We start from the raw sequence: 288,358 nt of genomic DNA, 5'->3' as shown, positions 1-288,358 counted from the left end.
ATCAGTGCACAATAGTGTATGTGCTGTGTATGTATGTTCAATGCCTCACTAGTGTGAGTTACATTATAAAAACAGTAGAGACCTCACTCATACCTCTGCCTTATGTGAAGCAAGCACTGATAATAAACATCATGCACCAGAGCTATTTCTCTGCAGTTGTTCACACATCATCCAACAACTCATACCACTGCATTTTTCATTGCTTGAGACCGAAATTTAAACATTAAAAAGAAGTAATAATAATAATATTTGTGCTGTTAAAAAATTATGAACAAAAGATAATCAAATGTTTAAAATTAAAAAAAAATAACATCTACATAACAAATGACCATCAAATGCCTCGTCACTATAAAACAGACAAATCAAACTTCACAGGTAACCAGTTGAAAGTTTTAGATCAAACTAAAGGCCACCAGGTAACTAGCAGGGGCGATCGGTATTTTAAAAACTACATACTTTGCTCCCTTAAAGTGGTTATTGGATAATCAAATTATCGCTAAGTTGGCAGCTAAATCATCATCAATCTACATGGCAGATAGCTAAACTTATTTCTTTGTTACATTGAATACATTCAAAACCGAAATATATATGTTCTGTTAAACTAAAGAACTTTTTAAATAACATGTCGGGTGGCTGTGACAATGGAAAGATAAAATACTAGGCATAAAACTACTGATGTAGTAGTTAAAAAATACTTAGTCTGTAGAAAAATAAAAGTAAATAAATATAAATAATCTTACAGCAGCTCAACAACATGCCATCACCAGTAGTTTGGCAGTAGAACCAGTCCAAAATATAACCTCGGCCTTTATTCCCAATCATTCCAACTGCTGCCAAACATGTTTGCCCATCGCCATCAACAACATCATCATCAACAACAATATCATCCTCATCATCATCAACAACATCATCATCAACAACAACATCATCAACAACATCATCAACAACAACCACATCGTCATCATCAACAACAACAACAACCTCATCATCATCATCAACAACAACAACAACATCGTCATCATCCACAACAACATCATCATCAACGACAACAACCTCATCATCATCATTAACAACAACGTCGTCATCAATGCCATCATCATCCTGTTAAAGTTGCTAAAAAAAAATTTTAAATAATAAAGGTGAACGTTAACGTTAATTTTAATTTGTGTGTGTGCGTGTGCGTGCGTGCGTGTGTGAGCATTATCAACGTCATATCAAATAACTTGAATTAATATTATATTAACGAAAAACAATACAACACAAACAAACAAATTGAATAAAATTAAATAATACTAGAATGGCAAAACATTTAACATCATAAATAACAAGCAATATTAAAACAAGCACAACAACAACGAAAACAACAACGAAAACAACACCAGACTGGCAGTATTACAAGCAGAACATCCCAAATGGTTGTGATTGATAGAACAACAAAATCATGAAGGAATAAATGGAAAAAACAATTCATGATATGATGATATTGATAAATTATTTGGCTTCCTACCACCTATTTTTAGATCATAATTTGTGGTGAGAGATGTGATTTTCACAGAATGATGATGTAGTCTGTGTAGCAATCTCTCATTCTGCTATATAAATGTAGTAAGCTTAAAAATTGAATTGTTCAATAATACCATATTCATTTACACTATATTAAGTTTACACCCTTGATATTACATATTCAATTACACACATACATACACACATACATAAATACACATACATACATACAAACATACAAGCCTACGTACAAACACACGCGCGCACACACATACACACAGATATATATATATATATACAAGCCTGCATCACACACACGCACAAACACACACATACACACATACATAGGTAAATGCATCATCAGCAATCCTCAAAGAGAATATTCTTCAAGATCACTACCAGAGTAACTTTATGGTCACGTGGTAGCAATTACGCAGTTGTATGTGTGGCGTAGAACATGAAACAGGTCCTATTTTTTTATTGCATCTTTTTGAACGAAATTTATAACCAAAGAATAAGTATACTATAAACAAGCCCAAACAAATAAACTTATTTCCTTACTAATATTTTTTGGTAAAATTAGTCTTTGTTCATTGCAGAAATTGAAATGTAACAAACACAACTTCAATCCACTATAAAATATTGAAACTGGTTGATCTACCAGATTTTAAGTGAGTTATGAAATACAATAAACCAAAATGAGTTTAAAAATGGTTGAATGTTAAAAAATTTTAAAGTGAAACCAATAAAAAAACCTCAATATACAAAGAACAAGATAAAATGACTTGTTAACCAATTGATTGATACAACAATGGTTAAGTTTTAACATTAATTTCATTTCCAATTAATTAATTTATACATATTTAATTAGTTATGTATTCAAAAGACTCAGTTATAAAGAATAACTTGGAAAAACTTTCGAATGAATTATTTACTTAACATTAAAACAGAGTGTATTATTAAATAGTCATTAAATGTATCAACTTAACATGTTGAACATGGTGCATTGCAGTGATTATTAATTAATTAATTGCATTAATTACATTAATTACATCACGAAACTCAAAATATAAACCCATATATTTCAAATTAAAATAAAGATCTTAAAACTAAAAAAAAACAAATTAATATCTTATATTCCATTTATTGTATAATATGAAATAAGTTATTTTTACCTTATCAATGAATTAACTAACAAAAAATAATAATTAAAACAAATTATGAATTAATGAAGCTTTAGCTAACTGGTCACAAGAATATTACACACACAATTCATGATGCTAAATTTGCCAGTTTAAATGGAGAAAATATACTTCACTCCAACTTTCTTAATAAACTTTAAAGTTTAAACTTTATTAAAAATTTAATTAAAAATAAAATCAGAATTTAAAGTTTTATGATTAATTGATAATAAAATAATTTATTTCATAACGTTTCCTCAACTTTTATAAAAGGTGACATGCTGTTGTACATAAGCAACTCAGTAAAAAATGCAGTTGTGGAGACCTAAGACTTAAGACAATAAGGAAATAAATGAATTAACATTTCCTAATCTTAAAAATATGTTGTAGCCAATATCAGCTAACAACATGGAAAAAGATATTTTTAATTCTGGTTTTTATCTTAGATAGGAATGAAGTAAAGAAAACATTAACCAGACCAAATGATACAAACAAACAAACATTGATACATAAATTAAATGTCACACATTTACATTTCTTTGAAAATAAGCAAATAAAACTTTGTTTAGACTTTTAGAATACTAAAATTTGCTAACATAACTCATAAGTCATTTACATAATTTATTTTTACAATTAGTCAATTAAAATAGAAGTAAATTCAGTTAATTTATTTTATTTTATTATGGATCAAGAAGATATATAATATAATAGACTAACAAACAATGATAGATTAAATGTGACCTGAATGATAAGATAAGAAAACCAACTTTTTAAATTTTTAAATTAAATGATAACTAAAATAAAAGTGTATAAAATACTAACCCTACCAAATCCTATGCTACAGAACCTAATTTTGTCAACCTCATTTTAATATTAGAAACTACAGATAGACTAACATAAATTAAATTAAAATATTTGTGACAAAATAAAATATTTTTTTATTCAACTATCTATAAAATTAATAAAACAATTATTCTCAGTTTTCCTTTTAGTTAGTATTTAATTTTAATCAAATGACTATGATTTTCATTTTGTCTATTTTATTGTTTTATTTCAATTTTATTTTTATTCATTTTCCCTTTGGGATTTTGGGAAAAATACTTTTAATATTTATTTTCATTAATTATTTAGTTTTTAAATTTCTGATTTTAGTCTCTTTACTTATTTACTACCTTTTTGGCTTTTTTAAGTTTAGTTTTTAGAAGAAATTATTAGTTATACTTTATTTTTACATTTTGAAAGTTTACAACAGATAAACTCATAAACATTCAAGGCAGCATGTCTTAAAAAAACAAAAATCTGAATGACAGAAGAACGAACCTTCTCATGAAAGCAGGCAATCAAATCTCAAATGGTTGGCTTCTCCTCTGCTCTGCCGCAAAATTCCTCATCACTTTTACATTTTATTTATTTTTATTTATTGCGGTGCGACTAATAAAAGCAAATAAAATAAAAAAATTTTATAAAATAAAATTTTAAAGTTGACAACATTTAAAAAGTTAAAATCAAAAACTCAATAACCATGTACGAAATAAAACAAACAGACAAAACACTTAATTATCAAATTTAATCTAAATATACGTGATATGCACCATGGATATATATATATATATATATATATATATATATATATATATATATATATATATATATATATATATACATACATATATATATATATCCATGATAAGTACGCGCATACAAACAAGCATGCTTATCAGTCAAATAAATTAATATTTTTAACGCTTGTATTTTAACTACATGTTGCTAGTCCCTTAAATTTGATGTCAACCGAAGACCTCAAACAACATGAAACATAAAGCACGGTCTTATATACTGTAGTTTAGTATACAGGACCCGAATGTGTTTCCGTCACCTACTAGTTTAAATTTTGAAACTCCCAACACCTCCAACGCGGAATAAATTATAAAGAGCTCGCTTCCAGTTCCAATAAATTCTATAAGTAAATGATATCGTGGCTCAATACTTTAGCAAATTAACGTCTTTATGAGCGCCCATACATATCATTAAATCATATGTAGACCACTGACAAGTGGATGATTCATGTCAAATTACACTAAATAAGTAACAGCGCTGCGTCTTCCTTGTATGTTTTTGCAGCACGACCCCATATATGAACCGTGGGGAATGGAATTTGTTCATAATTTAAACAACCGTAGTGAAAAAATAGAAAAATTGAACATTTGAACAAAACCTGAATAATGTAAGCAATGGTATCCAATTATAAACCAAAATAAATATGTGTATGTTTATTAGTGTAATGTAATGTATTCTATAAACTTATTTAGAATAAATATACCATACTGGCCCTCCAAGATAAGACAAGATAATGAAGATGATGCTTACCTATAGAATGGAGCCATAGTTTTTTATTTCTGACATTTTTTCAACTCTCTCTTTTTTATTGTCCAAATTTCGCTGCAAACAGCATACTACTTCCAACTTTATGTTTATTGATATGTTACCACTTAATCAAATTTCCTCACGCATTAGTTATCCTGTTGTCACACAGAATATTCTACTGAACCACGCCCTCTCTCAACTCATGCTATGTCATGTTACGTTGTGTTACGTTATGCTGCTATGTTACGTTATTCCATGCTATGTCATGTTACGTTGCGCTATGGTGTCATGTTATGTCATGTCATTTTATGTCTTTTGAGCAATTGATGATGCTTGTTTAAAAAAATTGAAATTTTCAAGTTAAATTTTTTGTCACAACTTATTTGAAAATTCGTTGAACATCTCGAAAATGATGTCAAACAAATGTAATCAAAAATAAACTGGTGAATGTTTAAACATGCTTATTCATTGCTCTACTAAAATAGCATAAAAGTAGTCGCACTAAAAACGAATGAGTATAGAAAGTTTAGTTTATCAGTCATCAAAATAATTCCATAATTCAATAGCGCCATCATAGAATAAGGACAACTGCTTTGTACTCGTTCTTCATCGTAAATAACCCCACCCAGAACCCAATCTTTCAAATAAAATTGTTAAACAGTTTTTGTTAATTATTTTGCATTTTGAATTCTAGTTAAAATATAACCTGGTTCATAATTAGAATATCTAAAAACCCCATTTCCAAAGAGAATTATATTCTCATCATTTAATCCGAAACCTTCTTGGAGCAGCTTATATATATACAAGCCAAAAAAACAGCCATTCCTGTTTCCATATTTGTAATTCAATTCCAACGGTAACGAGGTCTTAAAATGGTTAATGAACGTTTGAAGGAAAAAATAAAATTTTTTTACTAGTGAAATATTTAATAACCTTCTTACAATATTGAACCATTTTATTTAGCATCTGTGACAAGTTTGACCTCGAAGGATTCATGTCAAGAAATTCGAAAACACGGTTAAAAATTCCCAAAGCGTAAAACGCCTGTTGTATCAGTAATGTTTCTAGCTTAAAATGGCAATGTTAAAAACTTTCTACTATTTACTTCAGTGGCGTAACCAGAAATGTTGAACGAGGGGGCATGGTTTTCTGAAAAGGCTGACAGCCGCTTTTAAAGATTATACAGTTTCATGCCAAAATGTAGGTTAAAATTTTGTAGAATTTAACCTTAATATCAACAAACATATTCACTCTGGAAAACTGCAACCTAATTGACACCTACCCCCTTTCTTGGCTACGCCTCTGGGTTCTGCATTAAGTACTTGTTTATTAGGTACAGATGGTTGGTACACTTTGTCTAGTCTGCAAGGTTTATCAAAACATTCGTCGTATGAGGTTTTATGGAATAATGAACTGATCAACTGTAAGCAGAATTCAACGTCTGCACTTCCTACCAACTTTGTACCTTTCCAGTCAAACACAAGTCCTACATATTATTTTTGATGCTTTCAAATAGAAGTACAAAAAGTATGCTTGAACGCTAATTCACATGAGAAAAAAATTAATTTAAAATGACGTACCTGCATTAGAACAGGGATAATCTAGTGCAAGTTTGCTTTTACGATTAGGCCCTACAACGATATCTAACAGTTGATCTTCTAGTGCGTATGGACTGAAATTGATGTAACTGTGGGCGTACAAAGGAGATCTAATTTGATTCAATGTCACTGGAAATAAATCTTCCAGTACGTCATTTTCTGGGACAAATGCTATTTGAAATGATTCCTTTTCCATTTTCAATATTCCAAATGTTTTTAAATGCAGTAAATTTGCTATGTAGTATAAAACAAAATTTAGTAATTATAAGATAAAATTTAAAGTAACCAACAATCTGCTTTTGTGGCCTTATGATGATAATTAACGGCTATCCAGGCAAATGCTGCTTCCTCTTCATCTGACACCAATCGCAAACTTCTTAAAACAAACGAACAGTTTTGTTTAAAGTTTTGAACAGTATTGATAGCTACTTCATAGCGATTACCAAGCAAATAATATACACCTATAAAAAGCAGTCGAAAATGCTAACTATTTCGATGTTATGAAAATGCAGAGAAGTTTACTTGACGTTATAAAAAAATACATCCGAGTGAACTCCCAAACCACCTCAGGTATATTTTGTTTAGATCTTTCAAACAAAGTATCAAAAACCAATTTTGACCTATTGCGACTAATGAAAACATCAAAGGGGTCATCAGGTGTTTCCCACTTCGTCACGATTCTGTAGTCCGGACCTTGGAAGGCAGATCTTTTACTACGAATTACACGTACGTTTAATCTTGATGGTTCAACGAGGACAACCACTGTGTACCAGTCATCAGTCAATGTTTTAAACTGAGTCCTCGATTCATAGTTGTCAGCGCCACTTAATGATAAAATTATCAAAGTGAACCATATATTCCATAAGCTATGCATTATAAGATAGATATCGCATTTTGCATGTACATGTAAACAAATAAACAGCCAGCCTGTGGCATTACGTCAGACTAAAAATAGAAATTTTCAATAAAATTTTGCTAACAATCAGTTGTTCGATACACAGTGGAAAGTAAAGAGTAATTATTCAAATTTCGGCGCAAGCGATTGCACAAATCAAAAATATTTAAAAATTCTAGTCACCATATATTTTTTAATTATATATTAACTGGAATCGAGCTAAATTGTAAGTTATATTCAATAGTTTAAAGTTTCTACCGGATATTATTGAAACATCGATAGATTTGTAATACCTTTCAACCAATATTTAGAACAAAATTTAATTGATACACCTTGGAAACTCCTTAGACGTACTAACATATTACAAGTTTTCCGTAAAAATCGTAAAGCACATGGTATTACAAACTCCAACCGAAAATAGGTAGTAACAAAAACACGATCTCTAGTATCCTTAAAACCACTGACGCACCAGCAAACCTTTTCAACAATCCACCTATATAATTTATTAATTTAGTTGCGTAAAAGCAAAAAAGGAAAACAAAACAACCGATTTTAATGCAAAATTTTTTAATATGGCATAACATTAAACAAATTGTAATATTGAAAAAAATTAACAATAAGATGAGTAATGACAAATAAATGGTATATATATGGTTATAATGAACGTATGAATAAACAGGCGGCATCAGTTCTTATCAGTTCCACCTAATTTCAGACCAGCAGAAAACGAAGAAACCATAGAGGCGTCAGAAATAGCCAACTTTCTTGTCAACCACCACATCAACAGTGGCTGCGATATTGATACAAGGAGCATCATGTACAACTTTCTTTTGTTGCCTCTTTCAAAAGAACCAGGATCAGAATGACCTTGTATGGCAACTTTCAGCGATCTGACCTTATTTTTCAAGCATAATTATATGAAATATTAAACAGTCTTTGATTATGTATAGTTTATAATGATTCATTTTGATAGAAATTAACATTGAACGAGAAAAAAAATTAATCACACATAAGCAGCTGCATGTCACATTGAAGTGAATGTTGGACGAGTAGAGTATTCAAGAAAACTAAAACCTTAAAGTACAGAAATGCTAACTCAAGAGTGAAGAATGGTGCTCCTTAAAAGTGTAGAGCTTTAAAAAATGAAAGACCTATTTTATTTAAAAGTATTAGGCCTGAAAACAGGAACGATTTTCAATAGAACATAATAAAGTTTTTGAAGCAAGGCTTATAATTCAGCTTATTCGATTATGGCTTCAGGTAAGAACTTTATTCTAAAAAACATCAGTGAGTTATATAAACAAACATTGAACAGGAGCAATTGATTTTTGAGTCAGCCACAAAGGAAGCCTGCATGTTTATTGCGGAGATGATGCAAATCAAAACATATCTAGCCAATCCTTGCCTTTCAGTTCAGTTTATTCTACTTTCCATTAAATACATCCATCTGCCTACTTCAACCACTTAACGTGTGGAAAATATATCTTTTGTGATATTCATTTAAAATCAGCAAAGAGTTTTGCAATATCTAGCACACTGCGCCGTTCATCATTCAGAGATTTTGGTAAATAGTTCCGTTTAAATTCTCTTTAGTAATTTATATGAAAAAAAACCCATTGATGTGAAATTTAAAATAGTTGACATACAAGAAAGTAAGCAAGAGAAAGACTCATCCAGACTAGACCACAGTAGTATCCAGTTGACTGAAACATGACACTTAGCATCAAGATCATAATCATCCTGTTGGTGTTGAAAAACAATCATTCATCAATTTAAAAACTATTATGCAAGATATTTTAATAAATAACGATAAATGCAAAAAAATTGAATTACAGAATAAACTTAGCTAAAAACAAAATATATAATATTTTTACAACTATTAAAATACAACGGAAAGGACATCAAATGACATACCCTACGTATTTGTAGCCACAAAAGGCCAGCCAATCTAAGTACGATGGTCCATAATCACCAGTTTGTATGTTGAGTATGCTTCTTGTTATCAACAAGATGGTCAACTCTAACACTGTCCATATCAGAGCAGTGCTTGAAATAACCCCCAACTGCTCTGGAGAAAACCTAACAAGTAGATGATGATTGGTGGGATTTATTCAAAGTTTTAAAACCTCTTATCAGATCCCAAATCAACTGATGCAAAGTAAAGTAGGGCATTATCTAATTGATATTATAACAAGTCAGCCTTATAACAACAAAATTAATGCCAAAATAATTAATAAAATATAATAAAATTAATAAATATAATATAATAAAATTATTAAACATATCAAACAAATAAAACAAATAACTTTCACGTTACATATCATTACAAATATGAAAATTATATAAGAGACCATAACATTCAACATTTTCTCATTACATCTTCTTATTATGCTGAACAAATAAATGAAAAATGGAAAAATTAAGGTGAAAAAACCTGTTCTGCATTCCCAGCAACAAACCAGCTAGCAGGGTGTATGTCACAAATGCCATCACTGCACAAAAAAGTTTAATAAGGTATAATTTGTAAGAACCACTAATGATTATCTAAGACTACAAATTTGTCAGCACAAAAATGTAAAATTGAGAAATGAGTAAAAAGATTTAAAACATAAAAAGATACATCATTACAAACATGACATAAATAATCTTCTTATCTGTTATAAGTGCAACAAAAAGTGTGAACACCCTTGAAAAGTCTTACACAAATCTCTTCAACATATGAAAACATGTGCAAGAGTTGTGAACACAAACAAAAAGCGGTCATTTGTGGAACAGAAGATAATTTGTAATTCGTTGATTTGTAATTCATTGAAAGAAATATAAGCATTAAAGACTATTCAGAAGAAATTTTTTATATGATATACATTAAGACTATCATAACACAAATTTCTAAAGAATGGGTATAACTAACTTTCTAATAAAATAACAATTGATAAGATATATCATTTGTTTCAAAGGCTCAAACAAACAAAAAGCATACCAGGAATATAAAGATCTCTTGCATTAACATCAGACCTGGGGGCTTGGGGTTCATCTTTGCTGTAATTAACAGACCAGTCCTGCAGGCAAGAAGACAAATGAAGTGGGTACAGTACACATTTACAAGGGTAGATTTGATGTAAAAATTATCAATGTAGCGAAAATATACATATTTTATAAACGACTAATCTTCTTAAAAGATTATTTCATCATACTTTTGTCACCAACAAACTGAAACATTACTCATTTTTTAATCAGTTTCTCAAAATATATTATAAAATTTTAGTGACAGCTCATCCTTTATTTTCTCCTTTATATTTTGTAAGCTATTCCTTTCCTTAGCACTGCTGCAGAAATGAACTTAAGAAACTTAACTGGACTGAATGACCTGTGAAAATAGCTTAACAGAAAATCGCACTTGTGCAGCAGTAAACAAGAAGCAGTAAACAAAAATCACACCAAATAAAATGCCATTATGGTTTATGCACATATTAGCTGTGGGATATTTGGATATTGTTTACACTGCTTAAAACCATCTTAACTCATTAATCATAACAAATTAAAAGTTAAACCATCATACTTCATACATACATACATATATAAATACATCACACAGCATGTGTATAAGGAAAGTAATAAATACACAAAATAAACAAACTTTGTGTGCAAAAGGAAAGATGAGTAAACCAATTTTCTTGACTACATAACTCGTATCAACCGAGAAATAAAACTTCAAGTTGCTTTTTGAGACATATTTTTCTATCTACAAAATTTAAATAATTTTTATAAAATTAAAAAATGCAATAAAGGAAAATACAAATAAATCATACAAAAGATAGAGAATATATCAAGATACACAATAAAGAAAATTTGTAAGGTGAATAAACATTTAAATTACAACATAAAAACCACCTACGTGGGCAAACATTATCTAACAATCAAAATGTTATCTACATTAATAAACAAACATTATTTAATAACAAAAACCACTAGGGCTGCACTGGATCATACTTAGCTCCGGTGCAAGCCTAAAAAACACACATTTTTATTAAGGAGGTCTGTTCCCTGTCCAGCTAGTGTCTGGCCATACTGCATTGCCATGTTGGCCATGGGATCATTGAAGAGTTGTTGGCCAGGATATGAAGGAGGAGGTGCTGGTTGTCCATACGATGCAGACGCATTCGAAGCTGCATAGTCTGCATCTAAAAAATTAAATTTTTAAAATTTAAGTATCCAACTATGATTTAAATTTTAAAATTATATTAAAATTTAAAGGTTTTTAGCAATGGTTATTATTCTTTGATTAAAATTAAATCTAGATTACATCTGATTTAGAAAATATTCTTTAAACATTAGTCAATTAGTGACATTAAATTAAAACCATATAAATAGACACAAATCCAATAAAATAATATTCATACTATAAAAATTTGTTGGTTGTGAACCATAATAGTTGTAGTCATAATTATTAGAAGGGTATCCATAGGTTGGTGGATTCATTGACGTGTCTTCAAACAGCTGAGTGTTTGTTGGCGGTCTGCCATGACCACGATTTTTTGGACCTTTGCTTCCTTAAATTTAAATGGCAAAAACTTCTTTTATTTTATAACAATTTTTTGTTGTCGAAACTGATTTATAGTAATAATCATAATAAAAATAAGATATTTTAAAATAACAAAAATAACTAGACAATTCCTAACCTTAATTAATCACCGGTAACAAGTGTAAATATATAAAAAGTGTAAGTCTGATTTTATATATTATATTTTATATTATGATATTCACATATTATATGAGAATGATTACTTCACTTTCACCACATTTAATCAAATCCATCATTCATTTTATTCTATTTTCTATGGCATACATTTTGCTATGCCACAGAATAGAATCTATGGGGCTCGTGGCAATAGCAACTTTACAGTGTAAAGTTTACAAACTTGAATACTTACTAGCTAGTATTATTATTATAAAAAAAATGTATAAAAATGCATCTTTTCTTAATTCTTAAATAAAATAATAAAAATTTCAGTGACTGATAAGAGATAAACAATTAATTTCATTTACCTGTTTCATGATAACGATCACGAAAAAAAAGAAAAAAAAACGTTTTATTTGAGAAATTAAATTTAAGATAATTGCAAGTTCCATTGTGGATTGGATTGGCATTTTGGATGAGATCATAAATGTAATAAGACATACTTGGATCCATTGACAGTTGAAAAGAAAAAACTGGTGGTGGCAACTTTCTAAAATACTAATTTAAAAATTAATGTCACTTTTACAAAAAGTTATTGAAACATTAATTAGAACGGAATCCAGTTTTCTTCACATCTGCCACGACACTAAGAGTGAATAGAGTGATGTAGATGTGTGGAACATAGAAGTTTGATAAAGCTTATTTTTGACTTTTTTCAAAAGCCTGTCGTGTCCATATACTTAGAATCGTCTACGTTTGTCCCGCAGTTATGAAACTAATGAAAACGGTAATTTTTTTGTCTTAATACAACTGGTTATTTGCATAGTGCTTATGGTTTTTCCATGATTTCTAAACCCTGATTTAATTTATTCTAAATTCATGTTATTTCAATCCTATTTTAAAAACAATAATCACCTGGCCTTGCATTTTTTACTACTATGATTTCACTATCTTTGAAGGGTACCGAGGGGGAATGAATGACAAACTCGGTGTTATCTGAATCTTAGCTTGTGTATTCTAAGATAGCCCTATATTCAAATAAAACAAACGGCTAAACTCACAAAGATAAAAAATATAATAAGTATAAATCAAAAAACCCATTACATTTTTGTTGAAAACAGCTTTTGAATCCGATCTGCGTGTAACAATTAAGTGATGACGAAAACATGACACTCCTATTAACTTGGGTGATTCGCCAACCATATCATACATAATTATCAAGATCAAAACGCATAGTTTTAATCAAATACACAATTAAATAAAAATGTATGTATATGAATAACTTGTGATTATATATATATATAGAATAAATGCAACGTTTAGTTAAACCTCAACGTTTATTCTGGTTATGTGAGTTAAATATTTCAATTACTTGTCTATGTATAATGAGACAAAACGGAGCTTAGAGGCACCCTCTATTTACTCATTGTATATTTTTTCAGCGGAGATTTAATTACTTGTTTTCTTTCTAATCGACTTCGAATATGGGTGAGTTAAATGCGATCGTCTTAATTTTAAACATGTTTTATTTATCTTTTTAATTTTTATGCAAATGTTCAAAAAGTTTCTACATTCAAATTTTTTGATTGATAGATAACACTACTTCCACTAGTTTTTATTATATAATTATTTTTAGTTTCAGTTTTTTTACCTGCTCTAAAAGTCTAAACTTTAATCTAATTCTAGTCCTGGCCTGGTGGAGTTCATCTTTCTTGGATTTTTTTTAAATTATTATATAGTAGATCTAATAATAATAAATGAAATGAAATTCATAAAAAAATAAACCAAAATAAGCTTGCAAATTACTGAAAATTTTTTTATAAAATAAAAATAAACTAATAAAAATAATTTCATTCAATCAATGAATCACAGGATGAAATATGATATAATATTAAATTAATCATGTATAGTATATCATATACATTAGTAGAAATTTGCAAATGCAGGTAAGGTTATGCTTATGACCTTATGTCATGACATGTTTTGTAAAGTAAATAAAATCAATTTTGTTTTAAATTTAAAAGCAACCATTATCTGATTATCATTATATTAAAAAATTAATTGAAATGCTAAAAATGTAAAAAGTAATAATAAAAGAATATGTTTCTGTTTCTGGCTTCATCAAAATTTTAAGCTAAAAATGTTAAATTGGTTTTATTTTTAAAATAACTCATGGTTTTCTTTAAAAAAATTTAATAACTTAGCATGATAAATAAAAATTAGGAATATTATTTGATGAGTTTGATGGAAGTAAATGCAGGGATAGGATGTTCATAACATTAAGATTAGATTAATTAAAAATAAGAATTTAAAAAAAGAATATAAAAATTCTCTAAAACTTTTTAAAACATTCTATGAGCTTTATTTTATAATTGATTAAAACTTCAATTCAAAACATATTTATTAAATTTTATTATCTGAATAAGTTGGATGGGGCCAGTTGAATGTTAATTGTGAGGAAGGAGGACTTTGAAATTGCAATAATCAGATGTCATATTTATTAACCATTACATTGACTCATTATTATAACTATGTGCAAATCTTTGGATAAAAACAAGAGCTGTAGAAGCTGCTATTTTATTATAATTAATATGTAATTATTGAAATTTATTCCATTCAGGCAATAACCATTAAGGGTAATTTTCATTGGAATTACCTCCATGTTGTATAAGAATTATTTTAATTATTTTCTCTAATGTTTTTACCTTTAAACAGGAAAATATACTTGTGAAGCATGCAAAAAGAAATGTAAAAAAGAAGCAATACGACTTCAAGAGAAATATTTTCATTTAGAATGTTTCAACTGCTCAGGTCTTTACTTTGCTATTGTCAAATATCTATAAATTAACTTTTGTTCTTGTCTAACTTAAATTCTGATTTCTGTAACTGAAATATTATAACCTATTCCAGAATGTCACAAGCAGTTGAGCATGAATGGATTCTACACCAGGAACAATCTGCATTACTGTCCTGAGGATTACCAAAGATTATTTTCTGTGAAGTGTGATGCATGTGGAGAGCTGGCTGAAGGGGAAGTCATGACCGTCCTTGGAAAGTCATTTCATCACCACTGCTTTAAATGCTTTAAATGCAGGTAGGGACCATTCACAAAGTATTTTTTTGCCTTGGAAAGATGATAAGCTTTAAGGTTTGGATTTGAAAAAGTTAAGTGTCTTGATCATTGACAGGCACCAGTTACGTAATTGAGAAATATGAGATGCAGAATATTTTCACCTATGTTGTGAATGTTAGGATCAATTTTCGTTTTGTGTCCAGGTTTCTCGAGGTAGGACTTTGTTTTCTTTGCCATCAACTTTTTGCGTCAAATTAGACGATCAGTTGTATCCATTTCATTTAAATTTAGAGCTTTCATGTCTTGCTTGATTGTTTGCGACCAGGACTTCTTTGGACGGCCTTTGGGACGTGTGCCAGGTACTTCAACATCTGCAAGAGAAGTTATGGCACTGTTTCCACTTCGTTTGACATGACCAAACCACCGCAGACGATGTTGCCAGCATTCGTCCTTTATATCATCTAAACCAGCACGACGCAGGATTTCGGTAGATTTGATGTGGTCCTTCAGACTAATTCGTTGCATCCATCGGAGCATTTTCATGTTGGTTCGTTGAAGTTGTTGTTCCAGTTTGGTTGTCATTGGCCATGTTTCTGCACCATATAACAACACCGGACGTATCACAGATTTATAAAGTCTTGATCGTAGTGGTAGTGGGATATCACGCCGCATCAATATAGAGGCAAGGAGATGACATTTATTTCAGGCTGCACGTATGCGTGCTCGAACGGCAGCTTCAGCTGTTCCAGTACAATCCAGAACATCCCCTAGATATTGAAACGATGTGACTTTCTCTATTTTAATGGCTTTATGTGACTTTCTCTATTTGGATGGCTTTATGTGACTTTCTCTATTTGGATGGCTTTATGTGTGTGTGTATTGGGAATTTGTAGATGGTAGTGTTGTAAATAGAACATAGGTCACTTTGAATTGCGCTAGTTAGGTTATAAGATAATGTAATATATTTTTTTAGGGTTTATGTAATAAACTTTTTTCTCGTCCCAAGTTTAAAAATGATTCCATACAAGTTTTAACTTTAATTTTTTATTAGTTATTTCTCAGATGTTTGTGTGATTCTTTGAACCTCAATATTTGTATTGGCTGTTATTGATTAAAATAATTAATTTATTGCTAAAGTCTATTTGAATTGTTGTTAATATTTTTATGAAATGAGATAACAGTTCAATTATACATATACTTGTAATTTTTTTTTTAATAACTTTGTAGCAGTTGTTGAATCTTGTTAAAATCTCATTGTAGCAAGCTGTTTGAACCAGGAGAGAAAGTAACATTTTCCAAGAACATTTCACTATGTTCGTCTTGTTGTAAGTTGGAGGAAATGAACAGTGTGTCTGGAACGCCATCTACATTGGGACCAATGAAACAGGATAGCTCATTGAAGCAGGACAGCTCGATGGAGAGCAAGCAGTCGTCGCATCCACTCTCTTCCATGTCCAAGCCCACCTCTCCAATCATTCAAAATGGATCTATACCCAACCAACAGCCTGCTGCTCTCTTGAATGGAGGTATGCATTTTGAATGTGTCCTCTTTTGTTTACATTTCTATTCAGTTGTTTCCTTTAAAGCTTGATTAAGGTAACACATACTTTATAATTTCCAATTCACAGTACTGGTAATATCCACATTCTAATGTCTTAATAATAATACAAGGTATCCATTTTCAACTTTTCATTAGGATTGGTCAATGGAGTGGAGAAATCAGTAAGTTGTATGTATTCGATCAATTGCAAATCAAATTCTCTGGTAATGTTGAAATGTACTTACGACGTTCCATGTTCTTACCATTAATTTATGTATTTTAGTCGCTAATTATTTGAATTTAAACTTCAAAGAAAGCATCATCGCGCAGCCTGCCTCGCATATTTGGCATGCCTGACAATCGATTCTACAATATTTCTTACCTGGAGAGGACCCAGTACAATAATTTTAGGAGGGGCCCTGTCCAGAGTGCCACTGAACATTCAACTACCCATTACCACAGGCCTGGTGGGTCTTGTTAAGTTGTACCAAACAATTATTCTAAATGTTTCAAGTGAATGCAATATTTATTTTCATTCCCTTCACGTGGAAACGTTCTCTCAATGTTGTTTTTACATGACACCTTTAATAATTGTTCTGCTTTGATAGATTTGTTTTGTGCAATTGCACTAATGCCTTTTGCTTTGTTTTTTTGTACCTACAAATGAATATTTTTGTTAGCAGATAACTTCAGCTACACCAATTTCAGAAAGGATTTTCTCCCTGACAAAATGAGTTTGTATTTAGTTATTTAGTTTATTAATAATATTTGTTTAATTTGCCTTTATGTATGAAAGTTTTGTCTCATTGAATGAGTTTTTTTTCACATAGTTTCTGAAAAGGTATTGTTAAAAATTATGTCAAACAAGTCTGGAGTAATTTACCAATATAAGTTGAGGGGAACTTATATTATTGTTTCCTTATATGGCGAGTATGAACCCTAACCCTAATGTTAAATGTTTTCATCAAATGTTTTCCAGCTACCATTTAAATTTAATCATTATGAAGATAATTATCAAATGAGCAGGTTATATGGAGAAGATGACTTTTGCAAAGAGGTCAGAGACATCTGAAGCCCTCATGCCCATTGAGAGAGATGATTGGCCTGGACCGCCTGAGCCAGCTGCTGCTTACCCGGAACTCTGTACGTCTGTTCTCTTCTTTCATATGTTCATTTATTCTTTTGTTTTAAAAGTTGAATGACACTGTAAATAACTAGACCGGCAATTTAACGCATAGCATACTAATGAGAAATTGATTTCATATTTTTGTAAACATTGTGTATCTTCAAGCCATTCACATTACAGTTCAATTACCTTCATATAATGATTTTACTTTGAATGTTTTATATCATAATTAAGCTTGTTTTTATTTAATGAAATATTATTTGCCAGTACATTTTTTTTAAAACACTTTCAATTCTAGTAAGGGAGAAGTTTTTTCTCAAGCCAACATCTGGAGCAGAGTTTGTGAATGTGGAAGGTGAGGAGGCCAAGAGAATTGGAGAACTTCAAAAGATGTCAAGAGAATCTGGAACTGCCGCCGTGTTTTTGAAGGAACTTCAGAACTTGAAGAAGGAGGGATCTCCCAACTTGGACCCCCGCAATGCATCACGTACTCCTTCTGCTGCTGTTGAACCACTGCACAAACCAAGATATGAGACACCTTACTATGCATGTTAGAAGCTGCAGATCTACTTGCAATATAGCATTTCTTGCATTCTAAATTTTTAGCTCTACTTGTTTGTCAACAAATTTGAATATATATACTTATTTTTCCCAACCGCGACTGGAAATTTGTTACCTTTTCCAGCTCCATCTCGCTACTTGGACATGTTGCCACACAGATCCAAGTCTACTGATAACAGCATGAGAAACAAGCCAAAAGTTGAGGACGTTGTCAGACCATATACTTCATGTTAGTTCATTAACGGTGTGCTGTTGGTTTTAGCTATGTATAATATTGCTGGGTTGCATTACAAGGTTTATAATTAATTATAACATCACTAACGTTATTGCTTATGTAGGTTTTTCTCTATTGTAATATTCAATTCTATTCTGGCCGTTACATTAAGAATGTAATTATTGCTATTATTGTTAGTTGTTAAGGTTTGTAATAAATGTAACAGTTGTAGTAGTGATTATAATGGTTGTTAAGTTATTGGTTTATGTTGTCATTGTTGTTGTTGATATTTTTATTATATAACCACTATTATTTTTGTTATTTTTATTTTTTAATGTCTTGTTTCCCTTATTATTATTATTATTCTTTATTGATTGGACTAATTATGCTAAAGACTTACAATGACTAAACTATTAAGAATGTAGCTGAGCAGAACATTGACATATTCATGTTAAGATAACATACAATCATGTTCAAATGTTTATTTATTTGCATGATTCTCACATCAAGTGTCATAGCAATAACAGATGTTTTGAAATATTTTCATGCTGAGATTATACATTTGATCTTTTTTATGTTTATATTTTTGTCTACTTCTGCATGAAGCCAGTCTGAAGTTGAAAATACTTTAGCTGCATTTAGTAGTGACAATAATTTAACTTTAAATTCATCATGTCATTATCTGTTTATAATTATCTAGCATTCTTGGAATATATCACTAATTACAAATTAATTATTAACCTGCAAGTTTTAAAGATCTGATAGCAAATAAATATGAACAAATTTAATGAAGAAAACAAATACCTGTAACAACTTAATGAAATGAGACATAAAAATGGGTATAAAATTGTTGAACAGTGGCCATCAGAACGGGTAGCAGTCTGAATACGAGTCTGCCCTATCGAGTTGGATCATCAATGGAAGCCAGGCGTCGTTACACTCCTCTTGTTTGTTACATTTTTTGTATCTGTTTTCATACAAAAAATATTTCTAAATTCATGTTTTCAAATGATCTTTTTGTTTTATTGATGCTTGCCTTGCTTTCATTTAAAAACTTTTCAATGAACAATTGTTGTTATTGGCACTTTTTACAATTTTTTCCCATAGCTATAAATAGAGAGTCATTATAATAATAAAAACATGAAAGAAGTTTAAATTATCATGTTTAAATGCAGCCACAAAAACTACTTGAAGTTTGTTACACTTCAAATTGTTATGTAAAAAAAAGCTACATATCGGCTTAACAATGCAGCTTTATCGTAGTTCATAAACAAGTGTATGATTCACACACTTTGTTCGTTTAGGAAGTGTTTGCACGCACACACACACACATGTACACGTACAAACACACACACACATGTACACACAGGATTCATCCATCTATGGAGATGATGACGACGACAGATACAGTAGCAGGCCTCAGAGTGCAGTCGATGGATTGGAGCCTGGAAGATTTTGTTAGGCCCCCTACAACATTACACTGCTTTGATTCAATTTAATTCATTATTCATCAGTGCTTGTTGATGAATAATAATTAATTATATTATAATCATCACTTAACGTCATGATTATTTAAATTACTTAATTGCTTCACAATTAGTTATTTTGTGTAACTTTTTAGAGAAGATGATTGTGACTTCATTACTATTTCTTATTAAACAGCGTCACTAAGAGTTGGAGAGATAGATCCAGACACTGGATTGAGAGTTAGTCCTTTAGATGTTTTTTTTTTCATTCTAATCAATGCTTATCTACTTTTTTTGAAATAAATGTTTAAATAATAAAAGAACTTAATGTATGTATTATAATTGACTGAATTTTATTGTAGTTAAAATTCATCTGAGAGATTGATACATAAGATTTTAAGATAGATATATAAGATAGGATGGATAAGAATCTATCTCAATGTGTTGATTGGTTACGTTTACAAGTAAATGTAATGGATGATTTACTGAACGTCTGAACGATGTTACCAGCAAAGCAAACACATGAGGGCAGCCACCTTGCCTATTGGATTGACTGGATTTTCAAACTTCACTAAGCTGACTGCCGTTGGACTGAAATCTGCCGAACCTGTCAAGGTTGGTTGGTTGGTTGGTTGGTGGGTGGCTGATTGGTTGGTTGGTTGATGGCTGATTGGTTAGTTGGTTGGTTGGTGGTTTATTGGTTGGTTGGTCGGTGGCTGATTGGTTGGTTGGTTGGTGGCTGATTGGTTGGTTGGTTTATGGCTGATTGGTTGGTGGCTGATTGGTTGGTTGATTGATTGGTTGGTTGGTTGGTTGACTGGCTGCTTGGTGGTGCATCAGTTGAACTGCATTTTAACATTCCTTCACGAATTCGCACTAATAACAATTTAATAAAACTTTCATAATAATGTTATTATCCGAATATATTGTCAAACGTTTAGTTATTCATGCATCTACGTGTACAAATCAAGGTGTACCCGTATGAGCAGTTGCTTCAGATAAATTCCAAGCCTCTTCCTGGAGTCAACAGAAACGCACTTGAGGTTGCATTTTTTTGAATTGTTCATTTTTTCTTAATCTTTGTTCTATATTTATTTATTTCTTCCTTTTTCTTGGTTCAGTTGTCTGTTCTGCTCAGATTATTGTGAATTGTTAAGTTGATCTAGTGCATGTCTTGATAACTTTTTGAGTGTAGAAGGTGTTAAAGTTTTGGATGTTATGAATCAGCTCTGTTGAGATGAAAAATATCTATGGAAATTTTAATGGCTCAATTTTAGTTTAAAGTTTGTAAAAATTGGATGTAGAATAAAGAAATATATGTTTGTTTTTGTTGGTTGAAAGTTTTTCAATCAAGCAACATGCCTTTTGAAGTTAAAAATGAGCTCATTGTTTATTTTTCAGTCGTAAAACTCATAAAGTCACAAGAAAGAGTAATTTAAAATTTGTATGTTTTAATAGAATGTGTTCAAATTACGCCGATTATAAATATATGCTATATCATTATGATTGTTAACATTGCGCTGATAATGATGCTGACGACGATGATGATAATGATGTTTCAGAACCACCTGTCGAAAGAAGAGTTCCACACATTGTTTCAGATGGATGCCCATGAATTCTTCCAACTGCCTCCCTGGCAGAGGAATGAGTTGAAGATCAAAGTTGGCCTCATGTAGTTATCTGTATTAGTTAATTTATTAAAGTAGTAGTAGTAAGTGGCAGTAAGCAGTAGTAAGTTAATGGTAGTAAGCAGTAGTAAGTTGGTAATAGCGTCAGTGGTTTGTAGGATTTTGAAGGGAAGTTTCCCTCTCGGGCTTAACTTGCTGACTGGTTGATTGTTTGGTTGATATGTTTGCTCGGTTGATGGCTCGGTCAGGTGATTGCTAAACTAACGATTTAGTCAAATTAAAATAATTTGTAAATTTTGAAATAGCTTGCAATTATATATATTTTTTAATGTATTTCAAATTTAACAAACATTTCTTGAAACCAATGTTTAACATTTATTTTATTTCCCAATTCGTTCACATAAGTTTGATATTTGAAAAGTGTACTTTAAATTCAAGAGTATCACGCAACTTGTGATGAAATCGTTAAACCAGCCACACTAAATTAAAAATCATTGATGAATAATTAAATTGTAAAGAATTAAAATTGTAGAACAGCATTCTTGGGATTTAGAAATTAGATAACTGTTTTGCATTCATCATTCATCTTAAAATTGCTTTAACTATGCTTCTTATTTTTACAATTGATTTATATTGAACATTTCATACGATTTTATCACTTTCAATTAATAATTTTAACTTTAATTAAAATCATAAAATATTTTCCAATCATTAATACGACAATATTTCAATAATATTTTTAATGAAGTTTGCACATTCTTCAAAAGATTAAATCACGCTCCCCATCATCACAATGCATTCATTATTCACTCATCTAGTTATACGGCACAGTCCTCATTATCATCATCTTCATAATTATTGTTAGGTTTTAAGACATGTGCAATGAAATTGTTACATTCATGATTTTGAGCACTAATTTGTTACAATGAAAAAAGAATCATTCTTTAAATCTGATAATTATCAAACAAATTTATATTCATCATGAGTATTCATTATTATTTCGTCGTTGAGTATCTTAATTTGTAATGGAAAATTTAATGCTAATTTCAATATTTTGTTTTCATCGTAGTCTATCTATCCATAGCCCTTTACATAATAGCTATGCGGTTGAGAATTTATGATAATTTATGATAAGCCATCCATTCCTACACAAAGTAGATAAATGCATCAGAGCATTGTTTTAAAATCATTATTTATGTTTGCCAAATTATTTTATAGCATCCTTAGTAGATGCTTATACTGTTATACATTATTATTGTTACTGGCTAGTTTTTTTAACTAATTACTATTGTTACTGGCTAATTATTAATTATTGTTACTTGATAATTACTATTGTTACTGGTTTTTTTTGTTATCAACACTAATACTAGTCTATTCAATATCAACACCTAATTTTTTTTTCGTTTAACATCATGAATTGTATCATAAGATGATTTAATAAATTCAACTAAGTACATATATCATTTTTTGCTTTTGTAAGTTAGTTTACGTATACCCATACACACACACCGCACATACAAACACACGCACGAATACACACACTCACACATATATATATATATATATATATATATATATATATATATATATATATATATATATTATATAATTCTTACGGAAACATCCAACTAAAAACAGGTATCTATTGAATAATTTGAATTGAGTTAATTAGTGAGAATTGTTATTTGTTTTTGAAGATGAAATTTTTTTAATGTTTTAATTTTAATTATTATTATTTATTAAATCAATTAATGCTAGCGACTATAAATTTTAAAATTTGTATTTTATTGAGCTTAACGCTTTTACAATTATGAAACATTTTTTCACTGTCATCTTCATTTATGTCTAATTATTATTATTACAATTTTTGTGGTTAAGTCGGAGATCCATCCTTGGTGGCAAGTTTATAGAAAATTTTAAAAATTTACAACCACAACTAAATTTTTTTACTATATAATTTAGACCTGTCGTACAATAACGCAATTAATTTTGGATTAGGGTTAGTGTCGGCGACTTAACCAATTTTACTTTGATGTGCGTTAACAGCACTACCACCATACCATCAGCATCGTTATCGTGTTTATCAACATTCGAATTTTGTATACCTTTTTCAGTTATGGTCTGCCGCATCGTTCTCTTTTTGCTTCTGTTTAGTAATTCGACATTTTATACTTATCATTTCTAAATATGATAGTTCTGCTTAGTTTATCAATCATGTTTTAGTGGCTTGTGTAACTTTTTGTTTGTTCATTCATTAGCTCTACAGCTCTACGCGTGTTGTGTAATGTATGTATGCTAGTGTTGCTTAGTGGTAGATGTTCAAAGTTATTAATTATCATTAGATTCACATTTAATTTTGTAATATATATTTATTCAATAAATTACTTTAAACATCATAACAGTTAAACAACGAAACATTTATTGTAGCATTCAATTATTTTCTACTAAAATTTTCTCAAAGGTTAATAAAGTCGAGAATTTATTTATGAACTTAACCTTGGTTAAAGTTTCTATTCAACATTTCGTGGATGTTCAACTCTTATTTGGAAGTTTGTTAAATGTTTCCTATCCTATTACACAACATTTGAGACTGTTTCCTGTATTTGTGTCCTGTGGTGCGACGTCTTTGCATGCTAGTTCATGTGAAACCTTTTCATCACGACACATGGTTGGATGGCGGTTAGATGGATGTTTATTATTTTATTTATAATGTTCCTGTCTGATGCTCTGCTGTTTGATATTTAATTAACTGTAACGGTTTATATCATTTACGATTTATATCAGTTTTTCTATCAAATTCGTATTTGAAATTAGTTTTGATTTTCGTTCTTTTTATTTAAAATATCAAATCGTTCATTTCATTCTGTTTTGTTTAAAATAAAGACATCACAATAGCTTTTATAACGATCGTAGCTAAGCTTTAATCTTTTGGAATCCACATTATACATACATATATATATATATATATAACAATTAATATAAAATATCTATATATATATATATATAACAATTTTTCGTATGTTTACTTGTAATTTTATAAATTAAATACAGCTACGCGTATTATTACATGGACGCATGCATTTGTAGAAATATGCTTCTTGTCACGTCATTCATACTTGCATATTGATATTTGCGTAGCAGGCAGGTTCAAAGTTTATTCTACAAAGTATTTTTATGCTTCTATTTAAATATATTACGCTTTGAATGTCTGATTCAACTATTCAACACCACCCTGATAAACGTAGGATATGAAAGTGGAAATTTTCAAAACTTCGTGCTGTGGACACGAACGTGGATTTATAAATTTTGGTAAATGAACGTTATTTATGACCTGAGAAGACTTGAAACGGAATAAAAACCATTCATCACTTCCAGTGTCGACATTTTTGAAGTGCCGGAGTCGGATATATTTCGTATACATATTTTTGTAAAATTATTTCAAATATAGCAACATTAAAATGAATTAAAATCACAAAGTCATGGTTAAGAATCTTTTTCAAAACTTTCATTCATTTCTATTCTCGCTCAAATCTTTAATTTTAAATGTTAATTTGGGAGTTTTGTTATGTGCGTATTATCATTTCATTGGTTGTTAAAATCAAATTTTAGACCACTCACAAAGCTTTCGTAATTCCACGTTCAGCGATCCTAATGGTCTTGACTTTCAAGATATTTTATTTAATAAACAAGTACAAACTGATTTCTATGACATGAAACACGATAGAAATTCTAAAAACAAAATCTAAATGCATTAAAATAAGCACAAAAACTCTGTTTCCTCCTTTAAACGATAAATCGTGAGGTCATGCTAGAAAAATAAACTCCTGAAACAGTGAATTAAACGGAATGGATGGTTATTTAAGTGTCATCCAGCATGCACACGTACGAACTTGTGGTCTGATTTTCAGATAACATGAGGCAAACAAACAGCTTTGTATAACAGGCTGATTTAAATGTTGCTACCTACGTGCAAATGCTAGATATTGACGCTTAACTAAATTAATATGCATTTCATTAAAGTTGAGAGCTTGAGACACTTTGCACTTCAGTTCACTCGAAAATTAGATCAACTTACATTTTAAATGTGAACGGATAACTACCAATTCAGATTTTAGGATTTAAAAGTTTCAACTGTAGATTGTAATTATTCATTTTTATAAACTGAACCGAAATAAAACAAGAGATTAAGAGTTAATAAAGCAAAAAAATAATGATAAGCATTAGGATGAGTAAGGCAAGTATTACAGATATAAGAACTGTACTGTACACTATACATCGATCTATGTCAGTTACTATGTTATTGGTTGTTATATTACGGTTAAATCTAAAAATTTGTAAGATTAATCTTAATGATCGATTGAGCAATGAGTAAAAAAAATGAAGATGGTGCACGGCCAAACTCTAAAAAAGCATAAAAATAACAATGAAAACGTACAATCTAGAAAACCAAAAAGATAAAAATAGACATTTAAGCATACCATATTTATAATTACAATCATCATCATCGATCGAATCATATGACTATAAAAATTGGTAAATTAGCATACCGCATTATAAATGATTGTGTGAGCGTGTACAATGTACTGTACTGTACACGTCTCGGGTTAGTACATCTTCACGAAACTCCTTGATTCATAGAAAATAATATTGATAACAATCGTCATCAACATTACCAATATGTGCTCCTATTGCACTACGTTGTGCGTGTGTACAAATTCGTTCGAAGAACGAAAAATATGATCGTGAAGGCATTGCGTGGAAAGGGGAAAAAAAATTTTTCAACGTGTCGTACATCATGTCAGATATAAGAAAATATCCGTCTGGAAGTTGGTTATACAGCTAAATGTTGGCACATAATGAAGGTAACAAGAATTTTTAACAGTAAGGAGAGGCAAGTTTTTGCAGTTCACATTAGGAAATAGACATGAAGGGTGAGTTGCCACGTCAAATCGTTTACAATTAATCAGTTATTTTGTTTCCAGCACATAAAAGTTAATGCAATGGTGCTTTCTAAAGAATAAAAATGGCGAAAAGGATATTATTTTATTTATGATCACGAGTTTGTTTGCGAAATCAAAATTAGAGCAATGACAGGATGAATGATTTGATAGGGCTCTAGAATACAGACTATCCGGACTGTACACGAATCTTAGAAAATTATTTTAAAATAATGATGGTAATAATGAAAAAAAAATTAAAACCAGGATCAAGAATGAGAAAAATAAATTAATTAAAATATTTACATCATTTAAATTAATTTAAAATTAATTGAAACATAAAATACGATAATGAATAACAATGAAATTAACTGATCTCAATCAAATAGAAAAAGCATTTTATAATTAAAACAACCAATATGTAAACATGAACAAATTGAAGGTAGCAATTTTAAACTGAAAATTATAAAACAAAAAAACATTTTTTAAAATTAATTAGAAATAGTTTAACCTAATTAAAAAACTACAATGCAAATTTCTATAAAATGGAATACCAAGCAAACAAAGAAACAAACACACACACACACAAACAAACAATGCGTATAACACCTGCAACGTAACGAGTGACTTCCGCCAATTGGACGAACGTGCAATTAGAAACACAAAAGAACTCATCTAACAGCACACAATGAATTAGTAAAGAGAAGCAAAACTGCAATAGTATCTATCCGATAGCTATGAGAGGTCCAGGCATCAGGTAGCAGGAGGCTTGAACTTATTGATGAAAACACGGATGTGGCCCGAGTAATCTGCAGAGACCAAAACTTCACAATAGCCACCTCTCGAATTGTCTTTATCATCCTGATCAACAAATTCAAACTGTGGCTTGATGATGGCTTCTGGGTTCGGGGCGAATATGGCGTTGGTGACCACTGCATTGTGTGCTGTTGCGATGGTAAAAGTTCATGACCTAAGTTATAAATATTATCTAAGCAATGTTTGTATAAAAAGAATATACGCAATAATCTAAACAGAGCATCAAGCAAATAAATATATTTATTACAAATGAACATCGAACTACCTTTGATGCTTTCCCAATAATCATTGCGATCTCTTCTGGCCGAAGAAAATTTATAGAATTCGTGTTGAGTCTTCCATATGTACACAAAGTGATCCTCAGATCCACACACGACGTATTTGCCATCGTGACTGCGAAAAATGTAGTAAGCAACTTTAAAACATCATCCAATGTTAGTATTGAGTTCAGGTTTATTTCACGAAAAAATATGTTCCTTTGGTAAATACAGTAATTACTTCAAGCACTCAATTTATTATTATTAATGCCAAGAGTTAATGATATGAAAAATCATTAAGCACCACGACACAAAAAACAAAAAATAGAAAATTTAATAATCTTTTTGAAATCACATTCCCACCTAAAGCTGGCTTTAATTTGACTGGTGCTGTTTATGACACCTTTGTATTTGCAGGTCAAGGTCAAATCCCTAAGGTCGTACAGGCGTATTCTTGAATCATTTGACGTCACTAGTATCTGGAATTTGTATGAAATGAAATGATTGCAGAAATGACAATAAATTTAAAAAATTTGAAGTAAAAACTGATAGATGAAAAACACATTTCAAATGCAATTTAGCAGACGATATGATATAGAAAAGTGAGGAACAACTGACCTTGTCCTCGCCAGGGAAAGGTTCAACACCGGTGATCTTCCTGCCTCGAGCATTCTTTCCTCTGGTCGATCGAACGTGGATTTGAGTGAAGTACTTCAGCTGCTGTTCACGTGGAAGAAACATTGAAAAGAACATTCAAAATTATTTGTAGCTCTACCATAAAGTTAGTATGGTGCTGGTGGAGACGACGACCTTTCCAGCATTACGTAGTCTAAACTAAATCACACACAATATTCGCGCAGATCAAAAAACTAAATTTACAAATTTTTACCATTTTATTACAGATAGCAACCGTTATTGAATAGTTATTAATTAAATTATAGCATGCAAATTTAAAGGATAAGAATTGAAATGAACTGACTTCCGAGTTGTAGAATATGCATCTGCCATCATATGTACCTACAACTGCAAATCTTCCATTCAAACAAAAATTTGCTGCTGTTATGAGTTTCGTTGGACCTGAATAAATCAAATAGTATATTAAAAAAATCTAATTTAACTTTTTCATTTGCTTATTGATTATAACTATAATCCATTTATTTTCATTAGAAACAACAAAAAATATTCCAATCTCGCACCCAAGTGCAAATTATTTTATTTGAAAACTTGTAACCTGACAGACAAAATTAAATGAAAATACTGTAAATGTAATCAAACATATGGAGGAAATAATATAACAAAAATGAACATTCAACATGAGAAATCCACCTGCAACTTCATTCCAAAGGGCAACTTTCTTGTCAGGAATGTTCCAGAGCCTCAACTTTCCATCTAGGGAACCACTGAGAAAGTATCTGTCATCCTGAATGAGTTTTAAAATGGTTCAACATGACACAAACTGACCAAAAGATATATTTGTTGATTCAATCATACCCACTAAACTATTCAATCTACTCAATACAAGCATAAAATTAGCACAAAATTTTTTATATAAGAATAAAACAACAAAAATTAGGATAAAGTTTATTAGTTTTTAATCAAATGGAAAAATAATATATCATTTCTACAGGCATAATAGTGACAAAACCCCAACGGAATACATATTGTAATGAAAACATATTGCAGAAGTTGGAAATCAGTAATGAAAAGTACATAGTCATAATAACAGACGTGCAAACGAACGAACCTTTGGATGGAATGATATTGCAGTAACAAAATCAATATGTTGGAAGCAACAGAGGCACTCCCTCCTTGAAACATGCCACAATCTCACCGTCTTGTCCATTGAGGAAGATAACAGAAAGTAATTCTGCGAGTTGTTGTGGTCAGTTGATTCATGAAAATAAGTGCATTTGTGTAGAGTAATAAAATATTTCATAAATGAAATAATGAGCCTACTAAAAGAAATTATCGTTGAAACTTATGCTTTTCATAAAATTAAACAAGGTATCTACCATAGATCAGGTGACAGACTACACGTCATAATCTAATAAGCTTTCAATCAGCAAACTTGAAAAGCATAAGATAGAGGGAGAGGGAAGAGAAGAAAGAAAATAAGACACAAACTTTGGACCAGGAGACATCAAGGACATCAGCTGAGTGACCTTTGTAAGAACAGAAGGGTTTCTTGTAGAATGGCACAAACGTGTTGTCAGCTTCGTTATCATCAACTGCCTAATTAAACAAATTAATCTTGTTGTTCAATGATCAAAACAGTTTATTGCTGTCGCACAACAACTTTAGAAATAATTCATAAACTTCAAGAGTACCCATCCATTAACTACAAACCACTTCATATAATGTAGAAGCACAGTTCATTTACGAACAAAACATACCTTTATACTTTTCAGATGTTTTATTCAGACAAAAATAAAATATTTTAGTAAAAAATTATAATTGTTTAATATGTCATAGTAATAAACTAACTATTAAAAGCAATGAATTAGCATGCATTGAAGAATGAGCATGCAACAATTATTAATGATATTTACAAAAGAGCTATGAACTTAGCATGCTGCCCTATCAAGTGCTACTCGTAAACGAAATATCAATCAGTGAACTGTGGTGCAGCCAGCAACAAAAGTTATTAGGTTCACCGAGTGTTTATCATCCACCAGGACGAAATCAAAGTACGACAAAGAGAAAGTTGTTTTATGTTTTTGGATAGAAATTGTCGGAAACTTTTAAAAGTTCAATATAATATTTTCAAATATAAAATATATTCAGTCATATATATTTTATAGGATACATGTTACAGTCAGACACTTGCTATCAGTTAATTTCATGAAAACTTACAGAGCATTCCTCGTCCTTTATAGTAAAAAATTTTTCAAAAATGCATTTAAAATAATTGAGAATTAATTTAAATTGTTAACCATTTAACAAAATTTTGCTAAAATGTTTAAGCAACCAATTAAAATTTCATTGAAACAACTGCTCAAAAATAATTTACCAGCTACGTTTTTCATCAACCAATTATTATAAACAAAACATCAATAAATATAATAATCCACATTATAAGACAACGTACAATAAACTGTAATACATAATCGACAAACCAATCATAAATCTCAATACATGACAAGCAGCCAATAATAAACCTCAATATATGAAAAAGTGACTAATCAGAAGCCTCAATACATGAGCATAGATTAACCAATCAACCAATGAGAAATGACCAACCTCGTCAAGTGCAGCATCCAACAAGATGGGACTACTTGGCGTTCTTGTTAGTTGACCAGCTATGTGTGCGTGTGTGTGTGCGTGTGTGTGTGCGTGTGTGTGTGTGTATGTGCGTGTGTGTGGCACGCCATCAGGGGAATGTAGGAAAGGTAGAATATTATTGGATGAATGAATGAATGATCGTATGAATGAATGAATGAATGAATGAATGAGTGAGTGAGTGAGTGAATGGATGAATAAATGCAAATACATACAAGCATGCATTACGCAGATACATAAAAATTAATGTATTAAAAATTAAATTTTAACAAATTATAATAAATTGATTTATTAAAAAATAACTATCTCCAATATTCATCCACAAATTTGCAATACTACATAAAATTCAACATGTGAAAAAGTAAATGTTTGTTATATTAGTTGAGTATGTCATCGCTGATGGATAAAACAGAATTCAAAGCAGGGCTCATATTTTTATACCAATGTATCAATATTATACATCCTGCGTTCTGCTAAGTAGAATAAATAACAAGGCCGTTGAGAAATAAAAAAAACCTAAAATCAAATTCATAAAAAATAAGTTCTGGGTTCACGGGTTAATAACAATTTTACAAGCGGTGAATATTTTTTTTAGTCTTTATTATTGCAGCTCTAACAAACGCAGGACCACTACTTACAATGTTACAGATATATTATCTATATATCTTTTAATAAGAATAATAATATGTGGCATACTTATCAGATATTATCATTTACATTTCCCGTATGCAAAATATTAAGAGCAGACATGTATATTACTGAATATTACATGTATATTACATCAATTCATTGATGTGTGTTAATCAATCATCCATATATGAAAAATCAATTATGGATACAATGTCTTCAGGTTCTCACATAGAAGTACTTACATACACGTATATATAAGTACTTACATAAAAGTACTTATATGCACCTAGTTACATATAAGTACTTACATATATTCACAAACATGTGCAAGGTTAACTATGTCACAAACACGAACCACCCGTGCATGCATGCATCAATGTCACAAACACGAACCATCATTGTACTTCATCCTCATCTCATTGAAAACGTTGTAGGCATCCTTCACCACCCACACCCTCAGCACTCCGTCGCGTCCGCCTGTCGCCAACAATCGGCCACAGTGCGAAAACTTCATGGTCCACACAGCTCCCTGCATGCAGTGGTCAGTGGCGGTCGTCAGTACGATGATTAATGAGTAATTATTAATTATTTGAATGAAAATCAATAAAAATAAAAACGTATAAATGTATTAAGATTGTGGCCATCAAAGAAATCAACGAAGGAATATCTCTTTATAACTTAGCATTAATGACTTGATAGATTATTTATTGCGAGTGGATAGCATAAGGACAGCTAAAAACCATCCAAATGAATAAACAAGTTGAAAAATTAAAAGTAGCTTTAAGCTCCTAGTTCATCATTTGTTTCATGTCACTGTGAAATGATGTCTTATTCCATTCAAAATTCTGCTAATGTATAAATCAAGCGTTTACAAATGCTTCTGCTAATATACAACACATACACAAAAATTGTACTAAAAAATACACAAACCGATTTGCCATCCCCAAGCTCTTGAATGGGAACAAGAAGATCAAAGTCATAAGGTCCTTTGTGTGAGTGAGATGTTTTCACCTGGTATAGTTGCATTGTAATGAATGATTATATAACAGACAGATGAGCAAATAGATGAGGAAAGATTGAAAATTTTCAAACAAAATTCCATTTTTAACATCAACATAATCAAAATAATATGTTGTATACGCACGACATGATCGGTTACTGTTTATTAACAAACATTCATAAGCTACCTTGATTGTTCTTCTGTTTTCGGCGACATCATCCTCATCTGTCGAACCATCCTCATTGTGTGATGAAGCTGGTGTCGTGGCAAACATCCAAACATGCAGTCATCATCAATTTGAAGATTTCAAAAGTAATTATTTATATTTAATGAACTTCATGTATGTAATAATGGGAGAAAGAATGTGGGCGAATGAATGATTGAGAATGTTCAGATCAAGTAAAATAACAAAAGAAACATGATTGAAACACCTTTTTCTTTAACAGATTTGATCTTATGAACTGTTTTACCAAAGAACTGCTTGATTTTTAGCCTAAAATATTTAAAACATTTAAAACACTATTAAGCATTCATAAATATAAAAGAATATCTGGAAAAAATGAGCAAATAAAATAATCAACGAGGGAAGGAAAACGAAAAATGGAAGCAAGGAACCTTCTCTTGCCCATGCCAGCATTGTTCTTGGACTTTTTTGTGTCTGAGAGGTTATCTTTGTAGGACTCCGAATCACTTATTTCAGTTTTGTGAAGATTGGAATCGCTACTGTTGGTGGGTGGCGAAAGTTTTAGAAGAAACTCATCATAAATCAAATTTTTTACTTTTATTAATGCCAAATTTAATTCTTAATTTATGGCTCCGAAAAATTTGTTCAACTAATTTGTGTGAAACTCATTGAAGAAATTTGAATCAAAAGTTTGTAGCTTAAACAGGTCTCTTGATGAGAACTCTAAAACTTAATTACTATAATTAGATTTCTCAATAAAACACTAAACCCCTTAACAAGTATTCCTAGAAACTGAAATTATTAAAATGAATAATAATTTTCTGCCAACCCGATGAACAATTATAACGACATTTTGAAATAAATAACCTAAACCCTAACTCTAACCTTGAGTACTCCTTGGTCCTCCTCATGATATGCAACGATAGTGGATTGATGCACTTGGGTATCTTCTCTTCAGCCGAACTCAGAGGCACAGTCTCTCCAGTATCCAAGTTAAGAACAAACACTTCCTCCAGAATCTCCTACAGTAATTAATAAATTATAATTTATCAAAAAAATCAAATTTTTAAATAAGTTTTCAAACAGTTTCATCACATATGAACGAGTCAATGAAAAACCTTATCAGTCATATATCGACTTCCGGATTTTGTTCTCGGTCGTTTCATGCTGAGCGGAATGCTGTAACCTTCGTCTCCGACCTCACCTTGCCCTGGTATCCCCAACGTCAAGGTCATTCGAGAACCCGAGCAATTTTCATTATCTCCAGTATGTAAGATGTTGTTTAATGATGACGCTGATGTGATGGTTGTTGCAGAGTTTGGTTGTTGTGGTTGTTGTTGTTGTGGTGGTGCTAGGTGAAGAACATTTTCGACATCAACATCATCCAGTTTGGCTTCTTGTTCCTCTGCGTCAGCCGCTTCAAATTGTCGGTTGTGTTCAAGCTGGTGGATGGCGTAGAGAGGTTTGTTGGAGAGGGGAGAACTTCTGTTTGAACTGGAGGAAGATGCATCAGAGTTGTGCTGACTGGCACTCATCAGATCTTCAAAACTTCTGCTGATACCATGGTTGTGCTGGCAATATGACGTGGATGATGTGTTGTGCAAAGTTAACTATTAACAATCAAACTACAGTACAAATTTAAACTGAATGAAACAACTTCGCCATTAAGTGAATAAGAATTGAACATCAATGTGTATTCAACTGTATTGAAATGATTATGACATCTAACGCATAGTGAGTGATAAACAGATTATTTCAACGGTATGATCAAAAGAGTGATTTTGCTAATGTTGACGATGATGATGACTACGATTTCTTATAAAACAGATATGACAGCAGCAATTGACTAACATACATCAACAATATCAATCAAAATTAAACAGGTGTTTTTATAACACACACATACACACACACACATACACACAAATATAAATAAACGTATAAAATATAATCGTATGTGTGTATGTGTGTTTGCATTATATGTTTAGTTTATATGTCAAATAACAAAAAAGTTAGCCACATGACAGATTGCAGAGAATCAATATTAATCAATATTATTATTATTATGGAGTTTAGTTGCTAACTTAAGTTTTTATAAAGAGACCAAATGTTTTTTTAATATAAAAAAATGATCGAATATTTGAAAAAACAAAATTAAAAAACACTCCATCTCACTAAAAAATTAGAAAAGGATTCAAAAGGCTGTTGATAAATTAAATAATTGTATTCAAGGAATGTTTGACTCGTGTAAACAAACACTGAATACCAAATGAAAGAATAAATATAATTAATTGTATACAAGTTGAGCATACATAATACTCTTACAACATGTACAGGTACACGCGTCATATTACTCCTCTTACACACTTGTACACACACACACGCGCGCACACACACACGCGCACACTACACACATACACACACACACACACACACACACACGTCACTTATATATTTATTCAATATAAACAGTACCTAATAACTTTTACCTGTATTTTCATTTGGTACGCTCATCAAACAAAGTCTCAGCAAATTAAATCAATTTCAAAGTCTAACCAAACAAAACAGAGCCAGCAAATGATCCTAAACTCAGGCTTATTTAATTAATGTAATTCAATGCTAACTAAGATGTTGTGTCTGCAATTCGAACTAGTATTCGACGTTTGAGTGAAAACAGGAGAATTAAAAAGAAACTGAAAATTAGGGAAATAAAAAAAATGTTATAATACTTATTATAAATATATAACAGAAACATGTTTGAAACTTGATTGTCAACTCCTCAAAATGTACGCCCAAATAAAAGATATAATGGTATATAAAGTCAAATCAGAAGCCAAAAATGAGCGCAATGCCTCAACGTATAAATTACATCAGTACATCAGATTGAAGAGATATGAACATAGAGATTGAATAGGAAAGTTGATAATATATAAGAAGCCCATTGTTTAAACGAAAACAAGAGAACATCGTCATACAAACCCCTTCATCACAGACCGACACGAGACAGCCTCCCTTGGTGGCACTGTTGATGTCAAGAATGGGTGACGTGCAATCAGGCATCTTCGGAGTTAGAGGTCCAATGCCTTCAGTTAGGTTTGTCACTAGGCAGCGAGCTTTTGAGAGATCATCCTGCAAAGAAGAACAAATGAAGCATGAAATTATTATTATCTGCAAAGTATAATGAACAGAATAATTTGTTAACCTGCGTGGCAGAAAGTGTAGCGTCAGAGGGTTTCATCTTTTTCTTCCTGGAGGACATGGAAGGAACGGATAACTGCTGACGAGGTAGGGAACTTGATTTCGTGCTCTGTACAATATCTGGCTCGTGTATCACTACACTGCAACAACTCTTGATCGCTAAGGAGCTTTCTGAAAATTTTTCAATTAATACGTTTTATGTTCCATGAATTATCCTCCGAGAACTACTAAGGAATGTAATAATAATAATAATAATATTAATAATAATAATTATATGAGTATAGAATAACTGATAAAAAAGCAAAACAGGATAATAAAAAGCACAGGCAAAAAATACCTGAGTCATAACATCCTAGGGGAGAAGTTTCAGCAAGCTGGCTGCTCATGACCAAATCTTCCAGCCCTGATGGCTTTGATATACGCTGTGAAATAAATATGTACTGCAGCTGTGATGAAAATGAATGAGACGTGAAAATTATTGATAGTTGAATTCTATTTGATTTTGGAATTTTCAAGTAATATAAAGTAAAATTATATTGATGTAACTGAAAAATTTGTCACCATTTTATTTTCCATGTCCAGTTGAGGTAATCTGCGAAATAACAAACATATGTAATCATAATGGGAATGAAAATTAATCTAAAAATATAACATCAAATATAACAAATAAATTTTGGATGCTACATTAAAATTATTTAATAATTGGACTATATATCTATATTCTGATATATACAACACCTTTACATTATCATTCTGCTGTAGATAATCTCAGAATAAAACATATCCTACCATAAAATTAAAATGATAAGAATATTATGCTTCATGGGTTAGATTAGCTTAGATTATATAAAGACAAAAGCCAAAATATATAACAAACACAATCTGTAATTAGAGCCATTTTCAAGATGACGTCCATAATTAATAATGTTTTTCAACCATGTTACAAGTATATTATTTCTTACCAAACCATTAAGATTGTTATGCAAATTTTGGAAACAGTAAATAGCGAAACAAAAAGGTAAATTTTTGGCTTTCTGTAGTTTGGGTCAGGTTTCAATGATAGAATGGTTGAATTAAAAATAGAACCAAATAAAATGTTCACATTATTATTGTATTTAATGCATTTTCAAGGTAATGTAGATTTCTGGATTTACTATCGTAAGGAAATAGCTAGTGCACATATAGGGCTTCGAAGTTTATCTTTCTAATTTTTCAAAAAAAAACCTTGGACAAAAAATCTTTAATAAATAAAAAAATCTCAGAGACACAGAGATAAAATAAGTAAAAAAAGTTAAAAACAAAATGAACTAAGTGCAAAAAAGATTACTCTTAGAAGTTACGCTAAAGTCCAAACAACCAACCTATCCTTTCCTTCTTCGTGCTTCAGTTCAATTCTTGTAACACTAGAGTTGGGTGTAAGGTCGCAGGCATCATAGAACTCGTCATCTTCATCACAGTCAGAAGTGCAACTCATTTGCTTGTTTTTATAATGCACTTGACTTGACACTTGTTACTTAAAGAAAGAAAAAATACCATAACTAAAAAAAACAATAAAAATTTGTAAAAAATTACAGAAGTTAAATACATTTTTTACCAATTTCAAATATTTATTCACTAATAGTATTCATATTATTATTCATATTCTTTAATTATTTATTCATTTATATAAAAATTAATATATGTTGTAACACTTGGAAATACAATGCTGCTGAACATGAATATGTGTTACTATTACTATTACACTTACCAGTCAGATTAAAATAAAATTTCAGTTTAATTTTTAATAAAAATTTTTTATTAGTAGCGGTTTTTTAATTTCAGTTTGTTAAACTTTCTAAGTTATAATAATTAAATTTAATTTATTTTTCATGTGATAACTAATTATATTTATGTTTAATAATATTATTATTTTATTATTAAAAATACTAGGATTTTTTTTATTAATTTTAGAAATAGATTTTTTATATTTTTAGTTATTTTATTTTGCTACAGAGAGAGAAGATAATATTTTTTGTCAGTTAAATTTTAAAATCAAAAAAACTTTGAAATCCCAAACCTGTCTCTAACAGTCTTACCCTCTAACTAACTAACACTAATGACTAAACTTTACTAATCTCTCACCTAACTGACAACCTAGTTAGTAGTTATCTTATCCCTATTTTTCTTATGTTATGTGAGTTGTGTCCAATATGTCCAAAAATGCAAATAAAATAGCATTTAATTTTAATTGGCAAATACCTATTCTTTAATTTTTATTTTGTTTAGCTTTTTTTATAGTTTTTACTTTAATATTCAATTTTTAATAGCTTAAAATTTAAATTAAAGTTAAACTTTTTTAATGTATTAGGGTTTAGCATTTCAGGATTTCATACCATAAATTAAAAAAATTATAAAATCATATTAAATATTATTGTATAACTATTATAATTATATAAAATTATAAATTGTATTTTACTTGGAATTGAAATTCTCGATAATAATAAATAAGCCGATATTATCCTCATATAATATACAATACAGCAGACGACTTACGTCTTATTAATAAGGAAGTCATGTACTTAATAAAATGTGTATGCGAGTTTTACATTCAATGTACGTACATATATTATAAATAAATATTATACCAAAACCTACGAAACCTACATACAATATAAATAAAAAATATGGTGCATCTAACAGTCAGTGTAAAACGAATGATGAATTCTTGAAAATTTGTACATGTTTGCTGTGTACATATATATTTCATTTATATGGTTGTGTACCGATTTAAATTTAATATACCCATAAATATAAATATATCATATTATTTATTGTCAATTATTTGCATAAAATCCCACATGGAATTTCATACATCGATAGATTATTTTCTCGACTATGGGGTCGAAAGTTAATCATTCTTCTACTGCCATTGAATTAGCATGTAGGTATTATCTACGTTTTAAGTCTATCTTTCGTGCTGGTGAGACTTGAGGGGCCGTTGTAAGTAGGCAGAATAATAGAAAACGATGTTCAATGTTAACATATTTTCATTTATGCATATGAAATCAAAAATCAAATCACTCTATCATTTAAGCAAATATACTATCATTTAATTAAGTAAAGCTTTCAACTCTGCTGCTCGTGCCCCTATCTTTTTCCATATATATGTCCAGTGGCTGATCTAGAGGAGCCGGGGGCCAATGTCTTCTAGTTGTGAGCAGTATTTCTATTAAAAATCAGTAAAACTCATAGATAATTAAACCGGCATTCATAATAAATAATCTGTTAACAAATCTCAGACAATCATTCTACTTTTTTGGCAAATTTTTTCTATTAAAAACTGTTTTTTAACAAAATATCGAAATATACTTTTATAAACATACAACTATAACTTCAAATAAGTAAAAACGTTTTCTATTAGACAATAGAAATTTGGCCATTTTCTTTAGATATCTCTATCTCTATCTCTTTCTTTTCTTCTCATCCTTTTTCTCTTCTCAACCGTCTCCGATACTTGCAGTGCTGATCTTATGATCTATCTGTTTGTAAAATTCATTGAGGGGCGTTGTTAACATCGCGGGAATGGCGCTTTGGAAATAAATTGATTGATAAGTTGATTGATTGGTTTTGTAATTGCCATTTAAGGTCTATTACACTCTTTTTAGGTTCAGAGTAATCAACAACACACAGGCGTTTATGAAAACATGCTAAACGACGCATAACCAACGAAGCATGTGATAGACGGGGATCTTTTGTCATATTAGAACACGGCGAAACACTGTGAAACAACACCAAAGCACCTTAACCACCAGACCATAACGCGCCATTCTTCCCATTATAAAACTTACTGGAAGCATGATCGCCATAGATGTTACGTTCATTTTCATTGTTGCAGATAATCGCAAGGTGTAATGACATCCGCAACAACTAAAATAAAATTGAATGATGTAAACGCCTCGAAAGGGAACATTCAGAATAAAATTTCAAGATAATATAAAATCATATATATAGAATAAAAAAGAAAAGAAATATAGTTAGAAAGTTAAACATAAGATAATCAGAGGATATCCATGGATATATATATCTATGGGTAAAACTATAAGAAGCATTTATCTGTCTTTGCAGTTAGATGGCAGGTTGCTATTGACATCCCAACCAAAACTTGCAGCACCTAGTCTGGAACGCTTTGTTTTTAAACTTTTGTTTTTACTCATCTTATATAAAAAATTACAACTAAAATAACGCTAAAATTATTTGGACGAGAATTTTTAATGCGTTAAAAGGTTGGCCAATGGGTAAGACATCAATCACTTGTTTTATTTTTTCAAAAACATAGAATTCGTTTTTTTGTTACATAATTAACAACATTAAATTAAATTATAATAGGTTATAATCAAACAAAAAAATTAGCTATAGCATAAAAATTTCAATTGAAAAATTTTCCAGATAAGAGAATCACACTTGATTTGATTAGCAACCGCCACCTAATGTTTGATGGTGACAGCCCTCAGGCAGCTGACATGTTATTGTTATTTATAAGTTATTTATAGCTAGCTGTTCCTATTTCATTTCATTATCAAGTTTTTCATTCACAATGTTAATCATATCAATTATTTCATTCTTTACATGTCAATAATGGTTTGAGTTTATCATAAAAATAAGCCATTTTTCAATGTAATAAAAATAGAACACCTTTCAAAATCTCAAAACTAGGGAGAAGAGTTTAAATGAATTGACACATATGAGACTAGACAGAGAAGATTTGACAAGCCTCGATGGACTTGAACTGGCTAGCCCTCTTACCACTCATTTATATTTACAACATGTAAAAAATAAATTCATCATTTGGTAGTGAAAAGTACGCAAGATAATCATAACGATTTAATTAATCCCAGAATTTGATCAGTAGCATGGATCATCTGTTGGATAGTGGATTAATCCATTTAACTTTTTTAACTATGGCACACAACAAAATCAAGAAAATACCTAATTTAAATGTTTTAGGAACTTTGTTCTTTTTAGATGTATCTCATAACTGCATCGAAACAATAGACCCAAGTAGGTGACTGTGACGGTTATGAGTGGCTTAACTAACTAAAAACACATTTCAACTTATAAAATATACAGGCTTTCTACCGAAATCTCTTCAAATCTTCAACATGGCAAAAAACCCCTGCTGTAATGAAGAGACAATAAGGTACCACATTATTTTCAACTACAATTCATATCATCCATTTAACATTGCAGCTCTATTTTAATTCACATTAGATATAAAAAATATAAAAGAAGCATATAAATCAAATATTTCAGAAAGATAAAAACAGTTCTGCCTATTTTGGAAGAACTAAACGATGAGAGAATAGTTGATAATGACTCTGTAAAAAAACTGGACATGACAGGTTCATCTTCTTCACGTGTTGATTTACCTTAATTAAATGCCATTAAACACTACCCAGAAATATCAGATGAAAAAGTTGAGAACGAATCAAGAGACATAAGATTGTTCGCATGTGATATCTTGATTAGATCACAAGGCAGAGTTGAGAAATCAAAAGTTGAACATTATCAGAAAATGCTTGAATTGAATAAATACAAATTTCTCAAAAAAACTAATGAATAACCTGTGAAAAATTTATAAACAATGTTCTAACCATCAATTCATTTCAGTGGATCAATAATAATGATCATTTCAGGACACCAACAATAAAGTTTTTCAAGTTAAATTTAGACCTTTATTATAACTGTTCATTGTATTATTTGAAGAATTTGTTGATAAGAAATAAATTTTATCAATCATTGATAAAAATTTTACATGAAAAAAAAATACAAATGTAACTGTCACAAATAAATGATGATGAAAAAGTGGTGATTACTGATAATACAACTCCAAATTCATGCCATCGTGGATCTCATCTGCAAACAAAAAAAATAAAACACCTCATGATTAAATAATATAAAAAATTAAATATGCAAAAACTTACAATCAGCAAGTGTCACATGATCCTTGAATATTGTATACCTGAAAGGATATGGGAAAAAATGTTTCAATCTAAAAAGATTTACAATTATTCAGTAACTCTTGAACAAGAAAAAAGTATGCAGACCATTTTTTGAGCACAATTTTGTCATGCCTTGTTCCTGTTTGAGCTGCAATCAACTTCTTCAAATCTCCAATGGTATCGTCAGGACTAAAATTTAAACCAAAGTTATCATTTAAATTTGTATTAAAACTTCAAACCTAGCATTAAAACTGAGATCCAACCATTACATCAAGATCACAAAACATTTCCTCATAAAATAATAATATTGTCATGCACAATGAAGGAAAATGTCTGTCACACACATGTATTTTGTATGTGTGTTATTATAGGATGTTATATTATGTATTATATTGTTATACAGGTTGTTATTTGTGACAAGTTTGAACATGTTAACCGCTTTTCACAAACATTGATACTAGTTAGTAATAGATATTTAAGCTGTATATAGCTGAAATCTCAAATTGAGATATCAATAAAAAACAGCAAAAATAATTTCCTTCTGCTCACATGTGTACTCAACTTTTCTTTTTGCCCTAGTTAACATGTGCTTATGGATTTTAAGTAAAATTTAACAAATTTAGAACTTTTCACAAAACTTAGGCTAAGGTGATAACATGTTTTTTACAACAAATGATATTCACACAATATCTTCAAAGGCTAAATATGATATTCACACAATATCTTCAAAGGCTAAATATGATTTCTTTTCATTCACTCAATTAATAACCTGCATTTCTTTACATTTTACAATAACCCTTATCAAATATTATCATAATCATATCATTATTAAAGAAATAATGTATTTTAAAGCAATTAATCATATCAACTAATTAAATTCTATTTGATCTGATCAGATATTTTTTTAAATATATATATTACAACATACAACATGTATAAGGCTATGAACAAGTTGTTACCAGTATATCTAGTAAATAAAATCTTTAAAAAACCAGCTTCTTTAACAGGTGTAAAATTGAGATCAGACTATGGCAACTTACTGGCAGTGACAACTACTCAACTACAAACTGCAACTAGAAATATTGCCGTGCCAGGACCAATTGCCTGGAACAATCTTCCACAATCGCTAGGAATGCCTGGACTAAAGCTTGATGATTTTAATTTTTAAGAGGAACTTAAAAACATATTTATTTTGACATAGAAATACTTTATCGATTTGTACTTTATTGACCTTCACTGATTTCATTTACAATAAAGAGCGCTTTCGAGAAATTTTAATTTTATAATGCACTTAATAAATTGTTGATAATAATAATAAATAATGCGGATACACGATTGGATACAGTAATCCTAAAATAATGTATTAAAAATATAAAAATAAATTCATACTCTACACATTTAGTTACGTTATTCATATTTACGTGTCTACTACATAATGATAATCATGTGGGTTTAGTTAGGACCTAAAACCCTCTAAAAAGTCTAAATGTTAGGTTTTTTTAGGTTGTTTATGTAGGAATTCAATGCACTAATTAACAAATTATCTAATGTAGGATTTAAAATAACATAAAAAAAACAATTAACTAACTTGCACTTAATTCGAACCTTTTTTCCCAAACGGTCGTTGCACGTAATTTCAATCATTTTTCATTTAACGAACCAGGCGAGACTGTAAAAAAAAGAAAATTCGCAATTTGTTCGTTCGCTCGCTCGTACAAATGCGGTGTGAATGTTAAGTGCCGCAAATTAACTAACCGAATGATTCAACACAATCCGAATAAATACAATCTAACGAAAACCGATAAAGACTTGGTTATTTTATTTTATGGAAATTGTATAAATAATTCCCTAGGCTTAGATTTGATATATGTGATTCATATAAATTGAATTAAAATGAAAATCAAATTTATAAAGCTTTGAGTAAAAATATAACGTAAAATCGATAGTTGTTATTAAATGTGAATTATTTAAAATATTTTCAGTAATTCAAAAAAATGTAAACATCCATAGTGCCCTTTTTTCACAGAAACACAAAAATTTGTGCTGTTGGTAAAACAATCACTGTATTACTTTTCCTTGATATGTAAATTGAATTGATTCAAAATTGTACTGTATTCTGATAATATGTACAAACAAAATGTAAATTTATAGATAGAGTCCATTGAGTTAATCATAGGAATTGAAATAAAAATTTTTTACTAATTTTTTCTAATTATATGGATCGACACATATCGGTAATGAATGTTTTTAGCGGTTCCAAATACCTTGACATCTATCTAAACTTGACATCACTAAAATTTAAAATGAAAATCAACAAACATCAAACGAAGTGAACATCTCCATTTAGTTAGTTTAAACCTGAGTTTATTTTGGTGTTTTGCGGTTTTGAAATGATGGTGGTTTTTATTTAATTTAACTAGTTTAAAAAATTTTCAATATTTTTAATCTTAAATATACTTTTTTCTACAAATGTGTAGATGATTTTTTGTAAATAACTTGAGAATAACTAATAACACAAATAGCTGTAATTAATAAATTAATTTAAAATTTATTAATATTAATATTAATTCTGAACAAAAAACTAAAACTAATGCTAATTTTAAATAAATTCTTTAAAGAATAATAAATTAAATAAAAAATAAAGTAAATAACCAAAATAATGTTCAATAATTAATTTTATTTTTAATATTAATTTGATTTCTTGTCAAAACAAATTATTTCAACAATCAATCATCAATGTAGTAATCGTAATGTTCTAATTTTTCATATTAAAAATAAAATTAATTAATTAATCATAAAATTTAAATCATTATTGTCTTTGTAATTGTGGCATTTAATTATTGTATAATAATAATATATTATAATTATTATATATAAATTTTAAAAAGTTAAAACAAAATTTCAAACTAAAAGTTAGAGAGTTAAAAAAATTAAAAAAACAATTTCAAGTTTACAATTTAGTAATTTTTTTAATAAAATCTTTTAGATTTAAATAAAGTTTATTCAATAAAATAAACATATTTTGATTTTTTATCCAGAAAATTAAATAGAAAATAATCTTTAAAAGTAAAAAAATGTATAAATTATATAAACAACATAAATAAAACTAATTTATAATTTTTATTAATATATCCAAATTATATTGAAGTTTACATTTTTTTGGTAAAAATTTTGATACCATCCACACCTTGTTTGATGTGATAAATATAAAAAAGCTATTCACCAATTCCATCTACTTAACCGTCGTAGACAAGCAATTTAAAAGCAAGCTCTACTGGTTTAATTAACTTAATTTAATAGCAAAATTCTGGGCAAATCAGATATGGCCAAGAGCACCAAACGAGCCTGGAAGTTGCGTTAGTGTCATATTTTTTTAGAATTTCATTTGTTTGATTTCTATTTGTAAAAGATATAAACTCTTGATTGGAGTTATAAAAACTATTGCTTGATAGTCCAACACTTTTTAAAAATAGTCTATGTCACACCATATGACACCACATAGCTATTAATTTGTTTTTGTTCGGTGATGAAAGGCATGTAACATCAAATGACATCACATCATCATTATTTATTTCATTGTTGATAATATAATATGCATGCTTTCTTCATCACACTTTAACCACCAATAATATTGATAAATTGATAATTCAGTGCTGATCATCATCTGCATACCCCCTCTATCACCCACCACACCACCCACATAACACTTTGTAATACTATTTAACGATGATAATTGACTTGATAGAGGAGTTCCCATCAAATGCTGGTGCGGTGAATTGTTTGTCGATTGGGCACAAATCTGGAAAGGTGCTGGCCACAGGAGGGGAGGATAAGAAGGTCAACTTGTTTGCTATCGGGAAAACAAACTGTATACTGGTCTGTTGAATTTATTTTTTCCATATAAGATTTTTATTTTGGTATATATTTTTTTAAAATATATATTGTCCTGGTTATGACATTAAACTGACTCTCACTGCCTTGTGAGTGATGTTGGATCATCAAAGGCTAGGCCCACCGCTTATAACTGTGGTTGCATAAGGAAGGGCGTCCTGCGTAAAAATTAGCCAAATAAATTACTTATGATGACAGAAGTGACAATGGTTTCATCATAGGTAGCCAAACGGCAACCCCTGATCTCGGGGAAAATGTCGTCTAAACGTGTGTTGTTGTTGTTGTATATATTTTTTTAAAAATTTATTTCATTAATTTTTTTTCTGTTTTGAGTTTATTTCATTGATAATAGTTTGTGTATATTATTATATAGTATCATTATATAACTTGGTTGATTTTTTTTTGGTCAGATTAATAATGTTTATTATTTTGAAAGATATAACCATGGATATAACCATCTCATGCATATATATTACATTTATTTATAAATATTTAACTAGTTTTTGTGTGGTTTTGATTAAATGCTTTGGTTATGATGATGATAGTAGTGATTATCTTATTTTGTTCAATTTGTTAACCAATGATTAAATAAATATTTGTTTTATTATCAATCAGTCAATATATTATTCTTTTGTTATAATTATTAATCAATTACATGTAGAACAACTATTGTAGTTAGAGCAATAATAATTAGTGATTAATAATGACAGGTGACAGACATTTGAATCATTATATTTTAAATTCTCACAATAAATAAACTGTACAACATAATTGTTTAAAATGTTTGAAAAGTAAATGATGTTCTATGCTAACTTTTCCACATTCAATTCACCATGATTATTCTTGGCTTGAAGTTATGCATCAACCCAATTTTTTACAAACAAACAAATAAATTATTTGGTACTAAACTTTTTTTAATCAGTAAATTTTTCAATTCTTCTTTTTTTTTAGTTTTTTTAATCTCTATATTTGTTGAGTTGATTATATTATCGACACACACACACACACACGCATACGTACACACACAAACACACGCACACATAAATTTCACTCACATATAACATATACCTGGGTGTGTGTCCGTGTGTGTTTGTGTGTGTGTGCGTGCATGTATTAATTTAAGTTTACATCATACACCCCAGATAGATGGGTTAATTCAATAACACTTGTTTACCTGTTGCGCTAGTAGGCGATGATGATGATGATATTAAAAAGTTGTTTTTGATGATGATGATAAGATAGCAGTAGTAATGTAATAGCGGTAGTAATAATGGTATAACAGTAGTAGCAGTAGTTGTAGTAGTAGTAGTATTAGTATTATTATTATTATTATTAGTAGTAGTAGTAGTAGTTGTTGTTGTAATAGCACTAGCTATAACAGTTGTAGTAGTAGTAGTAGTAATAGTAGTAGTAGTAGTAAGGAAGGTGATTTGCTGCTAAAAATGTTCATCATGTTTTTTTTTGTAAAGGTTTTATTAAAAGATAGTAAAGGTTTAGACGCATCTGCTAAAGTGTTTTGTTTGTAATACAGTGTAGAGAGGAAGTATAGGAAGGTGCTTATGAAGATAGATTATAATAAATAAAAATGTATCATCTTCGTTCTTTGTTTAGTGCCCTTGATTCTGATGTGAATAATGTGATGTGAGGTAATGGGATGTGTTGTGATTTGAAGTGATGTAATGTAATGTTATGTAATGTGTTGTGATGAGATGAGATGTGATGCGATGTGGTGAGATGTTACTTATAAACTTTACCTTGAATGTGTTTTGATATCTAGAGACTCTGATGATGTTCCACTAATAAAATAGCTTGATGATGATGACGATGATGAGGAAGATTGAATGATGAAATTTTATAAAAAAAATATGTTAGCACCAATGATGATGATAATGTTATTTAATTCGTGTATTACTGGATGATAGTAAAGATGTTGGCTAGATTGTTGTTGCTGGTGATGATGTGAGTTAGCCACTGGTGATGATGATGATGATGTCAAGGCCATGCTAATTTTTTTTCTGTTGTAGTTGCTTTTTATTGCTTCATTGAGTACTTCATTAACTTCACCAACATGAACTTGCAAATGCATTGTCAGTTTCATCATTGCATATGTGTTTATCATCATGTTGTTCATGGTGCTCTCTCTTCATGATGATGTTCATTCTTTTGTTCATCCTGTTGTTCATCCTGTCGTTAAACATGTTCACCATTATGTTCAAGTAATTTAAGAATACTACTACCTTGTTGATGTGTTGCACGGGATGGGTTGTATCATCCAGGCATATTTATAATTTACGTGATGGTAATGATTGTTATGTGAAGCTTATTTTAGATCTGTTATATTTACTGCTATAATATTGAGTTGTTATATTTTTCCATGAGTAACATTTTACCGTAGTTTATTCAGAAGTTTATAATTTTGTGTCACATGCTTGTGTGTGTAACTGCATAGTAGTCAGTCAGGATAAGTATAACAATGAATGAATGCGTTTAATTGATAAGGGTTTGATCCTATCTTGATCTCAATTGTTTGTCTACAGCTCACTAACTCAATAAAAGAATGACGTTTTCGCTTAACTGTTCTTAACTTTATGAATCAACATTAGCTAGCTCTCTTTGTGTTCACATGTTACTAATGATTTGATAATAATAATACTAACAACAACAACAATACGAATAATAACAATAATAATAATCATTATAATAATTCAGTGAGGTTCTTGCTTTTACTCGATTTTTTCATTTTTGTTTATTTTTTAATTTGACCTCAGCTGTTTCGGGGTCTATTTTTTATGAAGGAGTTATATTTTTTCCCATGTTTTTTTTAAAGAAGTAACCTAAACAATAATTAATCACTTCTGGCATATTTTTCTCCAGATGCTAAATCTTTCTTCATTCTAACTTGCACAAAACCACTCATAGTTATATTTTTCATAAAAATTAATTTGAGTAAAAATAATTCAGAATAATTCAGTGTTTTCATTTAAAGAATTAAAAAATTATTTATTTGCCAATCCATCCATCCATCCATTTATTCATTCATCCATCTATCCATCCATCCATCCCATCTATACATTCATCCATCCATCCATCCATTTATTTATTTATTCATTCATTAATTAACTTTTAAATAGATAAGACTTAACCAACCAACAGTTATTATTAATATTTCCTCAGAGTTTGAGAGGCCACTCTACGTCAGTTGAATCCCTCCGATTCAATGGAACAGAAAACTTGGTGGCAGCTGGTTCACAGGGGGGTGTTCTCAAAATCTGGGACCTCGAGGCATCTAAGGGTACAGGATTGTTTTTATTGTTTTTCATTTTTGTGTTTTTTTTGTCTTTAAATATTATTTATTATTATTATTTATCAAATATTAATTTATTCACTTTTATTTGATTATGAGGTTTAATTTTCTGGTGATTTTGACCAGCATTTTATATTTTTCATCATCTGTATGATGACGAAATTCATTCAACGCATTGAAAGTTTTTTCTTATCATGTTGGGTCGTGTTATCACGTTATATAGCATGTATATGGTTAATAGTAATTGATATATATATATATATATATATATATATATATATATATATATATATCATGTATCATATATCCTTTCTTTTTTTCTTTTGGATAATTTGTATTAATTTGTTGGGAGTTTTGGTTTTTAGTTGATCAAACGAATTAAGCATTTGAGTTCAGTTTTTATAACTTGTACCTGCTTATTCACACCTGGATAAAATTAACAGATACATAAACAACTTCATGTTCTTCTACTTAGTTTAGTTTATAAATTAATTATTATTTGTTGTTTTGAAGTTAATTTATACTGCATGTGTTTTATTAGTATGGATATTTAGTTCGGTATTACATTACCTGGCCACCACTAGCCTCATTACTGATATCATTCTCACTGTGCAACTGCTATTTGCAATACATCTAGATATTTAATTAATGTGAATATGTTGACACACTTTTGTTTACTATAAGCCTTCACTGGGTTTTTCTCTAATTAATTAATTCATTCATTCATTCGTTCATTCATTAACCTTCATTTTTTCATTTGTTTTTTAATTAATTCATCGAATTTTGTTTGCATACCTGGATGCATTTCAGTGCTGAGAACACTTTCTGGTCACAAGTGCAATGTGAGATCTCTCGACTTCCATCCATTTGGAGAGATTATTGCAAGTGGCTCTATGGATACTAACATCAAGGTCCGTTGATTGGTTGATTGGTTGGTTGGTTGATTGGTTGGTAGTTGGTTGGTTGGTTGTTTGGTTGGTTGTTTAGTTGGTTGGTTGATTGGTTGGTTGGTTGGTTGGTTGGTTGGTTGGTTGGTTGGTTGGTTGGTTGGTTGGTTGGTTGGTTGGTTGGTTGGTTGGTTGGTTGGTTGGTTGGTTGGTTGGTTGGTTGGTTGGTTGGTTGGTTGGTTGGTTGGTTGGTTGGTTGGTTGGTTGGTTGGTTGGTTGGTTGGTTGGTTGGTTGGTTGGTTGGTTGGTTGGTTGGTTGGTTGGTTGGTTGGTTGGTTGGTTGGTTGGTTGGTTGGTTGGTTGGTTGGTTGGTTGGTTGGTTGGTTGGTTGGTTGGTTGGTTGGTTGGTTGGTTGGTTGGTTGGTTGACTGATTAAGCAAACAAACAAATGTAAACATACTTATCAAAATTAATTACCATAGTTTAGTTAAAAGATTAGATTGATTTCTAAGCAGCATTTATTTCACATGTGAAAGTCTATTCTCTCAGTTAATGGTTGAACCATGTGAGCTGCCCAAAATTTTCCATTGTGTTAATGTCAATTTCTTTTGTTATGCTTGCATTATTATATTCAGGATTTAATTGCTTTGTACCTTTATTGGTCTATCAATGATTTAATGACTTGACAGACTGTTTAAGCACTTTATTATGTCATTCTATCTCACAGGGTTATCAGCTGTATTATTAGTTAAGCAGTTCAGTATTGTTAGTACTTCATTGATGTTGATTGTGATGGTTTTATAATTTTTTTTAGATATTTTAGAAATGTTAATCCCATTACAATGAGAGTGATAGATGCCACAAGCTATTATTATTTTTATAACAATTACAGCAATATTATTCTTCTCAAAACAATTTGTACATGTACAACAATTAAATCAGCTCATAAATTATGATGGCTACAAATATATCCTAGGCAAAAAATTTTAAATTGTCATTTTAATCACCTTTTTACCTCATAAGATATCTGAATTTTTGTATTTTCCTAATATTTATATCTATTTAGTTTAGTTTAGTTTATATCTATTTAGTTTCAATGTGGTCTTGTTGTTAACTTTGTTAAAATTATTTTCATTGAACAAGGAAATAATATTTTTTTTAAATTATTTTTTTACTAATTTCAAGTGAACAAACAACCAAGTTAATTTTTTGACTTATTCTACTAACTTTTTTTCCACCAGTTATGGGATTTCAGGCGCAAGGGATGCATATTTACATACAAGGTGGTGCTAATTTGTCATTTTTTAGAAAAAAATGTGCTTTGTATTTCACAGATTATATTCATGCACATGTACTGTGCAAATTTGTCATTATCTTTGATCATATTCATCCCCTATCTTCTATCATTCATATATTTAAGATACTCCAAAGTTTTCATTTTGAATGATTATTTCACGATTTAGTGTACAGTTTTTGTTTGTTTATCTATTTAGAGTAGTTAAGTGTTATGAAAACATGGCAGTACCATTCACTGATATATGTAAATTTGATTCTCATATGAAAGTTGATCCTAATGTGGGTTTAATATTTTTTAAATGGGACCAGATAAGTTATGAAAACAGCTAATGACCATCTGTAATATAATTTCGAGTGCTTTTTTAAAATTTTGCTGCAATTTAAATATTGTTCAGCTGGTTACATTGTATCAGGGAAGAGTTTGTGGTTTGATATTTTTTTAAAATATTCATATTACATAATGTTTTCGTTGGTGGTTGTTGTTTAATGGAGGTGGGAGGAATGATTTAAAAATTAAGATTTTCAGGGTGAAGTTGTTAGATTGGATTTTATTGAGGAAAAAGTTGTTGGCATGTCAATGACTTAAGCAGGATCACAGTTGCGCTCAATAAAATTTCTCTTTCTGCTTGAATTTACTGTTGAAGCAATTTTTTGCTGACAGGGTCACTCAGGCACCATCAACAACCTCAGGTTCAGTCCAGATGGCAAATGGATTGCATCTGCCAGTGATGACAACACAGCCAGGGTCAGTGAACATTTTTTTTGTTCAATTCTTTTTCCATTTTTTTTTATGATTTTGCTTTTTGTGTGTTCGTCATGATAAATTGTTTACCATTTTGCATTTCCAACTTTTGTAACTATTTAGTGAATTGTTTGGCATAAAATAAAATTTGTAAATTTTATTTTAATCAGTGAGTCATGCAATGTTAGTAACTAATATGATATGATTACTTCTGCAGCTGTTTCCTATTCATATTTTCAAAATCACACAATCTCCTCAACCATATAAACCACTTATAGTTTGAAAAATGGTTTGAGGTATTTTGACTTGAAACTTCTTATTTGAGTTTTATTTGCGGATTTGATTTGAATAGGAAATTGACCTAATTTTCTATCTACCCATTCTATTTGTTTTGCAGTTATGGGATATGTCAACAGGTCGACAGATTGCGGAATTCCCACACAACTTTTCCTCAGTGAACACTGTTGAATTCCATCCAATCGACTTCCTCCTTGTTACTGGAGGCAGCGACAAGTCTGTTCTCTTTGCTAAGCTTTTTCTTCTTGAATTTGTTAACTTTAAATTTTATTGGGTTAAGATTAATATCTGTTCTAGGTTTAAGCCAACATGTTTGCTTATACTCACGGTGGACTGTCATGTGTAAATAATTAATTATGTCTTGTATGTGTAAGATGTTTGTAGATGTCTGTTTGTAGATTGTATGTATATGTTTATGGATATATGTATGTATTTTGTATGTGCATGTGTATGTTTATGGATGTTTTTGTATTTTGTTTGCGTATGTGTATGTTTATGGATGTATGTTTGTAGATTGTATGTATATGTTTATAGATGTGTTTGTAGATTGTATTTGTATGTTTATAAGTGTGTGTTTGTAGATTGCATTTGTATGTTTATAGATGTGTTTATGTGGATTGTGTGTGTCTGTCTATAGATATGTGTTTGTAGATTGCATATGTAGGTGTGTGTTTGTAGATTGCATTTGTATGTTTATGAAAGTGTGTTTGTAGATTGTATGTGTATGTTTATAGGTTTGTGTTTGTAGATTGCATTTGTACGTTTATAGGTGTGTGTTTGTAGATTGCATTTGTATGTTTATAGGTGTGTGTTTGTAGATTGTTTGGTTATAGGTGTGTGTTGAAGGTTCACTTATTTTGGACAATTTCTGTTGAGGCTTGAATTCACACATCACATTCATAATATAAATAGAGAGGCGGTATTTTTATTGCTATGTTTTGTTGCTAACGTTTTTATCAGTATTTAAATACCAAGGAGGAATCATAATTTTAATGATTGCAATGAATATTTTTAATTATTTTTTTTCTATCTGGCCACACCATCACATCACTCCAGTGGATTTTTATCTGGAAGTTGTTTTGACTGATGTTAGTTAGAACAACATGTTTTGGTCCCCGTGCTAACCTGATATTTCAAGACATTTTTCCTTGTTTCATTTTTTCATCTCTACCATACAACTTTCTTATCATATGGCTTCTTATCATTTTGGCTTTTATCATCATTGTTGACATTATTCATTTCAAGCTACTGCCATTTGATCGCATCAACGTTTTATTAAATCTTCACTTCGTGACATAATTTTTTGGGACATCATCTCATAACATCATCATTATTTTATTATATTATCATTTGAATCGACTGTCATTTTGTTACATAGTCATGTCGTCACATCAGCATTCCACCCCATCATCATTACATCACATGACATCATCATTACATCACATCAATCCAACCACCGAACAGGACAGTAAAGTTTTGGGATCTGGAGACGTTGAAGATGGTCGACACAACAGATGGAGACTGCGGTCCTATTAGGTTCGATTTAATGGTCCATGTACGCTTGCTTGCTCGTTTGTTTGCTGTTGCTTTGTACCCTGATGCATTGTCAACGTATTCAATTTGTTTGTTGTTTTTTTTTTGTTATTTAAATTTATCCGATGTCTATCATGGATAGTGTTTAAAGTTTGCATTCATTGAAGTTTTTATAACTATTTTTACAAAAGTTAATTTACTTTTTTGTTGAAACATTTTTTATTCAGTTTGTAATTTGAGGCAGAAGAATTTTTTCATTTCTCATTTATTCTCACGTGTAGTAAATAGCTTGACGGCATGTGGTGCATTGCAGTATCAATTGAAGCTATGCTGTGTGCAAATTTCTAAGCATGCGTGTATGTTGTGTTATTATGTTGTATGTGTGTTGTATGTATGTTGTTTTGCAATTGCTACCGGGTTCATTGATGCACAAATTATTTCTTTTAATCAGCCGTGCACACAACAACGCACGCTACATACATCAACGAACTCATCATCATCATCATGGCATCTGATGTGTGTACGTACACGTGTATGTACATGTGTATGCAATGTACTCTTGCTTAAATGTAAACGTTGCTTATCCTCATACACTACTGTACACACACACACACCCACATATGTTTCAACTACATGCATGCGTTAATAAATTTGTAATTTCGTAATATTATTGAAAAGGCTATTACTACATTTTGAGATCATTATTGGACGAACATGTAGATAATTTTTTGCAGGTATGTTTCTCTTCATCTATTTTGACATTGGATAGATACCCAACTAGCATAACAACTATAGCGTTGTCAAATGTTTACTGGCTACCTTCTTGCAGTTGTACGGTACACGCTCAAAACATTATTATGTATATGATGATGATGTTGTATATTGTGATGTAAGTAAATTGTGTCATCATTTTCTGTTTCCTGGCTAGTCGTAGACTGATTAATTGAGCTAGTATTTGTGCGTGAACAACTTGCCTGGATGACATATCATGATCCGGCCATTACATCATCATCCTTGTACTTGCTCCTTTTACGTGGATGTTAAACACAAATTTGTTTTCATATTTTGTAGAGGAAATTCAACTGGCTGTTATAACTGCAATAATTCTTCAATTCTGTTGTTTTTCATGTTCTCTACTCATCCCTTTCCAACTATATACCTACTGGTTGTTGGTGTTTTCTCACTATCTAAGTTATAAAGTTGTTATATAAATGAAATTGTAATTGCATTGGTAATACACTACACATGTCCATATACACGAGTTTGTTTGTTTGTGTGTGTGTGTTGTGTGTATTTATCTGCTGCCAGTGTGTTTTCAGATTTTATTAAGTCTTCCTGAAATCCCTGAGTTGTTGATTAATCTAATAAAATTTTAGTGAAGTGCCTTAAATTATTAAGGATTAGTTTTTATAGCACCCATTCATTTTTGTTTCTATTTAATTATATTCATGTTTTTGTTGTTTAAAATAAGACTTCTTGAGTCTATTTAACTTTCAACATAACTTTAAGGGTTAAATGTTGCCTTTGTTTCTAATAAACTATCATTATTATTATGAGTATATTTGTTATCATCGTAGCAGGACGACATATGTTTCATTGGCTGGCATGTACATACATATAATTTACAGATGCATATTTAATTCTATGTTGTTCATTGATTAGTTTTCATACATACATACACACGCACGCACACACACACTTACATACAAACATACATATGAATGTATATAAAAAAAATACAAACAAATACAAACCAACAAATAACTACAGGACAGTATTTGTACACCCTGATGGAACGTGTGTGTATGCATCGTGTCAAGATTATTTGAAGGTGTACGGTTGGGAGCCTACGGTATGTTTCGACACTGTGAACGTAGCCTGGGGAAGGCCTGGTGATATTGTCGTCTATCAGAATGAACTGGTCAGTTGGCCGTCTGTCTCGTAACTTCTTTCTCATTTAAAACTGCCAAATTATTTAGTTGCACATTGGTTTGATGTATTTTACATGGAAGTTTTTTCCATTTTTGAATTATAGATACGTTGAAAACTTTTTACACCATTTCATGTGACTACCATAAGTTTAGTGATTAAGTTAATTATAATGTTTAAATAATAAACGCTAAGAAATTATGAGACAAATTTTATTTTGTTAGTTTTATCCTTAAGCAAATCATCTGAGATTTCTATTTATTCAGGATTAAAAATAATTTTCAATCATCTCTTTTACTGGAGTAATATGAAAATAAAAATGTTTAGTTAATTTTTCGAATTAATTTTTGTATGGCTGGTTGCTGTAAAATGATATGCCTTCAAGAGGGTTGTTATATTTATGTTGCTATGGGTTGCGTCGTGCTAGGATATGTATGTAGTAGTGTTACCTTATGATGTCTTATGTTGTTAGGTCTGGTCGTGTGATGATGAGGATGTTGTTTTTTATGATGTGGCGAACATTTTTTTATTAAGTAATCTAACGATACACTCCACCACAGTACACCACATGGTAGTACATTATAGACATTACATTACAAATATTACATTACAAACATTACATTATAAACGTTAAATTACAAACATTACATCTTTATTATATCACTGTTAACTAGGTAGGAGCATCATTCCATCAATCAAACGTTTCAATCTTTATTGCTGATCTTCAAGTTAGTTTTATATTTTCAATCAGAATAAATTTTTTCTTTTAATTTATTTTCTGTGTCAGGCACCGAAAAAAAGATTTACAACTTATTTTTGATGTATTTTCATCTAATTTAAAGCCAGTAGAAAATTATTTTACGTGTTTATGGGCTGAATTTTTGAAATTTAGAGCTAGATTTTGATTTTACGTGTGCTTCCATAACAAAATAATGAAATTTTTTATAAAAATAATTATTTTAAAATGATAAATATATTATACTTTGAAGAAAATTCAACCATTCTGCTTCGATCAAGATCATCTAGGGTCCAACACCAGTCCTTTCAATAAAAAGTTTGTTTGAATTCTCTTGCATGCACTCTACGTTTGTTTGTTTGTTTGTTTGTTTGTTTGTTTGTTTGTTTGTTCTTTCGTTTGTTTGTTTGTTCTTTCGTTTGTTTGTTTGTTTGTTTGTTTGTTTGTTTGTTTGTTTGTTTGTTTGTTTGTTTGTTTGTTTGTTTGTTTGTTTGTTTGTTTGTTTGTTTGTTTGTTTGTTTGTTTGTTTGTTTGTTTGTTCTTTCGTTTGTTTGTTTGTTCTTTCGTTTGTTTGTTTGTTCTTTCGTTTGTTTGTTGTTTGCTTGCTTTTAAAAGTGAAGTCTGGTTCTGGCAAATTATTTTATCATATTTATGGAACTTTGTTGTATTTCACACATGGTGTTTATAACGTCATTTTATTTAATTTTATGGTCTCCATCTGAATGCCTTAATAGGATTTTATGACATTTTTTGTTGTTAATTTTTCTTGAATGACTGTTGAAGCTAATAATTTTTATATCTCATTTCGTTTCATAAATAATTAAATTGAGTTATATTTTTTGTTAAGTTAACTTTCATCAATTTGGTTTTTTAGTTTATTTATTTTGTATTGATTATCATTAGTAGTAGTTGTAGTAGTGGCAGCTTGAAATTCATTGGATAGTGATGAATAATTTTATAATAAATCAAGTGCATCTCGGAGGCGAAGTTTCATAACGAAATCTTCAAATAACGACCCTGCTAACAAAAAGTATTTTTTTGCTTCAATTTCATATTCAATGGGCTTATTTTATTATGTTCTTCTAGTTCAGGGGTGGGCAAATTTTTTGCTGTGAGGGCCGCATTGAGAACTATTTCACCTTTGAAGAGCCGTATATGTACTTAAATAGCAAATTTTTTCAACCCGGAAGAGAAATTTTAAATATTTTTGGCTTCTTTTTTGGTCATAATGTCTGGCTGGTGACCTTTTTTAGTGAACAAGGCCTCGCGGGCCGCGTAAAATAGCTTTATGGGCCGTATTATGCCCACCCCTGTTCTAATTTTATCTTGTAAATATGTTTCCCATTGAAAAACTTTGTTATTTAATTCATTTTTTCAAAGGTCGAGGTTAGTTGATTTCGTAGGGTTGCAATTTTGTAGTGTCTAATGTTGCTGGGTAGTTTTGGTTAATCGTTGCATTTTTCTTTCTACATTCCTTCCTTTTCAACACATTTAAATCTCTTCAAATCTGAGAAAATTTTTTGCAAATTTTTCCATTAGGGGGAAGTTAAATTTAATGCTCTTCTAGTACACTCGCTCACTTACTCACTCACTCGCTCACTCACTCACTGAAGCCTACATTAATTTTTATGTGCAACATCAATTGATGTCTGGTACACATTATTTTCAAACATTTTTTAAGACTCTTATAACTAATTTTTTACTATTTCTTCATGTCTGTTCTTTCAACTTCTCCATTTCATCGCCAATCTAGTTTTGTAGTTCACACATAACAAAACATATTGTCTTGATGTCAGTTTTTAACAACTCTGCTTCGTTTTGCATATATTAATTTGATTCTTTGTAGTGTTATTGACGTCATACGAATTATAATAGATTATAGAAAAATGTTAAATTATTCTAGCCGTGAAATGTTTTAACAAACTTTCAAGCGGTTCAACAAACGATTTTTCCATCGAGACACCAGCGCGCAATACTAACGACAACGATAACAACGACGATGACGCAACCGATGAAAATGATAATGAAGAAGAAGAGGATGGTGCAGATGCGAGATACGTGCCTGCTTCCTCCTTGAACGTTTCTTCACTTGATTATAACCAAGTCTTTAACCCTAAAAGAGAATTACGTTCGTTCATTATTCCCTTCTACAAACTTTTTTATTCATTTCTATTAAATTTATTCCCACAATAATTTTCTAACAGTCGTCACGCTGATGTGATGTTTAATTGTATATATTTCTGTTTTCTTAGCTTATCACTCATTCCTTTCCCCATTAGTATGTAATTCCATTGTTTTATATTTCAGCTCGAGACATACCTCAACCCAGTTCAGGTATTTTGTGTGTTCATGGAATTTTTTTTGCATTTGCTTATTCACAATTCTACGATGAACGCTATTTACTTTATTAGTTCTTAAAATTAATTCATTTGACAGCAGCATCGTGCACGCATGACAACCAAACAACTCCCAGCTTTCGAGTTTCCGCCAATTCCCAGTCAGCAGCCTCGCCTGTCAACAAAATTTCATTCACACAGAGAAATATTGAATCAGATCAATTAAAACAGACGAATGCATTCGTTCAGCAGCAACATAACTTCTTAAAACAAAATCATCAGTTTATTCAGAAGCAATCGACACAAACCTCCTCAAACGACAACACCAACACAGCCACCAACACGTCATCAACATCTACAGCTACAAAACCTTTAAGAAGACCAATAAATTCCAAGCCTAGAGATTCGCCTAGGACGACACGAGCTGGTACAAACTTTCGAACAGCTGCAACAACTTCTGTAGCACCAAGCACTGCACCAGTTAACACAGCAACAACAAATCTTTCAACAACAATATCTACAACAGCGAAACAAGACGACAGTGCCGACAATCCTGCTACCAGATACTTTCGGTTGGCTCCTAATTCAGATGACAAAAAGAACAAATCAAAACGTGTCGACGATGACTTCAAAATATCCGATTTTTCCACTAAAATTTCTCCAGACGATTTTCCTTTGAAACCTCCTCCAAGTTTTCTTCCAAATCTTGTCAACAACCTTGATGATCCTGGCAAGTCTAACATCATTGAGGACTTTCTGCCCGTTAATAAAATTTTCTTGCACTCTTTTAATTTCCGCATACATATATTTAAAATGTCAACTTCCAAGTTTTTTTACAAATACCATTTTTTTTTTCATTCAAAACTTTCTAAATGTTGTTTAACTTCGTTTTATGGTTAATTTAATGATACTGTTATGACTGCTTATTTTGTTTCAACGCGTACAGAGACAGTTTTCCGAGAGCATAAGTGATGAGAAGGCCATGAACATCGTGGGCGGTGGCCACCAGGCAGTCCTCTCTGTCCTTTCCAGCAGGAATCGAAGTCTGCAGGTCTTCAAAACTCTAAGGAGTGGAGGAAATATCAAAGTTCGTCGCTTGTTTGTTTTATTTTTTTCATTTTTAAAAATTTCTGGGCTCTGAGTGATGATTTCGATGTATTTTATACCAAACTTTTGATAAATTGATTGGAACTTTTAAAAAAATTTGTTATTCATTTTTATTCGAGAGTGACAATACAACTAACAAAAGCCTTTTTTCTTTACACATAAATGAATTAGATATCTGAATTTATTTCTAATTATAATTAATTATTTTTATTTATTTCATTTAGTAAGTAAAATATTTACATACTCATAGATGGCGTTGGATTCGGTGACATCCATGAACGATCAGGCAGTCCTTCAAGACGTTATCAGCCTTCTACTACAGAACCCGTACGTTCTATCGTTTTATTTCCGTGCTTTTTTATAATTTTCGTCGTTGATTTATTTGCAGTTGTAAAATTTATATCTGGTAATGTTTATTCTTGCCATAAAACGCTGCAGAGCCGAATGGACACTGGATACATGTGCCTCCGTTCTGCCCATCATCAACAGTTTGATAGGCGGAAGATATGAGCTGTGAGTTAGTTGCACGCTGTTTAAAATATGTCCACTGATGTTCATTTCATTTCATTTCTTGGATGAAATTTTTAAAAATTAATTCTTTTTGTTGTGTTATTTTCCAGTCTTTTTGAATTTGAATAATCTGTATTTGAGTTTGATTACGTTTGTTTTTATGTTTTTTTTCTTACCAAATTGCTCTTTAGTCAGTCAGATTATCTCAGCAACAGATTTGGACAAATTATTGTGTAATTAGTTTCTATCACCATAACAAATGTGAAATTATTTGAAAATAGTCAGTTAAAGTTTCTCGTGTAATAATGTAAATTGATCATGCTCTGAATATCTGTTGATACTACTCTTTGAAGCTATACAGTCACCGGGTTGAAGGCCACAAATTTCATCTTGAGGACGTTTGCCTCTCTCATTAAAGATACAATATCTAATGTATCATCTATTGGCATTGATATCTCTAGGGAGGAGAGGTCTGTTGATGGGTGGAGGGGTTGATTGGATTAACAAATGAATGAATGAATGAAAATAGGATGACAATTGAATGGATGATGTTGATTTTGATGCTTTTAAATAATTACAATTGATACAACGCCAGGGTATGAACGTATCTCTGGCGTCAAAGAAATGTTTTCATACTTACGAAATTCGTACTTCACAGTTTCTTAAAATTTGTTTCAATCTTTTTCTGCAGTTTCTCTTCACTTACCCTTTATTAACGTCATCTGCAGTGTTCATAATTATTATATTTAATATAATTCACTATTAACAACATTGTCATTCATTTACCATCACCCTCATCACCACATCACATCATCTTCATCATCATTACACTCCTGGAAGGTACAACAAGAGCATAAAGTGTTACAACCTGTTGATGGGCATCGGTACGGAACTGAACAAGAGGGCCGCGCCCTTCAGGACACCCGCACAGAACGATCAGATCCGCGAAATCAAGTTGCTCCTCTCACAGNTTGATTGAAACTGGAACCGGTCAGTCATCGCAGTATGGAAGACTTCCTTGAATGAAACTAATATGATGATAGCTGCGAAATAGAAGATAATGTGTATAGAAAATGTTTAGATAGTTCAAATATATATGGGCACGTGCTTTGTTGAGCTAACCTGGCGAGCGGATATTTTCAGTGCATTTCTTTTTGGGGCGTGTGATCTCCACGCTCTCTAGAAATCTTGTTTTGTAAAGTGTCTGTGTAAAAATAGATATATATATCTCTCTTTGTATATCTTTGTTTTTTCTGTTATATATATATATATATATATATATATATATATATATATATATATATATATATATATATATATATATATATATATATATATATTGGTTCACTGATATCTTTTCATTTCATTTTAATGTACATATGAAAGAATGAATGAATGAATAAATAAATGAACTAATGAGTGAATTAGTGATCAATTATTTTTTTAATTTGACGAATAAATTTATTTGTGATGAATTTTTCGCTCCTATTTTTATTTTGTCATTCATTCATGCATTCATTCATTCATTCATTCACTTTTTAATTCACTAGTTCATAATTCGTTAGTTCATCCGTTTGTCTGTTTATTTATTTGTTCGTTCTTTCATTCATTCATTCATTTATTAGTTCGTTAGTTCATTCATTCATTATTTCGATCCGTCTGTCATTGGGTCTTTTCTGTATATATCATGTCACTGACAGTTTTATCACTTAAATCGCTACACTTGCAACAGATTTAATTTTATTTATTACGTATGAAATAATAATTATTTTGATATTATTATTAATATTTATATTATTATTCATATTATTATTCATATTATTATTATTATTATACAACAGCAGCAGTAATAGTAGTAGCAATGATTGTGGTAGCATTTCCACTATTATTATTACTATTACTATTGTTATTAATTAATAATTTTTATTATTATTATTTTATTATCACGTGTTTGTTTGCAGTTGCAGGCCTGATGCATGTGTGGTTTGCGTGTTGTAAAAGTTTAAAATTTGACCGGTTTTTGATGTTCATTTGTTTGCTTATTTATTCGTAATGTCGTTTTTAATGTTCATCTCACTGATTAACTTTTAATTACAATCTTAATTTAAATATTTAAATATCTCTTAGAACTAATAACACGTGAAATGTTTCGCGTTATTATTATTATTATTATTATGATTGTTACTATTTTATAATAATAATAATAATTCTTATTAGGTAAGTTATATATAACGGAGCACAAGACTTTAACGTCACAATACAGCATGACTTCCTTACTCACACATATATAGCAAGAAAATTGTGATATTTATCTGTTCAATATTTTCTGAATGTTATTAAGTATAAATAGAACATTACTTAGTGAATAAACATTGGATATCTGATTAGTGTTAATAAATTAATTTATGTGTGGATAATATTGTCTCGCTTATTCACTGTTTTAAATTAGAATAAATAACTTTACTGGCTTTTTTTTATTAAAGAGGAACGTCTTACGTTGAAGAGATCTGGATAACAGTTTTTGAAAACGCTAGATAACTTTTATTTAACGATATTAATTTTCACTGATTTTAAATTTCTTTATTGGTTTTCTTAAGGTCATTTCTCATGGCCCTACTCACTTTTACGTGGTTTCACCAAATCAATTTGATTCAAGATCATTTTCAGCTATTCAGAGTAATGTACATTGACTATTGACTCATACTAAGCAACTTTTTCTTGCTGATGATTTTTAATTAAGGAAAAACTTTATTCAGAGACAAGTTTTATAACTTCATTGGATAAATATTTTTTGACATTTTTCATTTGGAAGACAGTCATCAAAATATAAACTAGTAAAACATATTTTTCAAAATGAGAACCTGGCAGGTTTTCACCGTTGTACAAATTTTAAGTTTGCAGCTACACGATATCCTTGTCAATCTCAACAGGTTGTTGCAGCCTGCGTCTTTCTATATAACAAAAACTTCTAGCCGGGTCGTTGTAGTTCTTCCAAATTTGATGTATAATCGAATAAAATTCAGGTGGTTTTGTTTTCTTCGCCGTCTGCATCACGTGACTTGTGATGTCATCGTGTTCTTTCTTCGCGTGAGGTAATTGAACGTAAATTATTTATGTGATAATGGCGTGATGACACGGTGATGAGTGTGATGATAATGATGGAGTAATATGAGTATTTTTGTTAAAATTCAAATGAATAAACTTCGAAATTCTTCATCGTTTTGAATAGCTGATGTTCATAAGCCTGTTGTAATAGGTGTGATGAGAATTCTTTCCATATTTGGATCTAAGTCATACATCCAAATTGAAACTTGGAACTTATCATTTTCATTTACATTTTGCTGCCACGCGTCCCGTACTTGAAGCAAAAATAGAATATACCAAGTGTTAAATGTACAGCTCAATTAGAGGGCGTTATTATTAATTCATCGTATGTACTCAACCTTGTTAAGGAGTATGGTGTGATGTGATGTGGTGCCGTGTTACGCTCGCCTTTGCCGATCGATAATTCTCATTTGATAAGTTGCATTTGTCAATCAAGCGAGTTTAAATATTAATGCGTACATCAATTGATCTTATTTACAATGAGGCACGCGATGAGCGATTAAGTAACGCAAGTATGAAACACGTCAAAACAACAGATCAATTATTGCGTTGGCTTGCCATAAAAACAACTGCGTTGAGTTATTTGAAACAAATGGATGAACTTAATTCACGTAAATACATTTAACACTCATATCTATCTATATAAGTGTAACTTAATATGTAACTTGTAGGGTTACACGAAGAATAATGAATGTTCGGTAGAAATATGGAAATAACTTCGCACGCACACAAACGCACACACAACACATGCAAAACCTGCACACGCACAAATTGTCGGGCCGATTTACTCGTAAGAGAGAGAGGTGAACAGAGCATTCGTCATCGTATGAATAGCCACTGAGAAGTGTCTGTCTGTCAGGTTTTATTGTCATGTCTGTAGAATATTTATCTTTTTAACCTCTGTTTAGCAATGGCAGAAAATGTTAACATTTTAATTCGTGCTAATCCTTTCGTGTCAATAAACATTAAAAAAATTGAAATTAATGAAGTAATTCTTGCATGAACATTTTAATTTTTGAGTCTAAAATAACTAATTTCCTAACGTTACGATCTAATTTATGACACATTAAATATTTTATAAAACACAGTTTTTAAAAAATTTTTCATAGCACGGACTTGTACTAAAAATAAGTACTGATAAATAAATGACCTGCTGGTATTGATTTTCGAAAAAAGCCAAAACTTCTGAGTATACACTTGACACCGACCATAAACGAACGAACGAACGAACGAACGAACGAAAGATCAGATCCAGATCAAAATATCTTTATTATTTAGCAATTATAACTTAATTATTTGTTTCGTTATATTACGGATAACATCAACTTCTGAGTTTATTTTTTAGTGAATCAATTTTTTCATCAATTCAAAATTTTTAAACAATCATATATATATATATATATATATATATATATATATATATATATATATATATATATATATATATATATATTATGTTAATTGGTAAACGGTGAAGCCCAATTTTAATTGAAACCAGTTGTATCTTAGCATATTTTTATTTAAGCAGTTGTACCATAAAAATGTTGAACTTCCACGATAGTCTGCCTAATTAATACGAAGCTGGATGGCACATGTTACTAGAAGCTCTTCTTATTTTTCATCAGTTATTTTCATACGATATGCACAACCAGCCCTTTTAGAGAACTTGATCTCTTTCTGAAAATGATTACAAGATAAAATTTAAAAAATAATAAATATATATGTATTCACTGAATAAACAAAAGAATACACAAATACTCCGAATATTATTTCTGCAACATCGTTTGTAGGTAAATGTGGTTCTCATTTTATTCTGTTAATTTTCTTAATTTGTTAAAATTGCCTTTTGTACGTTGTAAGTCTGTCATAGTGTGATTTTTTAAACAATAAAAAAATATGTCTTCATTAGGTAAGGAACAATTATATAAAAAGATACTTTGAGTTAGCACGTGTATTTATTTTAATATTTTAATAATACTCTTTATGAATGTCTGTGTGTTTTTATGTGCGAGTTTGTGTGTTGTACTGTGCATGCATTTATGTGGAGCATGTCAAATTGAGAGGTTGACATGGGTCAGATAAGCGATGTTCTACTCAAGTATTTGTTACATTGCATGGATCCCTGCATTCCATGTGCTTGCTATAATGCTATAATGCATGGATACTTTCCATTCTTTTTATGTGCAACTTTTCCGCAAATTATGAGCTGCTTTTTTTGTTAAAAGTATTTGTAATGACTTCAGTTCACCTAGTAAACCTTTAAGACCTGAGATTGTTCTAAATTCAAGGATTTTGTGAGTCATTCATGAGTCATTTATGAGTGATTTATATATAAATCACGGTTGTATTGCGGCATAACATTTTATTGGTTTCATATTTTGAAATTTAGATGTGGCAAACCGTTTTCAAAACAATAATAGAATTATTCTTAAGAGGTTTGTTTAAAATAATAATTCCATCACAATGAAGAATGAAGAACTGAAAGAACACAAACCAAACTCGCGTTTTGTTAAAGCGAACAACAAGAAACATTCTATAAATAGTTATTATAAATAGAAATAATTAAACTTGATCCAGTTCTCTTCTGGCGACCAGACCATAACGTTGTGGCTCTCGTTGTGGACCGCAAATTTGACGTCCATGATTTATAGGAATGTTTATATAAAAGCATGTGCCTACTGTCCAGTGGTTGTACGTTTGTGTACGGCACTTGAATCCATTTTTCTGTTTATCGGCCTGTGACTGTCTGTGTATGGTTTTGTACATCTTATTGTAATATGTTTGTTGTATTCGTTTGTATGTACACAATGAACGTGTATGCGTGCCTACTTAATTGAATAGCTGATGGTTTCTGAACACGTTAATATTTGTTTTCAACCTCATTTAAATTTTCATATTTGGCGTGTTCAACGTATTTTTTAGTCGATGAAATCATTTTTTTAAATTTAAAATAAATAAACAGATGATAAGAATAATGTAATGAACCACTTGCACCAAAATAATATAAAATTATACGAGGCTATATTGGCAAAATGTAGAAAGAAATATGCACAAAGTTGATGACCCGTGTGACCTGGAGGTCATGACCTCTCCATGTGTGTCCATGTGTTTCATACAATTGCGGAGGATTTGTTGCGTGTGCGTATTTGCTGGCATGCACGAAAATGTATGCTTATGTGTACACTTTGCAGACGTACGTTTACAATTATTTATTCGAATTTATCGACGCTCTTCATGATTGGAATGTCGGCTGATGAATGGATGAATGGAGATCTTCAGACGTCCATTCGTCAACAGTTGCTTGCAGTGCCCACATGGAAGTACAGAAAAATATTCAGATGAAAACATTAAAATGTGTTTTCTCAACTTCAACATAAATTAAAATAATTCATTACTGCTCATTACTGAACACAAATTCTCTCAGTATCCTATTAAAAAACAAAATCTACATAAACTAACAAACATGGTGAATTATTGAAACTACTCACACAAAAGTACAACACACACACAACACAGCAAACACACAGCGCGCAACAATACAAGACACGCACAACACAACATACTCACACTTAACATCACAGAGCAACACACACACACATACACAGAAAGAGAACAACATAACATAACACAGAACAACTCAGGGTAACCTTTGTTTCGTTGTTATGATGGTGTTGCATTCATTCAGCGGAAATAGAAATTAACAAGGGTGAAGGTAATAAGCACTTGGACCCATTATCACAGAACGTACGTCAAACATTTTTTTGACATTTCATGATGATGCAGCGTATGGAAAATAACTTGTTGTTTGTGTAACAGTACAATTATGTTATCTGTTTTTAAAACTGTTATAACAATGTTATTTCATATGAAACTATGTTTTGTTTGATCTCATTTATTGTTGCTATTGTGTATGTTGCGTGATTGGCCAAAAAAATTGTCGAGGCCAAATTTTTCGCACTGTACGCCTTGCGTTTGTTTTGTATTTGCGTATTTACGTATGTATGTGCTTAAGTATCTGTTGAAGTACTTGCGCATGTTTGAATAACACATGCAATATCTTCATTACCACATTATTGTCTTGGCATTTGTTACTTCATTCATTCATTCATTTACTCATTCTTTCATTCATTCATTCATCCATTTATTCATTCATTCATTCATTCATTTCTTTATCTGTTTCTCCGTTTCTTTCTTTTTCATTCCATCATCGGTATATATTTTTAGAACAGTTGTCTTAAACTCATCACTAATTATTTCATTTCCAAGTGATGAACATGTATAAAACACACACACACACAAGCACACACACAACACACACACACATACACACACCACACACACGCACACACGTGCACACACACATACCTTCAAACAAATTCACACAAACGCACACACACAAATCGCATTAAACATGCGCGCGCATAATGACTGCATAAATGCTTTGCATTTGTATATGCATGTATATGCGTGCATTTATGTAGGTATGTGTGTGTTGTACTTATGTGTGCGTGCGTGTGTGCGTGCGTGTGCGTGCGTGTGCAGGTTACATGCGGATCCATATGTTAATATTTTTCCAAAAAATGAAACGACGCGGATCGGACGGTGTAAGGACGGGTGGTGGTGGGATGAATGGATGAAAGGATGGATGAATGATATGAACGTAGAACAATTGAACAAACAAGCGAACGAACAAACGAGCGTACAAACGAAGGAATGATTGAATGTAGAGATGTTCATAAATGAAACTGCACAAACAAACAAAGCAGGGTCTTTGATGCTGTTGTGATCTTCTCTGCGGTTCGTTTGTTTTTGTTTATGTGTCTATATGCGTGCTTGTATGTTTATACGTGTGATGTGTATGAGTGCTGTATGCGTATATGTGGAATGTGTGATGTGTGCATATGTGCATATATTTCTAAGTGTGTGTTTGTGTGTGTGTTTGTGTGTGTGTGTGTGTGTGTGCGTGTGTGTTAACAAAATGCTTGTAGGCAAGAGTTAAAAGTTAGTAGAAAAAACGTTGCAACATGATTTAAAAAATGAAAATTAATAAAGTATCAATACATGATCGATATTTTAAAAATTTCGTTACCCTTCAATTTCAAAGACTTCTACAGTTAGTTGTACAGTTGAATGCGTTCTTCTAACGTCCACTTGAACACAAATTCAGCTCTAAAACATTTTTCTTGATTTGTTTTTAATATCGAATAGTTTCATTATTACTACACATATAAATCTCATTTTCAGATACTGTCCAATTGTTTAATGGCTTGGACTGCTTATATTTTTAATTAGCTAAAATTATTTCTTGGGTTCTTTGATGGTCTGTTTTGTTTGGCAATGGACAGAATTTTCTCGCTGATAATAAAAAAAACTTTCTAAGCTTATCAAGATGAAATTATTTTGGTAAAAAATTTATGAATACCAATTTTATAATAAATAGAAAAATCCGCAAATTATTATCCTCGTCATTATTATCCTCATCATCATCGTCGTCATCATCGTCATATGAGTATACCTGACATTGTATAATCGTAATTGAACATTTATTCTATTATTATTATTATTATTATTATTATTATTTATTTTAAGCTTCCGTGTCATGTGGTGAGTTCGCAAAAAAACTCCTTCAGAATTTCAACCAATCAGCAATATGGTTCAGATCTCGAGTGTCACAATTGACGGGGCAGTTAGTTATGTTGGTTGTGCTTTTGTTGCTGTGCTAGTTATGTTGTTGTTGTTATGGTTGTTATTGTTGTTGTTATGGTTGTTATTGTTGTTGTTATGGTTGTTATTGTTGTTGTGGTTGTCACTGTTGTAGTTGTTTTGTTGTTGTTGTGGATATTGTTAACGTTGTTGTTGTTGTAGTTAATGTCATTTATTTTGATATCAGTAATTTTTGCAGTTGTAAAAGTTTCGGCTGTTGTTGTCTCGACTGCTTTTTTTGTACCTACCCAATTTGTGGTTACTATAACCAAAAAAAACACGGAAATAGGTTCACCCCTTTTGTTAATGCTAATAATTAGCCTTCTTGGCAGATTCGTATTCATTCATTCTCATCTACAACCGTTAAAAGGTATTGAAAAAAATCTTTTTTCGGAATTAGTAACTTAGTAGATAAACTTAATAGAAACGGTCAAATATAGTTTTCACCAAACAACATTTGGGAAGGATAATGATGATGATGGTTCATATCTTGCTAGTAAAAATGATGATGTAGGTTCCATATTGATGGCATCTATTTGACTGCCAAACTGTTACTGAGCGAGTAATGAATGAATGAATGAATGAATGAATGAATGAATGAATGAATGAATGAACGAATGAACGAATGAATGAGTGTTGATATATGTTGTTATAGCGAATTTGAAGATGACACCTAGGTACTAATATAAATCATTATTAATCAGCACAACAACATCATCATCATCCTTTTTCTTGTCATCATCATCAGGATGAATTAAACTTCACGTAAATTATCCTCAATTTGATCATCATCGTCATCATTATTTTAAGAAGTTTTTAATTTTACATTTAAAATGATTATTTTTCTAGCTTTTTGTTTATTATTATTATTATTATTATTTTCTTTATTTTTATAAGTTTATGTCCTTTAACTTGTTTGTCTTTATCTCTTTTAATCTATATCAATCTGTATCACAATCTTTCATTATCATTTTAAATAATAAACAAAAATGGATACCTAATGACAAATAATAATTAATATTATTACCATAATATATAATAATAATAATATTATTATTATTAATATTAATAGTAATAAAATTATTGTAACCATTTTCGTAAATATAGTCGGACTCATCGTCACATTCATCGTCATATTTACCATCATCGTCACATCCATCGTCATCTTCACCATCACCATTCTCATCATTTATCACCTTCATCCACATCTTTATCACCATCATCATCTTCATTACTATCATCATCATTCACCATCATCATCTTCATCATCGTCTCCATCAAATCAGACAGGTTAATTTATAGCTCCATTAAGACGAGCAAGCACTGGCACAACTTCATTCACTCAATATGGCTCTTTTATTAAATAAGATTTTTCAATTATTAACATGATATTTCATTTAATATTGAATATTTATTAATATATTATTATTATCATTAGTAACAATAATATTATTATTATTTTTAATATTATTTTTATTATTAGTAGTAGTAGTTGTACTCTAGAGCAGCAGTAGTAGTAGTAGCCGTAGTAGTAACAGTAGTAGTAGTAACAGTAGCAGTACTAGTAGTAGTAGTAGTAGTAGTAGTAGTAGTAGTAGTAGTAGTAGTAGTAGTAGTAGTAGTAGTAGTAGTAGTAGCAGCAAAGTAGTACTAAGTAGTGGTTGTATTAATAGTAGTAGAATTTTTATTATTATAATATTAAATTAAAAAGTTTCCAAAATTGTTTCCAATTTAATTGATATTCTTATATTATTCTTTATTAATTGATATTATATATTATTCTTAAGATTATTATATGTACTTTTTTTTATTATTTGTATCATCCTGTTTGTTCAGGACTCAGAACCGTGAGTTAGCTCAGGAAAAAATGACTCAAACAATGGTGTGAGCCATGGACAATTTCTAAAGAAATGGAAAAAAGATTAACGCTGCTGAGTTGTGGTTTTTGAGAAGATATGTGAAAATTAGTTGGACCTCTCACACTTCGAATGAAGATGTATTAAAACAGTCCGGTTGTGAAAAGAGGAAATTACTACAGATAATCCGACGGGGCAGTCAAAGTTTTTTGGTCGCATCATGCGGAAGGCAAGAATGAAAAATCTAACAACTACTTGAAAGATTGCGGGGAAAAGAGATCGCGGTCAACAACGAACAACATTTGTGAAGTCCTTGTGTCACTTGTTGAGTATCACCACATTTCAACTACTGCAAAGTGTTAAAGATCGGGTTTTGTGGAGGTCGATGGTTGCCAATGTCCTGAAAGGATAAGGCACGAGAAGGAAGAAGATTATTCTGTTTCATTTCATTATTCAGTATTTCATTATTATTTTTTTATTCTTTATTTATTATTTTAACAAAAACAAACGGAAAATTAATTTAAAAATTGTTTTATTAACACATTTATTCATAAAATTTGTAATTAACTTAAAATTAAGCAGAAAATGCTGTTGTCATGGTTACGAAAAAAAGAAGAAATTTTATTGCTTATATTTGAGGGAATCTGAAATATAGCTGAATTACCAAGAATAACAGAATAAAATTTCAAGATTATAAAATAAAACAAAACTTATTCACCTAAACCTTAAAATTAATTTATAAATTGAAAAAAAATGATACTACAAATTTTTTAATTTAATTAAAAAATAGTTTAATTACAAAAAATAAATAACATTTGCGAATCAATCTGTGTTAGTTAAGCACGTTTATATTAACAATTTGTGTAGTAATACAACAATTCATAGGCGTCTAAAGAGGGGGAGAGACATGGGTGGCAAAAGGGGTTATTTTGCCCCCAACATTCAAAGAGAGTTGACGCCACCCAAACAATCAACAACATATAATTACAAATGATTTGGTCATATCAAAAATACATTGCACGATATACAAGTTATTTTTTATAATTCACTTCATCGTCTGCAACAACTTTTTAAAATGCTGCTGTCGAAATGTCACAAATTATGAATTTACAAGTGAAATGGACACATAAAGAAAATCAGGATCAATTTGTTCATCATTCATCCACCTAATCCTATTTCAACCATTCAAATGTTCCAGTTTGATCATTCACTGGTAGACATACACATTTATTTAATGCTTAACCACTCAATCTTCATTGTCCTTCAACCATCCAAGAAAAGTCACTAATCCAATTGTCTAATCAAATTTGATTTTGAATCTAAATAGTTTCAATCGTCCAATCAAAATAAGCCAACGAAACGGCAATGACTTAAAAAATTTTTTTCGTTAGTTACAAAACCCTTTTATGCAGAAAAAACTGTAATCGATTTAAGTAAATCTGTAACATAAATTCAAAATTTTGTACAAATTTTAATGTTTTTTGGCATATGTGTGTGTGTATGCGTGTATTGTATATGTATGTGCGTATGTACGTATGCACGTGTGAATGTGTATGTATACATATGCGTGTGATTGTTTGTGTAAATGTTTTATACATGTGTATACATACATGTATACATGTGGGTATGTTATGTCGTATATGTATAGTAAATGTGTGCGTGCGTGTGTGCGTGTGTATGCAATATGCATGCACGTGTGTATATGAGTATTCAGTTGTAGTTGAGTATGTGTGATGAGTGACTGTGTATGATGTTGTATGTGCTGTTGAATATTTAATGACGACGATGATGATGATGTTGACGACGACGGTGATAATGATGATGACGGTGATGATGATGATGATAGTAATGATGATGAGATTGATAATGATGACGATAATTTTAAGTTAATTTGCCAGTGACGTAGAGTATCACGTTTGTCGAGAGGATGGTGATGTTAATAAATTAATAAATGCATAAATAAGTTAATCAGTGAATAAATAACTTTTTTTTATATAAAATTGTAAAAAATTTACAAGAATTATTTTTGTATACGAATGTGTGTGTGTGTGTGTGTGTGTGTGTGTGTGTGTGTGTGTGTGTGTGTGTGTGTTTGTAAGTGTGTCTACATGTATGCGTTTATGTGTGTATGTATATAACCAAAAATAACATATAACTTGACAATCAATCAATCAATCAATTAATCAACAAAACAACTTACAATGTTTAATGAAACATCATCGTTAGGTTTTCTTTATCTATGCATTTTCTATCTACGTATACACGATATAGTTAATGTTTTAGTTTGTTTGTTTAAATGCTTTCAAAAAAATTTTTCACCAAAGAGATGAAGTTAAGATTAAATATGGCGGGAGTGATTACGATAAAAGTTTGTGATAGTGATAAAAAAAGTGATAAAATTGATGAAGACGATAATATTGACGGTGATGACAAAGATGATGATGACGTTTATGCTAATGAAGATGACGTTTAGGTTAATGAAGATGACGGTTATGTTAATGATGAAGATAGTTATGTTGATGATGAAGATGATGACGACGACGATGACGACGGCGATGATGTTAATATTGTTTTGGTTAACGAACTTTAACCCATAGCTCTAGTTGGGTTGTTAAAGAAAGATGAGAACAGCAGGATGATTATAAGGATGATGAGGATGATATTTAAAAAAGATGATGATGAGGATGGTGATAACGCTGATGAAGAAAGTAAAATTTACAGTTAGATTAATGATAATGACGACGACGATGATAACGATGATAATGATGATGAAAAAGATGATAAGTGAATGACAGTGGCATAACTTTAACAAGTTATAAGATGTTTTGATGTGAAGAAGAAAATAAACTTTAATGAGATCATATTGGCAAGGATTAATACACTGTACATATATATTATATATATATATATATATATATATATATAACCATATAGCACTATCATATGGAAAGTATTCAATGTATTCTACTTAAATATACAATGGATAAACTTGTAAATAAACGTAAGTGTGTGTTGCGAATAAATTAAGTATGTACGTGTGTGTGTGCGTGCGTGTGTGCGATGTATATGTGTGTGTAAGTGTGCGTGAGTGTGTGTGTGCATCTAACTATGTAATTATGATAAGTGATCATTCTATAGCACATTTATTTGTTTATCTACAAACTAATTTATCTACCCATTCATTTTTTTATTCATTCATATGCTTATTTATCTATTCATTGAATTGCTTTTTGCTTTATTTCGATTGAATTAGCCCACTTTGAAAATAAATTACATTAAATTGAATTAGACTTACTAGCTCCAACTTAATATGAAATTATTATTATACGTGCATAACTTTTAGCCGCAACGGTATTTAATGATATTGTTACTCTTTTGCTGGCATGCATGGTTAATTCAATTTAATTTTTCAATTAATAATTGGCGTTAATTAACAATTAATTAAATATAAAATTTTTTGAACCCATTAATCAGATTAAAATAAAACCAACCAACCAGTATGTTAGCAACCAACTGAATACAACCAAGTAAACCAAAACAAAGCGGAAAAACCATTCACATCAAATAACACCGAACAACTTCAAAAGAGAAAATAACTGCCAGATAACTAACTACATACATTATACTTAGAAATTTATTTAACAACACATTTAACCGAAAACAAGAAGATGAAGAAGAAGACGAAGAAGAAGAAGAAGAAGAAGAAGAAGAAGAAGAAGAAGAAGAAGAAGAAGAAGAAGAAGAAGAAGAAGAAGAAGAAGAAGAAGAAGAAGAAGAGGAAGAAGAAGAAGAAGAAGAAGAAGAAGAAGAAGAAGAAGAAGAAGAAGAAGGAGAAAACATAGATAGAGAAGAGCAGGAGTGGCTGAACCTCACTGTAGAGGTACATATGGCCAATTGAAGGATCCGCCACTCAGCAACATGTCTCGAATCAACGTCTCGATTGGAGTCTTGCCGACCAGACGAACGAAGAACAACTGCTCGATGACTTGAGGCGATACTGTCCTGAGAGACGGAAGTCGAAGGAGCAGCTTTCCGAAACGTGACGGTTGGTCCGGGTACTGCGTGCGTACGTACTCCTCTAAGGCGCATTGAGATTTCTCCTGCAAGTTCTCTATGTGGTGGCAGTCGGTGAGGCCGCAGGCGTCTGTTGTGCGGTGGTGGTGATTGTGGTGGTGACGATGATGTTGATGATGATGGTGGTTTTAGTGATTATGATGACGTTTGGGTTTCAATGTTAAAAGAGATCACGTGAAATACAAATAGACGAAAAAAAATTGATGACACATCCTTCTAAATAACTGGAAATGAAAATAAATAAAATATCGAGAGCAAATTGACAACGACGTTGATTGATTGACGTTTAAAAATATGCGATGTTTTATAACTAAATTGTGTAACAAGGAGAAGTGTAGTTGTGTCATTTCAATAGCCTATTTGTAGATTGTTGAGATGAAATCTTTGCCGAGTATCGTGTCACGATGTCTTGCTACTCTGCCTGGCTGTGGTATTTTGCGTCGTTGTTGTGCCAGATATTTTGGTTGAGTTGTGATGGTTTTGAGTTGTTGTTTGTGTAATGTTTAGCTAAACTCAAAAATGCGAATTTGTAGCCTCAATAAAAGGGTTTGTATTTTATAGAAATAAGAACAAAGTAATTAAATATTAGTAACTTTGTTTAATAATATGCTGGCCGACCATTTTACACAGCAAAATAAGCATTTCATTCCATATCACATCAACACAACATCACACCCATACACCATCACATCAACACAACATCACATCCATACACCATCACATCAACACAGCATCACATCAACACAACATCACATACTAGAAGAGAGCAAGAAGGACATTTGAAAGTTTACAAAGTGTGAACGTGAGAACAATCGATTAATGTGAAAAATTAATTTTTTAAATTACTTGCATGCTCCGAAGGAAGTTGAGGAAGCTGCAAACATCTGGAATGAATTTTCGCTAAACGTACGCGCGTGGAATTTGAGTTTTTGTGTCAGATAGATAGATGCATGCATACTCACGCTTCTTGTTGCTATGTTCGTTCGTGTTTGTATGTGCATGCGTTTGTGTGTGCCAGCTAGTTAGTTCTTTGTTTGTGTGTTGGTCTGTTTATTTAATACATACAAATTCGGGTTTTTCGGTGTTCTATTTTGCGAAAAATTTTTATACCTTTTCCTGTCAATTTAAATATGCATTTAGACGAGATTAATTATTTGAAAAATAAAAAAAATAAAAATTGGAAATCTAATTTTATAACATTGTCTTGCGTACTATGACAAATTCTAATTTTTTAGAAAATAATATAGGGTGGCAACAACAAAAATAACGATGGAATGGCACCCAAGTATCAATAGTTCATGATAACATCAGGAAGTACAGTGCCCGCGAGTTTTGGTTCATTGGTCAACCGAATGGCAACCAAACCAACAGAGAAAAATTTCTAATGCTCTCACCTCAGACACATCGCATCAAAATATACTAGCACCACGCACGTACATACAAGATATAGACACACAAACAAACACGAACGAAATACATAAAATACATTGTTTATTTGTTTGTAAGTTAGTTCGTTTGTTTGTAAGTTAGTTGGTTTGTTTGTTTGTTGATACACATTTGCATCGTGGCATACGTTGGCGTGTGCGTGTGTGTATCTGCTCTAATAATGACAAACGCGACACAAGTAAATAAATGAATGAATAAAAAATGAATGTATAAGTGTGTGTGAGTAAGTGAATGAGTGAATGAACGTGAACAAACAAAATGGCAAACGAAAGAACGGACAGAAAAAATGAATGAACAAAAAATAAAAAAAATGAATGAACGAACAAACAAATGAATGAACAAATAGATGGATGAAATGTTTACAGAGCAGGAAAAAAAGAATTAACCTGAAGTTACTTCTTCCAATCACGCACGAGATGAAATGTGCAAGTGTGTGTGTGTGTGCCTGTGTGTGAAGGGTATAACTAATGTAACAATTTTGCTGTTGCTGTCGTGCTTGCATATGATGAATTTTTTGAAGAATGCTGCTGTAAAACGTTATAGAGTTTTATCAGTAATTAATCGGTTGTAATATTTTCTATGATCTCATCTCTACGTTTGGGTAACGAGCTTGTTAAATCTGAATAGGTCTTTAGATCCAATTTCAAACTTGTGAAAAATTGAGATGTGGTAAGAAAGTTTAGAAAAAAATGTTAGGCGGGCGAACAAGGGTTAAGAAAGCCAAACAGACTTAGTAAGAGCGTTTGTCTAGGATGATAAAATAGTTTAGGATGATAAAATAGCTGGATTCAAAGGAAAACCTCAATGTTAAAGGGCATTTTTGAAAATTTTATTTATTATTCGTGTATTAATTATTACTGTTTTCATTGATTACGTAATCATGAACGCTGCTCAAGTGAATGAAACCAGTCGTCAACTCAGATGACTAACGATCACCGACGTCAAGAGATGTAGAAGGAAAAAATATCAGCGGATCATTAAAAGGACATACCGAACACGCAGAATAACCATACTGTTTACAAACAATATGAACATGCAAACACTATACCAATACGAACACTTTGAAAACTAAGAATAGATGAACAATATGAACATACGAACGATATGAAGATGCGAACAGTATGGACATTTAAACATAAACATACGGGCAATAGCACAGCAACATACATACTTAACATCAAATCAAATCAAATTTTATTCAATCAATCCAAATTAATAATAATTAGGTAATGATTAGGAGACCAAAGCTAAAAGAAAACAAAATTCTTGTGTCGCAGGCCACCGTTCACAAATTGTTCATTCTAACACAATTTCTAAGTAAATTTATAATTCATGACAAAATTAACATAATGCACAATTTACATGATTCTAATTAAATAAAAATTGTACTTTTTTTCAATAAATATTTCTTTATTTTGTTTTTAAACAAATGCAAGGAATTTGTAGTCTTTATATCAACAGGAAGTTTCTCCCAGATTTCGGGACCGGTATGTTTTAAACTTCCACCAAGCAGTGTTATTCTTGTAGGTGGTGTATCGAGCAGAGGAGAATGTCGAGTGAACTTTGACTGCACAGCATTTCCGAATTCGAAGAAGTCATTAAAAGATGTTGGTAATTGATAATGTAGGAACTTGAACACAAAGATAGAAACATGATAATTATACAAATTTTTTATGTTTAAAATTTTCAGTTCAGGGTAATAACAGCTGACATGACTATATGGATGTAGATTTAATAGAATTTTGATGAAACGATTTTGACATCTGGTAATTTGCTTCAAGTGAACTTCAGGGCTGTTTCCCCAGATGATGTTGCAGTATATTAGATGTGGATAGATTAATGAATAATACAAATCTATAATTATTGGTTTATTCAATCTTACTTTAATTTTATTAATTACGCCTATGGTTTTATTAATTTTTTTCGATAACGAGTCTATATGCATATCCCACGAGAGGTTGTCCTTGATTATCACTCTGAGAAATTTTGTGCTGGATGTACGCGGGATGCTATGGTTATTCATTTTTATATCTAAATTAGGTATTGTGTTAGTCAATATTTTTGGACCGAATAGAATGTAGTTGCATTTAGAAAAATTTACAATTAGTTTATTATTGATGAACCAATTTGAAACATCATCTAAACTTTTGTTAATTATCTCTACATCGTTTGATGGATTGCTAGTTGGGAAGAAAATGTTAGTATCATCTGCATACAGGAGATGATGAGCGTCAGTAGCCAGATGAAAATCATTCATAAAAATTATAAATAGAAGTGGGTCTAAGATTGATCCTTGCGGGACTCCTGAAGTTATATTTAATTTATTTGAAGATTTAACATGTAACATTATAATTAGTTAAGAACCACAGTTTTACGTAACAAGAAACAACTAACTACCAATCAAGACATTTTCTCACTGCGGTATAAAACATTGTCGTATTTTGCAAAAAAACTTGCGTGTTTAAAACCAGCAATGTGTGAACTCATTAATAGAGTCACTCATTTGTGCGCGCGGGATCGCATTAACAGGCTGGTATAAGAGATGTGAAACTAAAGAAAAATTTCGTTAGTTAAATTGTTCGTTAACTCATTCAATCATTTAATTTTTTGCTCCTGATCAGTTCCATAGATACAATAATTTCTACCTCGCACACATCACGGTAAATATCAATTCAACATCTCCAACAGACTTTAACACGCTTCTAAAACACGCACACAAATACGCCCACGTACACAAGACTCAAACGCATTTAATGCAAGTGGCAGCACACTCAGACAATTATGAAAAAATCAAACGTGACATTTCCACACGGAGCAATGCATCATTCACGTGCACACACACGTACACAAACGCGCGTGCAATCACGCACATATACACTCAGTCACATATACGTGCGTATAGATACTTGCGTATGTGCAGCATTATAAAGAGTTGACCTATGAACCCTTGCATGTTTCAAATGTTTTATATTTGTTTTGTTAGCATTAATTTTTATGCTGTCTTTGTTTGTTTGGATTGTGTGCAGCGGGCAAACGTCTTAGCATCTGACTCAACATAGTGAAACATTAAAATATGAGCATTTTATTACGTACATGCAGAATTAAATTTTTCTATTTTTGACTCGTGGCTTGGTTTTGAGATCAACTTCAATTTTCGAGTAATCAATGAACCATTCAGATGGCTTTTAAATTGGGAGGATCGTAGGTCAATAAATTATGCAATTGCATCAAAACTTTGATCCCAAATCATACTTTTATTAAAAAATTTAATAAAATAATGTCTCCCAAATACAGGCATAAAACTATTTTCATTTCAACATTTAAATCCCTCTCTGTCCGGTTAATTGAAGCTATTAAACGAACTACATTCTTCATTTAATGCCCCTTAAAAATTGGTGTAAAATATCCGTTTCATATGTCAATACATTTCAAATAACTACATTTTTTAAAGTTGCTAATTTTTTTTACCAATTTCTAGATCTCTTCCCAACGATATATCGCGATTTAATGATTTAATGTTTACACTTGGATCAAATTCGTCCGCATTATCGTTAATAAAATGCAATGAATTGAAACACACACATTCAGACAACAAACACACACATCCATTCACATATACGAATCTTCACACACACACACACACACACACACACACACACATTCATAATATGGTGCATCGTACAATCATTGATGTAGTAGTGCTTATTAATTATTAATAGCTTAAGATGTTCTGTGATTGAAGCAATAAAATTTGTATTGTTGGCACGAGAAGAAAGATAACAAACCATTTTATTAGTTGGAAGAGCATTGGGAACTGATCAATAACATTTGTTGATGGCGAGAGTTGCACCAATGAAGCGAACATTATCAATGCACTTACGAACCTTCATCATCATATTAACTTGAGTCTGATTTCGTCGTCATTAATTATGCAGTTTAACATGCGTACGAAAGTTTCCTGCTCCATCCCTTCTTATGTTTCCAACTGTGGATGCCTGCCAGACTACTGCTCTACTCGTTATAATCATCTACTACTCGTTATACTCATCTACTACTCGTTATAATCATCTACTACTTTTTATACATCTACAAACACAGAGTACAAATGTTCTTGTTACAATGAAACGCACTTGAAAAAATATTGTACAGGTTGTACTGTCTGTACTGACTGCACCGATGGTACTGAGTGTACTTGAACAGTTTGCTTGCACTCTCGTCAAATACAGCAGATGACACACGTCCAAAATGTTTCGTTATTGAGAACAATTGATAAATGTTTATTTGCAAACTGCATGCGATATGTTGAATCGTTCGTCCAACAACGCTCAACGTTCTGGTTTATTCAAAACCATCAGCTGACAATTTCCGTTTAAATAACTTCTTTCAAAAGATGGATGATCAAAAAGTAAAAATATATATATATTTAAGTCCTACCTCGGGGGAACTGGGTCTCTGGACGCTAAACGAAGATTGATGGATTGTTTGATTGATTGATATTTAAGACATCAATCCCGGGACATGTCTAATTAAACATTAATTGTCTAACTAGGTTGAAACTCTCTTGAGGATGATTATTTTAAAACTAACAAGGAAACATGACAAAAAATGTAAATTCGAGCAGTCATGAAACAAATGTTTGGAAATTATTTTGAAAATAAGAGAACAATTGTGAATGATTATCTATCTTGTAGATCATTTGGAAATGTTTAGCAGATGATTGATTCGCTGACAACTGCAAACAACTACCTCGGAAAACTGCTTGCAACAAAATTTCTGAAGTTAAAGCAAGCATCACTGTCATTTCTATAAATAGTATGAAAACCGTTTCCGTAAAAAGTTGAAATGGAAGACATTTTGTTGATGTGGTGTTGTGCTGATGAGATGTTGTGATGACGGAATGGTGTTAGAATGATGTGGTGACGGCTGACAACACATGGAACCTGCACCATGATGACAACCCCCTCCACTTCTAACTGTTCAAACATTTCGCTTCAGATTTCAGATTTGTACAAACAGGAAATTCGAACAGAAATTTACATCAGTCCTATGCGTGTGGCATAAACTTTTATCATAATTGTAACAAAAATTAAAGAAAAGTTTTAAAAATGTTTTAACTGACTTGAAGGACCATAGAAAGCAATAAAATGATTTAGCAAAAAATGGAAATAAATAAGAATAACAAAAGAGTGACATTCTTATAGATCAGTTGAACCTGGAAAAGAGTAAAAAATAGGCACTCCATTTATGGTGAAACATTGTTTTAAGGCAGTAAAAAAATTAATACATCAGTGAAAACATACGCTCTCATATAAACAAGCGTATTAAGAAGCAACCATCAAATTAGACATCTATATTCATTCATCCATCAACCAACTACTTATCAACCCATCCAACCATCTATCTATCTATTTATTCATTCATTCATTTGTTCGTTCGTTCATTCATTCATTTTTTCATTCATTCATCCGTCAACCATCTACTCATCCATCTATCTCTCTATCTACCTACTCATTTATTTACTCACTCATTCATTCATCCACCCATCTATCCATACAATCCAACCACTGTCTTCCAAGCAATGTTTTCCATGTTACGAGATGGAACCGACAAGCAAGTCATGCACGGCAGCTGCCCAATGATGTATGGTGCTGACGTGGTGCTGACTGAAGAGAGAGAAAGAAACATTTTATTGATGGTTCACTTTTATTTATTTCCTTTCAAACTAAATTTCTAAAAATATTTTTCAATTGCAATAAACCATTCTGTTTCCAATCGACATTCACGATGTCATTAATTTTTTCTGAATTTTAAACTAAAAAGTTTTGTTTCTCCGCCAAATTCCATTGCAATTCAAATTTTTTTTTGATTGGTGTTAAAAGGTCAAAGGCACCTGCACCTCTCTCCAGAGCACGAAAAAAATTACGATTCTGTAGCAAACTTTTACGTCATAATTGAGAATTTTCTAAATTAAACATTGAAAAATCATGGAAAAGTTATGAGGAAGAATAATTAAAAAATAGATCAACGATCAACTGTAGAAAATGCGCTCCCTCAACCTCGTATGAAAAATATCCGACTCCGATTCATTCCGTTACTGCCTGCCCTCAACCAAAAAATTCCGGATCTGCCACTGCCGGCTAATAAGTTTTTTTTTAAATTATCACCAGTTAAAGAAAATAAAATTGAATTAAGATCATTAAAAAGATTATATCAAAAAATAATTCAACTCGAAATCATTTGGTTTTGAAATCTTCAGAAATTTCATTTGAAGCAAAGTAGAAAATCTTTTTAATTCGTATTTGGAATAAAAATTTATTTTATTTAATAAAGGAAGAAAAGCGATGATTACAAAGACGCTCCAGATTTGGTTGCAGGACTAAAATATATTCACACAAAGACTAAGAACGCTCGCTTGTGTGCGTGCGTGCGTGTGTATGTTTGTGTGCGTGTGCGTGTGAGTATGCGTTTGTGTATGTGATATAAATGGTCACATAAAATACAATTAGTTTATATAACACCAAATCTATCGATAATGATCGAACCATTGTGAGAACAGGTTACACGGAAAATTGTTGCATACATAAATATGTCCACACCTGTTAGCCAACAATGAATTTCTTGAGATCACTGAAAGGTCTATTGAGATATTTGAATTAATATAATACGTTAAGATAGTGCGTGATGTATGCACGATTGTGTGCGTGCGTGTATGTGCGTGTGTGTATGAATGTTTGCGTGCGTGTGCGGGCGTGTATGTGTGTGTATGAATGTATAGGTATGTGTGTGTGCGTGTATGAATATGTGTGTGTGTATATAAATGTATGTGTGTGTGTGAATGTATGTGTGTGTGTGAATGTATGTGTGTGTATCAATGTATGTGTGTGTATCAATGTATGTATCTACGTGTGAGTGGATGCAAGCACATTTAAACATAATACTAATAATAATATTCAAAAATTATGAGTAATTTATATATTGCTATTTAAAGTACACAAAATCATTTAAAAATTCAAATGACTAATCAACAACTAAGAGCTCAATCAGCCATGCGTTCATCCAATCAACAAGCTGGCCATCATCGTTACTCGTCATTCATTATCAGATCATCTGCTACACTGAATTGTTAATTGACTAATCTTTCAATCAACAAATCGTAGACACGTTCGCACGTACAGACACATATAATCTTTTCACATACGTACATACATACAAGCAAAAACTTTGCCTCCTTTCAAAACGCGCAAACACCACGCAGAAAACCCTCATCACAGTGTCAATGTATTTTAACAAAATATGAGTGTTTATGTATGAGTGTATTATTATTATTATTATTATTATTATTATTATTATTATTATTATTATTAATGAAACATTTATAAGCGCTAATTAAAATCAAAAAGTTCTCAAAAGCGCTATCTATAATCAAAGTCAAAAAAGAAAAGAGTACAGTCAATAGCGGTAGTAACAAACAAATAATTATTCACTTAACAACAAAATCAAAGCGAAAATAAGTAAGTTTTAAGTTTTTTTTTAAAATCATCAAGTTTCAAATCTTTAGTTCTAAAAGATCTCGGTAAGCTGTTCCAAACCATTGGTCCAGATACTGCAAAATCTCTTGATGCTATCTGCAGATTGACATCAGGTACAACCAGCAAAATGCCATCATCTGATCTAAGGTTCATACCACTCATCATTATAGACTTTTCTTTTATTTTATCTATCAAATAACTTGGTAACAAGCCATGCACAGTTTTATACATTAAAATACATATTTTATATTTAATTCTTTTCTTTATAGTAAGCCAATGAAGGCTCTTAAGAATTGGAGTAACATGGTTAAATTTGAGACCTCCAACAATCAATTTGGCTGCTCTATTCTGAATAGATTGAATTGCAGAAATAGACCTATCTGGCAAACCGTAAAACAGACCATTGCAATAGTCCAATCGTGAATGAACCAATGCATGCACCAAGGTATGAATAGCAGATTTATCTAATGACTTACGGAGTTTATAGAGTTCTCGAATCTGTCCGGAGCAAGAATTTGTTATCATCTTTATATGATCATGCATTGATAATCTAGAATCAAGAATAAAACCCAGATTAGTTGCTTTGTCACTAAATTCTATTTTAACATCTCCTATTTTCACTGAATCGATATTAAGTTTCATCAGCTGCTGCCATGTACCTATTGGAACAAATTTTGACTTCTGCTGATTTAATCTAAGACCATTGTTTGACATCCAATTATCTATGTTATTTAGGCAGGTTACAAGTTTGTTGATTTAAGATTGCAGTAATTCTGGCTTATTACTAACTATAATCTGAATATCATCAGCATAGGCATGATATTTAAAACCGAAATTACCAATTACTTTAGAAACTTCAGCGTTATACATGATAAAAAGAATAGGCCCAAGCACTGAACCTTGTGGCACTCCTGATGTCAAAACCGTTTCATTAGATAACACATTATTGAAGACTACTTGTTGCTTTCTGTCAAACAGATATGATCTGAACCACTTGATAACAGTACCGGAAATACCATAATCATGAACCAATTTTTCCAAGAGAATCTGATGGTCTACACAATCAAATGCCGCACTCATATCTAAAAACGCGACTAGAGCCACATGTTGTTTGTCCAAAGCAGCAAACAACTCAGAAAACACATAAAGCAGTGCAGTTTCCGTTGAATGATAGCGGCGATATCCAGACTGGTGAACTGGTAGCAGGTTGTTTACATTCAAATGATTCAAGAGCTGTTTGGCAACCACTCGTTCAAATATCTTGGAAATGAAACAGATGTTGGAAATTGGTCTATAACTAGACAAATCATTTCGATCCATATTCACTTTTTTTAATACTGGATAAACCATAGCATTCTTACAACCATTAGGAAATGTGCCACTGCTCAGACTCAGATTTAAGATGCTGGTAAGAAAAACGATGAATAAATCAATATATTTCTTTAAAATATGGGTCGGAAAGACATTTATCATACATGTTTTTGATGGCAAACTGAGTACAATTTTTCTAACGTCAGATTCTGTTAAAAGCATAAAGTCAGGAAAGAACAATTCCCATTGTACTGAGCTTGACAAATAGTCGGACAATTACTCACATTGGTAGACTGTTTAATTTTATTTACTTTATCATTAAAAAACTTCAAGAATTGAGACGAATCTAAACCAACAATTTCACTCAATGACTGACCAGTGACCTGATAACAAAGGACTTTATTAATAACATTCCATAGATTTTTAGAAGATCCACTATTGTCTGCTACAAGTCTTTTCCAATAACTGTTTCTTTTTTGTGAAAAAAGCCTAGATTTATTTTTCAGAGCTGCTATCCACTCATTTTTGTCTGATATTTTCTGTAATTCCTTTCTTTCTTTAGACAAAGTCTTTTGAAAGATTTACATTTACCATCATACCATGGAGCATTAAAATCATATCTGACTTCTGCAAAACGAAGTGGAGCAACTGCATCAGCCAATTTCTTGAGTTCAGAACTCATAATATCAAACTCAATATTAATATTATTGCTTTGGCAAGACCTTGATAATGGAGAAGTCTGTATATATTTAATGAGATTGCTTTCATTTAGGTATTTCCAGGATCTAACTTGTTTCTTGACTATTTTAGGACGCTTATGAGTTAATGGTATGTTAACCTGAATTAAACTATAGTCTGAAAAAGTCCCACTGGGAAAAATCTTAATATCTGAAATCTGAAAATCTTGAGAACAAATAATCAGATCAAGAATACCTCCATGTTCATGAGTCGGTTCGTCGATCAAATTTTTTAATTGAAACATTTCTAATATTTCCAATAAATTTACAGTATGACGATCTTCCTGTTTCTCAAGGTGAATGTTGAAATCGCCCAAAAGTATGATATTTAAACTAAAAGAAGTGATATTTTCTAGTAAACATAAAAATTCTTCAATAAATAAATTACTAACTAAAACTGATCCTGTAGAGGGCTAATAGAACAAAATCTTTGTTGCTAATAAATAATTTAACAGCAAGTGCTTCAAATGAACTAAATATTGGCAGATTTATTTTCTTAAACTTAAATTCATTACTGAAGTAAATAATTAAACCCCCATGGTGAGGATCATTTATTCTTAAAAAATCAACATAACTATATCCTGGTGGCATTGATGATTTAACAGAAATGTTATTCGATGATCGGTGCCAAGTTTCGACTAAAACGAAAATATCTAGCCCATCATGAATCAAATCATAGATCGTATCAGTTTTAGAAATCAATGATCGAATGTTCAATAAACCTAGTGTTAAATTACGATTTATTATGTTGCAGTCTTTATCATTGTTATCATTTATTTCTAAATTCTTGACATATTTTATATTAACACTGTTTTTTTTCTGTATTTTTACAATCTTCCATCTCCCTACCTGTCCTCTCACTCTGAACAAAAAATTTTGATTGTTTTCTTCTCGCTCCATAACTGCCTCTGATCCTTTGTTAAATCATAGTTCAGTCCAACATGTGAAAATTCTTTTAACGACTTGAATTTATATACATTTCTCATTATTGAGTCTCTGAGTAAAACGCAATCTAACTTTATCAAAATGGGTCTAACGACAGTTTCGCATTTCCTTCCCAGTCTCATTATTTTGATTACATTTTTTTCAGAAACATCTCCTGTCAAATGCTTTAAAATTTTCAAAACATTGGAACGATCATCATCACTTTCAGCTAAACGAAACATCAATAAATTTGTTTCTCTTTCTTTAACATCACTAGCTTCTTGTAAAGTTTTCTAGATTGATTTGACATCACTTCTAATTACTTCAACATTCAATTTAACTTCCTTGCTGACAATGCTAGAAAATGTTTCTTTTATTTCGTTTTTAAAAATTTTAATTTCCTCACGTAAAACAGTATCGAAACGATCAAGTTCATCAAGTTTAGATTGGTTATGGTCAACAACCATTTTTATGCTATCAACGTCAAGTTTTATTTTTCTGTTACTATCATTTATTTCATTTAGTTGAGCAACAAATTCATTTTTGGACGCATCCATTGACTTAGCCAAAGAACTAACATCTTGAGACAAATCAACACAGCGTTGACAAAACCATTTTAAACCTTTAACACTTCCCAAAATTTCAAGAACATCATCCTTAGTTTCACATTTATTGTGAACAAAAGTCTTGCAACAAGTGCATGACAACACATCTTTACTTGGAACTTTTATTGTACACTTCGTACAACAGTAGCGACTACCGGACGACATTATTAAATTTATTATTATAATTAATTACGCTTACTAGCAGGGAAATTCCTATCACGTGACAGCAATTTACAGACAATATATTATCAAATTTCACTAAAATAATGAATTTTACAAACTAAATTTTATATAAAATTATTCAAAAATCTAATTATGTTAATCTATCCAAAAAATATCAATAAACGATTACTTTTAACGACGAAAACACCAAAATAATTAACTGACGAAACGACAATGTCAACCTTCCAAACGACTGTCCAAACGAAAAATCGTAGACACGTTCGCACGTACAGACACATATAATCTTTTCACATACGTACATACCCTCAGAAAGAAAACCCTCTTCACAGTGTCAATGTATTTTAACAAAATATGAGTGTTTATGTATGTATATATATATATATAAATATGTGTGTGCATGCGTGTGTATGAGTGTATGTGTACGTTTTTGATACAAATGTTTATATAAGCATGTATGCACTGCACACGCATGCAATCTTCCAAAATACAAAATGCAATTTGCTTATTTCTGAAAATTTTTAACGCGGTAGTTTTGTAACCTTTAAAAATAAAAAAATGGCACAAATTTACAAACAGATCAAGATGCAATTTTCCTATGCTTATGATGTTTTATATATATAAGAGAGAGAGAGAGAGAGAGAGAGAGAGAGAGAGTGAGAGAGAGAGAGAGAGAGAGAGAGAAATGCATCATAACTACAAAGTGACACAAGAATGCCCTCACTGTTAAGGTCCACGTGCCATCAAAATGTGCCTCCTCCCTTCATATGGGATGTTATGTGGTATCTGTCTGGTATGATGTGCTGTGGTGTGTTGTGGTGTGTTGTGGCGCGACGTGGTGTGGCATGGTGCGGTGTATTTCTTGTTTGTAGTGCTAATGGCGTTTGCATTGAACTAAAACAATTAATTTTTATATTATTTATAAAATAATTTGATAGCAAGGTTTCTTTTTTTATGCATTAGCGAAATAATTTTTGTAAATGGAGTTTTAATATGGAATATCAGCCATTTTAACAACATTTTCGTGCGTGGTTTGTTTTTCTTAGTCTTCAATTACTTCTCTTCTACTTCAAATGGTACACATTGCGACAGTTTTCAGTTTTAGTTACTTAGGATTTGGCAACATTATGATAATATTATTTATTTTTTAATAATTTTTTTTAAAAGATGAGCAAGGTTTTCAATTTTTAACAATATCAGAAAGGAAACTTGCCACCGTGGAAGTTATATTTTAATTTGAAGTTTTTGTCCTGAAAATAATTTTTTACGACTGACACCCCTCAAAATTTTTTTTTAATTAACAAGGTCGGCGGCGATGGAAAAGAATATTATAGATGTGTTGCTGCCTGGAAGATGATTAATTGAGCTGATGTGCCTGCCCACTTTATGCCATCTCGCCATAGAAGTTCACGGAATGGCGGGGATGTTTTGAAGTCTAACAAAGAAGGATTGTTAGCATCTCAATAATGCAGACATGAGTGAATGAAGGAATGCTACGTGCTACAAACAAATATCCACAGTTTTTCAAATGTTAATTTTTCAAAGTAACATCGCATCTCACATCAATCTGATTCAAGTTTATTTTAAGTAGTTGGAAAAATACAACGTAATCACGTGCAAACGAAAGAATAAAAAACAACAAAGCAAGTTGGATGAATTTTTCTATTTATTCATTAGAAACTCGTTTGATGTTCTCATCTGACATGACACTTTGATGCATCTCATAATCAGAACCAACACATCACGTAGTAAGCCACCAACTACACATTCACTACAGCTACACATTTCTCTATCTACCACACATACATATATGCACACACCACACACACACACACACACACACACACACACACACACACACACAAATAAGCAAATACCATAAAAAATGCACGATTTTATACTTACATTCTTTACTCATACATACATCTTTCTCTCTCCCACTCACACACATATATACACTACACATACACGCATGCACACACGTACACACACAAAGATGCACAATTGCACAATTGCACATACGTACCACACATCGATATAAATAGAAAAAGAAGTAACGCATTCGTATAGACAAGCAGCCTTTCATAACTCTTTTTATAGTTGTCTCAAATTTGTGCTCCACATCATGTAGACTTCCTCAATGAATGAATGAATGAACGAATGAACGAACGAACGAATGAACGAACGAACGACGAACGACGAACGAACGAACGAACTAATGAACGACTGAATGAATTAATGAAAAAACTAACAGAAACGAATAAATAAAGATGCATGGTAATAACTCGAGGTACCTATTTTAATATTTGAAAAGGTTTCCGTCAAACAATGACGGTATGTTTACACGACAAATGTTCGTGTGTTTGAGTGTGGTGTCTGTATGCGGTTGGTTGTGTGTGTTTGTTTGTAATGTCTTTAGCTGGTTGTGAGGTTGTTGGCGGTTTTAATATGTTTATGTGTGCTTTTTCATACTAAACATACTAAAACCGCCTCATACTAAACACGTTGGCCGAGTGTTTTCATTTGTGTGATTACGTTCTATTAATTTAATTTTTATTTAATTTAATTTTCTCAAAAAATGACGGATAGTTTGATTGTAAATTCATCATCAATGTGAAATAAAAAAATCAAATCCATAAGTTATATTCTCAATATTTAGTTACATTTAAATCATGTAGATACCGTTGAATGCAGAACGTTCGTGAAATATTTTAAAGGTTTAAAACGCTCCGAAAATAATTTAAATTTTTTTAACAAATATACGTTCAAAGGCTCATAGGAAATAAAATGTATGTCAGATGAATAAATAAATGAAAAAGAAATGAAAAGAAAAAAGGAGGAATATGTTAAATAAGTATAGAATGAATGAGTACATGAGTGAATAATTGAGTGAGCGAGTGAGTGAATGAATGAATGAATGAATGAATGAATGAATGAATGAATGAATGAATGAATGAATGAATGAATGAATGAATGAATGAATGAATGAATGAATGAATGAATAAGTGAATGAATGAATAAGTGAATGAATGAACGAACGAACGAATGAATGAACGAATGAATGAGTGAGTGAATGAACAGGATAGGATGATTGGCTGATTGATGGTCTCAACCATAAATATCTCACAACTTCTTTCTACGCAAATAGCGTTGCCGTTTGTGGCTCACATCGTGCACATTGTTACAACAATGTAAACGATGTGTGTGCCTGTGTGCAGAGCTGTATGTGTGCATGTATGTTCATGTGCTGGATGTTATTTTAGACGATAGGATTTTTAATTTATATATTTATTTAAATAATTTAATTTCAAATTGATTGTTATAGTTGTTTTTTTGTTACCGTTGATTCCTAACAAATTCGTGTTGAAAAGTGTTAATTTAATTTAATTCGCTGTGAAACTTCGTCTAGTTTCTAAATTATTTATAACTAAAAACATTCTTTGAAACTTTATTCATGTAGATCTGTTTGTAAACAATCGTGGTTTGCTCAGTGTAGTTTGAGTTCAAAAATCATCAAGTTAATCTTAACCTTTCATGAAATTACTTGCCTTCTAAACAACAATATCGCTTGCCTTATGAAAAATAAATAAAATACATGACTAGATTAAACTGACCTGAGCTGAAAAGAACAAGTGCTTTGAGACAACTGTATTCAGCTGAATCAACCTGCAAGTACTTCAACCTTTCTACTTGCTCTTGAAATGATCTTTGAAAATAATCAAATAAACGATTTGTTAAAAACAGACGTGTCTATAATTTAACCGAACAAAAAATATAACAATTTTTTATAATAAATTACGATGCACGCAAATCTATTGTTGAATGAAAATAAAGAGCTGACCTGATGTGGTCCATGAAAGCCATGACCCTATCAGCGGCCATGGGACTGACGTGCAAACCCGCAGCTGCCAGCAACGGAGCAGCGTGCAACGGCATGGAGCACTGGGCAGCATTTAAGACGAACAACTCACTCCAACCCAACCTCAGCAGAGCCACTTGATCGGAGATCTGAAGGTCTGGAAAGAAAGGTATGTTCCTGGCCCACTCAACTGCACTGAACAGCAACCTGGCAGCCATCTCGCAAATGTTCTCAATGCCCATTAACTGGTTGTTGTTGTTGTTGTTGTCGTTGAATACTTGATTGCTGCTGAATACGTTGTTGCTGTTGTTGTTGTTGCTGCTGTTGTTGTTAGGCGAATTGTGAAATCCGTTTTGGTGTGGTGTAGAGGATAGGTAGGCAGATTGTTGGTAGTGGTGTTGTTGAAGTTTGTTGCTGTTGTGATGTTGTAACGGTGTTGTTGCTGTTATTGCGTGCCCGTTGTTGTAACAATTTGTAATTGAGGCAAACGCGGTCGGATACGGTTCTGCTCTTAATAATAACGAAACGAAACTAGATAAATAGGTGGAACTTGTCGGAACACTGCAAGGAACAGCCAGTCTGTCTGATGCGTGATGAAAGTGTGTGACTGCAGTTGTTGTTGGACAGAGAGGATTGCCGTTGTTGTTGTTGTTATTGTAGGCCAGCATTTGGTGATGATGATGGTGTGTTTGGTAGGGGTTCGATGTTTGATGGGTGGCAAAGACTGGATGCTGCTGTGAGAGTTGGTGTTGTTGGTGTTGCGATGGCGGGATTCTTCCCCTCTGAACGGCTTTTAAATTCAATTGTTTCAAAACAAATTAAAATATAATAACCAATTTATCTGATTGAGTTAGTTCAAGTAAGTTTTATCCAAACAGTTTTTTAAATAAATGAAACATTAATTTAATGTTAAATGAAAAATTTGAATAAGTAATTCCTAAATGTTGTTGTTACATAGATAGATACATTAAACATGTCCAGCAAGTATTTGCATGATGAGAGGTGAGGCAGATGAACAAACCTTCCTTCCTCATGCCAACTTTGATGCACTTCTTGAACCTGCAGTACTGACATTGGTTTCTGTGGTGCTGGTCGATGGGGCAGTTCCGACTACCTCTGCAAGTGTACGTCAGATTGCGACGAACTGAACGCTTGAAGAAGCTCTTGCAGCCCTCGCACGTAAACTGGCCGTAATGCTTGCCAGAACTCTTGTCGCCACACACAATGCATTCGACGAGTTGCTGTTGGTCGTTCGATACTTTGGTCTCATCACACGAATTGTAATTTATGTTACTGTTGCTGTTGTTTAATGCCGTTAATGTCTTTGAGTGTTTTTTCTCCACTGTCGTTTCCATATTAATCCATACATCAAAATATTTCGTCGAATTTATAAATTATTTAAAAATATTTTTTCAAATGTAAAATTTAATTAAACGAAGCGCATCAGAGATGCTTGTAGTGTTGCTGATCATAAATAAATAATCAATGATTAATAATTAAATAAACAAAAATTTTGTATAAATATTCCGTTTAATGTTACAATTTTTTTCTTACGAGGCCATCTTTAATTATTAATTATCATTCATTATTCACTTAACTTTACAATTAATTAAATCTTTATGACTTTTAATGACAATAGATATAACAGCCAATTAGAAAATTTCTTATTTTTACATTATAGAAATAATGCCTCTTAATATTATCATCAATAAAATTAATTGTGCATATTTCAAAAGTTAGCATAGATTAATTAATAAGTGATATTTATAGTGAAAAACTTCCAACAATGGGAGATAATGTAGTATAGTTAAATAAAAATTACTGTTGCAGTTCGTGTGACCTCATCTAATTACATCTAGCCTAGCTCCACGCACATATTCACAATAGGCTATCACCTTTACTCTCCGGGTGGAGTCTACTTGCGCTTTCCACGCCCGCAAATTACATTCTGCAATTTCATTGGCCCACACAAATCAATGATTGACACTTTAGTGGCAGAGATGCTATGACCTTGTAGACGGTAAATTACAGAAGTTCAAGTTTTTTTGACCTCAAAAATTGCAGTTTGTAGTGGTGGTAGTGATTATGTTTGCTTATCTTCTTCTTTTTTATCGTCCATTCCAAACATTTCTCATTCAATTGTGTGCATTCTTCGTCGTCCCGGCTTCACGTATGCATGTCTATTTTTTTTATGTTCCTTTGTTTACTTGTTTGTATGTTTGTTTGTTTTTGTTGGTGTTGTTATTTGCTTGTTTGTTTACTTGCGTTATGCTTGTTTGTTGATTTGTTTGTCTATATGATTATTTGTATATTTTGTTCATACGCTTATTATTTAATCAAAGAACTATGTGTATTCATCACTTTTAAATCATTATCTAACAAACGACTGTTGATTTTTTACAAAATAAAATTAAAATTTATTATATTCGACTATACGCATTAACTTATGATATATGTGAATATTTGTGTGTGTGCGTGCGTTCGTGTGTGTGTGTGTGTGTGTGTGTGTGTGTGTGTACGTATCAATGAAATGATCCATCAAGCGAGATTTCAATGATACAAAGTCGGGTACGCAAGAGAAAAAAAGATAAGGAGGAAGGAGATAATGAATAGGAGAGTCGATGGGAGTCGATGGCAACTAATAAAAAAAACGTGGAGAAAGAGAAAAGAAAAAACAAGAATGAAAAAAAGAGAAAAATGAAAAAAACAACAGAAAGAGAGAGAGAGAAAGAGAGAGAGAGAAGGAGAGAGAGAGAGAAGGAGAGAGAGAGGGAGAGAGAGAGGGAGAGAGAGACTGAGAAGGATTGACCTTACTTTTGAAGAAGAGACCTAACCTTTGTCTGATGAACCTGCTTTGAAACGAATGAACGGCCAGTTATCGCTGATATAATAAACTGATTTATTGGTCATTGAACCTTTGTCCTATATTGTTATATAAATAAATAAATATATGTATATATATATATAAATATAAATATAGGACAGAGGTTATGTATATGTAAAATTAAATAAATATGTTTATGTACCTACCTTAAAAGCAAAGGCAACAATGCATTAATTTAATGCCTGGCTTAAACGTATAAGCACTTACCTGCTTATGTAACAGTATCGCAATAACAACAGCCTATTGCATTAGAATATTCAGTCAAATGAATGACCACACATGGATATCAGCATTCATATTCTCGTTCTCAATTAACATTATTACCTCCATAGTAAAATGATCAAACTATCATTCCCTAACACCATTTAAGTATCTCGCTGTTTAGTAGGAGTAACAGCAGTTTGCGTCTTTTTAGCAATGGCCTCCACCAACAATCGTACCTATTTATAAATTAACTTTGTAGTGGGTTAGGTAGTAGCCAAAATTTTAGCAATAAAATAATATTCTACTTTGTATTGAGTAGCGACAGTAATTGTATTGTTTGACTTCTTTCGTTAAATACATTAATAATTACAGCAGAAATCATTATCGAAACTGTCAACAAACTTAATAATTAAACATTACGTCACCGCACGATGGTTAAAGATGGTTAAAGTACTGAAGAGAAAATTTTATTATTTTGGTTGTTGGAGAAATTTCAATAAAATAAAAATCATCATCGGTTCATCGAAAGAAAGCAAACTTCCCACCGAGAAATTAAACAACGCGTAACGCAGTAGAACGTAGAATGAGTTAAACTTGCACAAGAGCAGGGATCCTACAATGCATCGTAAAACGAGAGTAATTTCATAACAAAAGAACTGAGAATCATTTTCAACTAAAAATCCGATACGTTAAACATTTGGTGGGAGTGGACCTTTACTTTGACCTTTGACCTCTGCCTCTCTGAAGCTTGACCGTGTGCTGAACATTAATGATTTGAATGATTGCTCTGTGCTCGCCATATATCACGCGTGTTTATGCCTTTGTTGATTGTCGCCTGATTATATGATTTTTACTATTTGGTTGTTGTTATTATTATTAATAATATTAATAACAACAATAATATTATAATATAAATAATAATAATGTAATAATAATTAGTAACTTATACCTATTCCCTACTACTACTACAATTTCCAGTTTATCCATTTAAAATTTTCAAGATTATCGCCTCTCAGATAGATTATAATAACTTTATTATTGTTGTTTTATTTTTTTATTAATTATTTTGTTTATTTATTAGTTCATTATTTCATAAAATTTCATTGTTAGAATGTCCAGTTCTGCAAATGTTTCAGACTGACTTGGTTCTCTCTCTCTCTCTCTCTTTTTCTCTCTCTCTTTTTCTCTCTCTTACTTTTTTCTCCCATTTTTTGGCTTTCCATTTCTCATATTGTACTACTTAGAGTTATCAGTCCGACAATAACATTGATTGAATGCTCATCACAAGTTGGGTGGAGGGGTGGGGTGTGGCAGACGATTCACCAGTGGTTTCAGAGTTTCTGGTGATGACGCAGAGACCTAACGTCAAGTGTTACCGCGGTTAGAAAATGGTCAAAGATTTTTCTAAATTAATTGCTAATGACGTCTCCAGTTCAATGCAAATCCAAGTGCCTTTAACATTTTTTTTATTTCATAACAATCGTCTCTAGTATTTCACAGGTATAAACAACAATAGCAGCAGCAGCAACAACAACATCAACAACGACAAACGCACAGTGTATGGAAATACACGTAAATCAACACTGCACACCCCAGACCACACAAGGCTGCGTGTGAAATAACCATGGATATATACCCATGTGATAATGTTATTTCTTATCTCGTCGCTCGTTAGCTTCTTACGACTGTCACAACAGTTTCTAAATAGGCTAAGATATTTTACTCAAATTGGAACGCTTTCAAAAGCCTGAATACCGTTGAACCTAAGCTGTTGAATATAAGTGTAAGGCACGGATATATACATCCATGGTGTAAGACTTCTATTCCAGCTTATCTTAGCGGAAAGCAGAAGTGTATATTAATATACGTTTACATTTACACTACATATTTCCCATATTTGATGAATTTTTACTTTATATTATAAATATATATTTTATACACCTTTTTTAACCTTTCCAATTAAGTTAATTTTTACACACAATAGTAAATAGTGATCCGGGTTTTCCATTCATTATTTGATTATTTGATGGTAGATTCTGTTTACTTTTTATATCGTTTTGTTGTGGATCTAAGTATTGAAAAAAATTTAAATTAAGATATTTTACCGATAGTCTTGGTTTGAGTTATTAATTAATGAATAAGGTAAAGTGGGGTAATCTCGGAGACGGCAAAGTGGTTTTTCCAGCAATATTTATTTATAGTCAACAGTTTAAAGAGAGTTTAAACAGTTTAAAAATAAAAATTTTAAACCAATTTTTACTAGAAAAACCACAAAACTTCTATAAAGTTATAAAAATATGATACATTACAAAATGTGTAACAAAATTTTAAACGTATCTGTTAAAAAGATAGTTTCACTTTTGAAACAAATTATTAATTTTTAGAAACTTGCTTCCAGAGGTAACTTGCCGTTGAAAAAAATTTTCAATGTTAAAACGCTGGTAGGGCGCTTCCAGTTATATAATTCCATGATTTTTACTTCATAATCGGCGGATAGATCCATTTAGTTTTAGAAATTGATCTATAACATTATGTTGTTTGGATTATTCTTTTCTTCGTTAAACGTTTTTCATTCATGTTTTTCAATTTTAAAGTCATTGACATTTAAAAATTAAAATTCTTCAAAAAACCGCTTATTTTTTTAAATTTTTACTTCATAACCGGTGGGTAGATCTATTTAGTTTTAGAAATTGAACTATAACATTTCTCAACGGGTACAAAGCAAGGGGAGGCCTATTTACCAGCATACAACACCTTCTTATGGGTTGAAGCAGAGATATGCAAAGAACCTCAATTTTTTCAACTTTTAATTATTTTCAGTAATGTCTCCCCTTGCTCCAAACCACATAACTAGAATAATAGGACTAATCGATCTATCGGTCGGGCTATTTGTCGTGCTTGGATTGTTGGCTTACGAAATTGCATGGATTTTAACGAGCAAGCTAAATGAGATATTTACTTGATTTAATATGCTTAAAACATTGTAGTAATTCTATTTAATTTTAATAATGATTAATAGAATTATGTATTATTAAATTATTTTTGTTAATTTGAATATAAAAATTGCTTTTGGTCCGGTGAAATCCGGTGGCTTACTGAAGCCGAAGGTTGGCTTAGTAGGATTGAACTATAGTCACCCTTTTTTTTACACTATTCGATCATGCTAAAAATTGGTTTGCTTATGAAATAAACGGCCTAAATAAATCAAAATTGTTATTTGAACTATCTTCATTATATTCAATGAATATTTTACATTCTGCTGGTGCTCATAAGAAACTGGCTGCTGAAATCATACGTTGGCTTACAGCAGTGGCTTACAGGGTTTCATAGAACTCTTACGACTGCACTTTTTTGTACATATAATGCTTTAAATAAATCAATATATTCATATCACAATTATTTTTGTCAATATAAATATAGAAATTGCTTTTGTCAGGTGAAAAACAGTGGCTTACTGAAGCCGTAGGTTGGCTTAATCGGATTTTTTCTCATGTATACAATACTATGAGATAAATCAATCAAACAATCAGTCAGTCAGTCGGTCGGTCGGTCAGCCAGCCAGCCAGTCATATATGTTTATATATATATATATATATATATATATATATATATATATATATATATATATAAAGTAAGAAAGAGAGAGAGAATGAGACAAGGGGTATGCGTAAAAAAATAACGTTTCAATAAATAGATAAAAATATACAATACACATACACGCACACACACACACAAACAAACTCACACACACACATATATATATATATATATATATATATAACGCTTGTATTAAAAGAAGAATGCAAGCTTTTGAAATGCATAATGAGAACAAATATTTTTATTTCGTTGTTGTTGTTGTTGTAATTATTATTATATTGTTATTGTAGTTCGTTGATGATGGTTGTGATGGTGATGATGATGATCGCCATCATAGTTAACAAGATTAACAGTATAACATACTTAAAATACATTGACAGAAATGACATGAATGTTTATTGTACTGCGTATATATGATGGCAGTATGTACGTATGCGTGTATGTATGTTTGTATGTATGTGTGTCTGTGTCTCTTTGTACATGTTTGTATTCGAGATTTTAGTAAGAAAAGAAAAACACAACAGTTGCTTTTATTTGACATCATCAAAAGATGAAAAGTGACGAAATTAAAATTTGTTAAATGTCAATTTTTTAAAAAGTTCAGATTTTAAACAAACAAATATAACAAAATATCGATCGATAAAAAATAATTATCACGAAACATGAATATTTAGTAAGGACAGTTCACAGCATATCATAATGACTAAATCAACATACCAAACAGAAATTATTCATGCATGCATATATACAAAGTAAATCAGGAAATATCCAAAAATTATATAACCAAAATAAGAAACTAGAAACCAGTCAACATTTTACAAATAAATAAATAGACATTATTAAAAAGATTGTTCAAAAATGGTAAAATTTAAGGCGACGACAAAAAAAATTGTAGTTTGTTTTGTTGCGAAGAAGCGAAAACAAACACACCACAAAAAAAAATATTAAAAGGTCGCAAGAATAGTAGTCAGTCACCTACCTACAATTAAATTACTCTCAGGGCCCTAGCTTACCTGTAATGATAACTCAACTCATTTATTTTACATATTTTAACGTTTTAATTTTACTTGAAGCTTTTAATTTATGTTAATGTTAATATTTTACTTGAAACTTTTTAACTAATATTAAGCCCTAGCCTACCTACAGTTCAACTCATCTCAATCCCTAACTTACCTATGAATTAAATTAAGTCCGGTGAAGAAAATAGAAAGTTGAAGAGAAACATAACAACAACGACACCGAATGAATGGATGTTGTGTATGTGTGTGTTGTATTTATGTGTATTCGTGTATGTAAATGTGCGCGCGCGTACCCTCCGGAAACTTCTTCACCCACTACGGACGAACCTCCATTGCACCGACCATCATCTGACACGCACCGAGGAAATGAATTTTATCTGATACTGAAAAACAAAATTGAAAGAAAAAGTTATTTTTAAAATAAAAAACAAGCCATTGAAAAAAAGTAAGAAGCAACTTATTTTACCATAAGATTACCATCATGAAACGTGCTGACTCCCACCACAACCCACCTCTGATCATTCTGTAGACAAATTTTTTTTATTGGCTTAGTAGTAAATGAATGTTAAAACGAAAGAACAACCGAATAAATGATTGAGCGAATGATTGAGTGATTGAATGAATTAATTAACCAATCTATGATTCAATGAATGAATAGAATGAGTCAATTAATGGATGAATGAAAGATTGTGTGACAAAATGAATGAATGAAAAAAATAAAAACAACGAAACTAAACCATACTTCAAAAATCGTCGTTGTTGTTTTCTTCGAGTTGTTATCGGAACGATCATCATCAGACCACCATCTGAAACGTGCTGACGCCCACCACTGCCCACCTCTCATCAGTCTGTAGACAAGTTATTTTTATTAGCTTAGTAGTAAATGAATGTTAGAATCTTAGAAGCAAAAAATTATAAAATGGAAATAATGGCAAATAAATAATATTTGAAAATAATAAAGAGTAAAATGTAAAAAAAACTTACCGTCGTCCATTCGACAAAGGCAAAATGATGAGTGCCTTCCGTTTCCTGCGTTGTCCTCCAAAACTGGTGTCAGTCCTCCTCGAGATTGTTGTTGAAACACAGCCCGCGGAATGGAGAAAGAGAAAATTCTCATCAGAAAGCTTAGCGGTGCCTGCATCTTAAATTGCTTAATAAAAATAATTCTATCTACCTATTCAATTACCTTAACTAATCTATAATAAATTGTTAATGGTACGATAGTCGAAAGTTCCCCTTCATTCTCCCTCCTTGCACAGAGGTTCACCGACAGCCAGGGCACCGGATAGTAAACCATTGCCGTGCGGATAGTAGACCACTGCCTTGCGGATAGTAAACCATTTGCCGTCCGGAAGCCGTGCGGGTAGTAGACTATGGCCATGCCGCATAGTAAATCATTACCGTGCAGATAGTAAACCATTGCCGTCCGGATAGTAAACCATTGCCGGTTCACCACTGGCCGCCAAGGCTTACCTCTGACAAGAGACTTCGAAATTCAGAGTCTATCGGCTATCGTACCCTCAACTTACCTATTCATTACAATTAAGCCCTAGCTTACCTAAAATTACAAAACTCAAGAGCCCAATTCATTGGCCTTTCGGCACCCACCCCACCACCTACGTAATGCCTTGGGCTCCAACTTAGTAATAATAATATAAAACTTAAACCCTAAATCTATTAATGAGTATGTGTTACAACGTAGCCTTAACCTACCTATTCATTACATTACGGTCCTAGCTTACCTAAAATTACAAAACTCAAGAGCCCAATTCATTGGCCTTTCGGCACCCACCCCACCACCTACGTAATGCCTTGGGCTCCAACTTAATAATGATAATGTAAAACTTAACAATTAACCTACCTATCGATACACTTACAGCGTTTTAATTTACATTACAAGATTTTTCCTAGAATTACATTATTGCTCTTAACTACCTATGAAATTAAATTACTCTCAACCTTAGTAATAATAAATTAGAATGTGTAATGCAAATAAAATTACGCTCAAATACTAACATATGTGTTTATGTATGTATTTGTGTGTGTGTGTGTGTAATACGCTGGTGCGTGTAATGTGGGTGCAAGATATAATAGAAGAGATAAACTTACGCTGCCTACCTATTCAACTACATTAGTGTTGGATGCTCCCTATCTATCCTACCTACAATTAAAATTAGGCCTATCTAACCTACCTATATAGCTACTTAATGTAATTGTGTGTGCGTGTGTGTGCGTGTGAGCATTCCTACTTAATGTTAAATTACAGAAAAAAAGAAGAAAACGTATCCCAGGCAGGTATTCTTTGCCACTGAATGAACGAACGTAGCCTGACATCTTCCATGATGAACTCCTCTGGAAGCTTCAAAATCCTATTTAATTAATTAATTTAAATGAAAATAGAGAAACGAGCCGCGGTGAAATCCACCAGCCGGAAAAGACAGCAAACTGGCAAAAAAAGAAACCGTTAATAAACCGTAAAGTCGGAAGTTAGGGTTAAGGTTGAACGTAGGGTGACATCACAACCATTCTGATCCTCCACGACGAACTCCTCTGGAAGCTATAACCTGAATGAATAAACCTGAATGAACCTAGATGAATGGACAAATTTTATTTATTTAATTAATTTAAATGAAAATAGAGAAACGCAAAGAAGCCGACCGGTCGGCAAAGAAAAGAACCGCAAAGAACGGTATCTATATAGGATTTATGCTCTATATAACTCTATATAACTCTATATAACTCTATATAACTCTATATAACTCTATATAACTCTATATAACTCTATATAACTCTATATAACTCTATATAACTCTATATAACTCTATATAACTCTATATAACTCTATATAACTCTATATAACTCTATATAACTCTATATAACTCTATATAACTCTATATAACTCTATATAACTCTATATAACTCTATATAACTCTATATAACTCTATATAACTCTATATAACTCTATATAACTCTATATAACTCTATATAACTCTATATAACTCTATATAACTCTATATAACTCTATATAACTCTATATAACTCTATATAACTCTATATAACTCTATATAACTCTATATAACTCTATATAACTCTATATAACCATGCATACTACCACATTCAATCAATAAAAATCCCACTAAAACCAGGAACCACCGCGTACCTGCTGAATGTATGATGTGAAACAAAACAAAAAAAAACACAAAACAAAAATCACACCACCAAGTAGAGTAAAAGAATAGGAGTCCCTAACCTACCTATGTAACTAAATTACCTTATGCCCTAGCCTACCTATATAATAAATTAATTTTTACCTCACCTACCCATGCTTCATTAACTTAACTCAAGACTCATGAAGAAAGAGAAAAAGGAGTAAAACAGAACATAAAATACTATCACACAAACAAACATGATGTATGTATGTATGTATGAGCAACCGCTAAAGAACCCACCTAAAATATAAAACAAATACAACATACAAACATACAAACCACAGACATGCAAACTCTATATAACTCTAAATAACTCTACATAAAATAAAATAAAAATTAATTAATTAAAAAAATATAAATATAAAAAAATGAGATCAGGAACTCCGACTCGAGCGAGGCAGAAATGCCTGATCTGATTTCAACGTTTTTTCAGCTCCTATTTATACTCGTTTCAACCATACATTTTCATCATTTCAATCATTCACATCAATAAAAAACTTATTTAATGTATGTACTACACTATTGTACAGTCTTAACCAAAATGCTAACCGTACTAAATTGAAGTCATCGAACGAACGCCTTCGAAACTTTCTGGTGGCTGGTTGAATCTGCTATATTGCTTTTCATATAAACATAATCTAATATAATATAATTTAATTATTTGTATACATGGATTCCAGTCACTTTATATATATATATATATATATATATATATATATATATATATATATAATAAAAATTCATTATAAAAGCAACAGTAATCAGTGCTATATATGTAAGCACGCAGCTCAAATTTTTCGGGGAGAATTCAAAATTGTTTGAGACCACACCTTGCTTAACATCCAATTCCAAGCCGAGCCAAGCCAAGCTGAGCCAATATGCATAAATTCATTATAAAAAACAACAGTAGCCATTACTATATATGTACGCACGCAGTTCAAATTTTTCGGGGAGAATTCAAAATAGTTTAAGACCACACCTTGCTTAACATCCAATTCCAAGCCGAGCCAAGCCAAGCTGAGCCAATATGCATAGATTTATAAGCGCTTTCATATTAAAATTTTGCTCGCTTTTTAAACGAATATCCCAATATAACAAATTCTCCATCCTATTTTAACATCCTATTTCAAATTCTCCATACTATTTTAACTTTTTTAACTGATGCTTTTTAATCAGTCAGGTCACAAAAATCATTAGTGTTATCGCAATGAAATCAAATTGAAATTTTTTTTTAATTATTGATAAAATTTTTAAATTGTTGATAAAAATAACTAGTATATATAGTGTAGTAAAACGTTTAAAATTTTCTGAGAGAATTTAAAATAATTTGAGACAACCATAACACAATTGTACAATTTGAATGTGTAAATACAACATTATAAATGTATTATAACTACATGTCTATTTCTTTATTTAGTTCTGCCTGTGTATATTTTGTCAAATTTATTTGATAGGAATTGAATATAACCTTTATACCGGCTGATTAACTACCATGCAGTAAAATAACTACTGTTGACACCATTTCCTCCAACGGTTTCGCAACGAATTGCCCATACCATATAATTAGAATAAACTCTTTCAATCAATGTTTAAATTTTTATATTGTCATTTATTCTTTCGTTTTTGTTTCTGTACTAATTTTCGTGTCAGATACAATAATTTAGTTTTTAAGTAAATTTTCATTTTCGTAGCTATACACAAACATGCCTACGTGTTGCTTTAAAAATTCCATTAATAATAAATAGAAATGAGAAAATTTTTTATGCATCTTTTTACAGGTTTATTTTCAAATTAACTTCACACTAAAATAAATGTAACAATATCCCTATACTCATTGAATAGAACTATTTTGTTTTACAATAACATATATTTTATTTTATAGACTATTATAATTTATAATATAATGCTATCATGGATTACCATTTTATTATTAAAAGCAATACTTAAGAAATGCACAAGTTTCTGTAACAGTTTATAAAATTTCAGATTTCCTCAAAATGTAAAAATGCAAAACGATTGGATTAAGTGCATCAGACAGGAAATAAATGATTTCAAATGGCTTCCATCAAAAAATGCAAGAATATGCAGTGACCATTTCTGTAATAAAGATTATAAGGGTTATGATGGAAAAAGGAAGGTAATGCTGAAGAAAGCATTCCCATGTTTTCAAGTTAGTTATATTTATATGTCATCAGTTACACAAGGAAGCAATTCACATCATCATTGTACATTGCAACATTGTCTATACAAAAAATATAAAATGCATTCACCAATATTCCATGTATTTTATTAAAACTTAGAAAGGGCACAATGACATTGTGAATAATAAACCCTGTTTAGGACTGGGATCATCATCATACCAATCACCATTACAAGTAGAGTCAATTTTATATTAATGCTTAACAAGTTAACTAAATTGGCATAATCAAGTTTTTATATGAAATACACATCAAGTATTTAATGTAACAAATAAATTAACAGAAAAATTTCTGGAAAAGTTTAAAAAAATTAGAACATATGACTCTGATCAAAAATCATTCGCGTTGACACTGCATTTGTATGGGCATAAGGCATATGATTATCTTTGGACAAATGGCTTACATCTTCCTTACACTAGGACATTAAGAAAGTAATCTTGTCATACCTGTTCAATAATTTTAATAAGATTGTTTTAAATAACTATTCTCAATGTCATTTTATTAACACTACATTAAAAGGTGGCTACAAAACATTGATGGTATGCCTGGGATGATTTCTACAAACCTTATTGACTAATGGTGATGGGGATCCTCTGGAACTGTAGGGTCATGACATTCAATCTAGTCATGGATTGAGAAATCAATCCTTGATATATTTGATAACAAACATTTATTATAATATAAGAATGAAAAAAAGATGTAGGTGTAAGGCAAAATCTTACTGGAACTATTATTTTTAGCAATTTATGATTTATTTTTTTATTTATGACTTTATCCATTTTCAATGATACCGATATTTTTAATTATTATTATTCAAATTATACTCATGCCTATATAAATTAATTTGATTGTGGCTATTTCAATGCTTAATTATTTTATTTACTTGCCATAGGTATGCACAGCATTTAATAAATTAATGATAATAATTAATAACACAACATTCTAAGTGCATAAAATATAATAAATTAAAAGTACAATTTTTACAAACCTCATTGGTTACGGTGATGGGGATTCTTTAAAACTGAATGATCATGATCTAACAAGTCATGGATTGATGAATCACTGGAATCACACATTATCTTTAATAACAACATGTACTACAATTTAAGAATGAGGAATATTTTGTAAAACATTAAATAAAAAAAATTTAGTTTGAATCACTCATAATTAATAAATTTTAATTAAATTGCAAGTTAGCTTGGGGAGTTTGAAGCTTGAATTGAACAAATTACAAAATTGTTTATTTTATAAAATTGATTAGTAAGTTGTTTAATATATTTATTTAATTTAGTATATTTTTTATTCCCAGACCTAAGCATTGTAAATAAAAATTTTAAAACCAATCAAGCAATAGAATTTGGAATCTTAGGAACAAGTGCTGTTAGTCGTTAGTGTAGTGCTGTAGTAGTATGTATTAGTGTAGTGGTTGGTAGTTTCTAGTAGTCTAATCTGTTAATGTTCGTTAGTGTTATCTGTTATTTATTTCAATTAGTAATTAGAATCAGTAGAGATTAGTTTTAGTTTAATTATTAGAGTTTAGTAATTTAATTACTAATTAGTCGTCGTTTAGTGTTGTTGTGTTGTTGGTGGTTCACAAAAAATTTTTTTTATTTAAAATGCAAAAAGATACTTAACCGTCATACAGCAATATCTATCCCAAAACAGCATCTAGCATCACCTTTTAAAACATTTTGAAATTTTAAATAAAAGCAATATTCCGAAATTTATAAATATACGATCGTAACTTTTGACTTGGGCGATAAAAAATCACCCTCCAATTTTCCTCCGGAAGTAAGCTCCTTGTTCGACCGTCAAAAATGAGCGAAGGCCGTTATATTTATTCTAATTATATGGTACAAAGCATAAAATTCAGGTTATATTTTGATTCAAAATCGTTTAAAGGTAGATTGCATTGTCAAGCGTTTTACATTTTATTTATTTTTTTTAAATTCAATAACATTTGAAAAATAATTACTCAAAAAACAGTTTTCCTTTTTTTAGTATTTCGGCTGTTTACATTATACTGTCGCTAACCAACGAACATGCAGGATGTATTTAGTTTATTAGTTGCACCGTGGGTGGAGCTTATGAGTTTCTTTAAACTGTTGACTATAAATAAATATTTCTGGAAAAACCACTTTGCCGTCTCCGAGATTACCGTAAAGGGGTTTTATTTGTTATAATTTTTTAAACAATTAACAATTGAAACACTTTTTTTAAAATATTTTTTTTAATTCAGATCATTAGGATTATTCATTATTAGCATTAACCATTAGGATTAGATATATAAGGCATTAGGTCGATTAGGAGTATAAGATTAGCATTAGATTAGAATTAGAGATTAGCATTAGAATTAGACATTAGTACTAACTAAATTTTAAAAAATTTAGAGTTTACTAGTTAGACAAAGATTAACAACTAACACTGACTAAACTCTCTAAACTAAACTATCAAGTGTATTAAAATTAAAACTCTCTTTTAAAGTTTAAAAACTAATGTTTTTGATGTTAATGTTGTTAATTGAACCTATTTTTTAAAATAATTACATGTTTAATTTATGAATGAACTTTTCTTTTCTTCAGCTTTTCAATATTGAAGTATTTCTTTCTGACACATAAAAATTTAAAGTGCAAGTGACATGCCCATTATAATTGATGGCTCTAAAGTTTTCAACTTGATCGATCTGAATGACGCATACAAAAAAAGTGATAGCATAAAGGTCAAACTGCATTTCTAATTTATTTTTAATAAATTTTAGAGAAATTATTATTGCATTTAAATTTTAAAACAAATTAGGTCTCAAATGAATATTTAAAATCACAAAAAGTTGACATTGTCGGTGAGACCAGGTATGTGTTATACGTGGCTCAAAAAGAATTTGCTGTCGTAGCGCCTGGGCCAGGTCCATACATATTTATTTATTATTCATTTCTATTCATTTAATCCATTTCTCAAGTTATTTGAATTAAGAACTATATCATAAAATTTTAGATTATCTTAAATAAAATGATATCATAGGTTTGAAAAGGATTGTATCAGAATATTTTATTTTAAATGTGAATGACACAGATGCGCCTGAACTGGTTGGCACAGATGAATCAACGACGTGTCATATCCTCATTCTTGTTCATTCCGGTTAACCTTTAAAATTAAATTTCATTTGAATAAATTTTTTTCGAAGATAACATTAAAAATAAAAAAAATAAATTTGTTTCATCTTTCTAATTAATATGAGAATCTATCTTCACATATAATTCTATTGGGTAGAAGTTGTTTTTGAAAAAGGATGTTTTCAATTAGATTTCAACTTATGCAATGTTGTATTGAAATTTTGTTTATATCACTTATTACCTGCAATAAAATTTAATTTTAACCTAATAAGCTTAATAATGAAATATTATTATTTATAATTATTATATTATAAAATAATATTAAAATATATATTAAAATATTATAATTGAGTATATGATCGAATTCAATGGAATTAGTTTTTGATGTTCGTCAAATTGTTTAACTTGATGGGACTGCTATAAAGATGCAATGCTGATAGTTAGTGACATGATGATGGTACACAAATGTTATCAAACCAGGTAGTGGGGTTTGTTGCTTGGCGCACCTAGACGGGTCTTACACGAGAGAGGGGATAAACAGGTTGCTGACAAAGTTCAAGCAGTCGTCTCTAGTCGGGCCCGAGGGAAGGTACCAACGTTTTTTCTAGTACATTATGTTTTATGGTGTCTTTTATTGTGTTGGGTTTGTTTATGATTTGGGTGTTGATAGTGTTTCACTTGTTCGTTCGTTCGTTCATTCGTTCATTCATTCATTCATTCACTCAGATTTGAATTACATATTGTCGGCGGATTTCATGAGCAGAGAAATTTTTCAAAGAAACTCAGTTTAGAAGTCATCAGTTAGTTATTTCATTCATGAAAGCATGTACTGATGTACAAACTTATCTTATTTGACATACAATAAAAATTTTTTAACCACATTATCACTGGATGAGCGTAACTTCCATTAAATTAATATTTTTTTATTTATCCTTTAACATTTATATTCTATTGCTATATTGGATGATAAACTTTGCAGGTTGTTTGCTAGCGAGGGAAGAGGAGTTACACTTGATGACTTACTGCGTTTGTGGTAGGCATCTTTCCTTGTTCTCAAGCATGCGTCTCTTTTTAAAATGATGTGATTGAATGACAGGCTACGGTTGTATGCGCAGAACGTTGCTAGGAGTTAGAAAAGTAAAAAAAATATTCGTAGAAGCTTATAAAATATTCTAACGAAAATAACCCTGAATTTGTGAAAAAAGAATCAGAGATATAGATGTAAAGAAACCTTCAAGTAACTGTAAATGCGTGTGTTTGATTGAAGTGTTCGATGTTACGAGAGGCGAGGAAGATTTGTGGAAGAGTGACAATGAAAGGCAAGCTTTTGGTTTGTTATACGAACATGATAAATAAAGTGAAAAAAGAGAAAAGATTCAATATCTTGACCCTGGTCTTTCGAAATGCGTTGTAACTTAGTTTAAAATGTGAATAAAACTGTTGCAGATGAGAACGATGAAGTTCGGGATGGCATACATTTCCCCATCATAACTGGCTTAGGTTGGTGAACACTCGTAAAATAATATTAAAATGTTTTACAATTTAAATTTTTCAACGTTTTATTTTTTATATAAAATAAACTTAAAATGAATTGGGCTAGACAATTTTCAGCAATGGACGATGGTGATACTGACAATAAATTGATAGAACTATAATAAAACACTCTTGCTGAATTTGCATTTGATTTTTCTGGAACTCTACCTCCTTCTCTGACTACTTCTCCATCACTTACGAAGTTCGGAGCGGATTTCAAGACCCATCTGTTTGCAAAATTCATTGAGGAGCGGTGTTGAACATCGTGGAAATAGCGCTTTATAAACTGATTGATTGATTGATTATATTGACCAATTTTTTTATATTTACACTTTTTATTTATTTTTATTTATTTATTTATTTATTCACAAAACCAGAGGGCTAAAAAAAACCACCTATCCGGTAAGAAAAATGAAAAAAAATGTTCGAAAAATGAATCGTACGTCTATGAATTAAGTAAAAACATAGGATAATAACAGAGATCGATGCACAATGATCGTAATGAATAATGAAAAAGTTTATAGTCAAACATAGAAGATAACTTCATAACTTAAAAAATGTACTACTGATATTATAATTGGTTAATGATATGACAGTTTTAGCCAACAGAGTTAGTTAGGCATATATGTAAATATTAAACGTAATTTAACAATAAATCACATTATAATTAAAAATCTATTTAAATCAATAGTGAGTAAATGATTTTTGAAGACAGCAAGTGAAGTTGAAGACACTACGTCTGCCGGCAATGCATTCCACACTCGGATAATCCGGATACAGTAGAAATATTTTGTTACGTTGTCTCCAGCGTTGAAATCTTGCAGTCGACATGGGTGACCGCGAGTTGACAGATAATGTGAAGGGATGAAAAAACCATTTAAATCTGTGTTGATGAGGTTGTGTAATATTTTGTACAGCAAGCACAAATCAAGAACCAATCTACGCCGCTCAAGTGTTTGTAGTTCTACCGCTTGCAATCTAGACAAATATGGAAGATGACGAATTGACGGAATGAATTTGGTAAATCTTCTCTGAACATTTTCAATCTTGGTTATTTGATATTTGTAGTGCGGATTCCATAGCGGTGAGCAGTATTCAAGTAGAGGACGTACATAACTGCAAAAAGCCTTCACAAGTAGATCCTTATTCTTAGATGTGAAACATTTGACGATTAAGCGAGCGCGGGAAGAAGCCTTGTGAGTGATGTTGTTGATATGCGCATTAAAGTTGAATTTGCTGTCCACTATCACACCAAGATCTCTGAAGTCATTTGTACAACTGAGAAGATGTTGATCTATATAATATTGATGTGGAACTAATGTTGATCTCGAAGATGGAAGAAATGAGCAATGACAGCATTTACTCGGAGAGAGTGGCAACTGCCATTTGATACTCCAAGCTGTTATATCGTTGATGGCCTGTTGAAGTTGAACTGAGTTGGATGAACGGCTGAATAATTTAATATCGTCAGCGAATAGCAAACTTGAAACTGAAATAGATGAAATGCGTTCAACAATGTCGTTAATGAAGATAATAAATAGAGTTGGACCCAAGACACTGCCTTGGGGGACACCACTGGTAACCGATACTGAATTGGATAATTTGTTTTGAATTCTAACAAGCTGGGAACGTTGAGACAAGAAGTCCGACAGCCAGGCAAGCAGATTACCAGATATTCCATAGGATCTTAATTTTCCGACCAGTTTCGAGTGTGACACAGAATCAAAAGCTTTTTGGAAATCGAGGTAAATGGTGTCACAGCCTTCTTTGTTCTGACGAAGTGATATCCAGTCGCTGTAAAATTGCATTAAGTTGGTGCAGGTTGATCTACCAGGTAGAAAACCATGTTGAAAATGCGTAATTAGTTTGTTTTCTAAAAGAAAAGATAATATTACTTTGTTTATAATCTTTTCCATTGCTCTACAACTTGAACTCGTGAGTGAAATAGGTCGGTAGTTGCTGGGGTGGTTTGTGGGACCCTTTTTATGAATGGGAGTAACAATAGCAGATTTCCATTTAGTTGGTAGCTGGTTATTTCTAAATGATAGATCAAAAATATGACATAATGGAACTGATAGGTTAGATGCACACATCTTCAGGACAACATTCGGTATTCTTCTAAGTTTCTAAGTTTAACATTTTTTTTATCAGCAATGGCACGTTTGTAATAAATTCAGCGATAATATAAATAACATATGCTTAAATAAACAATGCATAAACTGAAAAACCGATAGAAGTAGAGTTAAGTATTTCCACAGCTTACAACACGAGAACGCGTGCGATCTTTCCTGCTGAGTTCACGTACAAAGGACCAGACAATGATATCAGATCTGCTTCTGGTTTCGCTCTCAAGCAAAAGGTTACAAAAATGGAAGCAACATTCTCTTTAACGATAATAATCCGTAGCTCTAATTGGATGTTAAAATTATCTCTATTTTTGTACACAACATTATTTTATTTTTTTGTCCGTGCAAATAAATGATTTCATTCATTCATCTCTATTTTATATATTTTTACCCTATTTAAATTTAAAGTTACTGTATTTGCTTTTCAACGTAAAAAAAACGATAAAATTAATATATTAAGCTGTTAATTTTCATTGCGAAAAGATGCTGGACATATACGTGAACAAGTGTTTAGTCGTTGGCCCATTCGATTGGTCAGTCATATGTAATGTTAACGTTGATGAACTTGACGAAGCTTCTATCAGACAGGTTTACATTCCCAGTTTTTTTTTCAAATTTCAATTATGTATTAGACCTTTAATGAATGTTAAATAACTAAATTTTACTCTAGAATTTTTCTACATCTCCTGAACAAGAATCCAAATATTTCGTCGAGCACATAAGGTCGACGTTTAGAATTCTAATGGACCATCCACAGTCCTTGAACTCTCTCTTCAAAAATGGACAGGCTAGAAAGTACAAGTGGAATGCTTCAAAATTAATTTGGGACAGATCTAATTAGTATTCAATTGTTAAATTAATTAGATAAATTAATAATATTAAGTTAATTAAACAGACAATTTTTTGTATATGCATATATATATATATATATATATATATTCATTATGTTAAAATTTAATATATAATATATATATATTTTTTCTTTTTTTTAATCATAGGAACGTGAATTTGTTAAGTGCGTATGTACTCAACTTTTTATGTCTTGTTCATTTTTGTATTTGTTTATTAATATGTTTTTTAAATTAGGTAATTTACATGAAATATTTTCGTGCAGTAGTTTGGTGTTATAATTATGTAATTATAATATCTATGTTGTATATACAACTTGGCAATCGGTATTTCATGAACGTTTGTTAAAATTTAATTAAGACACGGTAAGTTCAAACGTAACGTTGCCACATACAAATTTTCATCAGTTAAATGTTTGTAGTTGCATTCACATCTGATTAAATAAACATTGAATGAATAAATTGAATACTGAAACGATTACTAAAACACTATCTAGCCTTTCTAAACAAGAATAAATATTTATGATGAACTAGAGGGTAGGGGATGAGACTGGCAGGGGCAGGTCGATTTTTTCCCTTTTGATACAATCCTGTAAAGTTAAAATGTTAAATAAATAGATTATTGAGTGTCAATCAACTTTTGATAATTACTGCAACTAAATGTGATTGCTAAAATCTTAGATTTACATTAATAAATCGCTAACTAATTTCCAGTTGATTATTTTCATCCATTCTTCCATCTCCGATTGCGAAGCGGCCGAAAAATAGAATGTCCTCCAAGGTAAGCACAAGCTGCAAAATTTTGCATTTCTTTATAATGTTTCATCAAAACTGTTCTGCTTGCGATTCCAAAATTGCAATAACAAAATGTAATGAAGTTCCGTGTTTTAGAGATTAATAAATTGCGAATCTGCAGTACTACAGCGTTAAAGTGCACATTGAATCGCATTTCGTATGAAGGTCTCCGTAGGCATAGGCGGCAACATAACGCAGTTTGGACAGCAAGATGGTGCAGAGGTAGAGCGCAGAATTCCCCGCCCATCCCGTGCTAAAAAGCGTGATGTTTCATTTTGCACGTATGCATGTTTTTCACCTTCAAAAACATAGAAAAGCACAGTTAAACGCTAAGTAAATAGCGATAGTTTAACAGTGATGTACCTGGTACTGCTATTGTGGTGACAGGATTCGATTTTGGAGACCCTGAATATCACATGCAATGTGGGTGATGCGTTGTTTCATATGTATCTAAATGCGATGTGTTTTTTATTGATGCCTCTGACAAGTGTAATGAATAAATAAAAACTCCAATTGCAAAGGTAGCGTTGGTTTTTTTTTATTTATTTATGTATGTTCTGTATGTTTGTCGAATGTTAAGAAGCTCAGTTGAACATTGTGGAAATTGCGCTATACAAATTACGGTGATTGGATGAGTGATTAATGCCGATAAATGAACTATAATTTAAAATAAATTAGTTGATTTAGAATAAGGAAGTTAAGTAATTGAGTCAGTTCGTAAATTTAAGTTTATTAACACAACACAAATTAGTTTTCTAATAGCTTCTGCGAATGGCAATTCGTTCATTCATTATTAAAGTGGATTGATGTAATGTAGCCTAACCCTGTGTAACAAAATTTAAATCATCCTCTTAGCTCAATGTTTTGTGCTATAAAGTTTTTGTGTTAAAAATTGAGTACCTATCTATCCATTTGTTATCGAAACTAGAGAACCTATTTTTTAGATAATGTCAGTTTGAATGAATTAAGTAATTTACTTATAACGAATAATAAAGTTTTTCGAGTAATTCTAATAGAACAATGAATAGAGTAAGAATGCACTCATCAGTTTAAACATACATTCGGACATAACGAACCAAAAATCGTCATTCATTTAAATTAAAATATATTTAAAGGAAAACATCGTCATGAAATGTATTGTAATATGAAACATTAGTGAGCAAGTTAGGTGAAAGTCTAAAATTAATTTTGTTTACTCGTCTAATCGCACTTTAGGAGAAACTAGTTAAAAATAATATAGTAATAACACCAATTAATGATTTCAAAACAACGAATGATTATAATGTTCGGTACATTGTATTTGTACACAACATCTACGCAGCTGACAGATTCATGTTAACATTATTTATTTTATTTATCTATAAATAGATTAAATTATCGTTTGGTTTTTATGTGTATCAAAGTTTAAGCCTTACGTTTCCAAAAATTTTTTTTGATATTTAAAATTTTGAACAACCCAAAAAATTTCTAATACAAACGAGAAATAGGGATTACTCTCAGTGGCATGGTGACTCAATGGCAAGAGTGAAAGGTTTCAGTGATCTGCCTCAAGTACAAAAAATTTCCGACTGTTAAATGAGATGTGCTGTGCACAAACGTTTGACATGTTGTTTTGTTTAATGAAGTTTAAAAAAATTCTCATATCTGTTTGCGGTCTAAGTTTATTTTGCGTTGGAAGAATTGGTCCATCGGTTACGAAATTATCAATATTTCTTGAATGTAACGTGCCGACTTGGACATGTGTTTAATCACTTAATTTAAGATGCAAATACTTCATTGTATTTAATAAATACAATTATTATTATCAATTATTATTAATGTTAATAGTTTACGTGTAGCGATTTCTTAGGCACAAAATGGAACAAATATGAAAAGCACTGATAAAATAAAACATAGATGAATGAATCCAAATTTGAATAAAAAACATACGCGAAGCAGTTGCTGTGTTTCTGAGTTGTGTCGACAGTACAATAAAGGCAGTCTCGCAAATCTATCGTCCTTAAAGGTTCGCCATCCTGCCTCTGCTTGTAATACTTCAGCTCCAACCTGTTCAACACGCACCACCGACACTTCCAATTCTGTCGTTTGTTCGTTTGTTTTATTTTAATAATTTTCTACGCACGCCAACTTGTTGAATTGATATTCTACATACTTTTATAACACCTCCCAATTTTGTTAAAAAACCTTCTTTTGTGGCTGTCTGCAAATATTTTGTTGTTTAGTTAAAAATTGAAAGAAAATATTTTGTGATATTCATGACAAAAACCTCATTAAGACAGCCGGAAATGTTAAGAGTAAAATTTTAAATAGAAAGTTCTAGAATTTGTAAGGTAAGATGTGATGTGATGTCCATTAACAAGCACGCACTTAAGCACCGCACACGTGACACTAACAGGTAGGCGGGACTGGTTAACAGATTTCATTTCCTCTTCCTCATTCATTGATGAAACTCTCATTTCGGCGTGAACCTTCACGTGTTCATATTGAGATATTTCCGCCACGTTGTTTGGATACGGAGATTTTAACATAACTGGCAAGCCTTTGGTTTAGTATAAAAATTATTATTTTAATTTCATTTATGTTGAATTACACTTTGATAACATTATTGTGTATTTAAATCATTAGGACATATTTATAATGGTCTGTTAAAGATTTCTCTTTAGATGGTTCAAAAAATGCTTTGTTGTTGCATTAATCAAAGATGCAACTCCAATATTAAATAGTTTTCAAACCATCCCTTTAGGTTTATTATGTAATTTTTCAATTAAATATTTGTTTAAAAATCTCTATATCTTACTTGAAAACAAATGAGGTTAACGAATTTGCGACCGATCAAAATATTTCTCGCTTAATATTACTTACTTTGCTATGATAAAAAACTCAAATGAATGATTTGGCTTTTATATTTCAATACTATGTGCAACCTTATTACAACTTCATCACACGGGAATGTTGAAACGGAATGAAAAAATACTTTTACATTATAAAAGATGAATTGACGCACGCACACATTAAAAACATTTTATTAACTCTTAAAAGATAAAAAAAAACTGGAGGATGTGCGAGAGATATGATGACGAACGTTAAAAACTGATGACCATCTCAAAACACTTAGGGCAAGGTTTGATTTTGATAACAGAATTTTTTCATTAACCTGATTCTCCAGCTATCAGAGGCTGGTTGTTGAAATGTTTCAAAAAGTCTTTAACCGTTTTGAATACAGCTAAACCAAAAGCAATTTCTCCTTTTTCCGCTGAAACTGTCACTTGGAAATGTTTCACCGAATCCTTGGCTCTATTTTTCAGTGAAAAAATATCATATAAAAATATTTCTTTGAAAATAATTTAAAACATTCATTTAGAGAATTTGAAGTTTGCGAAACTTATTACTTATCGGACAGAACCAATTGCTACAGTTCTATTATTAAACTCTAACATTTTAGTCTTTATTAGCATAGCACATTCGTTAAATTAGAAGAGAAATAACCAACCAACCTGACAGAAACGGTGAGAACATTGTTGTAGATGTTGGGCCTCAGCAAGTAATGCCCTTCTTCACCGTTCTGCATCAGCAAACTTTCCGCTATGTGGCGATCGATGCAGGGATGGTACCAACTGCGGTACAACATTTTATTTATTTACTTATATATTTACTTATATATTTATTTAATCATTTATTTGTTTTTCAACTATTCCGATTCAATAACAAAAAAGATTCCTCTAATTGTATTCAATTAATTTTACATCAATTAGAAATAATTCTAATAAAGTTTTTTAATTATAGTTACAAACTTTCCAGCATAACATCAACTCACTCCAATTTAGTTAACTGACCGATGACTTCGTTGTCCGTCATTTTTTTTAAATGAAATTATAAATTATTTCTTTTACGGTGCACTGACTGAAATATCTTTACAGTTTTTCAGGTCGTATCCAACGTAATCCATGCATACAATGATGAACTGGTTTTCAATGATTGTATCGTATCTGAGCAATTAATATCACAAGTGAACATTTATTTATCTTTTATAACATCCTGTTTGGAGCATCAACTGTTGACTACGCATCGAATATATAAATAATATCGTGGGATTAGAAGCGAATACGTTTACTTTGTTTTTCACAAGTGCACAAACTTCTTTTATTGTATTCCATTAATTATTATTTATTATCCAACTAATTTCGTCGTTAGAAAATTTATCGATGAATCATTTTTGTGAGAACTTTTGTTTGTGAATGAGTTTGCCTGTAAGTCCGCATTCTTCTAGCAGCTACTGTGCTTTTGTTGAACAAAAACTCGCTATCTCACTCTCACTCGATATCATTATTCCTTTTACAATTTTCACATAGTTACCTATTATGCTTATGAATTCAATTTTATGCTGTCCATTTTTATGTTTTACTAATTTAATGATAATTAATATTTAATGTCATTTTAGCACATTTCCCAGCTGCTATCATGTACTTTGGAAAATTGAGACCTGGTAATAGTGAATTCTAAAGCGTGCAAAATTATTTTACAAATCAGTCGTCGTAAAAATGTACATGTGATCGCTGTGATGGTGCATGTACGGTATCTGGTATGGTATGGTATGGCTATCTACGTGGCAGGCATTAGTTACTTCTCTGGGGAAAAACTTGTTGTACGAAAGCTTCAATGAATGTTTAAGTGTAACAACAGGATGATAACAACAATAACATCAATAGAACAAGTATAATGATGTTCCCAGTAAATATGAATGGATGAATAAACAAATACGTTACATACACTCACATATATAAATAAATGTATATATATATATATTATATATAAGTATTTGCATATATGTTTGTTATATATATATATATAAATAATAATTGATAAAAATCTAAATATGTTCACTATTTCCACTAAGACAGAAACCTAATAAGACGAATAAAATTATGCAACAATCATAGAACCTAATGTCGTTTGAATCTGTTTGTTTAGAAAATAATGTTATTCTTTCAACATACATTTAATATTCTAATATTTTAATCGTTTAATATTTGTATAATATATGTATAAAAGTGGTATTATAAATAGCTGATATATGTCATCTGTTATTTTATTATAAGTTGCTTGCGATTCCATTGAACATTAACGTTAATTTATCTTTTGATAACTGAATACTGTTTACTTCAGTTCACTTTTAATTTGAAAAATTCAGTCTCCTCCATGAAAATATCATTGCTTTTTCCATGAACGTGAATGTTTGTTTTTATTAAATTAGGATTGCATTAGTTAATAATTAGTTAATCATTAATTATTAAATTGAGATTTTTGGTCGATCATTGATGTCATGACGCCTCTGGATATAATGTGGTGGAATGCTATGTGATGATCATGCTTTGATTGTGTTCAGTGTTCACTCAGTTATCTGTTATATTGTTATTAAAATATTAATGATAATAATACAAATACATGATAATTTTTTTATATCAGTTGAGATTGAGAATGAGTAATCTAACCAATAATGTTAAATTATGGCATAGTGAATAATTTAAATAATATTATAAATAATATTATAAATGAATCATTAAAAATTAATTAAATTAAATTTTAAAACTTTATACAAAATTATATAATATACAATACAAGATGTGCATATTTATATTATGTACTAAAAAGTTTTTAATATTCTCAAAAATTGTGTTTCACATTAATATAATATGATTGTTTCATTTTATAGAGATACATTATTGCATTTGATTAAATTAATGATTTTTATTTTCAGTTTTGAACAAAACAGTAGACCCTAAAAAAAGCACCAAACAATATTAATCATTCATCAGTGTTAAAAGCAGCATAATGAATAATGCAATGATGCCATCTGAAGCTTACGTGACCTGTGCTACCTCTGATGATTTGGTGAAAGGTGCTCTGGTATTGTCTTATACAATTAAAAGATTTGACCCCCATAGACCTACCGTGGTTATTGTTGGGCCACTAATTTCACTGAAGCTTCTGTAAGTTTTTTGGAAGGTTTTACTAGTTCAATTTTTATTTTTTTCATTGTTTTCACATGAGAACAATTTTACTGAGACCAGAATATCCTAACATGAATGGGCCATGATCTGTAATACCAAGATTATGTCTAAGTTGAAGTGAGTATAAGGTTGAAGTAATTATGCCAAAGCCTCTCTACTTCTCTGTCTTTATTCTGTTTTCTATGTTGTAAAATGGAAACACTTTGTATTTTTTTTTCTAATGCTCTATGTTTTTAGAAATAAAATGAGATTAGTAAATGTGTTGTATTGAGTTAGGTCAAATTGTAAATAGTTTTTTTAAAATCTCAGAATATCTGTTTATTTATTGCATTATATATATTGTGCTCTCATATCCTGATCATTATTGTTTTGAAGAATACTCATAAATTATTCAGAAAAGAACTTGGAACACTCTTTACCTACGTTATAAGAGTAAACTTACAAATGACAAAGCATAGTCAGCTGAAGAGCTTGCTGTATGCAAATCCAAGTCTACAGAAGCTGCTTACTAAATATTTTTGCTGGACTCTTACTTCATTTTCTAAATGTGTCTTCATGAATAGTTCAATGATGGTAAGTTCCATATTATCTCATTTATCTCATGCAGTTACTCATTAGTGCAGCTATAATTTTTGTTGTTTTTTTTTTATAACATTTGTTTAGCAAAACAAAAATGTTTTGATCTGACACTTAGTTAATAGAAAGCTTTGCAAATAGTAGAGGCTGCTCTCAGTATTATTTCAGTAATCTTAGGCCAAATAACCATCTTAAAACATGAAACATCATTTTAAATTGATATATTTACTAAACGAAGGGGCTATGCTAGGAACCGATTGCCATTCAAATTAATGTTGGATCACATTATAAACCTTTTTTGCAGGTTTTAAACTACATTGGTGATGCTTTTTCAAGACCTACTTTTTCATCTGCACCTGAAATTTCCTGGCCTGATTTGTTTAATTCTGGATTCTTTGTCTATGAACCGTCAGTGAACATATTCAATTCAATTATTGATTTCATTGGCAAAAATTCTTCTCCAATGGTTGATGGTGAGTTTTTAAATTGTTTATAATTGCATTCATTATGAAATTTTTTTACATTATTATATTTCATGTAAAAAATATTTTGTTGAAGATAATATGATTATGAACGAGTTCTTTGCCGACTGGCACCACCTCAATATCACTCACAGACTTCCATATGTTTACAACGTTCAAATTGATTCAAACCCTACAAATTTTTCAGCCTTAATAAGGTTTTCTTACTAAAAGTTGAAATTTCAATGCTTCTAATGAAGCTTTTCGAATAAAATTTCAGATATGAAAGAAATATAAAAGCTGTGCAATTTGGTTCAAATCAACACCCTTGGAATTATTTGGAGAAAAATGTTGATCATGATGAAACATTGAATAAATACATCAATATGTGGTGCAGTGCATACATTAATGAAGTTCAACCATTTGTCAGCCATGTCTTAAACCAGGTTGGATCATTCCAGAAGTTGTTGTTACTAAAAATTGTAAACTGTCCACTAAACAAGATTAGAATCGTTTTCCATGAACATAGAGATTACACTAATCACATATAGGAACATCTAGTCTTTCTAGATATGAGTTCAAGGTCCTTTTATTTTTAAATTGCGTCATACTGATTGGGCTCAAATGCAGTCAATAAACCTTTATACGTCTTTACTGTTTAAGATTTTGCCCGCTAATATTATTTAACTATACAGAAAAACTAATAAAAATTTTCAGTTTTTTTATTTCTTAACCTACCAATCTGAAATAGTATTTGTAAATGTTTTTATGCATATCTTATGAATCAGTCAAAAAGTCAAAGGTCCTGTTCGCTCTTCTTATGTTCAGAACAATCAACAACACAAACAGCGTACATGATTAAGTTTTAAACGACGCATCACGTGGATTTTTTTTTGACATATTTGACTACACGCGGCCCAACTTGCACTGTAAAATAGGACCAGGCGCCTTTAACCACTTGACCATCACGCTGCTCACTCTCAATAAATGAACCTTTTAAATATAATTAACAGAAAAAACAAATCTGAAATTGTATTTATTAATAAATGAAACTTTTCTACAGCCAAATGTGAAACTGATATCAGAAGCTAATTACAACTGCCTTGCTGAAGAAATAATCTACCTGAAAGGTGATGGCGTGGAACTGAAGGAAGCTTTCGAAAACAAAACGAAGCAGGATGATCAATGTGCTGTTTCATTTGAAGATCAGTTAAATATTAGTAAGATGAATTGGGAACAGGGCAACATCGATTTCATGGGCGCTCACAGTTTCGATCACATACAGAAAAGATTGGACGAAATGAGATTATCAAATAAGAAGACTTAATTTAATATAAAATGTTTGTTAATGTTTTTATATATTAAGTTATTTTTGTTGTTTAACTGAGTGAGTGATTTATGCTACGAATTTTCTTTACTGAAACAACATTCATTTATAAATTTTTATTAGATTTACAAAAGCTAGTCAAATTTTATTTATCTGCAAAAAGAAATATTTGAATTAATGGAACAACTTCTAATGTTAACAAATCTACTAAAATAGCTTCGGCGGCAGAAGAACTTTGAACTTGCATTAAGTTAGTTCTCCTGAATGAAAATATAGCAGCTGATAAAATTGACAAGATGTATAAAGAATTGTAACCAATTATGCGATCCCACAATAGAAGAACTTGTTCACTAGCGAGATAGCCCGAGAAGGCTCTTATAATCCATTTAAATGCAGTTTTAAGTGGTTCTAAACCGATACATTTCAAGTGCGTAAATAGTTGCGTTTCTCGTTCAAATAACATTGTTTCGAATTGCAAGCAGAGCGATACGATTCCGTCGTTGGATGACGAGAGAGTGTGCAATTTATAAAAATGTCTGGTGTATAGTTCTCGAAAGACGTAATATAAGGTTACTGGATCGTCGTAAACGCAACAGAGCGGCGCTACGTACATTGCGAATCCGTGAAATGGTACAACAGCGTTCGGTGGATAGCAGTTTATTTGACCGTTTTCATTTTTATGCATTAAGCGTTCGGCAACACTATCGTCTCTGGAGAAAGGAAGTAGAATTTGATAGATATAATCTTCAAAGACAAAATACTGGTCATCATTTGCAGCTGTGAGTTTTATATCTTTGTATATCAAGGAGTCAATTAACAAATTCTGCTGGGCGACGTTTTCTTTAAGCTGTTCGTAAAACACAGCTCCGTAGTTTGATCTCTTGTTGGCTTCGTCGACGCCTATCGACAGACACCAGAGTTTTGATCTCAGACTGACGGGACAACCTCTTCTGCTGAAGTTTTGTGCTGCTTGACTCAGGCCTGAACTGAGAACGTTGAATGCAGTTTTTAATCTCTCGTTATAAAATGATTCAGCTGGAAAAATTGGTTGATCATCGACTCCCGTTTGAGCTATCTGTATATCCATTTCTTTGAACATTTCTCGTAGCATTGAAAAATCTGATGTACGTAATTGACATTGAATCATTCCTATGTTCTTATTTATTTTTTCAGAGTCTGTAACATCTGGTAGATTGAAAAAATCATTCTGGTTTACATTTCTTAAATTGGATACAACTTCTAAAAAATCTTTAGCAGCATAAACAGGTCTGAAGCGAGCTAGATCAGGTTCGTTCGTGCCCAGCTCTGTCCATCTAGCAATGACTTCTCGCTGTTCTCTATCGGAACGTCGTTTGGACAGCGGAACGTTTAGCTCGGTGCTCATGTTGTTGAGACTTTTCGAAACACGTTTTTCCCAGCTGATACGTGCTCTGTTGATGCAAGACACTTGGGTTGACTGATCAATAACTGTGGCGTTTGCATTCATGTTCTTCTTGCTTCTGACATCATGGTCTTTTTCAAGTTGTTGCATGTAATGAAAGACAAAATTTTGTATTCGAACGTAAACACGAGATTGCTGCAAAATTTTTTCAAGGTCTGCCACTGAGTTATCCTCCCCAACGTTGCCAACGGGAACATCATCATCAAGGTCTTTGCAAGTGATGTTGTGCGCTGCAATCTCCTTTTCAATCATATGTTTGCACTCTAAAGCTAATCCACTACGTTCAATTCCTTTAATTATATCATCGACCAGCGCTTCATTTCCACTCTGCGCTATCGACAACATGTTATTTACATTCGCAAGCTCGACATTTTGTGCCGATTCGCAGTTTCCATAGAGACGTACATATATTTTTGTATTTTGTGTTTTTGGTATTGGCAGGTGCTTTTATTAAATTGCGTGAGTTTTATTCATTATGCACTTGATTTAAAATTATTTATTCACTGATGATATATAAACATTCTTATTGTCACTTACTACCTTTCAATCATTCAGAACAGTTTATTTATTTTTAATGTTTTATGCTGAATTTGAACTTGGGCTGCCATAACCACTTGAAAAATCGTCAGAATTTGTGGAATGCGACTGTTGAGTTTGGTTCGGTTGTTGCTGATGTTGTGTCTGTTGACGGGAATGTTGTGGATTTGGCTGCTGACGAGGTTGTTGTGTCTGTTGTTGTGGTTGTTGTGGTTGTTGTTGTTGCTGTTGTTGATTTTGTTGTTGGTAGTTTGGGGAAAGGGATGCGTTGTATGTTAAGTTATTGTTAATGTTGTGATGGTTGTTGTTTTCAATATTTATGTGGTTGTTGTTATCAACACTTAAGTGATTGGTCGAGTTGACCGTGAGCAGATTTGCGATGTTGTTCATTTGGTAGTTAAAATTGGGATAGTTCAAAGTTTCACATGCATTCATCGTCGACCCGGGAATGTTGAAACTTGGAAAGCTGTTGTTGGCATTGTTCAAACAACAAACACTACTACCATCGTTCATGTGGTGGTTGTTGTTGTTGCTGCTGTTGAAATGTTGCTGTTGCGAGTATGTTGCGTATTCGTAGGAGGCCCTGGCAAGCAGCAGCCTCTCCTCGTAATCATATTCGCAGAGGATGCGATTGTTGCACAGGAAGTAGCGATCGCCCACGCAAAATCTGTTTCATTGTTCCAGCATAGAAGCATCAGTTATAAGAATTGAAGCACATTTTAATTAGAATCTAATATAAAAATTAGCGATAATTGCTAATGATTTTTGCTGTTATAAACTAATGTATATAGTACCTAATAAGAAGATTAAAACATTTAATGATTTAGTTAGGTGGTATTTTGGAATCAAAGTCATCATTCAATCTGTGACATACATTGAGATTAACTTTATTAACAATAGGCACGACCAACTGAAGCACGCAAACAAACACGCACATATAGACTGAGATACAAACAAACAGGAAGGCACAGATACAAGAGATACATTAAACAAAAGAACGCACCGATGATTGCATTGCTGGCAAGCAAAGCATTCCAGATGGTACACATTGTGCTTGGCTCTCATCACCATCTCGAAGGCTGGAATCATCTTCGAGCACGCTGAACAGTATCCTGTTGTTCCAAACAATCTGTTTGTTTGTTTGTTCGTTCGTTTGTTTGTTTATTCACTCATTTGTTTTTGAAAGGCCGCTGTGATTTGGTTATTTACAAAAGAAGCAAATACTGACGTTAAATAAGTTGTTTATCTGTCGTACATACTTTTAAGTGAGGTGCAGTCACCTACGTAAATCAAATGCCAATGCGACAATTTTATTATGATGAAAAATTTACATAGAATATTTATTATTATAATGAAAAAAAACATGGGCGAAGACAAAATGTCCCTAGGCCCGAAACACAAAATTAACTATAAAATTTTAACACATAAACAATGTATATGAATATATGTTAATATGTTCTGTTCATACATAAAGTTCAAACAAAAATAAAAATATAAACAAAAATATGAGAAAATAATTTCTATTATTAATTCAACTACCTATATTTTATATTGAGGTTGATAAATGAGCAAACAACAAAAAAAGTTGTCTTTATAAAATATATTCAAAATAATACGAAGGACAACAATGACGATATAACGAAATGTGAAAATTTTTAAAATATTAATCTTCATGTTACGAATGAAATGATTTTGTTTTTTAAACCCTCACCACCAGCCCTGGTGACGTGCCTACGATGGCAATGCATTCCGCATTCAATTAAGTCGTAATCTTTGTGCATTCATCACTAATTAAATAATTCTACCTCTTCCTCTTCGTCTTCTTCCTCATCTTCCTCCTCGCTAGATGGACGATAAAACATTTTTAACTGCCACATTATCCGGCGAATCTCATTACAATGAGATCTCGCAGAAAGCGTTAATCAACGCGATGATATTTGGCTAATATGCATGGTATTAGGCGTGTCAAGCCTAGTTATCCGTGTGTGTGTCTGTCAGTCTGTGTGTGTGTGCGTATGTGTGGTGTGTATGTCTGTATGTGTGTTCATGTATCTTTCTGTTGTGTTCGTGCTTTTCTTTTGTCCTTAAATGTTTGAGTTTTTATGTGTGATTGCCTATGTGAGAGTGTGTTCTGCCTTCGCACAAGTAAATTATGTGTTAGTTGACGCGTAATTTTGTGCGCGTGTTAACATGCATAACTGTTTATGAGTTTTGTATGTGTATGCTTTTATACATTCTTGTATGTATATGTAAGTATATATATATATATATATATATATATATATATATATATATATATATATATATATATTGGGCGTGCTTATGTCTGTGTTTATGGCCCGTTAATAAATATTTGTCACAACTCTGTTTTATTCAATTGTACTATAATTGTTGGTCGTCAAATTTTTTTAATTTCAGTCAATGGCAGCTTCAATACGAATGAAGCATTCACTCCGTAATATATTGATAGAATGCCTTTGACGAAATATTTCAAATGTAGAGTAATAATAACATTATTAATAAATAATAAAATTGTAATAATAATAATAGTAAGAAAGAAAACAACAATAATAATTATAATTTAAATTTCGCTATAAACATTGTGATATTGATAATAATTATAAATATCATTTGATAAATATTTTGAATAATTCCCTTTCATACCATTAAGGATATCATTAATTATATAATATTTTTATCTGTAGCAATTAATAGTTCAGCTAAATGTAGACACCAAAATTTGTGTAAATCGCAACAAACTCTATTATAGTAATCAGTAATCACACCTAAAATTAATTAGAAATATAAATAAATAAATAAATTAATTAATAATTGGTTAGAACATATTAACACTAACTGATCAGTGTTTAGTGTTAATATAATTATTTCAGTAATTCTGAGACGAAACAAAAATTTGGGGTTCAATGTTATTCATATTATAAGAAGAAGTTAAACCATAATGCGCGTAAGCAAGCGAGAAATTTCTCTACTTGACGGTTGTCAGGGCGTTGATGTTTGAGGGGTTTGTGCTCGGGAACTTTATGTCCGGAGTGCTTTTATTATGTCCGGAGGTTTTTGTCTACTCAGCAATTTTATGTCTCAAATTTTGCTTTTACAACTGCATTTTTTATACAAATATTATTTTTTTGTTAGAATGTTTGAAATTAAAAAATGAACGAGCGTCGAAGGATGCTCGGACTCATTCATCCTCCTAGACGCATCCAAAATTGTTCGTCATTTTCACGCATTGTTAGTTCGGGCTTTATGAGATGGGATTGCTTATTTGTCGGGCCAATAATATAAATTGAGTTTAATGTGCGCGGCCATCAATCTCTTCTATGTAGATGCTTCATTCATTCATTCATTCATTCATTCATTTAACGTTTACGCTAAGTGACAAACACGCGCGCACACACACACACACACACACACACACACACACACACACATGAACGCAGACATGAGCGCAGACATGAACGCAGACATTCGCAGTCGCAAGAATGTACGCAGAAAATGTATTTATACAATATTTATGATATATTGTCTCGCGCTAGGTGTATGGTTTTCGTGATGTACATACGAAATCTTGAAGGATATTTCATCGCAGGGTGGAGCGAGTTTTTCTTTAAATACTTTCCGCCAACGACATGGAGCATAAAAATGGCTAGGAGTTGCAAATGATGCAGGATCGCCTTTGTTTTTCTCGCGTGAAGCGCACACACACTCACATACACGCACGTCCACTCACATACGCACACACATATTTATCACATGATGAATGATGTGCAATGCAACAATTCCAGTGAAACATCTTCTCCAACACCACAAACTGCAGCGACAACATAAGCGGGGAGATGATAAAATGATGCGTTTAAGATGAGCTGTTGATGACAATTATAATTAGACTTTTGATCCCAAACAACAGGTTATAAACTTGAATGAAAGGGCATGTTGTTATCAACTGACAAGCTCGAGATGGTAAGCTTAATTGATGTCACTAAACATCAATGTATTTGTACATCTCAATATTTAAAAATTATCTGTCAAAATATTACGAAGACAAAAACTTAAGTTAAAAAAAATCAACTCGTATTTATGAAAAAATGTTTAAAAACTTAATACACAACCTGCATGAAAAAACATTTTCAAATAAGGCAAACAAACTCGAAGGAACAAACCTTAAATAATCTCTCCTGCATAGCAAGAGGTTGGCCTTAGTGAACAAAGTTGATCCAACTTCACCCAACCTGCAATCGCAGCAGGAACATTTGAGGCAGTCCTCATGCCACACTTGGTCCAGTGCTTTCAACAAGAATCTCTCCTTTATAAGTTTTCTACAGGCTGCACACCTTGCTATTGTGTTGTTGTTGTTGCTGCTGCTGCCACTGCTGCTGCTGTGGTTGTTGTGGTTGTTTGCTGAAGATGTCTTCATCATTGTTGAAATTGTTGTCGGTAATTTGTTGCTGCTGTTGACGTTTGGGTTGTTGTTGTGAATGTTGGTGCTGATGTCGTAATGATTGTTGTTCTTTGAAATGTTGCTTGCTGAAGATTTGTTGGGTGTTTTGATGGCTTTAGTTGCAGTGTTTTGATTGTGGATGTTGTTGTTTGAATGAATGCTATTGCTGCTGTTGTTGAGCACGTTACTGTTGTTAAAATCAGAATTATTCATTTTGCTAGATGACAAATTGTACAATTTAATCGGCTGCTGTTGCTGTTGTACCGACAGCGACATTTTAAAACATTTAAAATGAGGGTGTTCGTAAACTGCGAACAAATGCTCCTCAACAAATGAACGAAACTTTCAAGCAGACCTGGAATGCATACAGGCTGATGGGTACGGAGTAAGCAAGAAGGAAAGGAAGACACGCGGCACCTTATATATCGCTTCAATTTGCCTCTCACGTACTTCTAGCCTACCTCTGCAATTTATATCCGCTTTACACTGCGGCGTGCACTCCACATTACATCTTATTATATCTCTACATCCTACATCATATGAAATGCGTTGACACGCTATATCCTATAGACCTGCGTGTGTTTACGTAAATGTTATGTGTATAAAGAATATATATATATATATATATATATATATATATATATATATATATATATATGTACTTACATATATGGATGTTTTTTTTGTTGCAAGCACTGCATACATAAAAGTGTTGTATTTGTTTGCGTGTGTATATGTTTGTATGTGTGTGTATGTATGTGTGTGTGTATGTATGTATGTATATATGTATGTATGTATGCATGTATGTATGTATGTATGTATGTATGTAAGTATGTATGTGTGTGTGTGTGTGTGTGTATGTTTGTATGTGTGTGTATGTATGTATGTATGTATGTATGTATGTATGTATGTATGTATGTATGTATGTATGTATGTATGTATGTATGTATGTTTGTGTATGTGCATGTAGAAAATGCAAGCAGGTGTATATATTCAACAAATACTTAATCATCATCTCTAATTTTTGTTCCTCCTCAACAAAACAGGGATGAATAATTTGAAATGCTTTATAGATAAATAATGTTCACGCACGCACGCACGCAATGCATATAAGTGTAACTAACACATACACACACACACACAAATATACACAAACACACACATACACAAACACACACAGAGAGAAAAAGAGAGAGAGATAGAAAGAGAGAATGAGAGAAAGAGAAAAAGAGAGAGAAGAGAAAAAAGTAGATAAACATAAAAAAAGAAAGACAGTGCTGAAAGAAAAAAATAAAAAGAGAGAGAAAGAGAGAGAGAGAGAGAGAGAGAGAGAGAGAAAGAGAGAAAGAGAGAGAGAAAAAGAGAGAGAAAGATAGAGAGAGAGATAGATAGAAAGAGAGAGTGGGAAAAAAAAAGAAGGGAGAAAAACAGAAAAAAAGAAATTAAAATTTGATTGAAAAATAGAAAAAATAGTATCGGGAAGAAAATTGAGATTAGATTGCAATACATCCTTGATATTATATTATAATACACCTACCACAACAATTAATGGGAGGATGTGTAGTTGTTAAGGATGCTGTTGTTGTTGTTGCTCTTGTTGTTGTTGTTGTTGTTGTTTAGGCTGCAGTTGTTTAGGCTGCAGTTGTTTAGGTTGTAGTTAATGTTACTGATAAGAAGATGTTGTTACAAATTGTTGTCACTGTTATGATGACAAGATGGTGAAAATAGAAAAAAAGTCACGTTTGCTGATGATGATGGTGTTGAATTTGATGGTAAGACTGTTCATCATGATATGAAAGCATAAAGATGACGAAGATGATTGTTTGTTGATAAATGGCGCCGATAATGATGATGAAAATAAAAATATAAAATGATGCTGGATAGATTTTCATATGATGATGAGAATATTCTTTGACGATAAACACCACATGTTATGAATAGAACCTCAATCATGATGAGGATAACGATGACGATGATGATGACGATGACTAGCAAAAAGCTATGATGATGATGATAGATGAGATAAAACGGATAGAATGATGATGATGAAGATGATGATGGCGGTTATGAAGATGATGATGAAGAAGAAAAAAATGATGATGATAAAGATGAATATGAATATGATGATTCAAGAGGCAGTGATGATGATGATGATGACGGAATAGATGAGATAATACGAAGAGAATGGTGGAGATGATGATAATGGGAAGATGATAATGAGGAAGAAGATGATGAAGAAGATGATGAAGAAGATGATGATGAAGAGGATAATGGAGATGATGTAGATGATGATGATGATTATGGAGATGATGATGATGGAGATGATGAAGAAGATGATAATGAAGAGGATAATGGAGATGATGTAGATGATGATGATGATTATGGAGATGATGATGATGGAGATGATGGAGATGATGGAGATGATGATGATGTAGATGAGATCTTACGATAATGATGCCTCTGAGATCAGATGTTGTTGCGTTGTTTTTCGGCTTGCAGTTTTTAATGGCTTAAAAATACTTTAAGCGAGGAAGTGAGGTAGATTGACTTTAAAAAAATGAGTAAAACATCGTAACCATCTGCCAGCGTCTTTGGTGATTAGAGTAACATTGCATCGTGATGTCATTATCACATCATGATCAGAACCACCGTCAATTTGTTCACCATTATCATAATCTCCATCATTGTCATCACTAGCAACTGCCATTATCATCCTCATCATCATCATTTTCTTCTTCATCCTCATCCTCATCAGCATCCTCATCATCATCACCATCCTCCTCCTCCTCCTCCTCCTTCTCCTCATCATCATCATAACTTTCGTGGTCGTTGCTGAAAGCAGGAAAGAGTAGATATTGATTCAAAGTCAATAACGCAATATATTATACAATTATTTCAACATTGACGATAAAAAATTGGATGACGATTTCAGTATAGTAGCATTAATATTAGTGAAAACACCAGTGAGGATGGGGAAAACAGCAGTAAGAATGGGGGGAAACACCAGCAAGAATGGTGTATCGAGGAGGCCAGGAGCCCTGGCAGGCAGCAAGTTTCATCGGGTCCCCCTCTGGTTTTCGCTAACGTTAATCGCGTAAGAAACAGTAAGTACATCATGAAGCAAGTACAGAACGTATAAATAAATGCAAGCAAAGTTAACGAGCGTACAATTTCTAACAAAAAATTGTTTGTTTTCGCTTTTTCATTTTTCGTGATTTTTTTCTCTCGATGTTCTAAATGGCGTCTTAGAGGTTAAGTGTTCTGATGGTCCCTCTTCTATGCGTACGTTTGTACCATACAGTTCCTAGCAACGCAGAGTTAAACAATCTCGAACAGTCAAGGAATTTTGAGTTGATGAACGAACTCTCACAGCTTGCACATGACGCAGAGGTTGGCAGACGATATGTCCAGCAGTTTTGGAAATATTTCATCGACATGGAAAAAGGGGAGGTGGACTGCTTGGGCCAGCATGAGGCCGGCAGGGTTTTTTGCAACTTAATGCAGCTATCCAGCCAGCCAGCTACTCATTTTATAAGCTTCATCATCAACATCAGAAGTTTCATATGACATTTTCAACATATTAATACAGACAACAATGATGATGAAGATGGTTCCTATAATGATACTGATGACTGCAATGATGAAGATGATGAAAATGATGCTACGATGGTGATGGTGATGACAGTGAGGAAATGAAGGTGATTAAGAAGAAAATAACAATGATGAAGTTGAAGACGATGACGACGATGAAGCAGCGACAAGGACGACGATGACGTCAACAACGATGATGAGGAGGATACAGATCGGGGAGCCAGCCTGCATTTGAGTGAAAATGGAATGTTCCGGTAATTTCTATGGACGTTTGCTTCGGTGGACCGGAAAATTCATACTAACTTCACGCCTCACTGTTGCCACGCTGTGCACTTGTGTGTGCGCGCAATTTTGTGTGTGCTTTGGCTTGCATGTGTGTATGGGAATGTGTGGTTGTTCATTTTTATCTGTGTTAATGTTTTTGTATATATGCGTGTGCGCGTGTTTCGTACGTGTTTGTGCGTGCAGTGTTGGTTTCCTATCAACTCTGTATATTACGGACGGTTGTTTTTAATAACGTACACACGTTCAAAATATTTGATAATCAAATCATGTATGATCGTGTATGAGTGATTATTATGCTGTGCATTTGCATGCATAGTTGCATAACTTTCCAGTACATTTGTACCTAGTTGTCAATTTTTTTCAAATATGAATTATAATAATAGGAACTTGTATGTGTCAGTATTGGTAAAATTATTTATTTGTGTTTATATGTGAGGGTTTGCATGTGATGTAGATTTCAGTTCATGAAGAACAACCAGCCATCATGTTAAATTGACTCCATTTTTCAGTAGTACTTTTTTGATTTGTTTCAATACAACATCTGTTATATGAACACACAAACTCGGTAAGAATTGAGAATCAGCATGAAATGAATTTAGAAAACTATATAATAAGGAATAGAAATTTTCTAAACAAAAGTTTTTATTCGTTTAATTGAAGTGTTAGAAGTAGTAATAGGCAACACGAATGTTCGTCTTAAACAATTATGATCATTGAGAAACATTGAGAAAGTTAAACAAACCAGTTTATTTGGCATATAGATGGCCTTAAAAGTAAAGTGAAAGTTTAAACCGACAAATTAAAAATAACAAGAACATCGTCAACTGATGATAAGCGATTACGTAATAATAAAAAAAAATTAAAAAATAGAGAACTTACAAATAAATGTTAGCTATGATACGTTGCTCGTCATCCAGAATGAATGTGTACAACAAGAGAAAATTACCTTTAAATTAACAATTCAATAGTTATTTCTATCGCAATAAATAGCACAAGATGATGGTATTACCGAAATGATAAAGCTGTTGCAGAATTCATTGCCACCGCCGAACTGCAGTTGGATGGAACATGTTTGTTAGTTTGCCGAGCCTTGTATAATGGACAGAGGGCTGTAGACGATTCGCACCATCTGAACAATTTCGTATTTGTAGAAAGTTGATACATGAGGCTTTTTCTGATAAATTAAAACAGCACTTCTGAAAGGCTTGCCGTTTTTTATGATTTGCTTTATAAATCTTTGAGCTTTTAGCTAGCTACGGAATTTTAACCTTAAAGATTCGGCAAAATTTTTGAGCGATCTAACGTTTAAACCACTTGGTTTGTATGGGGGCGACAAGGTTTCTCACAGAAAACTGCAAATAGACAAGGACACCCATGATCTGGCTGTTTTGGTGACCAGGGTGTTGAGATACATACCAATGCAGGTCAGTGAAATGTTGTAGGTGCAAAATTCAAACACGAACTGCGATGGCAAATATTTTTTTCAAGTTTCCAACTGCACTGTTGCATCTAATTCTCTGGCAGTTGATAATATTTTTTTGAGTTTGTTGATCAAATACAACAACAACATGGTCAAAACCATTATTCATTTACTTTCCTTTACGAGTCATTTTATATTATTGTCATCGTCGTCTTCTTCGTCATCATTACGTTACCACTTTTATTAATTAGTTTAATATTTGAGGAAAGTTTAAATGTAATGATTTCTCTTTTTCAACATTTAATTAATTAATTAATGTATTTAATTTAAAACTGTTTACATAAATGCTATTTACAGGATACAAATGTCTAATACAATTACGCTAACGGAAGATGTGCTGTGTTCAGACATAATCCCTAAAAACAAAATAATAACAACAATAACAACAGCAGCAACAACAACAATAATAATAATAAATGACAATTTTGTTCCATTTTTCTTTTTTTATAATGGAAAAAAATTTCATTAATTTTTGTTATTGTTATTATTATGACTGCATTTTGATTTTAAACAGCATTAAAAACTGACACAATAAGAATATGAAACTGTGAAGCACTAATATGCATAATAACATTAACAACAGAACAAAAATTGCGGTCGTTACGAAACAACGACAAAAACAACAACAACAGCAGCAGCAACAACAACACAACAACAACAATAACAAAGATAGCAACAAGAACAATAACATCAACAACAATCTTGATTAAAACAAGAGCAATAATAATAATGACCGACATCACAATCATCTCTGAAGAGAGCAAATGTGACACCGATGATGCAAGCACTGAAGCGTGAAGATAAGCAATGATGACGTCATCATCTAGTGACCACGTGACTTGTTGCATTAACTATCACGTGATTAATGGTGCGTCACTAATTGGGGAAATATTTGGTTCGTTTTTGATTTTCTTCATTTTTCTTTTGTTCGTCTGACTGTTTGCTGGTTTTTTCTTTAAATGTTTGTTTCTAAATTATTCCATTATCGCTCATTCTCCTTCAATGGCTTTCAGTTTATAATGTTTTAAATTCTCAGTTAGTTCATCCCACCCACATTTGAAAGTAATTTTGTTTATATTTAAAAGCGACGAACTATGCTAATGTGTGTAAATGTGGTGATGTTTTGTGTTGTTTGTTTGAAATGCTTGCTGATTGTTTTTGTTTGTTCGTTTTACTATCTCTTGTTCTCATGTTTTGTTTGTCACTAATGAGAACGTAAATTTTAAATAAACAAGTTGGTTTATCATTTAAAACGACAAACTGAACGACTGTTATGTATGACGGGATGAACATTCAATTTGCCGCTTCTACGCGTCCATAGCAGATGGTCCTTCATACGGAACTGTGGAGTGGAGTGGACGGAGATACATTCAAGTTCAGGCGGCCAGTCCATCGGATACAACATTTTGATTATTTTATTAAAGTAAATGTTTGATTTTAAATAAAAATTAAATCACTTAATTGCTTCAATTAAATCAACGATTGTAGGCAGTTATTTAAAAAAACCATACGCAGTTGTGAAACATTAAGATGACAGCATCTTCTTCACCACGAACAGACAAATTTGTCAATCGGAACGATCGATGGAGATGCTTCGAGCGATAAAAATGAAGACGAATTGTTCATTTTAGAGAAAAAAATTAGAGTACACACTAACATGATACATGTGTAATGATATTTGTATAAACATTTCTGTAAACATTTCATATTTGTTTGAAAGAACTTAGTGTACATATTTAACATTAAAATTTGCACCAACCGCAAACTCATTTGTGGAGACAACTGTTGACGGTCGCGAACTACTCCGACCACACTGCACGATTCTGCTGACAGCAAGCGCATAAACAAACAACTGCACGCATCATCGTCATACAGACTTTAATGGGCTGAATTATTTTAAAAACACATTCGAACAAACAAGTGAGTAAACAACAGCATGAATAATATGCTTGTAAGCACAAATAAACAAGTTGAAATGTTGTTGTTGTTGTTGTTGTGCGTGATGCATGTGTGTGAGGATGTTTCACGTTCGCAGACAGGCGCGTGTGAATGCACGTAACACAAGTGTGCACCATTCATTAATTGGTCGATTGTGACTCTGATTGAGCGTTTGTACTGGCGATGTATGCAACTTATTTGCAGTTCATCGGCTTACAAGCAAACGCAACCACATACAAAATACTCACGCACGCATTGATGCACTGCTCATCATGCATCATGCACCATTCGCAATGAATGTACGTATGTACACATTTTGTGTGATAACATTTTATTCCAAATTTGAATGGTTTTGAAGTAAACGAATTCAATTAAAACTAAGTAAAGAAAAAAAAGTGTAATCCCATATATACATACACGTACAATGATTAAATGATAACGATGGAGATAACAAACAAGAGCGAATAATGCCTCCAAACGTTTATCCACTTATCTCATATTCCAAACGAGACATTTCCACATCTTCCTTCACTCACCTCATTCAAGCAAACATGTTTATATGCACATAAAAATATTTGACTAATAGATTTTAAACGTGAAGCGTGAATTTTAAAAGGGCGCTAAAAAGGTGCATTAAGGTGGCATTAGAGGAAGATGTTTTCGTTATGTTGCTGTTGTTAATATTGTTGTTAATGCTGTTGTTGATGATGATTTTGTTGCTGTTTTTGGTGGTGGTAGGGTGATTATCAAATGTAATGCAATTTCGGTGATGATGACGACAAAGATGGCGATGGTGAAAACAATGAAATTAAGGATGGTGTTGATCATTGTTGTTGTTGTCATTGTTGTTGATGATGTTGTTGTTGTTGTTGATGCTGTTTTTGAATTTCGTCGTTTGATTATGTGTAAATATTTTTAAAGCAGCGTACGATGCAGTTGTTGTTGCAGTAGGCCATGATGTTGTTTTTGTTGTAGGAACTGAGGTTAATGTTTATTTTCATTTACGGTTTGTATATTTATTATTTTTATTGGCAATTCAACTAATGTTGCTGATGTTAACTTGAGGTCAGAAATTTGTAAAAAAAAATTGTAGACGAGATTAAATCCTTATTTTATAAAAAAATCTTAAGAAATATTTAATGACAATAAATTGAAAAACTATTTAATGATTTTTGATAACATAATATGTGAAATTTGTTAACAAATGAAGTAAGAATCGATGTTGGCATGATTTTACAGGACGTATCAAATGCATGGTTGAGTTGTTTGCCTAGCCCTTCAATAAGAAGCAATTGTTTGCCTAATATTTTTTTTTTTTGATCTTCTTACTTGCAATGGCAATATCGTAATTGTTATTTGTGTCGTTGTTGCTGTTTATGTCGTTTTTGTTGTTGTTGTTGCTATTGCATATTGCATTCACATTATCGTTACTGGTTGGCGTGGTCTTGCCCACCCTTTCATCGAAATGGTCATTGCGTTGTTGTTGTCGTTGTGATGTTGTTTTTGTTTGGTTTTTGTGTGTCGTTATTGTTTTTTGTCTTGTTTTTGATGTCCATTGTTTCTTTTTGTAAACTTTTCTTGAAGTTTTCTTATTGCGGTAGTTGTATTGATATTATTTTTCTTGGTACATTGTTCTCCGCAGAATGATTTTTTTTACACTCTGCAGCCTTTTAGTAATTTAGGATTTTATTTTGTTATCCTGAAGACGCAAGTACGGAATTATTGTCACTGATGATGTTAACGTAACCATTAGCGCTGTTAATGTAGTCGGTGATGTTGTGATGTTTTGTTGTCTTATTATGTTTTGTTGATAAATGTGCTTTTTATCTGGAAACCTTTTAACATACATTGTCCTCCTCTGTAAACATTATATTATCGAGCACTTTCCTCTTTCCACGTACCATCTTCTCGTCTTCATCCTTCTTTTCATCGTCGCCATCATCACCATTATCACTACCACCACCAGCAGCATCATCGTCGTCGTCGTCCTCATCAACATTCTCATCATCGTTGTCGTCGCCATCATTTTAACTGCGATACAGTATGTCATCATCTTCATCATCAATGTTCGAAACTCATCAGCTTACTCGCTCAATCACTCACTCACTCACTTTAATTTTTCCTTTCCTTTTTTTAAGTTTTATATTCAGGAAATCATCAATAACTTTTCATTCATTTTTTTGACTTATTTGTCGTGATTTTTCGACTCAAAATTCTTGAAAAATTTCCTGACTTCTAAAATTTTTTCAACTTCCACTTTACTATTACCTAACAATAAAATGAGCAGTACCGTTAAAACACATTAAAATTGGTTGATGTATTTTGTTCTCCTAAGTATAATTTTTTTGTAACTAATCTAAAAACCTTGATCTTGACTACACATGACCTTTGTGCACTGTTTGTTCATTGTTTGAAATTTGTGAAGATGGAATCTAATCATGTTTGATAATTCCTTTAATGAAGTAAAAAAAACCTTCATCTCCTACATATTCCGCATTCGCTGTATCATTGAATTGAATATAGCATCTCTATGATTGTATTTCAATTCCAGCAGTATTGTTATTATAATAGAAGTCGGAATATATGAAAAAACATGAAATAATACTGTGAAGTTAGGGAACATGAAAACTGATGCATCATAAAAATTCTAGTCGAAGTTGTTAAGTGTGAGTCGGAGGAGAACGTGTGTGAGTTTATATCAGCAGTCAGTGCGCCTGCTAATGTGACTGCCACTTAGTAATAATAATTTTTCCACACTGCAGACTGTCTGGCCAATCAGTTTTTCATAAGGTCATGTTATTTTCTCTTTCAGCACGTACTGAATGAAAATTTTAGGTTAACTAACATCTTGGCGGATGACTTTTAGAAAGTGTTATTGTATATTATATTAAAATCATAAATAACATTTGTCTGTTGTTAAGATGTTTTAAAAATACGAGCTTGAAAAATCATTTTTCAAATAGAAATTTTTAAAAAATTGTAACATATTCTTGAGTCGGATGAGAAATATTCTTACAAAAGGCTGCATCTTTGACCGACTCCAACACCCTAGTGCCTAACAGATACACACACATACAGGCATGCGTGCAAGAAATTCGTGAATGCGCACATTTAAACTACGAAAATTTCTATGCAAATATGAGGCTGTGTATCTGTATGATGCCTCGAAGAACAAATGCATGTAGTCTGCTCGATTTTACATCATTATACACACATGCTTTCATGCATTCATATACAGTATATAAATTCATACATATGTGTCTGATGTGTGTGTGTGTGGGTTGTATGCGTAGTGACACTACACATAGGACACAGCCAACGACAATGTATGCGACATTAGGCCTATATATGCCTATATATACAGTAGGACTACAGTGCTGTACTTTGCATGGGCGAGTGCCTAACCGAAGAACAAACTGTCGCTCTGTGCCATCAAACGTAACTCACCTGAATAATAAATATTCGCCTACCTACCTATTTTCAAACAACTTGTATGAGTGACCATTTCCTCTCTCTCTCTCTCTTCGCTTTTTACTTCCTCCCTTTTTTATCTTTTTCTCTCTTTCTCTATCCCTATTCTTTTCTCATTTCTTTCTCTTTCTTTCTCTCTCTCTTTGTCGCTCTCTCTCTCTTTCTCTTTCTCTCTGTCTTCTCTGTTTTATTATGTTTAAACCGATTATAAATAAATTTGTGCAAGACATAAATAGCAATGAAAATATCGTTCACAGACTTGGAAAAGAATCCTTTCAAATTAATCTTAACTTAGAACCATGAATATAAATAATAAAACTATATAAATATATATAAATATAAAAAAATATATATATATATATATATATATATATATAAGCGTGTGTGTGTATACAAAATTTTTCATACGTTATGCACGTATGTAACATCAACTATATAAATATATATAAATATAAAAATATATATATATATATAAGCGTGTGTGTGTATACAAAATTTTTCATACGTTATGCACGTATGTAACATCAAAAAAATGATTTTAGAATTCCTTTTTTCTATGAACGTTTAAATGGGTTCAGATGTTGGCAAGCTTATGCTTTGCTGTGACACACACACACACACACACACACACACACACACACACACATACATACACACACACACACATACACACACACACACACAAACACACACGTGCATAAATGAATAATACAAAAGCCTACCTACCTAGCTGCTTCGTATGCCTGCGCGCTGTTTAATGTTTGTAGATGGCAAGGAAGCTCTCCTTATTGCTTATTCAATTGAATTTCATCCCACTGATGCCTCCATCCTGTTATCGTCTTGTCGTGGAGTATTATTATAAGGTTGTCATCACATCACATCGCATCCATGCTATCTTTTTTTCTGATCTGTTATGCTGTGCTATACTATGCTGACAATAACGACGACGATGAAGACGATGCTGATTGTGAGGTGTGATGATGACGACGTTGTTGATGATGATGATGAATGAGATGTGTGACGATGTTGTTAATGACGATGAGGAGGATGATGCTTAAAACGATGGAGCACTTTTAAAGATAGTGGTGATGTAGATTGTAATGGATTGAATTGTTTCTGGCAATGTATTGCGATTATTTCTACCGCTAAAATGACGATGATGCTAATAACGATGACAAAGTTATTGTTGTTTATATTGTTGATGTTTTTGGTACTGCTGGCTGAGGCTTTCTTGCTTTTACGGCTATGGAGCGTAGTTACGAACAAACGTGTTAGTGATGATGTGTCACTTTGTTTTTGTCTTTTTATTATCAATGCAATGTTCGTCGATGTGATGTTAGTCATGCCATTTTAGGAATTACATCTCGATAACGCCAAAGTTGAACGTTACTCACAATGATGATAACAACGGTGATTTAGTTGCATGTGCTGATGATAAAGATGATGTTGCATACGATGACGATGATGGGGATGATGGGGATATAGTCCAGTCTAATGAAATGATAATAAGAGGCTAGATGGCTGTTCCGAATTTATATTTTGAGCACTTGAAACTTTCAGATAACCCCGTCGTGCCAAATTTGACTTTTCTATTCATGTCATGATTGTGACGATGACAATGTCATTTCAGAGATGTTATTCAATGCTTCATTATATCTACACCATACCTTCTCGTATGCAAATTCAGATAAAAGAAAACAGAAAAAAAACATACACGTATACAACGTATACACACACACACCACACGCACACGCACACGCACACATACATGCGTACATACATACACATGCGTACACACACACACACACACACACACACACACACACACACACACACACACACACATATGGATACATACACACAGGCACAATCTCACGCATCAGCACATAGGCAGAAATGTTCAAAAATTAAATAAGCCTTGCGTACAATGGACAAAATTTAAAGAAAAAGAACTAAAACAAGCCATGGCGTGGAATCTTCTTTAAAGTGGCTCTTAAAATTTTTAATTTGGTTTCCCAAAGCAGTACTTTAACAGGCGCACCTGATTAAATGCATGATAAATTTGCATTGCTTGCTGTCCTGTTCTTCATCCAATCCATAAATTTCATTTTTATTACTTAAAATAATTTTTCTAGCATGCTGCAAATAAATTTTTTAAACCGCTATGTAAACTCCAAGATAATTTTATCGTTTTAATTCATATCACAGAATGTAACGACAGCTTTAATATACGCAGTAACATTTGCGTGAATGTTATTTTCGCGTTTCAATGTTACGATGATGATGGTTGCTTTCTTCGTTATTTTCATTAAAAATGTCGTTGGTCGCCTTATCTTTTTAAAGGTATTAGACGCATTAGCGGCAGACGTTAAGCATGTGCCCACTGTTGAAACATTTCCTTCTGACTGCCAAGTTAATGCGTTATTCTTTTTTTCTGTAACGATATTTTAAAGTTAAATCGCACTTTGGTAATATTTTTGTTAATGTAATGCCGCAATTAATTTTGCTGCCAGTCAATGATTGATTTAGCAATTAGCTGGTTTGCTTTCTTCTCTTCTTCTCTTGTTAATAAAAACTAACTAAACTTGTTTTCGGATTATTTAAGACTTTCTTCGATAAACTCACATAGGAATGAACAATTAGTTTACCACATAAACAAGAAAATTATATTACAAATTAATTAAAATATTAAAAATGCAAATGTATTTTATGTAAAAAAAATCGATAGGCAGCTTTAATAAGGCTGCCGCTTTTGATATCGGTCTCTCGGAAACGGCAAGGTACATCTCCAATGGGGATTGACGATGCATTGCAAGTACTGAAATTTACTGTAGAAATTTGGTCAAGGAATCATTACAAATTATTAAACATATTATAACATCCTAGCAACTTTCAACAACATATACATTTCTTTACAATTCTTTCTTCAGTGTTTCTCAAATATGAACGGGCGTGAATGGACGCATGACACACAATGCATGTGACAGGTGAGCAGAGCCAGTCACTTTAACTACTCCGGCATGGTGCAACTCAAATGTATACAATATATGTCTCTAATGAAATTGTGAACGAAATAATTAAATTTGATGAAAATTTTAATAAATGTTCACATCGGGAAGACCAACTTTTCATTCTCTCTGCACTCATACTGCATGCCTTCTTTTTCAACGTATTCCCTGAAAGCAAGCAAACTTTGACATGTCTCCCTGTTACAAAAAGTTGATGCATTCACTTGTAAACTCTTGATCAATTAAATTTATCATTTTAAACATTAAAAACTCAGAAGTAATGCAGAAGCATAAAACCGCTGCGAAAGAGTTGACTAATTTGCACATGCACTGCCAGTATGCTTCTCTAAACTTACCCCTCGTTCGATTTGCCAGCCTCTGAATGAGGAGGAATGTTGAGAACATGAGCAAGTATCTTCTTCACCTTTGTCTTATTAATATGGATCAATTCGTGTTGAACCAGGTAGCTGTGTGGGTTGGTCACGCAATCATTCATTGTCATACAACAATCATTCTCTCCATATTTCTGCATTTTAATAACCACAAAGTTAAACGACACCAATAAAAATGAAAATGTACTAAAGATGTTGGAGTTAAAACTTATTCCAAATTATGTTAATTGTAGTAGACCTGCGAAAAGAAAACATTGGTCTAGAACTGCCATTGAAGAGGACGTGCAACGTGCCTGACATCTGGCGAACGTGCTGAAACAATAATTTCAAGATGCATTGAAACGTTTGTTGAAAAATCGGACTATTTGTAAAATAATAATTTGAAATAAATATTTGCTGAATAACTGAATATAATAAAACAAGCTTGAGTTTTAATATTCTACAATTCAGATATAATTCAATGATTTCTGATTTGTCATTTCAGAAAGTCAGAACTCGGATATAAAATATATTGCATCACCACACCATCAAAGTTGTTGATAAGAATACTAGAAAACTCAATTAACATTGCATCTAATTATGTATTATTTCGTTTTAATTGTGACAAAAATAATAAATCATACATAATTGGATGAAATATAAATGAAATGAGCCAGAGAAAGAGATTTCTAACTGAAACCTTTCTTGAGAGCTCGGAGTATAAAGTAACATAAGACAGGTTAACACAAAATCCGTAGTCGGGACAACTTTCTGTATTTAATTCATCCGAGTTCTTCTTACCACACCAAACAAATTCATTTACAGGATAAACTGGTCGAGGAATTATTTAAAAAAATTTTTTTTAAATATGTTATATAACTTAAAACAAGAGAGAGAAATGGTAACAAAATGAATTGCATGAAAAGAACACTGACCGGTCAAAGTGTCAACCATTGTAAAATACCTTAAACCCATGTTTGCTATCTGATAAATAAACGGCTTCGTATTTCCAGTGGCTAAAAGAGCCTTATAAATATATATAACAGTTGCATAGTCATTTGAATAAAAATTAATTTACAAAACTTACAACCATTGTCATAGCTAAACGAATAAAATAATGCGTATATGCCTAATAATGTGAGCGTCTACTATGAATTTATCCTAGGCTCGTCAAAATTTAAATTCTTTTTGCGCAATTCTTGCCTCATCCTTTTTGGCAGACCAGAGCTGGTGACCTTCAAGTGACTCAACATGAAGATGGGCACTAATTTTTTGCTTAAAAAGAAATATAATTAGCAGCTTACTTACTCTATTATGAATAGTCATCTCATGAGCAGACGCATCTACATAAGCTCTGTATCTTTCTGGTGGAACATCACACGGATCTCTTCCAACAAATGCCTCCAGAAAAAGATCATACAGCTTTTCACAGTCCACCTCCCTGTCGCTATATTATTGTGGAAAAAATGAAGCCTAATGTCTGATCAAATAAATTGTTATAAAAACATTTTTTGTAGTAACTTTTGCAATGAATAATAAACTTCGAAAATCAACAAAAATCAATTTTAAACTATTAGTCTGAATCTGGTTGATTTTTCGCTATTCTTTACAGATTAAAACATATAAACCGGACAGCTGAAACAGGTATGTCGATTACGACTGGGCCAAAACTCAAGAAAAGCAAGATTGAAATAAATAACAAACGTTTTAAAACCAGTTTTAATAGATTTAAATTTGAAACTCACTCGGGTCTGTAAAAGGCGTCTTTTTTAACTACTTCAACATATTCGTAACATTTGCCGATGTAAATATCTCTCAAATTGGGAGGAGTACCCAACGCACAAAAAGCACAAACAGGAATGATAAAGAGGATAGACGAAACCGTCCAAAAGTTATTCATTTGTTGCGGTATTGAATTTGTTATTACGGAAGCACGGACGCTACCTAATTTGAATTTCTAAAAACGGTTGTCAGTTCAGCGTTTTGCGAAGTGAAGCAGTTTAGCGCGCCTTTTTAATGAATTCGACCGAATTTTTGGCTTTAGATGATTTTCGAAAACATTTTCGATGTTTCTGCTCTACAGCAACAATAATTTGCCAAATGTTTTTAGCGTGTAAGTTTAATATTAGTTATGCAAATAGTGCCTTATAGCGATTTACTCATCCTCTTGAAGTATGATAAAATTCATGGATATATATAATAAATGAACTATAATAAACTATATCCATGATAAAATGTTAAATATAAAAATATACCGTTTGTCTTTTTGTCCCGAAAAGTTTTTAGCTTCGTCACCAAGGCACTTCTCTTTTCAATTTATTATGGAGTTATATTTTAATGAAAATTTCAAAAAATGTAAAAATGCTTGATAATAAACATTTTATTTATATAACTAAATCTGATTAAATCAAAAAATTTATCACCAACTCAATTTAATTGGTCCAGTAAAATGCTAACTACGAAAATAGACAAAAATATTACATATTACAAATAAATTTCCAAAAGCGTGTCAAGAAGAGAATAAAGACTAGTTGAAGCCAGGCAATAGTTGGGATTGTGTTTTTGAAAACCTAATCCATTAATATCTTTACAACTGTACAAATTATTATTATTTAAAGAGTCACGTATAGCTCAACTTTGTCATGCTATGGAGACACTAAAACAATTATTTATTTATCTATCAATTCTTCCTTGTTTATTTAGAGTTACTCGGCTAAAAATATGCTTTAACAAGATTGAACATTGTCGGACATAGTATTAAGGTAAAGATAAAACGAACGTAACAGCTAATTACAATCGATATAAGGGCAAAACAACTGGTATTTTAAAACTATGCATGGCACAAACATACACACATATATTGGTATTATGTACAGTACATATAAATTTGGTTATACAATCTTAATTAGATATAATTGCGTATATATATATATAATATATATATAAGCATCACCGATGAACACAAACTTAATTAAAACAATAATTATAATGAATAGGAAATGAATAAAATAAGTTAAGTATTGATGACATCACAGAAACATAAACAGAAACACAATGAAATGACTAAGAGAAATAAACATTGTATAAATTAAAATCGTTAGTTCTAGTGCAAAATAAATGCATCTATTTATAGATTAAATTGATTATTTGTTGATGGCAATCACCTAGTTAACTCCTCCTAAAAGTGTAGGCCATATTAATTTGTTTTACAAATCTTAGTAACGGAACGAAATAACTAATTTCAATAATCAAAAAGGTTGAAAGATGTTTCATTTATTTACAATACCATGGCTCAGTTATTAATTACGTACAAACAAATCAAAATATAAAAAAAATTGCAGTTTTTTGTTTAGTAATAATAAATAAAATTATTGTCATGACTATTTTTTAACAAGATACAAGATAAAATAGCGTTATAATATATATATATATATATATATATATATATATATATATATATATATATATATAATGTGTGTGTATGTGTGGTGTGTACATATTTTGAAATTAAAATCGAGAATCATTAAACCTAATAATCTAAACATCGAAGAATAAGTTTGCATTGACAAAGAGAGAGGTTGAACATCTAAACATCAAGCATATTGGCTTCATTAAGTTATTGGCTTCTTTAAGTAGATTAATTAATAAACTTACAAATGTTTTACTAGTTATTAGTCAGTTTGTCTATGTTATGTCATGCTAACAGCAGAGATTGACGTACCATGTTGAACGATCAGCCAAGAAAAATAAAATTAAACCTGTTAAAAGATTGACCAGTCCTCTTTATAAAACATGCAATTTGGTATCAAGAAAAATAGTTAAGCGTATAAAATGTATGATAATTGTCACCAAGCTAAAAACAATGAAACATTAGAAAAGTTATTTATTAATTTAAATACACAAGTAAAAAAATAGTGCAACAATACAGATGACAAATTATAAACTTTACAACCGTATTTGTAAAAATAAAATCATCAGCATAATTAGTGGTTGGGCTATCGTTAATTATTTTGTGGAATTGTTCGTTATCATTAATGAAAGTTATCACCATCCTCATCATCTTCTTCCTCATCATCATTTTCTTCGTCATCATCATCATCCTTGTTTAAATGCACAGTTGAATCTTATCAATCCAGTCTTGCACGGAATTGGAATCAGTTGCATAGAAGTGGTACACCCTTCTTATAGTTTTCAACTGTTGAAAATTGGAAAAAAAATAATTGAGCACAGCGAAGGAAAGATTAAATCCACGCACAAAGAACAATAGATTTAAATGTGAATGTTCGGCTTATTTACATTGCTGGCCAGTTCAGCATAGTAATGAAATAATGATAGCGACAGTGAAGCAAGCAGCAGTCTAGTCAGTAACCTCAAAGAACGAGCCGTCATCAGATTTCTTGGGAGCGCCAGGGACGTTCTTGATGTTGGCCACTGAAACGACATCAGCCAGGTCGACGAATCCTTTGCAGTGCGCATCTTCCGGGCTGTCGTAATATCTCAGCTGGTGGTTTGTTTTAAAGATCGTATTAATGGTCATGTTGTGGCGAAGTTGTCGCCAGTGCTGATGACAGTCAGTCATGATGTGATTGACGATGAAGGTACTAAGATGAGTTGCCATAAAAGGCTGAAGTAATTAAAGTTTATTAATAGTGACCTGATGCTTAACAGAATCCAAGACGAACCATCTCAATTTCCATCCTTTCAGCATCACTCCTCTCTTGTACAAGTAGCCTGCCAACATAAATTATCAAGTGCGTTCAATGATTCAATAAATGATAGTTTTTTATGAAAATTTACAGATAAACAAATTAATAAAAAAAGAGATTAAATGGATATAAATTGAATAAAGAAAAAAGTAGCAAGATAATAAGGAGCCTAAACGAGGCAACAAACAAACACGACCAGCCACAAAAAACGACAACAGCTAAAAAATTATCATAAAAATTAGCAGACCTTCGTGCGTTCGATGCTCGTTGGATTCAGTCGGAAAATCTAAATACGTCTCAGCTGACCCCTCTTTGCGTGTAGCACCTGAACAAACAGGCATGAATAAGTTTATGGACATAACACATAATTAGTAGTAATAATAATATGTTATCATTATTATTAAAAATAATATTTAATTCATCATAAGAAAACACAAGAACCAAGGCTTTTGAAGCAATGAACAAATTAAAAAAAGAAATATAATTTTCTCCAAATTCGATCAGTGTATAATGTATATTACATTCATCCAGCTCTACAAATGGATTGAATGACTATGAATAAGTTGGATATCAACCAATCGACGAACGAAATCACCGATGTACAATGTACATCTTATTTAACCAATCAATAAATCAACTGACCGATATAAGGTTGATTCATGGTTGCACTCATCATCGCAGCAGAACTGTGAACATGGCTGGTGTCGTCAACGTCTGATAAATTCTTTATTCCTGAAAACAAATTCAACATGCCTCGTTGTCGCACACACATTATTGTGTTATCGAAAAAAAAAAATAATATCGTCAATCTTACCGTAATTAAATCGCAATTAAACTTATCAGCTCAAGCAGGAATTTTATGTAATGCAACTATAGCCCACACGACCAAAAAAACATGCAACCATGACATTCATCAATGAATCCACGCTAATCATACCTGTGCAGTTCTGTGGCACAAGACTCAAACATTTCTCATGACAGCTGTAGTTACAATCAGCACAGTGGTAACCTACACGTGCGTGTACATATTTTATTGCATTTATTGACCTACATGCTGTTGGTACAAACAGACAATTCTGTTATTACGTTAACCAATGTAACATACACAGGTGTATGGTGTGCTACTATATAAACAACTGGAATTTTTGAAGAGTTCAACTTAACACACGAGATTAGAACCAACACACAAATCATAAAACAGAAACCAAACGCGAACTAAATAAATATACGGGTCCTAGACAAATAAGCATACAATCATTATTGGTATAATTGGTTTTACAATTGTAACCACTGGAAAACATTAAAAAAGATAAGAAGTAACCAACCTGATTTGATGAAGCCCCATACGATTTGTGTACAGTAATTGCATTGCGTGGGTGTTGTGTAGTAGTGGGGCATGAATGAGTGCATGTGTGAGAAGATCATCTTGCTGTTGACGTCATCTTGGAAACCGTTGTTGTAATGGTTCGGAGCTGAGGTCGAGGACAATGAAGCCAAGTGTTTGTTCTTGCACAACATCTCAACCTGGTTCAATGTCAGCAAGTTTTCTCATTGATAGATCGATTGGTTTTAATAGCGTTGATAAGTTAGAACAATTGCCTTATTATTATTGTTATTATTCTCTTGTAAATAATCCCCAGAGGTTATTATAACAACACACAGTGTATGCAAATACACGTGAATTAAATCATCACACACTTTTGCATGTGATAGGTGGGGATCTATTTACATTCGAACCAGGATACTGCGTCGACAATGCCAGGCGCCTTAACTATTACACCACCGCGTCGCCATTACTTAATGGCAGCTGTACAAAATAACTGAGTAAAATTCAATAATTTTATCTGCATGTAATAAAATTTCACAAAAACAAACAACAAAAATTAATTCTAACAGCAAGCTTTTTGTGATTGGATTGTTGAATGGCCAATCTCCTTCGTTGTTCCTCCCATAAGCCACCTGATTGGTGGTTAGTTGCCATGGATACTGCTGAAGACAACTCGTGGGTGGGTACTTCCAAACTCTCCCATTGCTCAATCCATCCTCTAGGAGCAGGTCGATTGTTCAGCTCAGAATTCAACTTGAAAATTTCCTTTTTAAAATTTTATTTTTCAGACATCAGGATGTTATATTCTCTAAAACTACTTACATCATTTTAAAATAGGGGCTAGAAAATTTATCGGAAATATTAATTACAAAGGCATCAGCTAAAATGCAAGGTTCACGTGCTTACCAGCTAATTTTTTGTATTGTATCGATAAATAATTTAGTATTAAACTATTAACGTAAGAGTGGTAGTAGTAGTAGTATGAAGGTAACATGAATGAATGCACTGATAAGGATGCAGTAGTGACAAACCATGAGGAGATGGCTGCAAGAATCGGGCTGCAACATCTCCACGTTGTCGTAACAGCCGTTCATCAACCTCCTGTTCATCGCCTGCTGCTGCTGGTTGCTGCACTCATAAATATTATTAATTGACGTTGACTTAGTTTGTATGGGGTATTAATTTATAATGATGAATGCCTTTCTAATTTTTGTCTGTTTGCAGCTGGAACATCAAATCTGCTTTTTAGGCAAACGTCGGAAATTGAACAAGTGCATTACATTATGTTACTGCTCAGGTCCCAGCCGGCTTAAGAACTACTGACAGTACACACAATAGTCAAAGAGACCGAGTATGAATGATTACAACGTCAAGAAATAATGAATTGAAAAGCAGGTAACGAAGAGGTAAATGACCTGGTGCTGCTTGAAGACTTGGAGGGTGATTCGCATGCGTTTGAAATGTTATCCTGATGGTCACCTCCATCTCTTTGAAGGTCAAAATCTCTCAATTCAAGGTCATACAGAGTTCCAGAACATAAACTCTCGGAAAAGTAATAGTCCCAAACCTTTAAGTTGGAACACGTGGAATATGGACGCAGTACCTAAATGACAATATCAATGAACATTGAAATGGATAACTAATTCAACCAATTGGCCAGTCAATCGTTAATAAATTGAGAGAATAAGTAAATTTTCTATCTCTACAAGCAACCAACCGTTTCGTGATCACGAGAACAATATAGGAAGTTGTAAAATACAGGTGATCTCTTGTGATAGTAATCAATGTAATCCCAGACTGATAGGAAAGCATTTTTCGCTCCTGGAGCTCGTTGATGTTGTTGGTATGGATGTATCAAAGTATCCGCCCCATAAAATGTTGAATTGGACTCGGAACCGTGATAGTGTCCGTGATGGAATTGATGCGGAGTGCAGGAAGGATTATCTGGAGGATCAGTGGATGATGGCAGGTCCAAACTGTTACGGTCAGTTTCGTTGGGGTCGTTGTCGTGTCGATAGTTCTGGTCGCGAGTGTGCCAGCCCAACTCAACTCTTTTCAACTCAGAATCCAGCATGAATGTTCGAAAGCGATTGGAGAGATGGTGGAAAGCGAGGAAGCGTAAATAAAATTGATTGAACTCGAACGACATTGGAAACTGGTTGTGTATCTTGAAAAAAATAAATCACATAAAATAAAATTTATTCAAAATTTGAAAGTACATAGTTAACTGAAATATACTTTTAAAAACTAAATGAGAAAAACGAACGAAACTAACTTGATGTACAACATCAAGAAATTGCAGAAATATCGGAGCGAATCCGCTGGCCTGGTTAGCTTCAGTTTGATTGCTACGGTGACTGAAACGATGACCGAAAGCCATCCATTCCTTTTCAATAAGAACTTTGAAGCCCTCAATGGTCCGGTAGTAAGGGTCGAGAAGAATTTGTGACACTGACATGACCTTTAAATTAAATAAAGTACGATCGTGTTTCATAATTCTTTTGGAAAATTATAAATATAAGAACAACAGCCCCGAGTGAATAATACAAAAAATATATTTTTTATGATATAATTTACTTAAAAAAAACGCAGTGAATTGGTAGAGCGAGCTTCAACAGTTCATATATGAATGCACGCCGTAGTTAAGTTTCATAAAACAAATTAGTAACAGATTTTATATAATATAGTAGAATTAATAAAAAAACTAGACTCCTTATAATGCAGTTATATTATAATTGATGCATTGCTTTAAACTTTCATCTATAAACTAGTGAATGAATTAAACAAAACAGTTGGAGCAATGAAGTTACGCGCCTGCGTAGTGAAATCCCATCCATCTTCCAGACAGATCATGACAGAAGATCCTTGAAGATCGATAAGATCAATTGCAAGTCCTGCAACTTTCAGGATATTCTCAATTTGTCCCATCCAACCTGACTCCTGGATCCACCTCAACATTCCTCCTCGCTTCCCATCATTACTCGCCTGTTCCTGTCCACCCAGCGTCGCGTTTGTTGTCGGTATGTTGCTGCTGGGCACGCAGGCTCGCATCAGCTTCTTGAAACTCGCCTTCACATTGCGCACTTCGTTGAAATCAATTGGAACAAAATCGCATTTGCCAAGTGATTCAACTCTTAAGCCCTAGTGAGTAAGTTTTAAATAAAAATGATATATTAGAGTACTTTGAAAAAGAAATTAAAAAATAAACTCATCATTTAAAAATATTTATAATTCAAACAAACTCTACATGATAAATTGCGTTTTAGAGTAATAAAATGAAAACTCAAAAAAAAAACCAAAGAACAAACCTTCATTTGAGCTTTCTCGCCAAGAACATACAGAGTAGACTTGTAAAAGCTGTTCGACATGTCGCACATCATCGAGTTAGTATTTAATGTGAAACCATTTTGTTGCTGCTTCATTGGCGTTGCGACCGGACTTTCTGTTTGTAACTTCTTTCCCATGGTCATAGCAGAGATTGGTCTCTTGTCTCTCAGGCCTTTCATTGAAGACCTTGATAGAGCTGATGTAAGTTAGAAGTGAAGATGAAAGAGATTTATTTAAATTTAATTAGTTTTTATGCTTGGAGAAGAAAACTTAAAAGGAATTATATATTAAAATTTGAAAAATTAGTACTGGATTCCAAAAAAATTAACGAACAAGCGAACAATATTTGTTAAAATTTGAATCATGCATAAAAAGAAGATATTAGTAAAACGTTATGATGAAAATAAAAATAAAGCACAAAAACGCTAAAAAATTGCATAACTCCATTAATTGAAATGAATGCAAACAACAGTAAAGCACATCGTAACATCCCCATCAAATAATATGTCGTGATATACACAAAATATCCTGACAATTTAGAAAGCGGAAACCAATTAAACTAAAATAAGTTCTCATAAGCCATATAACAAGTAAAACAAAAACAAGATGAAAGCAACGTACAAGCGTCAATTAGTTGTTTGCCGTTATCATGCATCACAAATGTGGAAGGATGCTCTTTATGTTGCTTATGCAGACCAATATTGCCTAACTCTCTAATTGACGAAGTTTTTAAATTAGTGAGAACTTTTTGAAAACCTTGTCGCGTTTGACTGGCTATAAATGAAAGGGTATCTCTTTGATTGCTTGGAACTTGCGGCTTGTGGTTGGCCACATTTGAAGGAGTTTGTGGATGTGGTGGGACCAGCAAGAATGATGAACTTCTCACTAGATATGAAGACGATGTTATTGTTATACTTGTTAGGAGGTTATGTTGAATATCGTTAGGAATGGATGAGTCGTTTATGTATTATGTGCTATTGCAAATTTATAATGCAACGGGGGCTATATAATATATCAAATTTTAACACAATTAAATATATCCTAACAAACAAATAGATCACGTCAGAATTTTTTAATATTGCTCTCTTTTTAATATTACCCTCGGACAATACAAAACCACTAACACAAACTACCACACGTAAAAAGAAACACCATATATAACGCTACTAATAAAATGAAAAATACAAATAATCACAACTAAGCTATAAACCTAATTTACCTAAAATTAAAACAAAATGAAAATAACTCAAATCTATCCAATAACTCCAAAAAGCTAACTAAATCAAAAATTGTTAAATATGGACAGGATTAAAATAGTTATTAAAATGGAGAAAGCTGGGTAAGGAGAAGAAACGGGGAATCAAAAGAGGAAATGGAGTTAAAGTGTTTTTTCAAATGAAAGCATTTCATGAATTAATTAATGTCTTTCTATATAACGGAAACGCTCCTTCCAGGTTGCATATGAGGTAAGTTGATGGTTTAAGACAAGTGCTACTTAACGACCCTTAACAATGAACTGTTCTAGGCTTCGAAATAAAGCTTGATTGCAATGAAATGATTCCATTCCATTTAAAACATTTTATAAAGGTAGGGTCAGTACACATGAAATTTATTTAAGCCTATATGACCAAGGGATGTTAATAAAAACAAAAAGCCGGAAGCCACAAAAATTAAAATAAGCAGATGATCTGGTAAATGAAAACGTGTGTGTATGTATGTGTGTATGTGTGTTTGTGTGTGTGTTGTGGTGTGTGTGGTGGTGCAGGCGAGGAATAGAGAGATTTGACGGTTTTTTTATTAGGTTTTCAAAAAATAAAATAAACTAATAAATCAATTAAAACTGCTGGAATGTTTAATTATTAATATAAAGTAATAGTAGCAATGATGGTGATCACAATCAGAATTTAACTGTTGGATGAATTAAGTGGGCTGTGCATGGAATAAATAAATGAATAGATGGATGGAAGAGTCAGACTATCATTGCTCTTTCTAGTTATAAATAGAATTTATTCATTCATTTATTCATCTAATTCTTAAAATAGTGTCAAGCTAATTCACAAGTAAATAATTTAATGAAAGATGATCAAACAATTTTCCGAATTAGAAGCACGTATTCTCCACGACCATGACCACTCTGATGATCGTACAGTTACACATTATTGTAATAATTTGAAGCCTTCCAATAGAAGAAAGTGATTAATTGAAAGAGATGCAATCAGAAAAAAAAACTAATAACAAGCCTTATCGTTCGCATCATCCTTCTCATTATTCTATTGCTAACGCACTCAATTTCTTAGAAAAAGGAGTTTCTAAAAGATTTCTTTTCAGGGTTTCAAATTTTCCACTAGAAAAATATCCCTTCAATGTACCCCTTCTGCTTGAAGTTCTCGTGAAAAAAGATGATGATGTAGATGAGGCAGATGATAATTTATGTGTCAGTGTGTTGCATTTCGATTCGGCACCTTTAGAATTAAGATCGGCAACATCATTGCCATCGTTGTTGTCGGTGGTGAAGTCATTTTCGTGATGGAGGGAGTGAGGAAGATGAAAGGTGTTATGATGATGGTGGTGATGGGTTGCTTTTTTGGTGAGTGTTTGATATTTAAAAGTGGGCCAAGTTAATAAAAGGTATGGCAGAAAACTTGAAGTATCTTTACCAGGTGGAGTGCATGAGATGATGGAGCTGAAATATTTTTCCTGCTCCATTGTCATTGTTGAGGCCACATTGCTATCGACTTGCGGACTTCCTGTTGGAGGTATTGTTGTTTGTTCATTTAGTGTTGTTTATGAATGTTGTTGCAGTTGCAGTGCAGTTAATGTTTTTTATGTTTTTATAGCTGATGCTGTTATTGGTTTTACAAATGCAAGTAGTTGTGTCGCAGTGTGTGTGTGTGTGTGGTGTGTGTGTGTTTATTTATAATTCACTTAATTCAATAAGTTAGGCAATTTTAAATTATTAAAATTAAAAGCATATATAATCAATAATAATATTGAGTTATAATCTAGTTAACAAGAAACAAACAAGCAGAGGAACGAACCAGCTGGATTGCTGTAATGTCCTTTGAAAACTCCCATCACCCTCTTGCCATAGAAACCACTGCCTCTGATCAGAAGGGCCTTCGTTGTTGGATGCCTCCATGTCGCAACTGGAAATCTACAACAGCACGTTAACTTTTGCATCAACATAAATAACAACATGCAGTAAGAGTAATATTAGTAAACAGTTTAAAATAATAATAATAAACAATAATATCGACGAACAAAAACAACAGAAAATGACGGTCGTTGACTGATTCAACGTTAACGAGAAGCAAGCACTCAAAACATTAACATACCTGTTCAGTTTGTGACTTTTACAGATCTTTTGTAGGCAGTCATCCGATATAGAATAGGGAACAGGCAGGACAGCTGGATAACTGAATGCATAAGAAACATGTCTTCCTCTTATCAATGGTGGTCAGATGTATGAGAAGCACGTTTCAACAATGTGAAAACATTCTTTCATATCAGTTTAAACACAATTTATCAGCAATCGGTAAAATATGTCCACATATTTAAAGTGTCAAACCATCATCGTATAAAAATTTAACATTTGAAGATGTTAGTACTGGCAAATTGCATATACATGCATGAATAGACAACATATATATAAGCACACACAAATATATGTTTACAACAAGCACACACACACACACACACACACACACACGCACACACACACACACACACACACATCATTGAACTGACCTGAAACATACAGCATAAGATGAATTGATGTTGACAGTTGACAATCGAAACTGATCGGGTCTCGGTCGGATCGGGTGGTGCGTGCTCGACGAATGCAGGGAACCCAAACCCAGACGAAAAAAATCTCGGCAGTATGACCTCTCGGAGATGCGTTCGAGGTTTTTGGCTTCGTTAAGTATTTGCACTTTTACTTCTTGCTCATCTATAACTGTATGAAAAAGAAGATTTTTTTTATGTAAGATCAAAATTTTTCGATATATATTTGACTTTTGATGTCATACAAAAAATTTAACATGTTAAGTGACTAATAGGCAAAATAATAAACGAAACTAAACAAAACCTCATGAAAAATACAGCAGAAGATAACTGAAAACTAATTGATCAACATACTGAACAACCTAACGACTATCAAATTAGTTCTGAAACTATGCAGCGACCTGGAAAAGTGGTTATCATAAAACATTGAATCAACAAACCAGAAAGTTCATCGTTGTAATTATGGAACTGTTCGTCAGTGTACTCGAGTGTTAAGTGGTTGTAATTGTATGGCACTTTTCTGTTGAGTGGAGGTGTAGGCAGAAAATACTTTGTCGATCTTTTCGAAGTTGAGTAATCCTTCGTTTTAATTCCTGCCTTACGAGCTGTTTTCAATAGAGTCTTTTTGGCGAAATTTCTAAAAAGCGAAAATATGAAAAATATTCAACAAATTTTGTTGGCAATTGAGCAAAAACGGTTAAAGTGTCATCAGTCTCGCGTTGTTTTCACCGTTCTTTTTGACGGTTTAAACCAAGTTTCATATATCGTTATCTTCTAACTCTTGCTCTTGAACAACTGATGAAAATCACATGTATAAGCACGCAAAACATAGCATTTCACACAACCAACAAAATATATTAGATTTCTTTTTTCGTTTCAATGCTTAAGAAATGTTACGAAATGTTTAGGTGGATGTTGGTAGAACATAGGCTACGTGAACGAACAAACGGGACATGGAGAAAATTGAGAAACACCAACTTGAGCGAAACGTTCTTCTCCTTAGACTTGGCCATGGCAGGCATGGCGCAGTGCAGTCGAATGAATGGAAAGGTGAGAAGAATGGATGGAGGATGTCTCATCTGTGATAACCATTTACGTAGCAATTCAATGTCATCTGTACTCACTTCTTCATCAAATGCTACCTTCAACATCTTCACGCGATCATGAAATGATCGTATGAGGGATGATCATCATGAAAATTACATCATTTAATGTAATTTATTGAGATGCATGAAATGAAATGAAAAGCTTCATGAATATTCAAAAAGTCAAAGAATTCACGAATTCACTGGTTCTACAATGAACAAAAATTAATCTCACAAGCACATATGCCCAACAACAACGTTTCTTAATAATATCAGTTTTCTTATTCTAACAGTTATAAATCTATAATAGCACTGCACAAACTAGACGAGTGTGATATCAACTGAATTCAAGTAGAAATGTCAACAGTGAGTTTAAAATTTCATGCAATTTAAAAAAAACTTTTTTACATAAACATAGGGCTCAAATACAAAAAGTATCATTAATACTGTGTGAGGCATAACAAATATAACTTAGCAAATAGCAGACTAATGGATGCAACAGATAAAATTAGACAGACAAATACAAACACACACACAAACACACACACGTATATATTGTTATAATTTTGTCAAAAATATTTGGCCATCAGCATGGTGTCAAGGTTATAAAGAAATGCGTAGGTTGCATTCTATTTATCAATCTTATAAGCTAAAAAAAGTCAACAACAAAACTATAGAATAAATATTTGAGAGAACAGCATAGTCTAACAAATACATCAACAAATGCAGTGAAGACATTCATGAAAGAATAAAGAAAGCAACCTGGAAAGTTGCGGACCTGAGTTGTACAGCCTCCTGCATCCAGAGATCTTTGTGGTTGAGGTACTGTGCATTCAATTTTTTCTCTTTCGTTAGAGAGGATATTGGAAAACTTCGACAAATTGATTGCTCGCCAACTGATTTGTTTAAAGTTTATGTACGGTTGTACGTTCACAAATGCGTAGCGTGGCGCACATTATCATTTGCTAAGATGTACGTCAATGTTTAAAATTTATAAAATAAGTGCCATGCCCCCAACGCAACCATTGCCATTCTGCCCATCAACATTACAAATCGTAAGGTAGATAGATAGCTCACCTAGTGGATCACAAGATGTACCCTTGAATATGACCCTGTACGACGTGAGAAAGATGGCCCCCTCCGCCGGCAGATACGCAGGCCCTCCCATGACGCCTCCTGTACCCTCTTCACGTCCATCTGGAATCAGGTAGGCCCTCAATCCCTCCAACAACATCTCCTCGCCAACTAAGAGGACTGGTGCCAGGATGCGAGGCTGCGTGTGTGTGTGGTGTGTGTTCGTGTAGTGTGTGGTGTTTGTGTGGCGTGTGTGTATGCCAAGATGAAGTAAAAATAAAATAGGAATATGAGAAACATGCACCTTAGGCATGGGAGGCAGTCTTTGTATTTCCTGATGAATGGCTTCCAATGTCTCCAGGTGCATGTCTATGACGCCTGCGTGAAGTTAATAAACCTTATTTATTTTGCAATAATTTTTAACTTGATTATAAAATGTGTCAGCATTTAGTTCGAATTATTGAATTTAAAAAACATACTCAATTGATAAAAACAGGATTTTCAAAACAGAAAAACTGTTTAAAACGAAAAAAAAACAGCCTTTGGACATGATATATCACTAATTTACGACAATCAGTTTTACAATCAAAATGTCGGCTGGAAAGCTTCATTCACACATCATGAACTATTGGAATGAACAAAATATACAAATGTTACAGCTGAGATATTCTAATGTATGCAATTACCTGGAACCATTTGATGCAGTGATTTTATGTGGTCAGTCGATACGCCACTTTCCATGCAAACTTTGTCGATGAACCTCAAAACAAACTTAGTAACATTTGCCCCGATCTCATTCATATCTGGGTCGTCTATTCCACTTTCACCGTCCATACTGTCGCTGTCTGCCGCACTGTAAAAAAGGATGATTGTGATTACCAATTGAAATGACCAATGAATGGTGACCAATGAATGGTGACCAATGAATGGTGACCACTGAATGGTGACCAGTGAATGACCGATGACCAACCTATTAGTAACCATACTGCTCAGACTTTCACCTTCCATGCCCATCACATCTTTTGGAGTTTTAGTAGCATCGAGAGGTATCCTGAGATAGACCATGCGGTTGGCATAGTGGATGGCTTGACTGTACACTGTCGATTCCTCGTTCTTTATCATTTCCGACTTCTCTTCTTCACTCAAATTGGGCCAGAGTCTCATCTTATGTTAAACATAACATAGTAATATTAATGAGTAGCAATTATTTATGCAGTAATAAGGCAGCACCGACAAAATTGAAATGAGATGTTTTTTATGATGAAAAAAATTTAAAAGTTATTGATTTTGATATGAAAACTTTGAAGACCAAGATCATAACGTAATCACAGAATTAATGATATGCTTAAAAACTTCAATACTCAGTTAAAATTGTGATATTCATGGCGTGCAGTACATTAACAGAAATATTCCCAAAATTAGAACACGTCAGAAATAAGATAAAATTTTATGGTATAAAATGAAATGTTAATATGCTAGATAAAAATAAAGTCAAAGAGAGCAGAAGATATAATTTTTCAAATAATTCTGTAAACTGTGTCTAAAAATGTTTCCGACTTGTTCAGCAGCAATTTCAAGGGCAGCGATAGACCTCTGGTGTGCAGCGTTGTTCGGAGGATTCAAGGAAAATGTCGACCATCGTTTGGAATCGTTGCGACGTAGCGTGGTGTCGTTCGCTGAAGGATCAGTACTGTTCATTTCCTGAACGATGTTCCAGACATGTGTTTGTCAAACATGAACAACATTTATTTGATCAAAAATTTTCAACATAAAATGATGAATATTTTGATCAGAAATTATAAAAAACTAGAAATTTTTCAAACAGCTTTTAATTAACTTGTCATGTTAGTTAATGCCTAAATGAAGATGGAACCCTGGCTTAACCATATAGAACAAGAAAGAATAAGAAGTTTTATACAATTTAAAAAAAAAACCTGATAGCTAATAAGTCTAATTAATAACTATTAAAATACAATTTTGTTGAACAAAAAGAAAATAATATAAATAAAATTTGAAACAAAATCTTCTAATCTAACAGAAAAAGCAGAAACTAAAATAAATTTGATGACAATGTGGAAAGCTAAAAGATGTGAAAGAACGTTCCATACGCTAAGCAGTAGTAACGAGATAATAATTAGCGATCAGAAGACACTAACATCTGCACTGCACTGCATGCTAATCTGCTGCAATGTTTTTGCGTTGTTGTTCTGATTGACGTACAGCTGACATATTTGCTGCTGAACGTCTTGGTAGAAGGCGGCCTCCCAGAACTGATGACTAGACCAGACGGGGTGATCTTGCACGCACGTGTACGCGAACTGAATGACGCCAGTGAATAACTTCTGCATGAATTAGTAGATCAACAAAAATAAACAATTTAATTAAAATAATTCTATAATGTTTTTGTTTACAAATGATCAACAACTATAAATAATTTATTAAATTTAATTTGCTAAGAAATGTCAGAGAATAGTCGTCGACGAAATGAAGGCGAATGAATGATGCAAAAAAAAATGTTCTAACCCTGCAGAATGACATGGCGAGTGGCAAGATGGCGGTTGCTACTCCATTCTCATCCATCACGGAATCATTCTGCTCATTTGCATGTTACCAGTGAAACATCGGTGCAAATTGAGCAAGTTATTGCAAGTTTCAATAAATAATTTTTAAAGAGGACAGCAGATAGATAAGTCAATAAAATTTTGAACCAAAATTTCACAAACAGCATGCTTATTTAATTCTTATAAAATTATTATTTTTTATTAACAAACAAACTGTTCTCATCAATTTAATTTACACCCAAATTGTGTAGAGATATATTAAAAAAAATATTTCACAAAATTTCTCTATTTAATTTCTAACATAAAACAAAATTATTTGTACTTTCAATGGCTCAATAAAAATGAAGCGTTACATAGCGAATAGGGCAAATGATAGAAGATGATAGATAGGGACCTGGAGAGCAGAGTTGAGCAGTCGCACCACCATCTCAAATTGCTGGTGCTCCAGTAAGGATCTGTTGCTTTTTACGTGGAAACCAAGTTCCTCAACAAGAAGCAGCCTTGCTACTTTTGTCTTCAACACCTTCAACACCGCTGGAATTATCTGCATTTAGAAAAATATTTAATAAAGGTTAAAAGGTCATTCTATCTTGTGCACTTGCTTCAGAGGTACCATCGACAGACAAACAGCGTATTAACGAATACGCGTGAAAACGACGCATCACATAAAATGCATATGATAGGCGGGAATCAATTTGCATTCAAACCATTCCAATTCACACAGCAAGACCAGACGCCTTTAACCATTGAGCCACCACGCCAAATAATATTTCAAATGTAATAGCAAATGATATTTGGAATATATAAAAGAGAAATAATGTTGAAATATTAGGAACTATCAATATAAAATGCAATCATGTGAGGAACATGTGAGGAACATTAAATTCAACCAAAAGTTAAATAATTATGTTAAAATGTTAGAATATTAATTAATAAACATCAACAAAAAATAAATCAAAGTTTGAAATATAAATATAATTAATACAAAAAATAACAAACCTTTCTTGCATCAGAGATTTTATTCTCGAAAATGAAAGTGATGCAGTTCCTTAGAACCTCCAGCCTTCGTGCATTGGTGGAAACAAGTTGAGCCTTCTCAACCTGCGAGTGTGTCAGTCTCGTGCCAGTTGGAACAATGCGAGGGTACTGCTGCCACATCGGGCTGGGTCTGAAAGTTCATTCAACGTTCAGAAATGTACAGGAAAGTAGTCAGCTCACTAATTATTAACCAGGTATTGATTAAATTAAATAAGTAACTAACATTAACTAACAGTAAGATAATTAAATTTAACAAACTTGGAAGTTGTGTCCCATTTACTCATGCCTTCTTGCATCAGTGCATGAACTTTGACCTCGTCCAAGATTGGGAAGAGGGGTTGATGAACTCTCAAGTGCGAGCCTTCAGTGGGTCGAGGGACTTTCTGGACGACGGTTGGCTGGGTTGGGTTTTCCTTCATAAATGTTCGAGCAGCACACGTTATTTGGTGAGATATTTATTATCTACAACGAATGCCAGCAGGTAAACTTTTAAGAATTTTTCAAATGAATTTTTAAATCAACATCTTGATGCACAGCTGTTGCACTGTGTGTTTCATTATTTATGTATACATTGAACTAAAAATGATAAAAATATTAGATAAAATTAAAAAATAAATTCATCAGCTTTCATACACAAATTTTTAAAACATAAAAATTACCAAATACGAGATGAAATGCAATGATATATAAAAGAGGAAATAAACAACTTCTTGCGTGCATTGAAATTAATAATAATATTCCAAAACATAAAAAACTTTGAATTGCATAACTCACTGGCTTATAAAACGAAAGTGGCAATAGTAAACTAAAAACAGTAAAACACTAACATTGGCATACAACTTTTCAGCAAGTTCTTTTACATGCTGCAGTGACCTGTCTGGGAACTGCTGCTCAACCTTCAACGTCTCATGCATTTTATCCAAGACCTAAGTAACGTTTCAATCGATAGCTGGTTTGCTTGATACGAGCAAATTTGTGAAAAATCAACAAATCTATAAGCCACATGCCTGATCTCAACAATAATAAAAATTGCCTGTTGACATACAGCTTTTTGAAACCATACACGGGTACAAACATTTATACATGCAAACAGCACTATATTGTCAGCTAAACTTTTCTAATTTCACAACATTGTCACAACATGTATTTCAATCAGGTTATGATCAAATAACTGGACAGAATATGAAAACCCATAGCTATCTGAAACCACCTAGTTCGTAAGAATACTATTAATATAATTAAAAATTATTCAAAATAAATTAAAAAAATGAATATCAATAACATCATGGCAAAACAAAAAAGACACAAATGAATGATGAGAACTAACATCATCAAAAATATCACATATTCTGTATGGCGGGCCCCTTTCAACGACAAATGTGTTGAAAGACATTGAATCAAGTACTCTCTTCAGAAAATCATCATCCATCAAGCCCTGATTACCAAGAAAACTAGCCTGCAAATATGTCGTGATGACTGAATGACTGCTGTTCATTTTTAGCATAGCTGCGCTTTTTAACTTTGCTGAAAAAATTATGGCTGAAAATTTTTATAATAAAATATTGAAAAATCTATACTAAAATGACAAGATTGAATAAAAAGTATGAGAAACTGGAAACAAATTGTAAGGAACGTAAAAAAATTACATAACAAAATGTAAAAAGAAATTACATAGCAAAGAGTAAAAAAAACATTGAGTAACAATATGACGCAAGCCAAACATACCAGAAGCAGAGATAGAGAGAGAGAGAGAGAGAAAGAGAGAGAGAGAAAGAGAGAGAGAGAGAGAGGGCAAACCTTGTGAAATGTGATGACGGGCTCGGCATTAATTCTTATCAAATTCAAACACGACCGATAGTGCATGAAAAGTTCTGCAAAGAATCGTAAAAATATCGCCCTTATTTCTTTGTCCTGAATATAAAAATGAAAAAATGAAAATACACTTTATTGTAGCAGTGCAGTAAATAAAACAAAACCAAAAATGTAAAAAAATGTTTGTTGAATATTTTAAAATTTATTAATTTGAAAATAGTTCGATTATTTTTCATCTAAAAACAACTTTAGAAGTAGAAAATAAATTTAATTAAAACAAACAGTTCGATTGCCATCAATCTTAGTTTTTATTTGAAAGCAAAGCGCAAAAAACGTTCAATTCCCGGTGATGCCGATTAAAAAATATAAACAGATAGAAGAGTCGCGTAAAAAATTCTGAATAAAACAACTCATTGGCACTACATTCAAAAATGTGTGTTTCTGCGTTTCTGTGTATGGTCAATATATAAAAAAAACATGCTAACGAGAATTTCCGGAGAAGAGAGCTTCGGTGTGGATGATGAGAATGCAATGTCAGCCAATGTTAGATCTGGTCTCAATATCTGCAGTTGTTTTTCAAAAATTCACATGCCGTTATATCGTCGTACCAAGCTGTTTTTTCAACCTTAGTAATTACTATTTTTTTGATTGTTCTTTATTACTCTCAGTGATATATATCCTTATAAATTATATAACAAAGATTAATTATAAAACTTTTACTTAAAACTTGTAATTAAATTTATGCTTCCATTTATTTATTCTTCAAATTTATATTTATATTCTTTATATTGATCTATTTCAGTAAACGCGTTACTAAGAATTAAGTAGCATCAAATTAAACCTCCACAATCTTCTACTTAAAATTTGTAATTAAATTTATGCTTATAGTAAATGTGTTACTGGGATTCTGAGCAGCATCAATTAAATCTCTACAACTTTCTTTGCCAGTGTAGTGCTGAGAACCATTGAAAATAAATATATAAATATATTTAATATAATATAATATATATATATAATATAATACAATATATATAAGCTATGCGTAGGGTGCATTCACAAATATCATCATTATCATATGATACACTAAAATAATAAACATAATCTTATTAATGATAGCGCCACAACCAATGAAAACAACAGAAATGACAAAACAACCAATAAAGAATAATAATAATAAAAAATAAAAAGATAAATGTTGGTCACCTGCTGGAGACAATGTTTCATCCTGCAGAGCATTGCCTGAGGCATGAGAGAAACGTGCATGTTGTCAGGTAGCTTCAGACTTCCTCCATCCAGATCAGCTACCACCACATCCAACTTTAATTCATTTCAACATATGTTATTGTCGTCAATGTTGTTGTTGTTATTTGTTGTTGTTATTGTTGTTTGTTGTTAGCAAATATAATATTACATTGGTTATTATCAAATGGTTATGTACTGTTTAGTTTAGTCTATAACTTTGCTTAAGTTTTCATAAAAAAAACTATACACAAGATCAAATAAACAGTTTAAAAATGTAAAATGTTTATTCTTAATATTTATAATTTTAGCACAAAGAGACTCTATTCACTTTTAAATGACTGAATATTTAAACATTTGTATTCATGGAAAAGTCCTTTATATTAATTCAACTTTTAAATATTTGACAGTTTCAGCTTTAGTCTGGTTTGTTTAACTTGCGAATCTTTACATTATACATTTTGCATCGAAAAATTTCGAAAACATTGGGTTCACCATTCTTAGAACAACAACGACAAGACATTAAAATACGAAACTAACAAATCACATCAGTAGCAGAACATCAATAAACAGCAATTACATCATCATCAACAAAAACATCAACAACAACAACGAATATCAACAAACAAACAAAACGTACATACGTACCAGTTCAGATTGATCAGGCTTTTGTGATGTGTGCACACCAGCAATGAACGGTGTTGGAGTACTCAAAACCTCCAACAATCCAACGGGAAGCAGAGGAACGTATACGTAACTGCACGATGGATACACACGAGAAAGTTATTCATAATAAGGGAGTGACTAAAGGAGAGGGATAAAAAGAAAAGGAAATGTAATATCCTACATAACTTAGGATAAAAAGAAACTACTACTGATGATGCACATAAAAGGTACAGTTACCATCTGGAAGAACTTCTGAAGACAATAGAAAATCTACAACTTGCAGATGTAAAAACTTTATTTTAGATTGAATAAAAAAAATTAATGACCAAAGAGCATGCCACTTTGATTGAAATGAGAAAAATGAGCGCTATGAATGTAATTATGGAAAATCCGAAAAACTTGAAAGTGCAAAGCTTTCGCTCACATGTCAATTATTATTTTTATTATTATCATTATTTTAATGATATGATCATAAAAATTGGGATGGTTTTATTCAATGCCATTTCTTCATATGATTCATAATGATGATGATCGTTTGTTTGCGCATTTGAGAAGAAATTAAAAAAATAAAATGGCTGTTACAAATCGGTAATAACATTATTCACATGAATGATGAACACACATACACACACAGCAATCGTAGCATAGATAAAATAAATATATTCACAGACATACTAACTTCCTCATGTCACGCAAAGAGAAATTAACTATCACACGCATGCTTACATTAGTATATAATTTCAAATTATCATCATCAATGTTTAATTAGTTTGGAGATATGGTACCATCAAAGCATCGCCTCCGAGATAACCACGGCTCTCATATATTTATATACAATATATGAACAGCACACATCGCTTCTACCACGCAATGTTGAGACAGCAGAGGTTTTGTAGGTCACTCACAGGCCCAGCGGTGTTTTTGTTATCATTGTTAACATACAATGCTGGACCTGACCTGTTCAGGTTTTGCAGGCCACCCACATGCGTCCTTTAGGGAGCCATCAATCGCTGCTTCTTTAGTTTTAACCAACAAAAACAAAACAAAAACACACAAACACAAAAAACTTAAAAGAAAAAAAAATCAACAAAAATAAACACAACTAGATGCAAAAGAAACAAAGTAGAATGCAAAAATAAATTACATTAAAAATTCAAGTGATCATAGGTAAAGTGATAAAGTCAAGTAAAGAACACTCATAAAGCAATAAATCGAAGCCGTTGACACATACACGCTTTGCATTCAGACTAGCATAAAAACAAACAACCTATATTTGAGTGGGTACATAAGCGATGTGAGAGCGTGGCTTGAATCTGTTAACCTGGAATAACTCATTGAATGGAACAGCACTTTGTGATCGCACAGTGCTGCACAGAACACAGTCAAACAATTTGAAATGCCTGAATAGTAAGAAGGAAAACATGTTTGTTGTTATTGCAAATGAGCCCTGACGTACAAACTATACATACAACCTATATTAATTTACAGCTACATGCTGCAAGACAAAATCCTCTCTAGTCATGATGATGATGATGACGATGGTGATGGGTACCATAGTGATGACGATGGTGATGGTGCAGCCATTTGTGTTCAATGGTTGCAATAATTTTATCATCATAAAATCAATAATGAAACCTTTCATTATTGCTAAAATTTATGATACAATTGAAATAGATAGATTTCATAGCAAGCAAACATTTCAAATATTTGCAATACAGTAGTAGGTCATTCATTCTTCATCAATATGAATGTGTTGAAAGAACATTCATATTGATGAACATATGTGATTCCAATTAATATTTACATCAGTGTGTTAAATTTATTTTGAGAACAAAAATTTAAGGAATTTCAATTTTTAAAAAAATTATATGTTTGAGGTGATGACTTTACATTTATTCTGCAAAAATTTACAAATTTTTGTATTTAAAATCCATGTAAATCTCCAGCACTTAGGGATCAACTTATATATAAAAATCAACATAACAAATATTTCAGTAGCATGCCATTTTTTTTCAAAAACATATTCCACTTTTATTCTATAAGAACCTTAAGTGTTTTAGTAAAATCTTTAGATAAGTAACTTTTTGCCACTAGTCAATCTATTCACGTGGAAGTTAATATTAATTCATTAAAAATATTTTAATCACATTTCAATCTCTCCATTCACATTGAAAAATTTAAAACATAATGTCAAATCCTCATTCGTGAGTAAACAAAATTACAAAAAATCAATAAAATAAATATTACGGTGTAATATAACTGAGGAGAAATAATAAACATGAAACCTAGAACCATAAAAACTAGTTCAGACAATGAGTTATATAAAAACAAATGCTATTGTCAGGTTTGATGGCTGTAATTCTACCAGGAAAAAAAGAAAAAATGAGCAGCATGTGATTGCAATTAAAAAGAACGAAAACAAAACAGTGAATAAATAATTCTTGCCAGTCAATTTATCGTGGAGCTCAAAATATCAACACAATCTTCAATATTGATCAACATTAAATCTAATGAATGGAGTCAGTCAGGATAAAATAATCTGTTAAAATCTGTGTGAACATCACAGCTCTGTAATCAGACAATTATAAATGATTTTCATCTAGAAATTAAGAGATAAAGAATGATATTTTTAGACTCAGGCTGAATTTGTTTTGAAACATTCTTAATATCAAGGTGAGCCTAAAACTGACAAAAACATCTGCTAGATTTGTTATATTGGCATTGAAAAAATACTACAATGATTTTGATAACATATTAAGCAAACAAATTCATGTGTAAAATAGTAACATATAAACATATTATCGATATAAATATAAATATAACAATGTAAAATTAGAATGAAAGAGTTTTTATTACACCACAATAATGCAAGTTGTAGATAATACTGATTAACAAACACATTAGTATCATTATTTATGCATGATATAAAGCAAGCACAATAAACTAAAAAAATACTGATATATTATTACAACGCTATTAACATTAACCTACTACAAATAAATTAGTTTGAGTGATTCTGATTTTACATATGCTGATGTGCGGTGCGTGCGCGTGGGTGTATGTGTGAGTGTGTGCGCGCGCATCTGTTTTGACACATGAGAATTAGTTGCAGAGAAAGTTGCTTAATTTCAAACTCTTTCTTCCAATCCTTTCAGATGATTGTATTACGCGAGCACTGACAAATGTATGTGAGAAAATCTAAACAGCATCATGCTAATAATGAAATGCATATAAATAAAACAAGCTTTAAAAAACAGCTAGAAACGTTACAAAAAAAATTATTTTCTCATAGAAAATTAAACAAAACAAATAAGGGTGAAAATGGCGTTGAAATCATCGGTCACATCATCTTTTAAACATTTAACAAACCACTAACAAGAGACCATGAATTGTCGTAACGTGTGAATGAACTTTAAAAAATTCAAGACACCAACTGACCAAGTTGTTCGAAGAGTAGAGAGACAGATGTGCCAGTATTAGGCAATGTGGGACACGATGATAGCTGGATGTTCTGCCGGTCACCTGCTCCTATGGAAAACTTGACCAGAGGACCACCTTTATTATGTGATCAATTTTTAAACATTTCAATTAAACACTCGTTCAATGGCTAGTTAAAAAAGTCATAGTATATAATTTATAAAAAAAAAAACATAAAAAATATAAACATAAAAGTGTGAATTGTTAGTTATCAAGCAGCATACATTAGCCAACATACAATTAGTCGTCATTAATTATCAATCATCCAAATCATCCAAACACACATATTTGTATACACACAGTCACCGAGGCACTCATGCACACACGCACACACACCCACACACACACCCACACACACAAATGGACACGGACACTAATAAAAAACAAAAAGAATAATAATGAATTATAACAAAAATGATATAAAATAATAAACCATGTGGAGGAATTTGAACAGCAGTCAGTATGTTGGCGACTAGAACCTCAAAGCTTATGCTCAGGTTGTCTATGTAAGTTGCGTATATTATCCCTAGGCAGTTCTGATTTAAAGAAAATTTATCGTCATTATCATTCTTATCATCAGATCATCGTTATCGTTATCAGGATCATCGTCATCCTCTTTGTTTTTATTATCATCATCCACATTACCATCGTCCTCATTGTTATCATCACAACATTGCCAAAAGTTAATTTGATTTCTTCAAAATGTATGAACGAGTGGGTAGATTGTTTTTCCATACGCTGCATACAATAAACAAAATACTTAATCCACTTTTTAACTGGAAAAACACATAACATAAACGCTTATTTTTGAAAAAAATAAATTAATTTTTTTTCTGAAAGTTTGTGGCTATCAGCCATCGTAATCAGTTTGATAGCTTATACATAAGATAAAAAAATTATTTCAATAATAATAACAATAATTTGTAAACAATAATTAACAAGAAAAAGAATGAAATTAGACTTAAATTTATAATTTATAGCCATTAGAGTTTAATTCTTTGTAATAAAGATCATTCCCAATTAACAAACAGTTTGATAAATTGTGTGAAATGCAAAAGTGTGCTGCGTGTGCGTGTGTGTTTGTGTGTGTGGCGCAAAGAACACAAAAGATTGAAAAAAACCATATAATCCACCTCCCTGCAATTTGTTATGACAAGCTGCATATGGCATGTAGATTAAAAAAATTTCTAAAATAATTTTAAACAAAATATTGAAAATAAATCACATGGCAAATTTTTTCTAAAAAAAAAATAGAAAAATATTAAAGTGTGAATTTTTTTCAGACCAAAAAAAGAAACAAATGTCTAAGATGAAATGAAGAAGAATCTGGCATTGTTCAAGACTGCACTGTTGTGTCACATTGTTGTTTATTGTAGTCCCATGAAGGAAGAGATTTAAAATAAATAATGACCCAAAATGATCATCTTTAACCAGTGATGATATAAAAACATTTCTAACGAATGATATATTAATAGCTCATCAAATAAGTTCAATTGAAACAGAGAATGTAAGAGATTGAAGTAAGAATTTCAGGATTTTTTTTTTTAAATCATCTAATTTTTCGTGGGTTAGCTAGCTTATTAATGAACTAGCAGGTTAACGCCTATTTCAAAGTTCTTAACTCTACAGAAAAAATGTAATGAAACTTGTTTAAACTGTAAGAAACTAAACTTAAAAATCAAATAAAATATTTGAATAAATGTTAAACTTTGATAGTTCAATAAATTATGAGAATGAAATAAATTCAATGAAAGGAAACAGATGTCAACATTATGAAGAATTAAGGAGTAAGTACTTGAAGAAAATAAATATTCAAACTTTAATATAGACAAGTACACACAAGTGTACATAAGAAATAAATGTAACATCAATAATAAAAAAATTATTATAAAAAAATAAATTGGAAACAAGTGCAAGAAGTACTTTTCTTGGTAAAAAAAAAATACCACACACATATAAAGTTTGAAATAAAAAGGCATCTGGGAAAATCAATGATCTATTTATTCCTTCAAGCATGTGATGCATTCATTCACTGAAGAGAAAAAACCGCGGTGATGATGATAGGGTTATGGTGATCATTCCACAAATAGTAACCAATGGCAACTCGGGGATTGAAACATGAGCAAACATTATTAAAACAGCAACAACACCAATGAAAATACAGTACAATACAATATAATATAATATAATACAATACAATAAAATACAATATAATATAATATAATATAATATAATATAATATAATATAATATAATACAATACAATGAAGATACAATGCAATACAATACAATACAAAACAATAAAATGCAATACAGAACAACACAATGCAGTGCAATACAGTACAAAACACCTCCACACAGATACTGTTGTAAAATTGATCATTAAACTAAGTCATTTACTTTAATGCCTTTATAATCCTTGCATAATAAGTACAGGATTTATAAGATCATGAAGAAAATTCTGCGTAGCAAAATAAGATTAATTGAAGAAAATGAAAACTGTCATCACGTTATTTCAACAAATATGTGCGTGAGTGCGTGTGAGTCAAATTCATTTGCGGCATTATATAAAAAAAAATAATTTATTTAAATATAACAAATTTATACTTCTATTAAATTATAAAATGATGCCATTGATCTGTTCTAACATAAAAAGAAACTAAAAATAACATTGATCAAAGCTGAAAATTTCATTTGAAATACATAGAATACAGATTCATTGAAGATGTATTAATTTGATCATTGATTGGAACACATACACATAAATATTTGAACCTAACGCAACACAAGACAACACAAGATAGCACAACGAAACACAAGATAACACATCATAACCCAGATTAATGTGAATAGGAGATAAAAAGTGAACTTGAAGGTACCTATGTTTCCTTCCAACAAAAATAAACCTCTATACTCTAAAGAAAACAAAAACCTAAACAAGTATAATACTAATTATATCCACTAAACTTTAAGCAAAATAAAAATGAACAAGACATTTATATTTTCAAAAAACTTAATAATGATTTGTCAGGAATATTCTTGAATAACTAAATTATAAACAAAATATATATATATATATATATATATATATATATATATTATGTATTTTATATATATATATATAATAAATAACTAGGGAATGGTCATTAAAATTAAAATAAAACATCCTTGCTCCAAAAAATGGATGCGTAAACAGTTAGTGTTTCAGTGAGCGCTTATTAAAAGCACTGCCTTACAGACTTCATTTATTTAAAATCCTGGGTATAGAAAGAAATGACATTTACATTTTTTTTCACCTAATGCGTAAATTGTGGGGCCAGATGAACAGTGCAAACAAACACACTGTGTACAAGCATACGTGCACACACACACACATCACACACACACACACACACATACATAAAGTACATGGAAATGGAATGACATTGGCTGGTGCATGTACATGTAGAAACATGATGATCAGCAGGCATGCCTATTGAAATGAGAGCACTGTCCCATTCACTTCATGTTGCATTAAACTTTACAGTGTATATAAAAACAATGTATGAATTCCAAAACGCTGTTATTCAGGCCAAATCTTTACTAAAAATTGTCACCTGGTAGTAAAATTTTTAACCACAGCCTAAAAATATAAAATTTTAATAAAAATATAAATAAAAGCAGCATAATTGCTGTCTTAGATGTTGTATAAATTACATCAAATTCCGCATTTTTTCATTGATTCAACTTCATGAAACAAGAGACAATAAGCAACTTTTAAAAAATAATAATGATGATGAATGCAGAATAATAATGTGTGAAAAAAAAAGAAAAAAAAATTGTAAAGCAATTCATTCATTCAAGCTTCCATATTCAATGAGCAACAAGCAAATTAAAAGTTCAACTGACAATCATTCATTGCATTAATTTGCAATGAAATGAAAACTTGTATTTTTGTCAGAAGTAGATTCAGAAAAACGCATTCAAAAGCAAATGTTTTTTTTTTCAATAGTGATTACACATAAACTATGTTACAAGCAGACGGAACAATAGAAATAAATGTAGAAAAAGTTAACTAACTCTGAATACTTCAAAGCAATCCAATCGAGAAACCAGCACCAAACTTTTTGGAGCGTATAATTTAGAGCATCGAACGACCCCCTCCCCATCTTCACTGCCATCTTCACTGTCGTCATCATCCACTACGTGTTCCTTTGCAACTGTTTCCATCACAACATCCTCGCTGAATGTCAAACTTAAGAAATGTCAGTAATGCTTTGTTTATTAATTGATAAGTTAACAATGCATTAAATAACATATTCAATTTTTTTTCATATTTGTCACATACAAATTAAAAGAATTCAAAACAGTATACATAAAACTATCAACGAAACATTTTGAGTCATGTCAGAACAACAACAGTTACAATGGATACAATTTAAAAAACAACACACAACAAAGCTGAAACATGAATGATAAGATGAACAAACCATGCACAATAGTGTCGATATGCATCAATGTCCGTCAGTACAGACACGAAGAATGTTGGTGGTTGCTTCTGAGTGCCCAAGGACCAACCGCATGGTTGACAGAACTGTTTAAACGTTAATAAACTCAAATTTATTATTGGGTTATAAAACGTTTATTGATTGAAATTATTTTCATATCCAATCTTTGAAATTAAATATTGGTTAAGCACATCATTTCCAGATAGCATTCAAATGCAAAAAGTACAAAAAATAGTTGTGGTTACATTTTTGTGTGACTGTTATAATACTCAAAGCAAATAATGGATTTTTGAAGTAGATTTCAGCCCTAATGTTCTTAATAGATGAAAATTTCATCACAATGCAGCAGGGTTAAAAATTAAGTCCATGTTCATTTAATAACACTGTAGCAAATGTTGCTGCTGATTTATTTCAAGAAGCAAGAAAAAACTACAACAATAAACAAAAGAAAATTTTCAGCCGGCAACTTTAAAAAGTAGTATTATCTTAAGATCTGTTCGAGAAAATAACCCATGTTCCACTTATCATCATCATCATCATCACCACAACCATTACCATCATCATCATCATCATCACCACAACCATTACCATCATCATCATCATCATCCCGTTGTCATCGTCATAATCCTCATCAACACCATCTTCACATCACCATTATCATTGTTATCATTATAACTACTGCAATCATCATCACATCAATGCATTTATCTGCCAAACACCATCAACCTTGAACACATCAGAATTAGCATTGGCAGACACAACCATCGCTGCTGCAGTCACTTACTACATTCATTCTTACCATGGCCAACCTTATTGTTAATGATGAGGTAAGTTACACAAGAACTTTTCAACAATAAATTAAAGTAAATGGGAGCAAACAAATAATAAGTGTAAGAAGTTACATGATGGCAAGAGTTGCAACTTGAGAGAGGAACATTTCACCACTGGCCATCAAAATTTGAACTTAATCTGGCTAGAGGTAATATATAACCTGAGGGTACCAGCCAGCACTTAAAAACAATTAGCAAAAACTGCTTTATTACTTTGCCCAAAAAATTCAGTAAATTCAAATTTATACAAATCATTAAAAATCAGCTACTTCACATTAAACTTTTAAATTTTTTTAGTCTATTTGAATTTTCATTAATTTTGAACTTTCAAACTCCATATCTTTTCTTTGTCCCTCTCTTCATTCTTTCAATCCATTAGTTAACATGCACTAAAACTTCAATTCATGAAGAAAATGAGAGTACAACTTGACATAAGAACCACAAGTTTTAAAATGTGTGTACTATTGGTGTGTATGAAATGAAGTCTGGGGAGCATTAAATTTTATATTATGAACTGTTCAATTTAGGTGCAATGAAAGTTTAACCATTGGAAAATTTATTGCTAAAAAATCTATGGTTCAGACGTCACAATCTAAATGTATATAAATGTTATCAGTAAGAAAAATATTGACTAAATAACAATTAAGGTTTCTTCCACATAATTTTTTTAGATGAAATTTTATCCTGTGTTTATAAATGAACATTGGAAACATGTGTAGTAGTATATAGATTGTATATAGTATGTGTGTGTGCCTGTAAACATAAGTGCATCTGTGTTTGAGGGTGTGTGTGTACGCGTGCGCGTGTCTGTGTGTGTGTGTGTTTGTGAACATATGTGTGTTAGTTTAACAGTGAAAAATAGCATACTTAAAATATTCATTTAACACAACTGCATCCAATTAATGAATTTCATTGGAACTTCATCATCCTCACAATATCAGAGCTGTGTTATCAGTTGTTAACATCACTATGATAATAAATAATAAGATATAGAGGACTAATAACAACAACTACTATACTTAATAATCCAAAATTACTGTTTCAGTACTAATTTTCTCAATATGCTTGTATTAGTACCATAAAGTAATAAAATAGATTAAGAATTAATTAAAATAATTTGATAATTAAATGATAACAATTAGATAATCAATTAATTATAAAAACATGATGTTTTTAGATTCGCAAAATTTCTCTATTGAATGGGAAATAAATGCTCAATTATAAATTGTAATTGAAAAAAGATTATATTGAATTTTAACAAATTTTTTTTAAATAATTAGATATCATAATACCAAGTGAGATAAGTAGCTCAGACAGTAGAAAAGCATTATATATCAAGCAATTAACTTCAACAATCAATTGCGAAGTAACCTGGTTCAACTGCTGTCTGAGAAAAACTAATAGATTAAATATCAGCATTGTGTGAATGATATGGATGCAAGCATATTTACAGTACATATGCACATAATGTTATGCAGATGAGCAGTCTTTGTGGCCCAAGATGAAACATTTCACACACACACACAAAAACACACACACGCACCAAAAAATGAAATAAAGTAACAAACAATTCCCACGCACAAATAAGTAGATGTGCCTATTCCACAACTGAAATTTACTTTAATTAATGCAATAAAGAAAAATATGGAATTATCATTTCATTCACTATGTAAAAAAAAGTATAATTTTGACTACTCTTCCACAACTTACACTGATTAACTTCAAACTACTGTGGACAAAGAATCTCAGACAGCATAAAAAAAATTAGGACCATGACTGTTTGGTATAATGTGGAATAGAGATGAATATAATTAACCAACAAGTGGATCATATGTTTGGAAAGAAATTGTCAACTGAACTACATTTTTTATTAAAAGAAACAAAAATCATAAAACCTTAACTGCTAATTTAAAATCCAAATAATCTTAACTGTGCAGTAAAATTGTAAAAATTAAAAAATAATAATAATAAAGATTAAAAGATAAAAAAGACATTAAAATACAACAATTAAACACAAGTAGTGGGACATAAAAAAAAGCTAGGGTAGGGCCATATTATGAAAAACTGTACAAGGAAAGTAATATAAAACTTGCTAATAACTGCTTTCTTTTAAGCCATCATATATATGCTAACATTACTAATACTGATCATTGTTACTTTGATCATCATTATAATCATCATCGTCGTCGTCATCACAATCGTCGTCCTCCTCCTCCTCATCATCATCATCAAAATTGCCACCATCATCATCATAATCTACATCGTCATCACACCATTATCACCACTTTAATCAAAAGGAAGAAAATCAGTAACAAGCAGCTAGCTAATCATAGACATCTGCAGACATTATCACTATTAATTATTAACATTAAATATAGTAGGACAAAAAAAATATCATCAATCTTAATATTTATCATTATCAATAAATACAATGATATTGATATTATTGATTATTCAACATGGCGCAGTGCAACACTGTGACAAGAAATACAACTGACAGAAGAAGAAACATTTCATGCAAGTTCATTCATTCATCATTCATTCATTCATTCATTCATTCATTCATTCATTCATTCATTCATTCATTCATTCATTCATTCATTCATGATCATTCATTTATTCATTCATTCATTCATTTATTCATTCATTCATCCATCCATCCATTCATCTATTCATTCATTCATCAAGACATTCAGCTAATCATTCTGATTTTCGATGTTATCAACACCTGCACAACCTCTTCAGGATGGGCAACTAACTCAAAAGTTGTTCACTATTTGGCAGCTATGTCATTTCATTTCATTAACTTATTTAATTACTTTTAGTTTCATCTGATTTGACGAAATTAATAAAAAAATAATGATTTAACAGTTTCAATTTTAAAAAAACCAACAAGTGTTGCACTCCTGTTGCAACAACAACAAACGTGACAACAACAGAAACAAACATGACCACAACAACAAACATGACAACAACAACAACAAATATGTTGACAACAACACAAGTGACAGCAATGACAAACAAAAAACAACAATGATGAAAGCATGAAACAAAAACAAGGAAAAAACAGAGATTAAAAATAAAGTTGTGATAGTGGGGAAATCCTTTGTTATCATAAATAACTGTTATCTTTCTGCTCTGCCTAACTTATCCCTAATGTTTACAGTCAACAATGTAATCATCAACATTGTCTATAGCATCTCAATCATTCATTTGTATTTCTGTATCTACAGTCAACTGTGTTATCAATGTGATCATCATAGTACTCATGATCGTCATCATTACCATTATCACCACCATCATCACCATCATTTATTGCCTCTTCAATGTTATCTCATCATCATCCTCATCGCCGTCGTCATCATTTTACTCATAACCATTATTTTATCTTCCCCATAAAAATTTAATCACCACCACCAACACAATTATAACCACCATCCACATCATCATCATCATCACCATCATCATCACCATTATCAGGAAATCAACTGACCAATTCAATTCCTTGTGTGAATGGACAGTTATCCCAATCCTTCTCTGGGAATCTCTGTATTATCTTTCCCACACCCACACCACCTGCTCCTGTTCATTTGTATTAATTTTTATTATTATTATTATTACAATTTTTATTGTTATTATTATTATCATATTTGGATAATTTATAAATAGAAAAAATGTATAAAAAATGAAAACTTTTAACGAAAAAATTTATTTAAAAAAAAAAACAGCAGAAATGTAATTTTGTTGCACATCAGATTAAAAAAAAGTACATATTTTCCTTTTACGTGGAAAGAGGTTTGTAACTTAAAGAATGTACCATCATATCATCAAATCATGATTAACGAGGTGTGATGATGACATGGCAAGGTTGTTCCATGTGTACTAACATAAATGGGCTTGCATATAAAGCTTATTATATAAGAGCAATCCATGTTAATGAAACCTAGAAGAGCTATAAAATTTCACAGGCCTGACCCTGAGATGTGAACAGTAATAGAAAATAAGACATGCAGAAAACCTGCATACAGTAGTAAAACTGTCAATCAAAATTACACATTCACTCCACTAAATGTCACTAGAGTGTACTGTGCACATTAGCACAAGTGCACAATTTTATAAAATTACATTACTTAATGGGTGGTGCACAAATAACTTTAAGAGCTTGATACATTTGTATCTGATTACTTTTCAATCTCATGTAGACTATTGATAGCCCGCATACAAGCTCCTATGTAAAAATAGAGACCTACATACTGCTTCAAATGTATATATATAGAGAGAGACAAGTGGCAAGTGTTTAATTCTTCCATCTGTATGAACTGAACACACTATTTCACAACTGCTGGCTTCATGTTGATCAGGACATGACAGACAAACATGATATAATTTCTACAAACAGAAATGAATGTTCTTAGTGTAGATAATATAAGTCTAGTTAATATACACAAGCCTATTGTTGTATACAAAGAATTATCTTCAATTTTTTCTACCAAACATTAAAAAAAACAAATAATTAATAAAACAATTTTAAAAAATATTGGCTTTCTTATTTCTCCATTCACAAATGTTCTATCCAACTTATTAGAATCAATATACATTTCAGGTTCAAATTAAAAAGCAACAGGTAAAAACATTATGTGCCACACAATTCAATGAATATTCATTCAACTGAAACAGCACTAACTCGTCTGTTGGTAGATGCGTACGAAGCTGTTGACAAGAAAAGGGTTTCTCTCTTGGCACTTTTGGATATGAGTGCAGCTTTCGACTGTGTCAATCATGACGTGCTGCATTTGGTTTTGAAAAATCAATTTGGTTTGAAAGGCAAGGTACTTGGTTGGTTGTCATCATTTGTTTGCGAGAGAACATATGAAGTGGTCTACGGGGTACAAGCATCAACAGTCATGGAAATAAAGAACGGAGTTCCTCAGGGCTCAGTGTTAGGCCCACTCCTTTTTCTCCTGTACACTTCAGGAGTAGCGAAATTGTTGAAACATAATGATCTGCGCGTGTACGCATATGCAGATGACATACAGATCATCAGCAGCGCTGGGGTGGGGTCGGTGGGGGAAATGGTTGAACTTGTCTCAGAGAAAATAATGTGCCTAAAGAATTGGTTGAGTTCGTACAGACTAAAATTAAATGAGGAAAAAACACAGGTAATGTTGATTGGAACTAAACAACAGCTCTCGAAAACTGATGTAAAGAGCATAAGATTTGGGTCTGTGATGGTGCCGTTCACTGGTGTGGTGAAAAATTTGGGTTTCTGGTTGGACAATACACTGAATATGCATCAGCATGTGAATAACCTCGTTAGGGACTGTTCATTTCAGCTTCGACAGCTTGGCCGCATAAGAGCCTCTCTTGATCTGGATACAACAAAATCTCTGATCCATGTGTTTGTGGTCAGTCGGGTTGATTATTGCAACAGTTTGCTGAGCGGATGTCCGAAGTCAACAATATATGGGATAAAATCAATACAAAACAGGGCAGCGAAGCTTATAGTACAAGGAAAAAAATATGACCATGTGACCCCAATTTTTCGTGAATTACATTGGATGCCAATTGAAAGCAGAATCGTTTTCAAAGTTTTGGTGATGATGAAACGATGTATGCAAGGTTCGGCTCCGAAATATCTAATGGATCTGTGCAAAAAAACACCAATAACAGTGGCGGGATGTCCGAAGTCAACAATATATGGGATAAAATCAATACAAAACAGGGCAGCGAAGCTTATAGTACAAGGAAAAAAATATGACCATGTGACCCCAATTTTTCGTGAATTACATTGGATGCCAATTGAAAGCAGAATCGTTTTCAAAGTTTTGGTGATGATGAAACGATGTATGCAAGGTTCGGCTCCGAAATATCTAATGGATCTGTGCAAAAAAACACCAATAACAGTGGCAGGTAGATTTTTAAGATCTTCCAAAAACAATGATTTTTAGAAACCGTTGGTAAACTCATCAATGGCGTCAAGAAGTTTTGCAGTGTATGGCCCAAGGATGTGGAATGATTTGCCAACAGAGCTGAAAACAAATGAGATTGATGAAGTGATTTTAGAAAAAGAATCAAAGCGCACTTGTGGGATAAAGCGTTTGTGAGAACTTGAACGAGCGCTATATAAACTCTACATATATATATATATATATATATATATATATATATATATATATATATATATATATATATATAATTCAATGAATAAAGCTTATAAATATTTTATCAGCATTCACTCTGCAGCTCCAGATATTGATAATTTATATTGACAACAAATTTCACATTGAATACTGAAAGGTTGTTAACAAAGTTATTTTTAAATACATTAAAAAATAAAAATAAAGGTTTTTTTGAGCTAATAAAAGGAATTTTGTACATTTAAAATGCTAAATAATCTAATGTAGACAAACTTAAAAGCTACTTCATTTCAGCAAAATAATTCAAAGCATCCAATGAAGATATAAATATAGTTTACCACATTCCTACCATATTCCTCCATATGATTTTTATCATCATCACTGAGTTACTCTCAACTTCATTGCTAATGTAATGTGGCAATTAATGTTATTAATGTTACAATTAATGTTATGTTTAATGTTTGTTACTCTATAAGTTTCCCAGTGCATATTAAAATCATTTAGGTTTGGCCTTCAAAAACTGTTAATAAATAAGCTCCATCATGCATTCTAAATTATATAAAAGAAATTAAAAAGTAGAGGAAGAGATAAGAACACAAACAAGCAAGCAAGCAAACAAACAACCAACCAAACACACATCAAGTAAAAAAAATTTAAATAAGAATCACTGGGCCAATCAGGTTATGTACATCCTTTAATAAAAAAAATAAAATGAAAAATAATTGAAGTATTTTGGATTTATAAGCCAACAAATTTATTTCTTGCTTTTATAAATCAATATGGAAAATAATTCTGAAAATATCAGAAGCCCATGATTTTGGAACATTTACATTTATAAATAATAAATAATTAACACATTTTCAAATAAGGCAATTTAACAAGATTAACCTTAGTTAAAATTATAATTGCGTAATAACATTCTTATAATCCAGAGAAATTTGAATTGAATAAATTAAACAAACTAGCAGCTATAAAGTCCATAAAATTATAGCTAGCTTATTTTTATGTCCAGTGTAAAGTAAAAAGTTCTTATTGGATTGCAAACAAATGATCACATCTACAAAGTTATGCACAGGTTATGACCAAGAAAACAAAATAAATAAAAGATATAAAACAAGCAATAACAATAAAATAAATATATTTAAGAACAATTGAATTGACATCAAAAATTAATTAATTACAGATGCTATGAAGTTAACAAACATCAATAAAATGTTTGTGACTTATTCTATAAAGATCATGATGGAGTATAGAATATGGATGAATCGTTTATGATATTCTGTTATTTGATGTAATTTGATGTAATTTGATGGTGGCCATTCAGTAATTTTCTAATCAGAAACAATAAAGCTGAAAATATATTGGGATGTTTAAATTTAAAACAAACTAATTTATAAATGCTGTCTTTTTTGTGAAATAACATAATCAAGATATGAATTCATATGTAATAGAGTTATTAATTTTTTTAATTTAATTTAAAATGCATTTAAGAAATATTTAAGTTATTTATTAATAATATTTTTTTCCAGTAAAAAATTTTTTCTTACTAAATGCCTTAAATAAAATTTTTTAAAATTTTTGATTGAAGGTTTGAGATTGGTAAAATTACACAATAATCTGAACTTGTTTTTAATTATTTTCACATTATATTTTTTAAATTTAATTATGGACATAAATTTGAAACATGCTTAAATGAAATTCCTAATTTTTATACTTAGGGATGGGACATTCTTTGGTCAAAGACTCTATTCTTTACTAAAATACTTTATTGTTCTTTACTTCCATCTAGTTCTACCCTATAAATTTCTTAAATATTGAATTTTTGTTATTTTATCCAAACTCATATTACACCCCAAAAACATCTCAAAAATTAAAAATCTTATTTTTAATTTTACATTCTGTTCAATTAAAAATTAATGAATTTAAAAAAGTTTCCAGCAAATTGCAAATATATAACAATAACTTATAACTCCTAACCCTATAAAGTATAAATAAACCATAATTATCCTGACACAATTCTGTACTAAAGTATTTAAAATATAATGACAACCTCAAAGCATAATATAATAAATAATTTTTAAGAATAATTTTATAATCATAAATAATAATTTTGGTTGTCTTAGCTTTAGGTAGAAGACTAGCTATTTAGTATTTATTGAAAAACTTTTACTAGTTGGAGTTAAGTTTTCAAACATGATTATATTTTAACATATACATACATAATTATTAAATAACAAATCAGTAAAAGTAAAGTAAATAAATAAAATAACCAGGTTAAAGTAAAATTAAAAAGACATCAAACATCAAATTATTAGTAATCTAAGTTATGTAATGTAACACATGAAAATGGTCAAAAAACCAATCTATCTAAGACTTGATAAACAATATTAAAGAAATAATTATCAATTTAAAATTATCAACTATTAATAATTCTTGATTCATTAATTAATTTTTAATAAGTCAATTTTCAATTTTATATTTAGGGGAGAGTGGGGATGGTTGAGACAAAGGGTTGGATGGGACAGGTCAATAATAAGAAAATTATGCGCTTTAAGGGTACTCTTTTAGTTTATCTTTGTCGAATATCATGTCATTTATGTTTATCTAAAAGCGAATCAAATTTCATGCACATTTTTAGTTTCCGGACTGAAAAAACTGTTTTTGGACCTCGAAAGTAAAATTTAGGTGATCACATTTTTTCGTTTTATTTTACATTAATTTTGTTTTTTTAAATACAGTTTGCTATTATTAATTTTATTGTTTATTTAGCGATTCTTCTCGTATAATATTGTCAAGTTAGAACTTTTATAACCTAAACCTTAGTTGGGGATGGTTGGGACAATCATTTAAAGGGTTGAATGAGACATCTCAATCAACCCTGAATAATTAATTATTATGTGTTCTTAATAACTCTTTACTTTTTAGTTATATAATCAGTAAATATAAATTTAGGTTGGTTTGTATTAATTTATCTGATAAATTAATTGAATAAAACATAAATTATTTATGTATTTTTTTTTTATTTATTTTTATTAGCATTATTTAATTTATTATATTTATTTTGGAAGACATGCCACGAACTCATATTCGAAAAACAGAAAGAGGGAAGTATAGTTTGGAAATTGTACGCAAAGCTGTTCTAATGGTAAAAAATGGAGAAGGGTTGAGAAAAGTGGCTAAACAGTTTGAGATAAACAAAACTACATTATCCCGATATGTTAAGAGATTTGCAAATAATGAAAAATCACCTATGATTAGTTTTTGGGGAAATCGTAGAATTTTCACATTAGTAGAAGAATTGATTTTTTGTAATTATTTAATTACATCATGTAAGATGTATTATGGTCTGACTGCAATGGAAATGAGAAAACTGGCATATCAAATGGCTATTAAAAATAAGAATAATACTCCAGATAATTGGCATTCAGGACAGATAGCCGGGAAGGATTGGTTTGATGGTTTCTTGAAACGAAACACGCAAATTTCAATTCGAAAACCAGAAACAATGTCAATGGGAAGAGCGTCTTGTTTTAATAAAACAAATGTTGCTGCTTTTTTTAAATCTAGAAGACGTAAAGGCTCGTCATAATTTTCTACCAAATAATATTTATAACATCGATGAAACTGGTTGCACAACAGTTCAAGGTGCGATAAAAGTTTTATCACCAAAAGGACAAAAGCAAGTTGGAGCGATTACGGGTAGTGAGGATCGAGGCAAACTGGTTACAGTTTGTTGTGCTATTAATGCCATTGGTCAAGCAATACCTCCGATGTTCATATTTCCGAGGGTTCATTTCAAAAGTCATTTTATAAATTTTGGACCTGCTGGTTGCATAGGAACTAGTCATCCTAGTGGATGGATGACTTCAGAAAGCTTCTTAATGTATCTGAAACATTTTGTTCATCATGTGAGTTTTTAATTATAAATTTGTTTAGAAATAATGATTGTTATTCAAATTACATATTTTAAGGTAAATTCAAATCAATAATTGTTTTTCAAGGTAAGATGTTCCATTCAGACACCTGTGCTCCTTCTCTTGGATAACCATGAATCACACTTCAACAGAGTCTACAGATCAAGTTTTTTCACAGCAGGATAGTGCCTACAAACCAAGTGAATCATCAAATCCCCAATTGAATAACACTATTGAAACTTCCAAAAATGTTCTTGATGAGATCGCTACAATATTTAAACCTGAAGACATCAGGCCATTTCCAGTTGCTCCACCTAAGAAACTGAAAGGTAAACACCCCAGGCTAGGTAAAACGAGGATTTTAACAGATACTCCAATTAAAAATGAAATTTCTCAAAGACAAGGAAAAAGAAGACAAAAACAGAAAAAAAAGTAAAATGTGAAAAGAAAAGTCGCAGGCGATTGAAATTTTCAAGCAATTCTGGCAACAAAAATAATGGTGATGATGATGATGCTCTGTGTCCTTATTGTTGCTCTTCATGGTCTTCTTCTACAAATGGTGAAAGCTGGATTAAATGCCAAGGAAAATGTAAAGAATGGGCACATACTGCTTGTGCTGGTATTTCAAAAACAGAACAAAATTTTGTTTGTGAAAAGTGCAATTTGAAATAAATATTTTGTCGAAACTTTGTTTTTTTCAAATTAATTTTATTTGATTTTGGTGAAATTTAATAACAATTTATCCTATAATATTTTCTAAATATGTCATAAAATAATATTTTCTTGCTAATAACTTCTGCAAGCCATAAAACAAAAGCAAGGGATATTAACTTTTGAAATATCAATGAGTTAAATGGTGTCTCAAGCATGACTCCTGCTGTCTCAACCAGTACAGTAGCAGGGATGGTTGAGACATTTAGGTACCTGTAAAACTTTTGAAACTGTCGTCTAGAATGACTCACAATGTCGCATGAGGTTATAAAATCTTATTCAGTAGACCCAGCTCTAACTGAAATGCTAAAAAAGTGTTTAATGATGAAGGGCATTACATTTTGTTTACGTTTGGACGGAAAGTGTCTCAAGCATCCCCACTTTCCCCTAATAAAAAATTTAAATTAAATTTAAGCTGAAGAAACATGTTTTCTATCCGAAATAAAAATTGAATGCATCAAAAAGATAATTAAGAATGAAGAAATTAAAATTATTTTTTCAGAATAAATAAAAAAATGGAAAAAAGTTAAAAAAAAAACAATTTAGTCACCAGTTTTGCTATGATCATATCCAACAATAACAAAATAATCAGCCAAGCGGGACATCATTTTGGAATATAACTAAAACTATAATTTTAAATTTTGAACCAGAAATATTTGTGTGAAATATCCATTTTATTTTTGTATTTATAATTACTTATTCATTATATCTATAAACAAAATTTCGATCGCCATTGTTATTATACCAGACCATAGAATTCAAACTTCAGGCAAAGATTCATAATGTATGGAAAAGGAAATATTCCCTGTTTAATAAAATGTTTTAGTTCGCTTTAATTAAAATGAAATCAATTTTATTCTGAATTGTCAAAGTTTTAATAATTTTTTTTTACTAAAACCCCATTATTTGAAAACGTTTCAAAAACTGATCAGGGAAACATTGAAGAACGTATTAAAAAGACTAACTCGTGTCATTTTATATGCATTTTATACCAAGAAAGGATAGATTGGCTGCTTCGGCGTTCTACATATTCATTTATTTTTATTTTCCGGGCCCAGAGACTTCTTGTTTATCCATCTGAAAATGTCCTCCCAGAAAATACAAAGATTAGAAATTTTTGAGCTCACCAAGCCGATACTGCCCGATCATGAATCAACCGTTTGGATTAGGTGCGTATCCTACATATATGATGTGGTATAGTAGTCTATATGTTGAATGACTTGGTGATGAACCAGTTAAGTCAGAATATTTACATTTACTTCGCATGTTTTCAATAAAAAGTTTTTACTGCTCACACTGTTAACCACTGTATGCCAAATTAGCACGCACCATCTAATGTAATAATAAAATGAACAAGATAAACGAACGATGAAATTATACAATCATACGTGCCGTTCATTGATGAAATATCGGTTAAATTACCAACACTGCTTTACATGAAAAGAACATCGAAATCATTCATACAGTAATTCTAATTGAGACTAAGAAAACGAAAAATAACCAAATAATAAATTAAAACCTAATATGTTTATTTTCGTATATACAAAATTGGCAACTTAGAGAATAGTTGTCAAACATTATTCTTTCAAATGGCTAGGGGCGTCTGCAAAAGCAAATTTTAAACGGTAGGCATCTGCAAGCAAAAATCTGACGTCATCATCGTTCCAGTGTTGAGTTGGAAGGTTCTTCAAAAACAACATCAAACCCTTGAATTGATTAAATTTAAAAATGAGCAATGAGAAAAAGTGTAAAATGGTTAATCAAACAGAAAACTGAATCAAATTATTTTCTAACTTGGAAATCTTTTTCTTGCAAGAGTTCAGAAGAAAATTTGTTGAGCAGTGCCGCGCAAACGTACAAGTGAAATGAAGCAAACCCCTCCGATTCACACTACAAGCGAAATAAAACGGTTTTTGAATAAAACGCTATAATTTCTGAACTACAAAAAGGTCGAAAACATTATCCTGTTATTGTAAGTAACTCATTAGTTCACTAAAAGATATTACTGATGCAATGAAATATTTAATCATTGTCGCCACACAGTTAGACCACCAATCGCAAGCCAGTAAAGATTGGAGTACATACAAAACAATTTTGATAAACGCTGCAACTACAGTTTGTGGAAAACTGGTACAAAACGTCAGCATGAACGTGGCACTTGGTGGTGGAATGACAGTGTACAAAATGCAATAGCTGAAAAGAAAGTTGCATACAAGCAATGGCAAAAATCAAAGTCTGTTGATGACCATAAAAATTTTCCGTGAGAAGAACAACTATGCAAGACGTCAAGTTGCACTGGCTCGGACAGATCAGTGCAGAGAGTGGCTCACTAAAAGCAAAGGTGAACAAATGAAATCTCCGTATCATATAGCAAAACAAGCAAAGCGTACGAAAAAAGACATAGTTGGTGCCTCATGTATCAAAAATGACAAAAATGAGATGGTTCTTGAACAAGATGAGATCAAGCTACAGTGGAGAAAATACTTCAACCGTCTGTTAAACGAAACAAATCCCATCAATGTTAATTTTGACGCTCCACCCATCGAAGGTCCGATTCCAGACATAACTATAGAGGAGCTTACAGAAGCTCTGGAAGCTATAAAGGATGGAAAGGCAGCAGGGCCCTCTGGACTCACAAATGACATTATCAAAGCATCTGGTACTGCAGGTATCCAAACGTTACTACAACTTTGCCGTGAAATCTGGAGAAATTGCTCAATGCCGACTGAATGGAACTATAGCATGACAGTCCCGCTACACAAAGGCAAAGGCGATCCATTGAACCGTTCATCATATCGGGGTATACGTCTGTTACAACACTCCCTGAAAATTGTCGAGAAAATCATTGAGAAGATTAACGTCGTGCATCACAATCGGAAATTATCAATTTGGTTTCCTAGCGGGGAAATCAACAATTGATGCAATTCACATCCTTCGGCAACTGCAAGAGAAGTACCTCGCAAAGCATCAACAACTATCACACATTTTTGTAGACCTTGAAAAAACATTTGATCGAGTTCCCCGTGAAGCAATCAGGTGGAGTCTACGTCGACAACTCATTCCAGATTATCTTGTTCGACTTGTGATGGAAATGTATACGAATACTAAGACTCTTGTCGGCACAACGGTTGAAAACACAGATGCATTTGACATCGGCGTTGGAGTTCAGCAAGGCTCGATTCTCAGTCAACTGTTATTTATAACTGTGATGGAAGAAATCACAAAACCGATACGCACTGGTGACATTTGGAATCTAATATATGCTGATGATATCATTTTAAAAGCCACGTCTGAGCAGAATGCAGCACAGATGTTTGAAGATTGGAACACCAGACTCGCCGATCATGGATTCAAAGTCAACATCAGCAAAACCAAAGCAATGAACACTGGTGAACCCATCCAATCCACAGCTACTGGGCAATGGCCCTGTTCAGTTTGTAAAGCTGGTGTTGGTAACAATTCAATCAAGTGTCAGCAGTGTAACTAGTGGTGTCACAAACGTTGTTCAAAAATAATTGGTACTTTATCTAAAGTGTCCAATTTTGTTTGTCCTGCTTGCATCAATCCTCAACTACAAATTCGAAATAGCAGTTTTTGAAGCCATTAAGGTAGAGAAAGTCACATCGTTTCAATATCTAGGGGATGTTCTGGATTGTACTGAAACAGCTGAAGCTGCCGTTCGAGCATGCAGACGTGCAGCCTGGAATAAATGGCATCTCCTTGCCTCTATATTGATGCGGCGTGACATCCCACTACCACTACGATCAAGACTTCATAAATCTGTGATACGTCCGGTGTTGTTATATGGTGCAGAAACATGGCCAATGACAACCAAACTGGAACAACAACTTCAACGAACCGACATGAAAATGCTCCGATGGATGCAACGAATTAGTCTGAAGGACCACATCAAATCTACCGAAATCCTGCGTCGTGCTGGTTTAGATGATACAAAGGACGAATGCCGGCAACACCGTCTGCGGTGGTTTGGTCATGTCAAACGAAGTGAAAACAGTGTCATAACTTCTCTTGCAGATGTTGAAGTACCTGGTACACGTCCCAAAGGCCGTCCAAAGAAGTCCTGGTCGCAAACAATCGAGCAAGACATGAAAGCTCTAAATTTAAATGAAATGGATACAACTGATCGTCTAATTTGGCGCAAAAAGTTGATGGCAAAGAGAACAACGTCCTACCTCGGGAAACCGGGTCTCTGGACGCAAAACGAAGATTGAATGAAATACCAGCAAGACCCCCATCCCAGTAACAAACCAGGTAAGTGTCCCAGAGTCGAATGACACACATCAGTGACATTTCCCTCATAAGCAGATTGTTCATCCATCTGAAGGCGAATTGTAGATATTCAACGTGGTTGCTCGTTAAATGTTGGTGCAACTCACCTAATGATGACGGTGGTGATGATGGTTGTTGCAATCGGAAAAAAATTTCATTCTATGTATAATGTGGTATAAATATAAATACATACAGGGTTTCTATTTTGCTCAACGAAGCGTTCTCCTAGAACCATCTATCTTATCATCCATTCAAGCGCAGAATAAAATCTCACTGTTGATTCTCATCATGAGGTCCTTCAATGTGTTGACCTGTTTCTGGATGCCCGGTTGAGCGAATGTGTAGTTGTCTTGTATGCCGTCCAACAACTTGGAAAAACACCAGAAACTATCTGCCTCAAGGTTTTGAATGGCTGACTCTGGAAGACTGTTTACTTTGTACGTTCGTATATCTGCATCTGATCAAGTAATTATAACAAAAACTTATTTCGAGTAAATAATAAAAAATAACAGATAGACAAAACAAAAAATACAAAAATGTGTTTCAAGCCAATAAAAGTTAATTTTTCACTTGTGTTTTGAAAAGTTGTTCTCAATAAATAAATTTAAATTTCGTGGCTAGAACAAACGGTACATGAACAATTGTTTTTTTTTAAACTCGTAACACGTTTGCATCTTTTAATTACAATGGCGTGATAGCCCAGTGCTGTTTTGCAGTGCGTGCAGTGATCCGGTTCGATCTGAATATGACCGATAGATCACCACCTATCAAACGCTTTGTGTGTGATGCGTCGTTTGGCACGTATTCAAATAGGCTGTTTTTGTGTGGTTCATTCCTCAGAACCTAAGAGGATTGTAACAGACTTTGAACCTTTAAATCTTAGAAATATGAGTTGTAATCATATTAGAAACATCTGGTAGCGTGAAGAAAAATTTATTTTCTGCGTACCAGCAGCTAAATAAATGAAGAACAGCAATGAGAACGAACCAAGGGGAATGTACTCAGTGATGAAAACAACGAAGAATGGTGTGACCAAATCATTGATGCCCTGCACGTAACCACTGGCCGGATGTCGTATGGCCCATATGTACAGGATACGCTCGAATATCTTAAATTATTATCACTCATATCATCACTTCAAAACATAGTAAATTATCATTAGAACAAATGATACAAAAACGCGTTTAAATATAATTATTATTATTGATTACATCATGTAAAATTATTTACAAATTTTTAAACTTCTATCATATTAAAATGCATTTTTTAACATTGAGATATTCAATGAGCAATAAAAGAACTGGAGTGATATGATGCCTAGATACCAACTTCTTGAACTAGTTCCTGTTGAAACAGAGGAATGAGAGGACTCATCCGAGGTATGTCAATATGTATCTGGGTCAAAAATTGAATATTAACTAATAATTAATTCCACGTTAATATGTATTTTGGTCAATAACAGAATGTTACTTAATAGTTAATTGCTCATCAATATATATCTAGGTCAATAAAGATTATATATTAAATTGGATCTGACTCAGCATCAGTTATCAGTTATCATATGGCTAAGCATTATTAATTGCAATGTAGATTAACAAATTAATGCAAAATGGTGTTGCACTTGCATAATAATAATCTCTTACAAAAAATACAACATTTAGAAATGATATGATACAATAAAATCTGACTCACCTGATGATATGTATCATCACAACTCACTCATTATCTGATGATATCATCACATATCATCACAAATCCAATGTTATGAATCATCCCAACTCACTTACCATCTGATGATATCATCATATATCATCACCCATCACTTCACTCACCATCTGATGCTATCATCACATATCATCACTCACTTGATGATATGTATCTGCGTGTATGGCTTGCTTCCTCGTTTCATAATACTGATCGACCAGGTTGAAGTACTCCTGCCTCTTCTTCTTCAGCATCATCTCTCGCCGATCTGCCATCAGTGGCAGGTACCTCTGAGATTATTATTATAGTTGTTATTATCATTATTGTCATTTTCTTATTTTCATTTCAATCCTTTAGAAAGTTAACCAATATAATTCATTAACTACGTAATGACAACTTGATAAGAAAATTGAAAGGCTATATCTACAAATTGAAAAATATCAAACAATCGACACAAAGTTTAGTTAAAGAGTTAAATAGATGTGCTGGAATGTACGTAGGCCCAATCAAATAATGACATGCCAGACATCACTGTTATTGCATGGTGATCTGATTTGAATACTATCTCCACTAACCTCAAATGCAAGTATGAGTGAACAAATAAATGAACTAACTGATAATATTTTCCATGCCACGTTCCTACAAACATGAGGAATTCCAGACCAACACATCTTCTGGAAATTTTCTTTTGAAATACATTTGAAAAACTAATGATTGCATCATCAAACAGTTTTTAAAAAATATTTTTCAGCAATTAGTCATCATGCAAATCTTTTGAAAATTAAAAATTTTGGAATTAAAAAAATTGATTCGATATAAAATAAAAATATGGACAGAAGAAGGAACAAATGTTTTTTGCATGTTGTACAGATTTGTCAGAAATGAAAATAAATTCATTAAAGAAAACCTAATTTGAGAGCATTTGAATTCAAATAGCTATTGAATTTTTCAATTCTTGAACTTTCAGACTCAAAGGATAGTTCGGATGTTTTTGATGAGAGGACCTTGCTCATGGATCGGACTCCTTTTCCGGGAGCATGGGGAATGCTGCTGTTGCAGGCGGCATGGCAACTTTTTGAAGATGTTCTTCCAGCATCACTCAACTGTCTTGAAACTTCATAACCTGCTTTTCAACCAATCAATTATATATATATATATATATATATATATATATATATATATATATAAGTTTGCTTTCGAATAACCTGATTTATTAATCTAAAATAGAAAATCCAAATGAGTGAATAAAGAACATAAATAAATAAACAATTGAAACAATATAAAATATTACAGAAATTATAAATGAATAACCAACCTAAAATAGAAAAATTAAATTCTAGGATCGTTTACAAAGCCAACAATAATAAAATATTACCACGTGCAATTATAAAATATGACCACGTGCTATTTGCATTTATATATAAGATGATACCAAAGTAATGAAACCTAATTTACAAGCACAGAATAGAAATACATAGATAATTATATGAAATATAATTTACATATATGATGTCATTTCATAATGTTGAACAACGCTAACTTTACTTTATTGTACAAATATGACTATTTTTTTTAAACAAAAAAAAACATTGTTTAAAAACTTAACTAATGATATAGTTTTGTTTACCATTCTGTGAGGAATTTAACTGCAAAGATTCTTTTGCTTCAGTTATTTGATCCTCACCAACATGTTCTGTTGCCAGCAATTTATTAGGAAGTTTGTCAACATCTGAACTGAAGACATCTCCAGCAGACTGCTTGCTGTGATTCCTCATCACCTCCAATGCTGTTTCCCTTATTCTTTCCACTGACAATTGTATTGGAAAATCGTGCAACATGACGATTTCATCTTTCATCAACACTGATCCATTCTGACAACTAAAACATTTTGCATGAAGAAAATAAAATTGAATGAATAATTCAATGAAATGCAAATACTCCTGTAATGATAAAAAGTCATTAAAAATTTAATTTAAAAGAATAAAACTGTCAAACATAAATACATACTCTGAAGATGGTTTAGATGTTTGAGCTTCTTCATTGCAATGCCTGCCTCCATTAGCTTGTAACAACTGTATGCTAAATAATTTTTAATGGATATTTACAAATTATATCTCATTTGTTAACGCAACAAAACCCCATGTTATGGGTAAAGTTATGGGCAATTAAAAAATTGAATAATATTACTTTAAATTAAAAGTTTTTAATTTATTTTGAATGGTTTATTTAATAAACCATTCAAAATAAATTAAAAACTTTTAATTTTATTAAAACTTTATTAGGAGTTTCCTCTTTCTATAAAACTTATTAACTAAGTTCATTATTTTATATGGTGATTTTTAAACTAACAGCTTAAATATATATTCAGTATTAAACTTAATACTTAATTGAAAATTAAAATAAGAAAATGAATTAATATAAAAATAAAATAAATTATTAATTAAATTTTAAAATTTAAATACCTGCCAGGGAGGCGAGATGATTTCGACTTCCAGAACCTATTGTTGTCATTTGGAGCAGACATTTATTCAACTTGTAAGCAAACACAAACACGCATTATAATAATAATAATAATAAATTTAAAAAAATTTCAAGTGCCTACCTAATTTATAAACTGCATCTTCTTACGTGATTTCACTAAAAAATTCTACTGCAAGTGTAAACACAACGTAATCTTTTAAAAGGTAATCTCAGTAAAAAAACATTTTTATTCGTAAGTAGCAGTTTAAATATTTAAATTAAATTTTAAAAAAATTGTATATTTAAAAAATTTTTTTAAATTATTTCAAAATTTTAATACTATTTTAATTTTTTAACTTTTTTAAAATGTACAATTTTTACATATTTATTGTCATTGGAATCCCTTATCTGAAAAAGGTGTTTAGTAAAAAGTGAATATGATTAGAAGATTGCTAAATCACAATTTTATTTCCATAAAAGTTTTCGCTGGGGACCGCAAAAAACAAAAATGACTAATTTCTTCAAAAGTGAAAAAGATTTTTTAAATTTTTTTTCTGAAGCATCTCTAAAAGTAAATTTTGACGAATATCTTTGTTACCTGTATTGGTTTTTAATTTAATTTCATTTATAGTATAAATTTTATACTTTATTTGGATTGAAATTGAAAATTAATTAAATTAATAAGTAATTAATGTTATAGTTAATTGATTAATACATTTTTTTCAAACAATTGTAAATTAATTTTAAAAATTAGTTATTGAACCTTTATTTTAATACTTTTTACTTTTTTTAACAAGTTTTAAATTTAATTATAAAATAAACTCATCTTAACTTAAATTTAAAAATATCAATTTTTTTACGATAAAAAATATAATAATTTATAATACAATGGCAATTATTGGATAATGTATCTTCTACTAACTCTTTCTATCATAATCATAGTTCTATAAAAGTATAAATATACTTATATATTATTTATTTTATATAATATTTTTAATTTAATTAAAATATACAGTATAGTATATTCTTTATGATACTTTATTGAATATATCTCTTTTTTTTTTCTATTCAGTCTGACCCAAAAAGTTTTTGTGAGGCTCTTGATGAGTTCATAGTAAAACATTCAACTGTCATACAGACGGACTGCTTGAAGCTTCCTAGAAGGTTCTTATTTATTAGGATTTTTTTTAATTTTCAGATTTTTTTTTTCTTCTTATGTTTCAAGCATCAAACTAATTTAAATTTATTGTAAATCTTACTTTTCATTGTCTTAAATTACTAAGAATTGAATTTGTTACATAATATTAAATTGACATTCTGGATATGCACTGGCATTCCATTAGCAAAAGCTAAAAATTTTTTTATTGTTTTTTATTGTGGAAATTGTAATAAGTTAAATAAAAAGAACATGAGTATTTTCAATAAAAGGGAGAAACGATGCCTCTTCACGTTAAAATCTTCAATGTGATAATAAGTTTAATTCTTTTTTTAATTCCTTAAAAATTTGAAATTAAATCAACTAAACTTGATAGCTGTAAATTTATTTGAATCACAAATGAATCATACAATTAAAATAAGCTATATACAGGCAATGTTTAGGCAGGAAACTTCAAATACTTTACAAAAAAATTTATTTAATGTTCAGTTCATTTCAGTTGAATTTATTCTATTGTGAAATAAAATGAATGTTAATAACATTCATCTAACTCTAACCTAACCAAATTATGTATTTGTTTGTTGGAACAGACTGGCTGAGAACCAATTATCATAATTGGTCTGGTTAATCTTTGTGTTATCTTCATGTCAGATTAATTTAGCTGGGTTGTGTCACCCTGAATAAGGAATCACCAGCAAATGATGGTGGTGACAGTGTGTATGTGTTTAGTTGAGATTACAGACTCTTTCTCTATTTTCAATAAGTTACTATATCATATTTAAATTAAATTCAACATCATGCTGTTGTTTTACTATAAGCATCATATTTTATTTTTATTGTTTTTTTAATGATCAGGTAATTATTACATTATTGCTATGATTATAAATGAAAGGTTTGTCATTTCCAATCACTTACTTAATACATTTCTTACTGATAATTTAAAATATTGTAATTTAGGCTATGCATTCCTCTTATCAAATTTTTGCCTAAATTTTATTAATTTTTTTGTACACATTCCAAAATAATTAAAGTTTATAAGGTAGTACTACTTTTGATTTTTTCAGAACAACATCCTTCCACTTCCCGAAAGTAAGTGATGATTTTCTGTCCTGTCTGCAACTGCATCTGTGGAACTGTTCGCAGCAGTTGGAACAGTCATACAATGAAATGGTTGTTGCATTTGCTGGCAAGATGGAGAAGACACTCGTCATCCTATCTAGGTTGGGTTTTTTATTCTTTATCAATTTTTCATTCAATATTTTATTTCTTTTCTAGATTTTGTTTGATTTATTTTTTTATCAGTAAATTGTATTTGTTGATTTTTTTTAAATGATGTTTCAATAATTGTTCTAATTGTTATGAAATTAGTTATATTTTGACAGTTTATTGCATTTAGATCAAGTTCATTTGTACTTTAGTTATCAATTCAATCTTTCCTTGGTGTAATGTAATTGCTCAATAATTTATTCAAATTGTTTTTGCCCAAAATAATTGCAGCCTATTGTTTTTATTGTTATTTGAATAATGAATTGCAGTTTTTTTCATTTCAGGAGCCCAAATAACATCAAACTTGTGGCTGCCAATGAATTTCTGCAAATCAGCTTCTCAATATTTGAATCACTCAAAAAAAGAGTTATTGTCATTTTTTCTATTCAAAATATTTTCGAAAGTTTTAATTAATTTATTTATTTAATTTATTTTGAAAATTTCAGAACACATCCAATTCGACAGACAAGTTGTTTATGGTAACATTTTTATATTTCCTTGAATGCTTGTATGATCCATGCTTTCTCTGGAGGCAGACCATTCATAAGTTAGCACAATGGTCGCTTTTTTCAAAAATTTAACATGAAAATAATTGTTTGGCATAAAATTCTGATGATATATAGTATTTGTATTTTTTAATAAATGGTTGCGTGATGATCAAAAGTAAGCAATGCCTAATTTATAAAAATTCACATTTAGGAAACTTGTTGATTATACGGCATTCAATTTCATTTACTGATGGGCTTAAATAGTTACATGATGATGTTTAAAACATTGCAATCTTTTAGTGCACTACTATTTAAGTTTTGTTTCCATGGGTAGATCTGTTTCTACAATTAAACCAAACTAATTTCATTTTGCATTTGTTGCTAGCGGTTTTTATTGTTTGGTTCATTTCCATTCCACATATTGATCTGTCAATTTCGCCTGCATACATTTTGCAGAAGTTTTACCTACAGTACAGTGCAGCGGTGCCAATCAGTTCCCTCATGTTAAAACAAACCACTAATTATATATTTTCTGCATGCATCAGCATTTATTTCATCAATTAACTAACAAACCCAGGAATGCTGCTGTTGTATGAACTATTTTAAAGTTGAGCCTATACATAAATATCATTGTACTTTCTACCTGTCACTGATATTGAACGTTCTCTATTTGATTAAGAACATTATATAACACTAATATGTTATATAAGAAACACATTCTCATGTTTATGCACTCAGTACTGCTTGCTGTCAGACACTGCACACTCTTGCATCATTTTTTTTCATATAAAATGGTCCATGTATGCACTGATTTTATTATTTTACTTGGATCAATTTTATTTGCGTTATTTAATTTGCATAAAAAATAGTCAAACCGCTGCTGCTGATGGTGACGAAGAAGATGAAGATGTCAAGAATTTGACAAGCAGTAGCAATAGCAACAGCACTAACAAGGATGCTGATTCTTTTAACTCCAATTCAGAAGTTTTGTTGCTGCCTTTGTCCATCCATGTTCAGTTTGTTCCATTTCTTCATGGTTTGTTATTTAATTTTTATGATATGCTAATGTTTTCTTTCTGTAGCTTTTTTTTCGAAATTTGACATGTGAAGTTCTTATAAATTTTTACAAATGAATTCTTGATTTGTGTATTGTGATATCATGAAACTTTATATAAGTGACTAATGAGTTTGGGAGTATTTTTCATCAACCATCAACTACTTACTTCATCCACTTATAATTAAAGTGAAAAAAAATTTCCAATGAATAGCATATGAATAAATGAACACTCACTCGTTTATTTGCTTTTACAATCCACTCTAACATTCATTCTATCATTTACTCATTGCCCTGCTCACTTATTCACTCGTTTACTCTATCACTCACTCACTCACTCACTCACCCACTCACACTCTATCACTCACTCTTTCATTCACCCATTTTTTGCGACACGTTTGATGACAGAATCGTTACATGATGAATACTTGGAAGCAGACATCAAGTTGCACCTGATGGCTCTCTTGCTGGCTTCTGTTTCTGGCTGTCAAGTAGGTCAATCGCTACTCATTCTTTGATAAATTAGATTGAATCTCCCATTCATAAGTGTTATTATATACATGTGTCATTAGAGTTAGTCCCAGTGCATATTATTGAATATCATTGGATGAGTGTATGTGCACTTAGAGATATCGTTAAACGTAATATACATGGGCACTTTGAAAATATCCATCACTTATGAATGTTGTTAGGTTCATTATTGGCTTTATCAGGTACCATTAAGTTTGATATTTTTAGAGAATTATCACCATCCTAAATAAGTGTCAACTAATTGACAAATTGATTACTCACTCACTAACTCACTCTCTCACTAACTTACTCACTCACTCACACACTCACACACTCATACACTCACTTACTTACTCACTCACTCACTGATAAAACTGTTTTATTTACATACTCAGTTGTTCAGTGGTAGCTTGTTAGACATTAAAAATTTCAGGTGAACGCCTCAAAGATCATCTGCCCAGCCACCGTCCAAATTGTGATGACCATGTTGTCGTTGTGTTCGTGCAGGCCAGATAACAATCATGATGATGGCGGTGATGCTGATGTGCATGAAAAAATTCTCTCACTTTCGTTACGATCTCTCTATTTATTCATGTGGAAAATCAAGTTATTTACACCCGAGAAGGTAGTGGAATTCATTATCTTCTGAATGTGAACATGCCTGCATTCATATTAACATTACTCTTATATATATATATATATATATATATATATATATATATATATACTATTTTTGTAGCATATAGTAGCATATATATATATATATATATATATATATATATATATATATATATATACTATTTTGTAGCATTGTGTTTGTTGTTGGTGTTGTCAGTTTTTATGAAATGTGTGTCATCATTGTCATCGTTGTCGTTGTTTAAAGAGACAGGTTGAACTACCGTCAATCGTTGAATGTTGCTGGGAATTGTTGCTAAAAAGTCTCAACATTCATTCTGCTTCTTTCAACATTCGACTTCTTGGTAACATATTTTTCAAAAGCCAAACATTTTATTATATTTATATTATTTTATTAATTTATCTTTGACATTCTGGTTTGATATTAATTATTCTTTAAGTTTATGTTATAATTTAATACTTTCATATTTTAAAATTGTTATTTTCTTACCCAATCGTTGAATTATATCATTGAGATGTTATGATGTTAAAACACTCTATTGAGATTTCAGACTGAATCATAATAATGTCGGGATGGTGTTTTGATGGTGTTATCCTTTGAATTGTATAATTAATTAATTCAAAGTTTATGCAAACTTCATACTAAAAACCATGTTATTGAGAGATGTTTGCTGGGTTCGTATGAAATTAAACTTTGGTGGTTTTTGATGATTTGATTCAATCATTCAGATCAGCTGTGTAAAATTGTAGACAGCAGTTTGAAGGACTATCAGCTAATCTTCGTCAACAATAAATCATTTACTAACCTCATTTCCTTTTTAAACTCGTTCTCAAAAGTTTGATTTTAAATATTTCATCTATTTTTATTACTACGCTCATTAATGTTGATTTCTTGAAATTAGTGTTAGGGTTTGATTGTTAACGTGTGCAATTTTTTCTTTCAACTATTAATTTTACTTATAATTTGTGTAGTAGCTTCTATATCATCACCATTCATAATCGCCATCATTATAAAGGTAATCACCATCATTATGAAGGTCATCACCATCTTTATAGCGGTCATTACCATTGTTACTAGCATATTTCATAAAATGACTATCATCTTTCTAATTACCATCATCATCGCTATCACAGATAGCATCATTTTAATTGCTTTCATTACATTAACATCGTCACAATAATGTTATCACGTTAACGTCATCTTGTTAATTCAGGTGAAATGTGATAACGAGGTCAAATGGAATCTTCTCATATCATGCGTTAAATTGTTCAAAGTACTTCTTCATTCCAGTCAACTAAATAAAGTTAATATTTTTTTTACCTCAATTTACTTTTTTAATAATTTTTTTAAGTTTAAAATAATATAGGATAAATATTTACAATTGTTTCTTCATTTTCCTCTATTGATTTTGGCCACTTAACATTTTCAACGGCATGTTCATATTTTATTTTTTAGCGAATATTGCTCTTATATCAATTATTTCACGGGTTAAAATGCGGAAGTATGACGAGCACCACACAAGAAAAAATAAATAGTGTGTGCGATAGTGTATGCCGTTAGTGTATCTAAGTTGCGTCGACAGCGAACCACAGTCAACCTACTTGAGAGTTTCAATCTGGCTCATGAAATGTCACATTCGAACCGGCTACTTAGCTTCAAGTAGGACTGAAGAGCTACATTCATTTTCAAATATTTTTCAACAGGTACGATTCTTAGTCATATTCGTTGCCAAATAAGGATACGCCCCATAAATTAATCACCCGAGATGTTTATTATTATTCTAACGTTTAGAAAAATTATGTTAATGCGTTGAATAGATTATGCCAATGAGCATTTTGATGAATTAATTTGATTGATCGATGCACCACACCAGGAAACGTTCAAGAAGCAAGTGGGGGTTGAGAGGTTGGTGGAGGTTGTAACTCAGTTCGGCTCTCCATCGAGGGAATTAATTAACATCATCATTTCAATGGTCAGTGCGTAGATGGTGTTTTTGAAGGTGCTGCTGGTGGTCGTTTTCATGCTATTATTAATAATGATGAGGACAATGACTGTCGTTGTATCTTGTTGATAATGATTTTGTTTCTATATTTTTATGCGGTTATTATGAAATTTCTTGGATAACAAAAGACCTTAGAGATAATGATGTTAACGAAAACACCGTTGACAACAATGCTGACAACAATGTTGGCAACAATGTTGACAACAATGTTGACAACAATAATGACAATATGGAACGACTAAAAATGGTACAGCGTGTAGACAGCACCAGAACGGATAGACTTGAACTTTTTCATATTTCTATTGGATATTTTTTGTCATATTGTGATTTGATTGTTGGATATTGAAAAGTAATCTTCATGAAAATGGTTACTGCGGTTACTAATAAAGACATGAATGTCGAGTGACGATGGATACACTTTATTAACCAGACGATGGAATCACAATCAACAACTGCCAGCTCAACCGACCGAAGCATGACAACATCATCGTCGACATCAGCAGCCCTGAAGAATGTCGACATGGTGCACGTGTTGTTGAAGTTGCTGTTGAATATAACATCCATGCACGAGCAATCTTTCCTATCTTCCGAACTGCTTCACCTCTGTTCTTGCTGCCTCCACAACATGGTCTACTGCTCTCAAAACAGAGTTGTGTCTCATCTCATATCGCTGCTTTCTAATTACTCCAATGAGTTGGATGTCAAGATTGTTGGTTGGTTGGTTGGTTGGTTGGTTGGTTGGTTGGTTGGCTGGCTGGCTGGCTGGCTGGCAGGCAGGCTGGCTGGCTGGCAGGCTGGTTGGTTGGTCTGTTGGTTGGCTGGTTGGTTGGCTGGTTGGTCTGTTGGTTGGCTGTTTGGCTGGTTGGTTGGCTGGTTGCTGTCTGTTGTTGTTCGTTGTTTGTCGTTGTGACTGGTTAGTTGATTGTTGGTTGCTTCAATTGGATTGGATACATACACAATTGGTTGGTTGATTTAATTTTTTTATATTTAATTGATTGCGGTAGATTTTTTTTTACCTTATGTGCTTGTCTCTAAATTCACGCATACAAAATTTTAAATGTAAGCAAAATGTATGTGCATCCGTTATTGGCGAGCAAAGCAAACTGATAAGAAAGAATCAATAATTTATTCCTTCTCCAGGTGATCTCTTCGACTTGTTTGAATGCCTCGCCTCTGTTTGCATATCTCCACTGGAACTGAAGATGCTCATGCAATTATTCGAACAGCAAAAACAGCAACAACTTTCCAAGGTTTTTCATTGTTTCAATTTTATATTTCAATGCACCTGACACGTTTTCTTTCGTTGCTTGTTATGCTCCTGTTATTTATTGCCACTTTGAAAATGTTGCTTGATCGTCCGTTGTTTATCAAAACGACAAATGTTACCTTATTAACACTTTATCAACATTAACTATATTTTTTCAAATTTCTGCTACCCCTACTCTTCCTACATCTCTTTCTTTTGTCATCAGAAACAACAGAATAACATTAAATACTCCAACAATACATCTATAACAACTGACCAGCAACATAACATCAAGAAACATTAACTCTAAAAGCAACAACATAGCGACATTAACAACAACAACAACGCAACGACATAACAACACCAGCAACAAAAAAGCACTAACAACAAACAATAACAAAACCTGACAACGCAGTGGTTCATGGATCGTCTGATGAGGACATTGACAAAAGTGGCTTCCACAAACGACACCAACAAGTTGCAGATCACCTACTGGCACTTCACATCACCGCTTTCTGTTTGTACTGCCTCACTATTTTTCAATTTCAATCAATTATTGTCAAATATTGAAAAAAAAACGCAAGAATTTTGCATTTTGTTTATTATTTATAATTATGTCTGTATATGAATGTGTTTGGGCATGTTATGCAACTTGATCAATGTCTTTTGAAATATAGATTTTTTAAGAAACTAGTTTTTTAACTGCAATATTGTTTCATCAAAATATATTTGGTGCATTCCAACATGAACGATTTCACAGAGTTGAAATTAACTCATTAAGATTCCCTTACATTCAAAGGAGTACACGTATAGGTTCTCTAACAAAACTAGATAGCAACGCGAATAATGTTTAACTACATAACGTTCGTTTCAGTACACCATCCTCTATATCGTTATATCCTACTTGCCAAAGTAATTAGGATATAACAATGACTAATTGATGCACTTATTACTTACTTACCTACCTACCAGGGCATAAAGATAGAGAACTTGCAGAATGCACCTGGTTCGGGCTTCACGTTTCATGCTTGGTTCTGCATTGATGCTGCTCAGTCATTCAGAAATGATTTTAATCTTTTTACGTTCGTTCTTGTTTTATTTTTGTTTGTTTGTCTATTGGTTTGTTGTTTGATTGGTTTGTTAGTTTGTTTGTTGGTTTATTTGTTTGTTTGTTTGTTATATACATTTATTTACGTTGGTTGTTACACTAGTCTACCTACGTTGATTTATGTTCCAATTTTTTATGTTTTAATAAATCAAATTTAATGTTAGTAATGGCTCTTAAAGTCTCTTGTATAGAAATGATTTTCTCACATCTAATTGTAGGCTGTCCACAATCAACAACAACAACATGTGCATACAAATAAACAACGATGGTGTTCTGCAAGTGAAGTTGTTCAACAAAAAAATTCAGCAGGAGTTTGTTGTGCATGACTGTCACATAGCTGATGACCAGTGGGTTGGTGCATCCTGTTGTTTTGTTGCCGTGTTCAGTTGTTCTGTTGCTGCTTTCTGGTGTTCTGTTGCTGCTTTCGCTTTTTTTAATATTTGTATCTGAAAAAGTTTTAGGACTTTTATGTGAATAAAATTGTTGTTCAAATTGTTTGCAGATTAATACTGTTTTGCTGATTGCATAATTCTTGTGCTAACAATTTTTTTGTCTTTGTGATTAATTTTCAAGCTTCAGCCGATCAACCATCACCCTATCATTAAAGCAACAGGCTATCAATTCAATATTGGCCCCGCATGTTTAACTAACGTATGTTAATCCATCAAATTAATTCAGCTAATCTATCTACTAACCATATTTAACTGCCATTGAATGTGGTTGCGTACATTCTCATGTTAGCACAGTCTTGATGTTGTTCATAGTAATGGCAAACGTCTGTTTGGTCAGAACCAGATATCGATATATGTTGACGAAATTGTTCACCTTAATTCAAACACAAGTTTCTCCGTTCTTTCAGATGTAAGTTATACCTACTTGTTTTTTCTTATTTTAATGTAAAAACTGGAAAGAATTTCAAAGATGATTGTTAAATGTAAGGCCGTGAGCAAATCATCAGTTTTGTATTATAGGCACTTTTCAACCAGGCGAATAGTTGCCTGGTTGATTGCGTTTTGAAAATCAGTTTGAATGTGGTTACAAGTGGTTCAGGTGGTGTGCTCTAATGACGTTTTATTCACCAATATGGTCTTATACGTAATTATTTTAAAGTTTTGTTTGGCTACATAAACTGTCTCTGTTTGGAGATCAAATCAAATCAAATTTTATTCAATCAATCCAAATTAATAATAATTAGGTAATGATTAGGAGACCAAAGCTAAAAGAAAACAAAATTCTTGTGTCGCAGGCCACCGTTCACAAATTGTTCATTCTAACACAATTTTTAAGTAAATTTATAATTCATGACAAAATTAACATAATGCACAATTTACATGATTCTAATTAAATAAAAATTGTACTTTTAGATGATGATATCTACCTAATAATCTTTTTTTAATAAAGAACTTGCACAACCGTAATATATATTTATTTGATCAAATTGTTTTCAGAAATTTTCTTATAATATTTTTGCAGAACATATCATTCTGCTATATCGGATTTGGCACCACACAACATTTCCATCATCAACAACAGCAACAGAATCGACAATCTCTTCAGCAGCCACAGCAACAGCCACAGTCGCAACTTCAACAACTAATTAAGAAGCCCCTAATTCATTCGTCATCATCTCCAATGGCTGCCAAACAAAATTCTCCCACCACGGCATGGAATCTCTTCTCATCAAAACCAAATCAAAAATCATTAAACGAAGCTGCGGACAGCATAGATGAACATTCCACACAACAAGGCAACGCAACAACAACGACAACTTCAGCAGCAACAACAACAGCAGCAGCAACAAGCACACAACATGTTCGGAAAAATACGTTGAAATATGTTTCATTGACGTGTAGGGTGGCTGAGCTGATGTTGTTCAATGAATCATTGAGTTCGTCACAAATTGAAACTCTCCATAAAGCTGGTTGGTTATTAATTAATTAACAGTTCAAATAATTAATTATTAATTTAATTAATTAATTAATTAATTAATTTGTTTGTTCCTTCATTCATTCTTTCATTTTTTCTTTTATTCCTTTAATCTATAGTGGTGGTGCTTCTCAAACGTTTGGTTTGTTTGCTTTGTTATATCAAGATCCTCTCCATACTTCCAGTCCAGAGCTTGTTTTTAATTTAAAAACATATTTAACGTTGAGGATGGCGCTAAAAAATTTAATGATGATTATGATGAAACATGGATGATGGTGAAACATGGACGATGGTGATGATAATGTTAATAAATGTTGCTACACGCAGGTATAGATGTCCAGATGCGATCAAATGTGGAAAATGATGCTCTGAACAACATCCTCTTAAAAACATACCTCTGGTACAATGCCAAGGTCGTTCACTTGTATTTTCTTTCTTTTTTATTTTGGCTACTATGATGCCATTTTTGTTTTGTTGTATCTGTTGTTAATCTTTTTGGTTTTTATTTTGTTAGGTTGTTGATGATTGTTTGTTTTGTGTTACTGGTTTTTATAATCTTTACGTAACATCTTTGTACTTCCCATGTTTGCTATCGTGTTTGAATGGCAAACTTTAATGTAATTTTCATATTGGTTCTTCTGATGTTTTTATTGTTTTTTTTTGGATATATTACACTTACGTCGTTGTTGCTTTTGTGAATCATATTTGCTAGCAATTTAAGGCATTTTTATGATTTAATCAATTTCTTTTTACATTTGTTTCTTCATCATTTTATTGTTATTTTTTGCATCGAAATTTCTTTTTATTCAATGATCCTAGGCTTGCAACAACAACACGTGTTATGATCTGAGTAGGAATTCCTTTAACGGTAAGGTGGTTGCTTCAATTTGCCACATCCATAATATGAAGGTTCGTTGGTTGGTTGATTGGCTGGTTGGCTGACTGGCTGGTTGGCCGGCTGGCTGGCTGGTTGGTTGGCTGGTTGCTTGTGCTTCTATTAACTGCTGCATTTACTTAATTTTTTTATTTAATTTTTTTGTCTTTTTATATTGGTTGATGTATACTTTTGTTCACTTAGTTATTTTTTCATTTATTCATCCAATACTTTACTCATTCATTTGTGATTGGTTGATGGCCTGTTTGACTCCTCCCCCTAACAGAATACATTGAACTGCGTAGGAGGAATGCAAGTTGTACTGGCTTTGATGGACCATCTTGCTGACGAGAAGTTCAACCAATCAGGTTTTTTTTTTCATTCACTCGCTCACCCATCCATTCATTTATCCAATTTATTCATCCATTCATTCGTTCGTTCGTTCTTTCATTTATCGTAGGTTGAGTCGCTATTACTATTATCATTAATACCCTCATCGTCGCCATCATCGTTAACATTACCACCTCGTGTATTATTATCTTCACTTTCATCGTCGTCATCATCGTCGTCATCATCGTCGTCATCATTTTCATCTTCATGACCGGCAGTCAATGTGAAGATGAGTGGCTATGTGGAGTTGTTGAGTACTCTGCTCTCCGACCACCCTCACAATCAAGGAGTCTTCGTGCAGTGTGATGGTGCCGCTGTTCTCGGACATCTACTCAGGAAGGTCTGGTCATTTTTGTCCTTACTGTCCTTTGCTGTTGTTGTACGTTGTTGCAGTAAGTTGTGCAACCTGCTGCTGAGATGGTTGTTTTCGAAATAAAGTATTGTTGTGGTTATTGTTGATGGTTATTGTATTTGCTCTCGCAGTCTTTTCTGATGTTTTAATGCAGCTGTTACTATTTTACTACCGTCAATTTTTTGTTGGACTTTTGTTTGAAATGCAGGAAATGATGTTGTTGGTTTTTGCTGTTGCCCTTTCTGTTAGTTGCATTTTGTTGTTTCTGATAGCGTTTTTAGGGATTATAAAGGTTTTTATTTGGTGTTTTAATTTATCTTTCTGTTTAGTTCTATGGTATTTAGAGGGATTATATGCATAAAGACGCAATTTTGTAATAATTGACAGGTGAACCCAGTGCAATTATCAAAAGAATTATTGACTCAGCTGCAGAAAATGCTCCAAGCAGTCAATGATTTTAACGTTTACAACAGCAACAACAGCAGATCAACAACGACATCCTTATCTGCCTCAACAATCATGAACACCAACATAATCAACCTGCCTACAATCATAACATCATCATTGAACAGCATGACCAACGCAACCAACAACAACAAAATCATCTGGTACCAACTTCTTGAGTTTGTCCTGTTCGATATGAGGATTTGGTGCCATGCCAGTCTGGATGTTGTTCTGGGTACTTTTCAATTCGTTCTTTATTTTCTGTTGTTATTATTTTGTTTTTCGATTTTAATTGTGGTTTTAAGATCTCATGTCATTTTCCGTTAAAATTCTGTTCTGTGGTTCATTTATTGGTACATGAATTATTATTAAAAGAGTTTTTCATCTGTTGTTGTTGTTTATGGTTTTAATATTTATTAGGTTTATGTCAATTATTAAAATTGTTAGCGTTGGCTCGTATAATATTTTTAGTTTTTTTTAAATGATTTTAGACGCTTTGGTAATTTTTTTAGATGGTTTTCTTGAAGTTCAGTTATCATCATTGAAAATATTATATAAATCTGAAAGAATGTGATGTTGTCTCCATCATTCAGATTTGTTGGAGGTTTTGTATTCCATCATTTTAAAGGACAAGAGGGTTCTAAGGAAAATATTTGGTGTTCAATACTTCTTAGACTCTATACATTTGTATTTCAGGTAGAGAGATGGTTTTTTATCTTTAGAATGAATTGCATATTCGCGTGAATTTAATTAAAAGTCCTCGGTTGGTTTTAGTTAAATCATAACAATTTATGTATCCTCTGAAACGTAAATTTATTTCCAACCAATTCTCAAGTATTAATTCACATCAAAAGCGTCTGCTAACGATTTATAAAATTTTTTTACAGCAAACAAGAGGACGTTACGAATGTAAGCAAGCCGACATCGTTAACGACAGCATCAACGGCAATGACCACATCAACACTTGGCACAACAGCACTGACGAAGATCAGACAGGCGGCTATAAAGATCATCAAGTTGTACGTTATGAAGGAGATAACACACGAGGAACTGCACGCCATCACTGGCACCATGTGCATCTCTGGCCAGGCATTTGTAAGTTATATCTTCTTTTTTTGTTTGTTTTTTTTTATTATTTAATTTATCACAGTAATCTTTGAAAGAATTCTAATTTTGGATATTATCTGCAATAGTTATTTATATTAATTAACTTTTAAAAGTTGTTATATTGTAATTATTTTCATTTTACTGAGCAGGCTTTGGATTTGGCTGATCTTATGATAAGCCTGTTGGAAGGTTCCTCAAGGAATGATCAGATTTATTTGCTTTGGTTCGAACCTTGCACGGTTGAGTTGCTTTACGTTTGGCTCTCATCACCCAGGTATTCAACTGGCTTCAAGGAGAAAATTACAAAAGTAAGAAGTAGAAGTAACGTTTTATTCAGTTGTAAGCAGCGCTGAATTTTATGTAATATTATCAAATCTCGTATCAACAATTATTTTGAAGACAACGTTATTTTGTAATTTTGTTGTTTACAAGATCCAAAACTGTCGTTTAACATTAGATTGTTAGCTATTTAGTGGCAGCATTCGTTTACAACTTGAGTTTAACTTGGGCTTATAATTTATCGGCATTTGCTCATTTGTATAAATATTTTTGTGCCCACCGTGGCGTGGAGGAACATTTTTCGTGACACGTAGCTATACTGTAAATTAAGTAGAAAATCTCATTGAGTTCGACATAGCTGTGTAATGATTGAAGGAATAAATAATTTTGTTCACTTACTAAGTTAATATCTACTTATTTACTGTAGTGTAATGACTTATGAAATGTTGATGCGGTTGTAAATAAAGGTAAGTTGTGGTGGAAAGTTGCACGTATAGCTTATCATTCCAACTAGTCGGTCTAACTTTCACAACATTCCAACTCTGCTAAAAATTCATCCACCTAGTTATTTTCGACTCTTTTTAATTGCAGATCATAGACATTCTCCTGCGAACGACACGAGTCAGCGAATCCAACAAGACGCTCTTGAAACTGACGGACAGTGAGGTTTTTGTTGGTTTCGTGCATTACGTCTGCATGACGAAAGTGGCAGGTGACTTCGTTGTAGTCGTCAATCATTTGATCGACAGTATATTCAACAATGGTTAGTTGTATTTAGCGGTTGGTTGGTTGGTTGGTGTTGGGTCGTGCTTGTTCTTTTCTCTCAGCTCTGATTATCTCAGTCATTGTTTTAATAAACTAGAGTTTGAAGTTTTATTTATAAATTATTTAATAAATTTAAATGGTTTAATATCATTATGAAGTCGTTTGTTTGTTTCATGTCTATTCGTAAAATATGGTATTGCTTTTATTTATATGTTCAATTTATAACGAAGCACATCAATATTAAATGTTCAATTTCAAAGGAAGCATATCAATATTAAATCAATACCACCGTCTGCTTTAGAAAGTTCAACCAACCTGCCGAATCTTTTGCACGTACTCCATATGTGCAGTATTGTAGCAACTGCTGAAGTCAAATGCAAGTGTCTCAAGAAGGTTCACTTCCACATCATTCTATTTCTTTTCATACTTTTGTTCATTTTGGTGATTTTTACTATTTTTACTTCTATTTGCACCCATTAATTTTTTTTATATTTATGTAGCTTCTTTTTTTACAGTTTGGTTATCATTGTTTATTTTTTTTTTCTATGCATTTGCTATTTGTCTATAGTTTGTCTAATATTATTTTCGCTTTTTTAAATATAATTTTATTAAATAACAAGACTGATTTAAGTTTATCGAAGAAATTGTAGATCATATTCTGCTAATTAGTGGTTATCTTGTGCGCGCAATCTATATTGTTGCCTTATCTGATATGGCTCTGTTATGTTCTACTTATACATTTTCGCATGTAATTTTTAAATAGAATCGATAAGTGATTGACCGACTCTATCCAAAACCTGCTCAGATCCTATATTACCTGAATGCAAAACCAACTGTTGTAAAAGCTTTCATTGAATTGTCTGCTTGGTCGGATGCATTTGTTCAGTTGCTGTCCAACAACAACAGCGATGCCATCAACAACAACAGCTGCAACGTCAGCGATTTCTCACAAAGTTTTGGCAAATCAGAGGGACTCTTTTTCAACTTGGATAGCTTGTTGGTGCTTCTCCGCTGATTTTTGCTTTAAAATTTTCCATAATAAATTTCTTACTTTTTTATCAAATTAACTTAAATTGATTTTTTAAAATCATTTATTGTTAAAATATTTTTAATTTGGCCTGTTCAACAGTTGCCTTGATCAATCTTGCATAAGTTTAAGTTAATATCACTTTTGAGTTTGTTTATATTTGTTAATGTCCGCGTTTGACATTTTATAAAATTCTTCCAGGCGTTTCAAAATATTTTAGAGTAATTGTCAGTTTATTTATGCATATTTTTTTAAATTAAAATTTGTAAATTTAAACGTCTTAAACACCACAGATATGAAAGAGACCTGTCTAACAAATCCTCAAACATCTTCAAGTCAACGAGTTTCGACGATCCTTACGCGTCCAAATCTTCAACATTAGCCGACCATAACGACAGCCACAAACGAAGGTAACACAACAACCATGCCTTCTCTCCAAACCTTTCCTTATCATCAATCTTCAACTTTTTCTCTCGTTTTTCATCATCGTTCTTCAGCGGACATTCCAATTTTTTCGCCAGCACTCAGTAAAAATAAAGATAACAAAACTCTTGAACTTTCACAAATTTTCAAAATTTTAGGTTTTTCTCTGCACTCCTTGGGATTGTTATCGTCGTCGTCATATTCATCTCCTTTCAAATATGATGAACTGAGTAGGAGAGATGAGTTGATGGTGTTGGTGTTGTTTTCATTGTACATCGTAGCGTGGAGGAGTGCTGACGGTCTTGTTTCTGTTGATGACAAGCTGTGGAAGGTCAGTCGACTTGTGGCTGTTTGCCGTTCGTTTGTTTTCTTACTATCAAATGACCAACTGTTTGAGAATCATTGGAATGATTGATATATTAACAGGACCATTCAGAACATTAAGCATATTTTTTTACATTTACATTTCAGACGCGATTAACGACGATATCAGCTTTTGATTTGATATCGAAGCGCAATGATGTGATAATGTCAACCGCTATCATGACGAGAAGGTACTTTGAGCTGCTCATCAGATCCTGCTACAATGACCTCAATCATCTCTCTAGTTTGTCTTTTTGCGTTGTTTTAAACTTGACGTTGAATGTTTTATGTGTATTTTTTGCCTAAATGTAATAATTATTTTGCATTTTAATTATTACTTTAATTTTTTGATTAATTTTGTTTACTGGCAATATAATTGTTTTAACGGATCACTCGTCCAGTCAGTTCAAGAGCAACAGTGTCGAAGAACTCGTTGTACTTGATGAAGTTGCTGTATTACTTCCTATCACGTGATCAGTCCCCGGAGAAGTTCAGTGAATTGGTGAGTTGCAGCTGGCGGGTTGTAATTTTCAAGTGTGTTTTTTTTTCATGTTTTGTGAAGTTTTCCTCTCACTTGATGTTAAATATCCTTTTTGTAGTAATGATTAGTGAAACACACTGCAAATATACAAATATTTTATATACTTACACACACACACACACACGCACACACACACACATAAAAATCTATACTCACACAAACACACATACGTACAGAAAAACATGCATGCATATACACACATACATTCGTACAGTTGTTGCAGAACATCATAGACCTGATAGGAGCTGTGTACGTACTGAACAACGACATGGACCTCACTGCTTTTGAACAGCTTGAAATTGCCTTCCTCTTGCTCTTCATTGGGCAGCCGGACAAACAGGTTTTGAATTGCGTTGCTTGCCGACGAATATTTTTCGTTGTAGTATTTATGATCAGGTTTTCTGCTATTTTAATGTTTCTAATGTTGCTGTGATTTCCGCCATGAATGGCTGAGTAGATGTTTACCCCATCAATATTTTTTAATTGTACTGCGTTTTTGATGAGCAACTTAAGCTGTCAGCATAAAAATTATCACGTTGATGATTCAAGTCGTTCAATTATTCTAATTCAATTTACAATAAGCATAATATTTCTAATTTATAATATTTCAATATCAGCATACGATGAAGAAACAATAGATCCCCAATTATAATTTTAATATCTGATCGGTTACAGTTTAAAATGTAAACTTTATATATTTTAAAAATCGATAAATTTTCAAGTTGTGTTCAATTGCTGTGGCCAAACTTCACGAACTGTTCTACTCGAAGCAACTTCAAGTATTTCAAAAGGTCTGCTACATACTTGCACTGCTGGACAGAGCAACTAATCTAAGAGGTTAGGAACATTTCATGCACGAACGCAGGCTGTTGCATGTTTTACGAATTTCCATACATTTTAGTTTTTCAAAAGACATCATAGTATAATATATACATATCAATGTGGAAAATGTGTATTTAAATTTAGATTAATATAAAAAAACCTGTCATTAATGTTATGATTGAAATTGCGTTATAAAATCAGACGACTCAGAATTCAAAGAAATGTTGATACCAGCTTTTGAAACGTTGTTAGAGAAGGCTGAAGACCTTCTGAACTTACAATCTCATCTCCCTGATCTACCAAAGCCAAAAAAAAATTCAAATTTCTTCAACCAGTTCAAAATATTTCAGAAGACTAATCAGTGGAAAAATTTTATCGAGAAGCATGTTTGTTGTTTGTTATTTATCTTGTTTGGGACTTTAAGTTAAGTGTAATTGTCAATTAGTTTTATAATTTTTATAACATCCCATAATGGTCATCGTCATGACTGTATAAAAGATGCGGTACACCACTGCAGATCATTCCATCATACGAACAGTACAATGCAAACATCTTCGAAGTGATGAACAAGCAGACTGACGCGAAGATGATAGAGGCCTACGATGATCTCGTTGTGGCCGTTCACAGGAGGAACAGACAGAAGCAAGAGTTCATCATCAAGTTTGAGGTGATGACGTAATGAGGACGACGATGATGAAGCTTTGGCTGGTGATGGTGAAGGTGATGCTTTTGTTGGTGATGATGCTTTTGGTGATGGTTTTTTTATGGCGATAATGATGATGCTTTCGCTATTAGTGATGATGTTTATTGGATTTTGGTTTAATCTTCTATGGAATACGTAAGTCTGCATCATTAAATGTGACGTACCGTGCCATCAGTTAATGCACTTAAAAGCAGTACACATTTTATGTACAACTAACTAACTAACGACTTCTCAATGAAATGTGGAAATGGTCAGAAGCAGTACATATCGTGCGTGCGCGCCAGAGAAAGTGAGGAGCAGAAAAGATTGAAGAGCCGACTGACGCACATGTGCAATCAGGAGCTGGTCGTCAAGCAGAGGTGGAAGATGGCCAAGAAAAATTTCTATTCAGAGAGGGGACTCTGGCCTGAAAAGTGAGTTTGTGTGATTGTGAATTAGGGTTAGGGTTGATCTGATAGGACGTTGCAAGTCAAATGATTGGAGGATAGTAACATCACTCGTCGTACATGTATGCACTATTTAAATTTTGGTGATAAGATAAATGTACTTGAATTAATTGGTTTTATGTTTTTTGTCTTTATGATTCTTCAGTTATATGATTGGTCGGTTTTCGGTATTGCTTGTAGTTGGTGGTAATTTGTTTCAAATTAAATAATATATTAGTTAAAAAACCTCTCAAAATAAATGGCAACAATAAACGCGCCCACCAAGAACGAACTCGCCCTCAACAATCGGCCTGCATACGATCTCGCCGTGTGAGAACCATCTGCGCATGAGACCGAAACTCGTCGTCAGTGAAGTTAGCGTCAACGTCAACAGCGGTAGTCATGTTGATCTCAATAAAAACAAAACTCTAGCCAGTTCTGGTAGGATGTTCTTTTGTATCATTCATGCAGTTTAAAATGTTTGAAATGCATAAATATAATCCGCATACGTTTGAAAAATTTGTTTCTATTCTACTCGAGATTTAATTTTGTTGTACAATGAGCTGATAAATTTCACCAGTATTTGTTACAACCCAGTATCAGCTTTAAGTAGTGTTACAGTAATTCTTTTAACTGCATTAAATTCAATCCTTCACAAAGGGATGGCTTATTAAAAACTAAATTATATGTACTACTAATGGTAGAAGCTTTATGGTGTGATAAATAAATAAGCTTGATCCTTGGTACGTATGCGAAGAGATTCCCGCCTGTCATTTGCAATGTGTGTGATGCATGGTTTTTACGCGTGTTTATTTAAGGATGTTGTGTATTGCTTGTGGATATCTCTGAAGCAAGTGCACTACGGGAATGACCTTTCTGTGTCCATTTGAATGAAGTTACGTTCAATAAAGTGTTGTACATCAATATCTTTATAATCATCAAATCGTCATGCGTAATGATAGGTGACCCTGGCAGTGATGTCATGTCCGAGTTGAAGATGTTGGAGGTGAAGGAGATGAAGGTAGAAGAGAATGTTGATGACCAGCTGAATGATGAAGAGTGGGAACTCATCAACTCCAATAGGTTTCAATCCAGTGTTTTATCTGTATGTGTTGATGTGTGACATATGCTGTCGTGCATATCTTGCAATATTTAACATTTAGATCATCTTATGCCCTTGGCTATCATGCACAATATCGCCAAGATGTCACTTGCTCATAAATATGAAACTTATGTTAGGATGATCTTCTTGTCTAAAATTTGTTTTTCTTTTTTGTCATCCTATCAATATCAGTGTTCCATCGCCATCTTCACCTGAACCAACATCAACCTCGACGACATTATCAGCAACTTCACCGACGACAGCAGCTGCAACGACGACCACCACGTCGATATTGCATCCTCAAGACACCATCATGAGCCAGGAATGTGAACTGATAACTATCTACGAAACCATCAAAGGCCGGCTGGACATCACATCCACCTCGCTCGTATTTACCAACTTGTCACCTGGAAGAAGTTCTCTCGCCTCAATCACTGCATCTACTTCAACTGCTACCGCCACAACAGCAGCAGCAGCAACAACAACTGCAACTTCCACGACTTGTGGTCATAATGTTCTGGCAGACATTCCAACGGTGGATGTGATAAGGTTGCCAGTTGATCAGCTGAAGGAGATTCATTTCAGGAGGTACAACTTGAGGAGAAGTGCTCTCGAGTTCTTCCTCATCAATCAGAATAATTATTTCTTGAATTTTGAAAAATCGGTTAGTCTTAAATGTTGGGTGCAGTTTAGGAGCTGGCTCTCTTTAGTTTTTATTTTTTATGTTTACCCTTTTGGTAATATTTTCATTGATTGCATTATATGTTTATCAGTCTATATTATCTCTACAAAATTTACTATCTGGAAAAGACAGATTTTTAACAAATTACGAACAAAACTACTAACCAACCCTTCAGAATGACTTTAATGACATTTCAATATAACAATCAGATCTGTTAGTACTCACATGCAAACATGTTGAAAAAGTAGAGATGATAAATATTTATTTTGTTCAACCGCCACAAAGCAATATACACATGTATGCTATTTGTAAGACGTTATTGGTAGTGATAAATTGGCAGCTGAATGTACAAAAAAACAGGTAAGAAACAAAATATACACTCGCATAATACGATTGAGGCCGCCTAACTTGGTGTACTATCAGTCAAGATCGCCGGCAGAGATCATCAAGTCATCTGGTCTCACGCAGGTCCGTCTTCTCATCAATTGATGTTTCGACACGTTTTTTGATCTTTTTACTGATTTGATTGATTATTTTTTAATTGTATTTCTGTATGTTGATTGATTTAAAGTGAATTGAGTTGAGAAGGTATAAATAACTTCTCACTTGTTTATTGGCTGGTTAGAAATGGGTTCAGAGAGAGATGAGTAACTTTGAGTACCTCATGCAGTTGAACACAATCAGCGGTCGAACGTACAATGATCTCAGCCAATATCCTGTGGTTAGTTCATGATATCATTCATCCATTCATTCATCCATCCGTTCATTCATCCGTTCATTCATCCGTTCATTCATTGTCAATAATTTTCTTGCAACTTTAAAGTTTCCTTGGGTATTGAGTGATTACAAGTCCTCAACGTTGAACCTCGACGATCCCAACGTGTACAGGGATCTCGCATGGCCCATAGGTGCTGTCAATCCAAGACATAGGGAGCAATTGAGGGATAAGTTAGTTACTAGGGTGGATGTTTGGGCTTTGTGTCGGTTGAGATGGTGACTGGGGATAAATGGATGGATGGTTGGATGGATGGGTGGATGGATGGATGGATGGATGAGGAGCAAAAAAATGAAGAAATGATTAAATGAAGGAGTAAATAGTTTTTTCGCGATTTTATTTAGTTAATAAAATGAAAAGAGGCGTAACTTTACTATACCATCAAAACGTAAATCTAAGAGCAAAACCAACATTTAATGATAGATATGAAAGCCTGTCAGACAACTCATCCGATGCATCAGATAGATTCCACTATGGAACCCATTACTCCAATCCCGCTGGCGTTATGCACTACCTCGTCAGGCTGGAGCCATTCACGTCACTACATGTTCAACTGCAGGATGGGAGGTTGGCTGCTTGTTTGCTTGATTGGTCGGTCGGTCGGTTGGCTGCTTGCTTGATTGGTCGGTCGGTCATTCGGTTGGCTGGTCAGTCGATTAGACAATGTTTTTAATTTTATTGTCATTGTTAGCCGATGGGTTTTGTTTTAATCACTGTTATTTAATCATATTCTTACAATGACACATCAATTTATTATCCCACAATCTTGAACAGTTTTGACGTGACGGACAGACAATTCCACTCGTTATCTTCTACTTGGGATACATTGATGAACAATCCAAATGATGTTAAGGAACTCATCCCAGAGTTCTTCTACCATCCTGAATTTCTTGTTAATGTTAATGGTTAATATGGGATGAAAAGATGAAGATTTTTTGTATAAACATTATTTTTGTGTTGACGAAGATCGTTATACGATATGATTAGAATGTTTGTGCCAGTACAATAATGAATTACGTACTATTCTTCTTATCTCAGTGTTCACACACTCTTTCTCTTCATTTTTATCAGCATATGGACATCATCGTATAAGCATTCCAACATCACATTACCATACCGTCACGTCACCATCACGTCATCATTACGTCATTAAGAAACGATTGGCCACCGTTTAATTAGATTTAGACCTGGGAGAGATGCAGAACAGCGACGAGAGGTTCGGTGACGTCATCCTACCTCCATGGGCTTCCTCTGCCAATGATTTCATCGACAAGCACATGCAGGCTCTGGTTCGTTTTTTCTACATTTGTTTGGTCCATTTCTACAAGAAACTCTTTATTTTTATAATTTTTTGTTTTCCCTCTCTCTCAACACTATTTCGTCTTCATCACCACCATCGTCATTTCCACACTTTCATCAAATCATCCGTCACCAACCAACCAACCAACCAACCAACCGCCACATAGGAATCAGACTACGTGTCAGAGAACCTGCACAAGTGGGTTGACCTCATTTTTGGCTACAGGCAGCAAGGAGAGGCCGCTGTAGAGGCACTCAACGTCTTCTACTACTGCACATACGAAGGTTCCTTTGTGTCCACTTTTTAGAAATAATTTTTTTACTTTAATTATATGAATAAAAACACAAATACAAATATTTCTTTTCAAATGAACAAATTGAACGTAAATTCTGCTTCTGTTTTTGGTGCTGTTTAATAAACAAAATTCGTTAAAAAAGTGTATAAAGAATAAGCTATTATCACATATCACATATTGCTTGTGTTAATTATTTGTTCATTACATGCGTGCCACACTTCTGCGATTGGACAAATTGAAAGCATCGACCTCCCCGGCCATATAAGAACACAAATGAACATTAAACAACAGGTGCCGTTGATTTGGACGCCATAACAGACGAGAAGAAGAAGAAAGCGCTTGAGGGGATCATCAAGAACTTCGGACAGGCACCGTCACAACTCTTCAAGGTTCGGCTCATTTCATTTTTAAATACGTTGAAAATCATATAATTAACATTATTTGTCAATTTCATAGTGGCTTAGAAAATATTTTGTTATATTGATTTGAATAATTGGTTCGCCATTTTACGTACTCATGTGACGCTACAACTACTGCTGACAAGCCTTCAAATTTTTGCTAATCACACGACTTTTAATTTTGGAATAGCACATCAATGTTAACATTCCAAATGAATGCACTCCACCAGGAGCCACATCCCAAGCGGCTGAGCAAGCGTGAGTGGTTGAATCAGGCGTCGAAGGTTGACAGAGTCATGTGCCTTTTCAACAGCGTCAACAACCTCAAAATATTCCAAGTCCAGGTTGCTTGCTCTCTTTTCATGCCTCGTCGTTCTCATCATGTTATTTATTTTTAAATTGCGTATAGTTATTCTCAATTGTATAGTTTCTAAAAATTTATCTATACTGTTTATTTGTTCTCGGCCAGATTATCTAAGTTTTTTTATTTCCATACCTTATGAACAACAGCATCATCATTATTCATCATCAACATTATCTAATATGTCAAAATTGATGACAAATGTTTTCTTATAATTCTTATTTCTTCCCAAGTTTACCTTCGGTTTTTTATATTTTTTTGTCATCGCATTCATCATCAACGTCTATCATCTTAATCACCATCATCATAACCAGGGTGCACCATCCAACGGCCTCCCATTGGTCCACGTAGACATACCCAACAACCAATCATATAGCTTGCCACAATGGAACAATGCATCGTTAAATATGGTAGGTAGTGTTGTTTGTGTATTTGTTGGTGTGTGTTTATGTGTGGTGTGTGTGTGTGTGCGTGTGTATTTATATGTTTTATTACGTTTTCCAATGGTGTTTTCTAAATTGTTATACATAGAATCTGTTATTCGTCTGAAGCATATGTACATAAAAGTTGAAACGCATCATTATATTAAAAATGTCTTTTTTAAGTAGCCTACTGGTTAAGACAAAGGTTATGTGTTCCTGTTAATGTTTTTTGCTTTGCCAAAACTGAGTTTCTACTCTGAAATTTAGATTTGCATAACGGCGGATGGTGTTTTAGGGGTTCATTCCTGGCTACCTTATGATAGGAACATATCTAACTTTTTCACCTTCACTTCAGATGTCTCCATGTTCAATCCAAGGTTCACGATTTTCTTATGATTCTTACATTAATTCAGTTTACTTTATTGTGATAGGTTTCAACGTTTGATTATTTATCTTTAGATTGTTAATTAACGGCCTACATATTGTTTTACGTTAATTTAAGTCTAAACATACTTTCAAATTTTGTAGTAAAATATGTTTTCAATGATTTTTAAAATTTTTCAGATCTCAAAAAAAGTTATTCACTTCTTCAAGTCTAGCCACTACATATCAGTCGTCATCGTCAGCATCAACAGCTTCATCAACAATGAAACTTTTTGTCGTTACACCAGACGCCAGGTTGCCTGATGATTTTGGTGCTTGCTTGTTGTTTGTTGTTTGTCGTAAACTTGTTTACTAAATATAATAACGATCAAACGACCGATAAATTGGTTGATTGGTGATTATTTGATCTGTAGGTAGGTAGAAAGATTGATTAAGTAGTCGGTTAATTGACAAGTTGGTAAGTTGGATAGTCGGTGAGTTGTTGGTTGGTCGGTTGGTTAGTTTTATCAATGATTGATTAATTGGTTTTGACGAGTATATATATGATCGTTTTAATATTTTAATTTCAACGAGTATTTATCGTGTTAATGATGAACGATATATTCACTGCGATTCGTATTCATCATTGTGATGGTGATGATGAGAATGAGGAGGAAAAGGATGATGATGATGATGAATGGTGTGATTAGATTGATTGTGAGTGGAGGACATTGGGACAACAGCATGCGAGTGTTTAGTCTGGTGAAGATGAAGCAGATCACATCAATTGTTTATCATACCGGTCAGTTGGGTTCTTTTTCTTGTTCATTTCATCTCGTCGTCGCCATCATCATCGTTGTCGTGGTTTTTGTTGTTGTTAAGATTTCTGTTGTTGTTGCTGTTTTGATTTTTGTTGTTGCTGCTACTGTTATGCTAGCTCGTGATAGTGCTGACAATAGCGATGATGATGACGATGGTGGTGACATTAATTATTGCAATTTTGTTTTCAGTTAATTTTTCGGGTATGGATTTTTTTTTCATGCGTTTATGCTAAGGAAACCACTTGTTCTTACACGACAGACGTCATTACGTGTCTGGCCATGGATAGACTCGGAAAGAGATTGGTCACTGGATCGAGAGACGCCACGTGCATTGTTTGGGAAATTATTTATAAGGTTGTTTAATTCACACATCCATCAGTTCATTTATCCGTGTACCCATCCATTCATCCACTAATGTATCCATCAGTGTATCCATCAATTCATCCATTTATTCATCCATCCATTCATTTGTTCGTCCATCCATCCATCCATCCATGCCTACATGCGCCAGGGATCAAAAAGTGAGACCATAAATTCAACACCTCTCAAACTTTTGTACGGACATTCGACGGAGATCACCTGCCTGTCACTTTCATGGGAGCTTGATGTTGTCGTCTCTGGCTCCAAGGTTGTTTTTGTTGCCTCATCTGTTGTAGTTGTTGTTGTCGTTGTTGTTAATGTCGGCAGCAGTCTGTTACATTAGTATAAAATTCATTTGTATATAATATGATGATGTTGAATTTTTTTTAATTTTGAACAATTTACATTTGCTCACAAATGTTTACCGCCATCAACATGAATAGGATGGCTTGGTGGTCGTGTACACGCTGCAGGATGGCCTGTACGTTCGTACACTGCAACCGCCGCACGCCAAAGGCTGGATGGTTTCCGTGGAACAAATGGCCATGTCGCACCTCGGACACATCTGCGTCTTCTGCAAACATCAAATCATCAACAGCAGCAGCAACGGCAACAGCAGTGATGACGGTAGCCGCAGTACGAGCATCTCCACTGGTGAAAAGGTTGTCTGGAATTTTTATTCTCTGTCATCGTTCGTTTCTTGTAATTTTTGTCACCCTTAATTTTAGTTTTGCTGCTTCATATTATTTTTTTTACAATAAATATATAATGTCAACAGTATCGTATTTTAGGCATTTTTTCTTACATTGCTAATTCGTAAGCAACTTTTCATTCATCGTCATGTGATTACGTTCACTTGACGGCGAAATTCTCCTATTGATATTTGTGATTGAATTAAAGACATGAAATTGAGTCTTGGAATTTAATTGCTTCGGCATTTCTTTCTATTCGCTTCATCATCGTTCCTGGCGCAGGAGAAGTTGACGATGCATTTGTATTCGATCAACGGGAAGCATCTCTCAAAGGAAGACCTGCAAGATCACGTCTCTGATATGATCATTCACTCTGGATTCCTATTGGTCGGATTTTCCAGTGGACAATTTGTCATCAAAAAACTTTATGGGTCTGTTTTTTTGTTGGTGCGAAATTTGCGAAATAATTTTTAAGAAGATAAAATAGAGTGGCCATAAATCTGCGAGTTCAGATGGTAGAGCGTGTTAAGCGTTGTTACTGCTCACAGATGGGCTTCGAGTGTCGGTTGTGCAAATTTGGAAGATCAATGTGTGTGCCAGTGTGTGTAATGTGTTGGTCAGTTGCTCGTACGCAGAAATGTGTGTATATGTTACGTTGCGGCATAATAGTTATTTATCTTCTAACTTGTTGGCGTTTGATAAGTGTTGTATGATATGTATGGACCAATGTATGTTGTAATTTACTTTGAATATTTATTATTACATTTATAATTTGTTTAAAAATTTAATTTTCTAAACTAAAATTTAATATTCAGCCTTAAAACGGAAGCTACGCAGAATTTCAACAGTGCAATAAAATGTCTGGCTATGTCGCCAGGTGGCAGTCATCTCCTCGTTGGCTTGATCTCTGGTTGGATCATGATACTCGCGCTGGATAGGGTGTCGGAGCTCAAGTGATCGAGGCGTTGAATTCGTTCCATGGAAATGTATTGTTGATATTATTTTAAGATTTCCAATGTTGTACATTTAACTTTTTATTCATTAAGATTTCTTTTGCATTTACTGTTAGTAGGGCTACGTTAGATTCGGTTGAACGTGTATTGTTTCCATTGTCTACTAATTTTAACATGTTGACGGCGTCGATCCGATATGTGTGATTGAGTTTTTTTGCAGCCTGTGATGAATATTTTACACGCGTTTCAAGCTATTGCATCCTTATTGTACACGCCAAATGACTAAAACTCCTATGCAAAACTTGATTGACGATGGCGTAACTGTTGAGAAGATTTTAGTTTTAGTATTTATGTGCATTTGATTTGCATTTACTACGATTAATTTTTTTTTTTATATTTTTAAAATTGCAAATTATTAATACATTCGTTTGTATGATCAAGTGCTGACATGATGAAAAGGCTACCAATTAATTGCCAACGTTTGTTCTTTAAATTACTTTTGTTATCATGTTTTTATCATGAATTATATTAATTACTCCCGTAATTATAAAATAGGTTTCGAAAAATTGAAACGTGATTTTTAGTTCAATTATATTAATTAGTTAATTTTAATTGATTATTTGAACGTTTTATTGGCCATTTTAGTGTAACAGCTAACTTTTAATCTGTGAACTAATATTTGAAATACTTCATTGCATTAATTTTTCGCTTTTATCTATTCATCCATTTGGTTGGCTGATGTCTACAGTGCCATAGATGTTAATGAATTCCGTATAAGCTCCTGGTGATCCATGTCAATAAAATTTAATCCATTGTTTATAAACAACTTGAAAATAATAAATTAATTGTTTCGTCATTTTAAATTTTACATCGCTTTTCGTTTGGGGTGTTAACATCACCGAAATATCGTTTTATAAAAAAAATTTAATTACTTAGTTGAAAGGGGATTTATTTTAGAAGATGTCTTCAGCGTAAACTGATCAGGCCTTTGCAAGTATTTCATATTACACAAGAAAACTAGTGTTTACATTTAATAAGTAGCAAGGGATATTACAGAATCATCGAAAATTTTATTAGGAGCATTTTCACATTGGAAATTAAGTTAATGTTATAAGAGACTACACTACTACCGTGAGGACTGACTATTCATATATTTGTATTGGAATAGAACATAAATGATGGAGAATTGATTTTTCAGTCATGAATAACTCACTCAAGTGTATCTGTATCTAGGGATGTTTGGGTCGGATATTTCAAAATAATTGTAAAGGTTTGTAATCTTATCTCTGTAATCGTTTTTCTTCTGTTGTTCTCAATAATTCTACTTCTAACTCCTCTACTCTTACTTTCTGGGTACCTCAGGGTTCTATCCTTGGCCCTCTTCTATTTATACTCTATACTTCTGAACTACCTCGTATTATTAATAACTTTTCTTTCTCTAGTCAACTATATGCTGATGATTCTTACATTTATACTTCTTTTCCTCCATCTAATCTCAATAGTGTTCTTCATAATTTATCTCTATGTCTTTCTTTCAATTATCGCTTGGTCTGACTCTATGTGTCTTAAACTTAAACCTTCTAAGTTTGAATTAATTTGTTTTAATAAATCTAAACACTTTATTACTATTCCTCCTATTATCTTACCTGATTCTAAAACTCTTGATGTCTCTCATAAGTTTCGTAGTCTAGGTTTTATCTTTGATTCTACAATGTCTCTCTCTTCTCAGATTAATAGTGTTGCTAGAAGCTCTTACTTTCATCTACGTAGAGTAAAAAAACTTTTGCCTTTTCTTGATGATCCTACTCTTCTCCTTCTTGTTATTTCGTTAGTCTTATCTAGGATTGATTATTGTAACTCGCTCTACTATGGTCTTCCTGACTCTATACTCTATCCTTTAAGTAAAGCTTTTAACTCTGCTGCTCGTCTAGTTGCTCGTGCCCCTTTCTTTTCTCATATATCTCCATATCTTGTTCTCTTGCACTGGCTACCTATAAAATATAGAATAATTTTTAAAATTTGCACGTTCATGTATAAGTCTCAATCTAAATTATTTCCTAAGTATTTATCAGATATATTAATTGAACCTAAACGCTCCGGTTTACGATCGTCTTCTTCTCGCTTTTTCTTAACTCGTGTTAAACACTCTTTTGCCAAATCTGCTTTTGCTTTTTCTGGTCCTTTTCTCTGGAACTCTCTACCCACTTCTCTGACTACTTCTCCATCACTTGCGAAGTTCAGAGCGGATCTCAAGACCCATCTGTTTTCAAAATTCATTGAGGAGCGCTGTTGAACATCGCGGAAATAGCGCTTTATAAGCTAAGTGATTGATTGATTGATGGTTTCTACAACATGTTTTCGTATATTCTACATGTATATTTATTGTTTTCTTGTATTTTATATTAAGTTATATTTAATAAAAGGCGCGTTGTTATATTAAATGTTTTAAATTTACGTTTTTTACAATATTATATAGAAAAACAACAATCAAATTGAGATAAATCTTTAAAATTACCCAATTTAGTTAAAGGGTATAAATATCTACCTATAGACATTATGCGTAAATCGAATACTTTTTTTTTCTGGTTGTATTTAACTCTGACGTAGAGCAGGCAGTGCCGTAATTTCATTAGTCTAGTTTGCTAGTTTGTTTTTTCTGTGTTATTCATTTTGTGGTTCTGTCCGGTCAGTTAGATAAGCAGACGTCATTAATTTTATAAAAATTAATTTTTATTAAATTATTTTTTGAACTTTTTATAACGCGTATTTTTAAATTTAAAGCACTTGGTTTGCTGCTTGGCTTGGTCTTCTCTTCTTGTCTTGTCTCTTCTTCCACCAACTCCAATCCACTTAAAAGTTTTTAAATTAGATAGATTTTAAGAGTTAGTGATTAGATTAGTTTTTTTTAGTTAGCTATTAGAATTAAGAATTAGCATTATTATTAGAGCATGACATGATAATTCTCAAATCTGTTCTAAGTTCTATCTGATTTTAATTTCTATATTTAAAATTAATATAAAATATATAAATAAATGTTATATAAATATTTCGTTTTTATAATTTACATTTTATTTATATTATGTGAAAAGCCAAAACCTTTCATTTTGTATTTAATTCTCACTTTTTTCTTGCAGAAATGTTGGCCTGCCTTAGAAATGTTGTCATTTTGACAATTTGTGTTGCAGTCTTTGTCTACTTGGTTAATATTTGGCTTGCCAATAAGAAATATATTTTTTCTGAAGAAGCCATCATAAAAATTGGAAAAAAATATCAAGGTTAGGTTAGGTTCAATTATTAAAATGTTGAATGATATACTCATCTTTCATTTGTAAATATTTACTTTTTAGATTATAAATTATTTATATATAATAATTTATGATATAATAATGCAAAATTAATATTATATTTGACATGTTTTAAATCATTAATAGAGCCAACAGTGGACATGAAGAAAGTAATAGAATCTATCCACAAGGATTTCAAAGCCATGTACCCGGACCATATCTTACCAAAGGATGATGTTCAATTTGTCTTCTTCAATGCTGGGGGCTGGCTTGGAGCAATATACATGATGCATGCCTCCCTCACTGAATTTGTCTTAGTGTATGGAACTACAATGGATACATCTGGTCATTCAGGTAGCTGCCAGTTTCATTTCTCTATATATTCAATGTGTTTGTTAGAAGTGCATTCTATTGATGAACTACCGAATTCTGATGGCACTCTGTTCTGCTCACACAGGTAGGTACTGGGTCAACCGAACGGACATCATCCTGTCAGGTGAGATGTTGGAATGGAAGGAAGGGGAAGTAAAGTCAAAGGTCCACAAGCCAGGTCTTTATTCTTATGTTTATTTACTTAGTTTTTTTTCAGTATGGAACCTTATTTTAAGTTTTATTTTTGGAAATAATGTGAAAATGAAAATTAGACAGCACAATTTTTATATTTGTTATGTTTAGGATCGGTGGTGAAATATGCATGGGGAGAAGCAAGTGCAGTGACATACAAGGCCAACATGTGGAAACTGTCATATGGTAGAGGATTCATTCCCAGTGCCCTTCCTTATGTTACTTCAAGTTACATCTTTGGTAACCATGACTATCTGTCACTCTATAACATGTTTAAAATTCACGTCAAGTCATTTTGGCAGGAATTTGTATACTGTATCACTCACATCAATGAATTATTTTGAAAGAATTCGTTTTTAGATTGGAAACGTTACTTTAAGAAAGGATGATTGGTTTATTGAGGCATTTGATTTTTACAACTAAATATTTTTCAGTAGTTAATGTTGTCTCGTTATTTGATGTTGTGATGTGTAGAATCAAGCAGCAGCATGTTTCTGATTTTTCTGTTTTTGGATATTCTGTACATCTCTAAGAACACGATTTGTGTTTAACTTATTGATTAACATTTTTATTTTAAGAGGCATTTATCATTCCAACATATTTATTATATTGGATCTTTTTGACCTAAAAGGCACATCAGATCATGAAATATTGTTTTTTTTACCATTGGAAGATTATTTCACAATTAATATTAATATATCAATTGATACATGTATATGGATATTATATTTAGTCAAAAACAATCGCTAATTTCGGTGATTTCCTATAACTTGTCAACGCTATTATTTTATAATATTATTTTTATTGATTACATCTAAATGAATTATTATAATTATACCGTTCATCAATCTGCACATTTTCATTCATATTGATTAAGAGAATTTTCAATGTTAGACTTCATTCATGCATCATTAAAAATATTCTTAATAAAAATGAAACCTCACATCATAATCGAGTCTTATATTTTAAATTACTTGATTTTATAAATTTATAATGAATCTAGTTTTCAATATAACGTTTAAACGTGCGTAGCTTCTATCTGATCGCATTGCAAACATAACACAAAAAATCATAAATGTCTGTCGTTACACACTAAACAAAAAATATCCATAGAATGATGCATAATTGTGGTAAGGGACGTTGTGTAGTCCGTATCCCTTCGACAATTGTACCCAGACTTTGTCCCCCCTTTCCAACAGCAGAATGCCAGTGTTGGACGCCGATCCAGAGCATCTGAATTCTCCCTCTCGTTGTCTCAGGGTTGGATCGCGATTGTCGCAGCAACTGCAACCAGAACTGTCGAAAGCTGAAAACATGCGCTTGCCGTTTTGATTCAGATGGAGCAAGACGTGCTGCCCGTCGAAACTGACCCCATTCATACCTATTCATCGATATCAGTACAATTAAATAATTATCACATTTCTCAAGTGAGTTGACAATTTTCAAATTTTTGGCGAATAATATTTGTATTTCATATTGATTATAACTTCATTTTTCAAGTATAGTCGAGTCTGTGACGTAAATTTCATTTGCGAACAATACAATAAAGTAATAACCGATCAGATATGTTCCGTTTTCTGGTGCAGTGAACTTTCCAGTGGCAACATCGTAGTGTCCTCCTACGTTTGTGTGAACAATGTTAAACTTAACTACTCTGTAATCACTGCTGTTATCTATATGTTCTTCAGTGGTCACCGAAAATGCAACTTTTGGCTGAAGTTTGTTCTCGCTTATCATTGAATGGTCACTTAGCGGCATTTGGCCTGAATCGCCTTTTTCTCCTTTGTGCCCGCGTCGACCTTTTATAATTTGCAAATGAGTATCGGTTCATTATGATATTTTTTCTCTTTTTTATGAACATGCTTTCTTAAATGGAATTTAAAATTTCAAATAATTTGAAATTATTTAGAAACTATTTAAAAAAAATTGAAATTATTTAAAAAAAACTACCTTGTTCTCCTTTCTGCCCTGGTCTCCCATTTATTCCAGGGTTTCCATTCAATCCTTGAACACCTTGCACTCCTGGAACCCCTTGAATCCCTTGAATGCCAGGTACTCCTGGATGACCTGGAAGTCCGATGCACTGATACATTTCCATGTTTTTCGCATGGTCATTCTTTTGACGCTGATTAGAATTTTGTTCAGATTTTTCGTCATTTTGGCTGTCATTTTTTGTTTTGACCTGCACTGGATCAGATGGTTTAGAATGAATGCTGCTGTTCGCATCGTCACTGAAAGCTCGAATTTTTGTTGGTTTCTCGTTTTGCTTGTGTTTGCTGGTGCTTTCGTGCGCTGGGGCTTTGATGGATCGATTCCGATCAGTTGATGTAGCTCCAATTTGGAAAGCTAGAGAACTGAGAACGACAAACACAGCCAGTTTACATATTATGGAGTGCATTGTTTGTTTAATAAATTGTCAAATAATAAAAAAAAAGGATGATGCTGCTGAAGGTCTATATCGATGCAAAAGTGAGGTCGACAGTTTCGTAATGTGCTACATGCTGCAGTCGATAATTAATTATTGCTATGGTATTACTGTTTCCTTCATCACTGTCTGCGATGCTATAAAATGTACAGGTGTGGATGCTTTCATGTCTACATCTTTTCTATGTGCGATACTTTCATTTTGTTCGTCGGTCTTTCGGTTTGTATGAATGTTTGTTTGTGTTTTTGTTCGTTCGTTCGTTCGTTCATTTGTTCATTCGTTTGTTTGTTTACATGCAAATCTTTTTATTTGAATAAATAAAAGTCTAAATATAAATAAACCTAAGAAGAAAATAAAAAAGCGAAACAAAATAATTGACATTGCAAACAAGAAATGAATAACAGAAAAAATGAAACAGAGAAAGAAAGAAAAATTATGAGAGTGAATTGGAAATCATCGACAATTTTTCTATTTTGGATTTTAGTATACATCTTTATCGTATTTGTCTGTTTATCATTTAGTCATTTATTTTTTAAGAGACGAATTTTAAAGTAAGCAAGATATTCTAATGCAATTATTTTAGTTCAAATTTAATTGTTCGACTCAATAAAATCGGTCGCATGCATGGGCCGCATGAAATCCATTTGTTACATCAGGAACATGCTCATAATTCAACATTTGAAAAAAAATGAATTTTTCAAAACCACTTTGATAGTTTCTTCCAATTAGTCTCATCTTTATTCACGAGAGCAATTTATTCTGGCGAGCAAATTATTTCACGCCCCAACAATTGCAAGTGTTTTACGTCATTTAGAAACTGACAAATAGCTTATTTGACACGTGCCTGCATGCTGAGAAGCCATTTATTTTCTCCCAACTTTATATCCTCCCAATGGAAACTGGTTGGTGCGTATGTTCAAAATTTTAAACTAATATTTTAAATTTACTCATTTGTAAAATGGAAAAGTTTTCAGCTTCAATTAAATTATAAATTTTTAACATGCTTAGAAAATTACAATGCATAAAATAATGTAATGCACGTAAAATTGTATTAGAGATAATATATCTTCATGAATATGTATGAATGATGCGCACATGCAATGACCCTTGGCGGTCAACGGCTCTCCCAAGATTAAATCCATTCAACCCTAACGCGTTAAAGATCACCGCAAGGTGTGAGCAATGAGTGCGCGTACAACTTCCATCTTCTTAAAGCAAAAATTCGTTGAAGTAATTTACTATTAAAAATGCAACGCTAGAAAACTGATTTTATTTATGTAGCACTTAAGTATTATTGCTCGCTTTTGTTTACTTAAAACTTTCGGCGGTCACAATTCATAAACGATTTATTATCTTTTTCCGCAGGATGTAATGATTGAAATTTCTTTAAGGCTACAGGAAACGATTATGTAAATTTTTTCATGTGTTTGTACGCGCCTTTTTGGTTGAATCTCTGCATATATTCGTCCAGTCATTTATTTACTTACATTTTCTGTACAGAAATTGTATTGTATGAAAATGATATATTTTCGTGAATATATACATGTTTTGAACAATGGAATCAGTTAGTTTCAATGTGTCTGTTTGTTTTGTATTATCACTGTTATGAACAAATATTCATCATTTCTCTCACAAAGCCGTTTTTCAATATTGTAGTTAAATATATTTTATAACATATTTTTAACTAAACACAAAGATAGTTTCGCATGGATGTTTTTGGATAAGCGCAGACTTATCTTTGTGGTTTTCTTCTATTAATTAATATTTTTATTTTTGAATTTTGGTTTATGGTTTTTTTGGCTATAAGGCGGCGTGATGGTCTATTGGGTAAAATTGCTTGGTTCTGTTTTGCGTGCGTGCAGTGACCGGGTTCGAATACGTAGAAGAGATCCTCGCTTATCACATGCCTTGTTTGTGATGCGTCTTGTGGCACGTATCCATATGCGTATCCATATGCGCTTTATTCTTTCAACCTTTGAAGAGAAAAAATACAGTTTATAAAGATGCAGATGATTTTAACAATTTGTTAGGTTCACTTAAACAACAAAAGTCAGTTTGACAGAAACAAAAATGTAATCATGACAATATTCATGATATTTATTGTATGGCTATTATATCACTAGAAACACCAGATAAAAAGTTTAATGAACAAACCTATGATAAACACTTGTATCTGTACGTAGCTCACGAAATTTTAAGTCGAAGTCGAAGTTCTATTTGCGACTAACGTGTTCAAATGCAAAACACTAAATGTTTTTAGAACGTTCAAATTTATTTACAAGTTGAAGATTTAGTTACTTGAACAAAAATATCGTTAATGAATATGAACAAAAATACAATTAGAAGTTCAACTGTTGAGGTGCATGTTGACGATGTACGTCTGGTTGATGTGGTTGTGTTCGACCACTTTGTACTGATAGGCGTGTATGAACTTCTGTCCAAAGGAGTTGACGTCAGTTTGCCAATCATTCTCCCTCAGATAATATGCGCTATCATTCTTACTGAGGTATCGTGGTATTTTTTTGGACGGATATGAAAATTCATCCTCATCGTTATCAAAGTCGTTATTGTTGTGGTGGTTGAGAAAGCATCGTGGAATGTTGTCCTGAAAGTTGTAGATCTCGTCGCTGCGGTCGAGATTGTTGATGTTATTATTATTATTATTTATGTTGTTGTTGTTACTGTTAGTATTGTTGTTGTGAATGTTACTAATGTTATTTGAATTAGTAGTATTGTATGAACATTTGTTCACAAAGTAATCGCTTTGCTGATGGCGAAGTTGTTGCTGCCTAGAAGATGGCAGCGGCTGCTGATGAAGCGAAGATTGTTGCTGCGAATCAGGTAAGTAGGTGAAAGATTTGGATTGGTGTGAATGTTTTTGAAACTGTTGTTGTTGTTGATGCAGTTGTTGTTGTTGTTTCAAAGTATTTGCTGTTGGATTATAGCTTTTTATCACTGAATCAGGATTTAAACTTTTGTAGCGAAAGTTATTAAAAGAGGGGAAATAATTCTGCTGCTCACCAGTGCCATCGTCAAAAAATTGAGATTCAAATTGAAAAGTGCTTGGATGATTTGATGTGAAATTTACTTGATGATGGCGATGAACTTGACGATGTTGTTGGGGTGCTGGATAATAATTACAATGATCAGCTGGAAAATTCATATGACATGACGTTGGCGACGTTGGAGTCATTCTTTTCAACTTTTGTCTCCTGTTGCAAAACCAAACTCTTACTACTTCTCTTTCCAACTGAAGAGATTCCGCCAAAAGTGAAATATCCTGTGTTAGCGGTTTAGGCTGCTTTAAAAAATGGGCTTCGAGTTCATTTTTAATGGTCGATTCAATGCTTGTTCTTTTTTTACGCTTGCGAGAGAGACTGGCGCTCGAGTTGTTGACCATGTTTGTGTCGCTGTTGAGAGACGTTACTACACTGTCGTCATTGTTGTCAGCGGCCAGCAATCCTTTAATGGCATCTGAATTGCTGTTGTTACTCGAACTATTACTGTTAATAAAACTCGGGTTACTACTGCACCCGATTGGATGGCTACTAAGAGGTGAATAATATGAGCATGTGGAATCCGTTTCTTCGAGCCATCTATTGAGCAGGGGCTGCAACTTGCACATGTTCTTGAAACTGAGTTGCAAGGCTTCAAATCTGCAGATAGTCGTTTGTGAAAATACATTTCCATAAAGACTTCCAAGTGCCAGGCCTACATCTGCCTGCGTGTAGCCAAGTTTTATCCGACGCTGTTTGAACTGCCTGGCAAAACCCTCCAACTCCTCTGATGTTGTAACATTGTTCGTCGACATAATTTGTTTGTATTAAATATGCTCCAATTTTTAAACAAGTAAATTTTATTTTGACAAGTATTTATAATTAGCTTTAAAAATTTTAAAGTACATTAAAATAATTTCATCACAATCATCATAAACTATTTGCAATTATTATTAATGGATTTCCAGCCAGATATCTACAAACGTCAACTCGATCGCAAACCATTAATCTGCAAACTCTCTATCGTCTCAGCAACATCGTCACCTAATGTAACACAGATATGATTGGCGTTCGTAAGACCCGCCTATTTCCTAACGACGACGACCGTGCATATAACTATAATGCTTAATGAGGCGTAACTCTGTGTTCAGCGCGCAAATTCACAACGGACTTAGTCGCTTGTAGACGACCTCATTCGCGTATCTATCACGTTGGAGATGTAACAGCCAACTGAAACACTGAATTCAAATAAAATATCAACCGTTTGTTTTTGCCACGATTTAAATCGGATGAGCATCAAATTATATATGCTCCTTTTCACACAATTTTAGACTAAGCAAAAACGTAACTAACCAACGACGCTTAGTTTTATATCATTACCGACTTCATGGAATGGAGAAAAAGAATTTATTTCATATTTTCTGCATTGCATACCGTTATTCCAGTGTTATTTCGTTGTTGGATTATATAAACGAACAAAAACGAGGCCAGGTGAGAGCGATCCAAACAGAAACGCATTGTCTTCTTTGCGTTATCATTTTAAAATCTCGTGAACGGTTAAATTGAAGATATGCTTGATTTATTGTCATCCAATGACCATAATTTAAAAATTTAATGTAGAAAAGCTGAGCATATAAATTATCCAATTGTCACAAACTACACGAAAATAAATTAAAAAAATTAAGGTGAAAATCGTCAAAGCGCACACACACACAAACGAAGGAACATGAGAATAATAAGTTACCAGCAAATTTAACCATTAAAACTTCACGCGATTTAATTACAATATCTTTGAATAAAAACAACGACCAATTATTTAATTAAAATTTGCATATATTGACATTTTTAACAATTTGATGAGTTGGAAATGAAGTTTAAGTCAATAAAAGTTCGTTGATTGCCACATTAACCACCATAACAAGCAGCAAAATGATGTTTCACCTGCATATCAATGATGTTTACTACAACTATTATCGTCTGCCACATCAGTCTTATTGGCAGTATCAGCGGCGGCTTCAATAACGTTCTTAATATCACTTTTGATAGCGTCTCCTTGTTCGAAACAGATCTTATCAGCATTATTATTAACATCATCTCTATCGTCAACATCATTCTTGCCGTTGTATTCATCAATGTCATCGTTGACATCAGCCATTTCAGATTGTTGGTTGTCAGTATCAATCGAGCTGGCAGACAGGGTTGTTGCCGTTGAAGAGGTATCTTGCACGTTATTTGTTTCTTCACTGGAGCATGCAACCGCGTGTTTATCATCATCGGCAGTAACATCAAGGGCATCGTGCCTCCCTTCCTTGTGTTCATCATCATCTGCGCTGCCATTAACGCCTTCGTTTTTTTCATTTTTGCCATCCTCTTGGTGTAAATACTTTTTCCTTTCTTCCTGCATGGCTCTGCACAAACCTTCCAACCTGGCCACTTTGGCTTGTAACAGAGTCGTCTCTTTTTGGTGCAACAATTTCTAGAAATATGTTTAAAAATATTTCTAAAAATATGTTTAAAAATAAAATTAGAAAATAATAGTCAAGAGTTAATGCGTTTGCTATTGAATGTTTCTAGGGAGAAATTTGTGACAAAGAAGTCATTTTTCAAGTGAAATAAAGTAATTCTCAAGATAAAACGAATGCCCGAAGATTTGTAGAGGAGAGAGACAAACCTCTTCAGCCATAACAACCAGCGTCTTGTTGCTCGTTTCATACTTCTGCCTCCACATAGATGTCTCCCTCTCAAGTTTTTTTATTTTTTTAGACATCTAAAATATCAAATGTAAAACAGAAAAATATTAGACAACTCCAACAAAATTAATGTCAAACAGTGTTCTATAAAGTGTAGACGTTAAAATAGAAATGATGAACAATCTCATTTGTTTGTTAATTGATAAAAAAATCAACCAATTAATTAATTAATTAACCGAATAATAAAAGTAATGAATCGGCATATTATTTAATCAATCAATCTATCCATCCATCCAACCTTCTCCATCTCAGATTTGAAAGTGTTGAAGACATCATTACTTTTTGATAACGTCTTCTGGAACTCCTCGTACCTTCACATCAAACAAATTTCCATTCATTATTTTCATTTATACAAAATGAATAGAAAATATACGCGTATATACACACAAACACACAAGGACAGACCTTTCAGTGTAGACAGCAATTTGTGACTTGAGGTGTTTCTCTTGTTCTTCATAGAGGGCTATCTTCTTTTGATTCTCCACAGATTCTTGTAACATCTAAATAGAGAAAGCAATAAATATAATATAAACACTATAAATAAGTGCATGCTGATTTTGCTTGTGATCTTTGCAGCTTTGTTGTCAAGTTTCAACTAAATTGGTTCAATTATTTTCGTTTACTGAAAATAATTGACAAGAAATGAAATATAGTTTCAATAAAAATTAATTTTAAATAAGAATCCAATGAAAAATCTAGGTAAGAGTGATTTAGTTCATAGCCATAATAGTTACCTAGTATCAAAGTTTTATTGCAAAAAATAATATTAAAAAAATAAAATTTTAGACAAACAAATTTGTATTATTTGTAAACTTTGAATGATAAAGAACTGCCATGGAATCATTCAGACCACAACAGAACAACAGTAAAAAGCAAAGTGACCACAAACATATAGAACAACCGAGCAGAGTAATTAAAATCAACACAATAATACCACAGCAGCAACAACAACAATAATAATAATTATAATAATAACGACAGAAGCATGCAGATACTTTTTGTTTTTCTTGCAAAAATATTTCTTTCTCTTCAGTGAGGTGCAGGTTGGCCTGCTGTATCTTGGCGTCGTACAACTGAGACTCGATCTCGCGAGTCTTTATTACATTGTCTATGTGCTAAGTGCAAAAATAAAATCCATAAACATTAACTCACAAATATAAATATAAACATATGTACACACACGCATGCACACACAGAGATATAAATACACACAAATAGACACCTATACAAACGCATACATACACACACACACACACGCAGATGCTGACCTGTTCCCTGACTTCATACTTCTCATAGAGTTCCTTGAGTTTGTTGGCAAGTTCCTGGTTCTCTTCCCTCAATGTTGTGTTCTTCTGGTAGTGCTCGTTCATTTGCTGTTGGATCTCATTTATTGTCGTCTGGTGAAGTTGTTTGTTAAAAACAAAAGAATGCTAACTGCTAGTAGAAATATGAATAGTTATTAGGAAACAGAGATAATGAAAAATGATGAAAATATAAAACAGATAAATAGATGCTGAGATATGTTTCTAATGTAACTTTTGCAATAAAATAAATGAACAGCATAAAGTTAATATGAAATCATAATCTCTAGTACATATTTAGATATATGAGGGTGTGTTTTTCAGACATGAAAGAACAATTGACAAGTACTTGAAACTTTAAATGGATCTCTTTCCTTTTATCTTCATCTTCCTTCACTCTGTTTATACTTTCTTCCTGTATAGCACATGCCATAAAATAATATGAAATAACTGTTTAACACAAACACACATACAAACACATATTTTCTTTAATAATTTTGAAATCATAAGAAAAATAAAAGTAACATTCGCATATTAATGGAACATTTCAGAAAACATCCTAACCTTGATAAATTTATTCTGTTTCTGTAATTCTCTACATAAACTTTCCAATCTACTTTTTGTTAAGACAGTTTTGCTGTGTTCACTTTGAAGCTGGTCTTTCTCTCGACTTATCTATAAGGAAAAAAAATTTTATTTATATGGAGATACCTGTTCTCAACATAAGATGGTAGACAAGGCAAGTTTGAGCCTGAGTAATAGCAATAGCACATCACACAACTTATGATAATAAACTTGCAAATCATGTTCTAAGGCTAGTAATTAAAATTACAAAAAAGAATACAAGCAAGTTTACAGCTGACTTACAACTGCTTGAAAACATGCTACAGAATGGAAAGTTTAGACATATTATTTTAATCATTTTCATGGAATAAAGATGCTTCAATTCATTACTTGAGTTAATGTTCGTTGAGTTACTTTGAACGTGCTCTGCAGTGTCTTGTGCTCCTCTGCGAGTTCTGAATATTTCTTACAGAGAACTTGGAGCTTGTCAACATTATTGTCATGAATTTGTAGGGACTTCAATAGTTGATCTTTGAAAAGTGGAAAAATAAACACACATTGGTAAATAAATCGAATTTGACACAACAAAGTTTTTAGAAACTAAAACTATAATTAAAAGTAATGTTAAACAAAATTTTGTTATCACTAATTTAAATGCTATTTACATCCATTACATTTAGCACTAAATAGCCGATGATACCAGCAATAAATTCTTAGTGAACAGATTAAGACTGTTGTTATTGTTATTGATAAAGCTCACCAGGCAATAAAAGTCAATAAGAAGCAAACACTGTTCAATATTGAATGATATGAGTTGATGTTTTTTAATATGTTGAAACTTGAGTTGATGTTTAGTAATTTGTTGATACTTGGTTGCTGAATAAATAATAAGATTCATTAAAAACTAAAATAAATAATATCATGAAAAATAAATTGAATTATAATTTAAATTATAATTGATTATGGAAAGATTGAAAATAAAATAATAACTAACCAACACCTCTGTCCTCCTTTTTCTTATTTTTCTTTTTGCCAGAAACGCCTTCGCTCTCAACATTCAGCTTGTCATTTTCGTCAGAGACAGACGGCAGCTCAACAACAACGGCAGGTTCCCGCTGAGCTTGCTGAATGTTGCTCTCTTCTTGCATTTGCTCCGATTCCATTTTGATTTTTAGACGGTTTTTTGCTTTTCGCTGAAGCTAAGCAGCAAATTTTAGAATAATCATAAAACGAAAAATTGTTATTCAAAATATTTTTTGCAACCAAATTTAAGAAAACATGCACTCACTTGCAAGTGCTGCCCTGCTAGCCGAAATCAAGAAAAAACAAAAAACGAACTAAACTCAATGTTCGACACAAGTTTTCTAAAAGGTTTGTTTCTGAACCATCAAATATTTAATTAAAATCTAGCGTTCTGCTTACGACATTCCTGAATACAACAAATTTTCACAACGCAATCAACGACTTTGTTCAAAGTATGTATTGGCAAAAAAAACCATATGTGTCACCTGAAATTGTACTTCACGTTACGATGCATTTATCGCCACAATTATTTTAACAGCTAACCCAAATATTTTCTCAGAGCCATAAGTAGGCGCTGCTATTAAACATACACTACAAACTTGATATATAAATCCATATTATATTATATGTGTGCGATCAATATTATATTATATATGTGCGTGAGTAGCCGCAAGCAATCAGAACATTCCAAAGAACTGTTCACAGCCAACTTGAGAACACGTCCTGTGCCACCAAAAGCGATTTCACTAAGCAGCAGTTTCAAAACGCTTGACGAAACTGAACAAATACTTTTTTTATTAAAGACAGACAGATCATCAAACATGCAACAATAAATTTAACACAAAGGTTTTACACATCATAAATAGCATTTAACGTATCGCTTACAAAATAACTAAAGTTAAAAAATCATTGAAAAATAAATAATTTGCTAGAACTGATTAAATGTTAGAATTTGCTAGAATTAATTAATTATTTAATAGCCCTGCAGCCCGTTATATACCCGTTGACTTCTTTCTTGTTGTAGCAATTTCTGCATTTCTGTTAAACAAATAAGAAAATGTCTTTAATCATTACCATCGTCACTTTAATGTAAAGCTCATCCAGTTGCGTGTTAGATGTTAAAAGTTGAAGGTTTGCCATGGCTTGTTAAAACATTTCTACAATTTATTGCATCCAATTCAATTTAATGATACTACAAAACTTTCACGTTGCTTACATCACATACCTCGTTGTCTTCATGACTTACCAAAATTCTACAAACTATTTTCATACTCCATGTCTAATCCATCTCTAAATATATGTTTCATACCAAAACTTACTGTTTCACTCGATTTTTCCCTGAAAACTAATCTATCCTCAAAAATGTTTATCATGCTTATCATTATAATCAATGCACGATGAAAAATATTATAAACAAAAAACCTTGTTTGGCGTCACTGGCTAGTTCACCCCTTGGAAATTCAACATCAAATGTGATGTATAGCGTTCCTTTTGCATTGTTGTTCTCATAGTTTGGCATTCCCTCTCCCTTCTTTAAAATCTTTGCCCCCGGCCATGTTATTTTGTCCCGACTGATGCTAACCTTATGGCCATCGAGGTGAACGATGTCCAACCTGAAGCCAGTGAGAGCATCAAGAAGACTGATTGTGATGTTCGTGTACAAATCATCTCCTCGCCTCTCAAACACAGAATGTCTGCCGATGCAAGTCAGTGTTAACAAATTTATTGTCCAATAACAACTGAGACAGCAATTGAGAAGATAAGGTATGAGAATTATAGAAAAATAGACAAACAGACGGACGGACAGACGGACAGATAAAAAGATTTATAGGCTCACTTCATTTGATTGATGATGAACTTTAGGTCCCCTGGCTCTCCGTCCATATGAGGCTCACCTACATGCACAAATGAGATGAGGAGGAAGATAATTCAAATTTAATTTAAAACTTTCCAACTTTACAATATAGCAATTTTATTTTCGAGAAAAAAGACAAAAAAAAACAAATGATCATCAAGATTATCAACAAAATAGTAATAAATGAAAGATCAACAATGACGTCAAGTGGAAGATGCATAAGCTTGAATGTCAATGCTCGACATAAATATTTACAAATATTTACACATGAAGCTAAGATGTAATGCTAATGAATTAACAACTGCTGCAAGAATGTGTAATACAAATGTTTATTTATTTTTTTAAATAATTAAGTTCCAGAATTTGGTAAAACATACAAGAAATTAACACGACACCTCATGAGGATTAAAATGATTGAAAGTTAAAAAAAACACAAGATACTGCAATTAATAAAACCTACAAAAAATGCATTTGAAAAATATAACAAATAAAATATATAGAAACATTAGGGAACAAAAAAATAATAAAAAAAAAACAATTTATAAAATGTTTTTCACAAGCACAAATGAAAAGCAATGAGATAATTATTGTATGACCTTCTGCAACGAATGGATACGTCTGACCATCCCTCATACCCTTTTCTATTTCAATTTCTAGCAACTTCTCTTCTGGAACCATTCTATTATAAAAAAAACATTTTAATCAAAGCATCCAATTCATCTAAAACATATCATACTAGCATATTTAGTTAAATTTCTTTGTATTCAATTCAATTATATAAGCAGGAAAAAGCATAGAGACAAACAAACTTGATATTAGGACAGTCATCACAGACTTGTTGCTGTACCATCTGGAACCTTCCAGGACCCAACTGAATTGTCTTCATTTCAGGGCGACAGTTGCACTTTCGAGTGCCACTTGTTGGTTTTGCAACAGGCTTATAACGAACTACCTATTTGTTTGTAAGAATCACTAAAGTTAGAGATCGGTTGAATTATGTTACGACAGAACAAATAAAATAGCAAGATAATGAAAGAAAAACAGAGAAGTAATGAAAACCTCAATAAAATTGCCATTGTACAACTCCTCAAGTGTTACGTCGAGACTTAGAACAACATCACCACCTTTTGGAATTTCTCTTTCCTGGTGAGATGAGCCACCAAATCCAAATCCAAAGTCTCCAAAAAAACTAAAACATGATTTAGTAATGAAGGAAATACATTCAACCTCTAAACCTAATTACTAAAAAATTATGGATATGAAAATATTATTTCAAGTTACCTAGAGAACGAATCAAATGGATCAGAAAACCCTCCTTGCTGCTTTAATGCCTCTTCCCCTCCTTTGTCATAAGTTTTACGTTTATCTTTGTCGGATAACACCTAATCAATAGAAAATAAATCAATATGAATTATTACTATAATAAACAAATGTCTAATAATGTTTTATTTAAACAGATAGTTTCTCCAAATATGCAATATATATTACAGATTAATAGTAACAGTAATAGAATAACATATTATGAGTAACATAACTATTATAATTATTCATTCATTTTTATATCAAGATAGTGTCTAACAAAAAACAATACAAATAGCAAATGCAGTAGCATTTAGTATTTTTCAAAAATGTTGCATTATTTTTATAAAAGGTAATAAAATATTTAATATTTAATTAAATGACCAAATGCTCAAAAAATCACTTCATAAGCTTCCCCCAAATCCCTGAACTTATTTTCTGCCTCTGGGTCACCTTTATTTTTATCTGGATGTAATTCTTTAGCTAAGTTTCTGTAGGCTTTTTTTATTTCATTTGTGTTTGCATTTCTGTCAACACCTAAAATTTTGTAGAAGTCTCTCCTGAAAATATTGATTAAACATTAAAAATAAAAACGATAATCAATAATGAAATAATAATACGAACATTAAATAAAATTAATCACCATCTACTGTTATATCTTATTGTGATCTTTGAATTGAGAAGTGATAAAATATTTAAATAACAAAAAATGGAACTGTTGGCATCCAGTCGTGTTTCTCTCTCATTGGCTCACAGAGAGAAGACACTGACAACAACGAACTTTCCTTAAATTTAAAACTTTACTCAACCAAACATCGAAACCATTTTTAAAATGGAAAAAAGAAAATACTGACCCCGCTAAAACGTAAATGCCTAACGATCCTAAAAAGTAAAGAAGGGCGAAAAAATTATTATTAAGCTGCATTTTGAACAGAATTTAAAAACCGACCACCGTGCAAAATATAAACAAACGGTTAGTGATGTGTGCCAATGATTTTAAGCATAGACATTTAAACTTTTGTGATTACGTGGACAACAATTTTGCTCTACATCATTATTTTCAGGTCATGCGATGACGTTTTTTTTTTTCAAAAAATTATATTTATTAAATATTACTATCTGTATCATTAAATGCATTATAATGTTTTAAAATCTCTAGATAAAGCCTTTTAAATCATAAACATAGATTAGATAAAAACTATTACGTTGGCCACTAAATCAATAAATTGTTTTTCTAGAGTAATACTTTCATAAAAAAAATCTTTATTAAAACGTTTTTCGTGTATTTTACTTTTAATAAAGTTCCCTTTTAATTTTAATAACTATAGCAACAGATGAATTGTTGCTATGTAAATACAAGCTACTTTAGAGAAAGTTGAAAACTTTGAATAGTGAAACTGTTATTATTATAGTAGTTATTTTACAAGTTAAAAAAACTAACTTGATTTGATTGTATTAACAAAATTAATCCATTAAATTGTAAAAAATGGCTAAGACAATTATTTCCGCCAAATATCCACCACTAATTGATCCCACTCGAGCTACGCTCGCTTTTGGCCGAAAAGCTCTGCCTGTCCTTGTTAATAAATATTTTTCCATCCATTTTAGAGTTCTATTTGTTTTTTATTGTCGGATTTATTGCATATCTTTACTCTCCTTTTCTGTTTTAATTTGTCATTTCTGAATTTGAGTGGGCAGATTAGTTATAGATATGAAATATCAAGAACTTTGTAATTAAACATAAAAATGAAATAAGGGTATGGTGAAATATTTTACAGGCTTATTTGTTCTATTTAGATTTAATTTAATATTTAGTGTGTTTATCGTTTATAGTTTGTGTGGTTGAACAAAGTTGATTGACAAATTTGAGTATTTTTTTTTCGATCCAAGTTAATTATACTTATAACAACGTAAAATCAATCCATCATTTGTTTGAAAGTTTAAATAAAAATTAAAATCAAACATTAGTTGATGAGGTGGTGGTAAATTTGAGTTAAAGCAAAAATATTTTTTATTTATACAAAAATATGACTGCTGACAAATGTTTAAATTAATTTGTTAATACCAGAAAAGAGATTTAGAAAGTCCCGTTTTACTGTTAAAGCAACGATCAATGATGTCACTGAGTGATTATTTGCACGATCCTGAGCACATTGCTGAAGCTTTGAGACAAGGTTTGTCACGTTATTAATTTTTATTTTATTATTCTCTACTAACCACACAATACCAATCTACATTTTTCAATGTATTCGCAGGTTTCATTGACTTGCTGTTGAGTTTGATGCATGACAGCGACTCCGTAATCAGACATAAATGTGCTGAATGTTTCTATTTGTTTGCGAGTAAGTTTTTCGTTTTTATAAATTGTTTATAGTTCGCTGAAGCGTATAAGTTTTCGCTTCTAGAAATGGAACAGTGCACGTTGTTAAATCAATAAAAATACACAAGGGAAGGACAGGAGCACGCAATTTGATAATTTTTAAAACTTGTAAATTTAAAACCGTGTACCTATAACGCTAACCTAGTAGCATTTACTTACATTATCATACTAAAAGTTTTGTGCGTCAGAAAGTAATTTTTTGTTATATAAACAATAAATACCGATATATCGTTCATTCTTAGACCATTCCATAGGCAGACAAGCGCTGGTGGAAAATCATTCAATTCCATATCTCGTCTATTTGCTCGATGACGAAAAAGATATTGTTCGATTAACCGTCTACAAAGCCATCGAGATGTTATCCAAAACGCTTGCTGGCAGTTTTTTGATTGAATTTTTTTATATTGATACTTTGATTTTTAAATAATTGATTATATTTTAATTTAGTTGAATGAATAAATTTATTCAGTCGCGATACTGGAAGCAAATTTAGTGAAACTGTTGTTGAACAAGATGCTTTTGGAACCAGATGAGATGAAGGTAGTTATAATTGTATGCAGTACACATATATAATCTACTAAAGTGTGGCTTACCTGCTTTTTAAGTATTATAAATGTTTCTTTTCAAATAAATGAAAATAATTAACATATTCCTAATTGCAGTACTACATACTGGATACGCTTCATTTCTGTTTCAAGATTAATGTTCAGGAAGGTCTGGACAACCAGGGTATGAATATTTTCAACGACTACCTTCATAATCATGATCAAGAAATCAGGTGGAGAGGTGCAAGGAACATTGCTGATTTATGGTAGTTTGTATATATTTATATAACCATCGTTATATTATGAATATAATCATTACAGCAGACGCAAGTTTCGCGCTGAGTTTGTTAAACTATTGTTTTATTCAGTTATCTAATAAAAACTACAACACCCTCTGCCGGTTTGAATATTTATTATTTTCACAATGTTTTTTAACCTAGTGTTATCTTTTGTAAAATAGATTTTTTTCAGATAACACATTTTTCTTGCTCAAGATTTTAAATAATATTACATTTCTTGTTATAAACTTTGACTAGTTAATTTTTGCTATTTTTTCGCAAGCCCAATCCACTTGGGTTTGATTTTTCTAGTTTCGCAAATCAACTGACTGACCTATGACCAATTTCAAACTTTAATTATGGAAAGGCAATTTTTTAATTATTTTTTAAAAGGGTTTATTACATTCCAATGTTTTACTTGTTTTCTTAGTTTTTAAACAAAAAAACGTTCCTAGTGTCCACACCTGTACCTCATGCAATTTCTCGTAACTTTTATGTAGATTCCTTCAAAGTTAAATGAGACCATTTTGAAGCAAAAATTTGAGCTATTTAACTTTTTCGCCATATCACTGTTATTTATTTTGCATAATCTTATTCCAATCCTTCCTAAAGAGAAAGATCTGGGTCTGCAAGTGATTAAAAAATAAATAAAACTTTCTCATTATTAAATACAAACATTCAATTGTTTGAAAAATGCCTCATTGTTGTAATTATTTTTATAAAATTAATATTCGAACTGAGCATAATTGTCGTGAATTTTAAACGTCAAACTGCAACCAGCCAGGTGCTAGAAGGAAAGAATCAGGCAATTGAAATAATGTGCGTGTATCCACTCATCGGCATGCTTTCAGAAAGCAATGAAAACATTAAAGTCAACGCCACATATGCTCTTATGATGTCTGCAGTATTATCTATACTTTTATAAAAATGATTTGTTAACATGTGAATGATTGATTTTTATTTATTGTAGACCACCCACCTATTCGCTATGATTTCGTTATTATATTAAGTTTGTTTCAGCCACATTTCAATTTGTCACGCTTACACATCTCTTTTTAATCCCGTAGCAAAAAAATGTTATCGTTTATTTATAAATTTCCAAAATTATCAGAACGCGAAACATTATTAACAACCTAGCTTAATCTTTACAGCTTTTATAATTTGCAAGTTATGTGCATTTTTTCTCGTTAAATGCAATGTCGTTGCTTTTTTCCTTTCTTACACTGATTAATTTGTCTAGTCTTATAGGACAGACATGCTTGAAAAATCTCAAATTAAATTAATGAAATTTTGATGAAAATTGAAGGATAGCAATAACGACAAAAGGCAAGTATACGGTCCTCGAGGCTCAAGCCATTCCTCCTTTGATCAGATTACTACAAGTGCGTTAACATCCCTTATAAACACTATTGCAAATTTTACGAGTAGCGCAATAACTTTAGAAAATTAAAACAATTAACTCAGGACAAGAGCTCTCAAGTTAGAGTGAACAGTTTGAAGGTGACAAGTTTGAATTCCAACTTCACTCATTCATTAATTTTTTTAACCTATCATTATTATACGCATCAAATGGTTAACATATCATTGATGGATACAGACAATAACATGCCTGGCCGAATCACCAGAAGGCAGGCAAGTTTTGTTGGACCACGTTCCTCAGGTACGAACAAACTATATTTCAGAATTACATTTTTCTGAATGACAGAATAAACGCTCAATAAATACTTGTTAGTACATTACCCCATTCACAGCATAACGAACAGTTGACTCTCAGTTAACAAGAACCTAATATGTTACTATAATGAGACGGTCTTGACTCTTGAGTCAATCGCTGTTTATAAATAAACGAATATTAATTTTTATATTCGTTGTAAACATCCTCATATTCACGTTCAACGCAACTAAATTTACTACTCTCCACCGGTTTTAATCATCACGCCAGGGTGACAGTCATTTAAATCTAATGATTCTTGTGTAAAATCTCATTAAAATTATTTTTATATATATATAATATATATATATTGGATTAAGACTGTCAGAAAGGCAATTATTGAAGAAAATCACGGCATGTCCCGCGTCAGTTAGCTTGCTGTTTAATTTTTCAATTTTTCTAACGGTGGATCGTAAATCGAACTGTTAGAAAAATTAAACAGAAAGCTAACTAACGCGGAACATGCTGTGATTTTCATCAATGATATATATATAAATATAAATATATACACACACACACACACACACACATATATACACGAAAATAATTTTCCCACCACATCGTTAACAAACAGATAAAGGAATTACAATGTGATGCCCTTCCCAGCATATCAAGGGCCGCCACGATTGCCATCAACAAAATTCTGTGGAAGCCTTGATGCCTTTGCGTCAACTGCTCGGTAGCATAGGAAACCAACAATTATTATCAACGATATTCATATTTAGCTAAATTATTTTTTAAATTTTCTATTTTTTTTGCATATTGAAAAAAATATTTTCGACTAATTTCGGAATTTATTGTATTGAATCACCCTTTCTGTAAACTCAAACACTGTACAAAGCAATTGAGAAGAGTACTCTTTGATCTGATAAGTTTTTCCGCAGTTGTTATTTATTAGTAAAATTTATTGGAGTGACCTACCAAAAGATGAAAACTTCGTTTAATGAACAAAATTTTTAACTTATTGAGAACGGAAATCCAAGGGGATGAAATAAACTAGACAAGATGAACTGTCAGCCAGCTGTTATCTCAGTTTCTTGGCCATTATAGGTCTATGGTGTTGTGAGTTGTTCAATGATTGTTGTTGGGTGACGTTGTTGTTGTTGTTGGCGATCATGGGAGGTCGCATTATGGCGGGGTTCACACTAGGATATCGACCTTAACACAATGATTACAGGGTTATTATTTATCATACAAAATTTATACTGGTGGTTGGTTACTTATGAAACATTTATAACGCTAATTAAATAGGGCATGACATTAACTCTGCATCTTTGTATTGTTGACTATATCACAGCATGTTCTATTCATTTCACTTTAGTTTATTAGGCATAACATGAAAAAATATGCAAACAGTTGGTCTTATTAATTTTTTCACCTCTCCAATGCATGTTGGTTATTCGTTTAACAAGCTTTTGTAACACTGGCACTTAAATAAAATCAATTCGATGAATAACGTTTGAAATGATTATTTTGATTGCTGCAGACAATTTGATTACATCTCATCTCAATAAGTTACCTTAGATTTATTATTCAATGAGTTTAATTAGCAATCTATCTTAATAAAAAAGTTCTCTCTATAACTTTTTTTGATTGCTGTATGTTCATTTTAGTAAAATGGAAAATCTGATTGCAAAAACTATAAATAAGATTAGTTAAAGTAAACTAGTCCATGTTAATAAATATAACAAAAGGCAAAAAGGCTTACTAGAAATAGGATTATTACTGAAGCTGTTGTTTGTTTGTTGGACAGATTGATCAGATGTTGATGGGTTGGCTGTTGTTGGATTTGTTGCTGAGGTTGTTGGTGTTGTTGTTGGTGGTTGTGCTCCACTGCTGGCTAGTGCAACTTTCGATGGGTCATTGTCCGCCTGTTTGTCATATGAACTAATGTGTCAGTGAAAACTTCTATTTAAAGTAAGCAATAAACATCAGATACAGAAAAATGTTATAAAATTTAAAAGAAATTTTTTTGAGGTACTTTTGGCAAGAAATCAGCTGATGGATCACTCATGTTTGGAAGTTCACTGAATAACATTGCAAATCTGCATTTAAAAATAAATAAATTAATTAAAGACTAGCAATAAAATGAAAATTATTTGATGAATAGTTTAATGTTGTTAAATTAGTTATAACGAAAATTGGTTTTTCCGTAATTACTATTTCAGAATGCTTTCAACAAAAGATACCTACAACTAATAAATTTTATTATTAATGAGAGCATTTTATTTACAAACATAATGAAATTTTCCTTATTACATCAGGGGGCTTTATTGTGCAACTTAAATAATTTGAACTTAGGTTCATAACTGTGAAATGAATTTGAAATAAAATTAGGAAAATCTGGCTACCCTAAACAAAAATGTCTAAAGCAAAATGCTGTGCAGTCATTTACACACACACACACACACACGCGCGCGCGCGCACGAACACACACACACACACGCACACACACACACACATATACATATTTTTAACAAGATTCTATAAATTCTACCAAATGATATAATTATATAATATTGTAAAAATTATGGTCTATCACCAACATATATGCATATATAAACATAGTGTACTACTACTTGGAATTCTTTAAATTTTTCTATTTGGTATAAGTCTGGAAGCTTAACAATGTGAAAATTATTTATAAACAATGAATTATGAAGTGAAAGTTAAAAACACCAACTCTGCAAGTTTGTACAGGTCTCCACCTTTTCCACAGTAGAGTGTTAAACATCCTTTCCACACAGATCCATAACTGTCCGGTTATGAAGTTATTTATTAGTCAGTAACCATTGATTGGAATTGACAATGATGAACTTTTAAAATAGAGAATAAAATTGAATATGTTGAAATTTTCATGATCACATTACAGATGCATTGGCAAAATCAGCCTAACCAAAAAATTTAATCTTAATGTGATGTATTGTATATATACAATGAAAATACTTTAAATTATCTGATCGTGAAGAAAAGAAAAAATAATAGTTAAGAACCAACCCTTTTGTGAGTCGACAGATGTCACCAGGTTGGAGTAGCTCCCCAATGTCGTCCCAGATCGAAATGTTTATCGAACCTGTCCTATCTGCCACTCTGCACGAACGAACACAATGGCCATCCTTTGTCCTCGTCGGTTTGCCTAAATGAAATGAGAGTATTATTAATTACATTAAGAGTTATTCATTAAATTTAAATTGTAATACATATTTTAAAGTTTAAAATTTAAACCCATATAACGCATATAACAATTAGAATTACAAAATACATACATGAATATGCGTGACTAATCTAAATCTAAATGTCAACAACTTTTTTTTACTACATTATTTGATTTCATTGTCATTTCATGAAAAAATGCAATATTTTTAAAAGTTCAATATAAAATAAAAGAAAAATTATTAAGCTAAATTGTAAAATTATATTAAATGTAAGGATTTTTTAATTTTTACAGTTTACCCACCGAAGTTTTCTTAAAAACATGAAAATAATTTAATTTAATAATATTATGAATAGAATAGAGAATGAAAAAGAATAAAAAGTGGAATAAATGAGAAGAAAACTCACCTATATCGAGCACAATAAATTGAACAACCAGATTTTTGGAATTTGGTCTAATGTCACGAATACACGTGTGCAACAATTCATTCATGGCTGGAATGTAAAACAAAACCATATATCTTTAATTAACTTAACCTTTTTTAGGGTACTATTCTACTCCCATCAACCATCGCCATTTATACATGGATATACATATCCATGCATTTATATAACAAACAAAACCGGTCAATTGTATATTATATATATATATATATAATACTTACTATATGAGCAAATCATATAAACATATTAATATATATATATATATATATATATATATATATATATATATGAATATATCAGATATATTATATCTCCTATATCTTTTTATATTTATATAACTTAGATGTTATATTTATTGTTTATTTTAACGATTATATTTATGTATAAATTTATTTATATATATATATATATATATACATAACATGCTTAAAGTTGATCACAGGCCATAGTATAGACACATAGATATGTATATAATTAATAGACAGGTCACATTCGAACATTACAATTTATGACAAAAAACATCACAGGTTCATAAAAATGGTGTGTTTGACAGAACAGAAGAAAAAAAGAAAAGAAAGGAAGACCCACAAGTAGATCGTTTGATGATATTGAAAAATGAAGTGGAGGAAACATTATTGATGGTAAAGAAGCAAGCCGAGTCAAGACCATGGATATATCCATGGTCAAGACAGGAATCTGGAAAAAAATTAATGCTTCCGGCCTCGGACTATGAGGAACATTAGATGGATGGATGGAAGGTATGCAAAACGAAGTTTAATACCCTGGAAAGTGACTATTTGTAACATTAAACTGGTTTGATGATAATATTTAGATAAGATTATCTAAAAAAATCCATATTAATTCAATAAAAAATGTTATTTGCTTAAAATTAATATGTTATGTATGTATAAACTAAGTTTTTTAAGCATAAGTATATTTATATATTTATAGAATAAAATGTATATAATTTATCCATTTTTACTCCCGTCAATCAAAATATTTAGTATTATTGGTTCTTTGGTTTTCGATTTAGTTACTCGCCGGTATCCAAACTAAACAAAAACCTGAAAACTTGATTATCACTCGTTAAACTCGCTAAGGGGAATTATTTTTGTTAATAATTTTCTGGCAGCCATGAAGATCGAGGAAGTAAAACACACTACAAAGTCTCAAAGAATTGCTGCTCACAGTCACGTTAAAGGATTGGGACTTGATGAAAACGGATTTGCGCTTCAAATGGCCTCAGGACTGGTAGGCCAAGAACAAGCTCGGGAGGTTATTTTTTTTTTCATAAATACATCCATTTATCTTTTCAAATATTGAATTTGTATTCAATACACTGTTTTGCTTCAAATTTGTTTATATTACTGACAATTGGGATTACACAGGTTAGGTTTTTTATGTTTTAGTTAGTCTGTTAGTCGTTAGTGTTTTAGTTTTTAGGTTTATTTTAGTTAGATTTGGTTATAGATTTAGTTAGACTTTAGAGGTCTCCTTTTTTGTCTTGCCTTGTGATTGGAAATAATCAGACATTCTGATTGTCACATTTAACTACATTGAAATGAATCAATAGATCAATTAGTGTAAAAAATCAGTCAAATCTTTGTCATTTCTCCGTTTTGAAAATGTTAAAGATCTTGAATCTGTTTTTATTATTACTTTTATTTAATATTACAATTTCTATATCTTTAAAATTATATTTTTTTAATGTCTTACTAGTTTTCCATGTTAATTGGTCAATTGATTCAATGCTATTGAACAGCTAATAATTTTCAAATAGTTTTTTATTTATTTATTATATAATGATGACATATTAAAATGAATAATTTAGGCTGCTGGAATTGTGTTGGAAATGATTAGGTCAAAGAAAATGTCAGGAAGAGCAGTCCTCTTAGCCGGACCTCCTGGAACTGGAAAGGTAATTTTTTTAATTTGGTGTGACATTTCTCATCTCATTGCATTTTAGAAATTGTTGGCAAGTACTTGTATCTTGTGGTTGTGAACATCTATTATTTATTGTTTCAATTTTCAATTCAAATTAACTTTTCAAAAAGACTGCAATAGCTTTGGCACTGGCACAAGAGTTAGGCAGCAAAGTCCCTTTCTGTCCAATGGTAGGGAGTGAAGTTTATTCTACCGAAATTAAGAAAACTGAAGTACTTATGGAAAATTTCAGAAGAGCAATAGGTTATATTAAATTTTAGAAAAAGTTGCTAATTATATTTGGTGAAAATTGCAGTATCGTTAGTTTTTATTTTATCCTTAAAATACCATTAAAATTGATGATTAATTAATATGTTAAAGGATTGAGAATCAAAGAAACGAAGGAAGTTTATGAAGGAGAAGTAACAGAACTCACTCCTGCCGAGATAGAAAACTCATTTGGAGGTTCTCATAATTTTTTAAGTTTTTTTGCAATTTATTTTCATTTTATTTGGACATTAAAATATCAACGTTTTTATGATTCTATTTTAAAATTAATGTTTAAAGGTTACGGAAAGACCATAAGTCATGTGATAATCGGACTAAAGACGGCAAAGGGTTCAAAGCAGTTGAAACTGGACCCAACAATTTATGATGGTCTGCAGAAAGAGAAGGTAGAAGTTGGTGATGTTATCTACATCGAAGCCAACAGTGGAGCAGTTAAGGTGATTTGATTATCCTTTTATGGTGTGATAGTTTGCTGGGTTCATGTCATTTAGACTGTTTTCATTTTTTGTAAATTATGGTTTTAAAATAAATATATTTTACATATTTCGTTATTATTTCACCATGCAAGAATTTTATCGGTCAAGTTGGGAGATAATGATTACCATATTGATGAGCTATTATTAGATTGATACCACTTAACAAACATGTTACACAAGACATCTTGAATGAAAGATAATTAATTTAGTAAAACTTAACTCTGCATTTTGCATTTCAGCGCCAGGGTAGGTCAGATATATACGCCACAGAGTTTGATCTGGAGGCAGAGGAGTACGTGCCACTACCGAAGGGAGATGTTCACAAGAAGAAGGAAGTGGTGCAAGATGTTACCCTGCACGACCTCGATGTTGCCAATGCCAAACCACAAGTCAGACAAACGTTAAATTACATAACCATACATACATAATTAAAATTAATGATTCCATGAGAGTATTTTTATAAAAATATAATTAAAATATTTGCAAAATATTTATTTATCCTTCCTTATTTAATGTTTTTCAACATAAAAAATTTAGTTTAAACTAGCAAATTGACAGAAAACATCACTACAAAACATTTACAAAGAACTCAAAAACTGTCATATTTGAAATAAAATTTGCAATTAAATATGTTTACTGATCATAAGATGTTCTAACTGTAATAATACTACAAAAACTATCGCTAATGACCTGATGTTGATAATGATAACTAAAAAATGAAGGGTGGTCAAGATGTCATTTCAATGCTTGGACAGTTCATGAAACCCAAGAAGACTGAAATAACGGGTAACTGTGGAAATTTCAATTCGAACTTCTATTGGATTGCTAATAAGAATAATTCAATATTTTCATCTCTCACTTTTGTACGGTCACTGTTTTGACGTTTTTTAACGAATTATCTCATGTAGTTTTGAAGTTTGATAAGAATCAGTTGTTCCATTGAAATGTGATTGCTTTCACCTCACTCTAAAAAATGTAAAACATAACTAAACACAATTACAAATTACGAAGTATAAAATGATGCACGCAGACAAGCTACGACAGGAGATCAACAAAATAGTGAACAAGTACATTGATCAGGGCATAGCGGAGTTGGTGCCCGGAGTCTTGTTCATCGACGAGGTGCACATGCTTGACATTGAATGCTTCACATACCTGCACAGGGCACTTGAATCAACTATCGCTCCCATCGTTATCTTTGCAACAAACAGAGGCAAATGTTCAATCAGGTTTCCAAATTTTATTTCTAGATTGCTGATTGTCATATTCCCGATTAGATTGGCTTATATTGAATGAGTTGATGGTTTCAGAGGCACAGAAGACCTTGTGGCCCCTCATGGCATCCCACTGGATCTCCTGGACCGACTCATGATCGTCCGTACTATGCCATATTCCAAAGAAGAAATACAACAAGTAAGCCAACTGGGCTCATTTTACTAGACTGACTCATCATTTAGCTGATTTAAAAATAACATGCACCTTGATTTCAGATAATCTCGTTGCGTGCACAGACGGAAAACATACAGATTGAGGAGGAGGCACTTGCCAAGATGAGCGAAATTGGAGTTAAAACCACTTTAAGGTAAGTTATTAAACAATATTTTCATGTCACTAAATCTTTATTGAATAAACATCAATACAAACATTTATGATAAAGGAATGGTGACACGGTTAAGTTTTTTAAAGAAAATTTCTGCAATTAGATATAATAGCATAATTGTTAGACTTACGTTACAGATACGTAACTCAGCTACTAACGCCAGCCAGCATACTGGCGAAGACAAACGGAAAGGAGAAGATAAGCAAGGAGGAAGTGGATGAGACACATTCACTCTTCTTTGATGCCAAGTCTTCTGCTAAGATACTCGCTGAACAGAAAGATAAATACATGAAATGATTTTACAGAGCACGGAGCTTAGTTATAACATGACGGTGTTATATCGCATCATTTGATAATCGATTTATGACGTGTTAGTCTGTTGTTTTTAATGTCGTTAGTTAATGTTAAATTTATCAAATTTGTTATGAAGATTGACAATTTCAAAAAATAGCGTCATTTTATATTTAAATCATTTTTATTCCTCTCATTTAATAACCTTAATAAAGAGAAACAACAAAGTAAAAAACTTTTACTTAGTATTTGTGGACGAATAATAAAACAACATAAGAAAAAAACAAGAACTAAAAAACTGTAACGGCGAATGACGACGTTATGTGCTTTCTTTTACGCTTCTATCTCGCTTGCTAATGACTCGTCTTCTTCACTGTTGTTATCCTCATCATCTTCATCATTTTCATCATCCTTTTCATACTCATCTTCATCGTCATCCAATTTCAAATCTGCATCATTGAAATGCTTAGCACTGTTGATGATATGTTCTGCATAGTCCATGTGCATCTTCAACGTACTCTTCAACGTTTCATTTTGTCGCCGACTGCTGGTCAGCTTCTCGTACATCTTCCTGTATTGTTCTGCCTGTTGCATGTGCATCGTATAGGAAGTCAGGTAGAACTCGGCCAGGGCTTCATTCTGAGGAAATTTTATATTTCTGGTTGCACCATGGTGTTCTACTGGAAATGTGGTGTTGTTATTGTTGGTTTTAATTGTGTAGTTATCGCGTGGAGTGTTGGAGATATTTGAAGTTGTTGATATTGAGCTGCTCTCCTCATCTTCCTCTTCATCATCTTCATCCTCGTCGTCATCATAACATTGATTTTCATCATAGTACTCCCAGCCATCCTCGTCACATTCAGCATATTGGTTGTTACCATTTTCCTCGTAATCGCCATCAGCATATTCTTCATAGTGTTCATTTAATTCGTTGTGAAGATCACTACCTAAGCCGACGTTCTCATTATTTTCATCGATTTTAGCATGTTCTGATTTATAAATATCGTTTATGTTTGCGATTTCTGATTTGTCATTCTCGTCATTATCTTCCTCTTCATCGTCGTATCCTTCGACATCGTCTCCATCATAGTCCTCATCATAGTCTGCTTCAAATTTTTCAAGCTTAAATTCTTGTACCTCCGAATATTTTAAATTTCTTTGCAGAAACAATTCGTTCGCTAATTCTTTTTCAACATCATCACTTTCACCACAGACTTCGTCATCATCATCATCGTCGTCATTATCACAATTATTATTTGATGATAGTAACTCATCGATGTGTTTGATATATTTATCTGAATTTGGCTCGGGAACCTGTTTGCAATGAGCAGCAGCAGCAACACCAACACCACCATCATCCTTCTTAACATCAACCTTATCTTCTAAAACTTTCTCTTCTAAATTTATATCACTGTTCTCTCTGTCGATATTGCAAATTAAAAAGTCAGGATTAAAATTATCGTGCCTTTCTTGGCATTTTTCAGAGCTATCAATATTGCTAACTGTGGTGGTCACATCACTACCTGCTAGTGTAACAGAATACAATGAGGATGCATCACAGCTGGCATTCAAGTGCTTTTCAATAACTTTTGAAGATGGCAAACTTTTGTCGGATTTGTTAAGTACACTGTCGGTATTTTTAACATTAGCCTTACAGCTGAAATTCCTGAAATTATTTTTTGAGTTGTCTTTGAAAGTGTTAATACTGTTTCGCAGTTTATATTCTGTTTTGTCCTTCTTGCAAAGATGATAAACAGATATTAATTTTAAATTAAGGCATTTTGAAAGGTCAGAAATCGTTCCTGATTTTAGCGTATCATCTCTTATTTTTAATAGCTGTTCTTTCGTGTAGGAAATACGATTGTTGTTGATTTTTGATTGATTGGATGGGAGGCCAGCATCAACCTCAGAACAGTTATTTACATTCATGCCTACACCATTATTGCTATCGAGAGCTACATCTTTACCATCTGAAAAGATGTTAGCATTGCAAAGAATATGTGATGACGTGTATTGCTGAATACTTTCCAATACACCAGCATCTTCGAGACCAGATGAAATCAACAACTTCAACAAATTAGGTTTCCCTATGTAATGATTCAACTTCTCTGCTCTTAGGAACTCATTGACGGTAAAATCTGGCATTTGAACACGTTTATCACTACTGGCGATATCATTTTTTTTGTTTTTATCTTTTTTATCACCAATATTATCACCACCGAATGCATCATTAGTAGCTTTACTAAATAGATGATCTAAAGTTCTTTGGTGAGAAGTGTTAGAAAATGTTCGTTTTGGGTGACATGCAAACAAGGACATTATTTGATGATAACTTGGTGTAGTCGTTGTTGTTGATGTCGTCGTTGCTGTTGTTGTAGATGTTAAAAACGAAGCTGCTGTTGTTGATGTCGTAAAATTAGCGCTGGTTGTTATTGATGTTATGAAAGTTCTTGAGGATGGTGATGATGGTGAGAACGACTGTGATAAAAATGTCCTTTGGTTAGTAAGTACACCAATGGGATTTGATAAAAGTGATGGAGATGATAATGAACTGAAAGATAATACGGGTGGTTCTGATGAGATAGAAGAAGCAGTATTACTGTTGTTACGACTACCACCTTTTTCATCATCACTTTTATCATCGATACAACATTTGATTTGATTCTCGGTAAAAGATTTTAAACGACCGTTTGATTTTACTTCACTGACGTTAATATGATCTATATGATCATCATTGCTACTAAAATCAAAAAGGTCATTATTATCACTGTTGTTTATATTATTGTTATTATTATAATTACTGAAATTATGATTACTATAATTATTGTTATTATTATTAATTATTTCATCTCCATTATCATTGCCATTGGAATGTTTGTTCTTGATATCACAGTTAAAATTTTTACCATCCTCATGGTCTAAGTCGTCATCATCGTTTTCAGACTTGGAGATGCTCGTTGGAGGTATGTAGTCAATTGTGAGGTTTCTTGGTATGGGGTCTGTGAAGTGATAATGAAAATCTCTCTAATCATTTTGCTATCTAAAATTCAACTAAAACATCGTTATTAACAACAACTTGAATGAAAATAATAATAATAATAATAGTCATAATAATAACAAAACCAACAAACAATGGTAAACAATTGTTATTCTAAATGGTAAAACACAATTCACAGAGTAACAAACAATAAAATATTCTCTCCTCCTATTAACAAAGATAAGACATACCAGGTAGTTCATGAATGACAGTCTGGCAGAGTTTGATGAAGTACCTTAGCTGTCCATACTCCTTGCCCAGGCTGGTCAACGTGAGGCAAGCGCTATGGGTGCCTATGTATTTTATTATTTATTTATTACATGCTGCTGAATAGTGCCAGCTAGAGAGAGGCTGAACAAAACCAAAAATAAAACTGAAATTATTTATTTAATATAAAATGAGAAATACTTGTAAAAAATTTGCATTGTTCTAATTGTTAGCATTAAAGTTGCTACTAGTAGTAACTACAACCTCGTGTAGCTGATACTACCACTACTAATAATATAACTACAACTACTACAGCTACTGATAACAATAACAAAAAACTAATATTCCTAACAAAAGTTTTAATAAAAAATGAAATGGATACCAAATCTTCCGGCTCTGCCAATCCTGTGAAGATAGGTTTCATAATCTACCGGCACATCAAAGTTTATGACCAGGTCGACATTCTCCGCGTCGATTCCTCTAGCAGTCTGTCATTAGCAGAAAGTCATTACCATCAGAAACATGTGGTGGTGGTGATGGTTATGAAGAGATGTTAACACTATTGTCACCATTCTTAACATGTTGTCATTCACTTAATCATAGACCTTAAAGCAATTTGTGTCTTGAAATACAAAAAAGTATTTGATATCTCCGGAAGTATTTAAACCAGGCATGCTGATGATTATCTATAAAACTGATTCATTAAGTTTATATAAGTTACTGACCAGATCAGTTGAGATTAATATCCTACATTTGTAGTTTTTGAGTTTGGAGATGGTGCTCAATCGATCCTTCTGTTCCATCAGACCATTTATGAATGTGCTGGACCAGCCTGTAGAAGAAAAAATGTTATCACATAGGGGAGCAATTTCAGAATTAAAGTATAGATAGCTGATTAAACAGAACTGAGTAATGAACAGAAAACAAAATTTTGATACTATGGGTTGATGTTTTAAATCATTTTAGGAATTAAAAAAGTAAAGCACATGAAATACCTTTATCTGTCAACTTTTCAGAAAGATATTGAGATCTGTAAATTGCAATTTTTCTAATTAGACATCAAAATGTAATCATAACAGAGGCAATAACATTAATGCAACAACAACAACAATAATACGTTATTACAACTCACAAAAACAACAAACACTGAAGTGCACATGGACAATAAAGTACTCACATCAAGTGAGACACAAGTCAGGCAGGTGCAATGCATGGGGAAAAGGAAACATTCCATAAATTATATATCAGTTGTTGTATGTAAAAATGTTGCAACAAATTCCAGTAACCTGTTTTGATAATTGCAAAAGACCAGACACTGTTTGAAGGAGATGGTTTCGAAGATCTTGCTCAGAAGATCTAACTTGTCTGAAAAAATTTTGTGCTGACTCAGATGGAAGGGAACTGTCACGTAATACTGATGCACGCCTGATGGAGTATTTATCATGAACATTCTAAATATTAGATGCTTGTTCACGCAAAACAATCTTAGTATGTTTTTTTAGAAATTTATTTAATAAATAAAAACACAAACCAAAAATTGACAAAAATGTAAAAACTGAAATGAAACCTAAAAGAACTGGATCATGAGAATTGAGTCTAGCAAAGAATGGAGTCTGCATGTAGTTGGTTATCATGTTGGCCAGGGGTTCTGTGTAAGTGGCGGACAGGGTGAGCATTTGTTTTGTCACCGGAAGGCTTTTGTATATGAAACTGCTCAGCGAGTTACAATTGTGTAATTAGTACGATGACATTAAAAATAAAAATGAAAAAATGATGGTGTTTGATAAAAATTTTAAAATAATATTTTGATAGATTTTCATCAAAAATTAAACCAGACCAAAAATTACATAATAATTTAACAATATTTTTGTCAAAAATTTATATATATATCAATAAATTGAAAGTTTGAATAAACTGTAAAAATGGTCTAAATTTATATTTAAAACCAAAAGCTTAAAAAAACAACATTTAAAACTAACAAAACATTGATCAGTATTAATTTAAAAAAATAATAATAAAATACAAACAAAATTTTATGAACTAACTTAACAACAGATCTAAAATCGTCCAATAACTTATCTGCTTCATCGAGAATGAACAAACGAACTCGTTCCAAATTTACCAGGTTCTCTTTTATCAAATGCTGCATCCTACCTAATGACAAAAACATTTTCAAAAGAATAAACAAAGATTAATTATTAACGTAATTAGCAAGCTATAATTAAATGGTGATAAAAGATGATAGATATAAAGACAGACAAACTAACCAGGTGTTGCCACAGCAACATGGCAGTGTTCCAACTTTTTGATGTCTTCTTCCAAGGAAGTGCCTCCAATGAAGCTGTAGCACTTCAACTTGACAAACATCTGACCAATGCTGTTGATCACCTGACATATTTGAACTGCTATCTCTCTCGTTGGAGCCAGTACAAGTGACTGCAAAATGTATATAAATAAAGAGGTTTAAAAAAAAACAAACAAAATCATTTTGACTTACATGAAATAAAGCTTCATCCATCATGCATCAAAATTACTCATCCTAACACGATAGAAACAATCATGAAAAATTATTTTCAGGTTAAAAAATCATCCACGAACATTTCAGAAAAGATGCATCATAAATTTTAACTGTGACTAAAATGTAAAAAATTAACAAATTACTTGCAGAGATTTAACATTTGGTATCACATTCTCCAGGATGATAACAGCAAAGACACAAGTCTTTCCAGTGCCGGATTTCGCTTGGACGACCAAATCTTAAAATAAGGAAGAACAAATTTATAATCATTTTCAATAGCTTGGCATACAAAATATAAAATATGTTGAAGCTGAGTTACTGTGATCTATATAACATGTTGAAATGGAGGTCTAATAGTACAACTGGTCTAAACAAGGTGTGTCAATTGATGAGGACAACAATTGGGACATGGTATCATTGTTTACATAGCCAAATCTTTTATTTCAAATAAATTGAAATAGAAAGTTTTCTTTATAAGAAGGTACACAAACTTTCCAATATTCATCGTCAGATACATTTACAGGCATAGTGTTGGGTATATCTACAGATAGATATTAATCTAATAAATGATAAAAAATTATTTGGTTTCGTTTTACAGCCGAAATAAAAAATAGAACAACATCCTCAAAGATGGACTCCACTTATTAAATATTCATTCATGTTAATTTAAAGCCTTCAGGCTAAAGTTTAATGTTTAGTTTAAATTGAGCTAGAAAAAATTTTCATAATTTCAATTTAACCCTAGCACAATCATTATTTGTTCACCAAGAGTTATTATAGTGAGCTAATGGTAGCATTGTTTATATGAAACTACAGGTTGAGAGAGTTTAATGGGGTTAAGCCAGGTATTGTGTAATCTCAAACTCATGCAACATTTCCGAACTGGTTCATTATTTTTATCCCATGATGATTTTGAATTATGTTAGATTACGAACAAGCATATAATTTCCCTTAATTAAGCTGCTTATAATTTATTATTGATGAATAAATCTTAGTATTTTCAATCATCCAGTAGTCATTTTTTGTAGCAATTTTCTAAATAATAGAATAAGTTTTAATAAAAACTAAACAGAAATGAAAGCAGTCATTATATCAACATATTGATAATTTCTTAGTTCTAATTGTAATCTAAAAATATAAAATAAAATAAATAATCATTATATATATATATAAATCAAAAACAAAATTTTTATTTTTTAAAATTTTTAATGACAATTTTTAACACTTAAAAAAACAAATTTAACTTTAATATTATTTTATTATTATTATAAATAGCCATTAATTAATGTTAATGATTAATAAAAATAAAACATTCAATTCAAATTCAAGCATCATTAAAATTAAACTGAAAACTTTTTATATTCCTGACTACTGACCGAATCCACATTTTCCGACCGGAATGGATTTGAGTTGAATTGGAGATGGCTTCACAAATCCAGAAGCCTTCAAACCTTGAAGAACCAGTGGGGAGAGATTTAAATCTTCAAATGTCACATTCTCCTGCAGGACATCTTGAGTCCTGCTTTTGGATGTGAGTTTGTGAGCGAGTGTACAATTTTTCCCCAGCGTGCTCATTTTAAATGAATTTACTTTTGGTAATCGAACGGAACACCGGGCTTTTCATTACAATATAAACAACATTAATTCTACACACACACATATTTTAGCAACAAATAAAAACCGCACATAGAAAGTTAAAACTAAAATTAACTTTTAAAGTGTAATGATAAGCCGGTTCATTTTTTAAAAATAACTTTGAGCATTGAAACGACTAATGAAGAAAACACGTCTGATTAATTATGTCCAAATGCCATAAAGTAAAGCAACAAACATTCCCATGTTTTTTTAAATATATTTAATAAATATTATTTGTAACTAATCACAACAATCCTATATTTAGCGTTTTGTCCTTAAATGTCAACAGGATTGCGTACATGTACGTCATATTGTGCGTCAAACTTACGTGCCTATTGTACTTATGTGTACGTGTAGATATGTATGCGTATATGCACTATGCGTGCGTACGTATTTGTAGTGTTCGTACGTGGAAAAACGTACGGGTTTGTATGCGTTTGTATGTGAGCGTATGTAACGTATCCATGTGACCATATACGTAAGCCTTACGTACGTGAACACATCTCTAGCACGTTCCCAACATATCTTCATTGTCTTCTTCGTTTGTTTTCTATTTACTCGTGTGCGTTTTTACGAGGCTGGAAGCTTACCTGAACTCTCAAATTATAATGAAGTATAATTGAATGAGTACTTTATACACGCATGTATATGGCACTTAGTGATTCAGCTTGGCAGATTACAGGGATGTCATGTTAAGTCATACCGATCGGTATAACTTTGCGTCATTATATTACATAACATTCGATTAACAGAGTTTTTTATCAGCTGGTTTTTTGTCATTTGATTTCATGAACAAAAATTAGATTTCTTGTTTAAAAAATATTTCATGTTCAATGAATAAAGAATGTAATCGTTCAACTTCATGTTATCACGTCGAAATAAACATAAGTTAATGCAGTATTCTTAACTTTTCTTTACTGACAATTTCATAATGGACAATAAATTTCAAACAGTATCGAATAAGTTCGATTACCGAATGATCGGGACATTTCTGATTATCAATGATGTGAATCCTTAAATAACTTTCGCAATCAAAAGAATTTATTCAAAATAGTATTGCAGCACAACTATACGGACTGACAAACATACCCACATATACACATATACAAAGACACATAGACGCACAAAGACAGAGACACACAGGTAGACATACACACAGGTAAACATACACACAGACACACATAGAGGCATAGACTCAAACACAAATTGACAAACACGCACACACACACACACACACACACACACACACACACACACACACACACACACACAAACACACAATGCATACACTCCACGTATTCAATATAAATATAGTATCCATCAGTGGGGAAGACTTAATTTAATTCAATAACGTATAAATGGTTTTTAAAGGTTGGCATTTTATGACGATACTTAGTCATTTTGAATAAACTAAAAATTTTGAAGAACGCACAAGTGTTGAATTTACGCGTTATAAAATGTGTGGAACTATAAAATAAAGGAGCTATTTAATAAAGGAGTTTTGCTCATATTTTTCGTAATTTTGTTCATATAATTGAATAGTAATTTGTTGAATTGTTAAATTAAATGTCATTTATTCTTTTTCCTTGATGTTGCAAGTTAGTTTATTGTTTGGAATATTATTTTTCAATGATTTTTGATACTTCCTTTTGGCTTCAAGAGTACATTGTCTTCTTCTTATTAAAGCTTTCACTATTAATTAACGCTGATGATAATAATTTATGATTGATCTGTAAACAATGTTAAACTGACATTAAACGATTTTCATTATATATATTTGAAATCATTTATCCACTATTGAATAACTTAAGAGAATTTACTAATTTTCCTACAGATATTTTTATCATCAACAAAGAACGACGTTAACAATTCAACAACTGCTTGAACAAGATTGGGCATCTATTGCCATCAGACAATATTTTTACCGGCAAAGTTATTTCTAAATTTAAATTAAAGAATAATTAATAATCACAACATTGGATTTAAAGTTAGTGACATTCGACACCAACAATCACATCATGAACGTTAGCAATAACATCAGGCAAAGCAACAACATAAATAACAATCTGAGTGACGGCGATAACTTCACAAATAACGATGACAACACTCAGCAACATCAACAGCCACCGAGTACTTCTTTTCCCAACTCTGACACCCTCCCAACTAATGCAGAAACTTCGGTTAATCCTGTCAACATTAACAACAACAACATAGACAACAATATAAACAACAACAACAATAACGACAGCATAAATTACATAAACAATAACAGCAACAACAACAACATTAATAATAGTAACACAAGCAATAACATTAACATAATCAACAACATAAACAATAACGACATAGACAATAATATTAATAGCAACATAAGCAACAACAATAACAACAACAATAACAACAACACTAATATAAATAATAATGGCATAAGCAGTCACGTCATCATCAACTGCAACGACTCTAACAACAACGACACCAACAACACCACCAACGATGCCACCATTACTTCTCAGATACCAATGCCTTACTTCCAACAAAGCAACAGCAACATCCTCCCAACAGACCTACCACCAAAATACTCCTTGAATGACGACTTTCCAGTTACCATACTTCCGCCTCCACCATCTTATTACTTCAATAATTCGGCGTTCGTCGAGGATCTATCTTATCCCAATCTGCACAACATACCAGATGATGAAACTGTTGTTGATGGTCAGAGGAGATCACAGCTCAACCAGCCTACAACTTCTAGAAGATTCGCACCAAGGTGGCTGACAATGGAAAGAATTATATTTCTAGCTTGCCTAATTATATGGCTTGTTTGTTTCATTGTGGGATTTTCAACGTACCTGTGTAGTCGCTAGACTCGCTACTGTGGTCCCGTGTTGGCGTTTTTTGTTGAATTTACCAGATAGTGTAAGCAAACAGATGAAGTTGCCATATATTTTATACTTTTGTTCCGTGTGATTAATTTTGACCAGATTATATGTCTGAGAATTTGAAAATTAAATGATTAAATATAGTATTAGTCTAAAAAATGTAAATACTGTCTTGATTAAATAGCGGAATAACATACTGGGTGGTAAAGGATTTATTTAATGTAATAGTTGGTAAGTGGCAAACGCTGCAGTGATTTGAGTAGTTCTGACTTTCCAAAACCAGTATTATAGTTTTTGCATGGTCCCTGAATGAATATGGATTTGAAAACATCTTGAAGAAAACATAAAGTCAGTGACTTCTTGTCAAAAGGAGTTGGTGCTTCATGGGCGTAAAATAATTTTTTTTTATTAAATTTTATAGTATAATATCATTCGCAGTTTAAAAAGAATTTTTGTGTAAATTATAATATGACCAAAGTTTTATGATTATGAAGGAGTTCATGTGTTTTTTCGTGTTATATTAAAGTTATTCTCTTCATTAATCTGGATTCATCAGAAGACGACTAAATATTTTTTTACTTTTAAAACTCATTTTGAGTCAAGTGGAGTCTTCCTGTCGATATAAGGTAGCTTGGTTAAGTTGCCCTTGTTTCCACTTCGACGATAACATCCCGTTTCTATAGTATTTTACATACGTCATATTCCGATTTTGAATTATTTTTTGAGTTGATTTTTTTGACTAGTGAATGTAATATTTCCCGGTTTTATTTTAGAGCTTCTTTCATATCACTTTAATTAAAATGTATTTCAAATTCGCTAGGAATATTTTATTTTTTCGTGAATAAAATAATGTCCGCATTGTTTTAAAGTCGTTCGGACCAACTTTTTAACTTGATTTAATTGACTCCCAAACAGTAAAATTGTTTCAAAACATTGTTATTTCAAATTTATTTTCATAACAATTAATCCAACATTGTAAAATCAAGTGACAGAAGACCCTATTAGCATGAACTCAAACGTTTATTTTCACGCGTTTATGCACAAATATATTTTATTCCTCCAAACAAAGCAAGATATAATAAGCTACAAAATAAGACTTCATGAAAATAAGTTATATAAATGTTGAAGAACCATTTAAGCACAACATTCGCAACAATTGGTGAATCGTTACAAAATTTAATATTTCAACAAACTTGAATGCAGAAATCTCTGTTACCTGAAACTTAAAGTGCAAGCTAACAAATGTAATCCCGATAACTAAAATTCATAATTTAAATATTTTTAGAATATATTTTACAAAAGTATTAAAATTTATATTCGTACATCTCATACATGATTTAATGCATATTCAAATAGAAATCGTTGTGCTTAATTTTCAAGACATTCGATGCATAAAAGTGTAATGTGAAAATAAATTAAAAGTGTTATAAAAAGTTAATGTATGCATGCTATTGGCTGATGTGTAATATGTTTTATGTTTATCTTGTATAAAATGATCCCTTGATGATGTAGGAGTTTGTTTGTATGTGTTTGTATGCATGCTTATGTACTCTTCTACATACGTCTAAATGTTTGTGGATGTGCGTGTGTGTCGTGTGTGTGTGAGCGTAAGAAAAATTGTCAATAGGCAATGCATGCACGCGCATATAAATATAATTTAATTTCGAACACAGAATAACTTTTTACACCACAAATGTTTTTGAGGAATTAACTTCTTAACTTTTCCAAATCGCTGGCGTCGATCTTTTCCCTGGGTTTCACGTAGAATGAGTTGGCATCGTAGTCCAAACTCGTGAAGAACAATTTCAGCTGTGGAAATTACGTTGGGAATGTAACATCATTTGAGAATAAGGGGATGTCAGTGAAAGCATTAGAGTTTGATATTTAAAATGGAGTTTTTATGGAAACCATTCTTGATCTAATTTACTATTGGTGTTTTTGATGTTTACATCATCATAAAAAATGGTGGAAAAGTTTTAATTAAGAAAAACAAATTAAAAAAATAGTTGGATAGATAAGAAAAGTTTGGCAGACCTTTCTGAGAGATGCAGCTGTGTCGAAGAGAAGGTCGTAGAGAAGGGCTGCCACGACCGCCCCCATCATTGGTCCCACCCAGTACACCTGAACCAACAATGTTTTTTATTATTTCTATTTTTAATTTATTGTAAGTATTGTTGTTATCCACAAATATTATTTTTTTTATTATTATTTTCATCATTTACATAATTTGAATCATAAAAAGCAATTATTGTGAAAATTATTCCGAGAGAAAAAAATCGTTTCGTAGATATCGTTAGAAGTGAATGCAATTTGTTGTGAAAACTTGTTAAATGTATATTTTAAAAATTATATTGACGAATAAACTTTTTAATAGTTAATAACAATAATAATACTTCTTATTTTGGTTGTATTATTTTCTAAAATACTATAAATAATTAAAACAATGTAGTAATTGATGTAATTATAATTATAATTCCATGATAATTATAATTTTATAAAACTAATTTTTGTCACCGACCCAATGATGTCTCCAATAGTTTTGAACGACGGCCGGTCCAAGTGCTCTGATGGGATTCATACAGCCACCTGAGTACAAACCCTGCCGAATGACGTTTAAGTTGCTTACATTCATTCGTTCTATTAGGATGTATGAATTTAATTTTCTGTTGGTCGGTTGAAATGAAAAAGAAATGCGTCTTATTTCTAAAATAGCCCAGTGTTTAATAATTTTTTTGATTATTTTATAGTATTTTATGGTTGGTGGTTTTGAAATTGATTAAATTATTTAATTAGTGATATGAAATACCACCGTAGTGAACCGAAAAATAAAATAACGTAAAATGTGAACTACCTGTCACATCATGCCTTATTTTAAAAATGCTTTTAATTTTATGAAGCATGCATCCGCATCTGATATACTCCCAATTTCATCTCACGCAAGATTTCAAAGTACAATTAATGTTCAAGTTTATTCAAAAAGATTTCGCTAAACTTGAATGCAGATCTGCGCCTGGGGGCATCGTTCGAGTTTGTTGGCCTACTCAAGTTGTTGTTTTTTTGCGTTATTTCACTAGTAATTATTATTATACACAGCCTTATTTCACCTCAAATTAAATTCTAAACTCATAAAATATAAAAATTATTACGAATAAAACGCTATGAACGAAACAGAATCGGTTGTGGTTTTTAGCAAAATTATTTAGCCTGATCGTATCCTAAATTTAAAACATCAATTACATTGGTATCTATAGTTGGCATGCTATAAAATGTGAATCGCAGATCTTATAATAAACACAATAACGAACACACGCGTATTATAAAAATAATCAACCACGAATAAAAAACTAACAGCGGAGAAGACTCCAGTGGTGACGCTGAGACCGATGATGAACGGAGCCGTCCCGTGAGCAACAGGCTTCCCTCCGTCAATGCAGGCGTACACGGTGAACATCAGCAGGAAAGTCAGAAAGAATTCGACAAAGGCTGCGTTGCTGTCTGATATGCCGGGCAGCGGCATGACGACGACTTGCAACTCCCGCCTGGGTCCCTCCGGCGTCAACTCGTACAGAAGTTTGGCTCCTGCGATGGCTGCTGCCGCCTGCACAATGGCGTAGAGAAGAAATCTGATCAAACTTATGCGACGAGTGACGAGAAATCCCAAACTGACGGCGGGGTTGATGTGGCAGCCACTGATGCCGCCAAATGCTGTTGCGAGGATGGCGATGATGATGCCGAAGCAGAGGGCTATGGCGACCAGGGAAGGTGGTTCACTTCTGTTCCAGGTGATGATGGAAAAGCATCCCATGAAGATGAGGATAAACGTTCCAATGAACTCGCAGACGAGCGATCGATAGAGGTGCGACGATTTCAGGTCGTTCAGATTTGTTGTGATGGCTTTGTTCACAAAGTTCGACATCTTGTCAGTTTATTCTGAAAGTAAAGTTACGTAGCTGGCGATGTTATTATTGCTTCAGTTATAATTATTAATGTTATCTTTTCAAACTTCACCCTTGATCATTCAATGGGCAAAAAATGAAACGTTTGCATTAACAACAACAAATAAAATTGACAGTATTCATGGTTGAAACTACTTTACAAACAATTGACACTGACAACAGAAACAATTTTATTAAGTATAATAGTAAAAAATAATCTTAACACCATAATAGCATTTGCATACATTGATAGCTATTGAAATACTAATATTAACTCATTAATAATATCTCGACTTTGTAACTGTCTATCTAGAATCAAGATTGTGAAGCTCTCTAAAATAAAACTGTATTTGCGTCTGATGATCTAAAAATATTTACATGATAATATGTTTGTGACTTGTGATATGGTGCATATAATTATTATTTGAAGCAAACTCGAAAGTTTACTCGCCAGCTAGTGAACTGTCGAAATTAAATAGTTAAAATCGCACCATTGCAATGTTTTTGATACAAAAATCTTACACTTGTAATTACATGAAATATGTAATACGGCTTATTTGCAAATACAAATTTTATTATATTTATTTGTTAACATTTATGAAACTATATCGAAACTATATCATAATTTAATGAAAAAAAATTAGCTAAGATCAACAGTAATTTATTACAGAAACTGGTTATGAAACTTGGTACGCGTATAATTTAATGAATGAATAAATAAAAAAAAAGCTTAACAATTGAAGATTATTTAGCCAACAAATCCGCCAAATTGCCAACGTGCAAATAATCAAATGAAGTATTGTAACCAACTGGTCAAACATTAACGTGAACCTTTCATCAATAAAATTCCTACTAATCTATAATAAACTTCAAAACAACTAAGCAATCAACCAATCAATCAACCAACCAACCGACCAGCCAATCAACAAGCCAATAAAAAAACATAAAAACAACCAGCACAATCAATCAATCAACCAGTCAACTTACTTGCAAACTCAAGTGAACAATCTATGAAGACTTTCGATTGAATAAAAACAAACAGCAGCAAGAGAAATCGGTAGAAGAAGAGGAAGATGAAGACGACGAGGATGAATCCGTGTGGTCGTGAAGACAGCTCCCAGCAACCAACCAACCAACTAACTCAACAACAACAACGAGATGAAGAAATAACTTCTGCAGTTCCTACTTAGCTGGATGAAACGCTCCCTATATCTCACATCACCCTTTTGGCATTTGTTCGCTATAAACTCTTTAAATATATCATCATTTGTGCAGAAGACTAACTAGAGCATGTATATGTTCATATATATATATATATATATATATATATACATATATATATGTATATAAACACGTACATGCATTATAGTATTATATATATATATATGTATATATATGTATATATACATACATATACAATATTCTTATGGTCTTTTACCAACATATATGCAAATAATTTATGGGTTGCAACATTTTGGTTCATCATGAATACACACTCACACACAAACAAACACACACTCACACACACACTCGCATGTAAATGAATATTAATATACATATATTTACATACAAATAAATTATATTTCACATACATAAGAACCGTAACCTCTCATGTTAACAGATATTATTGGCAGGAAAATTATATTGTGTGGTTATAAGGTTAGTAAGTTGATATAACTCTCTCTCACACAATCACACCCACACACACAATCACACCAACGCACACACACACACACAATAATAATTATAATAAAATATAATAATAACAATAATAACACACACACACTAATAATAATTAGCCCTATCCTTAACTCTAAACCAACTTTGAACCTTCCGATATATGCTTTCAACATTGGAGCGTTAACAGAAGGAAAGAGGGAGCGTTTTTCCAGTTTGAAGCCTTTCTCTCTCTTTAAAATGAGGATATTTTATCTTTCAACAACAAAACATAGTAAGTAAGTAATTTATAGTAACTAAGTAAAAACTTAGTTACTATAAATTTTGTCAAGTTTACAATTCGGAAAGTAATTTTAATAACATTAGTAACATTACATGGCACCAGCAATGAATTTGAGTTTGAAAGACATAATGAATGATGAATGATGCAGTGATAAATGTTTGATTAGGTATGGTGAAATAAAAAAAGAAACTTTAAAAACTGTGTTGGGTGGAGTGGATGGGCCAACAAAAGAGCAAGCAATAAGTTGGTTTGAACATCGAATACCAACTTTCACGATTGAATTTTCATTTTTTGCCCAAAGTAATATTAACGATCGTCGCGTGAAAGCTATAAGTATACACAATACTCTGGCCATTATCTGTTATCAGTTGTGAAAAATCGAAATTGTGCTGTGGAATTCAAAAATTTATACAAATTCATGCACATTTATATATATATAAAGATTGAGAAACGTTAACTCAAAAAACGCATCTACTCCTACTACGTCAATATCTATAAACATATTTGTAAATTTAAGAACATAGGTACGGTAATAACATATTAAGTGCAGAGCCTGGACCGCACTCATCATACACCCATTTCTGTATTTGTTTACATTAAGCAGAAGATAAATGTTAAGCGGCTGATGAATGATCTTCACATCATCATCTGCCTCTCAGTTATTCCTTTCAACATTTCAAACATGACAGCAGCGCGGAGTGACTCGTGGTGTATTGTTGGCAAACCAAAACACAGATTTGAAATTTGTTATTTTTGTAGTTACATATTTGAACATAAAATATTGGCTGGCCGACTTTGATGTTCTTTCACTGTCAATAAATTTTGTCATCTGTGATAAGCTTTGATGTCAATGAAAAAGACCGTAGATAAATAAGTTATCAAACTTTTAAAATTTCATTTTAATACGGAGTAAATAGTTCTTACAAGCAAATTTTCATTCAATTTTTCAATCTATTTTGTATTTTACAAACTTTAAAAATAATTCTAAAATTTGAAAAAATAAATTTAAAAAAATTTGTAATGTCAAAATACTTTGTATTAATCTTTTCCAATTGATACACTAACTGATTGATTTATCAACTGATTGAGTCAAGTAGAATCTTTAAAATGTGGGCTATATAAATTTGATTGATTGATTAGTTGGTTGACTGAAAAATTGATTGGTTAATCCGTCATTTTGTCAAAAAACTTCGCCTTTATTACAAAAATCTTACAATTATAATAATTACGACAAAATAGAGTTTACTCTATACGATCTGTAACCTCTTTTTTTTACGGTGATGTAAAAACTTAACTTTTTAAGTTGAGTTTTTTTACTTTTTTGTTTTTTTATAGCAATTTTCAGCAAATTATCTCGTTTTTTTAAAGGTTCATTATAAACTCTGGTCCATCATTGAGGTTTGATGTATATAATTTTATCGGTGTATTTACATAACCAAACGACAAATAACAATAATAATAATAATAATAATAATAATAATAATAATAATGTTGATAATAATAATAATAATAATAATAATAATAATGTTGATAATAATAATAATAATAATAATAATAATAACAGTATTAATAACCAGACGTGAAAATTGTTGCGTTTATCTAGTTATCTCGATTGAACCATGACATCATCGTAATCATTGTCATCATCATCATCATACCGATATTATCATCGTTATCATCAATCGTCACAATCATCTTAATCCTCTACTTACTTCTCAACATCATCGTCATCATTTTCCTCATCGTCATCATCATTATTGACGTCATTATCGTCATCACCACAGATAAAATAGTTGTTGATGTTTTAGCGGGTTCACGCACTAGCTATCAGTTCATGTTTGGTGAAGATAAACATGAAAACAAATAATGAACAACAAAAAATGTTATCACAATTGTTATTTGAAAATGCACCAACAATATCAACACCGTTTGAAACTTTGATCAAATCTAAATCATTGAAAATGATTTAGATTTATTTCTAAATTATTGAAAATGATTTGGATTTATTTCTAAATCATTGAAAATGATTTGGATTTATTTAAATTGTAAAAGAACACAATGTACATGTAAAAGTAAATATTAGGAATTTAATCATCTCGCCCCCATTTTTTAAGATGAATAAATTTAAATTTTATTGGCTATTGAAAAATTTTTTAAAGCAATTGATTTTTTTATTATTTACAGTTAATTTTAATGGTTTTTGTAAAATTTTTCTAATTCTGAATATCACAAAAACATTTTAATTTTTTTTACTTAACGCAAGTCACCAAAGCAAAACCTAACAATTTTCAACCATACCATATGCTATTCCATTTTTTCAATGATATATGACAGGTTTGTTTCGTTCTTTTTGATGGAAAAAAAATTATTTCTCATCCAAAACAACAGATTTCTTTGTGTAATGATGATGACGTCAATTAGGAATAAGTTGAAGTTGACGAGAATGATGAATAAAAGGAAGATGATGAAGATGAAGATGAAAGTAGTGATGATGAAGATAGTGGTAATGAGGACGACGACGTTGATTATGATGGTGACAACCGCTAATGTTATTCCAAACAATTTAGGTATTTGAACATTTGAATAAATTAAAGTGGAGGTCACCAAAGAGGTCACATCACTTTCAGAGTGGAATACTCGTAACAAACATTAATGTATTCATGTCGTCATCATCGTCGTCATCATTTTGATTATGACCACTATCATTTTCATTATCACCTTCATCACTACCACCATTGATTAAATATTTTTCTACAATTAAAAGGAAGCCGTTGCCACGAAAGACTCTAGATATCATATATTACTACTACTAGGGGCAACAATTATTCAACATCATTACCTTACTTTACAATATCATTTTTGCAAAAATTTTGAACAACCGATTTTTGTTGATGTTGATATGGAAACTGACAAGATATAAAAGAATGTAGAAATTGTAGTTTCTCTCTTCTTACAGAACAAAAAGCTCGTATGATTTGTGTAGATAGTTGTCATGGAGTTGATGTGCTCACATACGTAGCTCGCTCTTTTCATCATTGTTTAATGTTATTTATGACTTTTATTTTTATCACTTATTCACGTTCATTGTTGGTTTCTGTTTTGTAGAAAAAAATTGTTCTCTTTTGTAGGCTTTGGTGATTTTTTTTTAAATATGGAGGGCGCAAATACAGGACTGCCTTCTCCCATTAAACTATTGGTGTTACCAAAATTGCCCTGACCTTTATATTGGCCAATGACGTCAATCAAAGTTTTGCTGGCTTGTTATCGAAAGTTTTTGTTTGTTTGTAGTTAATGTGCTGATGTTTATGCTGTTCTGATTGTTTATTTATCTAGGCGATATATTTTTTTGATAGGCAGGAATCGTGTTGGGTTTCAATGAATTTGGTTTCAATGAATCTGGTTGCTTCTTGCATACTTGATTGGCTACAAGTCTTATATAAGTATATATATATATATATATATATATATATATATATTATATATATATATATATATATATATATATACACAAAAGCATTGCATTACCAAACATTATACGATGTTTTTGACAACTATACATTAATGATATCCCAGAATAGAAAAAAATCATATCTCATCAAATTTCATCACATTAAATCACATCTCATTACATTTTGATTACCTTATTTTGTACTTTACATATAACATTATTTGCTGAAGATACAGGATTAATATTATCGAGTTTTTCGTTAAATTACCTGTAATACGTATAATGAAAATTTTCTTAAAACTTTGAAAAATAATTTATAAAATGTAATCAAAGATACGGAAAAAATACAACAGCATAAACAATAATGCTGCTATGAAACAAAATAAACATTTCAACTATTTAAAATGAAAAAATATATATATATATGCATAGGCAATTAAATAAAAACTCTGAGCAATATTATTATTTATATCTAAACAACTCTCAATAGTAGTAATAATAATAATAACAATAATTTTTATTAATAACAATAATAATATATGAAATAATATAAATGAAATAATAATATTTATATAATAATAGTAATAATATAAATAATAATAACATATTATATATATATATATTATACTCCATTGTTATGTTCTAGTATTATATTTTACAATACTGGAAAAAATTGATTAATAGTATTTACTTAATAGCTAGCATTTATTTACGTTTCGTAACTAATTCTTAGCCTGTACAGATGAATTGTTATGTTGCTTGGTGCAAAACAAAAATATTTGGATAAGGAAACTCTTGCAACAGGCAGTTATAACATCCACACAAACAATAACATCTATAATAACAATAAGAATGACATCCATAGAAACAATAAAAATAACATCTATATATATATGTTATAAAAACAATAACAATAACATCCATAATAACAATAACATCCGTAATAACAATAACATCTATAGTAACAATAACAATAACATCTATAGTGACAATATCAATAACATCTATAGTGACAATATCAATAACCTTCATAGTAACAATAACATCTCTAGAGTCAACAACACCAACAACAAAAACAAGGTCAAAAATATCAACAAAAACATAAACATAACAGCTAACAAAAAAGATAACAGAATGATAAAAAAATAGTAGAACACCCACTGTATATCTCGCTTAAGGATTGAAAACAAATCTAAGAAAGGAGAAATAAAAAGAAGATTGTGATAAATTATGAGAGGAACACAAGCGAACGTCTTCATTATCTGTTGTTCCTTTTCATCCATCCATCCATCCATCCATCCATCCATCCATCCATCCATCCATCCATCCATCCATCCATCCATCCATCCATCCATCCATCCATCCATCCATCCATCCATCCATCCATCCATCCATCCATCCATCCATCCATCCATCCATCCATCCATCCATCCATCCATCCATCCATCCATCCATCCATCCATCCATCCATCCATCCATCCATCCATCCATCCATCCATCCATCCATCCATCCATCCATCCATCCATCCATCCATCCATCCATCCATCCATCCATCCATCCATCCATCCATCCATCCATCCATCCATCCATCCATCCATCTCATCACATCAACACCTACTTATGAGCGTATTGTTTTCTATACTCCCGTTCATCCCATCATTGTCCTAGATTTAAAACAGCAGAGCCACTATGGAGCGTTAACAACATGAAGATAGATAGATACCAATTATTATTAACAATCGTTTCATCGAGTGTTTTTTATGTAGACACGTGTATAAAAATAAAAAAATGAATGTAAATGAACCCTCTCTCTCTCTCTCTCTCTCTCTCACACGCACACACACACACGCACACACACACACACAGACGTACACAAACATAGAGACCTATATATAGACAGAAACACACAGACACACACAAATATACTCACACAAACAGACACGCACAAACAAACACACAAAAACAGACATACAGACACTAAAAAACAAACATAAAAAAATCAATTCTTATAAATAACATAAACATTGATGATTTATGTCAGATGACATCAATCGCATTGAGGTGTTAGTTTCACATGACATTAACAATATTAATGTTTTTATTTCAAATCACATCACATGACATTAACAACACTGTTGTCTTTATTTTAGATCCCATCAACAACAATTTATCCTACTTTTTTTTTTTGATCGAAAGCAACCATTGCTACGACTCCCGCCACAAAAATGGAACGACGTTATGAGACAGAATAACTTTTAAAAGATAGCCAACTAAATCATTTCAATGTAGTTATATCTACATTTAAACGACAAACCGACAGTTTCATTCTCCTTACAAGAAAACAAAATATTAAGAAAAAAAAATCATTTTTAATATCATTCTAATCATTCTAAAAAATCATTCTAATATTTCGTATTTATTGTAGATTCAATTGAAAACTGCCAAAAAACAGAAACTGCATCATTAAAAAAACAACAAAGAACAAGAAAAAATGAGAAACTGCGTTGGATGAAAATAAAAGTTATAAATAACGTTAAGCGACGGTAAACTTAAGTAGTAGATTACATAACATACCACTTCTGCCTGCATTAATACTGCCATTAATACAGTACTATTAATGTTTGTTTATGATTTTTTATGATAAACTATTTTATGATTTATTACAAACCAACAACAATATCGACAACAACAAAACAAAACTAGCAAAAAACAAACAAAATAAAAAACAATGGAAAAATACACTGATAAAACTGTAAAATCCAAGCCAAATAACACAAAAAAACAGACAAAGGAAAAATACAAAAATAAGAACAGCCTGAATAGGAGTCAGTCAGCCAGCCAGTCAAGTAAAGTTACCTGGTTAACCTTATGTGCCTATGTACGTAAACGTATGTATGCATATAAGTACGCACATACGCACGTAGGAGTCTGTTTAATTTCGAGAGAAAATTTATTTTTTGCGTAGTTCTTTCTCCATCTGTTTTTTTTATCCTATCTTGTTGTTTTTGTAGCTATGTATGTTTACTGCGTGAATTTTATATTATTTATACAAACGTGAATTGATTTATTTATTTATTTGTTTGTGTGTGTGTGCGTTTTTCTGTTGTTGCGTGTGTGTGTTAGTGGGATTAATTTTATGTGTTTATAAGAGTTATGATTATATTATTTTACCGAATTGAAGATATTTTGAGTTTAATATTCGTGTGCCTGAAATGTTGACAAGCAATTATGCTTGCTGGAACCGCATCAATTTGATCTATTGGGACGTTTGTGATTATTTTAATATTATAATAATTCTATCTAGCAATAAAGTTTATTGTCTCGTTAATGTTATTTACTAAACTCGTTTGTTAGTTTTTACTCTAGCGTCAGAAAGAAGAATTTAGTAACGTTTCTCATTCTACCTTTGGACAGATACAAAGTGACCATCACCATGTACTATTTTTTGCTGAAGATGACCGTTGCAGGACTTGCGTTGTTCAGAGTGCAGACTTTGTGGTACAGAACATTTTATGGAAAGATTACAAAAATTGGTAATGAACATTACGATGAAACTGTGCTATAAAAAGCCAAAAATGATATCAGCCTACAATCACCGAAGAAACGTTATCTTAATAATAACGTTTTTGTGGAGACTGTTTTGGAATATCTATTTCTTGAATTTTTTTTTTGAGTTGATTTTGTGATTTTGTAAAACATTTTTTTCCACATAACTTTCTTCATGCCATTATCAAAATTGTTTATTATTTAAACAGATCTATTGAGTTATTTATCAATACATTTAGTTTGTTAGGATTATATTTTAACGCTCATTCATTTTGCTTCGAACCACATAAAAATTTTTCATTAAATTATTTAGTTTATCGGTCTATTTATCCACTCAGTCATCCATCCATCCATCATTTAATTTTCATTCATTCATTCATCATCATTAATTCATGCGTTCATTCATTCACCCATTCTTTCGTCGGTCCATCCTCACATTTCCTCGTCACGTTTAATCGCGTTTTACACGTAATTAGTCAAGCTTCTTGAAACTGATTTAGATTCAAACACGCACATACACGTACACGAACGCGCATTAACACGAACACGCACACGAACCCTAACATAAACAAACACACATACAAAAACACACACAAAAAAGTATCACTATTTAGTTGGCTTTTATTTATAAACACAGCATTCACAGACAACTTCAAAACTATTGACCGACCCATCCAGCTACTAAAACGCCAGTCAAAAGTTGTTATGGCTCTCACTACTAGCATTACGTAATCAATATCACCATCACTCCAATTATTTACAAATTTTATACAACAGACAAACAAAACAAACAAGCCGTACAAACAATATATCGTTACAAGCCATACAGAAATATGTGAAGATAAAAATACACAGTGATAACACTGAAATACGAAAAGATGTATACAAACATGCTATAATATACAGAAATACGCACGAAACAATCCGTCAGGAACAAAACTGTCGGGAATGAGAGAGAGTCGTAAATGGGGAGGTTGTTGGAAAGGAGTATCACTGTATATTTATGATAACCTAGTAAAGAATGCAGTGTTGGATTGCGCTATTATAGATCGGAATGGAATATCAATAACAAATATTGAATACCGCACGTTGCTGTGTTAGTAGGAGCTCTGCAGTGCATAACTCCATGCTAATAAACTCACAGAAACATAGGACGGAACAACATAATAATGAATGACACGTAATAATACATAATATTATACAATGATGTACAATGATATACAATGTTCTACAATGATATGCAACAATATGCAATAATATGCAACCATATACAATGATGTGCAATGATATAGAATGATATAGAATATTGGACAATTATATACAATAATATACAATGATATGCAATGATATACAGTAAAAATTTAAAAATTTATCAACCAAATTTTATAATTACTCATTTTAACACAAACACATTAAACCAAAAATAATTAAATTAGCCAAAACTAAATCTCATTGTAGGTAAAATGAGATCCAATTCGAGATTCGACAAGAGACTAGTAGCTAAAATAACATTTCCTCTTACAGCATCTAGAAACATTCTAGACATAAACGACATTTGAATTGAAAACAGTTCATTTTGTGAGGGATGATAAGATATTCACTCCCAGAGTATCCGAGTCGGATATCTTTTGTCCTACTCCGACCCCCTGTTCACTCCAAACACAAACCACATACACCTTTGCATGGATTATTTTGTAACGTCATTCAAGAGTCAACATTGAAACATTTACACACGTACATAGAAATGGATTAACGAACGAATGAAATGAACAAATGAATGAATAAACAAACGCAAGAGTGAATGGATGAACCAATGATGAAATGGAAGAGTTAGCAAAAAATTATGTAGAATAAAATAGGTGAACGAATTTGATTTGTTTCTGAACGTGTACTAAGATGAATGAATATTTTAAAGTTGAAACTTTTGAAGTGCTGTTAATATATTGATATATATATATATATACATTTATATATATATATATATATATATATATATATATATATATATATATATGTGTGTGTGTTTGTTTGTGTGCGTGCGTGTATCAAGAGAAGGGTTAAAGTTCAAAATAAAATTTTGCAACCATACAACGACTAATGTAGGTATTAAACATGATGCTTTGCTTTATATAATGTTATTTACGCGCAAACATAAACAAGCACGCACGCAAGCACGTACACACACACACACACACACACACACACTCATGTTATGTTACATGTATTTAAAAGTTGAAGTCATTTCTCTATCTCTGTGACTAATTTAATTAAGGCTGAATCCGTTCAGTTACGTTCAACGTAGGCATACATTTACACGTCAAATGATCATTTGTTTTGTTTGAAGCGTCTATTTACAAATATTTACATGATTATTAAACTTCAGCTATTTGTTTATTTTTGGTAGAGACAAAAACCTCAGTTGCTTATTAAGATTAATATTGAAATTTATACCACGAAAAACTTTTTAATCGAATATTTTTTCTACTAGAAGCAGTTTATAACTTGCATAGAAGTGATTTGTTTACAAGCGTTTGAAAGCTGTTTGTCTTTACTTTGATGTAACTTTGATATATATATATATATATATATATATATATATATATATATTATATGAATAAATATTTTTTTAAACTATATATAAAATGTTTTTTAATTTTAATTGCGATTTTACATTCATTGCAAATTCCAAAATTTTAATTTTTTTTTGCAAATTTCAAGTGCTACCATCTATCATAAACATCACTGCTCCTATGATGAAAAATTTAAATGGTATATACCCTCTCCTAGTATAGTACCATAAAAATTAACATAAATATTTTTATATTATTTCATTGCGTATAAAAATTATTTTTAAAATTTATTACGGTGAGATGTAAAAATTATTCTACTTAAATTTTTGCCTTGTAATTAAACTTTTGTAAATTTCCAAACTACTTATTTATTATCTATCTTTATTACTTCAAGTTCACAAAAAAGTGATCTTTGTTCGTTTAAAACTTAATAAACGAACAAGAGTACAAGAGAACTGAAAAACGAACGAGCAATCAAACAAATGAGCAAAAAAACAACAAATGGTTCTAAAAACACAAGCAAACACCAACATAACACAAACAATCACCAACATACCAACATAACACAAACACCAACATACCAACATAACACATAACTCGTAAACTACTTATCTCATGAAATTAAAAATACACGTACAAATGCAAAAATACACAAACTTGACTGAACAACCGGCGGAATGCATGTCACCATAAATTATTTGAAGAGCCCTCCAAGCGTAAAGCTTTGAGAAATTGAGAAATTTAATATTTTTAACTTTCACTGCTGCCATAAAACTTTATTACACTAAATTTTTCTGCATGCTTTCATTTATCGGTTTATTAACTTCAATTAACACGATTAAAATTATATGATTCCGAAATATAACCAGACTGCCTATAATTAAACTACTTCAAATTATCTTCGTTGAAAACGTTTGCCGCTATTTAATGGAATATTCAGGTTTTTTAGCTTTATTATAGATGAAATGAAAATGAAAATTCTTTCGCTAGGTGTTCAAAGGCAGCCGAGATGCAACGACTTTGCCCCACTTTCGAATGATAAAAAAAAGTTTGGTGTATCTTAAAAATATGAAATTAGGTTCTTAAAATTCTAAATGGTATGATGGTTTAATTCAAAAATCTAAATAGATTAATGTTTAAAATTTATCGATCTTTACTTAATTGGCTTCCAAATAAATTGATTGATGCAACATAACTATTATGTATTTATACTCCTTACTTTTTCTTTAAGGAAAAGTTGTAGGAAAAAGTTTTAGTCAAGTGCTTTTTTTTATTTATTTTTTTATTTTTCTGTTAATTTTATTCTTCATCTTCATCTTTCTAGTTATTCAATATTCTCGCCAACTAGTATGATACCAGCATGCAAGTTTATGAAAAAATCATCTGCCTCAAACTGATTCATCTAGATGATTCAATATTTTTTTGAGATGTTTCTTTAACTATGGTGACTGCTTCAAACATCGGATGAACAAATTTTAGTACATGAACACCGTATAAATTAATTTTAAATACTATTCACTAATTAATTAATCTTTTAATTAATTAAAAGATTAATTAATCTTTTCATACTTTCAAACCAGGCAAGTTGGTTGGTTGGTCGATGAAGATGAGGATTCATGTCACACGATGACCTTGTCCGAAACAAATCAAAATCTCAAATTTAATGTACTGAAGTTCAAATGTTTGTAGTTTAACTGATAATTAATATCAACGATGACAAAAGTTAGAAGGAAATGATAATAGATAACAACGTTAATAATCATCATTGAGTGAAAATTATTGAAATGAATTTTACATTTTTTTTGTATATCGCACAATTTTTGGTAGATTTTGCAATTAAAAGCAGTCATTTTTAAAAGCAGTCTCTAGTCAACTATATGCTGATGATTCTTACATTTATACTTCTTTTCCTCCATCTAATCTCAATAGTGTTCTTCATAATTTATCTCTATGTCTTTCTTCAATTATCGCTTGGTCTGATTCTATGTGTCTTAAACTTAATCCTTCTAAGTTTGAATTAATTTGTTTTAATAAATCTAAACACTCTATTACTATTTCTCCTATTATCTTACCTGATTCTAAAACTCTTGATGCCTCTCATAAGTTTCGTAGTCTAGGTTTTATCTTTGATTCTACTATGTCTCTCTCTTTTCAGATTAATAGTGTTGCTAGAACCTCTTACTTTCATCTACGTAAAATAAAAAAACTTTTGCCTTTTCTTGATGATCCTACTCTTCTCCTTCTTGTTACTTCGTTAGTCTTATCTAGGATTGATTATTGTAACTCGCTCTACTATGGTCTTCCTGACACCATACTCTATCCTTTAAGTAAAGCTTTTAGCTCTGCTGCTCGTCTAGTTGCTCGTGCCCCTTTCTTTTCTCATATATCTCCATATCTTGTTCTCTTGCACTGGCTACCTATAAAATATAGAATAATTTTTAAAATTTGCACGTTCATGTATAAGTCTCAATCTAAATTATTTCCTAAGTATTTATCAGATATATTAATTGAACCTAAACGCCTCGGTTTACGATCGTTTTCTTCTTCTCGCTTTTTCTTAACTCGTGTTAAACACTCTTTTGCCAAATCTGCTTTTGCTTTTTCTGGTCCTTTTCTCTGGAACTCTCTACCTACTTCTCTGACTACTTCTCCATCACTTGCGAAGTTCAGAGCGGATCTCAAGACCCATCTGTTTTCAAAATTTATTGAGGAGCGGTGTTGAACATCGCGGAAATAGCGCTTTATAAGCTAATCGATTGATTGATTGATTGATTTTTTACAAAATTTAAATTTCAGTCCCAAAATCTTTTCCTTGGCCACGCCTATGAGCAAAGGTGAATGAAATGCAGGTACAAGAACGCAACATACATTAACAGAACTACTCATCCCCAACAAACACACACCCATACACTCACGTACACACACACACAAACACACACTCATACACACATGAAAACACACGCACGCAGACGCGCACACGAAAATTACATTTATGGATAGCTCTCCATCCAAATTGTCAAGAAATCAAATTACCAATTGTTTGCCCGCTGCACAATGTAGTCCGGTACAACTAGATGGAGAAATTGATAATGGCTGGCTGGTCGGCCATATCTACAGAACGCGCGCCCACACACACACACACACACACAGACTCACACACACACACACACACACACACACACAGACTCACACATACACACACACACACCTCACACACACACACACTACATACACATACACACACATTATTATAACGTTTTATTTTATATAAGTTGTATTACATATATGTTTATTATGTACGAAGAGACGGTAATAAACCGGTTATAACCGATTCAAATGACTTATGACGATTCTTCAAGTGTATATATATATATATATATATATATATATATATATATACACCTCATTTCAATGAATAGCGTAACTAAAAACAACAACAAAAACAATAATCATCTTTGTCAATAAAAAGGGCTATACATTTAGGTTTTGGCCTGTGGCGATAACCTGTCGGGGGATTTTTGCCAAACTTGACTGGAACCATCCTCTTTATATGCTATATAAAATTATAAACTGTGAAAATTTTATCGGATTCTATTCTGCGGTTCATAGGAGTTCTTAGGAGTTCATAGCCGATATACATTATATATTTTTATATATACACATATTTATACGTATTTTATTTACATACACACACACACACATACAAACACACACGCGTACACACACACGCGCGCGCGTGCACACACATATACATATAATAGTTCATTGATTTTAATGATAGGGTGACCTTGCTATAATAAAATTTTCTCAGAGTTTATAGGTGATTGGTCAGTTTATGATGATTACGCTCTTCATAAATGAACGGTGATGGATGGATGGATAAAGGAACGGATGAATGAAATGATGAAAAATTAAAAAAGCTCAATGGATAAAATAGCTTCGCGGGCCGTAGATTGCCCAGCCCTGTATTAAAGTAACGGATATATATATAAAAGTGTCAAACGACAAACAAATGAACAAATTATCTTGTTAAATTTAATTACATTTACATTATTCAGGTAAATTTTATTCTTATATTAATATATTATTAAAAGAAAAGCATGGAATAAAAATTATTTCATTAATTTATGACTTTGATCCTGAAACACGTTTTCATGGTTACAAAACAACTAATTAAGCCCGTACCTTATCAAATGCGTTTTGTGTCTATTTAAACAACTCAGAGATGGTTCAATTTTTTGATGCGAATGTGCTTGAAAAATTAATTTATTTCTACATGTATTTTTACTTTGTATGTTTAAATTGATAATGCATACATATATGGGTTGTGTACATATATGTATTCACGGATATTGATGAATTTGTATTAAATATTGTTACAAATATTTTCACAAATATGTCAATGAAATGGTATAAAATAATAATTTTATTTATTTACCCATGAAGAAATTAATTATATTGTTAAAACGATGAGTTAGGAGGCATACTGACAATCGATGCAAGCTTTCGGTTGGACGCCTATGTTCTGTACCATATATAAACACATTTGATATCCATACAGATATTTATAACTCTATGTCAAAGCGTGGTTCATATTTTACGAACAAACATATATACACAAACACACACACACATATGCATACATACAATATACACATGCATACATTTATACACACACATGCATGCATATATACATGCGAAAACATGCACGTGTATGGCATTCATATAAATAGGTTTGCTAAGTTTCTGGCTGGCGTCATTTCATCACTGCGTGAGATGCCAGTCAGTGCATCAACTCAGCATCTCATCTCAAACTTTCTCAACTTGTCCTGCTAATTTTAAAAACTTTTTCATTTTTTTTTACTTTTCGAGTTAGTAACATCAAAGAGAGGCAGTTGTTTATTTTGTAGAAAGTCATTTCCAAAAAATTTCATTAAGCTGTTGCAGTCAAAATCGTTTGGATGAAAACTCCTCAAAATTTGATCGGAAAAAGCGAAAATTGATTCAAAACTTGAAAAACAACAAATTCCAGGTGATGTATTGTTGGTGTTGTTGATGTATATAGTTGTTTACGTTGTTGTTAACCCTACTTTTCGTGAGATTATTGTTGTTTTATTGTTTGTTGTCATATTTTGTATTTTGTTGTTTAATTTTTATTGTATGTTGTTTGTATGTTTTATACACATTAAATATGATAATGTTTAAGTGATGAATTATATTATTTAATATAGTCTTTAACTAGATTGAAATAAAATAATTCGTTCATGTCTAACAACGTATTAATAAATGGTTCGCATTTTTCTATCTGTATTATTGTAATTTTAACGCCTGACGTGACGAAGCGTTTTTTTATTTCATTTGAGTTAAGTTGCTGAAAAATTCGTTCGTCAGTGCAAATGTTCTCCCATTTTATTTCAATATTTTAGAGTAATTGTTATTTTCAATAAAAATTCACTGGCAATTAGCGAAAAATAGAAATAATTTTATTTTATTTCAAAGTCATCTCTGGGTTAGTCGCTGTGTGCTAATGTTTATAGATGCAAAATGTTTAAAAGGTAATATTGAAAATCATATATTGAAATGTATAAATAATAAACAGCTGAATAAAAAGCAAACAAACCTAATATTAATAACGATTAATAATAATTGAAAGTATTGGACAATTTTGAGTGATTTGAAACAACTATTCAACCAAGTACAACATGGAATCAACATAAATTAACATTAACTGTATCAACAACTGCACAATGATAACAATAAAAAATATATTATTGAAAGCAACAGAAAAACAAACAAACAAAACATTATCGCAAATCATACAGCGACAGTTTTTAAGCAGCCATTCCGCGATGCATTGCTAAAGCTTGCGATATCTAAAAAATGACAATAACACAAGTGTGTTCAACTTTAAATGACCAGCATAACATCAACAAGCAATATAACATCAACAATATTGAAGAATTTACAACAACAATCATTTCGACCGAACAACTACCACACAAGTCGGCATCACCAGCAACAAGTTAACAACAACGCAACACAAACGCGAATAACACCGACAACAAAACGACAGCGAAAATAACACGACAGTAACGATAAACATGAACGTGAACAACATCAATAGCGAAGGAACGACAAGAAATATAATGATGGTCCGTATGAAAGATGGCATGAAATCAATGACTACGTTAGTTGACATCAATTGAGAACATCTTAAGATATGATGATTGATGTTCAGTTCATACTCGCCTCTCCATTCCTTTCTTCCTTTGTCATTCCATATGTCTGTCTGTCTGCCTGTCTTTTTTTCTGTTTCTTTATAAGTCTGTCTCTTTGTCCTTGTGCATGACTGTCTGTCTGTTTTAATATTCGTCAATCTAGTTGTCCGTCTGTCCGTGTGTTTGACCATTTGTCGGTCTGCCTGTTTGTCCGTCCGGTCGCATGTTTTCGTCATCATCATCTCCAAATATCGGGAGACAAACGTCATGCTGATTTCTTCTGAAGGATGATGCTTTTGCAGATGAGGAGGAGGAAGAAGAAGATGATGATGGTGATGAGGATGGTGATGATGAAAATGATGAAGATGATGATGAGGAGGAAAACGATGAAGAGGATGAGAAAAATGATGAAGATGGTGATGATGAAAATGATGAAGATGATGATTGAGATGATTATGCGATACAAATGAAATGATCTCAACAGTAATTGCGGCGACAATCTTCATAATAATAATAATGACGAAAATTGTGATGGTATTTATGACAATTGCAACGCAACAACAACAACGACAAGGATAACTACAATAAATGATTAAGGTCATCTTAATCGAGGCATAACAAGGCTGATGACGAAGATAACGATGGGGGTGAAAGCAAAATTAAGTGACCAAATCATTAATCTCAAGTTACATTAGTATTGTGAATATGATGTGAGGACATTGCAACAGACGACATTGGGACACATCAACGTCAAATACCTACAGTTCGCTACATAAAATGTGTAAAAAAAATTTTTAGTCGAAAAATGTCAGAATAATCGTCTAATAAATACGCATGACAGTCATATAAAATAATTATAAGAAATTGCGTTTTTAATTATTTAATCATTTTGAATCGTTTCATAAGTACTAAAAAAGATGACATCATTTCATATTTTTGTTCAACACCTTTAATTACATTTTATTCTCACTTTGATTTGGTTTTTTCAGCTTTAACTTGAGGATGTATAAAAATCTAGATTATTATACCATATACTTTATTTATTGATTTAATTTTTAGTTAAATATATCTCAACAAAACATAAACAAAAACGCACACACAAGCACACACAAATACACACAAACAAGAAAAAATAATTTGTTTGCCTTTAATGCGATATCACTATCAATTAATGTGGTTGGTCAAAAAATTGCAGAGCATTTAAAAGGAAAGCATTGTTTAGATGGATAGAATCCTATTAATTTTATTCTCCAGCATATTCCTTTGGTTGTTTTTGGTTTTACTGACCGGTTGGCCGGTTGGTTGGTTAGTTACTTAGATACATTTATTGTTGTTTTTGGCGGCAAATCGGTGCAGTGGTCAGATGATGCTGAGGTTAAAATGATGACAAGATGATGACGACTAGTAAATAGCAAAACTAATCAGAATGATGAAGTTGAGAGCATTATCTTGTAAACAAGTATTATACATGACGATATCAACATTAAATAATATGAACAATTAACACGGACCATGTAGTACCTATACTAGAAAAACATATTAGTCGCTATAATTAGAAGAATTTTGTAGATCATTGTTACCTGCTGTATGTTTTATGAACTTTGGTACGCATCCAGTTACACGTGCATAAAAATGCACGCACATAAAACCACGTACATAAACACACAAGCCCGTACAAAAACACACACGTACAGGCTTACACGCTTGATTCAATGCACACAGAATGCAGTCTGGACGGATGCTCATACCCAGGGTCAACAACAGAGTGCAACTGCAACATATAATATCCAACAAATTATAGTAATGCGACATGTATTCATTCATGTGTACGTCTGTATGCGTGTGTGTTTGTATACATATATATATATATATATATATATATATATATATATATATATATATATATATATATATATATATATATATGTGTGTGTGTGTGTGTGTGTGTGTGTGTGTACGTGTATGTTTGTGTGCGCGTGTATATCCGGTTCAATAAGGTTAGAATTCCTTTCAATTACCTTCCTATCTCTTAGGACAGGAACTATTTAATTGGCTCTCTTTGTCCAGATAGTCACTTTTATATTTAAGTACGTGCTAGTGTGTGTGTGTGTGTGTGTGTGTGTGTGTGTATGTGTGTGTGTTTGTGTGTGTGTGTGGACATGTACATATGTTGATAACGATAATGAAAATCATGTTTTTCGAGTCTATCGTCACGTCAGCAATATTATAATTATGAGAGCATTATACCGCCCACACAAAACACACACACACAACACACTCACACACGTACGGACACACTGTTGAGTACATAAATTTTTATATATATTACATATATAAATAGCATAAGAATCTTGTGTTTATGTGTGTGTGTTGTGTGTGTGTGTGGTGTGTGTGTGTGTGTGTGTGTGTGTGTGTGGTGTGTGTGTTGTACATTAAACTGTTCAATATTATTCAGTCAGTAAATAAACATTCCATTTAAAATTTTATATTTGCATATGTGTTGCTGATATATACATATATATATATATATATATATATATATATATATATATATATATATATAAATATCCTAAATGTATATATATATATATATATATATCCTATAGGTATATATATATCACTACAGTATGGTATGAAATTTACAGAAATGTCGGCATTAATCTATTCAAAGTTTGTCTTTTCAATTTTCCTTACTAGAACTTTTTCTGGAAATTGTCCAATTTAGTTATTATTCTATTTTCATTATATATTAGCAAAAAAAATTGAAAAGACAAACTTTGAATTGATTCACGCCAACAATTCTGTAGAATTCATACAATACTGTAAAAAATACGGCCTCCTTCCAATATATACATATAATATATATATATATATATATATATCATATATATATCATATATATATTATATAAATATATATATATATTATATATATGTATAATACAAATACATAAGTATAAAATACAGACAAGAGTGACTGTTGAATTAAAAGACTTCACATTTGAATAATTGATGATTATTTTGCTTTTGTTTCAGAGCCTGTTAATGCCATTTAAACCTGAAAAATACCTGAGATCATAAAGGGGGCATTAATAGAAAAATATTACCATTGAGTTGAACACTGGAGGAAAATTAATTTCATGGTTCTCTTGAAAGAGATATTCTGCAACTGCACCACAACAACACCAGCGTCATCATCAACAACAGTTGTTGTTGCAACATCGAAATTGAGAAACATGATAAACAACAATAGCAACGTTAACATTAATAACCACAACAACATCAATGTCATGAACTGTGTGGCAAACAACAACAACAACAACAACAGCAACAACAACAACATTTGCAACAATGGTGGTAATGTGGTGGTTGGTGGTGGTGTCGCCAAGACGGTTGGCGATGTGGTGCATGCGAATGGTAGTGATGCTGTGGATGAGATGGATATCAAGGATGCCGATACTGCAACTATTCCCGGGTTAGCCTTGCACCTTCCTCATCATCATCGTGATCATTTAATTCGTCATCATTGTCATCATCAGTTTCATCATCATCGTCGTCATCGTCGTCATCGTCATTATCAGCTACGGCTTTCATCATCATCATTGTTATTCTGTAATCGTTGTTGTCATCACTTTCGTCATTCTTCTACTCGTCAATTTTTTCATCTTTCATTATCATTTTTGGGTATAACAACAATAACAACAAACAATGATGAATGAA

At 31.9% G+C, this 288,358-nt stretch overlaps 28 protein-coding genes across 28 annotated transcripts; 11 read left to right on the top strand and 17 right to left on the bottom strand.

The window, feature by feature from the left end:
* Nucleotides 1–5,619: 5,619 nt before the first annotated feature.
* Nucleotides 5,620–7,520, bottom strand: HELRODRAFT_171521 (hypothetical protein; the record flags this gene model as incomplete). The annotated part of the gene is made up of 7 exons (XM_009018249.1): nucleotides 5,620–5,685; nucleotides 5,783–5,914; nucleotides 5,982–6,092; nucleotides 6,154–6,216; nucleotides 6,371–6,513; nucleotides 6,629–6,880; nucleotides 7,169–7,520. 7 exons carry the CDS (start codon nucleotides 7,518–7,520, stop codon nucleotides 5,620–5,622), a joined length of 1,119 nt encoding a protein of 372 aa, XP_009016497.1.
* A 566-nt stretch (nucleotides 7,521–8,086) lies between these two features.
* On the bottom strand, nucleotides 8,087–12,860 carry HELRODRAFT_111184 (hypothetical protein). Its single transcript, XM_009018248.1, has 9 exons — nucleotides 12,723–12,860; nucleotides 11,942–12,091; nucleotides 11,562–11,722; nucleotides 11,179–11,283; nucleotides 10,522–10,600; nucleotides 9,976–10,033; nucleotides 9,456–9,620; nucleotides 9,188–9,281; nucleotides 8,087–8,436 (listed from the first exon to the last, which is right to left on the bottom strand). The coding sequence occupies exons 1-9, from the start codon at nucleotides 12,730–12,732 to the stop codon at nucleotides 8,227–8,229; spliced, it is 1,032 nt and encodes a 343-aa protein (XP_009016496.1). The 5' UTR covers nucleotides 12,733–12,860; the 3' UTR covers nucleotides 8,087–8,226.
* An 843-nt stretch (nucleotides 12,861–13,703) lies between these two features.
* Nucleotides 13,704–22,503, top strand: HELRODRAFT_191395 (hypothetical protein; the record flags this gene model as incomplete). The annotated part of the gene is made up of 15 exons (XM_009018247.1): nucleotides 13,704–13,707; nucleotides 14,935–15,030; nucleotides 15,130–15,274; nucleotides 16,553–16,818; nucleotides 16,989–17,014; nucleotides 17,146–17,299; nucleotides 17,859–17,975; nucleotides 18,257–18,508; nucleotides 18,644–18,748; nucleotides 19,592–19,680; nucleotides 20,103–20,190; nucleotides 20,396–20,439; nucleotides 20,710–20,814; nucleotides 21,171–21,242; nucleotides 21,762–22,503. The coding sequence occupies 15 exons, from the start codon at nucleotides 13,704–13,706 to the stop codon at nucleotides 21,873–21,875; spliced, it is 1,677 nt and encodes a 558-aa protein (XP_009016495.1). The 3' UTR covers nucleotides 21,876–22,503.
* A 4,966-nt stretch (nucleotides 22,504–27,469) lies between these two features.
* On the bottom strand, nucleotides 27,470–32,772 carry HELRODRAFT_111180 (hypothetical protein; the record flags this gene model as incomplete). The annotated part of the gene is made up of 11 exons (XM_009018246.1): nucleotides 27,470–27,708; nucleotides 27,846–27,973; nucleotides 28,201–28,316; nucleotides 28,456–28,557; nucleotides 28,817–28,914; nucleotides 29,164–29,257; nucleotides 29,582–29,704; nucleotides 29,962–30,069; nucleotides 31,060–31,136; nucleotides 32,140–32,275; nucleotides 32,677–32,772. 11 exons carry the CDS (start codon nucleotides 32,770–32,772, stop codon nucleotides 27,518–27,520), a joined length of 1,269 nt encoding a protein of 422 aa, XP_009016494.1. The 3' UTR covers nucleotides 27,470–27,517.
* Nucleotides 32,773–41,065: 8,293 nt separating this feature from the next.
* Nucleotides 41,066–41,727, top strand: HELRODRAFT_171517 (hypothetical protein; the record flags this gene model as incomplete). Its single annotated transcript, XM_009018245.1, has 4 exons — nucleotides 41,066–41,165; nucleotides 41,235–41,304; nucleotides 41,418–41,506; nucleotides 41,564–41,727. 4 exons carry the CDS (start codon nucleotides 41,066–41,068, stop codon nucleotides 41,725–41,727), a joined length of 423 nt encoding a protein of 140 aa, XP_009016493.1.
* A 249-nt stretch (nucleotides 41,728–41,976) lies between these two features.
* On the bottom strand, nucleotides 41,977–43,750 carry HELRODRAFT_156862 (hypothetical protein; the record flags this gene model as incomplete). The annotated part of the gene is made up of 4 exons (XM_009018244.1): nucleotides 41,977–42,020; nucleotides 42,089–42,126; nucleotides 42,212–42,295; nucleotides 43,695–43,750. 4 exons carry the CDS (start codon nucleotides 43,748–43,750, stop codon nucleotides 41,977–41,979), a joined length of 222 nt encoding a protein of 73 aa, XP_009016492.1.
* A 2,082-nt stretch (nucleotides 43,751–45,832) lies between these two features.
* Nucleotides 45,833–56,755, top strand: HELRODRAFT_77943 (hypothetical protein; the record flags this gene model as incomplete). Its single annotated transcript, XM_009018243.1, has 9 exons — nucleotides 45,833–45,982; nucleotides 49,172–49,289; nucleotides 50,112–50,212; nucleotides 51,430–51,471; nucleotides 52,146–52,229; nucleotides 52,624–52,739; nucleotides 53,988–54,059; nucleotides 55,827–55,977; nucleotides 56,660–56,755. 9 exons carry the CDS (start codon nucleotides 45,833–45,835, stop codon nucleotides 56,753–56,755), a joined length of 930 nt encoding a protein of 309 aa, XP_009016491.1.
* A 6,820-nt stretch (nucleotides 56,756–63,575) lies between these two features.
* On the bottom strand, nucleotides 63,576–66,545 carry HELRODRAFT_171515 (hypothetical protein; the record flags this gene model as incomplete). The annotated part of the gene is made up of 2 exons (XM_009018242.1): nucleotides 63,576–63,755; nucleotides 66,348–66,545. The coding sequence occupies 2 exons, from the start codon at nucleotides 66,543–66,545 to the stop codon at nucleotides 63,576–63,578; spliced, it is 378 nt and encodes a 125-aa protein (XP_009016490.1).
* Nucleotides 66,546–75,207: 8,662 nt separating this feature from the next.
* HELRODRAFT_77679 (hypothetical protein) lies at nucleotides 75,208–93,358 on the bottom strand (the record flags this gene model as incomplete). The annotated part of the gene is made up of 7 exons (XM_009018241.1): nucleotides 75,208–75,482; nucleotides 91,759–91,850; nucleotides 91,986–92,288; nucleotides 92,493–92,552; nucleotides 92,576–92,586; nucleotides 92,729–92,793; nucleotides 93,025–93,358. The coding sequence occupies 7 exons, from the start codon at nucleotides 93,356–93,358 to the stop codon at nucleotides 75,208–75,210; spliced, it is 1,140 nt and encodes a 379-aa protein (XP_009016489.1).
* A 14,338-nt stretch (nucleotides 93,359–107,696) lies between these two features.
* On the top strand, nucleotides 107,697–113,214 carry HELRODRAFT_99061 (hypothetical protein). The gene is made up of 11 exons (XM_009018240.1): nucleotides 107,697–107,833; nucleotides 107,911–108,016; nucleotides 108,184–108,249; nucleotides 108,705–108,813; nucleotides 108,951–109,024; nucleotides 109,204–109,257; nucleotides 109,671–109,724; nucleotides 112,016–112,116; nucleotides 112,367–112,471; nucleotides 112,554–112,812; nucleotides 112,860–113,214. The coding sequence occupies exons 1-10, from the start codon at nucleotides 107,753–107,755 to the stop codon at nucleotides 112,722–112,724; spliced, it is 921 nt and encodes a 306-aa protein (XP_009016488.1). The 5' UTR covers nucleotides 107,697–107,752; the 3' UTR covers nucleotides 112,725–112,812; nucleotides 112,860–113,214.
* Nucleotides 113,215–113,414: 200 nt separating this feature from the next.
* Nucleotides 113,415–117,154, bottom strand: HELRODRAFT_77791 (hypothetical protein; the record flags this gene model as incomplete). Its single annotated transcript, XM_009018239.1, has 6 exons — nucleotides 113,415–113,523; nucleotides 115,456–115,604; nucleotides 115,679–115,726; nucleotides 115,941–116,065; nucleotides 116,681–116,820; nucleotides 117,021–117,154. The coding sequence occupies 6 exons, from the start codon at nucleotides 117,152–117,154 to the stop codon at nucleotides 113,415–113,417; spliced, it is 705 nt and encodes a 234-aa protein (XP_009016487.1).
* Nucleotides 117,155–119,367: 2,213 nt separating this feature from the next.
* HELRODRAFT_77815 (hypothetical protein) lies at nucleotides 119,368–121,898 on the top strand (the record flags this gene model as incomplete). The annotated part of the gene is made up of 6 exons (XM_009018238.1): nucleotides 119,368–119,513; nucleotides 119,930–120,107; nucleotides 120,415–120,583; nucleotides 120,669–120,789; nucleotides 120,852–121,017; nucleotides 121,722–121,898. 6 exons carry the CDS (start codon nucleotides 119,368–119,370, stop codon nucleotides 121,896–121,898), a joined length of 957 nt encoding a protein of 318 aa, XP_009016486.1.
* A 145-nt stretch (nucleotides 121,899–122,043) lies between these two features.
* HELRODRAFT_77906 (hypothetical protein) lies at nucleotides 122,044–123,384 on the bottom strand (the record flags this gene model as incomplete). The annotated part of the gene is made up of 1 exon (XM_009018237.1): nucleotides 122,044–123,384. One exon carries the CDS (start codon nucleotides 123,382–123,384, stop codon nucleotides 122,044–122,046), a length of 1,341 nt encoding a protein of 446 aa, XP_009016485.1.
* Nucleotides 123,385–124,461: 1,077 nt separating this feature from the next.
* On the bottom strand, nucleotides 124,462–128,308 carry HELRODRAFT_77913 (hypothetical protein; the record flags this gene model as incomplete). The annotated part of the gene is made up of 3 exons (XM_009018236.1): nucleotides 124,462–124,543; nucleotides 124,880–125,005; nucleotides 128,055–128,308. Coding segments are annotated over 3 exons (462 nt in total), but the record flags the coding sequence as incomplete, so codon positions are not given.
* A 1,739-nt stretch (nucleotides 128,309–130,047) lies between these two features.
* HELRODRAFT_171507 (hypothetical protein) lies at nucleotides 130,048–131,899 on the top strand (the record flags this gene model as incomplete). Its single annotated transcript, XM_009018235.1, has 3 exons — nucleotides 130,048–130,104; nucleotides 131,265–131,436; nucleotides 131,634–131,899. 3 exons carry the CDS (start codon nucleotides 130,048–130,050, stop codon nucleotides 131,897–131,899), a joined length of 495 nt encoding a protein of 164 aa, XP_009016483.1.
* A 10,304-nt stretch (nucleotides 131,900–142,203) lies between these two features.
* On the bottom strand, nucleotides 142,204–144,376 carry HELRODRAFT_171506 (hypothetical protein; the record flags this gene model as incomplete). Its single annotated transcript, XM_009018234.1, has 7 exons — nucleotides 142,204–142,303; nucleotides 142,462–142,572; nucleotides 142,736–142,809; nucleotides 143,177–143,307; nucleotides 143,412–143,502; nucleotides 143,785–143,917; nucleotides 144,222–144,376. 7 exons carry the CDS (start codon nucleotides 144,374–144,376, stop codon nucleotides 142,204–142,206), a joined length of 795 nt encoding a protein of 264 aa, XP_009016482.1.
* Nucleotides 144,377–146,581: 2,205 nt separating this feature from the next.
* Nucleotides 146,582–185,254, bottom strand: HELRODRAFT_77859 (hypothetical protein; the record flags this gene model as incomplete). The annotated part of the gene is made up of 44 exons (XM_009018233.1): nucleotides 146,582–146,671; nucleotides 146,846–146,977; nucleotides 147,131–147,207; nucleotides 147,430–147,507; nucleotides 148,054–148,191; nucleotides 148,508–148,624; nucleotides 149,058–149,274; nucleotides 149,541–149,607; nucleotides 149,943–150,112; nucleotides 150,227–150,336; nucleotides 150,487–150,676; nucleotides 150,785–150,960; nucleotides 151,320–151,650; nucleotides 151,818–152,032; nucleotides 154,479–154,571; nucleotides 154,875–154,990; nucleotides 155,172–155,252; nucleotides 155,584–155,791; nucleotides 156,060–156,256; nucleotides 156,598–156,770; nucleotides 157,467–157,600; nucleotides 157,782–157,977; nucleotides 158,083–158,156; nucleotides 158,465–158,631; nucleotides 158,749–158,942; nucleotides 159,336–159,454; nucleotides 160,006–160,120; nucleotides 160,302–160,373; nucleotides 160,734–160,883; nucleotides 161,339–161,488; nucleotides 161,611–161,790; nucleotides 162,205–162,303; nucleotides 162,705–162,833; nucleotides 163,175–163,288; nucleotides 163,675–163,752; nucleotides 164,393–164,506; nucleotides 165,077–165,185; nucleotides 166,362–166,494; nucleotides 168,533–168,649; nucleotides 169,005–169,107; nucleotides 172,630–172,804; nucleotides 173,040–173,143; nucleotides 177,381–177,466; nucleotides 185,200–185,254. 44 exons carry the CDS (start codon nucleotides 185,252–185,254, stop codon nucleotides 146,582–146,584), a joined length of 5,943 nt encoding a protein of 1,980 aa, XP_009016481.1.
* Nucleotides 185,255–186,226: 972 nt separating this feature from the next.
* HELRODRAFT_156859 (hypothetical protein) lies at nucleotides 186,227–191,314 on the bottom strand (the record flags this gene model as incomplete). The annotated part of the gene is made up of 8 exons (XM_009018232.1): nucleotides 186,227–186,355; nucleotides 186,444–186,539; nucleotides 188,919–189,046; nucleotides 189,214–189,390; nucleotides 189,927–190,047; nucleotides 190,269–190,334; nucleotides 190,805–190,933; nucleotides 191,258–191,314. 8 exons carry the CDS (start codon nucleotides 191,312–191,314, stop codon nucleotides 186,227–186,229), a joined length of 903 nt encoding a protein of 300 aa, XP_009016480.1.
* A 23,109-nt stretch (nucleotides 191,315–214,423) lies between these two features.
* HELRODRAFT_111169 (hypothetical protein) lies at nucleotides 214,424–222,463 on the top strand (the record flags this gene model as incomplete). The annotated part of the gene is made up of 20 exons (XM_009018231.1): nucleotides 214,424–214,529; nucleotides 214,638–214,777; nucleotides 215,156–215,263; nucleotides 215,421–215,516; nucleotides 215,619–215,743; nucleotides 215,994–216,137; nucleotides 216,345–216,475; nucleotides 216,750–216,859; nucleotides 217,037–217,154; nucleotides 217,457–217,554; nucleotides 217,794–217,907; nucleotides 218,239–218,334; nucleotides 218,614–218,723; nucleotides 218,911–219,024; nucleotides 219,420–219,511; nucleotides 219,790–219,884; nucleotides 220,042–220,158; nucleotides 220,334–220,552; nucleotides 220,865–221,013; nucleotides 221,398–222,463. The coding sequence occupies 20 exons, from the start codon at nucleotides 214,427–214,429 to the stop codon at nucleotides 221,537–221,539; spliced, it is 2,421 nt and encodes an 806-aa protein (XP_009016479.1). The 3' UTR covers nucleotides 221,540–222,463.
* Nucleotides 222,464–224,671: 2,208 nt separating this feature from the next.
* On the top strand, nucleotides 224,672–225,727 carry HELRODRAFT_77677 (hypothetical protein; the record flags this gene model as incomplete). The annotated part of the gene is made up of 4 exons (XM_009018230.1): nucleotides 224,672–224,810; nucleotides 224,967–225,173; nucleotides 225,277–225,369; nucleotides 225,495–225,727. The coding sequence occupies 4 exons, from the start codon at nucleotides 224,672–224,674 to the stop codon at nucleotides 225,725–225,727; spliced, it is 672 nt and encodes a 223-aa protein (XP_009016478.1).
* A 438-nt stretch (nucleotides 225,728–226,165) lies between these two features.
* On the bottom strand, nucleotides 226,166–227,839 carry HELRODRAFT_191389 (hypothetical protein). Its single transcript, XM_009018229.1, has 3 exons — nucleotides 227,334–227,839; nucleotides 226,940–227,182; nucleotides 226,166–226,764 (listed from the first exon to the last, which is right to left on the bottom strand). The coding sequence occupies exons 1-3, from the start codon at nucleotides 227,779–227,781 to the stop codon at nucleotides 226,469–226,471; spliced, it is 987 nt and encodes a 328-aa protein (XP_009016477.1). The 5' UTR covers nucleotides 227,782–227,839; the 3' UTR covers nucleotides 226,166–226,468.
* Nucleotides 227,840–230,992: 3,153 nt separating this feature from the next.
* Nucleotides 230,993–231,619, bottom strand: HELRODRAFT_77720 (hypothetical protein; the record flags this gene model as incomplete). Its single annotated transcript, XM_009018228.1, has 2 exons — nucleotides 230,993–231,191; nucleotides 231,342–231,619. Coding segments are annotated over 2 exons (477 nt in total), but the record flags the coding sequence as incomplete, so codon positions are not given.
* Nucleotides 231,620–237,415: 5,796 nt separating this feature from the next.
* Nucleotides 237,416–240,521, bottom strand: HELRODRAFT_171496 (hypothetical protein; the record flags this gene model as incomplete). The annotated part of the gene is made up of 9 exons (XM_009018227.1): nucleotides 237,416–237,480; nucleotides 237,865–238,136; nucleotides 238,280–238,337; nucleotides 238,894–238,976; nucleotides 239,107–239,249; nucleotides 239,357–239,486; nucleotides 239,579–239,679; nucleotides 240,000–240,156; nucleotides 240,451–240,521. 9 exons carry the CDS (start codon nucleotides 240,519–240,521, stop codon nucleotides 237,416–237,418), a joined length of 1,080 nt encoding a protein of 359 aa, XP_009016475.1.
* A 561-nt stretch (nucleotides 240,522–241,082) lies between these two features.
* Nucleotides 241,083–245,168, top strand: HELRODRAFT_77983 (hypothetical protein; the record flags this gene model as incomplete). The annotated part of the gene is made up of 11 exons (XM_009018226.1): nucleotides 241,083–241,175; nucleotides 241,665–241,770; nucleotides 241,852–241,938; nucleotides 242,219–242,356; nucleotides 242,446–242,516; nucleotides 242,639–242,787; nucleotides 243,580–243,696; nucleotides 244,106–244,181; nucleotides 244,264–244,299; nucleotides 244,397–244,459; nucleotides 245,085–245,168. 11 exons carry the CDS (start codon nucleotides 241,083–241,085, stop codon nucleotides 245,166–245,168), a joined length of 1,020 nt encoding a protein of 339 aa, XP_009016474.1.
* A 1,332-nt stretch (nucleotides 245,169–246,500) lies between these two features.
* On the bottom strand, nucleotides 246,501–248,132 carry HELRODRAFT_135299 (hypothetical protein; the record flags this gene model as incomplete). Its single annotated transcript, XM_009018225.1, has 4 exons — nucleotides 246,501–246,555; nucleotides 247,194–247,265; nucleotides 247,508–247,646; nucleotides 248,072–248,132. Coding segments are annotated over 4 exons (327 nt in total), but the record flags the coding sequence as incomplete, so codon positions are not given.
* A 1,109-nt stretch (nucleotides 248,133–249,241) lies between these two features.
* On the top strand, nucleotides 249,242–253,740 carry HELRODRAFT_191387 (hypothetical protein; the record flags this gene model as incomplete). The annotated part of the gene is made up of 11 exons (XM_009018224.1): nucleotides 249,242–249,382; nucleotides 249,939–250,025; nucleotides 250,162–250,294; nucleotides 250,412–250,495; nucleotides 250,598–250,755; nucleotides 251,034–251,183; nucleotides 251,517–251,578; nucleotides 251,823–252,023; nucleotides 252,105–252,207; nucleotides 252,285–252,376; nucleotides 252,532–253,740. 11 exons carry the CDS (start codon nucleotides 249,242–249,244, stop codon nucleotides 252,689–252,691), a joined length of 1,371 nt encoding a protein of 456 aa, XP_009016472.1. The 3' UTR covers nucleotides 252,692–253,740.
* Nucleotides 253,741–263,830: 10,090 nt separating this feature from the next.
* On the bottom strand, nucleotides 263,831–268,245 carry HELRODRAFT_185503 (hypothetical protein). The gene is given in 7 exon segments (XM_009018223.1): nucleotides 263,831–263,953; nucleotides 263,967–264,611; nucleotides 264,622–264,770; nucleotides 264,996–265,082; nucleotides 265,480–265,560; nucleotides 266,311–266,891; nucleotides 267,884–268,245. The coding sequence occupies 4 exon segments, from the start codon at nucleotides 266,875–266,877 to the stop codon at nucleotides 264,669–264,671; spliced, it is 837 nt and encodes a 278-aa protein (XP_009016471.1). The 5' UTR covers nucleotides 266,878–266,891; nucleotides 267,884–268,245; the 3' UTR covers nucleotides 263,831–263,953; nucleotides 263,967–264,611; nucleotides 264,622–264,668.
* Nucleotides 268,246–275,033: 6,788 nt separating this feature from the next.
* Nucleotides 275,034–277,410, top strand: HELRODRAFT_171489 (hypothetical protein; the record flags this gene model as incomplete). The annotated part of the gene is made up of 4 exons (XM_009018222.1): nucleotides 275,034–275,134; nucleotides 275,720–275,838; nucleotides 276,783–276,947; nucleotides 277,310–277,410. 4 exons carry the CDS (start codon nucleotides 275,034–275,036, stop codon nucleotides 277,408–277,410), a joined length of 486 nt encoding a protein of 161 aa, XP_009016470.1.
* Between the last annotated feature and the right edge of the window lie 10,948 nt (nucleotides 277,411–288,358).

Source organism: Helobdella robusta (assembly GCF_000326865.2).
Source record: "Helobdella robusta unplaced genomic scaffold HELROscaffold_21, whole genome shotgun sequence".
In the NCBI taxonomy this organism is placed as follows: domain Eukaryota; kingdom Metazoa; phylum Annelida; class Clitellata; order Rhynchobdellida; family Glossiphoniidae; genus Helobdella; species Helobdella robusta.
This window is presented reverse-complemented; position numbering and strand designations above follow the sequence as displayed.

Bases quoted from the DNA above. Each gene is read 5' to 3' on its own strand.
- HELRODRAFT_99061 (XM_009018240.1), top strand. From the start codon at position 107,753: ATGCCCATTATAATTGATGGCTCTAAAGTTTTCAACTTGATCGATCTG. The intron at 108,017-108,183 runs GTCCATACATAT...TGAATGACACAG, and splicing joins TGTCGTAGCGCCTGGGCCAG to ATGCGCCTGAACTGGTTGGC. The intron at 109,258-109,670 runs GTAGGCATCTTT...AAACTGTTGCAG, and splicing joins GATGACTTACTGCGTTTGTG to ATGAGAACGATGAAGTTCGG.
- HELRODRAFT_191389 (XM_009018229.1), bottom strand. From the start codon at position 227,781: ATGCACTCCATAATATGTAAACTGGCTGTGTTTGTCGTTCTCAGTTCT. The intron at 227,183-227,333 runs GTAGTTTTTTTT...AAATTATAAAAG, and splicing joins AGGGCAGAAAGGAGAACAAG to GTCGACGCGGGCACAAAGGA. The intron at 226,765-226,939 runs GTTATTACTTTA...ATCGATGAATAG, and splicing joins AAACGGAACATATCTGATCG to GTATGAATGGGGTCAGTTTC.
- HELRODRAFT_111184 (XM_009018248.1), bottom strand. The intron at 11,284-11,561 runs GTGTGTTTTTTA...TAAATTTTGTAG, and splicing joins CAGACCTCCTTAATAAAAAT to ATAGAAAAATATGTCTCAAA. The intron at 8,437-9,187 runs GTATGTCAACTA...TTGAAAAATAAG, and splicing joins TTTCTCTTGCTTACTTTCTT to GTCAGATCGCTGAAAGTTGC.
- HELRODRAFT_185503 (XM_009018223.1), bottom strand. From the start codon at position 266,877: ATGTCGAACTTTGTGAACAAAGCCATCACAACAAATCTGAACGACCTG. The intron at 265,083-265,479 runs GTCGGTGACAAA...TTGTTGGTTCAG, and splicing joins ACTATTGGAGACATCATTGG to GTGTACTGGGTGGGACCAAT. The intron at 264,771-264,995 runs GTCTGCCAAACT...TAATTTCCACAG, and splicing joins CAGCTGCATCTCTCAGAAAG to CTGAAATTGTTCTTCACGAG.